General features: G+C 47.8%; 1 protein-coding gene across 6 annotated transcripts; it reads right to left on the reverse strand.

Moving 5' to 3' along the window:
- Positions 1-8,696: 8,696 nt before the first annotated feature.
- Positions 8,697-161,662, reverse strand: LOC119966105 (leucine-rich repeat-containing protein 3B-like). 6 transcript variants are annotated; one of them, XM_038797324.1, is made up of 3 exons: positions 104,642-104,731; positions 88,203-88,315; positions 8,697-9,666 (listed from the first exon to the last, which is right to left on the reverse strand). In XM_038797324.1, the coding sequence occupies exon 3, from the start codon at positions 9,504-9,506 to the stop codon at positions 8,727-8,729; it is 780 nt and encodes a 259-aa protein (XP_038653252.1). In that variant the 5' UTR covers positions 9,507-9,666; positions 88,203-88,315; positions 104,642-104,731; the 3' UTR covers positions 8,697-8,726. The 6 variants fall into 6 exon arrangements, with proteins under 6 accessions (XP_038653252.1, XP_038653253.1, XP_038653248.1 ...); XM_038797325.1 differs by lacking the exons at positions 88,203-88,315; positions 104,642-104,731 and adding an exon at positions 161,645-161,662; XM_038797320.1 differs by lacking the exon at positions 88,203-88,315 and having other exon boundaries at positions 104,642-104,772.
- Positions 161,663-288,358: the final 126,696 nt, after the last annotated feature.

The raw sequence follows: 288,358 nt of genomic DNA on the forward strand, positions 1-288,358 counted from the left end.
AATGCGGCCGCACCAGAGTTTTGTACAACTGCAACATGACCTCATGGCTCCGAAACTCAATTCCTCTACCAATGAAAGCTAACACACCGGATGTCACGGATGCACCAACATACAGCTTTGGCTGCTGACCTTTCCAAAGATGAGGGCCTCATGATCCTTGTGTGTTGCTGGTTCAAGGTGGAATTTAAAAAAAAATTAATTTAGAGTACCTAATTCATTTTTTCCAATTAAACGGATAACCACCCCAACTTTCCTTTCCCTTCCGTTGGTACAGAGGCGAGGGTATCTGGCCTCTCCAGCGCAAAGTTTAGTGCTTGTACCGTTTGATTTTTGTGCATTGAATTGTGAACTCTTTTCATAATCAGAGTATCCTACCCACTCTCCCCGTACATTGGTAAAGAGGGGAGGGTACCCTGTTTCTCCAACGCAAAATTAATGTTTGTACCGTTTGGCCTTGTATAAATTTTTTACTTTTTTAGCAAAAAGATATGGCCAATCCACCTAATCTGCGCATCTTTGGTTTGGGTTGGCAAAACCCATGCAAACATGGGGAGAATATACAAACTCAACACAGACACTGACCCAGAGCCGGGATCGAACCTGGGACCTTGGTGCCAAAGTGGAATGTTGACTTTACTTGTGATGTCACTGGATGCAAAGATCTTTCTGAGCAATGGCACAAAGAGATAGGAGAGATCCACTTGTTTCCCCTTATCTGGATCTCACTTGTCCTGGGATATTGGGCTAACAGTATATACAGGCACGTCTTCCATTTGCTGCTTCAAGGACATTATCATGTCGAAGAGGACCCCCATCGCTTTCTTCAAGTGCGGGCTATTACAGATTTTTGTTGCCTTGAGAGTTCTGAGCCTCTTCCATGTCTCCCACTCGCAAATGATCTCCCTTTTAAAGTCTCAGGTTGTGCAGTGTGCAGCACAATGATGATGAAGGACACCCTCTGTGGAGAGTATTGCAGAGTCCCATTTTTGAACTATGTCATTGCTTTGGGGTCCCAAGCTGATGGTGCTGCATTTCTACTTCCAGACCAGCTTCATCCCTCCTCCTGTCACCATTCACTTCCCTGCGATCATCCTAGCTTGCCACAATGTGCAGGCAGACCTTTCTCCAGTCAGTCTTCAACCTCCTCCAGTAACCGTCTGTGTTAGTCTGTCTTGTGTGTGAATGGAGGGTGGGGCAAGTTAAAGAGCGGGCTTAAAATTAGATAGCAGTTAACAAGTTGCATTTGTTGCCTATTTACAGTTATTGTTATTAATAAAAGTTAATTGTGTTTAAATTTACAAACCTGGCGACTGTAGTTATTGGGCGACCAAAGACTTTGGATATTTTAAATATTAAGAGTTAATTTCAATTGAGTTGCTGCTCTGGGTCAAGTGAGGCTGGAATTGACCTTGTACTAGCCCAGGGTGTCAGAACATCAAACCTGCTTCAGTGGAGGCTGCCACACAAGAGATAAGTTTTGACTTCATTTTCTACTTATTTAATTCACCACATTAAATCCACTGGTTGCTGCCAGCTACAACTCGCCCCCCCCCCCCCCTCCCCTCTCCACCGCCACCATCCACCCCCACCCCACATTCTGCTCCCTCTAACTTTCATCTCACTCCCAGGTCACCTCCCATGACCTCAGCCAGAGACCAAAGCACAATTAGCCTGTTGGTTCTGAGACCACCGTGTTGCCCCGAAGTTGGTAGAAGACCTTGCCATGGTTCTGCCACCAGCCTCCTTGGTTCTTGAATGCATTGAGCACTTTGCCAACATAGACACCTCTGTCTTTTCCAGTTACATCTTTAGTTATTCCAACACTATCATGGTTCAACTTCGACATCATCCACAAATTTCAGCTCCGGGTCATTTCTGTGAATTAGAAATAATAATGGTTCTAACACCAATCTCAGGGAGCATCCAGATCCATGCTTCATTATTCTCAGACATAACTCCTCAAACTCTTTAATATCAGGCGGGCTTCTCCGGCAACAGAGGGAATCCCGATGGCCTGGTGAATTGGGCGTCAGCCCAAAAACGGGTCTCATCACGGATGTGAAAACCATTGCAAGTCTCCCAGCCTGCTCTGCTGGCCTCGACAAGCTTCTCGACGAGGTTCCCACCCAGAGCCGGCGGGAACATACAAATTGCTCATTAGAGCTGTTTGTTTAGCATATTGTTGGTGGGCAGGACACCTGATTCAGGTACCTCCTAGAATGCTCCAGCCCCCCCCCTCCCCCTCCAGCCGCGAGTTCCGCTGGCGTGAATTGGTGCAAGTCCTGAGAAATGGGGCTTGCAGGCTGACGGGTGGAAAGGGGCTGAGCATCCTCCCTAAAATTGCTTCCAAGGTGCCAAAGGACCTTCATGGCAGGTGGGAGTTAGGGAGGCTTGTGCTGGGCTGGAGAGGCTGAGGTCGGGGATCTGTCAGTATGCCAAGTTCAAAATCTGTGCGATAAAGGTAAAATTATTCCCTTTCATGTTGTGGAAACCTTCAGACCCCTTTAACTTTTTCTAGCCTGTTTGATTGCCTGGAAGCCTAAAAGCTTTGGACTGCACTGTTTACATTCAATTTCACAGGCTTTACCTTTGACAAGCTTTGTGATTGACATGTCCAAGCAATTTCAATGGGCGGATTAAGATTGTTTATTTATATAGCTCTGCACGGATCCATTAACTCAATGGATCAACTGTTTTTCTTGCCATTTTCTCAAAGAGGCAGTCTCTTTGGTCTCGGGGTGAAATGGAGGGGGATGAAGGCGGTTGGGCCAGGCTGAAGGGGGCATGGGCAGTGCTGATGAGGGGATGGGTGGGGCTGAAGGGATGGAGGAGTGGCCCTTTCCAGTGTTCCAGTGGGGGGGGGGGGGGCATGCTGCTGCAAGATTCTGAGATTGGGGCACCCTTTAAAAAGGTATCTCTGAGGAGCGGGACCTGTCAGAGGGACTAGATCCACTCGAGACCAGCGAGAACCCCAGTGTCCCATTGAATGGCACGTTGGGTTTGCTCCTGGTGCCAGCGGGAATCACTACAGTTTTCCCGCTGGCGACACTTAGTCTCCGATCAGGAGAATCATACCATCTAAGATACGCCTTAAATCCTCTATTTAACCTTTTTTCTGCAACTTTGTTAAATATCTTTTGTGAATCAAATTGTAATGTTTTCCAGGGTAATTTATTCAGTTTCTTGTTGTGGGATGTGGAATTGATTAGATTGAGCTCAATTGTCTTTGGAATCTAAGCACTGGCACTGTTGAAATAAAATGAACATTTTGGAAATATAACATGGATTAATGGATTTTTCCCAACCAAACTGGCACTATAAATAAATCAATCATTTACAAACTAATTTTCAAATTATTATTCATTCTCAGGATGCCAAGGTCAGTTTTAATTGCTCATCCCCAGATGGGCTGAATCCCCAGTCTGAGACTAATATTTGCCAGATCAGGTAAGCAATCCAGGTTTCATACCCGCTTATTTCAAGGTTCTTTCAAAACTGGATTCAAAGTCTCAAACTGACATTGTTGGATTTTAACTCACCTTCTCTGGATTACCAGTCAGTGATTCTACACTTCATCAGCTGACCTGTTGAAGCTTCATGGACTGCTGTCAATTATAAATCGCTACACCGATGAGAACATCCCTTAGACCACTGTAATATTACTGCTAAATACCCCCATGTCAGTGAGGTGTAACTGGTTTATAACGGTGTACTAAGTCATTACTAGTGCTGAACAACTTCACTGGCTATGGGAAATTAATTTTATCTTTGTGTAATGTCCTTTTTTTCTGTAAAATGTAGTTTAAAAATTGAAGGGTAATCAGGGCAGTTTGTTTCCTAGTTTCCAGTCTTGAGAATTCTTCAGTGTGATTGGCTGCTTACCTGCTTGACTCTATCACTGCAGGAGGCTGGTTTAGCTCAGGTGGCTGGTGGCTGGTTCTTGATGCAGAGCAAGGCCAACAGCGTGGGTTCAATTCCTGTACCGGCTGAGGTTATTCATGAAGTCTCCGCCTTCTCAACCTTGCCCCTGGCCTTAGGTTAAATCCCCTCAAAGGGGAAAGCAGCCTATGGGACTCTTATTTTGCTATCACTGGTACTGAACACCTGGAGATCCTCTTGACTTGATGCCAGATTCAAACTGACACCATGAATGGGGAAGTCCATGCCACAGAGATGGTTAGATCTTTATTGAGCAGCTTTTTTCAAGGTTAGGCAGAGCATTATTTCTTCAACGCTGACCGCAAAATCCAGGCCCATTGTTTCTTTACAAGTATGATTCAATTTACAAAAGTCTCCACTATATGTACAGTGCCATCAAAGAGCAGATGTTCTGTGTTTCCTTAATTCCATCGGTCTTGCTGAAACCAATCACTTGAAATTATAATGTTGGGTAATTTAAAAATTCTAATGTTTATTATTTCAACTGATTTCAAAGAGGATCTGCAGGTCATTGGCAACAATTTCATCAAAGGAGGAGTAAAAAATATTTCATTGATCCAAAAGACAAAAATGGAACGAAAGAAACAGCAAGAGTCAATTGTCTGGCATTTATTTTCTTCTGAGACCAAAACGTGTATGACAAATATACTTATGTTAGCTGGATAACATTAATAGCATATTTCCAAATGCAATTGCTATAGATGTCAGACGGACAGAATAAAACAAATTTTCTTACAGAAATCATATAAGTTTTAATGCATAAACAGGCAACACAGATGTTCAGGCACTTAATTGGAGATCAGAATTATTCTGTGCTAGATTGTGCTTGTTCTTAAGGTCAGTCACTTCTATTTGGAGAGCCAAAATGGTCAGAATGCCCAGATATTGAGAGCCGTCAGCTGTTACTCTCCTAATTGCCTCAACAACTTTCATATTTAATTAACTATTAATGAGAATGACCCAGATATCTCGCTCATGTTTTACATTTGTGTTTTACACAGGAGCCCATTTAACGGACAATCTTTTGTTCTTTTCTCACCAATTTCTTTCAAGCACTTTATTTTCTGAAAGTGCAGACATCTTATTAGGATATAGTGAGCGAGGTGCTCTACGGTACCTTGTTTAATTGTTTATTTTCCATCTATTAACTGAGACGTTGGATTTGGACAGGTCAATTTTGCATCAGATGTAACACATTCAAACTTGATTCTATCCTCAACCAATATTGATAAAAAATATTCTTCCAGAAGGATATATAGAATCCAGAACAAATGCAAAATCTTAAAATGAAAGCCATTTTGGAGTGAGAGCAGAAAGCCATATTTCTCATAAAGAATAGTTGAAATTTGGAATTATTTTCCCAAAAGCCTGTTGATACTGGATCAATTGAAATTTTTAAGACTGAGATCAATCAATGTTTGTAAGGGAGTCAAGTAATATGGAGGAAAGATGAGGAAATGGATTTGAGGTACAAATCAGCCATGACATAGTGGAATAGCAGAACAGATTAAAGAGCAAAATGTCCCATGTCTCCAAATTCAAGCGGGGACACTTTGCAAGACACCTCAGTAAAGAATGAACCATATTTTCACTTTGCATTGTCTGGTAAGAAAAAGGCAGACATTCACAATTTTGGTACCCCTTGTCACTACCAAAGACCTGCACTCATATTGCCCTGATATTAACATGTACCGCTGGAGAATTTAAGTTACCTGCCTGTAGGAAAGACTGATAGGCAGACGTACAATTTAATTCTGATACTGACAGTGGCAGGTATTTGGGCCAGCTAAAAGTTTTATGTTCTCACAGTGTGGGGCAGACTGTTGATATGTAAAGGTTGAGCATGTTTCTGATTAATCTGAAAGGTTCTATATCTTCTTTGATAGATACCTTACATTCCTTTTTGGTCCTGTCTACACATTCAACCAAAGTTTATTATGGGGTAGACAACCAGAAGTTTTATACTTTGTATTAATTTTAATACAGGTGATGAGACTGAGACCATTGGAAATTATTTCTGTTGTGACTGTAAATTTGCTACCACAAAAATAATTTCAATTATTGACTGTGTAAAGATTAGAAATTGAGACCTATCACCTTTGTTAGCTGTGGCTGCTGACCCTATGGTTCAGTTTGTATCCAGCAAATGAAGTAGTGGATTTTGCTATTCTTTGCTGTTCGGTTGTAACTTAAAATTTGGCAGAAATATTTATCCAAACAGTTTCATGAGACTTCTCTTCCTTATTTATCCTTTTTCCTTCTCCATGTGATTCTTATTTGACCACCCACAGGTTGGCTGGGCTACTTCAGGCACCAATCTGCCGACTCATGTGCCATAGTCAGCTGCAACTGGAAAGAGGCATTATATCCACGTCCTTTACCCTGTCCTGATACACAAACCTATCAGAAGATGCAGACAATCTGCCATGTCTGCAATGACTGGAAGAGTAACTTCTCTTGAGTTTATTAAGTGGGTCTGTCACTTTCTTTTTTTTATCCTTTGCTGTTTTAGGCCTTATGTAACATAATGCACTGTCAACCTGGAAAAGAACACATTGCATCTTGTGCACAAAGAGGCAGAGGGGAGGTTTACCATCCACATCATAGGGTCACCTGAAAATTACCTTTCAAATTAAGGGGGTGATTCTCCAGCCTCATTGCCACTGATGCACATTCCACTAAGTCGGAAGAATAGCAGGAGAGCCCCTAAACGGGGATCACGCCAGGCGCTGATCGGTGAGTGATCCTCCAGCCCGCTGCATCAGACACAATCTGGTTCACACCCTCGCTGGGCATGAACCATATCAGCATATTTAAATCAAAATTTATACACGCTGTGTCGGTTTTGAGCTGGATTTTTCTGGCTCTTGAGTTCATCCCCCGGCCGGCGCAGTATGAGGCAGGCAAAACTGGTCTCCACCACCGGAGTCCAGATGTGATGATAACACTGGGGTACTCGGGTGGTCCGGAACATGGCAGGTTGGCATTGCCAAGATGGCTGGACCTGAAAGGGGGTGAGGCCTGAATGTGTGGGGGGGGGGGGGGGGGGGGGGGGTGGATTCTGAACATGGACCTTGAAGGGCGGAACATAAGGGGAGCATGAAGGGGGTGGCCTTTGTCGGCCCTGTAGCGGGGTGTCGCTCATCTGGGGGAGCCATTTTTACTGACGATTGTGGGGGGTGGGTGCCTGATGTCAGCGAGAAGGGAGGCACCTGAAGGGATACTCATTGGTAGGACCCCGATGCCAGTGGTCCTTAGCAGTGGCGGGGGTAGGGGGATTGTTGGTTGGGGGAGATCCTAAATTGTAACTTTGAGATTGGGACGCCCTTTAAAAAGGGCACCCTAATCTCTGTGAACTTGGATTTGCCGACGTGTTTAGGGCCTGCCACTCTCAGTGCCAGTGAAAATCGGGCCCCCCTCCAAACAAAAGGCTAAGAGTGGGATGATCACAATGTTAATCGTGCCGGAACAGCTAGTGCGATTCGCACTGATTTTCTCACCCAAAATGACACTTAGGGCGCGATCGTAGGAACGCGACAAGGCTTTTAAATCTCATGAGAGGCCCGTTGGGAGATTTGCGATGCTCAGGAATCCTCGCGAGATCTAATGAGATCTTGCGATCTGGATCTTGCCCTCACTTAAATATGCCTGCACCGGAGTTATCCAAGACCAAGGACCGAACTCGCCGTGGTGCTGTTTAGCACTGATCCACGCAAACATGGACCAGGGATAATGGCATCTGGGGGGTCTCCTAGGCCATTGGAGGTGTCTGGGTTGTCTGGGTCTGGGTAGGGTGGTACCCTGGGACTCCTGCTGCCAGTCTGGCACCTTGGCAGTTCCACCGGGCATCCTGACAGTGCCACCCTGTGCCAAGGTGCCCGGTTTTCAGGCTGCCCATGCTGTGGATCCAGCCCGGGTTGCCCTTCCCTTATGAAGTGGGGTGAGTAGACTCAAGGACCCCCTAACAAGTGCGTTGGGACGTTGAAGGTGGGGTGGGGGGGGGGGCGGGGGGGGGGTCCAGAGGCCATGGTGGGGGGTGTTGAGAGATCAGGGCGACATTTAAAAGTTCAGCTCATCAGTACAGGAAATGAATGTAAGTACGGCATTGACGGGGCCTTATTCGCTCAGACCAGAAAAAAAGAATCTCGTTTGACAGCGCAATCGTTCTTGGTGCTGCAGGCGATGAGAAACACCCTGCTAAACATGTCCAAAACGGACTCTTTTTTTCCAGTTAAATCGTGCCCTTAGTCATTTTTTGGGAGAATGCCCCCCTGTGATTATCCTCGGGTCTACAGGGCCATTTAAAAATACATGCAGGACACTGATTTGATAATCAAAGTTTTCACAAAGTAAAATCATACTAATCCACCATGAACTGATTATAATCTATAAATGACTGTCAGCGACATTGACAGCTGGATTGTTACCATGTTTGTTTAGTCATTTCTTTGCTATTTTAATGGAGGTGTTAATTTGTACAGTTTTAAAATACCAGGCAGAGGAACACCATATGAATACCTGAAGCTTATAAAATCCTCAATTGCTTTATACTTAGGATCTGACTCTTGATTTTCATTGTTCTAATTAACACCACTGTAACGATGCTAAAAGAACTTCTCAATCTTTTTATTCACACACACCTTGGATTTCCGACCACATTGAAGCAGTTGAGCTCCACTACCTTCTACTGAATTGCAGTTAGATTATCGAGCCACTTTGCTCCAAAGTGGCGATGAATTAAATATACACAAACTCCATTTCAAAACCTTTTTCTTTAATTGAACAAATTACAGTACAGTACTAATGTCATCCGATTCTTCTGGCTTCTTTTGCTTGCTCGGAAGTGATTTTAAATATTCAAGATGCCTTCTTGCATCCTCTTGGTTCTGACGTACGTAATAGACCACGTAAGAGATCACCATGGTGAACCAACCAAACATAGTTACCAGCATGGCCACATCCGTTGTTTTTTTAGACAGGTTACAGAGGTCAGCTTCATTGGCAGCACTGATAAAAGATTTCCCAGTATGTTCCTTCAAAGCTGCAGTCTCACAGATGATGTTGCTGGCCATCTCATGGTTAGAGGGCATGCCATGCAGCACCTGCTGGAGGGTGCAGTCACAATGCCATGGGTTGTCAGAAAACTGCGCCCTGCCTTTGAGTTTGCTGAATGTGTCTTTATGTACACTTTTAATCTTGTTGTTCGAAAGATCAAGTGTCTGCAAGGTATCAGCCACCCCTTTGAAAGCCTGTTCTTCTATGGACTCAATAACATTTTTGGACAAATTAAGCACTTTGAGCTGGTGCAGGTCCTTGAAGATCTCATTCGGAACAGATCTTATTTGATTTGAATCTAAGTAAAGTAAAGCAGTTTCAGGAGGAAGGTCTTTCGGAATCTCTTTAAGATTCGCATTACTGCAGCTTACATTTAAGCTACTGATGTGAGAACACAGACAGCCTTTGGGGCACATGCTGGCTGAGTGAAAGCACAGTATCAGGAGCACAAAACTCTGCAGCAGAAAATACATAGAGAGGGGGCGAGCTAGGAATAGGTCCATCAGCTTCATGCTGGGATGTCTGCATAATCACATGGCCAATTACTTCATCCAACAATGAATATACAGTCTGCAATAATAATAAAAATTCTCTTCAGTGAGCAATTTAGACACCATGGTAAGGTTGCACATGTTGTCTTGATGATGTTAATGATGTTCAGAAGTATTATACCTGGAAGAGAAATATACATATTTTACACACAAATTTCAGGAAGTGAAGTTTAAAGGTGCAGACTATTCAATACAAATGAATCAAAAATAGAAACTACTGGACAATCTCAGCAGGTCTGATAGCATCTGTGGAGAGAGAAGGGAGCTAATGTTTCGAGTCTGGATGACACTTTGTCAAAGCTGGGTAGAACTGGCAATGGGCAGATTTATACTGTAGTGGGAGGGGGGGGGGGGGGAGGGGGGGCAGTGGGACTGGAAAGAGAGCCAGCGAAAGGCGGAGATTGACAAAGTCATAGACAGAACGATAAAGGGAATGTAAATGGGGGTGATTAAGGCTAAGAAGGGTGCTGATAGTGGCACATTAGGAGATCGGAATTAATGGCAGAACAAAGGTGAGCAGTGTGTCAAAGGACAACTAAGAAGAGGGATCAGGTGGGTTGGGGGGGACAATGGTGAGGGATGAATAGATCGATGGAAGAAATGAAAATTAATTGATAGAAATAAAAATGGGGTGAAGGCGGAGGAGAGAGTTCGCAGTCTGAAGTTGTTGAACTCAATGTTAAATCCAGAAAGCGGTAATGTGTCTCACCTGAAGATGAGGTGATGTTCTTCCAGTTTGCGTTGGGCTTCACTGGAACATTACAGCAGGCCAAGGACGGACATGTGGACATGAGACCAGGACGGTGAGTTGAAATGGCTAGCGACAGGAAGGTCTGGGCCCTGCTTGGGGACGGACTGAAAGTGTTCTGAAAAGTGGTCACCCAACCTCCGTTTAGTCTCTCCAATGTAGAATGAACCAAACTAGGAGGAGTGAATGCAATAGACCAGATTGAAGGAGGTGTACGTGAAGTGCTGCCTCACTTGACAAGAGTGTTTGTGGCCTTGGATGGTGAGCTGGGAGGAGGTAAAGGGGCAGGTGTTATACCTTCCGCGATTGCATGGGAAGGTGTTGTGGGAAGAGGGTGATGTGTTGGGGTGATGGAGAAGTTGACCAGGGTATCCCGGAGGAAATGCTCCCTGTGAAATGCTGTCGTGGGGAATGAGGAAAAGATGTGTTTGGTGGTGGCATAATGATGGAGTTGGCAGAGCTGGTGGTGGATGATTCTTTGAATGCAGAGGCTGGTGGGGTGAAAAGTGAGGATAAGGGGGACCCTATCTAGGTTCTGGGAGGGAGGGGAAGGGTGAGGGCGGAGATGCAGGATATGGGTCGGACACAATGGAGGGCCCTGTCGATCTTAATGTGTGGGAAACTACGATTAAGGAAGAATGAAGACATGTCAGCAGCACCATTTTGGAAAGTGGTATCATTGGAACAGATGTGACAGAGGCGAAGGAACGGGGAGAATGGGATGGAGTCCTTACAGGAATTGGGGTGTAAAGTGTAAAGTCAAGGTAGCTGTGGGAGTCAGTGTTTTGTAATGGAAATTAGTGGACAGCCTATCTCCAGAAATTGAAAGAGAATGGTTAAGGAAGAGAGGGACAATGTTGAAGATGGACCATGTGAAGATGATGGAGTGGTGGAAATTGGATGCAAAATTAATAAAGCTTTTCAGATCCAGACAGGAACATAAGCAGCACCGAAACAGTTGTTGACGTACTGATAAAAGAATTGTGCGATGGGACCGGATTATGACTGAAACAAGGAATGTTCCACATACCCCATAAAAAGACAGGCAAAACTGAGACCCATGCAGGTACCCATATCCACGATTTTGGTTTGGAGGAAGTTAGAATGATAAAGGAGAAATTGTTGAGGGAGAGGACAAGTTCAGCCAGACATGGATGAGGATTGCTCAGGCCTCTGTTTGAGGAAGAAGCGGAGAACCCTCAGACCATTCTCGTGGGGAATGGAGGTTTAGAGGGATTAGATATCCATGGTAAAGAGGAGTTGGTTCGGGCCGGGGAACTGGAAGTTGTTGATATGATGTAGGGCATCGGAGGAATCACGGATGTAGATGAGAAGAGCCTGGACAAGAGGAGAGAGCATGGAGTCAAGATCGGAGTCATTCGGTGGTGACATGATGGCCTGACAGACCTGCTTGTGGATTGTGGGCTGTCCGGGGCTGGGAGTGTGTGAGCTTGGACACTGTGGAGGGAAGATCTCCAGAGGAGATGAGGTCAGTGACAGTCCTGGCAACAATGGCTTGATGCTCGGTGGTGGGGTCATGGTCCAGGGGGAGGTAGGAGGAAGTGTCTGAGAGTTGCCGTTCAGCGTCTGTGAGGTAGAGGTCAGTATGCCAGAGAACAACAGCCCCACCCTTGTCGGCGGGTTTGATGACAAAGTCAGGGTTGGACCTGAGAGAGAGGAGTGCAGTAAGGTCAGAAGGCGACATATTAGAGTGGGTGAGAGGAGCAGAGAAATTGAGACTACAAACAAATGTAGATTTAACGAACTTAGTCATTGTTCCTGTCTTCTGCTGAGACATAACGAAAGCCACATTGTCATGTTACACCGAGAGGAAACATCAATTCCTTGTCTCCTATTCAGTGCATTCTGCATATGTTTGTTCCAATTGCAATTTTGTGATATATTTACTGCTGTAAATGAGAAAAACAACTCTGCTGTGAAAAAATCTGACTGGACTTAATTTTCAACAGAAGTGTTGCTACATCAGGATTCTTGCCAGTTTTGCTATGTATTTTCAGGTTCCATCTGTTTTTTTTCCTCCAAATGCTCCATTTTATTAAAACATTATTTTAAAATCTTCTTTATCGTTTTTATATTTGCAAGGGAGGGTGCAGCGCAGAGGCTCCATTCAGAAACCATGCTCTCTTTTTACTGCACTAGCTGTCATATTCTGGTAAGTAAAGAGTTTAAATGACCAAATCTTCTTTGAAAAGTGACTAATAAAAGGTATGTGTGTAAGGGTATGGATTAAGGATAAGGTAAGTGGGTAAGGGGCTCGGGTAGGTGAGGTGGGTGGGTAAGGTAGTAGGGTGGGTGAGATAAGTGGGTAAGGGGTAGGCTGGGTAAGGGGAGTGGTTAAGATGGGTAGGGTGGATAAGGAGCTAGAATGGGTGAAACAAGTGGGTAGCATGGGTAAGGGAGTAGGGTGAATGAGGAAGTGGGTTAGAGGTGCGAGATGAGTAAGAGGGTAGGGTAAGTGAGGTAAATGGATAACGGAAGTGTCAGGATAAAGGGTGGCAGCTGGATCAGGTGATAGGTGGGATGGTTGATGAGTTTGGGTCAGGTCTGGTAAGCAGAAAGTCAAGCGGGGAGTTGGAGGATTGGTGAGAGAATTGTGTGGTGAGGGCTAGTCATGTTGAATCAGGGAGTTGGGTTGGGAGGGTCAAGGGGGGGATTTGGGGAGTCAGTGTGAGTGATTGGGAGTTCAGTTCAGTAGTTACCCAGATGTTAGATGATGTTTAATCTGCCTAACATTTCCAGTAAGTAAGTCGAAATCTTCCAAAGCCTCCAACATAACTCAGATTTGCAGACTTTTTTGGGGGGGAGTTGCCCATCAAAGATCCTTTGTTGCAAGGTTTCCAATGGCCCAATTTTACCTTTCTCTGCAAGCTCTTGGAGCCCTCTCTCCCAGTCTGCGGAGTCTGCTACTGACTCGAGTTTATTGTCCATCCAACTCCCCACCTCTTCTTTGCCATTCAGTGCACACCCTGCAGCTCTGAAATTTTCTTTCTAAACTCTTTTGTTTTTCTCCGTATGCCACCAACTTTGAAAGCCTCCTCAAATCTTAACCTTCAGCCATTCCTTTGCTTGCCTCCCTTTGTTCTTCTAAACCATACTTGCTGGTAATTTCTGCCTGTAAAGCATGTTGAGAAATATTGTAGTGCTAAAAAGGTGTGACAAAATGCACATTATTGGATATTATCAAAATGGGTTTTCAGGGCGCGATTCTCTGGAAAGATTTCTAAGTGTGATAGCAAGCGGAAACACGATTCAAAGTTAATTGGTCCACTTAACAAGGCTTCACGCCGTAAATGAAGGCTCGCCAGCACCCCCCCCCCCCCCTAACAGAGTTGAGCAGCACTTAAGTTGCATTAGTTCAGCCAGCTCGCAACAATGGCGAGGAGACCGGACCCAAGATACGAAGAAGCTGACCTTGGAGGCTGGTAGACATGGTCCCCGAAACTCCCGGAAGGTTAGCTATAGGGCAGCCAGTGCGGCCTGGCACGATATGTGTGACCAGGAGGACTGGCCTTCAGTGCAGGAAGGTCAATGACCTAAACCGGGCAGCACGAGTGATTAGACACCATAGCCCCGCCCCCATGGGAGCGTCAATCCCCCAACCCTTCCTCCATCCGTTGCCCCTTCAACCCCCCAACTCTTCCTTCACACCCCCACCCCTCCACACCCCCACCTTCCACCACTGTGAACCATGCGTGTGGCTGATGATTCCCTCTCTGTGTCTCCTCAGGAAAAACTCTCCCAGAATCGCCGGGAGAGGGTCCGGACTGGAGCTGGCGTACTGTACATAAGAATCCTCACTCCTTTGAGCAGCATGCCCTGGAGGTGACTGGTGTGGCCGAAGGCAGAGCGGTCACCAATGCGGAGGCACGCAGATGCCCCAGAGGTGAGGAACCAACGGGCTGCACCGGAGGCAGCACGGTAGCATAATGGTTAGCACCATGGCTCAACAGCGCCAGGGTCCCAGGTTCGATTCTTGGCTTGAGTCACGGTCTGTGTGGAGTCTGCACATTCTCCCCGCATTTGGGGTTTCCTCCGGGTGCTCCAGTTTCCTCCCACAAGTCCCGAATGACGTGCTGTTAGGTGAATTGGAGATTCTGAACACTCCCTCTGTGTACCCGAACAGGCGCCGGAATGTGGCAACTAGGGGCTTTTCCCAATAATTTCATTGCAGTGTTAATGTAAGCCTACTTGTGATAATAAAGATCATTATGTTATAAGGACCTGTCAAACGTGAGTTGTTATTCCCTCACTGACTGACCCATCCATCTCACTCACCAGATGTCCATTCTCCCCCTGGTCGCCCAGCCAACGGCACTGGCCCATCCTGGGTGCTACCCTCCCATGAGACCACCTCAGAGGCGAGTTCCGAGGATGCCATCATGATAATCGCAGCGCATCTATCATCCCCACCCTTCACCAGCGCAGATACACACACATCGGGGGAAACGTTAGCGGTCAGGCTTCTGGGGCACAATCTGATGAGCACCACACAGCTGATGATCAGTACATCAGGAGGAGGCAGGAACCCCTAAGCGAGACAGCAGTCGGAGGGCTGCTGGATCCCAGGACCCAGCTGGGTCCCAGCCTGATGCTGAGCCTATGGAACAGGATTACTCGGAGCTGATGAAGACGTTAGGCAGCACCCGGGACATTCAGAGGGAGATGTGAGCGACACTCCAGCAGGTCCATAGCCGCTTGGAGGAGTCCCAGATGTAACATGCGCAGGTGATGTCACTGGCAATGAGTGGCACTGAGGCCAACACTGCTAGGATGGCGACCGCAGTCGAGAGCCTGGTGCACAACGTTGGCACCATTAGTGAAGGTGTCCAAGTCATCACGTAGTTGGTAATGGCCCGGACACGGAAAGGATTGACAGATTGATAGCTCTGAGGATCTCTGCAGAATGTCCGACTCACTGGGGGATGTCACCCGGTACCAAGCCGACCTTGATGAGATTATTTGGGACATGACTTGCTCTCAGATGGGCATGGTCGAGGCGTTGCGGAGTTTGTCCCAGTCACAGGTGGGCATTGCCGAGGGTGTCGACATGATGGTGCAGACCATGGGGAAATCACCAGGGCTGGCAGAGCCAGATGATACCGGGGGATTCGGGGCTTGAACCAGCTGCCCCTCCATCCCAAGGTGAACCACAGGGCCCTATGGGCACCGAATGGGAAGAGATGTTGAGTGACTACCTGGACCCGTCCCATGGAGTGGCATGAGCTGCCAACAAGTGAGTCGGAGTCCTCCAGCCTCAGAGCCCCCAGAAGACGCCCGCAGGGGCATTGAAGGTCACGGGAAGAGATAAGCAGCTGGCTGCCTCCACCTCTGATGTGCGTCCTGGGGACACACCTGGAGGTAGTGGTAGAGCAAGGAGGGCCAAGCACATCGAGGATTACTGAGGGCATCGGATGAGGGGGTTGGGCGGGGGTAGGTTGGGGATGAGGGGGCTGGGGGTGGGGTAGGGGGCAGCACTATCGGGAGAGTGCGGAACTGTCAAATACAATAAACACCTTAGTGCACAACCTGTATGATGCCTCTGTGGCATTCTTCCGCAATGCGGGCTGACCTCCAAACCCTTGGTCCACCTCTCCAGGCATCTCCCTTGCCCCGTGGCACCCACCCACCCTCCAGTTGTGGGCCTGTCCCCAGAGCTGTGTCCCATACTCTGGGTGTTTGGATGTTGGCTTCTGTGTGTGTGGTGTTGTCTCCCGCCCTGTTCAAGCACAGTGTCCAGGCATCAAGGTGTGATTGGGATGCTAACCACATGCTACATGCTCCCCCCCCACCCCCCCACCCACGGGAATCCACTTGAGTTGTGTAAAGTGCTCACTTAACCACGATTGCCAATTCCTTATTCGCAATAGGCTTCAGTTGCACAGCCAGAGGCTTCAGCAGTCTGTGGGGGTTATAGGTGGTCGGTGGGGCAGACGGGCAGGGACAAGGGTTGCCCCTGGTACGGGTATACAAGATCCAAGGATTGGCATGGTGTGCCCCGAGGGGTTACCTCCTGTTTTCCACCACAGTGCGCCCCCCACCCTCCCATGTCGGCCCACCCCCGCGGAGGGTTCCCCAGCCAAGGGTACCCCCCCCCCCCCCCCGCCGAGCACTGTGGTGGCAAGCTCAGTGGCCTCGGGCTCTTTTCCTGTGAGCAAAGATGGTTATTCCCCTCCTCGGATCCCCACAGAAGCCCTTCTGCCAGGTTCACCTTTTTCAAAATATGCGCCAGAGTGACCACTTGCTGGGGAGGCCGCTGAACAACGGGAGGCCAATGGATATGGGGTGGCTCCCATTAATTGTATGGAAATGGGGCTTAAGCGGTGATAACTGGTTTCTCACCACTCTATGGCGAGATCTCCATTTCGCCTATGGGAGCAGATCAGTTGCATCGCAAACTGTTAGGCGCTTGGCGCGGTTCTCGTTTTTGGGCCCTCCCGCTATTCACCCCCCTCATTTTGCTTGAGCAAGAGCGTAACGAGGCCGAAGAATCAAGTCCACTGTCTCCAATGACTTCTGGCAAAGATCACTCTTTTGAGAAATGGTATAAAAAAATGGAATTGGATTAGTCTAGTCCGAGTGAAACAGGACTAGTCATTCAAATTAAACACAACCATATCAGAAGCTGCACAATCCGGAGTGTATGGAGCAGCAACCATTAAAGGATGCTGTCTGATTGTAATTTAAGTTCACCTCTGTTCTTAAAGAGGGGGAGAAAGTTGAGAAAGCAGAGGGCAAAGTAAAATGGACCTGTGGTACAATAAAATACTGTGAGCCACAAAAAGAGTTGAGATGTGCAAGATATTAAAAAAGGAGTTGGATTAGCAAACAATGAGTGGTAGGTTTATGAATGTGAAAATGGAAAGCAGTCTGAAGCTAAATGCACATTTTGATATGGAGATGTGGGCCTGGATTCTCTGTTCTGGAGACCAAGTGCTCCCACCAGTGGAGAATCAGGACTGGTCTCTGCTGGTGTTGGGAGCGGGACCCCAGGGGCGAATCTCTCTTCTTAACCATGCAAATCATAGAATAGAATTTACAGCGCAGAAGGAGGCCATTCGGCCCATCGAGTCTGCACTGGACCTTACAAAGAGCACCCTACTGAAGCCCACATATCTACCCTCCCCCCGTAACCCAGTAACCCCCACTTAACATTTTTTGGACATTAAGGGCAATTTAGCGTGGCCAACCCACCTAACCCGCACATCTTTGGACTGTGGGAGGAAACCGGAACACCCGGAGGAAACCCACGCAGACACGGGGAAAATGTGCAGACTCCGCACAGACAGTGACCCAGCCGGGAATCGAACCTGGGATCCTGGAGCTGTGAAGCAACTGTGTTAACCACTATGCTACCGTGCTGCCCTAACTCACAGATTCTGTTGGAACCCTGGTATTGGGTTGCAAATTTGAGCAGATGGCTCAATCCTGAGGTCCAGCACCACCCCCCCCCCACCCCCACCCCCACCCACACAACACTAATCCGGTACTCCCCTCCCGACAAGGAGGGGCATCCTTTACCCACCACAGGAATAACGGGGCTCTGCTCCAACAGCATGCATGAGGGTGAACTGACCTCTGCATTTTCACACACCCTTTTCTAACATCTGCTGCTTCACCCCCCCCCCTCCCCCACCCCAGGCCAAGCCAGACTCTGCACCCCCCCCCCCCCCCCCACCCCCCCAAAAGACAGACACCTCTGTTGCCGAAGCCTGATCAGACTCAACCATCCACAGGCATGACCCCCATCCCCTGAGGTCTGGACTGACCCGATGACCCCCCCCCCCCCCCCGGGCCCGGCCCAATCTGACCCCACCTCCTGTCGAAACAAATAGGCAAGAACTGTATTTAATTCTTCAACCATCTCATAATGACAGGAAATAGAAAAACAGGAAACTTTTTCGACGGCAAATGTACAAAATCACACCCCTCCCCCCTGCCCCGTGATCTCTAACATTCATTACTTGGTACAGAATTTAATGTTGGTGATGGGGGCCCCACCTGCAGGTTAATGGCCCACCTCATTTAATGCTGACCAGACACTTAACTGGGAAGCAGCAGGTCTTTCCTGGGATCAATGATCCTGTGGCCCCAGAATCCTCTGGGAGTTTCTGGCCAATCAGAGGCTGGCGGCTCTTCAATGCTCAACAAGCTCCTGGTAGCGGCTGCAGTCGGTACTGCATTCACCTGAGACCCAGGGTCACTGAGAAGGGACCAGACACACAGGTGAGTGGTGGCGCGAGGGGGATCATAGGGTGGGGAGGGGGGCAAATCTCTCAATGGGCCTCACCCTTCCCAATATCACGTCCTTCTAATCGGCACTGAGTGCATTTGAACAAGGGACCACACCCACCCTTGGAAGTCCGCAAGCAACCCTGGTAGGGTTTGCTTTTCAGGTTTCCTGTATGGCAAGTCCCTCACCTGGTGTTGGGTGAATACCAGTGGCAATGGGATGAGGCCATTAAGTGGGCATTAATTGTCTGCATAAGATCCTCAATTGGTAGTGGGGTGGGTAGTCCATGGGCATAATTAGAGCAGAGATAGGAATGTGGTGGGGTCCCCAACTATCACCCCGACTCCCAATTAAATGACGTTGTCTCGAAACCTCCATTAAACCCTTGCTGTTTTGTCTTCCAACCTTATAAGCATACATGTAATCAATTCTTCTAAAAGCCCACTATGTTGATAGAATGCTCTTTGGATAGGTAGGGCACGATCTACCAGAATTGATACAGAGTCAGAGCGCCGAGAAACACCCCGTTTTCTAACACCCATCTGGGTAGGTGGTGGGCCTCAGCGGGGAACTCCCTGATGAGTTCCCACTTAGTCCCGTTTTCTGCACTGTGGAGCTTCGCTCGCTGGAACTCAGTGCAGCGAGAGATCGGGACACCATTTTTGGCGTTCCGATCATGGGCCCCCTGCACGATCATGAACCCCCCAAGCCACACCTCACTGTAGGGTTCCCCAGGGACACCCCCCCAACATGGCAACCCCAACCCGATCACCGCCATGCAAAATATGCCAGCTTGGTAACTTGGCAGTGCCAGTTCTGGCATGCTGGCAGTGCTCCTGCCATCTGGAAGTACAATCTGGGCACCTTGGCAGTGTCAGGCTGGCACCCAAGTGGCACTGCCATGGTGCTCAGGCAGCAGCAGCAGTTCCAGGGTACCACCCTGTCCAGAGGACATGCAACTGGGGGCCTCCGAACGCCTGGGTGCCCCCACAAGTGCCATTCCATCTAGTACCCATTTCATACAAATCATAGAGAAGTCACAGCACAGAAGGAGGTCATTTGGCCAATATTGTCTATGCCAGCCTTAAGACACCCAGGTTCCCTTTCTAATCCCACCTTACTGCACCCAGGCCATAACCCTTTGTGGAAACCAGCACTAAATGGCGTTCGTCCGAGGTCTCCGTTAGGTTCCTGGGGGTCACCATCACCAACAGTCTGTCCTGGTCCACTCATGTTGGTGCAACAGTCAAGAAAGCCCAACAACGTCTCTACCTTCTACGGAAGCTAATGAAATTTGGCATGTCTGCATCGACTCTCACAAACTTCTCCAGATGTGTCACAGAGAGCTTCCTATCCGGCTGCATCACAGCCTGGTTATGGCAACTGCTCGGTCCAAGATCGCAAGAAACTGCAGAGTGCGGTGAACTCAGCCCAACGCATCACACAAGCTTGCTACCCCCACAATGATTCTGTCTACACCTCCCGCTGCCTTAGGAAGGTAGACAGCATTGTCAGAGACCCCTCACACCCAGGCTTTGCCTTCTTCCAGACTCTTCCATCAGCAGATGGTACAGAAGTCTGAAGACTCGCACATCCAGACATAGGAACAGCTTCTTCCCCACAGCTACTGGACTCCTCAACGATCCCCCCTCGGACTGATCTGTTTCCTGTAAGAACACTATTCACGACGCCCTGTGCTGCTCTTGCTCATGTATTTGGTTTGGTTGGCCCTTGATCCGGACTTTAACCAATCACTGTTTGTTGATGTACCATTTGTCAATCTCCTCTGTCAGTTATTCTTTTTTGTCTACTATGTACGTACTGTGTACGTTCCCTTGGCCGCAGAAAAATACTTTTCACTGTACTTCTGTACATGTGACAATAAATCAAATCAAATTTTAAAAAATCAAATCAAGGTGAGAGAGTTAGACCCCAACGCCTTGGTTAGATCTTGGGAATGCATATTAGAGTGAGACTCACATGAATATACAGATTTGCCAGAAAGTGATCCCGACGCCCATAATGGGCAGGATCGCATTAGATCTTACGAGGCATGGCGAGCCTCTACCGGTCCTGTGCCGTGCGGGCGCTGCTTTTCAACCGCAGATCCTGCCCACAATATGAATTGTACAATCAAACTCACCTTCACATACATTTATCACATTAAATGAACATTTTCTGGATATTAGGTGGGAATCATTATGTTTCCTCTTTCAAGAAGCTTTCTTTATCTCAGAGTTTCTAAAAATTAGTATCAACATCTCTTAAATACCTCCAAACTGAAACATCAGCTTGAACACAAAACATTCATCAACAAAATGTTTGTGACGTTCAGGATACCAAAGAAAATATGTGCAACGAATGAAACTTTAATTGTGTTCCATTGCAATCATCTGAATGGAAATGCTATCCACAGGATGACCAGGAGGGAAAACAAATAGGACAGGAATTCACTTTCATTTTTAGCCGCCCCTGGTAACAGTCATAACACGCTTGGACACCAGCCATTACGACTGTTACCATGGTCTTTTGAGTCTTGTATTTTGCCAGTCCTTGGTAACAATCCATCTCTTTTTTTTTTAGCATTTTGGGTTGTGCATTCTTTTTCTATTAGATTTTTTCAACTGTTTTCGAATGAGTTATCTTAATGAAAAATGAAAAATGAAAATCGCTTATTGTCACGAGTAGGCTTCAATGAAGTTACTGTGAAAAGCCCCTAGTCACCACATTCCGGCGCCTGTCCGGGGAGGCTGGTACGGGAATACGAACCGTGCTGCTGGCCTGCTTGGTCTGCTTTAAAAGCCAGCGATTTAGCCTGGTGAGCTAAACCAGCCCCTGGTATTGAAGTTAATTTTTAAATGTTGCAAATTGGTGCTAATCTTTGACAAAACCTACGGTGTTCCATCACAAACAGAATGTGGCACTATGTTATCTTAGTTGTATCTATCATTCATCTATCAAATGGTAATACAATTCTAATATCTGTTACTTAGACATTCCTATCAGGTCAATTTTAATCTTAACTACGACTATCTCTGCAGTATTGTAAAATACTTATATTGGGTGCGATCCACCGGATGCATTGCGCTCTCACTTGAACGTGAATGCCGGGAGAACCCTTTCGCAGGCTTCGCGGAAGTCTTCATGCCTTGTGGGTTTCACCCAAGTCCCGCGAGGCGTCGGAATCTGAATCCCACCCAGAAGGGGCGGGACCAAAAGGCACGCACCGAAGCCAGTATCTCCAGCAGCAGCGTACCCCTCCCCGATGAATTCAATGCATTCTATGCTCGGATCGAGCAGGAAACCAACGATCTGCTGTCGAGTGTCCCAGCAGCCCAAAACACACCCATACCCACCATCACAGCTTCCGAAGTCAGATCAGCCTTCCTGAAAGTGAACCCTCGGAAGGCGACGGGTCCGGACGGGATCCCTGGTCGTGCACTTAGAGCCTGCGCAGACCAGCTGGCAGATGTGTTTGCAGAAACCTTAAACCTGTCCCTACTCCGCTCCGAGGTCCCTCCCTGCTTCAAGAAGACCACCATCATACCGGTGCCAAAGAAGAATCAGCCAACGTGCCTCAATGACTACCGTCCAATGGCCCTGACATCAGTCATAATGAGGTGCTTCATGAGGTTGGTCATGAAGTGCATCAATTCCATACTCCCAGAACGCCTAGATCCACTGCAATTCGCATACCGTCGCAACCGGACCACAGCAGAACCATCTCCCTGGCCCTACACTCATCCCGAGAGCATCTCGACAACAAGGACTCCTACATCAGACTCCGATTTATTGACTTCAGCTCTGCCTTCAACACCATAATTCCAGCCAAGCTCATATCAAAGCTCCAAAACCTAGGACCTGGCTTCTAACTTTGCAACTGGTCTCCTGTTATACTCCCTGTATGCGACTGGGAGGCAAAATTTGTTTCCAACTCCATCTACAAGTTTGCTGATGACATGACCATAGTGGGCGGATCTTGAATAACGACGAGTCAGAATACAGGAGGGAGATAGAGAACCTAGTGTAGTGGTGCAGCAACAACAAACTATCCCTTAATGGCAGAAAAACTAAAGAGCTGGTCATTGACTTCAGGAAGCAAATTTCTGTACACACCCCTGTCTGCATCAACGGAGCCGAGGTGGAGATGGTTAACAGCTTCAAATTCCTAGGGGTGGACATTATCAAAAATCTGTCCTGGTCCACCCACGTCAATGCTACCACCAATAAAGCACAACAGAGCCTTTACTTCCTCAGGAAACTAAGGAAATTCGGCATGTCCGCACTGACTCTTACTAACTTTTACAGATGCACCATAGAAAGCATCCTATCGGGCTGCATCACAGCCTGGTATGGCAACTGCTTGGCCAGGACCGCAAGAAACTTCAGAGAGTCGTGAACACCGCCCACTCCATCACACAAACCTGCCTCCCATCAATTGACTCTACACCTCCCGCTGCCGGGGGAAAGCGGGCAGCATAATCAAAGACCCTCCCACCAGGGTTACTCACTCTTTCAAATTCTTCCATCGGGCAGGAGAGACAGAAGTCTGAGAACACGTACAAACAGATTCAAAACTGCTTCTTCCCCACTGTTACCAGACTCCTAAATGACCCTCTTATGGACTGACCTCATTAACACGACACCCTGTATGCTTCACCGATGCCGGTGTCTATGTATTTACATTGTGTACCTTGTATTGCCCTTTTATGTATTTTATTTTTCATTTCTTTTCATGTACTAAATGATCTGTTGAGCTTCTCACAGAAAAATACTTTTCACTGTACCTCTGTACATATGATAATAAACAAATACAAATACAAATCCAATCCAATCCAATTTACCCGGCATCCACTGGCATCATGGGATCCACCGGCCTCCCCAGCAAACGTGGACCAGGCAAACGCCGCCCGAGCCACCGGAAACCCCTGAGTGGTCAGGGATAGTGCAGATGGCCCCCTGGCCCTCCCCCTGGAACAGCATCACCTTGGCACTGCCCAGCTGGCACCTTGACACTGTCCTGATGGCACTGCCAAATGGCTGGAGCACTGCCCAGGTGCCAGGGTGTCATTGCAAGGGTGCCCAGGTGTCAGTGTGGCAATGTCAGGGGTCAATGGGGGCCATGCCCATGAAAGGAGGGGGGGGGGGGACTTTGAAGGGTAGAGCTGTGGGTGTGCAGATAAGTAGGGGTCTCTGGGAGATTGGGGGGGGGGGGTGATGGGTGATGGGTGGGAGTTCTGGAAGGGAGGAGGTGCTGTAAATGGGCTTGGGAGGGGCCTGAAGAGGGGGGAGCCCCAGGGACCACATGGCGGGGTATTCTCGCTTGGGGGGTGTGGGGTAGTACCCAGATGGGGAGGGGGGGGGGGGGGGGGTTGACACTAGCCATGGGTGGGGGTATGGAGCACTCACAAGCTCACTTGAAGATTGGGGCACCCTTTCAAAATGGCAGTCCGATCTCTGAGATCAGCTCCCCAGTGCTAAACAAAATTCGATGTGTGGCCTTAACCGGTGAGAAACTTCCCAGGGCCCAAAAAAGTGAGTAAGTGTTATTGAATAGCGGTGAAGAACGTGCCGACAGAGCCGGCGGGAATCTCCATGAGAAACCCACCACTAATGAACTTTTTGAGAGAATCGTGCCCATAGTCTCACATTCCTGCTATTATCCTGATGAATGTAGGTTGAATGGTTTCTCTGACTTTATTGTGCTTTACAAAGTAAGGAACCAAAATGTAATATTGTAACTGTGGCCTAAACATTATTTCCCACCAATTTATTGTCGTCCTTTTACTCATTCACTGTATCCCTTATTTATTAAACCCAAAATGCTTTTGGGGCTTTTTCTAGGTTTATCTGGCTTCACTTTCAAGGAATTATGGCCTGAATGTTTTCTCCAGAGTCGGGTGCGCAGAGCTTGGAAATCTAATCTGCTGTACCTGCTTCAGGAATAATTACCCCAAATAGCGGGATCTTCTTTACAGGAAGGTACCGATGAAGGATGGAGTGAGGCCTGCTACCTCTGGACGCTGATCAGGGCTGCTGAGTGCTGCGGTAAGGCAGTTTAACAGGCCCACCTTAGTTCCCTGAGGCTTTGTATCAGCTATTATTGAACAACTTTATTTACAGCAGAGCAGCAGTGAGGATTCTACACTCCACTCCCATCCCACTTAAAAAACAAAATGGTATCTGCGCATAATTTCCCATAATATACGATGACTAAACGAACATCAACAATAGTTAAAAAATGTAATGGTTTGGATTGCTTATTTGTTTGTACTGCAATCACTAAAATGCATGTATCACTGACATTGCCAGAATAGGTTAAATGTAAAAGTAATATTGTTTTTCTTTAACTCAGCGTGCATTAACAAAAAATATAATCATTTGGCAAGAACGAAAAGAACAGGGCAGCAGAGTGGCGCAGTGGGTTAGACTTGTTGCCTCACGGCGCTGAGATCCCAGGTTCGATTCTGGGTCACTGTCCGTGTGGAGTTTGCACATTCTCCCTGTGTTTGCATGGGTTTTGCCCCCACAATCCAAAGATGTGCACGGTAGGTGGATTCGCCATGCTAAAATTGCCCCTTAATTGGAAAAAATGAATTGGGCATTCAAAATTTTTTAAAAAGAATGAAAAGAACAACCTATTTCTTCTTCCAATTTACCTATCCAGTGGCGGAATTTTCCTCCCCCCCCCACAGTGTCGGGGAATCGCCCGAGGCCGGCGTAAATCCCGTCCCTGCCGTGGCTGGAATTCTCCGCCACCCAGGAATCGGCGGGAGCAGGAATCATGCCCTGCCGATTGGCGTGCCCCCCCCCCCCCCGCGGCGATTCTCCGGCCGCGATGGGCCGAAGTCCCGCGGCTCACAGGCCTATCCAGCCGGCGGGAATTGGAGCACCTCTGTTGCCGGCGGGATTGGTGGAGCGAGCAGGGTTCTGGGGGGGGGGGGGGGCGCGGGGCGATCTGACCCCGGTGGGGTGCCCCCACGGTGGCCTGGCCCGCGATCGGGGCCCACCGATCGGCGGGCGGGCCAGTGCCGTGGGGGCACTCTTTTTCTTCCGCCGCCGCCACAGGCTCCACTATTGCGGAGGCGGAAGAGACCCCCCTACCGCGCATGCGCCGGTGGTGACGTCTGCGGCCGCTGACGCACCGGCGCATGCGCGGACCGGCGAAGGCCTTTCGGCCAGCCTCGACGCTGGGCGACAGGCACCAAAAGCCGTTGGCGCCAGCCGGCGGAACGGAAACCACTCCGGCGTGGGCCTGGGCCACTAAAGGTGCGGAGAATTCCGCACATTTGGGGAGGCCCGACGCCAGAGTGGTTGGCGCCACTCCGCTACGCCGGGACCCCCCCGCCCCGCCGGGTAGGGGAGAATCCCAGCCCAGTTTCATTTTGTTTCTTGGTGTATCTTACCATCTGCATAATAATGATAACCTTTCATTGTCACAAGTATGAAGTTACTGTGAAAAGCCCCTTGTCGCCACATTCCGGTGCCTGTTTGGGTCAGCTGGTACGGGAATTGCATGCGCGCTGCTGGCTTTGTTTTGCATCACAAACCAGCTGTCTAGCTGACTGAGCTAAATCAACTTCCCAGGGTGCATGCCATGAGACCTTTCATGCAAGGTTCCTCTTTTTTTTCAGAAACAACACGATTCTGGTTGCAAAAAAGATAAAGCCGTACAACTATAAACCTGTCAGTCTATAAATGAGCAGTCAGTCAGCTTTTAGAAGTCCTGGGGTGCAGCACGGTGGAGCAGTGGTTAGTGCTGCTGCCTCACGGCGCCGAGGTCCCAGGTTCAATCCTGGCTCTGGGTCACTGTCCATGTGGAGTTTGCACATTCTCCCCGTGTTTGCGTGGGTTTTGCCCCCACAACCCGAAGATGTGCAGACTAGGTGAATTGGCCACTCACTAAATTGCCCCTTAATTGGAAAAAATGAATTAGGTACTCTAAATTTATTTTTTAAAAAGGTGAAAGTGAATACTCCCTTCGAAAGACAAGAACAACAAGTAAGGACGAGAGCTTGGATTTGTAAAAAACAAGTCACGTCTGACATATTAAAGAGTTTTTCGAAGAAACAACAGAGTGTATCCTTAAAGGAAATGCAGTGGATGTGAATCGTACTTTTTCAAAAGGCATTTAATAATGTGCCGCACAGGAGGCTTCTTGATTAAGTTGAGGCACATATTAAAGGTAGGACAGGGGGAGAGTTAAAGGACATAAAACCGGCAGTAGTGGTTGCTGATTTTTTTCAGAATGAAGTAATGTTAATAGTGGTATCCTCAGGGGTTAGGGTTAGAATCACTGCTTTATCCAATTTAGATCAATAATATGGATTTGGGTGAAGAGGGGGCAGTATTATAATTTGACAATGACACAAAAATAGAGGACATAGTTCACTCAAGTAACTTCAGAAGATCGTTGGGCAGATTAGCAGATGGTGCAGATGAATGTCAGTTGAATGTTTTGCAGTGAGACGGTGGGTGGATACATTGTGAGAGGAAGAATAAGGTGAAGAAATAAACACTAAATGGTGAATCCTGAGAAGAAGATAAACAAAGTCAATTTCTCCACCAAGCTTCCACTGCGACCCCTCTATCCTTCGACTCCTGGAGTTCTCCAATGAAACGAGACTTGATTTTGAAGAACAGCACTTCACCTTAAAATTAGGCACTTTGTAGCCTTCCAGATTCAACATTTAATTCAACGATTTCAGATAATAACCTCTGCCCCCATTTTAATTTCCTTATCTTTCCTCATTTTCAGTTTGTATTTGGACAGCGATTGGGTGGAGAATAACTTCCGATTCCAAAATCGCGGTAGGCGTCTGTTGGTCGCCAAATCGGGATCCTCCGGCACTGCAGAAATGGCATAAATGCGCCGTTTAAGCACCGTTGGCATATAATTAGCAGCTCTGCCCTTATATTCTCTGGGGCCTCCGCAATTCACCGTCTCCGATGGGTCGAGTTCCCGACAGCGCGGTTCACTTGTGGTCTCAGCGGTCGGGAACCCAGTATGGCAGCTGCAGACTGTGTCCTGCACTGCCACAGTCGGCCAGGAGTCACGCTGCTGGCCGGGTGGGCTTCAGCAAGGGCTGGGGAACTGGTAGGGGATGGCCAGGGGGGCAGTATTTGGCAGGTGGGTTCACCGCACGGCCGGCGCCATGTTTTATGGCACAACACTGCAGGTCATCGCCATGCTCATGCGTGGCCACGAACGTGACCATTCTCCAGGTGTTTTTGTTGTAGGAGCCAGGTGTTTCAATCAGCGTTTGAATCTACTCAATTGAATCCTTTCATTTTTTTTGAAACACGTCAATTAGATCACTCCTTAATCTTCTACACTCAAGGGAATACAAGCCCAGGCTGTGCAACCTGTTGTACTGAATGTAAGAAATTGGAATATATATTGTATTATATGTATCTGATGCAGTAATGGTAGGGTGGGTTAGGGTGCTGCAGTAATATATTTTTAAAATCCTGGTTTAAAAGAAAAACAGACACTGTGGCTACAGAAGGTGCAAGTATGATGTCATAAAAGGGAGATCATCATTATTCCATCCCATGGTTATGTTTAAAACGAGACGCCTAATGGATGTTTGTTATGATTTCTGGGAGTAGACAATTAGAAACATTGTGATAAAGATGAATTAGTAATGGGAGGGGCCAGGTCTGTGGCAGTCAGTTTTGCAGTAAGTTCTCTGGAAGTTGTGAACTGAATAACAGATTCCGCAAAAGGCTGTCAGGTTGAGCACTAGGCTGACACAGACAAGAATCTGCACACTGTTTTCTGACAGAATTTCTCTGTCTCTCCAAGCAGTCGTTCAAAGGAATTCTTTATCCACAGTCTGGCAAGTATCCTGTGTTTTCTAACTTTTTTAAAAAGTGGGTTCTGACCTGTGATGGGTTTTGCCTGATTGGAGATAAATGAGGTAGCAATTAGGAATTAAAGTGTTTCATTTTATTGTTAAGCATTGTTTAACTGGTAACTGTAAGCTATATTTCTGTGCTATTGAAGGTAGTTTAATGCTGTGTTAATAATGAAGTTTGTTTTAATATACAATATCCCTATTTGTGCATTGGAATAGCTCCTAGAGCAGAGTATTCTTTCCTCACGGTTTTACAAATTTAAAAGAAAAGTAATTGGGGTTCCTGTCCGGTTTCCTAGACATTGTAGTAGGGTCCTTATAGTTTAATTCTTCTTCTTACCCTCTGGGCTAGTGCGTGGTCAATTCCAGCCCCACTTGATCCGGAGTCTCAACCCAATTGATATGAATAAATAATTATTGGAAAAAACACCCAAAGTCATTGGCCCTTGCCTGCGCAATAACTACAGTCACCAGGTTCGTAAATTTAAACACAATTGATTTTATTAATAACAATAACTAAAATTAAATATGTAGCAAACACAACAGGTTAACTATTATCCAATTCCTAACCCCCCCCCCCCCCACATTTAAACTTGCCCCATCCTCTATACACACACACAAGGCAGAAGGGGGATGTAAAAATAATAATAAAAGTAAAAAGATAAGAGTCTTTGTTTCAGATGGTTGTTTTTAGCACACCTATCCTCAATTCAGGCATTCAGTTCAAGGGTTCTATTCCCAGCCTAATGGTTTTCACTGTAGCTTCATTCATGTCCCCTCAGTTTCAGAAATACAGCAGTTGTACAGATTTACTGGAGAAAACAAAAGAAAGATAGAGAGAACAGAGAGTAGTTCCTTTCCTCTCTGAGTGTCTAGGACTCCAACTGCTTCCCCTGTCTTTCTGAAAATCATGCCCCTCAGGCAGGATCCAATCACTGCCTGTTACCGAGCAGAACACACAGTCTTTTGGCCAGTCATTGGCCACCAGCTAACCCATCGCACTGAGTCCCACCGATCTCTCGGGTGCCGACAAGCCTGAGTTCTGCTGTCTAAAGGCTAGCACAATGTTCTGTTTTGTAACTTTTGAATTCCTCACTTCCTCTGCTCGACTTAAAGACATATGTCCATTAAACATCCATGGATCAAAATGATAACAGCAAAAATAAAGAAAGGGGAAATAAAGGAATCAACAGGAAGGGCCTTTACATTCTTTTAGCCTTTGTATTGTCTGGTGAGTCTGAATTGCAAACCCTCCAAGGCAAATATATCCTTCCAATGAAGCGATGCCCAGTACTGAACACAGTACTTTATATGGGATCAATCCAGAACTTTATGTAACTATAACATAACTTACATCCATTTGTATTGCAGCCTTCTTGAAATAAAGGCCAACATTCTAATAACCTTTTAAATTATTTTTGTGCCTGTCCACTAACTTTTGTTTGCAAATTGATACCATTAATTAAAGTAACTTTATTTACATAAATTCCTGAGTCCCAAAATGATGGCCCCCGTAGCAATACTGCTTATAATGGTTAATTACCTGCTTTGCACTGGAATAGCTTTAACGGTATAAGCATATTGGAATATAATGGTAAATTAGGCTCACAACCTGTCCATTTTTAGACACAATGGAACTAGTTAGAGCACAAAAGCAAACTAGTGCAGATACTGAAAATTTGAAACAAATCCTGAAAGTGCTCGAAACACAGGTCTAGCAGCACGTGTGGAGAAAGGAACAGAAGGCTTAATTTAACAAGGGAAACTCAACCTGATCTCGACGGGAATACTAAATCATCGCACTATTTAGTAGGGGACAGACTCCCATGATCTGCTGATCGTTGGCTTACAGGTCTCTAGTACCAACCGTACCATCGGGAGATGTAGCCCGAGGCAAGATGTAAGTGGTGTGGATTGGGGACGCTCTGGTGAGAAGAGGTGGGTGGTTCAATACAAAGGGCAGAGGGGGAGGCTTCTCATAAAGTCCCTCTTTCTTGATGCCAGGTCCCTCAATTGCGCACACAGTGTCTGATAATGACAGACCGCGCCCTGCCACTAGGCTGTGGGCAAATACAACAGGCTGACCCACATGAGGAACCTGCCACTGGTAGAATGTCAACAGGGGCAAGGTAAAGTCTTTCAGTGGTGACTTGACGGATTGGCCATGATGGGAAAGCCATCCTCGACCTTTCCCACCTAGAGCTTGATTCGGTGGAGTGTGGAGAGGATGTTGGAGTCTCCACTCCAAGCCTCTCTGCCTCCCAGCCCACCACCAGGTGAGAATAAAACTCTGCCCAGACTTGAGGTTAGTGTTGCAAATTTGTGGGACGGGATTCTTCGCTTGCTGATGCTGAAAACACGATAGAGCGGAGAATAGCCTCCGACCCCAAACTGGCAGTAGGCGCCAGGGTGGGGGGAGGGGGAGAACAGGCCGAGCAACTGGGGTGCCTCCCCCACAGCACTGGGGCGATGCCCAGGCACCGACTGCCATTACGATGGCCATCTTGCTGTGCACCCACTGACCACCCACCCTGGCCCCTGGTTCTACACAGTGATACCGGCTGTATGGGTGCACCCATCCACACACCCCCGCCACAGCGCCCCAAACACCCCGCCCAACAGGCTGCCACTCACCGGGGGGACCACCCAGGGCCAAACCCACGGCAGCCCCCAGTGAGGTAAGTGCCAGCCAGCGGTGCCCCTGGCAGCAGGGACAGGCGCTAGGACCAGGGGCCCCCATGGTACCGGCCACTGATGGGGCAGGGGTGAGAGGGTGGGGGAGGGACATGTGGGGGTGGAACCCGCACTGCCAACCGGGGCCACCATAGCCCATGGAGCCTGGTTGGGCTCGGGAGCATGCGCCATGCTAACATGTTGGTCATTCACCCCCTGAAGACAGTGACATTTGGAGTTCAACCAGAAATGGTGGCCACCCTTTCAGAAATGGTCGCAGCTCTGTAAGATGCCCTGTGGCCCCATCAGCGGGGGCTGCTCAGAGAGGAGGGGGAAGCTGCGGTTGCAGAGCGGCCAGCAAAGGAAAGGGTAGCGGAGGGTTGGGCTGCAGATTGGCAGGTGACAGCCGCACAGGCTGGAGGGCCAGCTGCCCAACAGGCTGAGAAAGAGGAGGTGCCAAGGAGACACTGCATGAGGCCTTGTGTGTACCGGCACCACCAATCATTCGAGCACCTGCCGGACCAAACATGCTGTCAGAGACTCCAGATGAGCAGCTAGAAGTGCGACACATCTGCCAGATGATGGCACACCTGGCACCGCGGAGGTATGGGGGAGGACACCCTCTCCCGGTGACCATCAAGGTTACGGTCGCCATGCAGTTCTACACGACCGGGTCCTTCCAGTCGCCGAGAGGGGACCTGTCCAGGATCTCACAGACCTTGGTGCACAAGTGCATCCGCGCCATCACGGAGGCCCGATATGCCCAGGCTGCTCGGGCGTCCCAGGTGGCGTGGTGCCTCCCTGTTCTGCCCGCAGCCCACCAGATGCACCAGGGACGGGGGGGGGGAGAAGAGAGAGAATCCACGGTGCTGCGGTGATCCAGCATCTCCCCTGCAGGAGTCACTGGCACGGGTCCCATCACCCCCTCCGATGGCCCCCGGGCTACTCCATGGGATGGGGGTGCAAGCAGAGCCATCCCCTGAGGCCCCCCTATCAACTGGCACTGCCAGTCCTGGTAGCCTGCTCTGGTATTGACCAGGGTCTACACGCTCGTGCCATGGAGCACAGGGAGTGCACCATCTCCATCTGAGATTTCACCACATCACGCTGCGACTGTGCCACCACACTGTGGGTCTGTGCCACGCTGGCCAGCACCTGGCCGCCGAAGTTCCCAGCCATGGGCTACTGTGACTGGGCCCCGCTGCGGACCACCGCCGGAATTTCCAGGTGGCTCTGGCACATGGCTGCTTGTGAGATGTCAGCCCTGTCCTGGGCTTCAGCCACCACCTGAACAGAATGCCCCAGGCCTTGGACATGCTGATCCATTGCTGAACCCGCCACCCCCAGTGCCTCCACCGCAGATGCCACCCTTGCGGTGTTGGCCTGGGTGGCACGCATGACCGGCACCACCCCCAGCTTCTGTACATGGATGGATTTCTCCACCAGCGCCAGCAGGTGCTGGATGCCCGCATGCAGTCCGGGCGACATTGCCCATGCCACTGACTGCTTCTGCCACCTGCACCCAGGCTTGCCGAACAGCGGCGCCTGGCAGCCTTCCTACCGGGTCGGGGCATAGGGTCATCCTTCTCTCCTCCACAGCATCCAGGAGGGCGTCCAGTTCAGCGTCCCTGAACTGGGGTGTTGTGTGTTGGGGGGGGGGGGGGGGGGGGGTGTGGGCAAGGACCATTTAAGTGCGCCTGCGGCGTGTGAGCCTCATGTAAACCAATCACGGACCCGGTGAATCGCCCAACGTTTTCCATGGAATTGATTGCGTTCCACTTGGTAACGGCGCTCGCCCATTTCAAGTAGCTGAATCGATGCAGGTGTTGCGCTGAGTTTTCTGTTGTAAGACGCCACACATCCTCCACTGGCATCAGCACGCTGAGAAACGGAGAATCCAGCCCGTGATATTTCATAACAAAAGATTATCGACCTGAAAATTTAAGTCTATTTTTCTCTCCGCAGACGTTGCCAGACGTACTGAGTATTTCTCGCATTTTCCACTTTTAAAACTAGCTAGAATGTTTTTCCTCAGTTTGAGTTTTTTGTATTCTTGCACAGCTGAAAAAAAGGAACGACAAAGAGAGTGGGGAGTAAAGTGGAGAGTCGTAATCAAGGCCTGGCAGAATATAATATAATGAAAAGGAGCAAATGACACAGTCGCAAAACGCATAGCTTCTAAACCTCACACTTTCAGAGTGCAAGGAAGGAGAACAAATAGTTAAATGAGATGCAATTATTCCATTAAAAGTTGGAGTGTTGGTCAAATCATTATTGGTCCATTTATTTGGTGTCCAGTGCTTTTTGTATATTTGTTTCAATCTGATCTCTACAGTCTGTGTACACATTGCATACCTGAGATTTCATAGATTGTCAGTAGGAGTTTTTAATTGTTTAGCTTTAGCATATACTACGTGCGTGGGTTTCCTCCGGGTGCTCCGGTTTCCTCCCACAGTCCAAAGATGTGCGGGTTAGGTGGATTGGCCATGCTAAATTGCCCGTAGTGTCCTAATAAAAGTAAGGTTAAGGGGGGGTTCTTGGGTTACGGGTATAGGGTGGATACGTGTGTTTGAGTAGGGTGATCATGGCTCGGCACAACATTGAGGGCCGAAGGGCCTGTTCTGTGCTGTACTGTTCTATGTTCTATGTAAAGAGAATACTCAATAAGGTGAGAAAGCCCCAGTTAAAATACGGAGACATCAAAGTTCAACGCCATACTGCTGAAACTTTCTGTGCTGCACCCCCACCCCCCCCAACACCCACTCCCTCACCACATATCCACCCCTCACCTCCCTCAGCCCCGTACCCCCAGGCCCGCTGTCTAATCATACATGTCGTCTTGTGTCTTACAGGACCTGCCGGAGATGGGGCCGATCCATCCGGAGACCAAACCCCCAGCCAGTGGCAGAGCCGGTGCCCCTAGACGGCCGAGCACTGACGAGGAGAGCAGCCCGAACACCAGCCCTCCGGGTCGAAGACACTGTCTGCACCCTCATTTCAATACTTCTGATGTGGGCTGTGCTAGATGTGATTGCCTCCACCCTGATTGTCAGCATAGGTTGTCAGCATGATAAAGGACCATCTTCCGGAGGTGTGCAGGAGCCGTCTTCCAGAAGGGTGCAGAGATGGCAGAGGATGATGTTGTTCAGCGTCTCACACTGATTTAGTACCAGCGGTGACGTTTTCTCTTTTAATGCTCTGACTGTTACCCTGAACCTCACACAGCTGAACAGCCATTCAGCAGCAGGGAGGAATCCTCTTCGGCATTCTTTAAAGGGATCAACAATCACTTACAGTTTTGTTGTTGATTGATTTCCACTGACTGCTGTCGAATTAGTAGAAGTGTTTGGTAATTTGCACTGGTAAAATTGCTGATGTCAACAGGGAGTGTTGTTGTATGTAGAATCATAGAATGGTTACAGCACAGAAGAAGGTCATTCAGACCATCTGGCAGGATCCCCCTGGTGAGTTTGGTGGCGAGGGACATTCAATCAGCCAGGAGGGTGGTGGGTGGGCACCCCATCACCTTCTTGCCTCCACCCTGATTAAGGCCAGGAGGCAAGACCTGTCAATAGCCTTCCTGACCCCATTACCAAATTAGTGCTCACTTAAGGCCCCCAGTTCTGTTGGTATTAACCCAGCAGTAGGTGGTGTGCTACCGTTTAGGAACAATGACGAGCAAATAGTGGCTTGTTTCCTTGCAGCTGTCTAGTGGCAGTCCCTCAAATAAAAGCCAGTGCCTCATTGAGGGACCTAGCATGGGGAAGGGGGGTCCTGCTGGAAGCCGTGCCCCTGCCCTTTCTGCCAATCCCCACCACACCCTCCTCTGTGACCCCGCCCCTTAACTGCCCCCCCCCCCCCTCCCCAGCACCATCACTCTCCTGGGGCCTGGCTCCCTCCTCGATCTGGGACCCTGTGTAGTACCGGCAGTAGCCACCATCTCCCTGGTGGCATTGCTCAGTACAGAAACATTGCAGGTTTCTGATTGGCCTGAAGGTTTTGGTGGGCAGGGCTCCCACCCCTGGGGCCATTGATCCATAGAAAGCCCTGACACCGGCTTGTTAAGTGCTTTATTGGCACAAGATCCAGCGGGCCTTCCCCAGATGAGGCAATGTGTGGGTCTCGCCATTTCTCTAACCAGCAGCCAAGTCACCTCCACAAGACTCCACCCATTGTTTGCGCGGCAGTTCTCTGCAAGAACATTCAACTAGTCTCATCTCCCTGCCCATTTCCAGCACACACATTTGCATCAGAAAATTATCCAATTCTCTTTCAGAATGCTTTTGCAGAATAACCTCAAGCAGCGGTGGATTTAGAAGGCCCATCTTCAAACTGAACCATCTCAGCGAGGACCACAACAGTTTGGGTTCATTGGCTATCAGGCAACAGTAAGAACACTGGAGGAGTGACAGTGGTGGGAGGACCAATGCTGGCATCTGAGTGAGGACAACTGGTCTATGCTTCACAGAGCCACTGCCATTTTTGGGCCTGATCAAAATCCAGTCTTACTGATCGGGACAATTGGTACAACCTCCTCCTAGCTGGGGTATGGATTTTAATCTAAATCTAAACTCATTGAATGAAAATGCTCTTCAACCAGAATGGGTTGTACACTGAGTGAACACGAACAAGGTTCATGAACATGAACAGCAGTTCCGTGTGATTGCGAATCAACCTGATAAAATTAACCATAATTTAACAGTAATCAGCACAAATGTCATCCAGGCTCTTCTCTTGAGGAAAATAAAATATTGAAATGAGTGCAGGAGAGTCGACATTACTGAGATTAGATTCAAGGCATGTCTTTTATGAAATACCTGACCAGGGACCACCTGATGCTGACAGAGGTGCAAAAATTGAAAAAGCACTTAATTCCTCAGCATATCAATCAACTAAACCTGAACTCTGCTGTTTTTGTCAACAAACCTTGCAGAATCTCAAATTGGAATATTGCTCTATTATTATGATCTACCCATCTGTGAAATGTTTCCTCACCTGGGAGAATTTATCAGTTTTAAGTGATTACTAATCTGCCTAATGAGAAACCTCTGCTCATTTCTCCAGGCTATGATAGCTTGTGTTCCTCTTCAGTTGCTCATAGGAACATTCCGTTTTTAACTTCAATGAGCAATATGACGAGAGAAAATAATAAAATCAGGGTATTTCCCATTGCCTTCCTCATGTCTGCTTCAAAGGAAACACAAGATCTCTTCTTGAATGATGCTCTGTCTTTAAGCAACTGTTGTCCTTCTAAATTCTAGTTCTTCTCCATTATCACCAAAAATTCACTGGTTCCGCCCTTGAATGGAATGTTGGCCTTTATTGCAAAGGTGGGGGGGGGGGGGGGGGGTGGAGTCTTTTTTATTTGTTCATGGAATGTGAGCGTCACAGCCTGTGCCAACATTTATTGCCCATTCCTAATTGCCCATGGAGGGCAGTTAAGGGTCAACCACATTGCTGTGGGTCTGCAGTCACATGTAGGCCACACCAGGTAAGGATGGCAGATTTCTTTTCCTAAAGGACATTAGTGAAGCAGTTGAGTTATTAAGACAATTGACAAAGGTTTCATGGTCACCATTAGACTTTTAATTCCAGATTTTTATTGAATTCAGATTTCACCATTTTAGTGGCGGGATTTGAACCTGAGCATTACTCTGGGTCTCTGGTTTACTAGTCCAGTGACAATACCACTACGCCACAAAAGTGTGAAACTCTTGTTATTATTGCACAAGCATTGGAGAGATTGCACCTAGTGAACCGCATGCAGTTTTGGTCTCTTTACTTAAGGAGGCATTTACTGGCATTGGATGAGATTCAGAGAAGGATTACTCTGCTGAGTCCCTGGATGAAGGGGTTGGCTAACGAGGAAAGATTACTCATTGAAATTCAGAAGAATAAGAAATGATCTTTGAAACATAAAATTCGGAGGGAACTTGACAGGGTAGACATGAAGAGAACATTATCCCTTGTGGGGAATCTAAAACTTGGGGCCACAGTTTCAAAATAAGGGGCGGGATTCTCCGACCCCCCGCCAGGTTGGAGAATCGCCGGGGGTCGGCGTGAATCCCGCCCCCGCCGGCTGCCAAATTCTCCGGCACCGGAGATTCGGCGGGGGCGGGAATCGCGCCGCACCGGATGGCGGCCGCTCGCAATGGCCCCCCCTGCCGATTCTCTGACCTGCGATGGGCTGAAGTCCCGCTCATTCTATGCCGGTCACGCTAGCGTAAATTGGACTAGGTCCCTTACCGGTGGGACCTGGCGGTGCGGGCGGGCTCTGGCGCCCTGGGGGGGGGGGAAGTACGGGGCGATCTGGACCCAGGAGGGTGCCCCCACGGTGGCCTGGCCCGTGATCAGGGCCCGGAATCTCCGCACCTTCGGGGTGGCCTGAGGCCAGAGTGGTTCACACCACTCCATCCCGCCAGGCCCCCCCTGCCCCGCCGGGTACGGGAGAATCCTGCCTAAGGTGTCTACCATTTACAACAAAGACTAAGAGGAATTACTCTCTCAGAGGGTCATTAATCTTCCACAGAGAGACGTGATGCATTTTAGTAGATCAAATCAGGGCAGGACATATTCAGATAATGGTAGGGAGTTGGGGAGAGTTACAGAACAGAGCGATCTAGGGGTACAGGTTCATAGCTCCTTGAAGGTGGAGTTGCAGCTGGACAGGGTGGTGAAGAAGCATGCCAGCTTTTATTAGTCAGAATATTGAATAAAGGAGTTGGGACGTTTTGTTGAAGTTATACAAGACATTGGTAAGACCACACATGGAATACTGTGTTCAGTTCTGGTCACCCTATTATAGGAAGCATTTTGTTAAAATAGAAAGGGATCAGGGAGATTCATGGGGATGTTACCAGGACTTGATGGTCTGAGTTATAAGGAGAGGCTGGATAGGCTGAGATATTTTTCCCCGGAGTGTCGGGGGCTTAGGGGTGATCTTATAGAGGTCTATAAAATACTGAGGGGCATAGATAAGGTAGATAGTCAACATTTTTTCCTAAAGGTAGAGGAGTCTAGAACTAGAGGGCATAGGTTTAAGGTGAGAGGGGAGAGATACAAAAGAGACCAGAGGGGAAACGTTTTCACACAGAGGGTGGTGAGCATTTGAAATGTGCTGCCAGAGGCAGTGGTAGAGGCAGGTACAATTTTGTCCTTTAAAAAGCAGTTTGACAGTTATATGGGCAGGATGGATATGGAGGGATATGGGCCAAATGCAAGCAAGTGGGACTAGCTTAGTGATAGAAACTGGACGGCACGGACAAGCTGGGCCAAAGGGCCTGTTTCTATGCTGTAAACATCTATGACTCCAAGTGGAAGTGATTGAATATATTCATGGCTGTGTTAGATATCATGATGAGAGCGGTGCAGAGTGATGGGGAGAAAGTTAGGAAGGCGGGTGGGGTGAAGGAAAGGAGAATGTGGGGAAGACATCGAGCTGGCAGTGGATCTAAGCTATGAGTGTGACTAGTGTCATGGCAATTGACTGAAATAGTACATGAAGATTCTTGATGGTAGACTTGCTAAACACAAGAAACATCAAGGAGTGGGTGGAGAATCAAGATCAATTTTACAGGAGGAGTACCTGAAAGGAGGATAGAAAAAGAGTATTAAGACAAATATAAATACTTCATAAGAAAACATGCAATGTTGCAAAGCAACAATAGCAGCAATATTGATAAATTAGGGGATGAGCAAAATCGTGGCAAATGCACTTCGAAGTTGGCAAAGATGAGATCATCCAGTTTTAGGTATTAAAAGGATAGAACAGAGCACTTTCTAAAACTGAGAGATGTGGAGCTCCAAAGAGACTTGGGGTTCAGGTACGTAGATCATTAAACTGTCATGAAGAGGTACAGAAAATAATTAAAAGGGCTGATAGAAATCTGGCCTTTAGATCTAGAGCAGGTGTTTTCAAACTCAGCGTCCCGACCCACGAGTGGGTGTTGGGCTGGTGTCGGGAGGATCGTGGAACGATCGGTTGTGGATTTCCCGATCGCAGGAAGAAGTCCCCAACAGACGTGACTGGTCGTTAAAATTGCCGGCCGCGGTCAGTCCCCGATTGGTTACGGTGTTTCAAAGGCCGGATGGCGCGAGGCTGTGCTATGTGCTGGTCACCGCGTGGGCATGGGGGGGCTAGCGACAGGGGCTGACAGGCGTCCCCAAGGACACATGATGCTAATGGTTGTGGTCCCAGTTTGGAACTCCGCTCTGTTGCTCGCCCTCTGCGCACTACTCGGCTTGTCCCCCATCACCGATCGGCAGTATGCGACCTGCGGCTCCGTGGTCAAGCTGCTGAACGGCCGGCACAATATCTGCTTGCACTCCCACAATGTGAAGTATTGGTCGGGATGTGTCAGCACAGTCTGTGATTGGGATGGATGCAGCTACTGGACAGTGACAGGGAAACCAGGCCAGGTTTGTTAGCCATTAATACCAATCAAACGAGGCCAGTCAATATGGCTGACACATGTCAACACTGGAAGAAGCCTACACAGTCATCACTTTGTGTTGCCCTCCCTGGAAACCAGGATGTAAGTGCTTTTGGTCAGAATGGAGAGGAGATGACTTGGATGTTAGGACAGTGCAATGCAATGGAACCAGTAAGAAATATTGTGATATTGTGTGTGTTTGACAAGTTACTTCATCTCGTCTAAAGTCATAGTTTGTAAAGTAAAAACAAGATTGTACTTTTTTCTATACTTGTTTAAATTTCTAAAGAAATGGGAATATATTAAAAACAAAGTTAGTGTGTAAATATAAGGAACCGTATGTTCAAAAAATATGTTGGAAAAATCAGGTATTGGAAATCAAGTTTTTAAAAAAAATGCCAGTGGCGACCGGCCAGAGGCAGCTGCAGAGAGACGGCATCGTGCCCAGCATGTATGCTGCGCCACGCACCCTGGACATCAGGGCTTTGGGTGCAAAATCATAGAGGCAAGATTGCTCCATTTTGTAGCTGCCAGCAAGCATGCAACAGGACTGTGTGAAGAACTGAAGATGGATTATTTTTTAATAATGAAGAGAGGGCCAGATAGAAACTGGCCAGGAGCTCACAACTGAATCTGCTGGAGAGAGCTTCTTAGGAGAGTCCACGGTAGGACAAAGCAGTACTGGTGTGAGCTGTGACAGAAACAACAGCAATGAAACAACGACTTGTACAAAATGGTACAATTCTGCACACTGCAAAACAATGACAAGACTACAAATATGCCATGGGATGACAACGAATCGCACAAACTCACATCTGCTCCAGAACAAGAACACCAGCTTTCAAGGCAGATGACATAATAAATTGATACCACAAGCACAGAAAAAAGTCCATGTCAGTCAACATCAGTTGTTCGACCATGCAAAAAACCATGGGATGACGTATTGGTTACATAAAATAACAAGGAACACCAACAACATTCACAACGGCGTTGCAATATCAATATCACCACGTCAACAACAACAAAAGAAAAAACTCTGAACAAATTCATCAAGTTTGGACTCACAAATATTTTTATTAAGATTGGACTCATAAATATAAATTGGCTTTGTAAAATATCCAATAGCACCATCACTTGTATAGATACACATATCATAAGTAACTGTTTGTATAATTTTCTTTAACGATGTACAGAAAATATGTAAAGAAAAAAGGGGGGATGTGGTGATTGCAGATCTGACTAGATGCAATACAACTGAGCAAGCACTAGAGGGAGCACGGGAGAGCTATATATACACAGGGACAGGAAGTGACAACACACTTCACGGAAGGCAGAACTCGTAGCAGGACACAGACACACAAGCAGGCAGCATTTGAGGTAGCCGTAAGTTAAGCTCTGAAGAGAGAACAAATTCACAATAAAGCATCTTCTCCACATTTGAGACTACGAGCTTTATTAAGACACGTGGAACAACACATATACAAGGCACAAGTCAAGAGTGTGATGGAATACTCGCTACTTGAATGGATGAGTCAGCACCACCAACACTCAAGAATGGATGTGCCTACTCGGTTTCCAGAGGCCATTCCAGTATGCAATGTTACAGCTAGAAAGATTGTGGAGGAGTTACTTAAATTCTTTACTAGATATGGACTACCCACAGAAATACAATCGGATCAAGGATCAAATTTTACCTCCAGGTCGTTCAAAGAAGTTATAAATAGCTTAGGAATAAAACAATTTAAATCAACTGCGTACCATCCAGAATCACAGGGAGCGTTAGAAAGGTGGCATCAGACATTAAAGACAATGTTGAGGGCTTATTGTCAAGATTATCCAGAGGATTGGGATAAAGGAATTCCATTGTACTGTTTGCAATTAGGGATGCACCTAATGAGTCAACCCAATTCAATCCTTTTGAACTAAATTTGTGGTCATGAGGTAAGAGGACCACTTAAATTGATGAAGGAAAAATTGGTAAGTGAGCAGACGGAACTTACATTATTAAATTACATGTCAAATTTTAAGGAACGATTAAATAGAGCAGGGGAATTAGCTAGACAACATTTAAAAGTTGCACAAAATGTGACGAATTGGTCGCGGACAAGAAAGCAATAGCTCGTAGTTTTGCCAGCGGAGATAAAGTTTTAGTATTGTTACCAGTGGTAGGTGAACCTTTAAAAGCAAGGATTTGTGGACCTTATCAGATTGAAAGGAAATTAAGTGAGGTGAATTACGTGTTAAGAACGCCATATAGAAGGAAAACTCACCGAGTGTTTCATGTGAATATGCTTAAAAGGTACTTTGAAAGGGAAGGAGAGCAAAAGGAGGAGGTTTTAATGATTCTAACTCAAAGTGAAGAACCAAATCCAGATGACCGAATTTGACATCCCTCAAATTAAATTGGAAAACGAGGATGTTCTTAAAAATTGGGGTAAATTGTTGAGTTACCTTCCAGAAGAAAAATGAACTGATCTGAAAGGGTTGTTGATATCACATGGGCAAGTTTGTGGAGATAAATTGGAAAGTACTAAAATGGCTATACATGATGTAGATGTGGAAAATGCTGTTCCAATTAAACAACATCCATACAGACTTAACACTTTACAATTGGCACAGGTTATCAAGGAAATTGAAAGTATGCTTAAAAATGGCATAATTGAAGTGGGTTGCAGCCAATGGAGCTCACTCATAGTGATGGTACCGAAACTGGTCCCAACGGTTGTGTGTGGACTATAGAAAAGTTAATGCATTAACAATAACGGACTCTTATCCTATCCCACATTTGGAGGATTGTGGGACAATCAGCTTTTATTTCCGAACTGGATTTACTTACAGGTTACTGGCAAGTATCCTTATCTGAAAGGGCGAAGGAAATTTCAGCTTTTGTGACTCCAGATGGTACATACCAATTCAAAGTTATGCCATTTGGCATGAAAAACTCCCTAGCCACATTTCAACGGTTAACTAACAAAGTTGTTTCAGGATTGCCCTATTGTGCGGTATACATCGATGATCTGTTATTTTCAGTCAGACATGGAAAGGACATTTAAAGCATCTGATGGAGTTATTCGATCAACTTCAGGGGGCGGGTTTGGTGGTAAACCTAGCCAAAAGTGAATTTGGAAAAGCCCAAGTCCTTGGCCATACAATCGGATAGGATCGAATGGTCCCACGGGATGTGAAAACAAAAGTTATTGGTGAGTTTCCAATACCCTCGACACGAAGGGAAATAATGCGATTTCTTGGCATGAGTGGATTTTACCAGAAATTTGTGACAAATTTTAGCAGTGTGGTCGCTCCACTGACGGACTTGTTAAAGAAGCGTAACATATTCCAGTGGACAGCAGAGTGCCAACAGGTGTTTCACTGCCTGAAGGCTGAGTTGACCAATGCTCCTGTGTTGGCGAATTACAAGCGGCTCTTATACTCAATCCCCCTGTTAATAAAAGCCAACACACCATACGCCTTCTTAACAACCCTATCAACCTGGGTGGCAACTTTGAGGGATCTATGTACGTGGACCCCAAGATCCTTCTGTTCCTCCACACTTCCAAGAATCCTGCCTTTAACCCTGTATTCAGCATTCAAATTCGACCTTCCAAAATGAATCACTTCACATTTATCAAGGTTGTACTCCATCTGCCACTTCTCAGCCCAGCTCTGCATCCTGTCAATGTCCTGTTGAGACCTGCAACAACCCTCAACCCTATCTACAACTCCACCAACCTTCGTGTCATCGGCAAACTTACTAACCTACCCTTCCACTTCCTCATCCAAGTCATTTATAAAAACCACAAAGAGCAGAGGTCCCAGAACAGATCCTTGTAGGACACCACTGGTCACCGACCTCCAGGCGGAAAACTTTCCACCCACTACCACTCGCTGTCTTCTATCGGCCAGCCAATTCTGTATCCAGACAGCCACATTTCCCTGTATCCATGCCCCCTAACTTTCTGAATGAGCCTACCATGGGGAACCTTATCAAATGCCTTACTGAAATCCATATACACCACATCCACTGCCCGACCTTCATCAATGTGTCTCGTCACATCCTCAAAGAATTCAATGAGGCTTGTGAGGCATGACCTGCCCCTCACAAAGCCATGCTGACTATCTTTAATCAAACTATGTTTTTCTAAATAATCATAAATCCTATCTCTCAGAATCCTTTCCAATATTTTGCTCACCACAGATGTAAGGCTGATGGGTCTGTAATTCCCAGGGATTTCCCTGTTCCCTTTCTTCAATATGGGAACAACATTCACCTCCCTCCAATCATCTGGTACTACTCCAGTGGAGAGTGAGAATGCAAAGATCATCGCCAATGGCGCAGCAATCTCCTCCCTCGCTTCCCGTAGTAACCTTGGGTATATCCCATCAGGCCCAGGGGACTTATCTATCCTGATGCTTTTCAAAATTTCCAGCACATCCTCCTTCTTAATATCAACCTGTTCGAGTCTATTAACCTGGTTCACACTGTTTTCATGGGCAACAAAGTCTCTCTCTCCAGTGAATACTGAAACAAAGTATTCATTTCGGGCCTTCCCCATCTCTTCGGACTCTAGGCACAAGTTCCCCCCACTATCCATGATCGGCCCTACTCTCACTCTGATCATCATCTTATTTCTCACATAAGTGTAGAACGCCTTGACGTTTTCTCTAATCCTTCCCGCTAGGGCTTTTTTATGCCCCTTTCTAGCTCTCCTCAGTCCATTTTTATGCCCCTTTCTAGCTCTCCTCAGTCCATTTTTGAGTTCCTTCCTGGCTACCTTGTAACCCTCTAGAGCCAAGCCAGATCCTTGCTTCCTCAACATTACATAAGCTTCCTTCTTCCTCTTGACTAGAAGCTCCACTTCTCTTGTCATCCAAGGCTCCTTCACCTTACCATTCCTTCTTCGTCTCAGTGGGACAAAACAATTCAGCACTCGTAGCATGTGCTCCTTAAACAATCCCCACATTACTGTTGTGCATTTCCCCAAGAACAATTGTTCCCACTTTATGCTCCTCAGCACCTTTCTAATAGCAATATAATTTCCCCTCTCCCAATTAAGTACTTTCCCATACTGTGTGTTCCTATCCCTCTCCATGACTATGGTAAAGGTCAAGGAGTTGTGGTCACTGTCACCAAAATGCTCTCCCACCGAGACATCTGACACTTGGTTCGTTGCCGAGCACCAAGTCCAATATGGACTCCCCCCTAGTCGGCCTATCTACATATTGAGTCAGGAATCCTTCCTGTACACACCTGACAAAATCTGCTCCATCCAAACCATTTGCACTAAGGAGGTTCCAGTCAATATTAGGGAAGTTGAAGTTACCCATGACAACAACTCTGTTACTTTTGCACTTTTCCAAGATCTGACACCCAATCTGTTCCTCTATCTCTCTGCTGCTATTGGGGGGTCTATAGAAAACTCCCAACAAAATGACTGCTCCTTTCTTGTTTCTGACTTCCACCCATACTGACTCAGTAGACAAACCCTCCTCAACTACCTCCTTTTCTGCAGCTGTGGTGCACTGCCTAATTAACAGTGCCATTCCCCCTCCTCTTTTACCTCTCTCCCTATTCTTCTTAAAACATCTAAACCCCAGAACATCTAACAACCATTCCTGTCCCTGTGAAATCCATGATTCCGTAATGGTCACAGCATCGTAGTTCCAAGTACTGATCTATGCTCTAAGTTCATCTCCCTTATTCCTGACACTCTTTGCATTGAACCAGACACACTTTAACCCATTCCACTGAGTACAACTTTGCCCTATCAACTGTCTATCCTTCCTCACAGATTTGTTGCATACTATTTCTGCCTGTTCAACAGCTACCCTATCCTCTGATCCATAGCTCTGGTTCCCATCCCCCTGCCAAACTAGTTTAAACCCTCCCGAAGAGATCTAGCAAACCTCCCACCCAGGATATTGGTGCCCCTCCAGTTTAGGTGCAATCCGTCCATCATGTGCAGGTCCCACCTTCCCCAGAAGATATCCCAATGATCCACATATCTGAAGCCTTCCCTCCTGCACCAGCCCTGTAGCCACGTGTTCAGCTGCACTCGCTCTCTGTTCCTTGCCTCACTTGCACATTGCACCGGTAGCAATCCTGAGATCACTACTCTGCTTGTCCTGCTCTTTAGCTTCCAACCTAACTCCCTAAAATCATTTTTTAGATCCTCATCCCTTTTCTTAGCTATGTCGTTGGCGGTTTATGTGCACCACAACTTCTGGTTGCTCCCCCTCCCCCTTAAGAATCCTGTAGACTTGATCCGAGACATCCCTGGCCCTGGCACCCAGGAGGCAACATACCTTCCGGGAGTCTCGCTCGCGACAACAGAATCTCCTATCTATTCCCCTAACCATTGAGCCTCCTATCACTATTGCTTTTCTATTCTCCCCCCTTTCCTTCTGAGCCACAGAGCCAGACTCAGTGCCAGAGACCTGGCCTCTAGGGCCTTCCCCCGGGAGGTCATCCCCCCTAACAGCATCCAAAACGGTATACTTGTTTTGAAGGGGAACGGCCACGGGGGATCCCTGCACTGTCTGCTTGTTTGTTTTCTTTCCCCTGACTGTAACCCAGCTACTCTTGTCCTGTACCTTGGGTATGGCTATCTCCCTGCAACTCTTCTCTATTACCCCCTCTGCCTCCCGGATGATCTGAAGTTCATCCAGCTCCAGCTCCAGTTCCCTAACATGGTCTCTGAGGAGCTGGAGTTGGGTCCACTTCCCGCAGGTATAGTCAGCGGGGACACCGGTGGTGGTAATTTTTCAGGTCGTGGGGATCTATTTCCCTTTAAACTCATCAATTTCCCCAACATCCTTTCCCTACTAATACTGATTTCCTTCAGTTTCTCCCTCTCACTAAACCCTGTGTTGTCCAACATTTCTGGTATTCTATTTGTGTCCTCCTTTGTGGAGACAGTATCAAAATATGCATTTAGTTGGTCAGACATTTCTTTGTTCCCCATTATAAATTCCCCTGTTTCTGACTGTAGGGGACCTACATTTGCCTTCACCAATCTTCTTCTGTTCAAATACCTATAGAAACTCTTACAGTCAGTTTTTATATTCCCCGTAAGCTTACTCTTGCACTCTATTTTGTAAGGTATGTTTCTATGAATATGACAATGTCAGGCTGTTGTTTCACTAGCCTCTGAAACAGTGCTCCCATCTGTGGCACAGGTCCCCAAATGTTTGTGAGAAGAACTTTGCCAGGTTGACTGGGCTTCGTGTACCTTTTCCTTATTTTGTGCATATGTCAATGCCAAGTTATCATCCTGGCTGTAGTCTTGTCTGCAACAGTTTGAGACAACTGTGTGGCTTGTTAGTCCATCTGAGAGGGAGTTAACCATATTATGTGGCTCTGGAGCCATGTATGAGTCAAAACGGATAAGGGCAACAGGATTGCTTTCCTGAAGGATATTACTGAACCAGAAGTGTTTTTATGACAATCCAATAGTTTCATGATCACTATTACTAATACTAACTTTTATTCCAAATTTATTTCATTAACTGAATTTAAATTGCCAAGCTGCTGCTTTGAGATTTAAACTTGCGTCTTTGGATCATTAATCCAGGTCTTTGCAGTGCTTGTCCAGTTATTGCAATGCAGTATCCCATTAAGAGTGCCTTTAACTACTGTTTTGGTTATGTGGTTAATTTATTGGGTTTGCTGACTTGACCTTTAGAACATTGTGACTACCACGAATCCAATGTATTTTTAAAGTTACTTCTTATCAATTTCAACACTATTCATAAAGTATGTATGTTGTCCCTCTTTCCTTTCTCCTTGTAATGTTTTACACATAGCTGTAATAAATATTATCTTCCATTGTTCAGCCCACTTGTATTTTTGTATAATATATTCTTCAATTTCATTGCCCCTTTGAATTAAGTCTAATCTGCACATTTGACCAATTTACATTACTCTTGTAATAATAAACTCAGAGGCCTCACACACCAGTAAATGTTTCTCATCTTCCTGAACTTACCTGACTAACCATACCCACCACATTATATTGTTCAGTGAGTTACTCATTCAAATCCAATTGTGCCCTGAATCCCCACAGCTTTGAGCTCCATTATGAATCTTTTACTCTTTAAATTTAACAAATGCCTTTTGCAAGTATAAGTAATAGAGTTTACCAGAATCAACTTGGGTTATTACTTCCTTGGGAAAATCGAGGGATTTCTTTCCAATTTAAAGTCATGTTGACCGCTGTTTACTAGTTAACTGATGATCTTCAAGTTTACGCCTGATGATCAATTCCATTATTTTAACTGGATTGATGTAAATCTAATGGTTCTCTGATTGCTCCAGAGACATGTTCACAATGACTGTGAATGCCTCTCCCTCCTGCCTCTGTACACTGAGGTAAAAGTTAGCTAATCCAGGAAATTTTCTTTTAAATTCTTCAAGCTCATCTAGAACTTCAGTCTCATTTGTGTTAAAGTTGTAAAATGCACCCTTTCTTGTTGGGAAGGAAGGCATGATATTCACTCTGATGAAGTAATCACTCAGAATATTTACCATCTTGTGCTCATTATCAGTTACAAGTCAATTTATATAGGTTAATGTTCTCACCTGTTCCCTGATTTTGTTAAACAGAAAAAAATATTTTGCTGTTACACTTTGCCTCTGCATCTGCTTTTTTCAAGGTTTATCTCAGTTGCTCTGCTCACTCTACATTTGTTTCTGCTTGCTAATATCTTCATCCCTATGAACTCCTTCGCTCTGAAGGATCTGTAGAGCGAGATTCTTTGGCTGCCCTGCGGCGCGTTTCTTGGTGGCAGGATCTTTTGGTCCTGCCGCTGTCAATGGGATTTCCCAATAAATCCACCCCACCCCATCCGGAAATCTGTGGCAATCCGTGTGCCATTGGTGAGCTTGGAAGATCCCACTGGCGTGAACTACCAGAAGATCTCATCTGTAGTATTTTTCCCTTTTAATTTGTTCCTTCCTTTTCCTCTTATGGGTGAATCCAAAACTAGGGGACACTGTTTTAAAGCTAGGAATCAGCCTTTTAGGACAAAGATGAGGAGAACTGTTTTCTCTCGGCGGTGGGGGGGGGGGGGGGGGGGGGGGCTTTGCAATTCTCTGCCTGAAAAGGTGGTGGAGGCGAGGTAATTGAATATATTTGAGGCGTAGGCAGATGGATTCTTGTCAGGCAAGGGAATCAATGGTTATTGGGGGTAGATGGGTATGTGGAATTCAAAACACAAATAGATCAGCAATGATCTCAGAGTGGTGCAGCAGGCTCAAGGGACCGTTTGGCCTACTCTTGCTCTTATTTTGTACATTCGTATTTTTTAAAGGCTGTTTCATTTGTGTTCTATGTTGAACCATCAACAAACTTTGTTTGCCAATCTATTTTCTCAGTTTTTCCCACGTCTTTTTAAATTCAGTCAGTTTAAATTTAGAAACCTGGGTCCTGAACTTCCTAAGATAATATTTCAGATCATTGTGGTGATATGAAGCATAACACAACAATGATGCCAAAATAGTTCTGTAATCACTGTTCCTCAGGGATGCTTTGACCTTTGTGCTTTCTTGTACGTTAATTGGATCTTTGACCAGGTCAAAATGATGACAGTCTTTAATGGCTAGCCTGATGCTCTGAGTCATGGCGCAGTCATGCACTACATTAACAACTACATTAACTCTGCATCTAAAGCATTTGGATTTCGGACACAGTACTGCTTTCTTCACTGATATTTTTAAACAACTGACAAGTGCTTAAACTGCAGCTGTCCCTTCTGTATACTTTCTTACGTTACAACAGTGGCACACTTCAAAAGTACTAATTGGCTATACAATATTTTGGAACATTCCAGAAGTCATAAAGGATACAATGTAAATGCTAGTCTTTCTTTTCTAATATTAACGCAGGACAATTTTCCAGTGTTTTTGGGAATGTAAAGTTCCTGACAGACCTCCTTCTAAGTGTTGCCAATGGTTGATCTTGTGTTGCCCTGGATCGGTGGCAGGCTGCCACATTCTTTACTTTTTGTGCAAATTTGTAGTACTCCACCAAATTTCAAAAGGTTATCAGTTGGAATCTCCACATTCTAAGCAGAGAAGCAAGATATTTGAATTCTTAATTCTTTTGGAATACATTTTGCACTGCATATCCATGAATAAACTTTGAAAAGTTTTTTCAGCAAATCAGGATATCTTGGGCAAGATTTAACGCCCAAAACAGAGTCTCATTTTGTGCGTGAATAGCATGATGTTTCTCAGCTCCTGCAGTGCCGAAAATGACCCCACAATGGCTTCTTTTTTAACCTAGGCAAGGAACTCCCTACCGAGACTGCACTTAACTCACTTCCTGTATCAATGAGCTCAGCTCATCAGCGAGGAGACGATTGGGGGCCATTTTAAAATCTCTTGACACGCCACTGCAAACTCCAGACCCCCTCCCCAACATCCCAACTCACTCCACCTCAGAAGAGCAGGGCACCCACAGGCCCGATCCCTGGCACAGACAACCTGACACCTGGCACCTTGGCACTGCCAGCATGGCATCACGGTAGTGCCAAGGTGGCAGTGCCAAGGTGTCTGGGTGGCAGCAGGAGTGGCAGTGTGCTACCCTGCCCAGAGCGCAACTACTTGGGTATCTCCGATGGCCTCAGAGCCCCCCCCGGTGCCATTGTGCCTGGTCCACGGTTATGTGTGCTAGTGCTAAAAGGCGTCATGGTGAGGTCTCCCAGGATCGGGCGTTCATTCCCGGGCACTGGGAGAATCCAGTGCAGGTGTATTTAAATGAGTCTAACGGCTCACTTAAATATTTAAATCTCATGAGATCTCACAAGGCGTTCCAAGCATCGCAAATCCCGCAAGATTTAATGTCTTTGTCGCGTCCCCGAATCCAGCTCGATGAGGCTATTCGATCGCCACCCCCTTATGACAAGTTGAGCCAGTATCCAGATTGCATTGAGGATTTCAGATAATTTTGCTTTTTGGATACAGGAGTAGGCCTGCTTATATTAAAATAGCCAATGCCTAGGCTGGTTATAGTTAAAGTAAATAAAGTGGCTCCAAATAGGAGATGTATCACTGAATAATGAATACAGGGTACCTATAATAATTTTACCATCTGCGGCCCTGCGTGTAGGAGAGAGTTCGCAAAGCAAACAGTGTAGACAAAAATCGTAAAATGCACAGTGCAGACAAACAACTAGAATTCCTGTGCTAAACGTTGGGTGTGGTTGGTGAGGTTTGGGTTGGCTCGAGTCAGAGACTTCATTTACGAAATGTCAGGTGTGTTTGATGAGGTTCATGCTGGCTTGAGTCAGAGACCTCACGTACAATAGGTCAGGCTTGGTCGGCGAGGATTTTGTCAGCTCGGATCAGACTTCCTGTACTAAAAATCAGGTGCAGTCAGGATTATGTCAGCTTGGGTAAGGGAATTCCCATGATAAAGGCCAGGTGCAGTCAGTGAAGGGTCAAGTCGGCTCGGGTCAGAGACTTTCTGCGCTAAAAGTCGGATGGAGTCGGTGAGGTTTATGTCGGTTCAGATCAGGGAATTCCTGTGCTAAAGGTCAGGTGTGGTTGGCATGGTCCATGTGGGTTTGGATCAGGGAATAGGTAAGCTAAAGGTTGGGTGTGGTCGACAAGGTTTGTGTCACCTCGGGGTCAGGAATTCATGTGCTAAAGGTCGGGGGTAGTCAGCAACGGTCATGTTGGCTCAGGTCAAGGAATTCTGGAGCTAAAGGACAGGTCCAGTCAATGAAGTTCATGGCGGTTCGGGTCAGGAAATCCGTGTGCTAAAAGTCGGGTGCGGTCAGTGAGATTTGTGTTGGCTCAGGTCAGGGAATTCCCGTGCTAAACGTTGATAACGTTAAAAAAAGTGCAGTATTTGGATCTGTTCAGTTAGCAGATTTATAGGTAAAGAATAATCAACCTTTATCTGCTAATTTAACTACATTGATTTACCTCTAATATAGACTGGTGGGAAAATCGCTAAACACACCACAGAAAGTCAATAAAGCAAATCATTCAAATCTTTATCAATGCTACCAGCTGGGAACCAATAATACCAGTAAAAGTAATCAAATTGCTTCAAGTATAGATAGCCAACCAGATAGAGATTTATAAAGATTACAGTTTATAACACAACTCAAAACAAAAGGTGTTTACCGTTATCCCGAAAATTGACCAAGTCTGGTTAGAAATCTGAAAACAAGCCTTGCATGCAAAGTTAAGTCTTTATTTTTCCTGGAAATTATATTATTCAGCTTAGATGTTGAGAATTAATATTTTTCAGGGCTTCACTCATCTGCAGACTCACTATCTCTGTCAGTTTTTCATTCTTAATGCTTTTCTACACAAAAATAAACGGCATTCTGTGTTCCAAGGCAGCTGTCATTTCTATATTTGCTCTTCGTGTAGCTACAGACACTATTTGTTCTCCTGTTGTGGTTACAGCCATTGCATGTGCTCCAGCTGTGCCTGCAGCTGTTGCCTATATCTAAAGCCATGGTGTTGTTGTAATCTGTTTTCCTTCAAGGGCTGGATCACCAAACTTGTTTCTTACACACTTTTCCTCTGAAATGCTTTCGAAACCCAAACTTCCTCCCGAAGTGCTGCCAAACTGTATACTCTTCAGCAATCACATTATAATACAATTTCTCTTAAAGTATCTGTGTCAAGCAGTCAAGCCACCCCCATTCACAGGTAGTGCATTCACCCCACTAAATGCTCTCAAATGTCAAACTCCCCATTGCTCCCACATCTGGAGTGAACACAAATTGTAGCCTAGCACCTTGATCGATCCAAAATCTCAAAACCTCGAGTACTAACAAACTCGACATCAGAAACTCAGTCATCTCTATTCATTGCATGGTCAAAGTTATCATGCCACTTAATATCAAGACCCACCAGTGCTGAATCATCCCAAATGTTAAGCCTCAGATCTTACAGAGCATCTGCACCATGGGTGCCCCAACTCCCTCATGCTACGTGCAACACCCTCCATGCCAAATCCCCGATGGAGATGGGGATGATGCCAAAATAGACAGCCTTTCATCAGGGGCCCGTGCCACCTTCAGCTAAGTCTCTCTATATGTTTTCTCAGTTCTTAATCAAGGTGAATTATTGCCCCATCAGTTTACTCTTGATCGTCAGCAAAGTGATGGAAGAGGTCATCAACAGTGGTATCAAGCTGCACTTGCTCAGCAGCAACCTGCTCATGGATGCTCAGTTTGTATTCCACCAGGGTCACTCAGTTAGTGACCTTATTACAGCCTTAATCCAAAGATGGACAAAAAAGCAGAACTCCAGAGGTGAGGTGAGAGTCACTGTGCTAGCCATCAAGGCAGCATTTGACTAACTGTGGCATCAAGGTGCCCTAGCAAAACTGGAGTCAATGGGAATCAGGGGAAAACTCTCCACTAGTTGAAGTCAAACCTAGCTCAAAGGAAGATGGTTGTTGTTGTTGAAGGTCAATCATCTCAGTCTTGGGACATCACTGCAGAAGTTCATGAGGGCAGTGTGTTTGACCCAACCATCTTCAGCTACTTCATCAATGGCCTTCTGAGGACAGCACGGTGGTTAGTACTGGGATTGCGGCGCTGAGGACCCGGGTTTGAATCCCGGCCCTGGGTCACTAGCCGTGTGGACTTTGCACATTCTCCCCATGTCTGTGTGGGTTTCACCCCCACAACCCAAAAGATGTGCAGGTTAGGTGGACTGGCCACGCTAAATTGCCCCTCGATTTAAATAACTGGGTACTCTAAAAAAAAATGTAAAACTAAACTATCAATGGCCTTTTGTCCATCATGAGATCAGAAATAAGGATGTTTGCTGATGACTACTCACTACACAGCTGTGATTAAGGAGGGCACGATGGAGGATTCGAGCACTGAGGCAATATGGGTGGAGCTAAGAAATAGGAAGGGTGCAGTAACATTGTTGGGACTTTACTACAGGCCTCCCAAAAGCGAGCATGAAGTAGAGGTACAAATATGCAGACAGATCATAGAAAAATGTCGGAGCAATAGGGTGGTCGTGATGGGAGATTTTAACTTCCCCAACATTGAATGTGATTCGTGTAGAGTTGGAGGTGTAGATGGAGCAGAGTTTGTAAGGAGCATCCAGGGGAGTTTTTTAGAGCAGTATGTAAATAGTCCAACTCGGGAGGGGGCCATACTGGACCTGGTATTGGGGAATGATCCCGGCCAGGTGGTTGATGTTTCAGTCGGTGATTACTTTGGGAATAGCGATCACAATTCCATAAGTTTTAGAATACTCATGGACAAGGACAAGAATGGTCCGAAAGGAAGAGTGCTAAATTGGGGAAAGGCAGAGTATAACAAAATTCGGCAGGAGCTAGGGAATGTGGATTGGGAGCAGCTGTTTAAGGGTAAATCCACATTTGAAATGTGGGAGTTTTTTAAGGAAAGGTTGATTAGAGTGCAGGACAGACATGTCCCTGTGAAAATGAGAGATAGAAATGGCAAGATTAGGGAACCATGGATGACAGGTGAAATTGTGAGACTAGCTAAGATGAAAAAGGAAGCATTCATAAGATCGAGGCGACTCAACTGATGAAGCTTTGGAGGAATATCGGGAAAGTAGGACAAATCTCAAACGCGCAATAAAGAGGGCTAAAAGGGGGCATGAAATATCTTTGGCTAACAGGGTTAAGGAAAATCCCAAAGCCTTTTATTCGTATATAAGGAGCAAGAGGGTAACTAGAGAAAGGATTGGCCCACTCAAAGACAAAAGAGGGAATTTATGCGTGGACTCAGAGGAAAAGGGTGAGATTCTTAATGAGTACTTTGCATCGGTATTCACAAAGGAGAGGGACAAGACGGATGTTGAGGCTAGGGATGGATGTTTAAATACTCTAGGTCAAGTTGTCATACGGAAGGGGGAAATTTTGGATATTCTAAAAGACATTAAGGTGGACAAGTCCCCAGGACCGGATGGGATCTATCCCAGGTTACTGAGGGAAACGAGGGTCGAAATAGCTGGGGCTGCCTTAACAGGGCAGCACGGTAGCATGGTGGTTAGCATAAATGCTTCACAGCTCCAGGGTCCCAGGTTCGATTCCCGGCTGGGTCACTGTCTGTGTGGAGTCTGCACGTCCTCCCCGTGTGTGCGTGGGTTTCCTCCAGGTGCTCCGGTTTCCTCCCACAGTCCAAAGATGTGCGGGTTAGGTGGATTGGCTATGCTAAATTGCCCGTAGTGTCCTAAAAAGTAAGGTTAAGGGTTATTGGGTTACGGGTATAAGGTGGATACGTGGGTTTGTGTAGGGTGATCATTGCTCGGCACAACATCGAGGGCCGAAGGGCCTGTTCTGTGCTGTAATGTTCTATGTTCTATGTTCTATATCTTTACAGCTTCCTTGAGCATGGGTGAGGTCCCGGAGGACTGGAGAATTGCTAATGTTGTCCCTTTGTTTAAGAAGGGTAGCAGGGAAAATCCAGGGAATTATAGACCTGTGAGCTTGACGTCAGTGGTAGGCAAACTGTTGGAGAAGATACTGAGGGATAGGATCTATTCATATATGGAAGAAAATAGACTTATCAGTGATAGGCAGCATGGTTTTGTGCAGGGAAGATCATGCCTTACAAACCTAATAGAATTCTTTGAGGAAGTGACAAAGTTAATTGATGAGGGAAGGGCTGTAGATGTCATATACATGGACTTTAGTAAGGCGTTTGATAAGGTTTCCCATGGCAGCTTGATGGAAAAAGTGAAGTTGTATGGGGTTCAGGGTGTACTAGCTAGATGGATAAAGAACTGGCTGGGTAACAGGAGACAGAGAGTAGTGGTGGAAGGGAGTGTCTCAAAATGGAGAAGGGTGACTAGTGGTGTTCCACAGGGATCCGTGCTTGGACCACTGTTGTTTGTGATCTACATAAATGACCTGGAGGAAGGTATAGGTGGTCTGATTAGCAAGTTTTCAGATGATACAAAGATTGGTGGAGTTGCGGATAGCGAGGAGGACTGTCAGAGAATACAACAAAATATAGATAGATTGAGGGGGGACCTGATTGAGGACTGCAAAATTATGAGAGGTATGGACAGGGTGGATAGCAACAAGCTTTTTCCAAGAGTGGGGGTGTCAGTTACAAGGGGTCACGATTTCAAAGTGAGAGGGGGAAAGTTTAAGGGAGATGTGCGTGGAAAGTTTTTGACGCAGAGGGTGGTGGGTGCCTGGAACGCTTTACCAGCGGAGGTGGTAGAGGCGGGCACGATAGCATAATTTAAGAGGCATCTAGACGGGTATATGAACGGGCGGCAACAGAGGGAAGTAGACCTTGGAAAATGGGAGACAGGTTTAGATGAAGGATCTGGATCGGCGCAGGCTGGGAGGGCCGAAGGGCCTGTTCCTGTGCTGTAATTTTCTTTGTTCTTTGTTCTTTATTCAGCAACGTGAAGCAGTCAATGTGTATATGCATCAAGACCTAGACAACATTCAGGTTCTATTGCTGAATCTCCCTCTATCAACATCCTGGCGGTTACTATTGACCAGAAACTGAACTGGAGCAGCTATATAAAATGCTGTAGCTACAATAGTGGGACAGAGGCTGGGTATTTTACAGCGGAAAGCTCGCCTCCTGACACCTCAAAGCTCATGCACCATCTACAATGCTTGAATCAGGAGAGTGATGGAATACCCTCTATCTGCCTGGGTGAGTAAAACTCCAACAACACTCAAGAAGCTTGACACCATCCAGGACAAAGCACACTATCCTGATTGGCACACTATCCACCACCCACCTTCGACATCCTCTCCCTCCACCACTGACGAACTGTGGCAGCAGTGTGTACTATCTCCAAAATGCTCCACAGGAACTCAAGTTGAAGGCTCCTTCAACAGCATCTTCCAAGTCCAAAAACTCTACCATCTGGAAGGACAAGGATAGTAGCGCATGGGACCACCACCACCATGGGACATGTGATGAAACAATTAATTGACCTTGACCACTTATGTGAGGTCATTAAACTTTTGGCAGCATGATATTCTGATCCTTGGGGTTAAACTGCAAGCAATGACAGCAACGGCTATCTGCTGCCACCATCTTCTAGGGAAGAAGTCTTACAATACCAGGTTAAAGTCCAACAGGTTTGTTTCAAATGTGTTGGACTTTAACCTGGTGTTGTAAGACTTCTTACTGTGCTCACCCCAGTCCAACGCCGGCATCTCCACATCATGGCTACCATCTTCTAAGCATACGTCTGACAGGGCTCCTAGCCTCCTGAGGAAAGAGAAGCTCCTTCCTCCTGTCCATCTCCTGCATTAAGGCCTCCAGTGTGGCATTTGACACCTTGGTGCATGCTGCACCATTTCTGTAGCTGTGTCCTGATCTTCTAAGCTTCACTAATCAGCTACAGCCTGACTGCACTTTGCAGAGATTTTTCCCAAGGTTAAATTCCATTTCTGTGAATACTCAGAATGTAAATAAACAAGCCTATCAAAATTCTTGATGGCTTAGTGGGTTTAATGTGATAATGACTCACATAAACCGGAGGTTCCAGGTTGCATCGAGTAAACTTAACCCAGTGACGGGATATTAAAATTGGCCTCAGCACCACTAAATTAGTGAGACGAAAAACAGCTAAGATTCACATTTTTAGTAGCTATCCAGAAACTCCCTGTTGAAAATTCATGGGTGGGGATTGTCATAATATACACCAATATATCATGGTGCAGACACACACACTGATTGATACACACCAAGACCAATCAACACACACAACACCACAGCCAATCACCAGTTAGAGCACACTCACTACAAAGACAGAGGGCATCAGTTTTCCCGCTCATTCGGGATGCAGCCTCTCAGAAGGACAGAGCTCACAGCTTGCACCACAGATCTTCACCATGTGCTGCGTGCATAGACTGGTTAGGATAGGCATAGGTCTTTAGTTTAATCTAACATAGTGCTGACCAACAGTGAAAGTATGTTCAACAGTTTCTAGCTTAATAAAATAGTGTTGTACTATTTCAAGTGTTGGTAGCCTGTATGTGTTACTGCTGAGGTAAACGCAGTCTCCACAGATCCAGAGTACCCAGCACATCAGGGATGTCCAGTGGGAACATGATTGGACTTGAGAAAGATGTCTCCCATTCCACCCAAGATTGAATAGCTTGTCAACACTATTAGCAGCTTCATGACATAGTCTCACTTTTACTAGTGTGGGGCATGGGAGTTCATTCGGAATGGTACCTAACAAAAAGTATCAAGAGAGTGGGGGAAACAGAAAACTATATTAAACAAAAATTCCAATTTCAAGGAAATAAAATGTTGTAGTGAGATTCAAATACAGAAGGCGGAATCTTCCCAACAATGCAGTGTTGGCTCAGGTGAGAAAACTGGTGTGAAGCTCGCAGACTGGCCAGTCGGCTTATCTCACCATTTGAACAACACTCTGAGCATTTTAAAAGGGGAAGTGAGATTCACAACATCAGCTGGAGGAACATAGAACATAGAACGATACAGCGCAGTACAGGCCCTTCGGCCCTCGATGTTGCACCGACATGGAAAAAAACTAAAGGCCATCTAACCTACACTATGCCCAAAGGAACGGAGCCTAAAGGCACCAGAAAGGCCAAGAAGACCAAGATCAGGACGTCTTAATCTCTGACTTAAATAAAAGGCCCTCTCAACACCCCCCCCCCCCCTCCGCCTCCAGGAAATTGGAACCCCCCCCCATGCATTGGAGCAACCCTCACCACAATGGCAACATTGCCTCCCCCGCCTTGTTTGCAGGAATCAGGCCCCCCTTCTTTCCCCCCACCTTTATAGGCATTAGGGCTCTCCCCCTCCCACCCCCTCACAGGCATCAGTTTTCCCCCAATAACACATAAGGGGAAACGTCTCCCCCCGCCCCTCCCCCCCAACCCCCACCCCCCACAATGGGGCTCCACAGAGGGCCTGCCCCCTGGCATGGCTAACTCGGCACTGGGGGAGGTGCCAGTGCTGGAATCAGGGATTAGACCGGCATCGCATCCGCATCGTTGGGTCTGGCGGACTGGACCAGGTGTTAGGGAAATTCCCCAAAGTTTCTCACCTTGGTTTGGGAACCATCTACTGGGCTGTGCCCAAGATCCACGTCGATCCGGAGGCTCAACCTCGGTTTTTTAGGGCATGGCCCATGCCCTATGCAATGGTGGCAGGATAAATGCGGAACTCAACTGCTTGGAGACCTTGGGCATCAGTCGACTGGTGCATTTTTCAGATTGGGCAGCACTGGAGGTTCTGAAACTAGGTGGGACCATACACCTCTGCGGCGACTTTGAACTTATGATTAATACGGCCTCATGGTTGGATCGAGACCGCATACCCTGCATCGAGGACCTCTATGCCACGCTGGTGGGAGCCAGTATGTTCAGCAAATTGGATATGAGAAACGCCTACTGCAGCTGCTGCTGGATGAATCCTCACGTAAATATGTTACCATCGACACACAGCACGGACTCGATGAGTGTGCATGGTTACCTTTTGGGGTTTCGTCGGCTTATGTGATTTTTCAATGTGATATAGACTTTGTGGGGGAGGGATGTCATATCCTGGGGCTGACGAAAGCCTTTGGAGTCAGGGATCTGATTTTCCCAGAAGCCCTTGGAGAATACGCGCTCCCCCACTGAAAGTGAGCAGAGCTCCCGAGGACTTCCGGTAAAAAGCTGCCCGACACAGAACCGGCTGGAACTCACTCAGAGGAGTAGCTTGTAGGAAAGTCACTTTAACAAACTTCAATAAACTTCCTGTTTATCCTGCAACCCAATGTGGACTCCTTCCTTTGGGGGCGTTTACAATAGTGCAGGCAAACTTGCTACCCCAACCAAAACTATTACAAAACAAACATTGAAATTCATCATGCTGGAAGAGATGCTAATAACCACTTTGTTTCTCTCTTAAGGAGGAATGATAGGGGCAGCACGGTGGCGCAGTGGGTTAGCGCTACTGCCTCACGGCGCCGAGGTCCCAGGTTCGATCCCGGCTCTGGGACACTGTCCGTGTGGAGTTTGCACATTCTCCCCGTGTTTGCGTGGGTTTCGCCCCCACAACCCAAAGATGTGCAGGATAGGTTGATTGGCCATGCTAAATTGCCCCTTAATTGGAAAAATATGAATTGGGTACACTAAATTTATAAAAAAAAGAAAAAAAAAGGAATGATAGAATTCTGAGCAGAAGCACAGAAACTGACTGTTAACCTGTAATTAACCATTAATGTGGCATGTCACATGACCCAAGCCTCTGGCCTTTTTGGGCAGTTTTAACATTACATCTTTAGCCTCACAAACAGTCTGCTGTTTAACATCCAACTGGTGACCCAGCAAGCAGTAGCCCTGCAGGCAGAGCAACAGTCTTCTCCTCAAGCCTGCCCCTGCTGGAAAACATCCTACCATCGCTTTCAGAACTGACTCAGTCTCTGTGTGCCTACTTCATCTTGCAATATCAGCATCAATTGTAAAGTGAATTTGACAAATCCGGTCACCAGCCAGCAGAAGTCTACTCCAAGAGAAAAAAATCTTCACTGGACTCCGATTCTGGATTCTCAAAATCATATGAACTGATGTTCATTACTGTGGTTCTTGTACCGTTACCGATGCATATTTGTAAAACTTATTTTTTTATTCCCTTTTACTGTGTGTATATCTGTGTGTGTGCAGGCAGTAGAGTGGGAATTTACAAACATTCCTTCCCTGGGTTTTGAATGTGAAATAAACTAACCTTCGAGTTAATCCTAATGCGAGTTTGCTTTGGGTTATTAGTAAATTGGATGACACAAAACTTAGGGTTTGGGAAAATACATCATCACATACATAAAAAATAATTCAAATACCTTCTGCTTACAAACAGGTTGTGAGAGGAAATAAGTACCATTTTCCTGTTCCCTCCTGTCTGTAACAGCTAAAAACAAGGAATCTTACAATGCCCCACCCATCTCCATGGCAATGTGATACATGTGGCAGAAAGGCAGGTCGAAATTCAAATTAACTACCTTTTAATTCCTACGTTATCCTTAATTCTGGGAGACTATATGAATAACTTATCCTTTACTGGAATATCTATAGACATCACCTACGGGATTCTCCGGTCTGCCAGCCGTATTTTCCTGAACGGCGCAGGCTCGTCGGTAGCGGGATTCTCCGTTCCCGCCACCTGCCAATGGGATTTCCCATTATGACCACCCCACGCCGCAGGGAAACCTGCCGGCACAACGGAGAATCCCACCGCCAGAGAATTCCGCTGCATGTCTCCAGTTCTTTCACTCAGTAAACTCACAGGCTGTTTATGATCTTACCTTTTCAGTTTGACTTTATCCAGTAAACAGAAGTTATCTTTTGAATTGTAATTACCTTTACTCTGTGTGGTTTGCCAGCCTCCAGATGTTTACTCGTGTTTTCCCCACTGAAAAGCTACTCCTCTAAAACATATAAACTGTGACATATGTAACACAAGCTTACTCTAAAGGTTGGGCACAGTACAGTAAATCTCTTTTGTAAATAGGTAACTTTGATCAGTGCAAACTGAGCAAATGGAACAATCCCTGTGCCTAAACTGGTAGGCCTCAATATTAGCCAGTTACATATGTTCAGCAGGCTTTTAATAACAGTCACATGGCCTCAAATTAGTCACAAATGAAAGTCAATTTTGGGCCACTGTGAAGCTGGCAATAATTGTCAGTGAAATGCTCGTGTGCTGGTGGGGGACTGGGGGTGGGGGGGCCTCAGTAGTCCTTGGGGAAGACACCATAGTAGTCCTTGGGGGGCACCTCAGAAGTCCTCTGGAGTGAAATGGAGGTGGGAGTAGTTTTGTATCTTCCTGGGCTCACACAAAGGCTTTTTAAACACCAGAAAACCACATTTTGAAAACCACTTGATGTGTCATAATTATTCCTGACAAGGCTATTATCTGCTTCATTCTGGACATCCCCTTCAGGATATGATTGTTAAGCAGTCTTTGGACCCATCATTAGAATTTGTGGCTCATACCACTTGTAATCCAATGTCAAGCACAATGTCTAAAGTACCTGATCTAAAATAGTATCCAATGTACCTCCAATGCTGTTTCAGTGTGGAGATTAGTCCCTTAAATTTAACCCACAAAATGGGTGCAATAAAGTCCAATTCTTACCCTATTGTTTCTCAATGTAATTTACAACAAATATTTACTGATGTTGGCCCCTAAATCTCACTGGTTTCTTCTTTCTTGCACTATCCAAACTTCTGCAATGAGTTAATGGAGGTTTCAAACAGTCATTTTGAGAGGTGTTTAACTATTAAATATAGATAGCATTATAAGGTGTTGGATACCATTTGGTACGTCTGAAAGAAGCCTTTGTAGTCTTTTGTAGGTTAACTGTATGCATTTATTAATCACATGAACTATGTAGATCTACACAGTAAAAGGTTCAAGCTAGGAGTTCTCTCCATGCTTGTTTGTGCACATGGCTCTGTCCAACAATAGACTGGTGCCAAGATGTGGGTCACATGCTCTCTTATATCAATGTGTAAGTGATACTGTATTCAGTCCCACGTTAACCCTATATGTGCCAGTCCTTTAGATACAACTACCCTCCCCAAGTCTTCATCTAAAATATTTTCAGTTATAATACCTTACCCCTTTTATTTATATTAGCATTCCGACCATCTTGCCCATTCAATTTTGTTTAGTTCACTGGTTCAGGTGGTCTGGAGGCCTTTATAACCTTCCTATCACTCGTTCACCTACTGCCAGAGGAGTAGTAGGCTCTGTCAATACAGGTAAACTCTGTTGATTTGGAGGTTGTTCTGGCATCTGGGTATCATTTCATCCTCTTTTTTCCATTCCTTGCATTGAACCACTGTTTGTCAATTTAGTAGTTGTGATGGTAGGTGGTTGTTCTTCCATCTAATTTTTCTGGGGTGCATAAACATGCTCATCTCCATGTTATTTTATCTGTTTCTTTCATCATGCACGTTATTGCTCTGTGACAGAAGCTGACCATTCCTGACTCAGAGGAAGAGCAGTCAGGGAGATGTTGCTGAACACAGTGGGACTGGTGGTCTGAAGTGCATTTGTTTCAATGCAAGAAGTATAACAGGTAAGACAGATGAACTTAGAGCTTGGATTAGTACTTGGAATTATGATGTTATTTCCATTACAGAGACTTGGTTGAGGGAGGGACAGGATTGGCAGCTAAACGTTCCAGGATTTTGACGTTTCAGGCGAGATAAAGGGGGATGTAAAAGGGGGGGGGGGGGGGTTGCACTACTTATTAAGGAGAATATCACAGCTGTACTGCAGGAGGACACCTTGGAGGGTTCAGACTGCGAGGTAATATGGGTAGAGCTCAGGAATAGGAAGGGTGCAGTCACAATGCTGAGGGTTGACTACAGGCCTCCCATCAGCCAGCGGGAGATGGAGGAACAAATATGGAGGAACAAATATTTTGGAAAGGTGTAAAAGCAAGAGGGTTGTTGTGGTGGGTGATTTTAACTTCCCCTATATTGACTGGGACTCACTTAGTGCTAGGGGCTTGGATGGGGCAGACTTTGTAAGGAGCATCCAGGAGGGCTTCTTGAAACAATATGTAGATCGTCCAACGAGGGAAGGGGCTGTACTGGACCTGGTATTGGGGAATGAGCCCGGCCAGGTGGTCGAAGTTTCAGTAGGGATGAATTTCGGGGACAGTGACCATATTCGGTAAATTTTAAGGTACTGTTGGATAAAGTTAACTGTCGTCCTCATTGAAAGTGTGTTGTCCACTACTTCTACTTATAGTCCTACAACTATGCTATCCCTGATAAGTTCAGATTTTAGCTCTCTGTATTCACAGCCTTCAGCCATCCAGCCATTATTGATTGAGTTGACATGTTCTTCTGGTTGCTGGACACACTTACTAAATTTAGTCCTTTCCAGGATTTTGTTACTTCTTAGGTTAAAATAAACATGGAGTGATTTTATTACTTCAAATTTCGCAGATTGTTGATTCCTTGTTTGCTATGGATCCTATTGAGTAAAGCAGAATCTCTGCAGTGCAGAAGGATGCCATTTGGCCAATCGAGCCTTTACCGACCCTCCAAAAGAGCTTCCTACCGAGGCCCACTCCCGCCCTATTCCCATAACCTCATCAAAACTACACATTTTCCGACTAAAAGGGGCAATTTGGCCTGGCAAATCCACCTAAACTGCACATTTTTGGACTGTAGGAGGAAACCGGAACACCAGGAGAAAACCCAAGCTGACACAGGGAGAATGTTAAACTCCACATAGTCACCCAAGGCCAGAATTGAACCAGGTTCCCTAGTTCCTGCGAGGTAGCAGCATTAACTACCGTTCACCGTGCCATTCCTTGTTTATCCAGACTTGAAGCAACCATGTTTCCGAGGAATTGTTTTCTACAAAATCCCCTATTATGTGAAAGATCTCGGCTTTGGTTAAGTCCAATTTGCTCTTGATGGATTTATGATTCATGGTTATGAATTTTAAACTATAAGTTCAGCTTTAAGAAGTTTCTGAAATGCAACATGACGCACAGTAGTTTGAAGTAAAAGGTGCTTGCTGGTTATGGCAAGCTCCCACTGCAATGGCTCTTGTGCTCAGCCTTGAAAAGAATCTTAACAATGGATGTTTCGATCGACTGGCTGCAGAGTTCTCTGTTTCACTGTTATGCTTTGTGGTGAAGAATTTGTTGAATCCTGGCATTTGCTAGACTTTGAAGTTGAATCTTCAGTTGCGATTCTTCCAAATTAATCTCTTTTTTTCTCAAAGTGAGCTTGGATGCTGCATTTTCAGTCGCTGACTAGGGAATCTTTTCCAAAAGAGTTTTTAAATGGCAATTTCTGACCACTGAATTATTTAAAACATTATCAGGACATGCTGTATCCTAGAAATTAAAAGTTTTAGCTCACCCCTGCTAGGTCCATTGACTCGGCACTCTGATAATGGAAGCCAAACTTCCAAGAAATCACATGAAGTCATCTGCTGTGAGGAATTTTTAATTTCTGGCTCCAGCTTCCATTCTTTGGAATTTTTCCATGGGGACTTTCCGCTGTGTGTCTGCTCCCTGAGCTTTTCTTCAGGTCAGAATATTTCTACAAACTTTTCTTCGGGTGGGATCCATCAGCTGTTCATGCCGGCGGGATATTCCGGTCCCACGTCAGCGTAGGGGTTTCCCAGGGATTATGTTGTTCTCTGCTTTGCTCTAACCAGATGGCTTTGACGTGCAGTTTTGATCAGAGAACAATGAGTCTTGTAAACTAACAAAACTATTTATTTAACACTATAATTGGATTTGACACATATCCCTAAGAACCTGCCGTTGATTAAACACACATAAACTATACTCATCTAACATCTAACTCACTAATTCATTAACTACTCTCTTGCTGTCTCAATATCTTAAGTACTCCTAGCTCAGCTCCTGCTCCTGCTCCAACCTTCTGTCACACCAGGCTCTCTTGTATATTGTTGAGGCTAGCTCTCTCTAGTGGCTCTGTGTACATGGTTTATTGGTATATATGATAATACCACATCCCCTCTTTTTTCTAAAGAAAGAATTATGAAAATACTTTTTTTCTATCATTCACATGAGATGCAGCATAACCCACATGCTCATTGTCCTGTACCAACACTAATAAGTACGCCTGACACTAACCCTCTATCTCTCTAAACCCGTCTGTACAATAAAGATAGATAATAAGAAACATACACATAAACATCAGAGTTATGTCAGTTACATGTGTTTGATGCATGGACTAACAATGTTCTTTTACTTTTATAAACTTTTTACGGTCCAGAATTTCTGAGTGTGGATTCAGTCTTCACTGTATTGTCATTACAGTACCAAGTTCCAAGTTCAAGCAATTAAAAGTTCTATTGGTCTGAACCATTATTTGTGTTGACCCGGTCTCTTTTCGTGCCTCCGATGTCGCATTCGTGCTTTCCTTGCCCTCAAAACCTTGTTGCCGTTTGTTCTCTGTGCACGGTCATGTGTTGTTCTGTGTGCAAGATCATGTGTTGTTTTCTGTGCAACGAGCGCTACTTCACAACCATCATCAGTGTCCTCAGAATCCTCTGAGTTCCACGTGAACTTGCGACGTTCCACAAAGTCTTCTACTCCCCGTAGGCTGTGCCTCCCAGCTGTGCTCCCACATGACCTGTTCACTGCTGCACTTTGATTCGCAGCCTTCATACAGTGCAGCTGAGATCTATCAGTCTCATTTACACTCTGCATAACTGGATTGCTCCGAATGATCACTACTTCACTAGACGCAAGTGATTGACGTAGACCTTCCCAGTCTGTTTTGTGTTGTTCATCACACTTAGTCTCTTCACTGTTGCCTTTTTTACTACACACAGTGGTCAGACTCTCATAGTATTCATTTTCTTGTTCAATACATAATCTTGACAGACTTTCCCAGTCTGCTTCTTCTGCATCCGTCGACGTATCCATTGCATATACTCTTCGGACCAGATCCAATGCTGTACAAGCTTGCACACCTATTACCGATATCTGCTCATCGTTGACCACCTCAATGTCTAGAGGCACTTCCTCTGTTGGAAGCCCAAAATACTCATCAGATTATTCCATTCAATTTAAACTGATTTTTCTGATCCTCATTCTCAAAATAGAATGAGTTATACAGCTTCACAGCCAGCGGTCCAGCCCAATGTAAGAGGACTGCTAGTTTCCTGTGTTCGGAGGCATTTTCAAGCACAGCAGCATTCATAAAAAATTCAAACTGCTGCTCGAAGAATGCCTAGTTTTTAGATAGTTTACCGTCTCTTGTGAGATGATCCTGTTTCCGCAGAGTTTCCATCATGCATCACGGATGTTCTTTTAGATGTAGAGGCTTGATTGCTTTGTTCAATCTTCTTGTCTCTTGTTTTATCGTGTCCTCACTAATCTACCTATTCTAGTTTGTAGGGACAAACACCTGGTACCATGTGTTGTTCTCTTCTTTGCTCTAAGCAGGTGGCTTTGATGTGTAGTGTTGATCAGAGAACAATGGGTCTTGTAAACTAACAAAACTATTTATTTAACACTACAGTTGGATTTGACACATACCCCGAAGAGCTAACAGTTGACTAAACACACATAAACTATACTTATCTAACATCTAACTCATTAACTACTCTCTTGTTCTCTCACCATCTTCAGTACTCCTAGCTCAGCTCCTGTTTCTGCTCCAACATTCTGTCCCACCAGGCTCTTCATCCTCTCTATATACCTCTGAGACTAGCTCCCTCTAGTGGACCTCTGTGTACATATATTAACCCTTAGTGTACTGGCATATATGATAATACCACAGGGATACGAGGTGCAGTCAAAGGGAAATCCAAAATATATTCCTGGTTTTCTTCTAAACCCAGCATTTGTTAGGCGAACACTGTAGAATGTTACTATAAGTGGATCTCCATAGCACTGTGTCAGGAGTATCACTGTAACAGGAGTAGGCTGTTGATTGCTATTATATGATAGTTTGAACAGAGAAATAAGTAGAGTCTAGTACTGCTAAAGTAGTTACCATAATATATCTCTGCATTCTTAACACTGATTTAAATGCTCTGTAATTTGCATACTGTAAGCCTCAATTCCACTGCATGTTTGCGCCAAAAACTTTCCTCCAATTCTTTGCTTCTTTCCTGCATTTGAGCTGAAATAAAAGTTTCTAAAAGTCAATTGAGGAGATTTATTCAACCTATAGAAATAAAAACTCCATAATTGGAAATGCTGTTTCCCAAGTATTTTGTCAGTAAGCACTTTCACTTATAGACTAAATAATGAAAGATCAGTACGATTATATCTCGGAGTTTGCCGCATAGAGTAAAGGTATGGAGATGACACACTCTTAGATTCTTACAAACACGATGAGAGGTTTTATTAGGAGATGGTGCTCACACAATATAAGATGGAGAACTGAAAATGAATGCAAATCATTTTGCTGATGTCACTACAGATCATGTGGTGCTTCTGAAACACCTCTCCCCCTTTACTTCTTTAGTACAACAAATACGATTTAACATTTATACAGAAGATCTACTTATGTATTATCCCGATACATATATGCAACTTAATACAACAGTCTTTCAGGTGGACGTCTATTCCTTTTGGATTGTATTCGATGTTTTGAAGCTTTGCTACTCAAGGTCTTGGAACTGTCCTCTTTTCTTTCTTAGCTGGTACTTCTGAGCAAGTTACTCCAGTCCATCTCTGTAGGTATTGGAAAGTCCTCAGAAACATTCGTCTTGGACTGCAGCATTGATGGTGAACTCTGTGTTGCTGCGTGCGCAGTGTTCCATGAAGACATTAAGAATTTGTTTACTCTTCTTGCCAATGTACCTTTGGTCCTTCGATGCCTTGATGGAAAGTCCTCTGTGTTTGGTCTCTGTTCAGAAGTATCACTGTCTAGATTTTCCAAGGGAAATACTTCTTGAAAAGTTTCAGCGATTTCACTTTGTGAAGCTAGTATAGTTGGCCAGCATGACATCACACACGCTTTCATCATCTGTCTACATGGTGTATGATATTGGGCCTGTCTTTGCCAGGATTACAGCCGGTGACCATTTCCCATTGCGGTGTGGCTTCTGGTTGGCACTCACTCTCCTTCATTGAATACCTGGGGCGCAATTCTCCGCACTCACGACGGTGCGGAGAATAGCGGGGTTCGTAAATTTTTACGGCCACGCTAGTCCAACGCCCTCCCGCTATTCTCCCCCCCCCCACGCCCGACTATCGATACGAATCGCTGCCGCCGTTTTTTTACGGCCAGCAGCGATTCTCAGCTGGCCGATGGGCCGAGTTCCAAGCCCTTTACGGCCGTTTTTACGAACGGCAAACACACCTGGTCTGGCCGTTCGTAAAAACGGCCGTAAAGTCCCGATTTTGAAAACCATGGCACCGATTGGCACGGCAGTACCACGGCCGTGCCAAGGGTGCCATGGGCCCGCGATCGGTGGGCACCGATCGCGGGCAGCGGGTCCGATTCCCGCGCACTCTTTGTCCTTCCGCCGCCCCGCTGTATCACTTCGCGGGGCGGCTGAGGGGCATCCCGGCCCGCGCATGCGCGGGTTTCGCGCAAATGCGCGATGACGTCATCCGCGCATGCGCGGGTTGGAGTCTTCCAATCCGCGCATGCGCGGCTGACGTCATGTGACGCGTCAGCCGGCGCAAACTCTGGCAAGCGGGCTTAACGAAATTCGTTAAGCCCGTGATGCCGGAGTTCACGGCCGCGGCATACTAGCCCCGACCGGGGACCAGAATCGGTTCCCGGTCGGGGAGGGGGAGGCTGGCGTCAAACCCGCCCGGATTTGACGCCAGCCTTACAATTTCTCCCTGTCTGGGAGAATCGCGCCCATACTTTTGAGAGTTTTGTTCCCTCCCAGCAATCTGTCCTTGTTGTTGCCCTTTGACAATTTCTGAAGTATCAGGTGGTATCAACAAATCAAACTACGTTCGCAGTTTTGTCTTGAACTGCAGCATTGATGGTGAACTCTGTGTTGCTGCGTGCGCAGTGTTCCATGAAGACATTAAGAATTTGTTTACTCTTCTTGCCAATGTACCTTGGTCCTTCAATGCCTTGTTGGGATGTTTAAATGACTGAACAAAATGCTCAGCCAGCCCGTTTGTTGCAGGTCGGTAGAGAGTTGACTTAATATGTGTATGGGGCAACATCCTGGAACTCACTCCCTTACAGCACAGTGAATGTACCTACACCTCAAGGACTGCAGTGGCTCAAGAAGGCACTCACCACCACATGAAGGGCAACTAGGGATGGGCAATAAATGCTGGCCTAACCAGCGACACCCACATCCCGTAAATGAATAAATAAATAGATTACAGTAATCGTTTTTCTCTGAATAGCTTTACTAATAAATAGCTTACAATAATCTTTCTCTGAATAGCTCTGGTGTTTGATTCACAATGAGATATAATTGGAATCTTTCCTCATATGTTACAAGTCTCACAACCTTCATCAAATGCATCCATGGCACCCGTTGTTCCACCATTCCGGATACCGGCTGCCAGGGTCAACCCTTCAACCAATTTACTCCTTTCCAATTCTTTGTATGTTTGGCAAAAGCGATCCCTTTATCCACAATGCAGCTTAGAAACTTTTCCTTTTGCCTAACTTTGATTTGACTTTTTCCCAAGTAGCGGCCTGTGTGGAGTATGAAGACTTCTGAATCCCCATTCCCACGGCCCATTTAGCTTTGCCATGTGCCCAGTTCCTGCAGCCGAGGCTCTATCCACTTCAACAGCAAACAGGTTTTTGAACTGTGGTTCTTCTTACTCACTGTTAAAACCGTGAGCATTGGTGGCTTGCTTCGCCTGATGTGTAAGTCCGACCCCAAGAGTCTTTTCTCTGTTCTCGGTGCCATCTCCACTGTTTTTGTCACCTATTTTTTTCTTTTCAGCAATTGTGTTTGCGTGCCTCACTCCTCGTCGCCAGTTTTCTCTTTTATTATGTCTTGGATTTTACAAACACAAAGAGGTTTTATTACATATTGCTCAATCTAAGATGGAGAACTGAACGACCACTAAAGATGTCTCTTTCAAAAAGCTGGCACAGGTATGGAGAATGCTTGGGGTATATAAGTGACACGGGAAGCATAGGAAATATGAGGGGGCAAGGGCTGGCATGGGAGTGGGAGAGGGGTGAGGAGGGTGAGGGGTGAGGTTTAGGGGATTATCTCCTGTGCTATGCCATTCAAAGGCTCGAGAGAAGGGGTGGGATTATTGCACCCAGAAAAGTGAAGAGAAATGGAGCTTGTGTGCTGAATTATTTTTGATATATTTTTCTCCATCTATCAGATGCTTTGTTTCTAGCATGCATCCATCAATACATCACACTTGAAAATATACTTCACATTTGCACGTAATTGGTTCAACTATAATTTGTGAAGCATCAACAATATTGAACTGGACAGATAGGAAACATACTGATGAACTAAAATCGCCAAGGAGATGCGATGCGCCAATCAGGAACCAGCAATCATAAAACAGCTACCAATGAATTAACTAGCAAGGAGAAGATGAACCACTTGTCTGTCAGTAACTAGAAAGCACAGTACTATGGATAAAGCAGGGGAGATTGGGGTGAAATTGGTTTTGGATGGTAGCACAAAACAGGTGATAGAAAAGCCCGTTTTACTTTCTGGCAAATTTTATTTTTCTCTCAAATCAATTGAAGAAATAAGTCCTGCCTGATTGCTTATTGACTGCTCCATGCTGTGGCTCAAGTTCAATTTCACCCCACGATTTCTATTGTAATAAACACAGACAAATTGCAGAAATGCCCCTGTTCCCTGCTCTCCACTTCCACTCACTGCTGTGTGCTGCTTGCTAGCTCAGATCGAGACTTGTCTGAATATTACAATTCTGCTGCAGACTTAAAAGCTACCAGAAAGCAAAATGACAGGACAATAGCTAATTATTCATTTGTTGACCTGACTAAGCACACAAATTACAAAGAAGCATGTTTATCATGATCCCTCTAATGCGTCATGCTTTCTATTTCACATCAGGCTCCGGTGATAAACAGAACATGTGACAAGATGACCTAAACTAGGAAGAGGCAGAGGACACATTTTTGTGAGACTAAATATTATAGCCTATAAATGGGCCTGTGTGGCACCCACTTTTCAAGTATTAGATGGACTACTAATGCTCCTAAATGTTGGTCAGAAAGCACTTTTGGATAAAAATCACCAACCACCAATTTTGATAAGGACAGACAAAATGTTTAGCCTTTTCCTGAGGAGGTATTTGATCCTTTGTATATGCCATTAAAATAGAGATGACACTGTTGTTGTGTACCAACACAGTGACTATAGACCGCACAGCAGAATTTGACAGCTCTGCAAAAGATGCTTCGCACCAAATCCACATTGCTATTCTATGAACTTGGTGTAAAAGTCCTGGATGTATGAGAGAAGTGACAAAAAGACAGCTGAAAAAGACTGAAAATATGGGTGTATGGAATAGCTGAGACTGGATGTGTGAGGTCCACCAGTAACTGAAAATAGAAAAGGAATGTATTTTACACCACTGGGATATTTTTGGCTAGTATGCTCTGCCAGTGAGGAATCCTTCTGACCTTTTGAGTTTGATGCAGAAGTTTTGAGAAAAGTTATGTCATGGATAACTGGCTTGCGGTGGCCAAGATGTCATAACATCATCCCTTTTTGAACCTCGGGTGTTAACACTTCCTATGATTGTGAAGCAGTTTACCAAGCGTTGGATTACCCAATAGGGAACGAGAACTGGGTTATCTGTTGTAAAACAGGTTAGCTTTACTCCACTGATGATCATCTTGTTGCAATAGTAACTCAGCTCAGTATGAGAGGTTCAGGCATTTTGTGTATATACTTGACTGAGGAGTGAATGGTACAAAGCTAACATCTGTGGGACTTTGACTGAACACTTCTAAGAAATACAAGTCTGGATTTTTGATTTTTGATTTATATCTCCAGAGCACCAAACTGAATAGTCATTGTAAATTAAGTATTATATCCAATTTCATGATAAGGAAGTTCCACATACTTTCATGTCAAGTTGACGTGTTAAGGACTACCAATAAGTTAATGATTACTAGAAAGATTCTATTCAATTGTAACTTAATTAGATAAAACAGAGGATGAAACAAGCCATGAACATTTAAGTGGCATTCATCACCTTCAACCATGTCCCTCTACACTCAGTGGGTAGAATTTAACATTACCCTGCTGACAGGTATGAAGGGAAGGGGGGTTCCACAAAATTCCTTGAATGGTCTTCCTACTGGACCTCTGCAATTTTGAGTGGGCAGGTGAGTCCTATGCCAACCGGCCAACACTTGCTTCAATCGAGGCCCTTGAGTGACCAAATAATAACCATTTAAGGGAGACTTTCCACCCAGCTTCAATATTCAGGCTAGCGGGGAGGGGAGGAGGGAGGAGGAGGGGGGGGGGGGGGGGGGGGGAGGGAGGGGAGGGAGGGGGGGGGGAGGGAGGGGGGGGGGGTTCAGGGAAAGGAAATCAAAGTAAGTGACCCCATTCAGGCCTCGAGCAGGGAGAAGTGTTGGCAGCGTGCCTCCATCAACAGCCTCCCTTCAACGTCGGGCACCACCCTCATGTTTGGTTCCTATAGGTGCTCCCCACACTGGACCCCAAGAACACAGGGCGCGATTCTCCCGAGTTACGAAACCTCGGGAAGCTGGCGTCAAAAACGGGCGCGTTTGACGCCAGCCTCCGCCCCCCCAACCGGGAACCGATTCAGCTCCCCGGTCGGGGCTAGTATCGCGCGGCCGTGAACTCTGGCATCGCGGGCTTAACGAATTTCTAGCCAGAGTTAGCGACAGCTGACGCGTCAGATGACGTCAGCCACGCATGCGCAGATTGGACGACTCCAACCCGCGTATGCGCGGATGACATCATCGCGCTTGTGCGTGAAACCCGCGCATGCGCGGGCCGTTATGCCCCGCAGAAGCCCCGCGGATGGATCCATCGGAGTGGCGGAGGGAGAAGGAGCGTGCGGGGTAAGTACCCGCTGCCCGCGATCGGTGCCCACCGATCGCGGGCCCATGGCACCCTTGGCACGGCCGTGCCAATCGGTGCCATGGTTCCCGAGAACGGGACTTTACGGCCGTTTTTACGAACGGTCAGAGCAGGTGTGTTTTACGCTTGTAAAAACGGCCGTAAAGGCCTTGGAAATCGGCCCATCGGCCAGGAGAGAATCGCTGCTTGCCGTAAAAAAACGACGGGCGGCGATTCGTGTCGGGAGGCGGGCGTGGGGGGGGGTGGGGAGAATAGCGGGAGGGCGTCGGACCAGCGTGTCCGTAAAAATTTACGCCGCCCGCTATTCTCCGAATTTTCGTGAGAGCGGAGAATTGCGCCCATAGACTCTGAGGACTGCCTGCAACCCCAGTAACATCCGTTGCAGCTTGTGGTGCTGTGGGAGCTAGCAAGCTGTCAGCCAATGTGATTGGACATATCTCTGAAGTGGGATTTCCTCCCAAGCAAGGGCAGAAGTCATAGTTCCAGTCAATGAACGCTTGTAGTACTATGGAGCAGCCATTATTGGTGGAGATGCATTTGATGCTGCATCTATGGATGGCGGGTATGGAAATTCCGGCATCCTAAATATGCCGGCCATTATCCCCATCGCTAAGGAATCAAAGCGTCACATAGATATTTGTGACTGAGATTGTGGTACAGTCCCCCCTCCCTCCGCAATCTTCCACAACAATTCAAAGTAATTGCCCACACTATTTGCCTCTAACATCTCACCTCCATCATCTATTAGTGCCATGAATATCCTCACGTTCACCCATGAGGAATGTTTCGGCCTTCTTATGCGAGCACTCCTATCCCAATCGTGAAATCCTCCCCCAACCCCATGCCCATGATGTAACCTAGTGACTGGAAGCGTTCCTTGAATCCCAGCCAAAGGCTTCCTTCTGCTTGGCATCCTGTCCTATACATCAGCCAGCTGCTCCATTCCTCCCCTTTCAAATGGGCAACTGACTGGGAACATGCGGATGAGGCCTTTCATGATTTTGAACAGCTCTATCAAAACTTTTCTTGATAGTCTCTGTTCGAAGAAGAACAATCTCAGATTCTCTAGTCTCTCGACATACCTGCCATCTTGCCTCTTGCCTTATGTTTGAAAATTTCTAGATTACATCTTCTCCAACGGATAATATTTACAATCTTTCATTTACTTAGATAGATAGAACAGTACAGCAGAGAACAGGCCCTTCGGCCCTCGATGTTGTGCCGAGCAATGATCACCCTACTCAAACCCACGTATCCACCCTATACCCGTAACCCAAAACCCCCCCCCCCCCACCTTAACCTTACTTTTTAGGACACTACGGGCAATTTAGCATGGCGAATCCACCTAACCCGCCCATCTTTGGACTGTGGGAGGAAACCGGAGCACCCGGAGGAAACCCACGCACACACGGGGAGGATGTGCAGACTCCGCACAGACAGTGACCCAGCCGGGAATCGAACCTGGGACCCTGGAGCTGTGAAGCATTTATGCTAACCACCATGCTACCGTGCTGCCCTTATCTGTAATATTCAATGTTCCATTGTTAATTGACACACAGAAGGATAGGCTCTGAATTATGCAATAGTATAAAATGAATTAGCAGTCCAATTTACATCTTTTTTCCCCAAGGACTCCAATAGAAGTAAAAATGAAGAGAGATGTAAAACAGGCTGCTGATTCACTATCACTCATTTTATTCAATCGTCCAAAGTTACCATCTACCCCAGAATCTGACCATTACAATTTTCAAAGGGTCCCAGAATGCAAGTTCTAACTGATTATCGGTCTCTCTCCTTCTCCAAGTCCATCCAGAATTAAAAATCTATTGTGGAGTGGATTACGTGGAGGCTGCTCTCGCGGTGTTTGTCACAACTGAGTTGGGCGGACGTCAAAGCTAGCAGCAAGGCCATCACAGGTTGGAGGCGACATGATAGGTGTGGGGGCCGCTGCACATCGTGAAGTGCTGCTACCCATCAGGCTGAAGAGGAGAGCAGAAGGGGAGGCCAGCGACATGCCAAGGTGTACAGGAGTCATTGGTCCCTCCATCAGCAAATGGACAGAGAGACAATGCGGTACCTGTACCACGTGAGTTTCCTCCGGGTGCTCAGGTTTCCTCCCACAAGTCCTGAAAGACGTGCTGTTTGGTGAGTTGGACCTTCTGAATTCTTCCTCAGTGTACCGAACAGGCGCCGGAATGTGGCGACTAGGGACTTTTCACAGCGTGGTGAATGTATTCACCATAATGCATGCATGATACTGTAACCTATGACCTATGACCTGGAAGTGGTGATATGAACTGCTTCCAGATACTGTACTGTAACCCCGGTATGGCTCCGGCTCTGGCTCCGCCCTCACCGGAGCCATATATAGACCGGCCGCCTGTGGGCAGCATTTCACCTGTACAAACTGACTCTGGCTAGGCAAGTTCATGACTAATAAAGCCTACTGTTCACTCGCTCTCACTGCTTCTCAATGAATTGAAGGTATATCACACAGTGACTTCATCGCAGTGTTAACGTAAGCCTACATGTGACAATAAAGATTATTATTCCTCACAGAAATGGCATCTCTTGGAGGAGGAGGAGGAGGACACCCGCTCCCAGTGGCCGTGAAGGTTACTGCATCATGAAATTTCGATGACACCGTGTCATTCCAGGACTCGAGCGGGGACCTGTGTGGCATTTCACAATCTTCAGCCCACAGGTACATTTGGGAGGTGAAGAATGCTCAGTATGCCCGGGCATCTGAATGTATCACCTTCGACCTGGACTAGGCCTACAGAGACACCTGGGCTGCAGGATTCGCCGCCATCGCTCGGATGCCCCAGGTCCAGGGGGTCATTGATAGAACGCATGTCGCCCTGCGAGTGCCGGGGCATCAGGGAGTACCCTATATTAACAGAAAGGGGTCCGCTCCCTGAATGTCCAGATTGTACGCAACCATCATATGTGCCCTCTATCCTGGCAATGTGCATAACAGCGAAATCCTGGGGCATTCGGAAATCCCTGGTGTCTTCGAGGACCACCCCAGGATGATGAGTTGGATCCTGGGGGACAAGGGATACCTGCTGAGGCCATGACTGATGACGCCATTGCGGAGACTTCAGACCAGGCTGGAGGTCCGATACAATTAGGCCCACATTACCATTCGGGCTGTCATTGAGTGGTGCACTGGGCTGCTAAAAATGATGCTGCCTGGACCACTCTGGCGGGGCTCTACAGCACAGCCCCCAGAGGGTCTTCCACTTTGTGGTAGTCTGCTGTGCCCTCTACAACTGGCACAGCAGCTGGGCGACATGCTGAAGGAGGAGGAGATGAGGGACATGTGGCCTCGTCTGAGGAGGAGGAGGCGGAACAGGAGAGGCTGGAGGGTGAGCCCAAGGAGATGCCGGACAATGGAGGACAGGAGGAGAGAAGGGTTCGACATGCCAGGAGGACCTGGGAGGCCCTCATCGTCTCCAGATTCTCCTAGCATTAAGCGATGTCCAACAGCTTAACACACCCCTCCACCTGATGTGCTTCAGCGGCTGTGTAGTGCCACCCAAGCGGCATTACTAACCCCGCTGCTGGTTCACCAAGCACCTGGGGGGAACAGGGTGCCCTGCTTCTAATCCACTGCTCCGAGAAGCCTGGCCAGGTCAGCATCCCCAAAGCGAAGAGAGGGTCTCCGTGCTACCATCCTCATTTCTTGGCTGGGAGCGAGTGCTGAGGAAGTGTTTAAAAGCAATTCTCTCTTGTTAGCAGTGAGCAGCTGAGGCACGAGTCAGGCAAATCAGGCGCCAAGGGAGCCAGGAATGGCAAGATTCACGTGGGGGCTAATTTTTTGCACTAAGTGCCGGTGAATACAGGCCATGATCTCGCCATTACACCTGGTGCAAAAGATCCCTCCAAACTCGCCCAAAATGGGTGAATCGTGTCCATATTGTAAAAGGGGTTTCAAAGATATCTGATTGTATTTATACACTACTCCTATTCCTGTGGTATTTTGTAATCTTTTAATATAATTTATTAAAGTCAAACATAATCACTCAACTCCATGGAAAGAACTGGATTGTAGACGTAAGCAATTTTCAAAAATACTTGCAGCAATATTACTAGTTCAGCTTTCTTTTCCTTTTAATCAGCAGATTTTGCCGACTTCTCATATGGATCTATACATCTTTAATGGTTCCTCAATAGGAGTTTTCCCATTCACACCATCCCCCATCCCTCCCTCCTCAGTTGTGACATTTTGCTCAGTTCTGACTGTGTAATTTTAACCAATCAGGCCAACTGTCATACAGTAGTCACCATTTTTTAAGTGTGGCACCGAAATGTGTGGCCAAAGTGTGGCAGACAAAGCACACACTTACACATAGGGAGTCATTTTAGCTTAACTCACCCCTGGCAAACCTTGGGGATCAGGTAGGCTGCTTATCTCACAATCCGCTCAACTGCATTCTCTATTGGAAAGTATAATTGGGCAGATAGAAGGAGTGGCTAATCTGCACCCACCAACTGCCCACCAGGTGGAGTAAGGTAAATCACCCCCAACAATTTAATACTTACCAGAAGAGCACCTTAGCATTGTTGATCGTGAGTGAAATTAAGAACATGTCTCTTATTTGATTTGAATTAACTTGGTCGCCATACAACAGTTCAAATCAGCTTCCTGAACTCTGCTGATCATGTTTCTTCAAAATCACTGATTTTGTGTGTTTCAAAAGAATAGTTATTGAAATATTTTCTTTTAATTCTTCTTGAATGCTGTAGTAAACTTTATAAAAGCAGACTGTGCCGAAAACAAAATACTGTCAATGTTGTAAATCTGAAATAAGAGCAGGAAATATTGGATATACTCAGCAGGTCTGGCAGCATCTTCCAGCAAGAAGAGCTATAAAGCAGAAGCCAATGACACAACACCTTGGACTGGATTCTCCCAAAATGGGACTATGTCCCCATGCCGGCGTAAAAACGCTGGATTTCACTCTGGAGTTTCCTTTAAAAAAGATCAGCCAATTCACTCACCTGCAGGGGGCTATCAGGGACCCAGAGTGATTCACGCAGCTTTAGCTACAGAAACAGGCACCCACACTTCCGGTTTTAAGTCCGCGCATGCGCACGGCGGCGGTCGCGCCGAGTGCCATGGCGGACCCGGACAGCTGAAAAATGTAGGCCCCTCCCCCGATCGGCCGCACGCCCGAAGATTTGACCCCGCCGATCTGTTCCCCGCCACCTGTAAGCCTGAGTCTGTAGCCGCCAAGCGAGTCTCACGAACGGCTATAGGTGGTTACTACCACGCCATTGGGAACTCGGCCGGTCGGGAGCGGAGGATTGCTGGGTGGGCTTCTGGCAATGGCCTCCCAGCCACGCGGTGTATTCCGCGAACACACTGATTCTCGGGTCCCGGAGAATCACCGGACCGGTGCCTGGCCCGATTTCGGCGTGAAATTGGATTCTCCGCCCCCGCGCCAAATCCGATTTTGGCGCAGGCTGTGGAGAATCCAGCCCCTTATATTTCTAAGTATTCATCACAGAAAGGGGAATATCTCAGAAGTTTATAAAAAATGGAAAAATGGAAAAGGAGGAGAGAAAGAGGAAAAGACATTACTGGGGTGGCACAGAATGATGAAGCACCATTGATGAAATGATATTCAGAATTAGGCGACAGTGCAAAGAAGAAAACGCCAGAAGATAGGGCTTGTTGCTTCAGATGCAGCTTCTGATGGTAAAGACGAAACAAGTAAGGATTTAATATTAAGGTCCCGTAGGATAGAGCGAAGATTGGAGGCTTGCCATATGTTTCACAATTACTCTTCTCATGACCAAACCAAATACATTAATTTATAAATTTTCTTGAATTCATAATTATCCTTTCGGGTACAATTTTACTGTACAAAAAAAGACCCTTCTGCGCCGACCATCAATTATCTATCTACTCCAATCCATTATCCAGCACTTGGTCCATACCTATTATGCTATGACATTTCAAGTGCTCATCTAAATGCTTCTTAAATGTTGTGAGGGTTCCTGCCTCTACCACCCTTTCAGGTAGTGCGTTCCAGATTCTCACAGCCTTCTGGGTGAAAAGATTTTCCTCACATCGCCTATAAACCTCCTGCCCCCTGGTTATTGACACCTCTACTAAGGGAAAAAGTTCCTTCCAATCTTTGTTCAAATCAATCATAAATCTAGTAGCCTGGTACTTTCAGGGATCATTATCTACATCCCATGCTCTTTCCAGACTCTTACTTCTAATAATTTAAATGCACACACTTTTTCAAGCATTATCAGAATTAGATATAGCTGTAGAGGCTGCTTTCCCCCCTAATCGTGATCACATTAGAAATTAAATAATCAGACCAGTTAAATATTTGCGTAGGACAAGGTCACAGTTCCATAATAATAATAATCATGAGATTTACCCAACTTCTTAGCAACAAATATGTTGCCAAAATTTAATGTTACCTTCTCAGGCTGCCTTTTCCAAGCACGGCAATCTTGCTCTCATACAAGGCAATTTGCATTTTCCTTTTATCACACCTTTATCTTTTAACCCAGAATCAGTTTTTCATTCTCATGATTCTTTCCATTGCCTGTTTTTCATTCTCATGATCTCATCACCATATTTTTGTCATCTACATCAATTCCAAATCTTATCTATTTTAGCAAGAATAATACATTTTCAATGACATTCGGAAATTAATTATTTACAAACATAGGAATTAGGAGGAGTAGGCCACTCGGCCCCTCGGATTGATGGGATTTCTCCACATACCCGCTTATCCTCTATATTGTGTGCACATATTTTCTTATATCTATCTGACAACTTATCCTTGATTAACACTCATTTGTCATGATCAAGGAACCCAGTCAGTTCTGTCTCCATTTTATTCTTTTCACTGTTGTTTTGCACAGATCCTGTCCAATATTTCACAGCTATATCCTTTATCCTTCTACTCTCGGCAGTTCTTTCTGTGTGACAGTCCCTGATGTTCTGCATGTAAACATATGCTGACACACTCCAAGTAGAAAAGATGCAACATGTGATCCAGAAGGCTGTTTTGTACAGATTTGCATGTTGTTTTCTTTATATAAAATATCTCTCAGTGAAAATAATAAACTCAAGAGAATCCCCAAAAACGTTTTTTAAATTAAAAAAAATGAAAGCAAGTCCAGGGGAATTACATTTGCTTAGTAATATTAATCTTTTTGAATGCTGTCAACTTGCTTTCTCTGTGCTAAATTATTTCCTCATAATTAAACAGTGTCTCCAGTTCACACGCAATCATTTTCCGACTTAAGGTTTCAGTGTCTAAAGTTGATCAATATTTGCAGGTCACATCATGAATACACCCGAGTAGTATAGTTAACAAAATCAGACTGGTTTGCTTTGTTACAGAAACATGGCAAATTTTACATTTAACAAATCACAGTTTGAATATCGCCTGAGTGCATCTCACTGGCTTTCCAGATTTCTTTGTTCTTCCACCTTACTCATTCCACCTCCCCCAGTGTGTGTGTGTATCTCTCTCATCTGTTTTGCCATTTCTTTCTCCATTATGGCCCCGATTTAAGGGAAATATTTCCAAGTGTAATTTTGGGTGTGATTGACAGGGTGTTTCTTGAAAGCCACGTTGGTGAAATCGTGGCCCGTATTTAACGGCACTTAGTACTGGAAATGAGCCCCCACGGGCTTCTCGCCATTACTGGCTGTCTGGCTGTCTGATTTGCCAGACTCGTGTTTCAGCGTCTCGTCGCTAAGGGGGAGCTGCTTTTAAATGCTCCCTCACAACTCTTCCAATAAACACACAAGCATGGCAGCGTGGAGACCTGCTCCTCGCTTTGGGGATGCCATCAGGTCAGGCTTCTTGACACTTTCGGCATGAGACAGGACATCCTGTTCCTCCGAGGGACTCGGAGCACCAGCAGCAGGGTTACCAATACTGCCTGGGAGACAGTGTCAGTGGCTGTCAGTGCGGGCAGCATGGCCGGGAGCATTGCATTCCAATGTCGGAAGACCAATGACCTCCACTGAGCTGCAAGGGTAAGTTACCACCTCTCTCCTGGCATGGGTTCTGCCTACCACCACTCAAACTCTCCCCTGCCCCATGCCCAACAAAAGCACTGGTTCACTCTCGCACTCTTCCCAAATCCTTTGTGCTTGCTCCTCAGAACCCACTGGCAACCAGAAACACAACCCCTTCATGTCCAAGTGCGGTACCCACACATTTCACTTGCTATTGCCCCCCCCCCCCCCCCCCCCCACCCCGGCCCATCAAGTGTGTGGCTCACAATGCCCTCTCTTTGTCCCCGCAAGAGAAGATAGACAATAATAAGAGGAAAGGGCTAAGATGGTGATGGAGTACCAGAGATTCGATTCCTCACCCATTATGAGGAACAGGCGCTGGATCCTGTGGGGTTGACCGAGGAGAGAGCAATCACTGACAGCAAGGTTGGCCTGCTCCACAGAGCATTACCCCTTCATCCAGATGACCTGTTTCAAGTGAGGTGTTCATGAAAGGCAAAATGATCCCTCTCTCTTACTGACCACATGTATATTGTCTTGCAGCATCTTCATGTGATGGGGCTGGACCACCACCACAACCCAAGAGATCCCCTTGCAGGAGAGCTCCGAGGAGACCACCATCGAGGCATCACAGCTATCAGCCCCACTTCCTCACGGTGGTAGGTGACTTTAGACTTCTGGGGCACAATCTGGGGAGCAGCATACAGTTTTTGATGCACATCAGGTGGAGACAGGAACATTCAAGGGAGACAGCAGTCAAAGGTCTGCTGGATCCCACAAATCAGCTGAATACCAGTCAAATGCCAAGCCTCTGGACAAGGTTATCCCAGAGTTGATGTGGATGATAGGACACAGCCATGGGATTCAGGAGGCAGTGCCAGTGACATTCCAGTGAGTGCATAGCCGATTGGAGAAGTCCCAAAGGTGACGGACACAGGTGATGATGCCAACAATACATGGCACCTAAGCCAACACTGTTAGGGCGGTGACCACAGTTGAAAGCCTGGAGCATGATATCAGTGTCTTGAGTGGTGGTGCCCAAGGCATGTCTCAGTCTGTGACAGCCATGACTGAGGGCCTCAACATCATGCTCCAGTCGATGAGGGGCATGTCCCAAATGCAGGTGGGCATTGCCGAGGTGCCCCAGAGCATGGCCCAGTCAGAGAGGAGCATCGCAGAATCCCCACAGTGCAGAAGGAGGCCATTCGGCCAATCGAGTCTGCATTGAGCCTCTGAAAGAGCACTCCATCCAAGCCCACTTTCCCAATCACCCTTAACCTAACCTACACATCCCTGGACACTAAGTGTCAATTTAGCATGGTCAATCCACCTAACCTGCACATCTTTGGACTTGTGGGAGGAAACCAGAGAACCCGGAGGAAACCCACGCAGACATGAGGAGAACGAGCAAACTCCGCACAGTTACCCGAGGCCGGAATTGAACCCGGGTCCCTGGTGCTGTAAGGGCATCAACACCATGGGGCAAACATGCAAAATGGGGATCCGCCACGACTGGGAGAACCAGAAGACGTAGATGCCTCTGGAGCTCACACCAGCTGCCACTCCGTCCGAAAGAGACTCCCCAGGATCCTACGGACACCATCAGGGAGGAAGTAGCACTGGAGGCCACCCCTGGGGCCTGCCACCAAGGGGATGGCGGCAGTCTCCAGTTCTTCCGAATTCACCTATCCTGGTGCATCTCAAGGTCAGCGGGAAAACAGGGTGGCACTGTGATGCCAGTGACACTGATAAGTTGGCCAGGACCCTCCAGCACCTGCCCCTCCATAGGACATCTATCAGGGGCATCAAAGGTCAAAGGGCATGGAATGCAGCAGGTTTCTTCCACCTCTGATGAGTACCCTGGGGACACACATAGATGTAGCACTTGACCACAAAAGATCAAGAGAGATGATCACTGAATATGGACTGGTAGGGTGGGGGTAGGGAAATGGGTGGGAATGAGGGGAAAGGTGGGGAGGGGGGATTGGGGATAAGGAGGATTTGGGGATGGAGGGATTGGGAGGACTAGAGGGATTTGGGGGAAAGGATGGATGGGGGGACTGGAGGAATTTGGGGGAAGGATGGTTTGGAGTGGATTGGGGGATGGGGACAGAGCAGGTGAGCTGACATACAAAGTCTATGAGAATCAGATGAATATGCGGGGTCCATGGTCTTCTGGGCATGTCGGGCCCTTGGCGCCACCTGTCCTCCATCCCCCAGAACCTCCTGCTGCTGCTCCCCAGGCTCCTCATCCAGCGACTCCCGGCCCCATCCCTCCTCCTCCAGCATGTCACCCCACTGCTTTGCCACGTTGTGGAGGGCACGGCAGACCACCACAAAGAGGGAAACCCTCTCAGGGATGTGGCACAGTGCACCACCACAGCGATCCATGCATCAAAATTGCATTTTGAGCAATCCGGTGCACCGCTCAATGCCAGCTTGGGTGGCAACACAGGTTTCATTATACAGGGTCTCCACCTCGGTCTCAGGCCTCCACATGGTGTCACCAGCCAGGACCTCCGAGTATCCCTCCAAGAGCCAACCTGTCACCCTCAGGTGGTCCTCGAAGACACAGGGGATCTCTGGTTATGTAGCTATGATGCACATTCCCTGGGGAGCTGCACAAAAGTGTATGATCCAGAGATGGTGGTCGCACAGATGTTGACCATTCAGGCAGTAGAATCCATTCCTTTTAATGAAGGGCACTCCCTGATGCCCTGATGCCTTCTGGACCTGGGAAATCCTGACATTGGCGGGGAATCCTGCAGCCTGGGCATCTTGGTGGGCCTGGTCCAGATCAAAGTTGATAATGTTGGATGCCCGGATATACAGGGCATCCGTGACCTCATGGATGCACCTGTAGGCTGTAGGATGGGAAATGCCGCACAAGTTCCCACTCAAGTCCTGGAATGAACTGGTCCCACAGAGTTTCAGGGCTGCGGTGACCTTCACGGCTACCAGGTGTGGGTGTCCTTCTCCTCCACGGGGTGCCATGTCTGTGAGGATGCGGCACTGTCTCTTTATTGAGATGCAGTCTCCTGCAGCACATGCTGTCCGTCACCTTCTCAAAAGACCAACAACATCTGTACAACTTGGACCGTCGCTGGCCTCCTCCTCTGGGTTCCTCCTCAGCCTGATGGGAGGCCAGGTCTTTAGAGTGTGTGACAGCTCCCTGCATATTGGGTGCTGACTCCAGCCTGTGTCAACGCTGCTGCCGTCTTCTCTGGCGTCTGGCCGCCTGGGCTGCCATCAGCACCACAAGGCAGCCTCTGCAGGACTGGCATGACCAGCCAGATTTTGTATATCTGCAAGGAATTGAAGAAGGCAAGAGACTGACAATCAATTGGGGCTTCCACCCCTCGACCTTCAATTCTCCCAAGCCTCCCCTACCCTTACGTGTCCTGCCTTCTCTAAGTGCCATCCAGCGAGCCAGTTGTGCTGGAAAGCCTTTCTCTGCACACTCACTCCCTGCCACAGCAGGAGCCCCTAGACCCCAGACATCTGCCGGGAACAATAGGTAGATCGCACCCAGGTACCCTCCCCTGATCCACATTCTTACTCTATGGTCCCGAGGATATCCCTAGCACTGAAGCCCAGTTCTTGAGCATTTGATTGAAATGCGATGCAATAATTATCGTCTGAGACATGGCACGTGTACACACAAGAATCCGCTTGAGAATACAAGTCAACAACTGTTCATATATCAAACTAACCATTAACCAACAAGGAAAAGGCACCATGCCAAAAACACAAGCATCGGTTCGCTCCAGAATATTGGCCCAAACACAAAACTACAACAGTTCATTTATACAAAGAAAACCAAATAAACAGTCAACAGTACAATAAAATCACGAGCAATCTGTAAAGGCACTTCTTCAACGCCTTCATCAAGTTGTGCACAGTAAGAAGTCTCACAGCACCAGGTTAAAATCACATGCTTTCAGAGTGCTGCTTTTTCATCAGGTGGAATGGAGGCAGGTTCACAATCACAGCAGATAGAGACTACTAACTGTCCTGGCTTGAGACAATTCACACCTTGATTACCTGTGATTATCACTCACACTGTTTGTTCCTGTAAAGACCCACATTCCAATCATTCTTCACATTCCAATCTGTAATTATCTTGCAATTGTGCCTCTCCTATATATGTTGTGATTGTGAACCTGCCTCCACTTCACTTAATGAAGGTGCAGCACTCCAAATGCTTGTGACTTCAAATAAACCTGTTGGACTTTAACCTGGTGTAGTGAAACTTCTTACTGTGCCCACCCCAGTCCACACCGGCATCTCCACATCATCAAGTTGCTCATTTGGATCAAGTTGCCTCTCTCTCTCTCCCCCCCTCCCGCAGATCCCTGCTGTAGACTCTCAATGGTGGAAAATCACCAGAAATTCACACTGACACAGGGCATGCCAGAAGAGAGAAAGACCACCCCTACCTTCTCCAGTGCTGGCTGCAGGTCATCACACATCCTCCCTTTCCTTGCTCCAGACCACAGAAGCAAAAGAGGCAGCAGCGAATAAACACACAGCCTCCATGCATTAAACATGAAACAGTCAAAAATACAATAAATCACCATCAATCTGAAAAGGCATTTCTTCAACACCTTCATTAAGTTTGTCATTCATACCAAGGTGCCTCTCTCTCCCCCTCCTGCCACTCCCAGCAGTAGATTCCCAACAGTGGAAAGTCACACCAGAAAGTCACATTGATGCAGAGCACACCAGAAGTGATAAAGAGCACGCATGCCCCTTCTCCGACCCTGATGGAAGGTCATCATATATCCTCCATTTCCTTGCTACAGGCCACAGAAGCAAAAGAGGCAACAGCAAACAAACACGGCCTCCAGGCATTAAATGTGGTAACAGTCAACAATACAATAAAGTGACCAGAAATCTGCAAAAGAATTTCTTCAGCACCTTCATCAAATTGCTCATACAGATCAATCCACCTCTCTCTCCCCCTCCGCACCTCCCAGCTGTACATTTGTAAAAGTGGAAAGTCACAGCAGAATGTCACAATTTCGCAGAGCACACCAGAACAGAGAAAAAGCACCCTTTCCCATTCTCCAACAGTAGCAGCAGGTCATCTTAGATTCTCCATTTCCTCACTCCAGACCACTAAAGCAAAAGAGGTGACAGAAAACAAACGCACATCTTTCAGGCATTTGAAGCTATTAGCAGGAGCAATCAGCAAACACAACCTGCAGCACCACTTGAGAATATTTCTGTTTATTAAAGGATCAACAGTACCTTTATACAAAGAAAATTAAAGCAAGCTGCTCAACATTCATATATCCAAAGGGAAAAAGGCACCGTGCCACACCTTTTTGCTGCAGAATATTGAGACAAGCTCAAAGCCATAACAGTGCATTTATACAAAAGAAACCAAACACATTGTAAACACTGGAAACATTAAACAATCAACAGTAAATCCTCCCTTTCCCCACTATAGGACACAGAAGCAAAAGAGGCAGCAGCAGACTAACACACGGCCTCCACGAATTAAACATTCAACAGTACAATGAAGTCACTAGCAATCTGGAAAAGCATTTTATCAACACTGCCAGCAAGTTGCCGAATTGATTCAATCTGTCTCTTACATCCTCCCTTTCCTCACTCCTGGCCATAGAAGAAAAAGAGGCAGCAGAAAACACACACACGGCCTCCTGGCATTAAACATGAGAAAGTCAACAGTACAATAAGGTCACCAACAATCTGCAAAAGCATTTCCTCAACATTTCTTCAAGTCACTCAATCAAATCAACACAACCTCCAGGAATCTGCAGCTCCACCTGTCTCAATCCGCCTCTTTCTTCCCCCTCCCGCAGCTCTCAGCAGTAGACTCTCAACAGTGGAAAACCACATCGGAATGTCAAGCTGTTGCAGAGCACACCAGAAGAAACAGTGTCACTTCCCCTTCTCCAGGACCGATAGCAGATTATCTTACATCCCCCCTTTCCTTACTCCAGGCCAAAAGAGGTGGCAGCAAACAAACACATGGCCTTCAGGCATTTGCATCTACCAGCAGGAGCAATCAGCAAACACACCCTGCAGCAGCACTTGAGAATGTTATTTATTGAACGGTCAGTAGTAACAAAAGATTTGAAAATCAACTATGTAACATTCCACATATCATACTAATCATTAAACAGCAAGGCAATGTCACCATCCCATATTGGTACCAATACAACGCTATATCAACTCATTTTCACAAAAAAACAAACACACTGTAGCAGGTTCCTTATTAGAAATGGAGGATAACCTGAGAATGTCCTGAACTTTGTTGTAGAAATTATATGCCCATCAGTGTGTGACTTGTTCTTCATATCAGTGCCATTCTCCGCCAGGAGCCACAGCTGTGCAGGCCCTCTGACACGGCCCAATCTCACCAGAACCAAATCCACATATTCCACTGGTGCTCAAGGTGCAGTTGACCATCCGTGACTTCAGCGTGTTTAACCCACAGTGATGTGCCAGTTACATGCAGCACTCACCACACCAGCAACAAAAGTATCAGCAATCTGCGAAAGCATTTCTTCAACACTGTCATCAGGTGGTCCATTTGGATCAATGTCGCACACCAGGTCCCACAGCATCTTCTTGCTTCAAGCTGGATTGCCTTTTGGCAAATACGTCCCCCTCATCCCGGTGTTGCAGGGCCCAGGTACCTTCGAAAAAATTGTTCTTCTTTCCGGCTACAGAAAAAGGAAGAAACAGCAACAGCAGCCTCCAGACATTTACAGCCACAAGCAGCAGCAAACACAACCTGCAGCTGTGAAGTTCTCTCACAACTAACAAGACCAATTTCTTGTTAGCAATAGCTTTCAGCTGTGAAGCTAGAGGCTGCTCTCAGTCAAAGGAAGTTAAAGTGACCTTCAGAATAGAAACAAGTGCAGGTCTCTGTCCTGTAGGATTTGGCAGAACAGAGAGGCAGCAACTGTAGTTTCCCCTGTTATGGGTATCCATAATATTTAAAGATGGCTTGAAGCTATCACAGACGAAAGCCTCTTCCCACACCCTCTCCCCCCCCCCCCCCCCCCCCACCACCACCCTTGGCCTAGGGACAACCCTGACCTGGAACAGTTCGGCCCTCCGGCCAAGCCCAACCCCCCTGAGGAGCCCCCCCAGTGCCTCCTTGAACATTGGGGCAGCAGCTCCAGTGCCCTTGAGCTGCATGTTGGAAAACGTAAATGGCTACTCACCTCCTCAGTTCCCCACAGCAGCCATTGCGCCAGCTTCACATTTTTAAAAAGGTGTGTGATTTCTTGCTGGGGAGCTTATTAATTCCCGGAAGGCCGTTGCATTCGACTTCAATCTTGTTAATGAGATGGAAAATAATGTAAATTAGAGTTAATAATATGCTCGTAATATTTGGGTCTAATCTGAAACTCACCATCGGGTGGCCTGGTTAGATAGCAAAATTTTGGCCTTTCCTGCTATTTAACCATGCACCTAGATTTGTGCTGGGTGCAACAGAATGGTTAAATCGCGCCCAATGTGTGCTTTTCTGGCCATCACCCTTCTTTCTCCAAATCTCTCTTTCTCTCTTTCTTCCTTCATTGTGGATCTCTGCCCCTCCAATGTATTTATGTTCCCTGAAATTTTGTTTTTCCTTCTCCCCTGCAGTTACTCCAATTTTTGTTACTCCAGTGATCCAATTTGTCTGTAACGCTACAATCACTCTCTAATAATGGGGCTCAAGAGTACTTTTGTTGGCAATGAATGGGTAAGTCAAGGACATGTGTATCCTGCCATGACAGTGAATGAGATATTGCTTCACCCAAAGCTGTCACTGACTCGTGCTACGACTTGTGCTTCAAGTGACACCAACCACGTTTTAGAGACGGCTATGAAAATAGCGCTTCCCTTCACATTCCTTTCCTTCAATTTGTAGCAATGGGCTCCTCAAAATTGCATCTATCATGTCCTAAATGCTTCTCACACAGCCTGGTGCAGACTGGCTGCCAACTGAACAGAAGTTCACTTGCACAGCATAATTAGCAAAATCTCAGAAACACGTTTACAGAAAAATTGTTGAAGCAAATCAACTGACAGCCCGGTAGCACAGTGGATAGTATTGTGGGTTCACAGCGCCAGGTTCGATACCCCGCTGGGTCACTGTCTGTGCGGAGCCTGCACGTTCTCCCCGTGTTTGCGTGGGTTTCCTCCGGGTACTCCGGTTTCCTCCCACAGTCCAAAGACGTGCAGGTTAGGTGAATTGGCCATGCTAAATTGCCCTTAGTATCCAAAACGTTTAGGAGGGGTTATTGGGTTATGGGGATAGGGTGGAAGTGAGGGCTTAAGTGGGTCGGTGCAGACTCGATGGGCTGAATGGCCTCCTTCTGCACTGTATGTTCTATGTAATCAAGGTCATATTTTAGTGCTCAACTGCAACCTTTTCGGGAATGCAACATGTCAAGTGGCTTCCAGATAATAAAAACCTGTGTTCTTTTGCTTTTAAACAACGGATGTAAAGAATTTTGGGATGCCCTAAGGTATGAAGGAAGTAGTAACAGGACATTTGGTAAGTCAAAATGCAATCTATCAGAGTCAGCATGGTTTTCTGAAGGGTAAACCATGTTTGACTAATTTGCTGGAGGGTGGATAATGGGTGTCCTGTAGATGTAGTGTATCTGGACTTCCAGAAGGCATTTGATAAGGTGCCAGACAAAAGGTTAATATACAAGATAAGATCCCACAGGGCTGGGGTTAATAAATTACCTTGGATAGAGGATTGGCCAACCAACAGAAGGCAGAGAGTGAGGATAAATGGGTCTTTTTCTGGTTGGCAACCTGTAACAAGTGTTGTGTCACAGGATTTGGTCCTCGGGCCCCAGCTATTTACAATCTCTATTAAAGATTTGATGCAGGGATAGATGTGTGACAGCCAGATTTGCAGTGCCACAAAAATAGATGGAAAAACAAGTTGCAATGAGGAAATAAGAAATTTACAAATGAATATTATAGAATCCCTACAGTGCAAAAAGAGGCCATTCGGCCCATTGAGTCTGCACCAGCCCCCTGAAAGAGCTACCAACCCAGGTCCAATCCCCACTCTATCCCTGTAACCCCACCTAACCGTTGGACACTCAGGGGCAATTTAGCATGGCTAATCCACCTAACCTGCACACCTTTGAACTGCGGGAGGAAACTGGAGCACTCGGAGGAAATACAGGCAGACACAGGGAGAATGTGCAAACTCCACACAGACAATCACCCGAAGTTGGAATTGAACCCTGGTATCTGGCGCTGTGAGGCAGCAGTGCTAACCACTGTACCACCATGCCGTATAACTGTGTAAAATATGGATATGCCAGGTGAGTGGGCCAAATTTTGCCAGATGGAATCTAACGTTGAGGCCAGAAGAATAAGAAGGCAACTCATTGGTCCCGATTTTCTGGGCCAGTTCGCCACAGCCACAATTCCCTTAATGGCCGCTAACTCTCACATGAGGACAAAAATGGAATTTACGTAAGCAAGACCATCAAATGCTATATTCCCGGGCCCTCGCTGCTGGTATAATCAGGTTCATGCCCAGTGAGGACGTGAACCTGATTACCACAAATGTAAATTGATGTAAATATGCTAAAACGGCATTAACACCATTACTTCTGGGGTCATCAGATGTTCCCCCCTGCCAGCATGACATCACCCTGGTAGGAATCACTACTGATTTCCAAAAACGGCAACCAGTCATGATTACCATGACAGTGGGTCGGAGGTCAGTATCGCTCCTGGGTGATGAGGAACAAGGCCAGGCAGTAACCTGGCACTGCTCACTGGCATCCTGGAAGTGCCGACCGATGTTGTGGGGGGATGGTCACTGTATTCCCAATGACGCGGGGATACTGAAGCCCCGATGCCAATGATGGTGGGGAAGGAGGGGCTTTACTTTCACTTCGAGGCGCCCTTTAAAAAAGGCATCCCGATCTTTGGAGAGCTGGGCTTGCCGGATCTATAAGGTCCCGCCCCCCCATGGTGCGAAACACCCCCCCCCCCCCCCCCCCCTGTCTTTTTTTGACAGTGTCAGAAATCTGGAATGAAAACCCGTCTCTGTTTCTGGGGAGAAACACACCAATTTTCACTCAGAATCTGACACTTTGCCATTTTATAGGGAAAGTTCCACCCATTATCTAAATGGAGAGAATCTTCAAAATGCTTCAGTGCAGAGGGTTCTGGGTGGCTTCATGCACAAATCGCAGAACCTTTGTATGTAGGTGCAGCAGGTAATAAGGAAATCAAATGGAATTTTTGCATTAATTGCTAGTGGAATAAGGTATAAAAGTGGGGAAGTGCTGTTGCAACTATATAGGGCACAGGTGAGACTGCATTGGGCATACTGCACACAATTTTGGCCCCCTTACTTGAGGGAGGATGCAAATACATTGGAGGCACTTCAGAAAAGGTTCACTAGATTGATTCCAGAAGCGGGATTCTCCGTTGGCGGGATTCTCCATTTTGCCTACCTGGGGATTTCCCGACGGCGGAAATCCGATTGACCGGCTGGTGTAATGGAGAATCCCGCCGGCGGGTTGGGGCCGAAATGTGGCGCGGCGGGGCGGAGAATCCAGCTCTAGGGATGAAGGACTTGCCATATGAAGAGAAACTGAGCAATTTATGCTCAGTTGGGAGTTTAGTTGGTTGAGAGGAAATCTAATTGAGGTATATAAGATGCTAAAGGGGATTGACAGGATAGATGTAAAGTGGATATTTCCTCTTCTTGAACATTCTAGAATGAGAAGCCAGTTTTAAACTCACGAGTCGCAAATTTAAAACAGAAATTAGAAACATTTCTTCACTCAAAGGATTGTGAATCTGTGGAACTCACCAACCTAAAGTGCAGTGGATGCCGGAACACTAAACAAATTTAAGAAAGAGATAGATGGGTTTTTAATTAGTAGCGGGATAAAGGGTTATGGGGAGTGGACAGGAAGATGGCCATGAGGTGGAGATTAGATTAACCATCATCATATTGAATGTTGGTTCAGGTTTGAGGGGCTGAATTACCTACTCCTGCTTCCGATGTTCTTTCTGCATGCTTGATCATCATGGACAAACCAGATCAACCCAACAAGTTGACTGGGAAATCTTTTGGTTTATTAAGTAATGGATTAGATGCCTATATTTTTGCTATATATATACTGTTATGGCCAGGGTTTAGAGAACACCAAAGTACATCATGGAGTTCATCTGACCTACAACTTTTAATAGATTTTGGTTATGGGGAGCACAAGGGCCCACTTTACAGGTGTGATGCAACAGAGATATTAAGTATTTTTAAACAAAACAATTTTTATTCTATGAATCCAGTTAACAATTTATAAACACACAGTAAACAGCTTATCAACTACCAACACAAATACGCCCCCACACCCCAAGATACAGTACTCTATAGGTAACCCTCAGTAACTCTCCTAACAACATCCATAAGCCAAACACCCCTTTTTCCTAAAAAAGAGTAGGTTTGTATTTACATGCCTTCAAGAAACAGATATTACTTTGAAATTATCAAGTGATCTGGAGACATTCTTTATCATACAGGGAGAGAGACCAAAATACACCTTCTTGGTTTAAATGCAGCTCCTCAATTGAAAACCAAAAGTAAAACTCAGAGCCACAAACAGCTCAAAACAAAAATAAAAAGCAGAGCCGGAGCCCAGCCCCACCCACACAATGACATCACTGCAGCCATTTGAGAAGACAAACATTTCTTAAAGTGACATTCGCATGAAACCTCCCCCCAAGAAAAAAAACATCAACTTTAAGATGGTTTCATTTTTCACCTTTTCACTTTCTTTTAAGCAAAATTGACAATAAATATGCCTTTTTGTAAGCAAAAACAAAACATGCAAACATTTATAATAACATAGTCCATTTTAATTCTTCTTCCTCCACCGAACCTGCTTCTCTTCATCAATTCATGACAAAGCATCGGCTATCACGTTTTCTCGTCCTGCCACATGTATTATTTTAAAATAAAATGGCTGTAACAATAAACTCCATCGAAATAGTCTGGCATTGTTATTCCAGAATCGCTCCAAAAACGTCAATGGATTATGATCAGTATATATAATTGTTTCAGACGAATTGCTGGTAATATAAATTTAAAAATGACGTAAAGCCAACACCAAGCTCAAAGCCTCCTTCTCAATCGTTGAATACTTCTTCTGGTGCTTATTTAATTTCTTTGAAAAATAACCAATAGCCCCCCCTAGTCCTTCGTTGTCTTCTTGTAAAAGCACCGCGCCTACACCCACATCACTTGCATCAACAGCCACTTTGAATGGCTTTGTATAATTTGGTGTGGCCAACACAGGAGCAGTAGTTAACACAGCCTTCAAATTCCTGTTGACACTTCTGAAATTAGCTACGCTTTGTTAGCAAGTCCACCAGTAGAGCGACCACACTGCTAAGATTCGGCACAAATTTCCGGTAAATTCCACTCGTGCCAAGAAATCGCATTAGTTCCCGCCGTGTCAAGGGTATTGGAAACTCCCCAATAACTTTTGTTTTCACATCCCGTGGGCCCATTCGACCCTGTCCAATTGTATGGCCAAGAAAAGGGACTTGGGCTTTTCCAAATTCACTTTTGCCTAGGTTTACGACCAAACCCGCCTCCTGAAGTTGATCCAATAACTCCATTAGATGCTTCAAATGTTCTTTCTATGTCTGACTAAAAATTACCACAGTAAGAAGTCTTACACCAGGTTAAAGTCCAACAGGTTTGTTTTGAAATACTATCTTTCAGAGCACTGCTCCTTCCTCAGGTGAATGAATAGGTAGGTTTCAGAAACATATATATAAAGTCAAAGATGCAAGACAATGCTTTGAATGCGAGCATTTGCAGGTAATTAAGTCTATACAGATCCAGAAATAGGTGTTAACCCCAGGTTAAAGAGGTGTGAATTGTCTCAAGCCAGGACAGTTGGTAGGATTTTGCAAGCCCAGGCCTGATGGTGGGGGATGAAGATAATACGACATGAATCCAAGGTCCGGGTTGAGAGAGTGCTAATATGTGAGGAACTTGGTGATAAGTTTCTGCTCAGCGATTTTGCGTTGTCGCGCTTCCTGAAGGCCACCTTGGAGAATGCTTACCTGGAGATTGGAGGCTGAATGTCCTTGACTGCTGAAGTGTTCCCTGACTGGAAGGGAACATTGCTGCCTGGCGATTGTCGCGCGATGTCCGTTCATCCATTGTCGCAGCGTCTGCATGGTCTCGCCAATGTACCATGCTTCGGGACATCCTTTCCTGCAGCGTATGAGTTAGACAAGGTTGGCCGAGTTGCACAGTATGTACTGCGTACCTGGTGGGTGGTGTTTTCATGAGTAATCGTGGTACCCATGTTGATGATCTGGCATATCTTGCAGAGATTGCCATGGCAGGGTTGTGTGGTGTCGTGGTCGCTGTTCTGAAGGCTGGGTCATTTGCTGCAAACAATGGTTTGTTTGAGGTTGCGCAGTTGTGTGTAGGCAAGTAGTGGGGGTGTGGGGATGACCTTGGCAAGATGTTCATCTTCATCGATGACGTGTTGAAGGCTGTGAAGAAGATGTCGTAGTTTCTCCGCCCCGGGGAAGTACTGGACTACGAAGGGTACTCTGTCGGTTATCTCCCGTGTTTGTCTTCTGAGGAGGTCGGTGCGGTTTTTTGCTGTGGCGCGTTGGAACTGTCAATCAATGAATTGAGCACCATATCCCGTTCGTACAAGGGCATTTTTCAGCATCTGTAGGTGTCTGTTACGCTCCTCCTCGTCTGAGCAGATCCTGTGTATATGGAGGGCTTAGCCACAGGGGATGGCTTCTTTTATGTGTTCAGGGTGGAAGATGGACAAGTGGAGCATTGTGAGATTATCCATGGGCTTGCGGTAAAGCGAGGTGCTGAGGTGACCGTCCTTGATGGAGATGAGTGTGTCCAAGAATGCAACCGATTTTGTAGAGTAGTCCACGGTGAGTCTGATGGTGGGATAGAACTTATTGATGTCATCGTGTAGTTGTTTCAGTGATTCTTCGCCGTGGGTCCAGAAAAATAATGTAATCGATGTATCTGGTGTATAACGTCGGTTGAAGGCCCTGAACGGTGAGGAGGTCTTGTTCACACTTCTGCATGAAGATGCAGACGCTGCAACAACGGATAAACGGACATCACACGACAATCGCCAGGCCGGAATGTTTCCTTCCAGTCGGGGAGCACTTCAGCAGTCAAGGGCATTCAGCCTCCAATCTCCAGGTAAGCATTCTCCAAATCGGCTTTCAGGACGCGCGACAACGCAAAATCGCCGAGCAGAAACTTATAGCCAAGTTCCGCACACATGAGTACGGCCTCAACCGGGACCTTGGATTCATGTCGCATTACATTCACCCCCCACCATCTGGCCTGGGTTTGCGAAATTCTACCAACTGTCCTGGCTTGAGACAATTCACACCTCTTTAACCTGGGATTATCCACCTCTCTGGATCTGTAAAGACTTAATTACCTGCAAATGCTCGCATTCAAAGCATTGTCTTGCATCTTTGACTTTGTCTATATATATGTTTCTGGAATAAACCTCTTCATTCACCTGAGGAAGGAGCAGCGCTCCAAAAGCAAGTGATTTGAAACAAACCTGTTGGACTTTACCCTGGTGTTGTAAGGCTTCTTACTGTGCCCACCCCAGTCCAACGCCGGCATCTCCACATCATAAAAAGTACCAGATTATCGATGTACACCGCACAATTGGGTAATTCTTAAAAGACTTTGTTAGTTAAATGTGTCTGGGGCATTTTTCATGCCAAATGCCATAACTTTGAATTGGTATATACCATCTGGAGTCACAAAAGCTGAAATCTCCTTCGCCCTTTCAGATAAAGGTGCCTGCCAGTAACCTTTAAGTAAATCCAGTTTGGAAATAAAAGCTGATTGTCCCACCTTCTCAATGCAATCCTCCAAATGTGGGATCGGATAAGAGTCCATTCCTGTAACTGCAATAACCTTTCTATAGTCCACACACAACCGTTGGGTGCCGTCCTGTTTCTGTACCATCACGATGGGTGAGCTCCATTGGCTGCAGCCCACTTCAATTATGCCATTTTTAAGCATACTTTCAATTTCCTTGTTAACCTGTGCCAATTTTAAAGGGTTAAGTCCATATGGACGTTGTTTAATTGGAACAGCATTTCCCACATATACATCATGTATACCCATTTTAGTACTTTCCAATTTATCTCCACAAACTTGCCCATGTGATATCAATAACTCTTTCAGGTCAGTTTGTTTTTCCTCTGGAAGGTAACTCAACAATTTATCCCAATTTTTAAGAACATCCTTGTTTTCCAATTTAATTCGAGGGATGTAAAATTCAGTCATCTGGATTAGGTTCTTCACTTTGAGTTAGAATCATTAAAACCGCCTCCTTTTGCTCTCATTCCCTTGCAAAGTACCTTTTAAGCATATTCACATGACACACACGGTGAGTTCTCCTTCTATCTGGCGTTCTTACCACATAATTCACCTCATTTAATTTCCTTTCAATCTGATAAGGTCCACAAAACCTTGCTTTTGAATGTTCACCTATCACTGGTAACAATACTACAACGTTATCTCCACTGGCAAAACTACAAGCCTTTGCTTTCTTGTCTGCTACCCATTTCATCACATTTTGTGCAACTTTTAAATGTTTTCTAGCCAATTCACCTGCCCTATTTAATCGTTCCCTAAAATTTGACATGTAATCCAATAATGTAAGTTCTGACTGCTCCCTCACCAATTTTCCTTTAATCAATTTAAGTGGTCCTCTTACCACATGACCAAAAATTAGTTCAAAAGGACTGAATTTGGTTGATTCATTAGTTGCATTTCTAATTGCAAACAGTACTAATGGAATTCCTTTATCCCAATCCTCTGGATAATCTTGACAATAAGCCCTCAACATTGTCTTTAATGTCTGATGCCACCTTTCTGACGCTGATTGTGATTCTGGATGCTACACCGTTGATTTAAATTGTTTTATTCCGAAACTATTTATAACTTCTTTGAATAACCTTGAGGTAAAATTTGATCCTCGATCCGATTGTATTTCTGTGGGTAGTCCATATCTTGTAAAAAATTTAAGTAACTCCTCCACAATCTTTCTAGCTGTAATATTGCATATTGGAATGGCCTCTGGAAATCTACTTGACACATCCATTATAGTTAAAGATATTGATTCCCACTTTCCGTTTTAGGAAGCGATCCTACGCAATCAATTAAGACCCTTGTAAAAGGTTCCTCAAATGCTGGAATGGATATTAAGGGCACTGGTTTTATCACTGCTTGAGGTTTCCCTATCACTTGACATGTGTGACATGAGCGACAAAATGTAACCACATCTTTATGCAATCCAGGCTAATAAAAATGTTTTTTGTATTTTAGCTTGTATTTCTGCTGACCTTTAAAGTTTTCCCAATCTTCTAATTTCCCGCTGATCTTGGCCACTTTGTAAGCCTTCTCTTTCAATTTGACAGCCTCATGTATCTCCTTAGACACCCATGGTAGATTACCTCTTTTCTTACAATTCTTCCTTCTCACTGGAATATACTTTTGTTGAGCACTATGAAAGATTTCTTTGAACGTACTCCACTGCTCCTCAACTGTCCTACCATCAAATATTTGTTTCCAGTCTACTTTAGTGAGGTCCTTCCTCATTCTATCGTAGTCCCCTTTGTTCAAGCATAGGACCCTGGTATTGGATTCTATCATCACACTCTCCATCTGTACACTAAATTCAACCATGCTGTGATCACTCCTCCCAAGAGGATCCCAAATGATGAGGTCATTAATTATTCCTGCCTCATTACACAGGACCAGATCTAGGATAGCTTGCTCTCTCGTCGGTTCCATTACATATTGTTCCAGAAAACTGTCCCGGATACATTCAACGAACTCCTCTTCAAGGCTACCCTGACCGAGCTGATTTGACCAATCTATATGCACATTAAAATCTCCCATGATAACTGCTGTACCCTTTTCACAGGCATTAGTTATCTCTTCATTTACTGCCCGTCCCAGTGTGATGCTATTATTTGGTGGCCTATAGACTACGCCTATCAGTGTCTTTTTCTTCTTAGAATTTCTAATTTCTACCCAAATGGATTCAACCTCATTCTCCATAGAACCTATATCATCCCTCAATGCCACCCTGATGTCGTCCTTGATTATTAGTGCTACTCCACCTCCCTTACATACCTGTCTATCCCTCCAAAACGTCTGGTACCCCTGGATATTTAACTCCCAGTCGTGACTATCCTGCAACCATGTCTCCGTAATGGCTATCAAGTCATATTCATTCGCGATGATTTGTGCCGTTAATTCATCAACTTTGTTACGAATGCTATGAGCATTCAGATAAAGTGCCTTAATGTTGACTTTCTTATCATTATTAGAGAAATTGGACATCATGAGATGTCCTAAATTATCCTTCCTTTTTGCTTCATTCCTAGTCTGCCTTGAACTTAAACCCACCTGCACACATGCTAACCTGCTGCTTATCCTTCCATTTAACTCCCTACTCCCTGTCGCTTTCCCTTCCCCCCGACTCAGAAGTTTAAAGTCCTACTGACCACCCTATTTATCCTTTCCGCTAGAACACTGGTTCCAGATCGGTTCAGGTGGAGCCGTCCCAACGGTACAGATCCCCCCGGTTCCAAAACTGGTGCTAATGCCCCATGAAATGGAATCCCTCTTTCCCACACCAATCCCTTAGCCAAGTGTTTACTTCCCGAACTTTCTTATCCCTATGCCAATTATACACGTGGCTCGGGCAGTAATCCGGAGATTATGACCCTCGAGGGCCTGTTCTTCAATTTCCTTCCTACTGCTTGATAATCCCCAAACAGGTCCTCCACCCTAGCCTTGCCTATGTTGTTAGTCCCAACGCGGACACAACTACTGGATCCTCCCCCTCCCTCTCCAGTATCCTTTCAAGCCGGTCGGAGATGTCCCGCACCCTGGCACCGGGCAGGCAACACACCATGCGGGACTCCCTATCTGGCTTGCAAAGGATACTATCTGCCCCTCTAATTATAGAATCCCCTATAACAACTTCTTGCCTTTTTGCTCCCCCCTCTTGAATGGCCTTTTGCACCATGGTGCCGTGGTCAGCTGGCTCATCCTGTCCACAGCCCTTTTCCTCATCCACACAGGGAGCAAGAATCTCATACCTGTTGGACAAGGTCAAGGGCTGAGGCTCCTGCACTCCTGAATTTCGTATTCAAGCTGCTTTAATTCTTTTTCACGATCAAGTTGCTTAATCTGTAACTGAATTTTTGCCATTTCTAATGAGTTAGACTGTATCTCAGGCAGTTTTAAATGCTCAGCTACCGCCGTAAGTATCTCTTCTTTTCATATGCTGTCAGGTAATGTTAACTGCAATGTTTTTGCAAATCTAAAAGACTTTTTTTAGCCTCAGTTCATAAGGTACTGCGTGTGACCTTCTCCACCCCCAAAAACTTCCGAGCCTCTGAAAGAGCCATTGTCCACAACACACTCCCTACTTAAACTGGTACACCACACCTAAAAAGCAAACGCAAATATGCTCACCCCTCACTGTCTTTATGTTCACTAAGCCAACCCAATCACGAAAGATAGATTTTTTATCCAGGACGAGCCCCCAATTTGTTATAGGCCAGGGTTTAGAGAATACCAAAGTATATCATGGAGTTCACCTGACCTACAACTTTTAATAGATTTTGGTTATGAGGAGCACAAAGGCCCTCTTTGCAGGTGTGATGCAACAGAGATCTTAAGTATTTTAAAACAAAACAATGTTTATTCTACGAATCCAGTTAACATTTTATAAACACACAGTAAACATCTTATCAACTACCAAGGTTAAGCTTCAAGGTTTACAAATACCCCCCCCCCCCAGATACAGTACTCTATAGATAACCCTCAGTAACTCTCCTAACAACATCCATTCGCCAAACACCCCTTTTTCCTACAAAAACAGTAGGTTTGTATTCCTTACAGAAACAGGTATTACTTTGAAATTATCAAGTGATCTGGACACATTCTTTAGCATGTAGAGAGAGAGACCAAAATATACCTTCTTGGTTTGAATGCAGCTCCCCAACTGAAAACCAAAAGTAAAACTCAAAGCCACAAACATCTTTCAGCTCAAAACGAAAGTAAAAAGCAGAGCCAGATTCCAGCCCCACCCACACAATGACATCACTGCAGCCATTTGAGAAGACAAACATTTCTTAAAGTGACATTCCCATGACAATACAATAACTGTCAAAATATAAGCATTATTCTGAAAGTTAAGTTTTTTTTTGTCTGGAACCTAATGTATTTCCAGCTTTGTCATTGAACGACTTGAATCAATAAACCATTTTAATGGTGATTTCACCCCATTACTGAGTAAAGAATGGAAGCATAAGCTTCAAGGTTTACACTGACTGCAGGCAACCAGCATGAGAGACAGAGAGAGACAGAGAGAGAGAGACAGAGATCAATGACTTATCAGGCAGAATGCTATCCCCGCCCAACCTGCAGGTTTCCAGTTTGTGAATTGAACCAACTTCCTCCAAAACTAGTTCCTAAGATTCAATTGGCGCCAAAGGGTCTGGCCTCTTCTCTCCAAACATAAAACCTGGAACACAATGTCCTGCCAAGCAGGCTGCTTCATCTGGTGACTTTTGCTTAATGCCACATTCCGATTATGGTTTCTCGGATCAAAAATAATAAAATAAATGGGAACAAAGGAAATAAACAGGAAGGACTCTTACAATACATTCAAGAGATGTCGGCATCTCTAGCAAGGCTGGCATTTATTCCCCATCCCTAATTGCCCTAAAGCAATTTCTTGAGCTTTTTCTTCTTGAACTTGGTAGTGATTTTAAACTGAATCATTTGCTGGTTCACCTCAGAGGGCAGTTGTTCTTGGACTAAAGCCATTTTCAGCCAGGTTGGGTAAGGATAGCAAGCTTCTTTCCCTAAAGCATACTAGTGAATCAGTTATGTTTTTATCACACTTTTACTGATACCAGGTTTTATTTTCAGAGGAATCCCTCCCTCCTGGAGCCAGTGAAACAAGACCCACTTGGCTGTACTACAATCATAAGGGCAAAGGCTTTCTGCAGAAGTGGGGATACAGCCAAATAAATTCTCTCAACTGTGACTGTTGAGAGACATCCCTAAAGATGAAACATCTCCTATAATGCCCTCTGCTACCAGTACCTGATCATTGGAAAGTCTTCAATTCTTGAGCGCAGCCTACGTAGAACATGGCGAAACAAGAAAAAGAAAGATTTTTTTGAGCAAATGCAATTCAATATGGATCGGCAATGGTGCGATTTAAACTCACAATCTCTAGATTATTAGTCCTGGTCTCTGGATTACAAAATCAGTGACATAAATACCATTCTACCATATCCAATAATATTAATTCTCGTAGTAATGTTTATCATGTGCCTCACCTGACAAAAAGGTCACCAGCCACCATGACGATAAACACAAAATGAGAATTATTCAGAGATCCATTTGCGGCCTCCTTATTTCAATTTGTCATGCAATGTTATATTCACAGCAATATCCGGAGCAGTACTTTGGCTCTCCAGTGGCCTTATTCATGGTGCGTCAAAGGATACTCTGCCTTATGAATAGGCTGCACCTTCAGTTTCCAAAAGCTCTCATAGCCTCTCTACTTCTCGATAAGACACTCATTAAGATGGCACAGTAGCACAGTGGTTAGCACTGTGGCTTCACAGCGCCACGGACCCAGATTCGATTCCCGGCTTTGGTCACTGTCTATGCAGAGTCTGCAAGTTCTCCTCATGTCTGTGTGGATTTCCTTTGGGCGCTCCGGTTTCCTCCCACAAGTCCCAAAAGACGTGCTTGTTAGGTGAATTACACATTCTGAATTGTCCCTCAGTGTACCCGAACCGATGCCATAGTGTGGCGACTTGGGGATTTTCACAATAACTTCATTGCGGTGTTAATGTAAGCCTACTTGTGACACTAATAAATATGATTATTATTAAAACCCATCTCTTTGAACAAGTATTTGGTCATCTGATCTACTCCCTCATGTGGTTCAGTGTCAAATGTTGTTCGATAATGTGTGTAAAGACATCATTATTACATCAAAGGTGGGCAATATAAATTCAAGCTGTTTTATCAAAAATCAACAGTGGGCAAAATGTAACGGGGAATTTACTGCATGAAGTATGTGTGGAAGTAAGTGTGATGGTTACAGAAATGTGCACTGTATGCCAAACGTTTAATATTACAGATATTTAAATTAGGTCAAAGTTATAGTATATTTTCTTCAATAGCTGACAGAGTAACTGCTGCATTACGTATCACTGAGAAGGAAAATTCCAGTTTGTAACTGAGTTCAGACCAAGTTAGCTGATGGAAACCTGAGCTGGCTGTGTTCACCACAATTCATCCAGTGTCTTTTAGTTCAGGAAAAGAAACTGATCAGCTCTAGCTAGCTATTCAGTAACTCTTTCTGCACAGAGGATTTTGGTAATGATGGGATTGTGATGCACCCCATAGCAGAATAATCAACAGACACCTACTGTCCAAGATAATACATGAAAAGTAACCATATGAGTAATGTATCTGAGGCCTGTGAGTGGCAGTATCCCAGCATATGTCATAATCTTGCAGCAAATGGACCTCACTAATACTCAGAATTTATCCTATGATGAAGATGGGTCATAAAGGCCAGGAAGGTCGCTAGTCTGCATTAAATTATTTGATTTCATCCAGGTTAGTGGTAAGAATGGTATAATTGAGAATGAGAAAGGTAAATGGGACTATCATTGGCTGATTGTTACCCATTAACCTCTGCAGCAATTGCAATTGTGTTGACAGGATTGGACTGGATAGGAGATCCTTTCTCATGTGGGAGGATACAAAGGTATTGGAGAGAGTACAGAAGAGAACTGTTCCAGAGATGGGAAACTTCAGGTATGAGGACAGATTGGAGAGGTTGGGACTAGTATCCTTGGAGATGAGAAGGCGAAGAGGAGATTTGACAGAGGTATTAAAAATCAGCAAGAGGTCTGGACAGAGTAAATAGGGAGAAAGTGTTTCCACTCTTGAAAGGATTGAGAACGAGAGCACACAGATTTTAAATAATTGGCAAAAGAAGCAAAAGCAACCAGGAAAACCTTTTTCACACAGCAAGTGGTTGGGGCCTGGTGGAGGCAGGCTCAATCGAGGCATCTGAAAGCCGAATTAGATGATTATTTGAAAACAAAGAATCTGCAGGGTTTATGGGGAGAGGGCAGGAGAGTGGCACTGGGTGAATTGCTCATTCACAGAGCCAGCACTGTCACAATTGTGTGACTCTTTGCAGACAATTGTTTAGTGACACAGAGTCATCCTCTGCTGCACAATGGATAGTTCCGTTATTGAACTTGACCAAGATGAAACTACTATTTTCTGTCATTCATCCATTTCCCGGTGCTGTGCCAGTCACACCCCATGTACACGCTGGAGTAATAGTTCACATGCGCCAATAATCGAGGCTGCATAAATTAAACAAACTGCATTATTATCGGATAGTTTGAAATAGTTATATCCTCACTTCTCCCCATTTCCAGTCACTTGGATGCCCCACTGCCATTCGGGCACTGACAGATCAAAGTAGTCTGGACCCGGCTGCAATCGATTTCACTGCATAACCGTCAAGCCCAGTTGCAGATTGTGCAATGTTCCTTGTATCTTCAGGCTGTTATCTGCTCAGCTCATCCAGCAGGACAAACCGATCTGAATGTCAACAGCCAAGAGCGGAGTGTTTGATTTCATTTAATCCGTTTGGAAATGTGCCGTTGTTGGTGATTCCGGCGGTGAAATATTAACTCCGATCAGAACTAGAGCAAAATAAAAAGCTATTTCCCCTCGAGCAGGTATGAAGGAGATGGCAGCGGGAGGGGGGATAGTTACAAATTCAACGTACAAACCTGAGAGTTGAAAGTAGCAGGGGAATTAGAGCTTTAACGGAAGCTGGCTCTGGGACTCCGCACCATGAAATCTATTGGGGTCTCTGGTGACAGAAACAGAAATCTATCTGGAGTGCTGTGAAATTGAAGAAGCTGAACGCACCGTGCCGAGGGCGTGGGGGGGGGGGGGGGGGGGGGGCAGGGATGCAAAACTTTCTTTCTATGCGTCCAATAATTTCAAGAACGCAACTTTGAAGGGATGATATTGAAAATAGCTGTTCCACAAACTCATGCCAATGCAGCCCCTTGCAGAGTTGCTGTGCTTGTTGCCTGAGGTACAGAAGCCACACAATCCACTTTACACGCCAGTGCTAATTCAGCTAATATTGGTCTAATATTGACCATGATGAAAAATGGCCAACCAAACAGTTAAAGCTTCTTCACGTGAGTTACTCATTTCCAAATTACTGTTTTTGCAGAACCGTGCAATGTCCAGTTTCTGCATTCACATATAGGGAAAGCCGGTTATATCACATTGCGATCAGTGCTGCTGCACTTTATACAATTGTAATTTAGAGCTGCAGTATCTATTTTGTTTAGTTTCCCTCCCAGCAATGCAGCGTTTCCTCAGCGAATCCCATTTAATAACATTTATCAAATTCCACAATTGCGGACTCGGCAGCGGATGGCGTCCCCACAAATCGGAGCTTTGGGCACCCCCCCCCCCCCGTACCTGCAATAAAGTGTCGAAGCAAAATCACTCCCAGCTCATCCAAAGCCATCAGAAAATTAAAGATCAGCAACTGCGGACGCCTTCACCCCGTAACTAAAGGAGCAACAGGCAGTTCCTTCCTTACCGGGGGGGGGGGGGGGGGGGGCTAAGGAAGCTGCCCACCGCTCTCAGGGTTCCTCCTCAGTTCAGTCTCCTCGCATCGTCTGTCTCACCCGCGCGGAAATGAAAGCACCATTTGCATCTGTAAGGAAGCAAATCCCCAGTCGTCACGTTTCTGCTGGCTGGGGTGAATGAAGAAAGCACAGCTCCTCTCCATGGGCACACCTCGCGATGACATCTGCGGGAGGCTGGGCTCCTGGGGGGAGAGAGGGCTGTTTGAAACCTCAACTTGGAGAGAAAAGGCTGCGGGCTCCGTGCTGTCAGCGGCTGCTCCATGTCTCACAGCAGGGGGGGGGGGGGGGGGGGAGTTCACCTTAAAACAACATGCAGCACAGTGTACGCTGACCACCCTTAAAGCTGCCATGAAAACATAACAAATCACTCTCCGGGCACGGCTTCGGCAAACTCGAGGTGTGACTGAATAGTCCAGCTGAAATATCTGTGAAGGAAACATTTCCTTGAAAAGCGCTTTAACTTGGACTCGTACCCATCGCCGGCAAAGGCGGGAATGGTTTCAGTAAAAGGAAGCCTTGAAACATTTGCTAACATTCTCGCTGGTTGGTGCAGGCGGCCTGCCGCCCAGGATTCCACCCCCCACTCTCGGCGCTGGCTTTATGTTCCAATCCCCTCTCCAGTTATTACCTGTGGCTGCAAAAAGTCTCTTACATAAGTGAGATTTTTTGATGAGGCTGGTTGTGAATGATTGTGAGGAAAGAACAATCGGAGATGACTCCGTTTTTAGCCACAAACTGGATTGGAAGGTGCGCCAGCAGGACGGGGCTGGGATGGGAGGTCTCGTGGGTCGGGAGTGGGTTATGTGCAGGGCATCGTGCGACAGGCTGCGGGTGAGGCCCTGGGGGGAGGGTGGGAGTTTGGCCCTGAAAGTGGGAGATGGGGGTGGATGTAGATAAAGCTCTGTCTTTGGGGGAAGGGAGATGGGGCCCTGTGATTGTGTCGGGCATATGAGACCCTGTGGGTAGGGCTTTGGGGGTCCTTTGGGTGAGGTGGGGATGGAGGCAGGGCTTTGTGAGTTGGGGTGGGGTTATGGGCAGGGCATTGTTTGACAGGGTGAGGCTGGGGGTGCGATCAGGGAATGGGGGCAAAAGACCCTGTGGCTGGGGGATAGGCCCTGTGAGCAGGCCCAGGGTCCCTATTGTTGCCCATGTGCCCAGGAGTGGACGGGGCCCTGTGACAGAGGCCGAGCCAAAGATGGGGTCTTTGTGACGAGCTGGTGTTGGGTAGAAGAATTGGGTTGTGTGGGGGTGTGGTGCCCTGTGATGGGAAGGGGGGGGGGGGGGGGGGGGAGACGGCACGGTCACGCTGCCTGACAGAGTCAGGAAGCAGGAGGCACCTATCAGATGCCAGGAGATGAGGCATCTCTGTCAGAGTACCCTTCGTCGTCCAGTACTTTCCTGGGGCGGAGAAACTACGACATCTTCTTCGCAGCCTCCAACACATCATCAGCGAGGATGGACATCTTGCCAAGGTCATCCCCACACCCCCACTACTGGCCTTCAAACAACCGCGCAACCTCAAACAAACCATTGTTTGCAGCAAATTACCCAGCCTTCAGAACAGCAACCACAACACCACAAAACCCTGCCAGGGTAATCTCTGCAAGACATGCCAGATCATCGACATGGACACCACCATTACACGTGGAAACACCACCCACCAGGTACGCGGCGCATACTCGTGCGACTCGACCAATGTAGTCTACCTCATACGCTGCAGGAAAGGATGTCCCGAAGCGTGGTACATTGGCGAGACCATGCAGACACTGCGACAACGAATAAACGGGCATCGTGCGACTATCAACAGGCAGGACTGTTCCCTTCCAGTTGGGGAACACTTCAGCAGTCAAGGACATTCAGCCTCTGATCTCCGGGTCAGCATTCTACAAGGAGGCCTTCAGGAGACGCGACAACGCAAAATTGCTGAGCAAAAACTTATAGCTAAGTTCCGCACGCATGAATGCGGACTCAACCGGGATCTGGGATTCATGTCGCATTACATTCGGCCCCCACCAACAAGCCTGGACTTGCAGAGGCCTACCGACTGAACTGGCTTGGGACAATTCACACCTCTTTAACCTGGAGTTACCTCTCTCTCTGCATCTTTGATGATTTGATTGCCTGCAGGTGCTCGCATTCCGGGGCATCTCTGACTGTGTCTATATAAACATTTCTGGAACAAGCCTTTCCATTCACCTGAAGAAGGAGCCGTGCTCCGAAAGCTCGTGTTTGAAACAAACCTGTTGGACTTTAACCTGGTGTTGTAAGACTTCTTACTGTGCTCACCCCAGTCCAACGCCGGCATCTCCACATCATCAGTAAGAACAAAGACAGAGCATAAGATAGGAATGGCAAGCTAAAGGAATGCAACAAGAAGACCAGCAATCCTTCCCCGCCAAGCCCCCAGTGAAGAAAACATGACAAAGGAGATTTGGGGTGACAGGGTGAAGGAAAAGATACTGCAGCAAGCACAAACACTGTGCGCTGAGGGTCCTCCTCAGTAGACAGAGTCAATGGAAGAGGAGTCGGCAGAGGGGGAAATCTGATGTGTGGTAAATGCTTAAGAGGAAAACTGCAAAGTAGAAGACCCAAAAAGGGAACAAACCAACCACACTAGTGGGAAGAGGTGGCTTATGTCCGAAACGGTTCTCAGCAGATGAGGAAAGACAAGATGACACCAACAAGAGAAATGGCAAAGCACGAAGGAGCTAGAGGAGGGGACCCCCCCACCACCACCACAACGAGCTCTCAAATACTGAAAACAGTGAAGGGCACAGCTGACCCCAGCACTGGGAAGCCAGGAATAGTGAAGAGTCCAAACCCAGGAAACCAGGAGTAGTGAAACAGCCAGCACATCCCAGCTCTGGGAAGCCAAGGGTAATGAAGCACCCAGCTTTGAAGCATCCCAACTTTTGGAAACCGGTGCTGCGGATGTGGTTTGAATGGACTGGGGATATGCCAAAAGCTGGAAAGTGTGCATTCCACCTGTTACAGAAACTGGGTTTATGGAAGCGATGGTCACTATCCCCTGTCTCTCATGGAAACGTTCCATCAGAAAAACGCCTTTGACCAGAAGTCTACCAGGCAATGGTCTACTTGTAATGTCTGCGAGGCCCTGTGGGAAAAGGTGATGGTGGATCCAGCAAAATGGTTTCCTGAGCAGACTGTCAAACTGATTTGGTGGACTATTGTATCGCCAGAACATTCAAGCAAGCACCAAGACATAGCTTGGCTGGTAGTGAGAAGGGTCTTTTCCATCAGATCCTTCCTGCCTGGAGTCCCACCTTTGCACATTGCTCTCTTGAAAATGCACAATGGGTGAAGTATTTCAAGGCAATGCTATCTAGACACTTGAGAGAGATTATAAGTGACACAGGCAGTGTCAAGAAAGTCTTCAGCAGAGGAAACAGGCTGAAGGTTTCTCTTCTCCCCCTTTCTTTCGGAAAAAGTGCGTTGCTGATTCAAGAAGACAACTCTAGCATACCCCTACCAGCAAACTGAGATCTCATAATAATTGCAACATCATCTACATCTGACTGCGTAAGAAACCAGCTAACCTAAATCCACTGCAGTCTTTAAATCTGTGCTTTGAGGGTAATCAAAGTACACTTAACCATATATTCTTTTACCTTTTTTTATTGGACTCCAACTCCCCTTATTTCTGATACTTGTGTGTCTGTTTCCGTGTGCGTATGTTTGTGGGATAAAACAACTACATGAGGGCCGAATGCTTTGACATTTCATTTTTATTATTTTTCTCGAGTTTAATGGTTAATAAATTTGCTCTTCCTTTGACTCTGGAACACTTTGTTGGATCAGCTTCTTATTGTTCACAGCTTACACAGCCTGATTTGGAAAAGGCATACCCTCATGAAGAAGAAACGTAAACCTTTGTTGTGACCAAGGAGGTTGAACAGATGGGAGCCAGTTCACCCCTTCCCACCTGGTTGTAATATATTGAAACAGATCTGCATTGAACTTTGCATAATGACAAATCTGAACTTATGCAATGTAATTTTACAAATTACACAAATAAAGTACATTTTTTGGAAAACTACAGAATCCAGTAGCTCACTGGTCAATATCAAAGCTGCAGGACATGCAAAGTGGACAGTAAGGGGACAGTATCAGAGAGTATGCAAACCCCAGAAAAAAAGAGAAATTGGGCAGGAAAGAAAGAAAAGTAAAACTGTGGAATTTCCCTGTTAAAGCAATTCTATTTATAGGAACAAGGTGGTGGCGGTATCACTGGTTTGTTTTGTAATCCACGTTTGGTACTGATTTATCACAGTTAGAAGTAAAATTTGTTCAATAGAGTTCCTGATGTTATTATTCCCCTGAAAATTAATGATCATTTATCTGATTACTTATGGATGAGAAATAATGGTTATGCTCAGGCTGAGGTATTAAGCCGATGATATAAATAAAACACTATTAAAAGGCCAGTGGCATTCTGCAGCTGTATACAGAAGATTTGCAGTTATCTGGGTTTAGTTAACACAGCCAGCCCACCACTGATTGGTTTATGCTGTATTCATTTGGATCTGTTCTGTTGTCTGAATTTCAAAATCTGCTGCATGCACCAAATTAAAACACACAGTAAAGCAAAAAACTAACAAGTTGGGGGGGGGGGTTTCAGCCCACGTTAGCCGTCAGCGAGAACAGCGTCATTGGCGCAAAATACAGCGAGAATCAGGAAACACACCACGACATGATAGCGTGGAGGACCTGTATGGGTGAATAAAGTGATTTTTAATTGAAGTGCTACATTACTTTAGGGGCCTCACGGTAGCATGGTGGTTAGCATCAATGCTTCACAGCTCCAGGGTCCCAGGTTCGATTCCCGGCTGGGTCACTGTCTGTGTGGAGTCTGCAGGTCCTCCCCGTGTGTGCGTGGGTTTCCTCCGGGTGCTCCGGTTTCCTCCCATAGTCCAAAGATGTGCGGGTTAGGTGGATTGGCCATGCTAAATTGCCCGTAGTGTAAGGTTAATGGGGGGATTGTTGGGTTACGGGTATACGGGTCACGTGAGTTTAAGTAGGGTGATCATTGCTCGGCACAACATCGAGGGCCGAAGGGCCTGTTCTGTGCTGTACTGTTCTATGTTCTATGTTCTATTACAATGGTGGACTTATCTCTACTAGTGACTAGGCTCACCCATGCCCACTAGGTGCCGACAGTTTCTTACTGTTTCTCACCCTCCTGTTATGTCTAGATCTCCAGGATCCACAGCTGCATTGAGGGGCTCTATTGCGTAAGGTAACCTTAGCGGGCGTCCCTTGGAAGGGGACGTAGACCTTGACGGCCCAGGCCTACTGCGGGCTGCACGGATGTTGCAGTGTTGCCCTCCTCGGTGTCGAGCTGGAGGTGTCAGTCACAGGGAGGAGGTTGTCAGATGGGCTGGACATCCCAGGATCTCCTAGGTGGAAGGCCCCAGGCAGCGCACCTCCTGATCTGCTTACCTTCGGGGACCCCTGGGCCCCTCCATGGGATGGGGGGGGCAGCTAGGCTGAGATTCAGAAGCCACACTGTCCTCTGGTACTGACACTCATAGATTTGCACTAGTGCCTACACAATGCTGTTGAAGCCCTGCACATTGGAGTGGAAATCCCCCGCCATGGAAAGCACATCCTGTGCCAAGGTATCCACTGCAGACACTGTCCTTACAGTGTTTTTCTCATTGCGTCTGAGTGACGGCACCATCTCCTCAGATAGAAAGCGATGGGACTCCTCCAGTTGGCCTTGGAGTCTGAGGAGTAATGCTGTCATCCTTTCCTAATGTTCGCGACTTTGCCTTTGTACTGGGACGACCGTATCCAGGGGCAGGCCATCAGCATGGGGCTCAGCAGAGTCTTGGGCTCTGGCATCCATCTGAGAGGCAGATCCCTGGGATGTTCCTTCCTCTGCCTGCTGTGGATCTTCAGCTGTGAGGTGCTCACCAGCAAGTGACCCAGAAGCCTGTCTACTAGTTAATCCCACCAAGGTGTGCATATCTGCACTGGTGGAAGGTGCGGGTGACAGCTGTGGCGCCTCCTTGATGCTGGTCTCTGAGATGTCCCTCTTATAGCTGCTCGGGTCTGTGATCTCCACAGGACATGAGGATGGTCTGGGCTGGTCGACTGATTGACCTGCAAGGGAAGCGAAATGACATCAGTGCATCACAGAGGCAAATTAATGGGAGAACGTTAACTCACATGAGGCTTGCACCATGGCTTCATATGCTGAGAGTCCTCACTTTTGTCTGGTGCCCCCACCTCGCCCTCTGCACTGGTGCAGTGCTGCTCCTCGCTTGCCAATTCAAGGGCTTTCTCCTGAAAGGGCGCTCGGGCACTCATGGTGCTTGTGCCCAAGGTGGCCTGCAATGAGGGAGATCAGGAAAGTGAGGGTCCTGCCAGGTCAGAAGGTGATGAATTCTGGAGGAGTGAGAAGGAGGTGAGTGGGGGCAGGTTGCGAGGAGCAGATTATCTACTGGGGGAACATGAGAAGTACGGTGGGGGGGTGGGAGTGGTGTGGGGGTAGTGAAGGCGGAGAGCTTCATGACAACTTTTGAGAACCCATGAGGTGACAGGGAGGGAATTCACTGGCGATGTGCAATGGGTATGTTAAGGGGCGCAGCGAGAGATATTAGGAGGTTTCCTCATGTGCAGGTTAGGTAGATTGGCCATGATCAATGTGCAGGGTCACAGGAATAGGGAGTCAGTGGGCCAAGGGAGGATGCTTTTTCGGAGGGTCAGTGCAGACTCAAGGGACCAAATGGCCTCTTTCTGCACTATAAGGATTCTATAAGGTAGACTTACCCTGATTGCACGGAGAAAGTCTTTCATCCTATTTTGTCACTGTAGCCCAGTACTCTTATGGAGCCATCTGGCACTTACTGTCATGGCCATAGCTTCCACGAGGGGTTAGTGACCTTGTTTTCGGGTCGTTTATTCGATTGCGGGTGCAGGATGTTCACGTCTGCTCGACAACATCCAGAGGTTTTGTGATGACTCCTGTAAAACGCGGTGCTGTCTTCCAAGCAGTCATTCCTCCTGACTGAACTTGGAACATATGCTGGGGAGGCGTTTAAAGGAGCGGCCCACTGATTATGGAGTTGACATTTTCCTGGGGCGAGTGAATCAGAGACAAGCCGCCTTGAGCGTGGTGTAAATCACGTGGGGAACAAATTGTTAGAGGCCGAATATACGGTGAGTTTTCCTGCCATCAGCATCAGTGGGATTCTCCCCAGTTTTCTTACCGGGACTGACACTTTGAAAAAATATGGGAAAATTCCACCCTACATCTTTGGTTAGTATCAGGCGATTGTTGAATAAATCCTACTGAGGCGTTCAACAAGACTTCCGATTGATTAAATTGCAATATACCTGTTGAGCAGAGAGTGAAGCTGTACAGTAATAAACCCACTCAACCCAATATGACATCAACATAGATTGCTCAATGGGAAACAGATCCGTCACAACAGGTTGATGCACACTAAACTGAGATTGAAGAAGATAAATAAAGCATAAACCAAATGGCAGTGATGTACGTGGGCAACATTGCTAATTCCACAAATGGCATTGAGATGAATAACCAGTTAATCTGCTACTTGCTTTTGTTGAAGATGCTGCACCAATACCACCCACTCTTTAGTTGTGGCATGGGATCTTTCACATCTCTCTGAACCATTCAGAAAGATAGGACATTGGTTAAATGCAATGATCACTCAAATCTACTCATCACAAATCTGTACTCATTCATCTAATATGGGGCACAAGATACATAGGCAACAGTCCCAGCAACTACCCTAAACTGATGGATGTATGACAATAAATTTGACATCAATATTGATAATGAGGTCTTAATTATATACTGCAGCAAGTGGATTAAAGACTCCTTATCCATTTTTTACTTCATTATTCTGAATGGACACATTGGAAAACGATATGTGCAACCGCCACAAATCAAGCCATCTTCTACCACTAGATTATTAAGAACCAGGACCAATAGGACATGACAAGTGCTTATAAACACATTAAAAAGCCGACTGTTTCCAAGAACCCAAACATCTCTCAAATACAAAATTTAACTTTTGTAATATTTACACAGCTGTCAGAAGAGTCATACTGTTTGGGCTATTTGAAGGCTCTGAAGCAATCCACCTTTTATAATGAGGCTTGTGATTTGATATGTTCATAATGGGTGGCAAGGTGGTTAGCACTGCTGCCTCACAACGCCAGAGACCCAGGTCCAACCCTGACCTTGGGCGACTGTGTGGAGGTTGCGTGTTCTCTTCATGTCTGCATGAGTTTCCTCAGGGTACTCCAGTTTCCTCACAGTCCAAAGATGTGCAGGTTAGGTGGATTGATCATGCTAAAAAATTGGCCCTTAGTGTCCAGGAATGTATGGATTAGCTGGGGTTACCAAGTTGCAGGGGATAGGGTCAGGTGGTCTTCCAGAGGGTACAGGCGCGATGGGCTGTAGGGATCCTATGATTTCTATGAAAGTGGATAAGGGGAGGGGATGGGGGTTACAATGGGGAGTGAGGGGTTTGTGGTGAGGGATAGGCAGGGAAAATATATTTAAATTTTAAAACATTTTTGACATCCTTTTGAAATTATTTTAAGCCGATGCATTGGTGAACAGACTGGAGGTGGGACTTTTAATTATTTCACCCTCAGGTCTGTTGATGTGACCCATCTGAAGGCCATTCTTAAGGTGACTGCAAAATTGCAACTCCTGACAGCCTGGAGTTAGAAACAGGAACACAACTTATGTTTCCTGCCAAAACCGGTTTCCGCTTCACGTGGGAACGTTGGGCCTATGTCTCCCATACTGCATTTATCAGAGGGTTTTAATTATATAATCGCCTCAGCATTTAGTTTGAAGGAAAAATGAATTTGCATTTCTTCAAATTTGTGCAAATTGATTCTCAAATAAGCCCTCTGAGTGTTTCATCACATTCAATGCTACAATTTCACTTCAACTTGAATTTTTGTATATCTACGATAATTACATTAAGGCACATTTAATTTTTCTGTGTCACTGAAGAGCCGACAGCGCTTATAATTGATAGAAGAAAATGATACCTGGAAGGTGAAAGGAACTGATGATGACAGTAATAACAATAATGGCCCTAAACATCTGCTGAAATCTATAATATGGCAAGACTGCCCTATTTTTATGCTCCATCCTCTGACATAAAGTTCAGACAGAACCTTGGGGCTCTGTCCCAATTGTCGGACAGCCACCCAATTGCACTGACTCTATGGTGTTTCTGAGATTCTCCACTCTGTCTGTAAGGCAAATGTGTCTCGAGTGGATGGGACAGGAACAGAAGTACCACTTGCTGAGTACATTTTGGACCTGGATTAGTGCTGGGGCTTCAGGACTCCAAACAAGAGGAAGGGTATGGATCCCATCCAAACAATCCACATCACTGAAGGGGGCCTCTCCGTGAAGCAGCAGGATAGAAAATGCTGCAGTTGAATGTAGTAGGCAGGCTCCAGTGGTGCACCCAAATTTAGCTTGTGCCTGCCTACCACATGCAATTTCTTCCATTAACCCCACAAACACTGGCAAGGCTAACACTGCAGGGTATCATTGGGCACAAGGCCAATGTAATCTTGCAGATTCCCTACTGTGGATTTGGTCCTAATGTTCTATGAAAGAATTACCTACAAACAATACATAAACTTCTAAATCAACCTGACGGAATGAGCATAAACTTTCTATTGTTCGGATATCTTTGAGGTACACAGATAAGTGTGGAATTTTAAATTTAATCTGGATTAATCCCATATAATATATTGATAGGTTACAGTTTCAAAGTAATCTGTCACCAGATGAAACTGGTTGTGTGGGCATGGTAACTAGTACACAGAATATGTTCTGCACTGGACTGTTCACATGGTTATGTTCAAAGAATAAACTAAACTTTCAGCATGGATTGAAAATAATATGAGTAGAATGTTGGGAGTTAACTGTTATCAAAAAAGATTGTTAACTTTGTCAGTAATTAGGGCAGCACAGTGCCACAGTGGTTAGCATTGCTGCCACACGGCGCCGAGGTCCCAGGTTCGATCCCGGCTCTGGGTCACTGTCCATGTGGAGTTTGCAAATTCTCCCCGTGTTTGAATGGTTTTTGCCCCCACAACCCAAAGATGTGCAGGGTAGGTGGATTGGCCACGCTAAATTGCCCTTTAATTGGAAAAAATGAATTGGGTACTCTAAATTTATTTTAAAAAATCTTTGTCAGTAATTATCTCTAGTGTCAACCTATTTTGCCTGAATTTCAATTTTTTGACATCAAGGCAACATTTGACTGAATGTGGCACCAAGGAGCTCTACCAAAACTGCGGTCAATGGGAATCAGGGGGAAAACCTTACACTGATTGGAGTCAAACCTGGCACAAAGGAAGATGGTTGTGGTGGTTGGAGCTCAATCATCTCAACTCCAGGACATCACTGCCGGAGTTCCTCAGGGTAGTGTCTTAGATCCAACCATCTTCAGCTGCTTCATCAATGACCTTCATTCCATCATAAGGTCAGAAGTGGGGATGTTTGTGGATGATTGCACAATGTTCAGCCCCATCTGCAACTCCTCAGATACTGAAGCAATCCATGTCCAAATGCAGCAAGACCTGGACAATATCCAGGCTTGGGCTGAGAAATGGCACGTTACATTCGCGCCACACAAGTGCCAGGCAGTAACCATCTGCAACAAGAGAGGATCTAACCCCTTGACATTCAATGGCAATACCATCACTAAATCCACCACGATCAATATCTTGGGGGTTACCATTGACCCGAAATTGAATGAGACTAGCCATATAAATATTGTGTCTATCAGAGCAGGTCAAAGACTAGGAATCCTGTGGCAAGTAACTCACCTTCTGACTCCCCAAAGACTGTTTACCATCTACAAGGCACAAGTTAGGTGTATAATGGAATACTCTCTACCTGCCTGGATGAGTGCAGCTCCAACACCAGTCAAGTAGCTTGAACCTATCCAGGTCAAAGCAGCCCACTTGATTGCTCCCCCTTCCACAAACCTCATAAAAATTAATAACAAAAAATATATATTTTTATTGAGCTATTTAAATTTTTCTGTAAAAATAACATTGACAATGACTTCAACATGGTCTTATAAACATTCCCCCCCCCCTCCCCCAATTTTCATACACCCCAACCATAAAACAGCAATCCGGCCCTCCATGCCTCCCCCCCCCCCCCCCCCCCCCCCCAACCACTTGGAATACTGCATTTGCTGACATTTTAATTTTCCACGAGAAAGTCGACAAATGGCTGCCACCTCCGGGTGAACCCGACCATTGACTCTCTGAAGGCAAACTTTATATTTCTCGAGACTGAGAAACCCAGCCATGTCACTAGCCCAGGTCTCTACACTCGGGCGTTTTGAGTCCCTCCACATTAACAAGATCCGTCTCCGGGCTACCAGGGAGGCAAAGGCCAAAAAGTCAGCCTCTTTCGCCCCCTGAACTCCCGGCTCTTCCGACACTCCAAAGATCGCTACCGCTGGACTCAGCACCACCCATCATTTTAGCACTGTGGACATTGCCTGAGCAAAACCCTGCCAAAACCCTCTAAGCTTCGGGCATGCCCAAAACATGTGGACATGATTTGCTGGGCTTCCCGCGCACCTCACACACCTGTCTTCTACCCCGAAAAACCTGCTCATCCTAGCCGCCGTCATGTGTGCCCAGTGGACTACCTTAAATTGTATCAGGCTAAGCCTGGCACATGACGAGGAGGTATTAACCCTGCTTAGGGCATCCGCCCATAGACCCGCCTCTATCTCTCCTCCTAGCTCATCCTCCCACTTGCCCTTAAGCTCCCCCACCGGAGTTTCCTCCGCCTCAGAAAGCTCCTGGGAAATATCTGATACCTTCCCCTCTCCCACCCAGGTACTGGAGACTACTCTATCCTGTATCCCCCGTGGCAGCAGCAGTGGAAAGGCCGGTACCTGTTTTCTTAGGAAGTCTTGCACCTGCAAATACCTAAACCCATTCCCTGCTGCCAATTCAAATTTTCCTCCAAGGTTTTCAAGCTGGGAAAGCTCCCATCTATAAATAGATCCCCCATCCTTCTAATTCCTGCCCTTTGCCAACTCCAAAACCCACCATCTAGCCTACCTGGTACAAACTGATGATTATTATAAATCGGGGTCCAAACCAACTCTCTTATATCTCCTCCATTGCCCCCAGATTCTCAGAGCCACCACCACCACCGGACTTGTGGAGTATCAGGTCGGCGAGAACGGAAGAGGTGCCGTTATCAGTGCTCCCAAACTCGTCTCTTTGCATACCGCCACCTCCATCCACTCCCATGCCGACCCCTCCCCACTACCCACTTCCTAATCATGGCTATATTAGCCGCCCAGTAGTAACTGCAGAAGTTCAGCAGCGCCAACCCACCCTCCCCCCGACTGCGCTCCAGCAACACTTTCTTCACTCGCGGAGTTTTACCCGCCCACACAAAGCCCAAAATAACCTTCTTCACCCGCTTGCAAAAGGCTTTTGGGATGAAGATGGGGAGGCACTGAAAGACAAACAGAAATCTGGGGAGGACTGTCATTTTCACAGTCTGTACCCTCCCCGCCAGTGATAGCGGGAGCATGTCCCATCTCTTAAAATCCCCTTCCATTTGTTCTACCAACCGGGATAGGTTAACTTGTGCATTCCCATTCCCGGGCCACCTGGATTCCTAGATATCGAAAGCTCTTCCCTATCATTCTAAGCGGCTGCTCTCCCAGTCCCTTCTCCTGTCCTGTTGCCTGGATCGCGAACATCTCGCTTTTCCCCATGTTCAATTTATATCCAAAAAATTGCCAAATTACCCCAGGATTCACATTACATCCCCCATCTCCTCCAACGGGTCTGAAAGATACAAGAGCAGGTCATCTGCGTAAAGCGAGACCCGGTGCTCCACCCCTCCTGAACCAGCCCTTTCCAGCTCCTAGAGGCTCTTAACGCCATGGCCAATGGCTCTTTTTGAGAGAAAACAGTAACGGGGAGAGGGGGCACCCTTGCCTCCTCCCTCGGTGTAGTTTAAAATACCGTGGTCTCAGCCGGTTCGTACGCACACTCGCTACTGGCGCCTGATAGAGCAACCTCACCCAGTCAATAAAGCCCCCACCAAACCCGAACCTTGCCAGCGCCTCCCACAGGTAATTCCACTCCACCCAATCAAAAGCCTTCTCTGCATTCATCGCTACCACCACCTCCGCCTCCTCTCCTTCTGAGGGCATCATAATAACATTTAGAAGCCTTTGAACATTGGCCTTGAGTTGCTTGCCCTTTACAAATCCCATCTGGTCTTCCCCTATCACCCCTGGGACACAATCCTCTATCTTTGTGGCCAATATCTTAGCCAGCAGTATGGTGTCCACATTTAGTAGAGAAATCGGCCTGTATGACCCGCATTGCTTCGGATCCTTCTCCCGTTTCAGGATCAATGAAATCTAGGTCTGCGACATTGTTGGGGGGAGGACTCCCTTCTCTCTTGCTTCATTAAATGTCCTCACCAGCAGTGGGCTCAATATCTCTGAAAAGTTCTCATAGAATTCCAATTGGATAGCCGTCAGGCCCCGGGGCCTTGCCCGACTGCATGCCCTCCAGCCCCTTGATTCTTTCCTCAATCTCAATTGGGGCTCCCAGCCCTTCCACCAGATCCTCATCTACCCTCGGGAACCTCAACTGATCCAAAAACTGCCTTATCCCCTCCACCCCAAACGGGGTTCCGACTCGTATAATTTACTATAGAAGTCCTTAAACACCTCGTTCACCCCCGCTGTATCCAGGACAGTATTCCCGCCCCTACTCTTTACTTTACCTATCTCCCTGGCCGCCTCTCTTTTCCTGAGCTGGTCCGCTAACATTCTGCTTGCCTTTTCCCTGTACTCATAAATTGCCTCCCTTGCCTTCCTCAACTGTTCCACTGCTTTCCCTGTGGTCAACAGCCCAAACTCCACCTGTAACCTCCGCCGCTCCTTCAGTAGCCCCGCGTCCGGGGCCTCCGAGTATCTCCTGTCCACCTGGAGTATCTCCTCCACTAATCTATCCCTCTCAGCCCATTCCACCTTTTCTCTGTGGGCCCGTATCGAGATTAATTCCCCTCTGACCACTGTTTTCAAAGCTTCCCAGACCGTCGCTCCTGAGAACTCCCCCGTATCATTTGTTTCCAGGTAGTTGGGGATGGACTTGTTCACCCGCCCACAGATCGCTTTGTCCGCTAGCAACCCCACATCCAGTCTCCACAGCGGGCGTTGCCCTCTCTCCACACTAACCTGTAGATCCACACAATGTGGGGCATGATTCGATACTGTGATTGCCGAGTACTCAGTGTCCACCACCTTCGGTATTAGCGCCCTGCTCAGAACAAAAACGTCGATGCGAGAGTATACCTTGAGGACATGTGAGAAAAAGGAAAACTTCTTCGCCCTTGGCCGTCCAAATCTCCATGGGTCTACTCCCCCCCATCTGTTCCATAAAACCCTTCAATTCCTTTGCTGCAGGCGGCCACCTCCCTATCCTGGATTTTGACCGGTCCAATTACGGATCAATGACTGTGTTAAAGTCTCCTCCCATGATCAGGTTATGTGACTCTAAGTCTGGGATCTTACCTAAAACCCGCCTTATAAGTTCCACATCGTCCCAATTCGGAGCATATATGTTCACGAGTACCACCCGCATCCCCTCCAGCTTCCCACTCACCATTATGTACCTACCCCCCTTGTCTGACACAATTCTCCCTGCCTCGAATGCCACTCATTTGTTGATCAAGATCGCTACCCCCTTGGTCTTTGATTCCAGCCCTGAGTGGAAAACTTGGCTGACCCACCCCTTTCTCAATCTCGTTTGGTCTGTAATCTTTAGGTGCGTCTCTTGTAGCATTGTCACGTCCGCCTTCAGCCCCCTCAAATGCGCAAAAACGCAAGCCCTCTTGACCGGCCCATTTCAGCCCTCTGATGTTCCATGTAATCAGCCTGGTCGGGGGGCTTCCAACCACCCCTCCCCCCCCCCCCACCCCTGCTGACTAGCCATCAACCTTTTTAGGCCAGCCTCTAGTTTGCACCCTCCGTCTCCTCAGGCCCTCCCCTTGGGGAGTCGCCATTCCAACCTCCCATTTGTCCCCTAGTAACAGTTCCTCCCCGTCAGCAAAGCAGCTCCCCCCACTCTCCCTCACCCCTAGCAACAACACTAGAAATCCAACCCCCCCCCCCCCCCCCCGTCAAGCAGCTCCAGCTTAACACCTGCTCATCCCCCACTGCGCTTCCGAGAGTCAGCTGACCCATGCTGACATGATAGCGCCTGTCCCTGGCACCAAGCAGTCTCCCCTCCCCCCCACATGGACAAACATATTAAAAGCACCACATTCTCCAGTAAACAAACATCAGAAAAAACAGTGAAGAAACAGCCACTTTAGAAAAGTAATCACCCAAAAAGCAGAACCAACCCCAAAGCCCACCCCCCCCCAACCAGCTCCCTGCAAGACAAAGTTACCTTTAGCCATCCAAACAGCCCCTTATTATACAGAGCACTACTTATATTTATACAACCCAGCACAACAAATCGCCGCCATAGTACTCTCCAAGGCTTCAGTGTCTTTTGATTCGCCTCCAGCCTCTTTACTTTAATAAAAGTCCATACTTCATCTGGTCTTTCATAGTAGAAGTCCCGTTCCTCATGTGTGACTGCGTGACCCACAGACGGGCTGGGTACAGCATCCCAAACTTCACCCCTTTATTAAAGACGGCCGTTTTGCCCAATTAAACCCAGCTCGCCTCTTGGCCAGATCCGTGCCTCGGCCCTGATAAATGTGCAGCTCACAGTTCTCCCATTTGCCTCTATGTTCCTTCTTGGCCCACCGCAGAACGTGTTCCTTGTCCAGGAAACGGTGAAAGTGTACCACCGTGGCCCTCGGCGGCTTGTTCGCTCAGGGCTTCTTCGCGAGGGCACTGTGCACTCTATCCACTTCCAGGGGCCAAGGGAACGCCTCAGCCCCCATAAACTTCTCCAGCATGTCCGTCACATAAGCCCTCGCATCCGATCCCTCACTGCCTTCAGGGAGGCCAACAATTCTAAGATTCTGCCTCCTGGACTGTTCTCCAGGTCCTCTAGCTTCTCCTGCATTCTTTACTGGCGGTCGTTCATCATAGAACACTACAGCACAGAACAGGCCCTTCGGCCCTCGATGTTGTGCCGAGCAATGATCACCCTACTTAAACCCACGTAACCCGTATACCTAACAATCCCCCCATTAACCTTACACTACGGGCAATTTAGCGTGGCCAATCCACCTAACCCACACATCTTTGGACTGTGGGAGGAAACCGGAGCACCCGGAGGAAACCCACGCACACACGGGGAGGACGTGCAGACTCCACACAGACAGTGACCCAGCCGGGAATCGAACCTGGGACCCTGGAGCTGTGAAGCATTGATGCTAACCACCATGCTACCGTGAGGCCCTAAATCTCCACATCTCCACCTTGGTCTCCAGCACGGTTAGGTACTCCTCGTGCTCGGACACCTTTTTCTCCACCTCCTGGATCGCTCTCCCATGGGTCTCTTGATTCTGCACAACTTGATCAATTGAAGCCTTAATCGGGTTCAGCGTGTCCTTCAGCTTGGCTAAGAAATCTTCGAAAAACTTCATCAGCTGCTCCACCGACCACTGTGCCGTCTCCCCACGGCCCTTGCTCTCCGCCATGCTTTCCCACGTTACCAGCTCTGCTCATGTCTTCCTTATAGGACTTTGTCTTCTCACACGGCCACTTCAGGTCCAATTCTCCATACACCGGAGGGGGATTTCTCCTCGCTGTCTCACTCTTCACCGATTTATCCCATAAAATCCAGAAAAAAACAGGGGAAAAGGTCCAAAAGTCTGTCACAGACGGGAGCTATCAAATGTGCGACCTACTCCTCCATGGCTGCCACCGGAAATCATAAAAATGAATTTTTTAAAAATTACATTACATCTGTTATAATTAGGATCCACCCTATATCATTAACATCTCCATGATATTCAGCGCTGCTCTGAACATTGGTTTTATAGGATTACACAGGATATATGGCACAGAAAGGCTATTTGGCTCAAACAGATCATTCGAGTTTCTGTGTTCCACTTGAGTAAACACCCATCTTTTCTCATCCAAACTATCATTGTAATCATTAACTATCTATTCCCTTCTACCTTATTTGCTTACCTTGTTTCCCCTTCAATGCAGTGATACTATTCACTTCAAACACTCTCTGTGGTTGAAAGTTCCACATTCTTACCTCTCTTTGGGTGAAGAAGTTCCTTCCAAAACATTACGGGTGCGATTTTCTGGCCGTGTTGTGCTCGAGCGAGATTGCGACGAGGCCGGTGAATAGCGGGAGAAACCAAAAACGAGAACCACACTGGCCGCCAAATGGTTTGTGAAGCCAAATCACCAATCCAGATCTCGACATGGTGTGGCAAGAAGCCAATAATCACACTTAAGCCCTACCTCCATACAATTAACGGGAGCCACCCCACTGGCCTCCTGTGATTCAGTGGCCTCCTCAGCACTTGGTCGCTGGAGGAAGGGCTTCTGCAGGGAGCTGAGGAGGTGAGTAGCCATCTTTGCTCACAGACAAAAAGCCCGGGGGCACTGGGTTTGCGGCCCCAGTGCTTGGCAGGGGCTGGGGGCACACTCGGCAGGGGGTGGGGTGGGCCGCAAAGGAAGGAGGGGCGGTGTTGGGGGAGAGGAAGGGTGCTTAACTTTGGCAGCAGGCAAGATGCTGGAATCTATCATCAAGGAAGAAATAGCGAGGCATCTGGATAGAAATTGTCCCATTGGGCAGACGCAGCATGGGTTGATAAAGGGCAGGTCGTGCCTAACTAATTTAGTGGAATTTTTTGAGGACATTACCAGTGCGGTAGATAACGGGGAGCCCGTGGATGTGGTATATCTGGATTTCCAGAAAGCTTTAGACAAGGTGCCGTACAAAAGATTACTGCATAAGATAAGGATGCATGGCATTAAGGGTAAAGTAGTAGCATGGATAGAGGATTGGTTAATTAATAGAAAGCAAAGAGTAGGGATTAATGGGTGTTTCTCTGGTTGGCCCCCAGGGATCATTGTTGGGCCCACAATTGTTCACAATTTACATAGATGATTTGGAGTTGGGGATCAAGTGCAATGTGTCCAAGTTTACAGACGACACTAAGATGAGTGGTAAAGCAAAAAGTACAGAGGATAGGTCTGCAGAGGGATTTGGATAGGTTAAGTGAATGGGCTAGGGTCTGGCAGATGGAATACAATGTTGACAAATGTGAGGTTATCCATTTTGGTAGGAATAACAACAAAAGGGATTATTATTTAAATGATAAAATATTCACAAATGCTGCTGTGCAGAGGGACCTGGGTGTGCTAGTGCATGAGTCACAGAAGGTTGGTTTATAGGTGCAACAGGTGGTTAAGAAGGCAAATGGAGTTTTGTCCTTCATTGTTAGAGGGATGGAGTTTAAGACTAGGGAGGTTACGCTGCAACTGTATAAGGTGTTAGTGAGGCCACACCTGGAGTATTGTGTTCAGTTTTGTTCTCCTTACCTGAGAAAGGATGTACTGGCACTGGAGGGTGTGCAGAGGAGATTCACTAGGTTAATCCCAGAGTTGAGGGGGTTGGATTACGAGGAGAGGTTGAGTAGACTGGGACTGTACTCATTGGAATTAAGAAGGATGAGGCGGGATCTTATAGAAACATATAAAATTATGAAGGGAATAGATAGGATAGATGCGGGCAGGTTGTTTCCACTGGCGGGTGAAAGCAGAACTAGGGGGCATCGCCTCAAAGTAAGGGGAAGTAGATTTAGGACTGAGCTCAGGACGAATTTCTTTACCCAAAGGAATTCATTGAATGTTTTCAAGATAAAGATCGATAGGTTTTTGAAGAATGAAGGAATAAAGGATTCTGGTGTTCTGGTGGGAAAGTGGAGCTGAGCCCACAAAAGATCAGCCATGATCTCAGTGAGTGGCGGAGCAGGCTTGAAGGGCCAAAAGGCCTACTCCTGCTCCTAGTTCTTATGCCTCAGCAATGCCCACCTGCAACTGGGGCAAGCTCCACAGCGCCTCATCAATGCCAGTGTGGTACTGGGTCACATCCCCCAGTGAGTTGGACATTCTGCTGAAGCCATCATCCCTGGCCGTCATCGACTGCGCCATGTCTTTGACGCCTCCATTAATGCTGCTGACATTGTGCACCAGGCTGTCCACTGCAGTTGGTGGTCTAGCAGTGTTGGCCTCGCTGCCACGCATTGCCGGTGACATTTCCTGCAGCCATATCCTCTTTGACTCCCCCAATCGGTTATGGACCTTCTGGAGTGTCAATGGCATCTCCCTTTGAATGTCCCGGCCACTCCCTAATGTCTCCATGAGCACCGGGATAGCCTCGTCCAGTGGCTCAGCATCTGGCTGGGATCCAGCTGGATCCTGGGATCCAGCAGACCTCCAACTGCTGCCTCATCTGGGGGTTCCTGCCTCCACCTGATGTGCATCTGCAACAATGTGGTGCTCACCAGAATGTGCCCCAGAAGCCTGACCACTAACATTGCCCACCGAGATGAATGTCTCTGCGCTGGTGGAGGGTGGGGATGAAAGCTGTGGCGCGTCGATTGTGGCTTTCTCAGAATTCTCCTCTGAGGTGGTCTCATGGGAGGCACGGGAGAGGGCCATGCCAGATGGGCCGCGCTGCCGGCTGGCGGACCTGCGGGAGAATGGATATGTGGTCAGTGGGAGCGGTGGATCAGTCTGTATGGCATTAACAAGTTACGTTTGACAGGTCCTACGGGTGGGGCCCAGTGGATCCTCACCTCTGCTGCGTCCGCCAACTTCCGTGTTGGTGACCGCTCTGCCCTAGGTCACCCCCGTCACCTCCAGGGCCCGTTCTTTGAAGGTGGTAAAGACTCTAATGTCCAGCACCCCTCCTGCCAGTCTGGGCCCTCTCCCGGTGATTGTGGGAGAGCTTCTCCTGTAGAGACACAGTGAGGGCGCATATGCGGTTCACAATGGTTGGGGGATGGTGGTGAAGGGAGTGGTTGGTGGTGAGGTGGTGAAGGAAGGGTTGGAGGGGTTGGAGGGAGGGGGTGGTGTTAAGGGGGGGGGGTTGGGGGAGCACATGGAGGGATGGGGGTCTGCTCGATTGGGGGCGCAACCGTCTTGGGGGGGGGGGGGTCGGTGGTATCAACTTACCCGTGCTGCCCAGTGGTAGGTTGTTGACCTTCTTGCCGCACTAGAGGCCAGTTCTCGTCACGCTGCAGTTCTCGTCACGCTGCCCGTGCTGACGGCCACTGGCACTTCTCCCCAAGCGGCACTGGCTGTCCTGTGGCTCACCCTCCGTGACCCTCGGGGGAACAGGACATCCCTCCTGGCCTCAACCGCATCCGGGAACCTTTCCAGGTCCTCATCTCCAAACCTTGAGCCCGGGCGTCCCGGCGCCATGGCTGTGAGCTGGCTTACCCAAGTGCAGCTTAAGTGCTGCTTGACCTTTTAGTGGGGTGCTGAGGAGTGTGGTCCCAGCGAATCGGCTGGCGAGCCTTCATTTGCGGTATGAAGCCCATGGGGCCTCATTAATGTTAAGTGGACCAATTAGCGTTGTATTGCGTTGCCGGCTGAGCGCCGGAAGCTTGCGGCAGTTCCCGTTTGCTACTACACTTGGAAATCTTTCTTTCTGGAGAATCTCACCCTACGACTCCATGTGCCTGAATTTAATCCCTGCCACTAGTTTGATGTCTGCCAATTTAAAAAATGCTGGAAACTTATACCATACCCTTTTCAGAAAATTCCATTATTTTGAGCCAGTTGGAAATGATTATAAATTGGTAAAATACATTTGATTCATATTTTGGAGTACCCTTAATGATTTAATATTTTAATCATATATTTTTCAAAATGAATGGCACATGAATACTTCAGAAGCATAGTGTACAAAAAATAAAATCACCTTGTCATAGACTATTCATACCCGCATTGTATTGCTACAGTAAATTACCAATTCAAAAAGAAGTTTGTGTTCAGAAAGCCTAACCATTTCTTTATGCTAGGCACACCTAAATGTGTAATGCAGCTGGCAGGTTCTGCTTTACAGACAATAAAGATCAACATTCATACAGTCGACAAGTTTAGGGCAGCACGGTAGCATGGTGGTTAGCATAAATGCTTCACAGCTCCAGGGTCCCAGGTTCGATTCCCGGCTGGGTCACTGTCTGTGCGGAGTCTGAACGTCCTCCCCGTGTGTGCGTGGGTTTCCTCCGGGTGCTCCGGTTTCCTCCCACAGTCCAAAGATGTGCGGGTTAGGTGGATTGGCCATGCTAAATTGCCCGTAGTGTCCTAAAAAAAGTAAGGTTAGGGGGGGGGGGTTGTTGGGTTATGGGTATAGGGTGGATACGTGGGTTTGAGTAGGGTGATCATTGCTCGGCACAACATCGAGGGCCGAAAGGCCTGTTCTGTGCTGTACTGTTCTATGTCTATGTCTAAGTGAGTTTGAATTGAACGTGGACTGACTAATGTTGAAGATTAGCACACTGTCATTTCACATCAGAGAAAGTAGCTTGAATCCGGTCTAAATGGATGTAATGAATGCGTTCTCTTTATGTGCACTGTCTTTACTCAAAATGGTTTTGGATTATTGAATCTGCTCTGTCAGTTTGAACTAGATTGTTTCCAATTCTTGTGTCTTATTCAACCCTGAGCTGGCTTTCCAAGTCTCTAACTTACAGACACTTCGGACAGTATTTCGCAGGAGGGAGGATGTCTCGTCCTACCAACCTCCCTCCTCCCCCACCAGCTGGCTTCTTTCAAGCCCACCTCCAGCCAAAACACGCTGCAGATGGGCTACATTGGCTCACAGTGGGACTTCAGTCTGGGGAGAAAGTCCACCCTCGGGAGCTGCCAGTCAATTCAATTAGCCGGCAGGTCTAGCAGTCTGACGAGAGTAAGAGCTCAGTAGAGGGCATTGCTGGGATAGCAAGTAGACCCAAGAAGAAGGCCCAATGGATCCCAGAGTGTGGTAAGTCCAGGGTATTGGGCAGCAAAGGTTTGGCCAGCTTAGTGAAAAGGTTGGGGTGATGGAGGTGAGTTTTGGAGAGCAGGTGGATAGGAAGGAAGGGGAAGAGTCACAATCTTAGGGGGCTGCCCAATGTGCAAACGGCACTCCCCAATTATAGTACCCTCCTTGCTCGCCATTGTAAAAACATTTTAAAAACATCTGCCCTTCCCCACCTGCCTGCCCACATCAAGCATATTATCCCTTGGATAGCATATTAGCTATATTTGGGTAGACCTTTAATCAGTTATTTACATATGGCAGGTGGGCTGCCTACTTCATACCTGCCCATCTACCATCTTATTTGCGGTGAAAGTGAGGTGCATAGGAAGGGTGGGCACTACCCACTTTTTGTTTGTCCGCCCATCCCCCACTCGCACCCCACCAGCCCCGTTCAAAACATGCCCAGGGGGGCACATAAAATCCAGGTCCACCTTTCAGCTCCATAATGTTACACCTTCACCCCTGCCTGCCTCAGTCCACATGATGCTACCATGAAAATAAAATACAGGCTGGCACATGGTGGGGGGAAATCAAAATGGGGGACAGATTTTATGGTCTGAAGTTGTTGAGCTCAACATTGAGTCCAGAATGCTGTAAAATGCCTCATCGGAAGATGAGCTGCTGTTCCACCAGTTTGTGTTGGGCTTCAGTGGAATATTGTAGCAGGTCAAGGACAGAAATGTGAACATGAGAGCAAGATGGTGAATTGAAATGCCAAGCGACCAGAGGATCGGGGTCATCCTTACAGACATGTTTCGTAAAGCAGTCACCCAGCCTGTGTTTGGTCGCCTCAGTACAGAAGAGATTGCATTATGAGCAACGAATATAATAGACTAAGTTGCAAGAAGTGTGAGTGAATCACTCCGACACCCATGAAGTAATTTTGGGAATCTGGTGAATAAGGAGGGAGAAGGTAAAGGAACACATGGTACACCACTTGCAATCATGCTTGGAAGATGCCGAAGGAAGGGGCGGGTATGGTGTTGCAGGTGATAGAGGAATGGAACAGGATGTCATGGAGGAATTGATCCATTTGCAATGCTGGCAGTGAGGAGAGGGAAAGATGTGTTGTTTGGGGGGGGGGGGGGATAATTCTTTGCATGTGGAGGCTGCGGTGGAGGGGGTGCGGGGGGGGGGTGCATGGAAACTGAGGACAAGAGGACAAGGGGAAATTTATCATTGTTCTGGGCAGGATGGGAAGGAGTGAGTTGAAATGCGGAAAATGGGTTGGGCATAGTTGAGGGCCCTGCCAACCACAGCGGGGGAGAATCCTCAGTTGAGGAAAAAGGAAGACATGTTGAAGTGCTGTCGTGGAAATGGGAGAAGGGGACGGAGTCGTTACAAAAAGCAAGGTGTGAAGAAGTGCAATTGAAGTAGCTGTGAGATTCAGTGGTCTTTTAATGAATGTTAGTAATCAGAAATTGAGACAGAAAAGCCAAAGAAGGGACAGAATGTGAAGGTGTGAGAAAGGCGTGAAATCAAAGCAAAATTGATTATTTTTTTCAGTTTTGGACAAGAGCAGGAAGAGGCAACAATGAGAGCAGTCACCAATGTACCAGAAAAAGAGTTGTGGTAGGTGTCATAATATACATCTATGTATATAATGGAGTGCAGACAGGCAGTGATTGACACACAGGATGACCAGTAAGCACACGGAACAGAGCAGCCAATCACCAGACAGGACACGACCACTATAAAGCCAGAGGGCACTAGGTTTCCCGCTCTCTCTGGATCCAGCCACTGAGACAGTCAGAGTCCGTGAACTAGCCAGTGCAAACACAATGTGGTAGCTAGTAAGTCTGGTCAGGCTAGTACTAGGGGCGGGATTCTGCGACCCCCCGCTGGGTCGGAGAATCGCTGGGGGCCGACGTCAATCCCGCCCCCGCTGTGTCCCGGATTCTCCACCACCAGAGATTTGGTGGGGGCGGGAATCACGCCATGCCGATTGGTGCCCCCCCCGCCCCCCCCGGTGATTCTCCGGCCCACGATGGGCCGAAGTCCCACCGCTGTCAACCCTCTCCCGCCAACGTGGATCAAACCACCTACCTTACCGGCGGGAGCAGGCGGCGCGGGTGGGCTCCGGGGTCCTGGGGGGGGGGGCACGGGGTGATCCGGGGGGTGCCCTCACGGTGGCCTTGCCCACGATCGGGGCCCACCGATCGGCGGGCAGGCCTGTGCCGTGGGGGCACTCTTTTCCTTCCGCCTTCACCATGGTCTTCACCATGGCAGAGGCGGAAGTGACCCCCTCCCCTGCGCAAGCGCGGGAATGACGTCAGCAGCCGCTGACGCTCCGGCGCATGCGCGGACTTACGCCGGCCGGCGAAGTCCCTTCGGCCTCAAGTGGCGTGGCGCCAAAGGCCGTCCACACCAGCTGGCGGAGCGCCAACCACTCTGGCGCGGGCCTAGTCCCTCAAGGTGAGGGACTGGCCCCTAAAGATGCGGAGACATCCGCACCTTTGGGGCGGCCCGACGCCGGAGTGGTTCATGCCACTCCATCACGCCCCGCCAGGTAGGGGAGAATCCCAGCCTAGGTCTCGAGTCAAGTCAGTATAGTGTCAACCCACAGTTGAACATGTATATTAATTAAGACGTTAAATAAAATCGTGTTGCATCTTACCCAGTGTTAGAGGTCTGTCTCTCGCTAAACTGCATCAAGTGCAGTCCACGACAACCCAACCTGCCTAACACATCAGCGGGGAGCCTAAGGAGGACCGGAAAAAAGAATGTTCCACTTATGCCACAAAAGATCGGGCATAACTAGGACCCATAAATGTACATTTGCATTTGGAGGAATCGAGACAAATTAAAGGAGTAATTTTTCATTCAGAGAACAAGTTCAATCAGGTGAAGGAGGATGGTGGTGGATGGAAATCGTTTGGGCCTTCATTCAAGGAGAATTTTTCCCCTTTAGCTGGTCATGATGTGTGTAAATCACAAGCACTTCCACAATTTTGAGTTGTAGAGGTATCTAAAGTGGTGATGAACCAAATGAGGGCCTTTCGTCTGTATCTCTTGCATTTGAGCTGGTTGGGTAAGCTGTGTCCGCAACTCTGAGTCTAAGGGTGCGTGGTGGCGTAACCTCATCAAATCCAACATGGCACATTTAATTTGGACTGCCTCCTAAGCCTCCAACCACATAAATTCTGAACCCTTAACAGCCCGCTTCAACTCTTTCCCAGAATCCACAAACATCGTTTCAGTCTGTTCCTGCCCCATTGAACTTATTCCTTCCTATCTTGATTCTTTTTTCTATCCTTGTCCAGTCCCTTCCCATTTTTGTGATTCTTCTGATGCCCTTTGTCATTTCGATGATTCCCACTTTCCTGGCCCAAAGCGCCGCCTCTTCACTATGGATGTCCAATCCTTCCACCAAGATGGTGCGAGGGTTCTCCAATGTGACAGCGTTGCTATTGTTCCTCGGAACCACCAACTTTTATCACAAATTAATCTATCAAGTAAGCAGAGGTCACGGAAACTCTTCAGAAACTTCTGCACAAATATGCACAATTGAAATGGGCAATTGCACAGCAAATTACATCTGTCATGTTTAAAGGTGGCGGGGGGCGGGGGGGGGGGGGGGGGATTTTCCCATATTTTTTGAGTGCCGGGCACTGACTGAAACCCCAGCATAAGGCTCTCAAGCTGCACAACCGAGTTTTAGTCCATATATTGAGCCGCTTTGAATAAAGAAATTCAGGGGTTTACGTTACTGTGGTAGGATGAGGCCTGATAGAGCCGGAAAGGCTGGCTGCACATAGATCAGTTCACAGAGGGCCCCAATCAGCACAGAAAATAAACTCCCACAGCTCCCCCCTCCACGGACATAGGGGGCCCCCCCCATCCCACCACCCACAATCATAAGGGGCTCTCATAACCCACCCTTCACCACAAGCCTCGGCATTGGGGTCTCCTCCCCCCAGCACCACCATCAGCATTGGGGACTCACCCCCACCCCAACCCCCCAATCACAAGCATCAAAATAGGGGACTCCTCAGCACCTCCCCCATCTTTCCCAGCACCATCAGCACCATTAGTGCTCGGTACTGAGATTAAAATATATGTAAATATATTAAAATGAGGCTCTCGTGTATCTGGACATGAACCTCGCTACGTCACCAGTGAGGGGGCGTGGAAAATTGGGAAGCGAGATCTTGCCGGCTAGAATCTCATTTCCCAATTCTCGTGAGATTTGTGCACCCAAGTCGCCATTCTTACTCACTTTTCAACCCACAAGCAGAAACGTATGTCATAACAGATGCATCAGGCAATGGGATTTGATTTGTGCTTGATTTGCAAAGGAAGCGAACGATCAATTGCTTATGTGTCATGGCCGTTGTCAGAAACTGAACGCAAATACTCTACTAGATAGCAAGATGCAATGGCCTACATCTATGCTTTGGTACATTAGCACACGTATCTCTATGGTACAAATTCACTCTCTGTATCAATCACGAATCACTGATTTTTAAACATTTTTAACCATGTTTGAATCTGGTATTGACCTCTATACATCTACGGATGCTCATATTGTCTTCATCAGTATAATCTCAAGGCCAAGTATCTTGTAAGTGCAGGGAAGCAAATAGCTGACATGCATAGCAAACAGGGTTGACTATTTAATAGTGAAGACTGTTTAATAGTGCAGACTGTGTGATCGTGCTTATTTCACATGTGACTGCAAATCTTGTTATTCAAGACGAGTTGAAAGCAGAATTAACAATAGACTCGTACTGCAGAAAGTAAGCCATTGCCTAAAAACTGAATGGCCTTGCAAAAAGAAGAATGGTACTGTACAACAGAGACAATGGACGTGCGCTGTTTGATGACAACAACATCACATATGGAACTCGAGCAGTTTCCCAAAGTGCAATGATGTATTGCATCTTTCCCATAAAGGACACCTGGCTATTGTTAATATAAAACAACAATCCTGTGAAGCAGTTCGGTGGCCAGCAATAGATTGCTGCTTTGAAGAGTTCCTTACACAAATATGTAGCTTATACCTTGGTGAAAAATCTGTTAATCTGCGTCCTGCTCATCTACAACTGACCCCATGGCCACAAAACCATGGCAACAGCTCCAAGTAGATGTTTTTGGGGAAGTGCAACAGCCTCCAGGAATCAACATTTTGTGCTTTGTCATTCCTGATATACATAGCAAATGGCTGGGAATCTTTACCATCACTGCGGTCATTGACGTTTTAGACAAGTTGTTCACAGAATGGGGTTTGCCGGAAATTATCGCTACAGACTATAGACCGCAGTTTGGTTAAATGAGTTCATGGAATTCCAAGGAAGTTACGGATTTCATCGCCGTCAGACACGGTCTGCAATCTGTTATGAGAGGGATATATTAGGGACTTGGGTCCAGAAATGGGATCAAAGATGTAATAGGCAATTTAGGGGTTAACCGGACTGAGCATAAAACTGCTAGCACAGAGTCAGAGGGATCTGCCCAAACCTGTCCTGATTGAGATTGTCTCATTCAGACTTAACTTTGTTAGTAGGAATACACAGGATGCCCCTTTTCGGTCAGGATGTGTCACTCGAGATCCATTGTCCTTCGGGACTCTCTTGTTTGACCAGCTATTAGCCCATTACATAATCTCACTTTTTTTGAACATAAAGGGGAGGTTAGTTGCATATCAACAGCAAGCCTCTGCTCTTTTGTATAAATGCAAGTGGAAAATCAAGCAGCTAAGGTAACAATAATGGGTTCAAGTCTGAACACCCCAAGAAAAAACCTTTGTTTGAGAAGCTGGGTGGAACTCAGAGAGAGAGAGAAAGATTCCTGTTTTGAGCAGATCAAGAGAGGGATTTGAAAAACCACAGAGAGGGAGGTCATGGAAAGCTGTTCCAAAGACCGGAATTTGGAAAAGGTGTGGTTATGCCCTCTTCCAGACCCTTCCATCAGGCAGAAGGTACAGAGGTCTGAAGACAAACACATCCAGACATAGGAATAGCTTCTTCCCCATAGCTACTAGACTCTTCATCGACTCCCCCTCGGACTGATCTGATCCCTGGAAGAACACTATTCATAACGCCCTACGCTGTTCTTGCTCGTGTATTTGCTTTGGTTGGCCCTTGTTCCGCACTGTAACCAATCACTATTTGTCGATGTACTATTTGTACTTTGTCAATTATTCTTTTTGTCTACTATGTACGTACTGTGTACGTTCCCTTGACCCCAGAAAAAATGTTTTTCACTGTATTTCGGTACATGTGACAATAAATCAATCAATCAATCAATGGCGGAAACTTCATTCAGTCAGCAGAATTGCTTCATAAAGACAGCAGGATATAGATAGGCTGCAAAATTGGGCGAAGACATGGCAGATGGAATTGAACCCGGAGAAATGCGAGGTGATGCATTTTGATAGATCCAATTCAGGTGGGAGCTATAAAATAAATGGCAGAACCATCAGGAGCATAGACACACAGAGAGATGTGGGCGTGCAGGTTCACATATCCTTAAAAGTGGCAGCACAGGTGGAAATGGTGATAAAGAAAGCATATGGCATGCTTGCCTTCATCGGACGGAGCATCGAGTATAAAAGTTTGCAAATTATGTCAGTTATATAGAATGTTGGTTAGACCACATTTGGAATACTGTCCAATCCTCGACAGCGCACTACCCGAGCACATGGAGGCTTTGGAGAGAGTACAGAAAAGGTTTACCAAGATGTTGCCTACTATGGAGGGTATTAGCTATGAGGAAATATTGAATAAGCTGGGATTGTTCTCTCTAGAAAGATGGAGGCTGAAGGTCGACCTAATAGAAGTTTATAAAATAATGAGGAGTATAGATAGGGTGAACAGTTGGAAACAGGGAACCTAGTGGAGTGGTGCAACAACAACAATCTCTGCCTCAAAGTCAGCAAACCTAAAGGGCTGGTCGTTGACTTCAGAAAGCGAAATACCATACACACCCCTGTCTGCATCAAAGGCGCCGAGGTGGAGATGGTTGACAGCTTCAAATTCCTAGCTGTGCACATCACCAACAATCTGTCCTCAACAGCCCCTATAGCTCCTCAGGAAACTAAGGGAATTCAGCATGTCCACATTGACTCTCACCAATTTTTACAGATGCACCATAGAAAACATCCTGGGCTGGATTCACCGCTCCCTGATGCCGAAGTTGCATTAGTTTTGGCACCGAAATCGGAAGCGGCTTTCAAATTCTTCACGCCCCGAAAATCGGCGTACTCGTGGAGTACACCGCGCCGAATATCCACAGCCTCAGGCCATTGCCTGAGGCCCACCCCACGATGGCCCGTTGCTGACCTGCCGAATTCCCGATGGCGTGGGACTCGTGTGGTCTCACCGTCCGTGATCCTCGCTTGGTGGCTGCGGACTCAGTCCGGGGTCGCCACAGTTGGGGGAGGGCCGATCGGCGGGCAGGGGGGTCTTCATTCGGGGCTGGGGGCAATGTTGGCGGGTGGTTCTGGGCGTGCGAGCGGCAGATGCAGGGCACTATTTTGCCGGTCCAGGTCTGCAGGCTAAGTCCGCCTTGGAGCACGGCACAGCCACTGCAGGCCGCCGCCATGAGCATGCGGGGTCTCTGACCCGGAAGTGCGGGGGGGGGACTGTATTGGCAGCTAGAGCTGCAGGCTTTATGACAGCTTCCTGCTATCCCCCAGCAAAACGGGGAATCTGTGGCCTTTTGACGCAATTTTCCAGGCATAAAAAAACAGTTTTCGTGACGGCGTGGGGACTTAGTGCCAAAAGACGGAGAATCCAGCCCCCTATCTGGCTGCATCACAGCCTGCTATGGCAACGGTCGGCTCAAAATCGGAAGAAACGACAGAGAGTCATGAACACAGCCCAGTCCATCAACGAACCCGCCTCCCATCCATTGACTCCATCTACACCTCCTGCTGCCTTGGGAAAGCGGGCAGCATAATCAAAGACCCTCCCACCCAGGTTATTCTCTTTTCCAACCTCTGCCATCAATTAGGAGATACAAAAGCCTGAGAACACATACTAACAAATTCAAAAACAGCTTCTTCCCCACTATTACCGGAGTCCTGAATGACCCTTTTGTGGACTGAACGGATCTCTCCATTCATCTTCTCCACTGTGCAGCACTACACTCCATAGGCTTCACCCGATGTCTATGTCAATGTATTTACATTGTGTATTTCTCATGTGTCCTATGTTTTTCATGTATGGAAAGATCTGCCTGGACTGTACGCAGAACAATACTTCTCACTGTACCTCTGTGCACTTGACAATAAATCTAAATCTACATATCGGAAGGCACTGGAATAAGAATAAAAATCTCGGCAAGATGTTCATTTCACCCGATTGCACTCGTCCCACCAGGGATAATGGGAGACCATCCCATCTTTGTAAGTCTGCTTTGACCTTTGTCATCAGATTTGTTTCATTCAAACCTGGAGTTTCCCCCAGTCCCTTGCTATCTGGACACCCAAGTACCAAAAATTACTCCCAACTAGCCGGAACAGCACTCTCCTAAACCCCCCTCTCTCTGCCTCAACAACCCAACCACAAAGCATTCACTTTTTCCCGTATTTATCTTATAGCCAGAGAAGGCCCCAAAATGCTGCAAGATTCCCAAAATATTGTTTATTGACACTTGCAGATCCCTCACATATAATAGTAAGTCATTGGCATACAGCGAGATCCTGGGTTTCACCCCATCTCTAATTATTCCCCCCCCCCCATGCATTTCAGAACCTTAGGGCCATGGCTACTGGTTCTATTGTTAGTGCAAACAGCAAAGGTGCCAACAGGCATCCCTGCCTGGTACTCCGGTGTTATAACCTGCCTGCTTACCATTGGCTGGGGACTAATGACATTCCCACAATCCTGTGGGAGTATGAGCTTCCCCAATGAGGGGGGCGGAGAAATCATTAGCAGACTCCCTGCATAAATAAAGCTGGCCAGCAGAGAGAGAGGAGTTAGCTGCAAGGGAAGTTGCTGCTGTTGTCGTGTATATATATGTTATTGTAAATAAATGTTATTTCTTTGTATCTTGAAGACTCGTGCTGGATTCTTCGTGGCCCTCACAAAATCCGGTAAAGATTAAAGAGGCCAGGGGTCACTTTTCTAGTACAAATACTGGCAAATGGGGCAGTATATAACAACCGCACCTACGCTCCAAAGCCAGGCCCAAATCCAAATTATTCTAAAACCGCAGATGGTCCCATTCTACCCGGTCGAACGCCTTCTCCGCGTCAAGCAAGATTACGATCTCCGGGTCCCTCCCCTCTCTCTGAGCAAGCACCACATTCAACAATCGTCTCATGTTCGCCGTCAACCTCTGCCCCTTAATGAAACCCCTTTGGTCTTTCCCCACCACCTCTGGCAGACAAGGTTCCAGTCCTAACGCCAACACCTTAGTTAACAACTTCCATCCATATTTAATCAGGAGATTGGTTGAAACAACCCTCAGTCTAAGGGGTCCTTGTCTTTTTTTAAGAGCCGGGAAATCAAAGCCTGCCTCAGCATCTGTGGCAAAGCACCTCTCTCCAGGGAGTCCCTGAACATCCCTAACAATGGAGGGACTATTGGGTAACTTTTTAACAAAATTCCACCAGGAACCCCTTGGGTCCCGGTGCCTTCCCCAACTGCATCAGTTTGAATAGCCGTTTTTCTAACTGCAGTTTTTTTAAAGAGGCTGTCTCTTTCTTCTCAAGAGCTTCCTAGAACGAGCAGGTGCTCTGATTGAGTGCTACCCCCACAATACTCGTCTGAGCTGGCAGGGCAGGCCGGGGTGGGTTTCATGACCAGCATGAAACCAGTTTTTTGCTTGACAGCCTATTCACCGGGCCTTCAGGATTCCCACCATTGGCTGGAAACCCCAGGGAACAGGCCCCCCATCCCTGGCAAGCTCTTTAGTTTTACAAGTAGAAGTGAGGCTTGCTGATGTAAGCATGTGGACAGACATTTTAAAGAATTTGAAATAAAGCTCCTGCAACATTGAAACTGGTGTGTCATCACTGCATATCTCCAAGGCATAAAACACAACATACCCATCACTCAACAACAGTGACTTCCATTCCTCAAATGCCTCCAAATTTAGATGTTCATTTTTATTAAATCCCTTTATGGCCTCATTTCTCCCTATCCCAATAATCTCCTCCACCTCTATACCCCCCTCAGAATTCCATTTTCTCTGATTCTGTCCTATTGAGAATTCTGTCATCCTTCACCCCACAATAGGCAGAAATGCCTTCAGACATCTGAGCCACAGCTCTAGAATTCCCTCTTTACTTTTTCAGTTCTCACTCCCCATTAAAGTTCTCCTTATTAATCTTTTGGTTGTGACTCCTAATAACTCTTCCTTGTGCTCAGTGTCCATTTGCTTCAGATTATGCCACTGAGTTGCCTTGGCTACAATAAAGGCACTATGTAAATGCAAACTTATTGTTGTTGGACATGGACAACATAGGAATGATATGAGAGTTTGATTATGCCAAATTAGAATTTTTGCAAAGGATAGAGATTGCATGGTATCATAACTTTAGCTAAAGATGGCCTGAAGAGTGAGAAGGGCAAAAATGGAAAATACAATTGAAGAAGATGTGAAACTGGCTGCCATCTTACTATCACCCATCCTAGCCCAATGAAAGCTATTCCTGTTCATGAAGTATGGTCATCCTGTTGAAATTCCCCGCACATTCCATCTCTCCCACTCCAACTGTCCCCAGCCCATAATTACAAACAGGTTTGCTAGCACTTAGTACTGCATCATGAAGCCAGTTTGCATGAAAATATAATATATAAGTGAAATTTGTGACAATATAACAGACGATTTGACAAGGAATAGCTGAATTGTTCATGATCATCTCAGTGTCTGATTATAGTTTAGTTATAAGCTAAGATCGTCTGCTGAAGAAATGTTGCAACTGAAAAATCTGGGCTTGGACTCTCCATTCCTGAGACAAAGTGGTGATGGCGGGGCAGGATTCGCGGACTTTCACGACAGCAAAGCTGGCGCCGAACCTGAACCGATTCAGCTACTTTGGAGGATCTAGCACCAGCACCATGTGGAACACGACCAATTCCAATGAAAAATTGGAAAACACAGCTTCTGGTCGCGATTCGACGGACTTCTTACAGAAACTCAGCACCCATGGACCAGTTGAACCAGGAACATTCCTTGTCACAATGGATGCCTCGGCACTCTACACCAGCATCCCCCATGATGACGGCATTGCTGCAACAGCCTCAGTACTGAACACCGACAACTGCCAATCTCCAGACGCAATCCTGCAACTCATCCGCTTTATTCTGGATCACAACGTCTTCACCTTTGACAACAAGTTCTTCATCCAGACACACGGAACAGCCATGGGGACCAAATTTGCACCTCAATATGCCACCATCTTCATGCACAAGTTTGAACAAGACCTCTTCACCGCATAGGACCTTCAACCGACGCTATACACGAGATACATCGATTACATTTTTTTCCTTTGGACCCACGGCAAAGAATCACTGAAACGACTACACAATGACATCAATAAGTTCCATCCCACCATCAGACTCACCATGGACTATTCTCCAAAATCAGTTGCATTTTTGGACACACTCATCTCCATCAAGGACGGTCACCTCAGCACTTAGCTTTACTGCAAGCCCACGGATAATCACACGGTGTTCCACTTCTCCAGCTTCCACCCTAAACACATTAAAGAAGCTATCCCCTATGGACAAGCCCTCCGTATACACATGATCTGCTCAGACGAGGAGGAGCATAACAGACGCCTACAGATGCTGAAAAATGCCCTCGTACCTACGGGATATGGCGTTCAACTCATCGATCAATAGTTCCAACGCGCCACAGCGTAAAATCACATCGACCTCCTCAGAAGACAAACACGGGAGACAACCGACAGAGTACCCTTCGTTGTCCAGTACTTGCCTGGAGTGGAGAAATGATGACATCTTCTTCGCAGCCTTCAACACGTCATCGATGAAGACGAACATCTTGCCAAGGTCATCCCCACACCCCCACCTACTTGCCTTCACACAACCGCGCAACCTCAAACAAACCATTGTTTGCATCAAATTACCCAGCCTTCAGAACAGCGACCACAACACCACACAACCCTGCCATGGCAATCTCTGCAAGACATGCCAGATCATTGACATGGGTACCACCATTACAAGTGAGAACACCACCCACCAGGTACGCGGTACATTCTTGTGCGACACTCCAATGTTGTCGACCTCATACGCTGCACAAAAGGATGTCCCGAAGCATGGTACATTGGCGAGTCCATGCAGACGCTGTGACAACGGATGAACGAACATTGTGTGACAATCGCCAGGCAGGAATGTTCCCTTCCAGTCTGGGAACACTTCACTGGTCAAGGGCATTCAGCCTCTGATCTCCAGGTAAGTGTTCTCCAAGGTGGCCTTCGGGAAGCGCGACAACGCAGAATCGGAGAGCAGAAACCTATAGCCAAGTTCCGCACACATAAGTGCGGCCTCAACCGGAACCTTGGATTCATGTCGCATTACATTCACCCCCCCAGCATCTGGCCTGGGCTTGCAAAATCCTATCAACTGTCCTGGCTTGAGACAATTCACACCTCTTTAACCTGGGATTACCCCTCTCTCTGGATCTGTAAAGATTTAATTACCTGCAAATGCTCGCATTCAACGTATAAACTTGCATCTTTGACTTTGTCTATATATATGTTTCTGGAACCTACCTCTTTATTCACCTGAGGAAGGAGCAGTGCTCCTAAAGCTAGTGATTCGAAACAAACCTGTTGGACTTTAACCTGGTGTTGTAAGACTTCTTACTGTGCTCACCCCAGTCCAATGCCGGCATCTCCACATAATGAAAAATGGTGCAGGATTCGCCGGGTCCATGATTGACACTCAGGAGGCTGACAAGCTGCAGCCGCATATACACATTACAATCCCCACACTCACTCATTCCAGCCAACAAGATGGCACTGGTTGCACTGGAGCATGCCCATACAGTTTATGGATCAGCTGGGGCCAGAAGGCACCTATGGGGGTGGCCTGGGCGACATCTATATGACCCATGGACCTACGTTCATAGTAGGCTGTCACTGGCATGCGCAACTGCATGGCTGCCCTTCCGGCTGTAGCAATGGTGTTCTGTGCCCGTCCATCCCGACCCCACAGCCCACCTCTTGGCCACCCCCTGCTACTCTCCCCAGCCCTGTCAGAAGCTTCCCAGACAGCGGCACAACTGTCAGGAAACTATGGAGATGTTGGACACTTTCCGTACTCCCTTTCTCTTCCTCTGCAGCCACGACGCCGGTTTCACGATTTCTAAAAGCACAATGAACCGCGCCATCGGGAACTCGGCCCATCGGAGGCGGAGAATCGCGGAGGCCCCAGAGAATACCGGGTCAGGCTGTTAATGATATGCAAATGGTGTTTACTGTACCTGCGTTCCGAACCGCAAGGCACCGGAGAATTGCGATTTGGCATCAAATCGACACCCGCCACGGAACCTATTCTCTGCCCAATCATGTTTCTCGATTTCGGCATCAGCCAATGGAGAATCCTGCCCCTGATTTCTACTGCTTGTCTACAAATTGGTTTGCAGAACCAGGAGAGAATGTTGTGGATGCACATGTATAGCCACGTGGAAAGGCCTATGCCTAACATTTAAATCCATTGAGAGTGTGTACAGTAACATGATTTCCATTCCTATGGTTGGTATGCTTTCACTGGTGACTACATTATAGTTGTTCGTTGATTGCTGACTTAATGCCACAGTATAGCAAATTAAATTTCAAGTAACTGCTAATGTTTATGGAGGAGCTTGTCTGTTGATAACGCTTTGCTGCAGTAAATGGCCTGAACAAGTACGTCACATTTTCTTTGGAGCGTGTCTGCATAATTATCAGATGTTCCCTGAAGCAGTAGACTCCAGTGGGAGCAGTTTTTCGATTCCGAAAAGTGATGGGACAGTTATGTTCTCAGTTGCCAGACAACACAGCTTTGTGCGTAATAAAATAAAACAATACATTGAAATAAATCAATACATTGAAGCCCGAACAGTGTTTCCATAAAGTAATTCTGGTTGACTGAAGAATGGATGCATGCTAAGACTTTTCCCCGAATGCTCCCATTCTTTAATTACCACATAAAGTCAATAGCTGATACAGAAATGATGCAAATGGAAATTAAAGCAGGTGATGGGTTATTTCCTCCACTATTGTTCTAAAAAATCAATTCTAAATTCTTTTTCTCACCTACTTTACCTCCATCAATGCAAAACAAGCTTCTTGCTTGTTTGAAAAAGTATAGGCTAATACATTTAAGGAAAGAATAATGTGAGTTTAGACATGGAGCATCTGAACTGAAGGACATTGAAAAATGGGGACACACAGCAAAATACAAGTAACCAAAATTCCTGAGGGCGGGGTGATGTTTGTGAGGGGGAAGAGAAATGTGTGGAACTGAGTACGTAAATAACAGATTTAGAACAGGATGGCATTACTCATTCTAAATTCCATCATTTCCATCGACTCTGTCCTAAGAACCATATAAATAAGACAGACAGTGTTGCTGGGAGCAGATGAAAAATGCAGAAGTGAATTCTCAAATATGTAACTGTAAGGTTTTATTGGTAGAAAAACTGCTTTGCCAATAACTTTGGTCAGATGCAATTTTTATAAAAGTATTTCGTCCCCATGTTCCATCTATGATTTTTTACTTTAAATCCATGTCCTTATGAAGCGGATTAGCCAACTGGAGAACTCAGAACTTAAAATGGAAGAAGCACTCCTTGCACAGGCGACAAATGAAAATGAGGATATAAGAAGCAAGTCAATAGACAATTGTAATAAATGTTGAAACTGATCTGACATTTCCTACTATCATGTCAGAAGTGATTGCGTCAATTGTGTCCTTTCTGACAGCTGGAGACAGATTTTAGAAATTCTCTGAAAACTGAGAAAAGTGCCTGGAGATGGGCACTCAGAGTTATTACTTGGTGAAATGGGGACACGGGAACCTACTGGAAGATGGGAGCAACTGTGGACTATTTGCGATAAGGACTATAATTCCAGTGTGTGATATTTTATAAGTATAAAAGGGGAACGTTGTTGTCTGTATTTGAAAGTGTAAGTTGCCTACAAAAAGAAAATAGCCTTTAGTCAGTCGTTTGTTGCAATAAAAGTATTAAAATGTGAAATCTTGCTGCATTATTCTTTCAGCTAGTAGCTGAAAGTTAAAATGGTTTTTTTAAAGTTATTAATTTTTACGGGGATCTTAACACTTTTCGTTCTTCTCACTATGTGGAGATGCCGGCATTGGACTGGGGTGAGCACAGTAAGAAACCTTACAACACCAGGTTAAAGTCCAACAGGTTTGTTTCAAATACTAGCTTTTGGAGCACGGCTCCTTCCTCAGGTGAATGTATTGCAGGACCCAACTGGAGTGTCTTACAGTAAAGTTTATTTTAGCAATGTACCTCAGGTGAGGATATTGCCTTATATTGCAGCACCCAGCTGATATTTGAAGAAAATGACGTGAAAAGCCATGTTGCAAGGGGTAGGCCCGGTCTCATAATAGCTAGCAAGATACTGTTTTGGCAATACAGACAGTTCAAATTTCTGGAGAATACAGCCATTATCTCTAAATTGTATTGGACACCACTTTGGTGATAAAGCATGGTGGACCTTCCTATTGATGTACACAGTTTGTTTCTGGTGACCAGACTTCATGATCACATGAGTGCCATCTATTGTGTGTTATGATCCCAGACCACACCCCCAGGATTTTGGTACGATCCGATTAGAGACCAATAACATTTTATTTCATGTAGGCTAAATTTAAGATTCAACACACTTCCTGATAGAATAAAGCCACAAGTGCCCATGGGTTCTGAACAAACTAAAATAACATTTATTATACAAGGTCAGAAAGATAAAACAATTTACAATATCTGTCTAAACATGTGAAGCAGCAAGAAAACTATAGTCAAGTACACCACATTACACAATAAATGGCAGATGTGACCAAGGCAGATGTCATGTGAGAGTGCCTTTAAGAATTGGATGTTTAAGAAATGTACCTTTAAGAAATGAAGCTGATCATATTATTGAAGTGATATCACAGGGGAGGAGCTGAGCTCACTTCTGCTTTTTGGGAGTTTTAGTTTCAGTTTCAAGAAAGCTTGGGTGTGGCTGGGAGCTGCATTGCTGGTGATCTCTGCCGTGAAGGACTATCTCTTAATCCTTTGGTAAAATCAGAATTGTAAAAAGGTCTCAGTATTGAATATAAATCTAATATGCTTCTGTTTGAAGGATTTGTTAAGTCTTCTGGAGGTATAAAGGAATAGTTTGCAGGATTGGGTAGTGTTGTATGATTTTCGGGGTTATCTTTGAAGTAAGGGGTGTTAAGAAATCCAATGTTTATTTAAAAGGTTAATTTGAGTTCATGGAATAAACATTGTTTTGTTTTAAAAACCACGTGTCCATAATTGTAATACTACACCTGGGGAACAAGTCATGTGCTTCAAAAGCAACAATTCATTAAAGGTGGGGGTTGGTTGAATTCCATGATACATTTTGGGGTTCTTAAAACACCTCTCCCATAACACAGAGTTAAGGATTTCTTGACAACCCACCCAGATGTCACTACATACTGTAAGTGAACCAATCTCAATGAAACTCTGTTACTCTCATAAAGAACTTCAGTCTTCATCTTTAAAGATCTAACCTGAGAACTTTCTCCGAAAAGATCACCGCAACTAAGACAACATCCCAACAGCCCACCTCACAAGGTTTCTATCTTGTCTCCTGAGATTCTGGTCCCTTGGATCACCAAGTATGCACTCAAGTAAAAATTTACGAGCACAACTTCAGCTTTTTAGCCATGCCGAGCAGAACAATACTGCTCCAATGGGGTGCCTTTAACTTATTGGCCCGGAGCACAGAGTGGCCAATTTACGGCTGCCTTCTTGGATCTTAATGTCTTCAACTGATCCATTTTCAATTACCATGTCATCCTGCCATTCGTTGGTTACAAATGGGAACTGTCTGAACCCTCTTCACATACGAGGACCTCTCCCAAGCTCACTTCACTTAAAATCTGCCACGCCTAGCCATTTTCCTACTTGAACCCTGTTTCTCTGCTCCTCCATTTTTAAATTTAACTGGGATCTCTTCCTGTCTCTCCCACCCTTCTTTTGGGATGTCTCCTTGTTCCTCCCTTCCTGTCCCTTGCCTGGGATACAAATCTTCCATGGCACCTCACTCCTGGCACCATTTTCCTTCTGCACAGGCACATTGGGCCCATTCTCAGCCCAAATGGGCTGAATTAAAGACACTGAATTGCACAAGTGCAGCCCAGTCGGCACATGCACAGAAACGCCAAAGTCTGTCAGGACTTGGAGTTCCCAAGCTCCTGCTGTCCAACAAGGAAAATGTGGTTTTCAGAGCATGTGCCTTCAACTTTGGGAAAACCGTTGCCTGATAAATATTTTCCCCTTCTTCAGTCTTGTCTCCTTGATAACTCATTCATTAACCTAAGTATGCAGCCATTCCACCACCAGAAACCTGTGGCTATATTTCTGTAATATTTGCAGGATGCATGACAGGAGTCCATCAAGGCTTCTTTGGCAGCCCATCCCAAACCCATGCTATCAGGTTAAGGATAAGAGAGGTAGGTGCATGGGAACATACTCACCTGCAAATATACCTCCATGTCACATGGCTAACAACATTGTGGAAGTATCTTCACCATCCAGACTGTAGCAATTCAAGATTTTCCACTATCAACCTCTCAAGAGCATTGTTGGATGAGCTATTGCCTACATCTCAAGAAATTGTCCAGGTCTTCTGTCCATGATATAATCATGGTACTTTTCACTGTACTTCGGGTACATGTGACAATAAATCAAATCAAATCAAAATCAAACTTTAATTGAAAATGATGATTTTAAGAGTGGATTTGTTTTGTCACAATGGAGAAATTGGATACTCCACAAATCATGGCCAGAGAAGTTGTTAAGTAGTAATTATGAACTTAATGTCCCATTAAAAATCCAGCTACACTGCATTTAGCAAGCTGTAACTTATGCATTGGTTATTCCGACATGTGAAACAATGTAAAAGGCTTGGTTCTCATCTGTCCAGTGATATCAGATTGACTGCAGTTTATTGAGACTTCAACAGTGCAGCCTAGGGAGAATCATAGGGCAGGATTTTGCAGCCCTTCCCACCGACGGGATTTTCTCGTCCCACTGCAGACCTCCAGCATGGAGCCAAGAGTGGTTCACCTATTTGAAATGTTCCAACATGTTGGTCATGCATTTAAGTGTAACCCAGAAACCCGCCTGTCCTCGGAGGCCAGGAATGCGGGTGGAATGTACTGGGTCTGAGGGTCTAGTACCAGAGAGCCTATTAAGAAAACTTTGTGAGGGTATCGACCCTTACCTAGAGAATTCTTTCTTCTCCACAGAAGAGGTATACTGGAATGAAAAAGGTGCAACCAAAAGTCCGGAGGATTGAGGGTGAGAGTCATGGTTCAGCTCACTTCCTTTGTCTGACCACCAAAGATGATCAAATTCTTATTGTGCAAAATCATAGAATCATAGAATTTACAGTGCAGGAGGAGGCCATTCGGCCCATCGAGTCTGGACTGGCCCTGGGAAAGAGCACCCTACCTAAGCCCACACCTCCACCCTATCCTCGTAACCCAGTAACCCCACCTAATGTTTTTGGACACTAAGGGCAATTTAGCATGGCCAATCCACCTAACGTGCACATCTTTGGACTGTATCATAGAATTTACAGTGCAGAAGGAGGCCATTCGGCCCATCAAATCTGCAGCAGCTCTTGGAAAGAGCACCCCACCTAAGCCCACCACTCCATCCTATCCCCCTAACTTAAACTAGTTTAATGGACCAGGCCTTAGATACTCCAAAGTATGTTATGAAGTCCACCTCTCCTACAACCTTTATGTTTATTTTGGCTTGGATGAGCACAAGAGCCTTCCCTTCAGGTGTGACTCCTCAGTCTTCCTAGACAATTTAATCAAAATAAGCTTTATTCTAAGAACTGAGTTAACATGTATATATATAAACAAACAGCAAGAATTCTTAGCAATCACAAACATAAAGGCACCACACAATTACAGTAATCTATGTATAACACTGAATGAATTCCTCCTTAATTGTTCCAATTCAAAAACAAAATCCAATAAACCAAAACCCCCTTTTCAAGGGCGTGGCCCAGCACTTTGCATTCTCACTTGAATAAGACTGGCTTTCCCTGAGATTCTGACCTCGTCTCAGCAGCAGGTTTAAACCCTTCCGGAAAGCAAATTATATCTTTTAAGTTACCAAAGCAGGTAGCTATAATCAATGTGGGTTTTTCTGGAACAACTCTTTAAAATGAAAATAGAGAGAGAGAGACAGGCCAAATCAAATCTCTGTCTGTAGTCCACAGAAGTCAAAACTGAAAGTGAAACTCAAAAAAACCTCACAGCCAAAGCTCAGCTCCACCCACAAAATGACATCACTGAAGTCATGTGATCAGACACAATTCTTTCTTAAAGGGACACTCCCATGACACTAGCAAAATGGCTGCTGTGGGGATCAGAGGAAGCGAGTAGCCATCTGTAAATGAGCAGTCAGCCTGGCAGCACTGGAGCACTTGGGGGTGGGGGTGGATGCCAGCCAGCGGGGGGGGGATTAGGACAGGTCAGGGATGTCGGCCGCCATCGGTGGGAGGTCATTCCTGAGCTAGGGGGGGGTCAAGGGACTCAGCGCCCGCGGTTCCGACATGCCACCCCCCAGATTGTATATACCCATATTAGGGGTGATTTCAGCTTGTGCCTGGCTGTCCCATCGAACACCCCCATGACAAAGCCATGTCAGTGGTAATATCTTGATGGTTACTTTAACCCCTACTGACCGTGGCGGCCTGTGGTCGCACAGCTGGAGGCTATTGCTAAGTGGAAATTGGATATGTTAGTAATGTGAGCACTTCACAGCTCCCAAGTGGATACCCCTGGGTAGACGTGCCACGTTGCAGGTGTTAATGCCTGGCACCCCAATCAGACTTTGCGGCCCGGACACATTGCCTGAACACTAGAGGTCCATGATCCGGGGCTTGGTTCCCAAGGGCCCCTGCTGTATGCATGTGCAGGGCAGGGTCGCCCAGCACAAGTGGGTCATTGTATGGTACCCCGCGAGATGGCAGTGAATGTAAGGGTGGGGGAGGTTGGGAGGATTAGAGGGTAACGGGGTGAAAGCCACAACTGATTGTCAGTCTCACATCCTCTCCAATTCCTTGTAGATGTCAGAGTATGGATGATAATGTGGACCCTGCAACAGCTGCCCTCACCATGGCCCTTGAAGTCCAGGCAGCCAGACACTGAAGAAGGCGGAAGCAGTAGCGTCGGCAGAGGCTTGAGGTGGCAGCCCATGTGCAGGGGTGTACCGCACATCCTGAGGACCCGGCCACCCACCAGGTCAGACAGGGACCCAAAAGGGGAGGCCAACGATGGTCCAAGGTGTACAGGCGTTGTTCGTCATTCAAATAGATGTGGGACATCATGTGCCGCCGGAGGCTTTGCCTTAACAAGGGGATGGTGCGGCACCCGTACCATGTCCTTGCGGACTTGGCACCAGCTGGAGGAAGAGGACACCCACTCACGGTGGTCATCAAGGTCACCACAGCCCTGAACCTTTACGCCTTGTAGCCATTCCAGGGCTCGAGCAGGGGCGTGTGGCACTTCCCAATCAACAGTCCACAAGTACAACTGTGAAGTCACGGTTGCCCTGTTTGCCCAGGCAGTTGATCATATGAACTTTAACCTAGACCAGGCCCACCAAGATGTCTGGGCAGCAGGATTCTCCGCCATCGCTGGGATGCCCCAGGTCCAAGTGGTAATAGTTGGCACGCATGTCACCTTGCGCGCACCAGCGGTCCGGGAGCATCCTTCATTTAAAAGAAGAGGTTCAACTCCCTGAGCATCCGACTAATATGTGACTACCACCTGAAGATCATGCTCCCCTGTGTACACTTTCCAAGGAGTGTGCATGACAGCTACACCGGGCTGTCATAGAGCAGTGCAACGGACTGCTCAAAGTGCGGTTCCGATGCCTCAACCACTCTTATGGTGTACTGTAGTACAGCCCCCCGAGGGTTGTCCGCTTTGTGGAGGTCTGCTGTGCCTTTTACAACTTGGCACACTACAGTAGCGGGCCGACGTACTGGAGGTGAAGGACAAGGAACATGTGGCCACGTCGGAGGAAGAGGAGGAGCCATACCAGGAAGGGCTGGAGGATGAGCCCAGGGAAGATCCGTGGGAGGACAGGCAGTGCCGGTAAGGGTCCGACATACCCGAAGGGCCAGGGATGCTCACATCCTCATCCACTTCACATAGGATGTTGATTCATCCACCATCTCACCCCTTCTCCCCATCCCACCCACCGTCCCCCCCCCACACATCCCTCCCCCCACCTAATCAGCTTCTCCTCTCACCCTCCTCCCCACCCAATTCCCCCCCACCCCCCCCCCCCCCCACCCCCCCCCCCCCCCCCCCCCACCACCACCACAATTGCCCTATCTCACCTTCCCAGGGTGTGTGTTACATCATTCCAGGGTGATGGGTCTGTGTCGGCACTGACAGGGGATCAATATACAAGACAGGAGGGTGATGATAACCCGTTGTGAGCTGAGCTTGGTGCTCCCCAATCTATGTCATAGTCTGACTCCTGTCTGTTGACAATGCGCTCACACCCATCACCTGCACGTGGTATGCCTTGGTGAGGGGTGAGGGGTGGGGGGAGGTGGAGGAGCGGTTGCCGATCCAGGACCACCATGCCTGGGGGGCCGGGGGAGGGCAGAGGGTGAACGGGGTAGAGGGGTGCAGGCTGGCCCACAGTGCTGAATAACGTGACAGAGGGCTCACATGTCTCGGGTGTAAAGTGTTTTAAAGGTGTACTATCGTGACTTTAACTTCTTCCAGTTTGCACTAATCCAGATGGGGGAGTGAGGTGAAGGGTTGTTTGGGCTACTTTCTGTGGTTTTCCAAATGGGGATCACCATGCTAGCAGGGATGCTAGTAAATGGGAGCAGTGTGAGGGAAGGGCTTGCAGCAGGTAGCCAGGGAGGGGTGGGGGCGGTCAAACTGGTGGGGGCAGGCAACAGGCTCGTTAGGTTCTCATTGTTCAGGGGGCGGGGGAAGTGTGTTTTAGGGCTTTGGTTGGGCGGGTTGGTGATTCAAAAGGAAGAGGGGGGAGGGGACTGGGGGAGGGGAATGGTTAGGAAGTTGAGGGGTGCACGGGAGGGGGGAAGGTAGAATACTGGTGGTGCCATTGTCTTTGTGTTTAGTTTGGGAGAGGTCGGTGATGGTAGCCATTTTGGGTGGGCCCAAAACTGAGGTGGGCCTGGATCTGGCTGGATCGCCTCACAAAGTACGGATGGCAAAACCCAATAGAGGGGGTGTTCTGACACCCCTGTTAGGATGATCACATTGAACTTGAGGGGGTTACATGGCCTGGTCAAAAGATACTGTGTGTTTGCACACATGAAGAACTTGAAAGCCAATGTTATCTTTTTGCTGGCGACACATTTGAGGGTGAGGGACTGATGAGGCTAAGGGAGGGGTGGGTGGGACAGCCTTTCCACTCAAATTTGGATTTGAAGTTGAAAGGGGTTGTTTAATATAAGGGTGGCCTTTACGGCAGCCAGTGTGGTGCTGGATCTGGCCTTTGTGTGGGCAGGTAAAACATCCGAGATCTAGAGAGACTTTTTACAGAGGGACTGGCATTCGGGGAGGCTACTGTTACCAACATGTAATGAGGCTTCCTGCATCGGGTAGTGTTCAAAGACATTGGTCACTGCCCCTCTCCTGTTATCCCCGGCCAGGTTACAATGAGCCCAGTAGTGGTTAAAATTTGAAATCAGTTCAGATGCCATTTCTGGTTGGGGAGCATGTCGATATTTTTGCCAATCTGCGGAAATCATGATTTGCACCATTGGGGATAGATGCAACAATAGATTTGGAAGAGGGAGGGGTTTAAGAGGATAAGGGACCTGTTTGTGGAGGGTAGGTTCCCAGGATTGGAGGAGTTGAAGGAAAAGTATCAACTCTCGAGAGGGACTGAGTTGAGATATGCGGGACTTTGCAAAGAATTCCCTTTGTTCCCCCAGTTGCCGATTCACACATTGATGGACCATTGGGGATAGATGTTATTGTACGATGATCTGGGGGAAGGGAGAATCTTGGACATATGTGGATGGTTGCTGGAGACATGGAAGACTCCATTAGCAGCGATAAAGGGGAAGTGGGAGGAAGAACTGAGCTTGGAATTGAAGTTAGGGGCCTGGACTGAGATACTGTGTCAATGTGAACTCGACTTCCTCTTGTGCCAGGCTGAGCTGGATACGATTTAAAGTTGTCCATGGGGCTCACATGATTAGAGTGCGCATGAACGGGTTCTCCCTCGATGTGGAGAATAGATGCGAGAGGTGTTTAAGGGGGCCAGTGAATCACTCACATATGTTCTAGTCCTGCCCAGAATTGGCTGAGTTCTGGGCCTTGGCCCTTGAGACCATGTCAGTGATCATGTAGTAGGTGAGGCCCATACCAACTCTGGCCGTGCCATTGGTAGCGATATTTGGGGAGTCGGATTTGCGGTATCGGATGCACCTTGGGAATGGGGAGGGCAGGGTGGAGGGGAGGGGGGTTGGTGGGGACTGGGGTTTTTCTTTGAGGTTATTGTGAATTAGTTTAGAACAATCAAAATGATAAACTGTTTGTAATATATTTCAGTGTGTTTTCTATATTTGTGGAATTTTCAGTATTGTTGGGAATAAAATATATTTTTTAAAAGATGACCTCTCCTCTGTCATATTTCTTCCAGCACATCTTCCACAGCCCCACCAGAAAATGTTATTGTTCTCTGGCAACTTTAATTCCTTCCAGATATTTCACCGACCATAATCTTGCTTCATCGTTAATTAAAAGAAATATGAAGATGGTTGGCCATTTAAGCTGCTGCAGGTTTTAAAATTTTGTAGGGGCAACGATTGTCTGCCCTCAGACCAACCCTCACCAAACTCGGTAGGTGAGGCCTCATACAGAGGCATTTTTGACTCATAGAGCTCACCCATAGGATTACAATGAAGCTGGTCCCAAAAATGATGCCACTGACAAGAATGCTGGAATTATAGACTACCCTACTTCATGTGGCCTTTTCCCCAGCAGAAAACGATAACCTATGGTGCCAATAGAGGCAAAGTCAAATCAGATTTAGGATTATGATGTATAATGCAGAAGCAAGATAATGAATCCTCAGTTCAGCCTTTATTTATTCAAAGAGAGTAATAGCTAGGAGAAAATTATTCAATGGTTTGGAAAGAAATTTTAATTCAAATTTTAAAAGTTTTTGTTTTGCTTTAGTCTCATTTACAGAATGCACGATTAGTAATCTCCAGCTATTTATCACTTCCTTGTAAATATTATTAAAATATTCAGTTATTTTCCAAAAAGCGTTTTGCTGGCTGATTGAATTCTATTTCTGCTTTGACAACCTAGAAAAATCCACATTTGTGCAAAATGGGCATCAGCACCATCACAGAGAGAAATAGAAAGCCGAATAACATTAGCATTTCAAACTACTGATTTGCAATTTCCTTTTTTTTTAACCGTATCAAATATTCTAGCTGGAAGAACCGTGCCAGCATCAGTGGCCTGTAAATTGCCTTTAGCTATAACCTTGTGACACCTTGAACATTAGTCTAGCGCAGGAAAATCAATTTTTAGCTAGGGTGACAACTGACGGGATTGCTTACATCCATTAAGCAACAATCAAAGAGTAATCACCATCTTTTTCAGACAAAAGACAGCATTTGCAAGAACAGACAGTCAAACAGGCGAAAACATGATTTGAATGCTCTGGGCAGTCCACTGCTCAACAAAAGAATTCAAGCAACTCGTCAGTACGGGGCCACAGAAATGTAGGTTTTTAACCCATCATTTAGTTGTCCAGATTTAACACATCTTCCGACATTAACGTCTTAGGTTGTTTTAAACTTGATTGATGTATTTAATGTGATATGTTGAGTATAATAATTGATTGAAATATGCTGAAGGGTGCTGTACAATAATTAATTTTTTCTATGATATTGACAGTTTCATAACTCCGGTTTGGCCTTTTATTTCTATTGTATTTAACATGCCGAAAGAAAATTATTGTATTTTGTTTATCTAATAAGCAATGTGTTGGTATTTCTTTGACATTTGTTTGCAACTTTTAAAATGTTTATCAAGCGCTAAATAAGACAGAAAGTATTTTGAAACCTGTGCATTTAAAGAAAATTTGAACAAAAAATGACTTAAATTTAGTATTGCCATTGTTCGAATGTTGGTGAATAGGTGAAGGTGATGTGTTCTTTTTAGTATGGGTGGGTAGTTAAAGGTGAAATGAAGCAAAGCACATTCTTCTGTTTATTTGTAATCTATCACCATTTGTCAGATCTAACAGTGAGTTGCTCATGGAGAATTGAATGGCACAGTCTGGTTGAACAAGATACTTTTACCTCTGGGATCTGGGTTAAATTACATTCCAAACAGAAGAAAATAATGGTCTTCATTCACTGATGGCTGTTAAGAAATGTGATTGAAAATAATTTGTACATTTATAATCCAGTTAACAGATCCACAGCACAAATAGTCCACGAGTTCTGTTATTGACATGCAGTCTGCAGCTGCTTTAAGGATTAAAAGTATTGCAATGGAAGTACTGTCACATTAGAAGCATTGAAGGCACTCTTCTGAGATGGTAATTCACACAATAATGGGGCATAAATTTAGCATTATTCTTCCAGCTTTACAGGCACATTCAGCTGAATGAAAAAGTTGCATGTGCATTCAGGATGCCACTTAATTCAATGTGCTTTTTTACAAGCATTCCTGGCACCCAGCCGATATCTGGGAAGTTCTCATTTTAATGGGTCTTTCTTAAAGTCCAGTCTTCCAGCCCTCAAGTCAAGGCCAACACTTAATTAGCTTGTTCATTATATTTTTGTACCTTTTTTTATAATCTTTCTGTCACAAAGTAGGCTTACATTAGGGTTGCAATGAAGTTACTGTGAAGATCCCCATATTCCGGCGCCTGTTCGGGTACACAGAGGGAGAATTCAGAATGTCCAAATTACCTAACAGCACATCTTTCGGGATTTGTGGGAGGAAACCGGAGCACCCGGGGAGAACTGGCAGACTTTGCACAGACAGTGACCCAGCGGGGAATTGAACCTGGGACTCTGGTGCTGTGAAGCAACAGTGCCAACCACTGTGCCCTCCTCCCCCCCCCACTAGCTTTTAATTAATTCTTAACTTGGAAAACCTAAATCTCCTGCTTCTCATTAATTAGAAATTATTACGATTTCTCTTTCTTAAGTCTAAAGTAGATGACCTTGCACTTGCCGACATTAAACTCCACATACTACAGCTTTAATCAACCGTTGAACGTAATATCCCTTTGCACATTCTGCTCCCTCTACACTATTTACTGTGCCACTTAGTATTATCGGCAAATCTCTTTTCTTCATCTAAATAATTTATAAATGAAAAGCTGAGAACCCCATGCAGATCCCAGGGTACAACACTAGCCACCTCTGGCCAATTTAAATACATACCTATTATTCTTAACCTCTGTCTCCTACCGCCTTATCAATCCAAGAGGCTGATTTAGTACACTGGGCTAAATCACTGGCTTTTAAAGCAGACCAAGGCAGGCCAGCAGCACAGTTCAATTCCTGTACCAGCCTCGCTGGAATGTGGCTTTTCACAGTAACTCCATTGAAACCTACTCGTGACAATAAGCGATTTTTATTCATTTCATTTCATCCCCTAACCGTGTCAGTAAACTATCTCCTATTCCGTGCCCTCTCGTTATTGTTTATAGTTTCCTGTGTGAAACCATTCCAAATGCTTCCTCAAGATTATATACTTAACATCCATAGAAATTCCCTTATCAACCACGTTAGTTAACTCCTCAAAATCTCAACTAGGTTCTTTAGACATGTTGACCTTCTACAAATCCATGTTGAGACTAATTCATATTTGCCTAAGTGTTCGATTAGATTCAGCACTGCAAATGTTAGACTAGAAAACCTATAATTTCCTGGTTTTCCCTCCAATTCTGATTACATCATTACAATGGAGTAACGTTGGCAATTTTCCCAGGGGCCAATCCGTGAATCAAGATTGTTTGGAAGATCAGGAATATATTTTCACTGATACGTTTTTTTATTTATATTGAATTTGAAGGCTAGTATCCATTATTTAATTTAAATTCTCCTCATATATCTGGGGCAGGGTTCTCCATTGCCTGTTGGCAATGGAATCAGTGATCGGGCGGGGAATCAATTCAGACCCCGGAATTGGGGCTGGCGCTGGTTTGACGCCAGTTTGCGATTCTCCACCCATTCCAAACCGTGTCATTGTGACGCACACCGCACACAGTCGCAAAGCCATTGGCGCCTCATTGGACAGCCCATTTCTGGTGCGGGTGGCGGATGTTTCAAACGGCCCCGGTGCTAACCCCTCACCGGTACCGGAATTGGTGAGGGTTCAGTGCCAAATGTCCTGTTGTGAAAGTCGACCCATTCTACGCTGGCGTCAGCACTTAGTCTCCAAGATGGAGAATCCAGCCCCTAGTGTTTTATTCTCTTATTCCACTGTGAGTTAGCACTGCTGCCTCACAGCGCCAAGGGCCCGGGTTCAATTCTGACCTCGGATGACTGTGAGGGGTTTGCATGTTCTCCCGTGTCCATCTGGGTTTACTCCAGGTGTTCCAGTTTTCTCTCACAGACATGCAGGCTTGGTGTCCAAAGGTTGGGTGGGGTTACAGGGTTAGGGCGGAAGATTGGGCCTAGGTAGGTGGTCTCTTTTGGAGCGTCGGTGAAGACTCGATGGGTCGAATGGTCTCCTTCTGCACTGTAGGGATTCTATTCTATTAAGATGAATGGAAACAAATATTGAGCAAATCTGTCATTTCCAATAAAAATAACACCTATGTCTGCCTTGAAGATCCTCACTTTATTCTTAAGCGGTAAAAGCCTTTGGTGTTGCCTTTGGCATCACCCATAAGCTTTTTTCTTGAGTTCCTTTTTGCAACACCGATGTACCTCATTGCTGTTCTTTATATTGTTTCCCGTAAATGGGACCTCCAGTACAGTTCATTGTCTTTGTTCAAGTCCTTTCCTTTTAGTTTTGTACTATCACTCACTTCTTTTGTTGACCAGGGTTCTTTAGATACACGTGCAGAGCTGTTGCCATTTAGTGATAAGTGCAAGCTTTGCATTGACCCAAATACTTCTCTGAACAGCTCCCACTGCTTATTTGTATTTGTATTTTCAGTTCTACCCAGTCTACTGAAGCCAATTTCTACCTCATTCGTTCACAGTCAGCCATACCAAAATTTAAGACCTTAGTTTGAGACTTACCTTGAGACTTCTCCTTCCCAAACTTTATATCAAATTGTGGATGGCACGGTGGCACAGTGGTTAGCACTGTTACTCACAGCATCAGGGACCCAAGTTCAAATCTGGCCTCGGGTGACTGTGTGGAGTTTGCACTTTCCCACAGTGTCCAAAAGGTTAGATGGGGTTACTGGGTTACGGGATTAGGGTGGAGAGTTGGGCTTAAGTAGGGTGCTCTTTCCAAGGGCCAGTGCACACTTGATGGGCTGAATGGCCTCCTTCTCCACTGTAAATGTTATGATTCTAAATTCTGTCATGACCGTTAGGTTGCTAATTCGGATTCATTACTCATTGTGGATCTTTGGATGTTTTTGTATGAAGGTTTGAAAGCAGTTTTGATCTTTAGCTGCTTATAATGGTTGCTATTGTTGCTCCTATATTCTGGCTTGGAGTTGTAGCAGCTGCTCCAACAGCCAGCACCAGGTGAGGCTGGGCCTTTCAGAAGACAGCAGATAAAGAGGGGAGGGGAGTGGGGAGTGGGCATTGATCTCGTAGGAAACCATGGTATATCTGGCTTGTACGATGTACAAGTCAAGAGTTTTGTTCTTGGATTTATCTGAGCAACAGTGATGGGCGTTTCATGCTGGTTATTACAGTCCTCTGCAACCACCTGGAACCGGATTTGCTGCCTGCGTGACCAGGAAAAACAGGAGGCTGAATAATATGAAGAGGCGGATTGGTCACTCCTCTAAATGTAAAGTCAGTGTGGAGCCGACATGCGGCGCACAAACCCACCCCACAGCCATAAAGCGCTGCTGGTGGGCAAAACGAGGGCCAAGTGGGACTTGTACTGGGGAGGAATTCCCACCTTCTGGAGCTGCCAGATAATCTGATTCGCTGACAGCTCCACCAGTGCCGGCAGCACCAAGAGCGTATCAATAGCCACTGTCCGGACTGCAGGTGAAGAAGGTGCATGGATTCCTGGGTCAGGTAAGCCTGGGTCTTGGCAAAGAGGCTTTGGGCAGGCCATAATGGAGGAGGGGTAGTGGCTAACATAGAAACATAGAAAATAGAAGCAGGAGGAGGCCATTCGGACCTTTGAGTCTGCTCCACCATTCATTATGATCATGGCCAATCATCAAGTCCAATAACCTGATCCCACCTTCCCCCCATATCCCTTGATCCCTTTAACCTCAAGCACTATATCCAGTTACTTCTTGAAATTACACAACTACTTTCTGTGGTAGTGAATTCCACAGATTCACCACTCTCTGGGTGAAGAAACATCTCCTCACCTCAGTCCTAAAAGGTTTTCCCTTATCCTCAAACTATGACCCTTGGTTCTGGACACCCCCATCATCGGGAACACTATTTCTGAATCTACCCTGTCTGATCTTGTTAGAATTTTGCAAGTTTCTATGAGATCCCTCTCACTCTTCTAAACTCCAATGAATAAATTCTAACCAATTTAGTCTTTCCTCATGTGATAGTCCCGCCTTCCAGGAATCAGCCTGGTAAACGTTTGCTGCACTCCCTCCATAGCAAGAACATCCTTCCTCAGATAAGGACACCAGAACTGCACACAATAATCCAGGTGTGGCCTCACCAATGCCTTCTACAATTGCAGAAGAAATCTCTATTCCTATACTCAAACCTCTCACCATGAAGCCAACATACCATTTGCCTTTTTTACTGCCTGCTGTACCTGCGCGCTTACTTTCAGCGACTGATGCACGAGGACACCAAGGTCTCGCTGAGTATCCACCTCTCTCAATTTACACCCATTCAAATAATAATCTGCTTTCCCATTTTTGCAACTGAAGTGGATAAACTCACATTTATTCACATTATACTAAATCAGTCATGCATGTGCCCATTCACTCAGCCTGTCCAAATCCCGCTGATGCATCTCTACATCCTCCTCAAAGTTCACCCCCCCCCCCCCCCACCCCACCCAACTTTCCATCGTCTGCAAATTTTGAGATAATACATTTAGTTCCTTCATCCTAAATATTTATACAAAATGCCAACAGTTGGGGTCCTAACACAGATCCCTGTGGTACCCTTCTAGTCACTGCCTGCCAATTAGAAAAATATACATTTCTCCCAACATTTTACTTCATGCTTGCTAACCAGCTTTTTATCCATCTCAAGACATTACTCCTGCACTTTAACTTTACATATTCATCTGCTATGTGAGACCTTATTGAAAGCCTTCGGAAAGTCTAAATATACCACGTCCACCCGTTCTCCTTGGTCAACTCTCTAGTTACATCTTTAAAGAGTGCAGGTGGGTAGGAAGGACAGTGGAGGAGTTGGGTGGGTGCATTCACCTCCACTTTCCCATTTGGCTGCACTCCTGGCCTAAGGAAAACTCAGGCAGAGAATCAGTCCTGGAAGGTAGATGGCTGCCGATTGCAAATTTACATAATTTAAAGGTAGTACAGAATAACTTCTTGGCTGCCTGTGATGTCAGTTGAGGTCAGGAATACTGGTCAGGTGGGCAGCACGGTGGCTCAGTGGGTTATCACTGCAGTCTCATGGCGCTGAGGTCCCAGGTTCGATCCCGGCTCTGGGTCACAGTCCGTGTGGAATTTGCACATTCTCCCCGTGTTTGCGTGGGTTTCACCCCCACAACCCAAAGATGTGCAAGGTAGGTGGATTGAACACGCTAAATTGCCCCTTAATTGGAAAAAAATTAATTGGGTATTCTAAATTTTTTAAAAAAGTAATACTGGTCAGGAATACTAGAAGGAACAACCTGCTTTTTATTGAGAAAATCCTAGATGTTATGATCTGAGAAGTACCATCTCTGTGTTTGTGATTTGTAAGGTATGGGTGGAGGGCCGTTTCTTACCAAAATGCAGATACAAAGATGAAACCACTGTGATATAACATACGCTGCACAACATGTCAACTTAATGAGAAATGAGAAAGTGACTTCCAGTGGCGGTGATGTGATGAGCGGTAGTGAAGTAGTGAAGAAGGCAACTCGCATTTAGTGATGTACTTTTGGCCCTTGTCACCCGATTTACGTGTGCAATTTCTGAAAAAAGAGTCAATAATAACTTACCAGTCTCTCCTTCGGTGTGGGATGCCTGCAGGGGGTAAAACCAGGCAGAAGTCTTATAAACCTTCCTTACCAGTGTTATGGGCCAGGATTTAGAGAACCCCAAAGTGTACCATGGAGTTCACGTGACCCACAACCTTTAATAGATTGTGGTATGGGGAGCACACGGCCCACTCTACAGATGTGGTACAGCAGAAATGGAAAAGTATTTTTTAATGTTTATTCTATGAACTCAAGTTAACCGTTTTGAAACATACAGTGAACATCTTAGCAACCATCAATTCAAATACAAACTCCAAAGAATACAACACAAAGTAATCCTTAATAACTTCCCAAACAACATCCAGAAGACAGAAGAAACACCTTTTAACCGAAGGACATCAGGTTTACATTCACTACTAAGAACATTTATAATTCTGAATTCATCAAATGATCAAGAGATAGTCTTTTCATGGCAGAGAGATCAACAGCACACCTGCTCTGTTTGGCTTCAGCTCCAACACTGAAAACGAAACTAAAACACACCCTGCAGCAAACAGCCTAAAACAAAAGTAAAAAGTTGACAGACAGCCCAGCTCCATCCACTGTCTGACATCACTGATAGACACCCATTTCTTAAAGGTACATTTCTTAAGCACTCATTTCTGAAAGGTACACTCATATGACACCAGATTCAGCAATCCCTCGTGGTGAGGAGAAAAAAAGCATGGCGGTGCCCTTCGGAGTGTTGACACTTGCCCTATGGCTGGCTGAGAAATTCCAAAGAGTTCCAAAAATGAAAGCAGTTGATGGTGTAAGATCTTTTCAGGGTGATGGAGGTGGTAGTTGTCCCTCTTTGATAACTTTGGAGAGGGTAGAGCAGCGGATGGAGGCACAGGACGCAAGGTTCCGGGAGGTAGAAGAATTGGTTTCGGACAACAGTGACAGATTGCACTTTGGAGGTTGAGGTCGTGTTGATGGTTGATGGCCCCAAACTTTTGAAGGCCAAGGTTGATGACTTAGAGAACTGGTCCAACCAACAAAATCTGCTGATTGTCGGGCTACCAGAGGGCATTGCAGGCAAGAATGCAACATAATGTGTGATGAAGGGGTTCCAGATGTTGGTGGTGGAGGGGGTCTTTGCTAACCCTTCAGAGGGGGACCAGGCCCACCAGTCACTATGACAGAAGCTGAAATCCAGGCAATCATAGTTCACCTTCATACATTACTTGATAAAGAACGGATCTTAAAATGGCCAAATGCCACATTAATCATAGGTCATAGAATTTACTGTGCTGAAGGAGGCCATTCAGCCCATTGAGTCTGCACCAGCCCTTGGAAAGAGCACCCTACTTAAGTCCAAGTCTCCATCCTATCCCCTCAACCCAGTAACCCCACCTAACCTTTTTGGACACTGAGGGCAAGTTATCAAGCCCAATTCACCTAACCTGCACATCTTTGGACTGTGGGAGGAAAACGGAGCACCCGGAGGAAACCCGGAAGAACGTGCAGACTCTGCGCAGACAGTGAACCAAGCCAGGAATGGAACCTGGGACCCTGGAGCTGTGAAGCAACTGTGCTCATCACTGTGCTGTCGTGCCACCGTATTCAAATTTACCAAGACATCAGCAAAGTGATGAGCTGGATTCAACAAGGCCAAGGCAGTATTTTACAAAAATAAGGTGCGATTCGGAATGGTATACCCAGCTCAATTGCGAGTCACTTTTAAAAACAGGTGCGAGCGGTATTTAAGAGGGCCAGCAAACCATTCGCACATGTTCTGATTCTGCCCTAAATGGGTTGGATCTCATTTTTTGAGATCATGTTGGAGATTGGTGGGGGTCAAGCTGCAGCCATTCCTACTGGTGGCTATCTTTGGGGTGTCAAACTCACCAGAACACTTGAGGGAAGGAGGGCTGATGTCTTGGTCTTTGCCTCTCTGGTGGCCCGAAGACAGACCCTGCTTGGATGGAGGTCAGCGGTGCCACCCTAGGCCTCAGCATGGTTGGGAGACTGAGCGGAATTCCTGAGATTGGAGAAGGTTAAATATACCTTGAGAGGGTCAGAGGAAAGGTTCTATTCCAGGTGGTGGCCATTCATCACTTTCTTTAAGGTCCTGTTCATGGCCAGCAGTTGGGGGGAGGGGTTGGAGGTTGGGATTTGGGAAGGGTGGGGAAGGGAAGAGGGAGAGGGAGTGGTTGTACTGAAGGGTTAAAGTGGTTAAAGTGGTTACTGTTATTTTGTTAAAATAAAAAAGACTAACTGTTTGTATTATATAGTTATGCCTTTGTATGTAAGAATTTGATAATGTTTGGGGAAAAAATATGTTTTTAAAAAAAAAGAGAAAGTGATATAATAACATTTCTGCAGTGGTTGCAACTTTTAATCAAATCAAAATAAAAGCTAACAGCTGGTAGTTTGAACAGAAAATGAAATAGCTTTCAAAGCTGTGAGGACAGAAGCTGGCTTTCCAAAGTAGTCTATCGTGCACATATAGGAGGAATGCCAGTCATGCAGGAAAACACCAGCTGCTTTCCATGTTGCTATGCAGTCTGTCTTTCTTTACAGTAAATTGCAGTGGTTCTTTCAACATGATTGCATTTAGCACAGAATGATGCCACACAAATTAACCTCTTTGGCCAAGAATTGTTTCTGCTTTTCACATACGTCACAGTTCACTTCAGCCAAAACAAAGCCTCAGTTCTTTATGTAATTCACCACACTAGAAAAAGAAATAGCGTACATGTTGCTTTTACAAAAATATTGTACGGCTGAGGACTGTCGCAGCTCATACAATCTTAGTACAGTGCAGAGTGGGGGGGGGGGGGGGGGGGCTAATCGGCTTATAGAGCCCGTGCCAACTCCTTCAAGGCGCAGTCTGGTTATCCCACCCCCTCACTCTTCCCCATGTCCATGAACATCTTTTTCCTTCAAATATTAATCTTGTGAAGGATGTGATTCAATCTGTCCCTGCCATTTGAAAGTCAATTTTGAAGGAAATAAGTCCTTTTTATTTAAAACAATGAATGATAATAAACCTCTATCTCTGTGAGGTGTCAGAATGATTTGGTTCAGTTTTCTGGGAAATCCAACAGCTTCTTAAGCTTAGTCAGTGAGTAGCTGAACCGCACAGGTCAATTGTGTACTGCCAGCCATGATCTGATGGCAGACTCAGTGTGATCGGCCTTGTTATAAGGGGCTGGTGGTGGTGGAAGTGGGAAGATTGGTTTGTTACAGTACAAATTAATGGGAGCCACTGCTGCTAGGTGGCCTCTCGGCCAGCTTGCTGGACTTACCTTTTCTTTCCCCCAACGAGCGGCTGGCCAAGTACTCAGACTGGCGTAGAGATTTGATGCAGGAAGTCATGAGGAGCTGAAAATATTTAAAGCATACCCAGCTCCTCGACACACCACTGGAGGAGGAGCGCAAGTCAGCAGCTGAGTGGGTTTCCTCTTCAATTACTCTTATGCGGTGTAGATAGGCGAAGAGAGATTCTCACACCCCACACATTTGAAATAAGCAGCCACCCGTTTAAATTGGATGCTTCCAAAATCACTGCTCCTGCCTCTTGGAAACTATGCCAGAGCACAATGTGCTAGAGTTCCAGTGGAACAGAGCTCCTGTCTATTTTCCCGTTCACAAGTGCCCTATCAATGACCCTGCCGGGTATGATAGCACAATGACTACCTTTTTGCACTTGCAAATCTAATACCAGGACAAATAATCTGGAGGTGTGAGTTTCAATCTCATTCTGGTAGTTAGTGAATTTTGATTTAGTTATTTAAATAAATAAGTTAGTTATTTAAATAAATCTAGAATAAAAGGCTAGTATCAATTTTAATGATGATGAAACTATTGGATTGTCATAGATTCTCAATTGGTTCTTCTTTAGGGAAGGAAACATGTCATCATTACCTGGCCAGGCCTATATGTTACTTCAGACCCACAACAATGCTGTTGACTCTTAATTACCCCCTGAATTTTGCCAAGAAAATCACTCAGTTGCACAAAACAATCTATTCTGTCTCGGTTTTTCATAATTTCCTCCATCAAACCTCCCCTCAACCTCTTCTGTTCGGAGGACAATCCCAACTTCTCCAATCTATCCACATAACTGAAGTTCCTCACCTTGGAACCATTTTCATAAATCTTTTCTGTGCTCTGTGCTCAAGTGTGTCGTCCAGAATTGGACAAAATTCTCCAGTTTAATCTGACCTAATGCTTTATAAAGGTTAATTGTACGTTTCTTGTTTTTATTCTCTATGTGCCAGATATTCAAAGTCCTAACTGGCACCAAATGGAGGCAGAACTAGAAGAAAATGGCTGCCTAATGGCAGGCCCAAGTGTGTCGCCTCCATTTCCACCCACGGCCATTTTGACAAGGACGTAGGAGAGGGGGAGAGGCCCTGGGACCACCCACTTCTATTGAGGAGGTAACTGACAGCACAGTGGGCTCATTGAGAGCGTGTTTCCAGTTACGGTATTTCAATTTTCAGGGAGGTGGTCAGATTAAAGTGGCTGTCAGCTTTACACCAGTTGCATGGAGGCACTGACCATGAATTGGAGGTGGCAAAGGTTTAGAAGTTAAATGGTTCACTTCCTTTACAGTTCATCATAAAATGCTGCAGCATGAGGTGTGCTTGTTAAAGTGAGTCATGGAAGTGCCATGATTGAAAGATGTAACTACTCCTTAATCAAAGTGTTTGCCAGATTGTTACTTCCAGCAAGTAAAAGGTCATTATTGCTGCAGTGTAAAAGTTTTCAGTTGAATTAAAAAGGTTCATGAAGTAGATAAAATGGAAGAGTACAATCTACAGTATTGAAATCATAGACTAGAATGACAACTAAGGCCAAGATTTTCATGTTGGAGGCGGAATTTGGGAGATGGGATTAATCCAACCATCGCAATCCCACCTTTGTCACTAGGCTGCAGGTGATTTTCCTGGTGGAAGGCCAGAAGCAGGTCTGCTGTCTGAAAGTTGGGATGCCCTGGAATGGGCCTGCTGAGGGACCCGCCTTGGCTGCCATTTTTTTAACATGCTCCAATGATCCCTTAAAAGTGCAGGCAGAGCACTTAAAAATGGGACCTCTGAGTCAAGCCCCAACAAAATTGATACCTGTCTAAAATGTAGCAACACTATGCAGCCATCTTCCTCCCTCTACCCACGCCCCCTTACTGACCTCCCTTCATGTTAACATGCCTTCCATGCCACCCTCAAGCCCCCCAAAATTCTCCAACTTAAATTTTAAGCAGGTTCCTGACTTTCTGTCTTGTCCCCATGGCCGTTCCCACTGCTTCTCAGTCATTGCTGTTTCAGATGTCTTCCAAAGTCCACCCCCACCCCAGTGCAAATTCTGACCTTTGGCCTTTGGATAGGATTGGCTGGGCTTTCTACCCTGCTCCCTTTCTCGTACCACACAAAAGGCATGATTTCTGCCATTGTTGGCCGCTTTTTGGTCAACCCACCACTGCTCTGAAGTGCACAAAGCCTTGAAAATCTGGGCCCTCGTGTAAATATTTAGGGAGAGATTCCCCATTGGCTGACACCGGAATTGGGAAACACGATTGGGCAGAGAGTCGGTTTTGATGCCAAAATCATGGCGGGCACCAGTTTCACGCGAAATCGCAATTCTCTGTGGCCTTGGCAGCGAGCCAATTCATTCCACTCAGCATGTATGGTGAACACTGTCGGCATACCATTCGCAATCCTGACCCGGAGTTCTCTGGGGCTGCCACGATTCTCCGCCTCCATTCAGGGAATTCCCGACAGTGAGATTCGCTTGTGCTTTTAAAAATTGAGAAACAGGTACCGTGAATGATGAGGGCGGGAGAGGAGGTAGGATATGGAGATGCACGAATGTGTGCTGCAGGTCCTGACACTGGCCGGGCTGTCTGAGGCAGTGGGGGGGGGGTGCTGCCAGGGCCGGGGTGGGCGGGTGATGGGTGAAGGGCCGTGGGATGGGATGACCCCCCACAGGACTGGGACGGTGCCCACGGACTGCCATTTCCACAACCAGTAAGGCAGCCATCTTGCTGCGCACCCCACTGACCACCCACCTTGGCCCCTGGTTCTGGAGAGTGACACCGTGCATATGAGTGCTCCCATCCCTGCACCCAGCTCTCAGCCTCCACCCCACCACCCCCTCACCCCTCCATCCACCACACCTCCCCCAATCGGCCACCAACCACTGGCGGAGCATAATGCTGCCCACCCGAGGAGGACGTCCGCAGTAGACCCTACAGTGGGGCACCAGAGTGGGGGGCGTGAAGCATACCATTGGCATGGGCAGTGCCAACCGATGGTACCTCTGACAGCAGGGTTGGGCTGCAGGGCCAGAGGCCCCTACGGTGCCGGGCACCAATGGGGCCAACGATGCAAGGATAGGAGAGGAGGGTGACATGCGGGGGCAGAGTCCGCCATGCCCACTGGTGGCACTGTGTTGCCCATTGGACCGGGTTGGACACAGGGGTATGCACCATGCTAACATGTTGGCCTTTCACCCTCCGCAGACAATGGATATTGGAATTCAACCAGCAATGGTGGCCTTCCTGCTAGTCACTGTAGCCCTGGGAGATGCCCTGCGGCTGTACGAGCTGGAGCTGCTCGAGGAGGAGGAAGCTTCAGCAGCGGAGCCTTCCTCAGAGGAACACGAGGCCGCCACTGAGAATGGAGAACTGGCCACCCAACAGGTAGAGGTGGAGGTGCAAAGGAGGCACCTTCTCCTCATATGTACTGGCAGTGCCTGTGCTGCCCTCCTCCGTATTTGGGGATGGAGGTGTGTCCACAGGGAAGGGGATGTCAGATGGACTGGACACTCCCAGGATCCCCTGAATGGAAGGTCCTGGGCTGCTCTTCTGCTCATCCTCTTCCCTTTGGGTACCTGTGACCCCAGTAAGGCCTCGTGTATACAGGCAGCGCCTGTCATTCGAGGACCTGCTGGACTGGGCATGCCATCAAAGACGCCAGCTGAGCAGTGGGACAGTGCGACATATCTGCCAGATCATGGTGCACGTGGCACTGCAAATGAATGGGAGAGGTAACCCACTCCCAGTCACCGTCAACCTAATTGTCACCCTGAACCTTTCCTCACAGGCTCCTTCCAGGTGCTGAGTGGGGACCAGTCCGGGATCTCACAGTCCTCAGAGCACAGGTATATCCGTGCCGTCACTGAGGTCTGATGTGCCCAGTTGGCAAAATAGATCCATTTTAATGTGGACTGAGCCCACCAGGATGCCTGGGCAGCAGGGTTCGTCACCTTCACCGGGATGCCCTTGGTCCAGGGGGTACTTGGCGGGATGCATGTCACCCTATGGGCATCTGCAGATGGCAGGGCGCTCTCCACAAACCAAAAGGGGTTCCACTCAATGAACGTGCAGCTGATGTGTGACCATCAGATGTGCATCTGTGATCAATACCCGGGCAGTGTGTGCGACGTCTTTATCCTGGCACACTTGACGGTTTCTGGCCTCTTTCTGGCCACCCCTGGCTGGTGAGATTAAATGTTCATCATTAAGATTGGCCCAGTAGCTCTGGTGCAGACCAAGGTGAACAAGTCTGAAGGATACAAGTGTGAGATTGGGCTGGTAACGGTTGATGAAAAAAACCAAGAAGGGAAAGCCTATTTTACCTCATTCTCAACAATCTACCCTTCACAGGTTAGCACACATTACACCTGAAAATGTGGTGCCAACCTGGCGAAGCTACGAAATAGGACTCAAAGAGCGTAATCTTACCAAAAACTGGCAAAGTGTTAGGCGGGGTGAGAAAAACGGTGCACATTGGTGGGACTTCTCATGGAATCTTGAGCCTTTTAAACAAAGGGTTTTTTCCCCACGTGAATCACGCCGCCTCTTGATGCCCTCCTGTTGATTGGCTCGTCCCGGGGAAACTTAATCACTGTAATCACTGGGTAGCTCCATATAAACACCTTCGTAGCACCCCCAAGCAATTGTTCTAGATTTAACCGAGGAGATGGCAGCCAGGAAACATGCACCACATTTTTCAGAAGGAGCTATCACCAGGTTTTTAGATGGAGCGCAACAGAGGTGGGACGTCCTGTACCCGCACTCCAGGAAGCGACCCAACAGCCAGGTGACCACCCTGCCTGGGAGGCTATAGCAACATTAGTGAGTGCCAGCTCACTTCAGAAGAGGAAGGGACAGCAGTGCCATAAGAATATGAATACCTTCTTTGCGCGGCCAGGGTAAGGCTGCCACCTTCAGTCTTTCACTGCATCCCCTCATCCACCCCTCGCACCTTCAGGGTGATCTCTCAGCCAGCCACCTTTTAGCTTGCCAACTGTGGTGAACCACTGTGTACACCTGTATTAGGGGATGTAAGGTATGACCTGTACTACAGGTTCACCGGTAGCCCCTGCCGGCTGGCTCCGCCCACTAGGAGCTGTATAAATATGCGTGTCCTCCATTGATCTGCCATTTCGCCAGCTGGAGCAGGAAGCCACACATCTGATTGCAATAAAGCCACAGTTGTACCCAATCTGAGTCTTTGTGCAATTGATCGTGCATCAATTTACTGCAGTCAGATTTTCAACGAAATGGATATCAGAATCAAACCAGATTGCCTGCAGCTGGATCAACACTCGCCCGACGCCAGAAAGGACTTTAATCACTGGCCAGCTTGTTTCGAGGCTTACATCAATGCTGCGACCCCCACGCTGATGGAGGCTCAGAAGATACAGGTCTTGTACTCCAGGTTGAGCTCCAGCGTGTTCCCGTTGATCCAGGACGGCCCGAGGTACGCGGAAGCGATGGCACTCCTAAAAGAAAACTATGCGCAGAAAGCGAACACCATCTTCGCCAGGCACGTACTCGCCACTCGCTCTCAACTCCCTGGTGAGTCCATCGAAGACTTCTGGCGGGCCCTAATCCCACTCGTATGGGACTGTGACTGTACGGCCACCGAACATTCTAATCTCCTCATGCGCGATGCATTCGTAACAGGGATTGCGTCGGACCCCATCCGACAACGACTGCTGGAAGGGGCCACGCTCAATCTAGCAGTGCCAAAAACTTTAGCGCTCTCCATGACGGTCGCATCCCATAATGTCCAGGCCTACCCCCCTCGCAGCACGGCCCACCCGTCCTACACCTCCTAGACCCCGCAAACGACTCCCCCAGCTGGGGCCCTGCCTAGCCAATACGCCTGCACCGCAAGCCCATCCGCACACCCCGGGGGTCCCCGCTGCTACTTCTGTGGTTAACAGAAGCACCCCCGCCAATGCTGCCCGCACCGCACTGCCAATTGCAAGTCCTGCAGCAAAAAGGGCCACTTCGCAGCAGTGTGCCAGGCCCGCGCAGTCGCCGCTATCGCCCCCTCCCTCCTGCCAAATGCACAATGGGCGCCGCCATCTTCTCCTCCCAGGGCCACATGCGGCCAATGGGCGCTGCCATCTTCTCCTCCTGGGGCCATGTGCGGCCAGTGGGCGCCGCCATCTTCTCCTCCCGGGGCCAAGTGCGGCCAGAGGGCGCCACCATCTCCTGCCCCCTAGTCCACATGCGGCCCATGGGCACCGCCATCTTGCCCAGCGCCACCAATGTGCGTCCCATGGGAGGCGCCATCTTGCCCCGCCCCTGCAATGTGCACCCCATGGGTGCCGCCATTTTGTTCTCCACAGGACCTCCAGACGCCGCCATCTTGTCTTCCCCACGGGGATGGAACTCCAACTACATCCCACGATCTGGGTCGCCAACGCTCTCCATCCGAAACCTCTGACGACCACCCGCAGCTCGCCTCGATGACGCTGGACCAGTCGCGTCCACACAACCTGGCCACTGCGTCGACAACGGTGAAAATCAACGGCCACGCAACCTCTTGTCTGCTGGACTCCGGGAGCACCGAAAGCTTCATACACCCAGATACGGTAAGGCGCTGCACCCTCGCGGTCCACCCCGCCAATCAACCGATCTCCCTGGCCTCCGGATCCCAGTCTGTCCCGATCCGAGGATTCTGTACGGTCACTCTCACTGTCCAGGGCGTAGAATTCAGAGGTCTCCATCTCTACGTCCTCCCCAACCCCTGCGCTGCACTATTGCTGGGCCTGGATTTCCAATGCAATCTCCAGAGCCTCACCTTCAAATTCGGCGGGCCCCTACCTCCAGTCACTGTTTGCGGCCTCGCGACCCTCAAGGTTGACCCCCCCCTCCCTCTTTGCCAATCTAACTTCGGATTGCAAACCGGTTGCCACCAGTAGCAGACGGTACAGCGCCCAGGACAAGGCCTTCATCAGATCTGAGGTCCAGCGTCTGCTTCGGAAGGGTATCATCAAGGCCAGCAATGGCCCGAATTCTCCGCCACCCGGGAATCAGCGGGGGCGGGCCCCCCGCGGCGATTCTCCGGCCCGCGATGGGCTGAAGTCCCGCCGCTGACAGGCCGTTCCCGCCGGCGGGAATCAAAGCACATCTGGTACCGGCGGGATTGGTGGCGCGGGTGGGCGCCAGGGTCCTGGGGGGGCGCAGGGCGATCTGGTCCCGGGGGGTGCCCCCACGGTGGCCTGGCCCGTGATCGGGTTCCACCGATCGGCGGGCGGGCCTGTGCCGTGGAGGCACTCTTTTTCCATGGCGGAGGCGGAAGAGAACCCCCTCCGCTGCGCATGCGCCGGTATGACGTAAGCAACCGCTGACGCAACGGCGCATGTGCGGACTTGCGCCGGCCGGTGAAGGCCTTTCGGCCCCCACCCTGGCGGGGTGCCAAAGGCCGTTCGCGCCGACCGGCAGAGCTGTAGCCACTCCAGCGCGGGCCTAGCCCCTAAAGGTGCGGAGAATTCCGCACCTTTTGGGGAGGCCCGACGCCAGCGTGGTTCACGCCACTCCGTCCCGCCGGGACCCCCCGTCCCGCCGGGTATGGGAGAATCCCGGCCCAGGAATCGCCCATAGTCACCATCCACACACACCGCCCCCTCCCCAAAACCATCCCACCCACCCACCCCAACTAATGTTCGATGTTATCCAGTTCTTGAAAGTGCAAAATGAATAATGCCCATGAATTGTAGAAAATCTCCATTCTTTCCCTCAGTTCAAACTTAACCTTCCCAAGAGTCAAGAATTCCAATGGGTCCTCCGGCCACACCAGGGCACAGGGAGGAGAGGTTGCTCTCCAACCCATCAGGATCCGCCTTCGGGTGATCAACAAGGCGACGGCGACAACTTCTGCTTCTGCACCCTTTTCCGACCCTGGCTGGTCCGACACCCCGAATATGGCCTCCCGAGGGCACGGGTCCAGTTTCACGTGCACCACTTTAGAAATTACCCTGAAAACCTCCAGTAATCCTCCAGCTTTGGACAGGACCAAAATATATGAACGTGGTTAGCGGGGCCCTCCCCGCAACGTTCACACACATCTTCTACTCCTTCAAAGAATCGGCTCATCCTCGCCCTTGTGAGGTGTGCTCTGTATACAACCTTCAGCTGTATCAGCTCCAACCTCGCACATGAGGTGGAGGCATTTACTCTCCGGAGCACCTCACACTAGACCCCCTCCTCTATAACCTCTCCCAACTCTTCCTCTCACTTTGCTTTGATCCCTTCCAGTGGTGCCTTTTCCTCTTCCAACATAGCTCCGTAAACCACTGATACTACCCCCTTCTCCAGTCCCCCTGTCGTCAGTGCCTCCTCCAGCAATGCGGAGGCCGGCTCCACTGGGAAGCTCTGTATCCCCTTTCTGGCAAAATCTCGAACCTGCATGTATTTAAACATCTCACACTGCTGCAGCCCATACTTCACTTCCAGCTCCTTCAATCCTGCAAACCAACCCCCAAAAAACAAATCTTTTAGTGTCTTAATCCCCTTCTCTTCCCATTTCCGAAAATTTCCATTCCACTTCCCTGGCTCAAATCTATGGTTCTCCCTAATCGGCATTTCCCTTGATCCTGCCCTCAACCCGAAGTGTTGGCGAAACTGCTTCCAAATTCTCAATGAAACTATTATTACCGGACTCCCTGAGTACTTCCCAGGGCCATCAGGAGAGGCGCTGTTGCTAGTGCTTTCAATCCCGACCCCCTGCACAAACTCTCGTCCATTCTTACCCACTGAGAATCAACCCCTCTGACCCAGCTTCCCACCTTCTCCACATTCGCTGCCCAGTAATAATACATCAGGTTCGGAAGACCCAAACCCCCTGCCTGCCTTCCCCTCTGTAGCAGCACCTTTCTAACTCTGGCCACCTTCCCGCCCCATATGAACGAAGTAATCCTTTCCTCTGAAAAAAGCCTTTGGCAGGAAAATCGGCAGGCATTGAAAAGTAAACAGAATTCGCGGCAACAAGTTCATTTTAACCACCTGTACCCGACCCGCCAGTGACAGAGGGAGACCATCCCACCTTGCCAGATCAGCTTTCACCCTCCCCACCAAACTAGAAATGGTGTACCTGCGGAGCCACCCCCCCCCCCCCCCCCCCCCCCCCGCCCTCCCGGGCAACCTGCACACCCAGGTACCTAAAGTGAGTCCCTGCCCTACGGAATGGCATCCCCCCCCCCCCCCCCCCCCCTCCACCCCTGCCCCCACCCCCGGCCGAGACACCACAAAATACTCACTCTTGTCTAGATTTAGTTTGTACCCCGAGAAAGACCCAAACACTCGAAGCAGCTCCAGTATTCCCCCTATCGACTGACTCGGTTCCGACACGTGTAACAGCAAGTCATCAGCATATAAGGACACCCTGTGCTCTATTCCCCCCGCACTATTCCTTTCCATACCCCAAACGTCTTAATACGATGGCCAATGGCTCAATCGCGGGAGAAGAACACTCTTCACTGTATTTTTCTGCTCAACTTTTTTAAGACTAAAGATATTAATACTTTCTGGATTACTATATCCTGTATATTGTTTACTAGTTGGCTAATCTAAGGTCTTCTATCCCTTCGACTCCCTTGCTGATACTAGATGGAAACTAATCTATTTCAAACTATATTTCAAGTTATTATAGGATCCCAAATCTACAAGGAAGAATTTCAACTCACTTACACTCAATGTCCTTTAAGGGTCTGGATCTCTTGAGGATGTATAGGTGAGTTTTTTTGGGTAAACCACTATTTCAGGTTTAGATTTTGAATAAACCACTATTTCAGGTAAGAGTATACATTTTGTCCATTTGTTAACATCATCAAGGGTTGATGTTTAATTTTGCTTTATTATTCATGCACCATATAATTGCATTTCTTCATTTCTTTCATTTTAAACTAAAAGCGTCTAATGCGTAAGTACTTGTTGCTGTGGTTTTTACATAAAGGCTGTATGTCAGAGTAATACATCTTGTTGCTGTGGTTTTAACATGACCTTGGCTTGTCTGAACCTCGGCAAGGAGGCTTGTCTGATCACTGGAAGGGAAACCTCCTGCTTATTACTGTGTTGTGTTTAACCCTTCTATCCTTTATCATTTTTAAGCATTTTATTACATTTGTGTTAAAGGATATTTTCCTATTTCTATTTCTTTGCTTTTTTCTCATGTTCCTTTGGGGCTATCATTAGAACCATGTTTCAAATGAACATTTTTCCCATTATCTTTTACATCACACATCCCTATCCTCAATGATGGCAGAGCCTAACATGTAAACACAAAAGGCAAGGTATAGCATTTGCAGTCATTTTTAGCCAGAACTGCCGACTGGATGATCTAATGTGGCTTTCTCCTCCGATCCTCACTTTTAGATGACCAGTCTTCAGCCAATTTGATTCACATCACCAAGAAATGACTGAGCACACAGCACAAATGATATGTATAGTATGAGAGTGTTTGGGATAATAAGGGTTAATGCGAAACTGGAGAAACAAGACCGTAGAGAGTCACAGGATAGTGGACTGTGTATGGAGAGCCTAATAGAAGTTGGCATGAAATTAGCTCCTAGTCTGGGCTATGTTTTAATCATATGTATACAATGATGTGTTGTCAATAAATACTTGGGCCATGAATTTTTTGAATGGCAGGGTCTCACTTCCTGACGCCCAAAGAGTTGGTGGGGGACACATCGCCACCATCACTGAGTGCCCGCAGCCATTTAATGCTCGAATGAGCCTGAAGTAATTGCAGGCAGGAGTTCTGTCCCTCACTCAGAAGGAAGCCTCAGAGAGCTGCCGGCCAATCTGATTGACTGGCAGCTCCAGTCCGAGCAGCAACAGCGCTGCAGTGGACAGAAGTGGAATTTCAGGAGGACATTGGTGCCGTGCCCCATCCGTCTACTCTCAAACATCAGCAGACTGATGAGAAGGTGTCTTTGATCAAGCTTTAAAGTGGCACTTACTCAACAACAATCTGTTCATCAATGCTCAGTTTTCATTCTTCCAGGACCGCTCAGCTGCAGACCTCATTACAACCATGGCCTAAATATGACCACAAGAGATGAGTTCCAGAGTTAAAAGTCCAGCCAGAATTTAACCGAGTGTGGCATCAAGAAGCCCTAGTAAAATCACATTAATGGGCATCGAGGAAATGTCTCCACCAGCTGGAATCATTTTGAGCACAAAGATTGTAGTGTAGTTATTGGAGACCAATCAGCTCAGCCCCAGAACATTGCTATATGTCCTTGCGGTAGTGCTTTTGGCCTCGCATCTCAGCTTCCTTTCAATATAAGGTCAGAAGTGGCGATGGTCACTGATGTTTGCACAGGGTTCACACCCATTCATAATTCCTTAGATAATAAAGCAGTGCATGCCTGCATTCAGCAAAACTCGGACAAAATACAGGCTTGGGCTGCTAAGTCTTATGAGCAAAGGTTAAACAGGTTGGGACTCCTACTCATTGGAATTCAGAAGAATAAGGGATGATCTTATTGAAACATAGATTCTTCAGGGGTTTGCCAGGGTAAATGCTGAGAGGATATTTCCCATGGAAGAGTCTCGGACCAGAGATGAGGAAGAATTTCTCCTCTCAGAGGGTTGTGATTGTTCGGAACTTCTTGCCACAGAGACCTGTGGGGGCAGAGTCCTTGAGGCTGAGTTAAATAGATTCTTGATCAGTAAGGGAATCAAAGGGCAGCACGGTGGCGCAGTGGGTTAGCCCTGTTGCCTCACGGGGCCGAGGTCCCAGGTTCGATCCCGGCTTTGGGTCACTATCGTGTTGGATATATTGCCAATAATACCTATATTCTATAAGTAAATAATTAAAACATTTTTTAAACCAAAGGTGGCCAGCTAGAATGACATAGCATACCTTAGTTCATCCCAACGGATCAAGAGATTCGTCGATTTCTTTTTCCTTCATGTAGTTACTGAAATGGCCCTTAAACACATCTATGCAGCTCTCACCTCAGCTAATCTATGTCATAGTGAACTCATATTCTCACCACTCTGAATAGAGTTGTCACATTTCTGGGGTGGAAAATTCACGTTTAAATCCCCGATGCATTGGACCAATTGCATGGGCTGTGCCAAGAAGCTCTGAATCTTGCATGCAGACTGACTCTGACATCCACTGGGTCATGGGATGCACATCAAAACTGATAATGAATTTATAACACAGTGGTGAAAAGTCAATGTTAGCTCATTATTATATATTTAACACTGTTATATATTGAACACTACTTCTAGCCTTTGCCGTGTGGTGCATTACGAGTGTGCTGAGGTTGGGGGAAGATTTCCTGCAGTGGAAGCTCTTAAATAGTTGCTGGATGGCCTTAAAGGCATGTTTACTTTTTGCAGACACATTGTTGTGTGTGTGGAGGGGGGGGGGGGGGGCCTCCCACAGGCCCACAGGCAGCGGATGTCACCCTCCAGAAGGTTCTAGCTAGTGCTATTTGAAGGGGAGGAAGAGCAGTTTGTAAGGGAAAGTATTTCAAAGGGTGGCATAAGTGGAAGTAACTGAGTGCGTTGTGTGGTAAACCACGTTATTGTGATCATTGTATTATGTTCACTGTGCTGCGTTGTACATACTTGGGCTTGTCCAGGCTGGGTCCGCCTGTGGCTCCTCCTCTCGGGGCTTCAGTATAAAAGTGGCAAGTCTCCACCTCCCGACCCAGTTTGGGTCCAGAGGCAGGAGGCTTGCTGTTTAGTGTATTAAAGCTCAGTTACGTTTATCACTCGGCATCTAATATTGGCGGTGTATCAATTTAATACACTAAACTTCTGAAGATGAATTCCTCACTCAAGCCTGATTGCTTGCACCTAGACCCACAAGCAGCTGACGCGACAGAGAATTTTGAACACTGGCTAAATTGCTTCGAGGCCTACCTCGCATCTTTCAAGGAACACTTCACGGACCTCCAGAAGAAGCAGGTCCTCCACGCACGGGTGAGCCCAAGAGTCTTTAACCTTATCAGGGACGCCCCTTCGTACCCATAGAACATAGAACATAGAACATTACAGCGCAGTACAGGCCCTTCGGCCCTTGATGTTGCGCCGTCCTGTGAAATCCCTCTAAAGTCCCTCTACACTAGTCCCTTATCGTTCATATGCCTATCCAATGACCATTTGAATGTGTTTAGTGTTGGCGAGTCCACTACTGTTGCAGGCAGGGCATTCCACACCCTTACTACTCTCTGAGTAAAGAATCTACCTCAGACATCTGTCCTATATCTATCTCCCCTCAATTTAAAGCTATGTCCCCTCGTGCTGGACATCACCATCCGAGGAAAAAGGCTCTCAATGTCCACCCTATCTAATCGTCTGATCATCTTGTATGCCTCAATTAAGTCACCTCTTAACCTTCTTCACTCTAACGAAAACAGCCTCAAGTCCTTCATCCTTTCCTCGTAAGATCTTCCCTCCATGCGGCCGCACCAGAGTTTTGTACAACTGCAACATGACCTCATGGCTCCAAAACTCAATTCCTCTACCAATAAAAGCTAACACACCGTACGCCTTCTTAACAACCCTCTCAACCTGGGTGGCAACTTTCAGGGATCTATGGACATGGACACCGAGATCTCTCTGCTCGTCCACACTACCAAGAATCTTACCATTAGCCCAGTACTCTGTCTTCCTGTTATTCCTTCCAAAATGAATCACCTCACACTTTTCTGCATTAAACTCCATTTGCCACCTGTCAGCCCAGCTCTGCAGCTTATCTATGTCCCTCTGTAACTTGTAACATCCTTCTGCACTGTCCACAACTCCACCGACTTTAGTGTCATCTGCAAATTTAGTCACCCATCCTTCTACGCTCTCCTCCAGGTCATTTATAGAAATGACAAACAGCAGCGGCCCCAAAACAGATCCTTGTGGTACACCACTAGTAACTGGACACCAGTCAGAACATTTCCTATCTACCACCACTCTTTGTCTTCTATCAACTAGCCAATTTCTGATCCAAACTGCTAAATCACCCTGAATCCCATGCCTATGTATTTTCTGCAATAGCCTAATGTGGGGAACCTTATCAAACACTTTACTGAAATCCATATACACCACATCAACTGCTTTACCCTCATCCACCTGTTTGGTCACCTTCTTGAAGAACTCAATGAGGTTTGTGAGGCATGACCTACCCTTCACAAAACCATGTTGACTATCTCTAATCAAATTATTCCTTTCCAGATGATTATACATCCTATCTCTTATAAACCTTTCCAAGACTTTTCCCACAACAGAAGTAAGGCTCATTGGTCTATAGTTACCGGGGTTATCTCTACTCCCCTTCTTGAACAAGGGGACAACATTTGCTATCCTCCAGTCTTCTGGTACTGTTCTTGTAGACAAAGATGACTTAAAGATCAAAGCCAAAGGCTCAGCAATCTCCTCCCTAGCTTCCCAGAGAATCCTAGGATAAATCCCATCCGGCCCAGGGGACTTATCCATTTTCACACTTTCCAGAATCGCTAACACCTCCTCCTTATGTACCTCAAACCCTTCTAGTCTAGTAGCCTGTATCTCAGTATTCTCCTCGACAACATTGTCTTTTTCCTGTGTGAATACAGACGAAAAATACTCATTTAGCACCTCTCCTATCTCCTTGGACTCCATGCACAACTTCCCACTACTGTCCTTGACTGGCCCTACTCTTACCTTAGTCATTCTTTTATTGCTGACATTTCTATAGAAAGCTTTAGGGTTATCCTTGATCCTACCTGCCAAAGACTTCTCATGTCCTCGCCTGGCTCTTCTTAGCTCTCTCTTTAGAGCCTTCCTGGCTAACTTGCTAACCCGGAGGCGATAACGCTGCTAAAAGGACATTATGTGAAATCTGTCAACCAGGTATATGCTAGGCACCTCCTCGCCACGAAATGCCAATGCCCTGGGGAATCACTTGTGGAATTCCTGTGCGCCTTGCGCATCCTCTGTCGAAACTGTGACTGCTGGGCTATATCGGCTACCCAGCAGGTGGAGCTGCTGATCAGGGACGCCTATGTCGCAAGCCTCAGTTACGTTTATCACTCGTCGTCTATTATTGATGGTGTATCAGATTGATGTGATCTCAATCCTAATTGAATCTGGGATCAGGAAAGAAAGAGATGTCCAGAAAATGTCGATAAAATACGTGTACAAGCATGAACCAACATCTCAATAGGTTACCCTGCATTGCAAAGCATTTTTATTGCTCTTCAATGTGAATACGATGCACATTCATTGAAGACAAATGCCTTCAACTCCGCCAAATAGGTGTTTCTAAATTTGCTAGCTCATATCTTTGCACAAGTGTTTGCAGTTACAAACACGAGGTACTATGAAAGTTCCCCAATGCTGCATGTTCACACACACACAAGATGGCTCTTTGCATTTGGCGACATCAATCCTCTCTCATAAATGTAGAAAAGAGGAGAAAGTTTATCAAAATGGTTATTCATGGGCGGAATTGCCTGTCCCACTGACCAGAATGGCGAGATCCTGGTCCACATTCTGCACTTGGAACCTTATTAATTATTCACAAGCGCGTTCCCCTCAATTCTCCGGGTGGCTGGCAGCTGATTCATCCACCCGGCACTTTACTTAAACACCAGTCCAGCACACTCTCTGCAGCCCACCTGCCTTTACCAGACTGGGCAGGATGTATGCAACCCAGAGGTAAGATGCTAGCAGCCCCAAGAAGAAGCCTGTTACTCAATTCAGCCACCCTCCCGCCGAGCCCATCACTGTGAGGCTCTCAGGCCCCACTTGGACCTTTACCAACCACATTTGGAGTCTGCTTGCATTCTCTTCCAGTAAATGATGTGGTATCTGTTTGGCCCCCCTCTGTTTGTGAGATTTTCATGCAACCCCTGTTGGGGTTTAGCTTCCCTCCCCATAGTCTTCATTGTGCCTTCCATTGTTCATCATCCTTGTCCACCTCCTTGCCCCTTTGCTTGCCATTGTGAACCCTCACCATCCCCTCCACCCCATATATACCCCTCCTTCCACATTGCACCATCTTGTCTTCGTTACCCACCCCACCTCCTGGCCTTACCTTGTACCCGATCCCCAATCGAACTTCGGGCAGCACAGTCCTGTCCAGATTGACACTGGTGTGTAGCACCGGGAGGAAAGGAGGCCCCTGTACTCCCCAACCCCAGGCACTGTACTGATCTGACTTGGCGCCACAGGAGGGTCCATGGGTCCAGCAGCTATGCATGAAGACCAGCTTGGCATGGAGATGGAGGCAGGAACTGATCTGTCCTGGCAGAGTGATGAACAGCACATCAAGTGCAGCACAGCACTATGGCAGAATGTTGTTACACTCACCCCAAAATCACTGATGAATTGAAGACCACCTTGTGTACGCCACTCTTTAGTAATCGGGTTTGACGCTGACATATCTCCTGCAGGCAAGATTGAAAGGCCTGAAGGGATGCCAGAGGGCAGTTGTTTTAATGAGTATTTGTGAGATGCAAATAGCATTCACACTGCCTGCTAGTGGGAAGAGGGACCCACCATTAACCCGCCATTGGGAGAATTGCAACGTAAGGCAGGAGTCTCCGGTTGCGTTCACCCGGCGACTGGAGAATCCCGCCCGAAGTCAATGGGTTTTTCCATTGTTGGCGACTCGCTCATGGCATTCTTGCAGCGAATGGGGCGGGAGAATCCAGCCCATCTATTTTGTTTCACTCTGATAAGGTCAGAGAGATAAAATAGCACTATACAAGGGTGGAATTTTAACTTGCCTCACCCAGCAGAAACTGGACAGGGATGCAGTTAAAATGAAGCTGGATCTCTGCTGCTGTTCAACACTGACACTGGCACCAAGGACATTGCCCAAAGATCAAAGAGCCCAGAGGCTCCCAAAGGGTGAATCACACAGTAGCCAGTGCTGCCTGGGATGAGGTAGTGGCAACTGTCAGCTCGGGGAGTGTGACCAGGAGGGCTGGCCTTCAATGCAGGAAGAAGGTCAACGACCTCGCAGGACGAGCGAATAGACACCAAGCCCCCACCCTCCCCAAAGGAGCATCCACCCCCCAACTTCCCATCCTACCCGAGCCCTTCCTCCTTCCCCCACCCCCCTCAACCCCCTACAATCTCTCCTTCACCTACCACCATCGTGAAACACGCATGTGACTAATGCTGTGTCTCCTCAGGAAAAGCTCTCCTATAACCATCGGGAGAGGGCCCAGACTGGCGGGGGAGGGGGATGTTGCCGGACATAAGAATCCTCACCTCCTTCAAGGAGCGTGCCTTGGAGGTGACTGCGGTGGCGAGGACAAAGCGATCACCGACGCAGAGGCTGACGGATGCCCCAGAGGTGAGGAACCACCGGGCGCCACCTGGAAGACCTGTCAAGCGTGCGTTGTTACTGCCTTACTGACTGATCCATCGCTCCCACAGCCCACATGTCCATTCTCCCGCAGGTCCTCCAGTGTGGCCCCCTCTCCTGACTCCGAGGATGACACCTCAGAGGAGAACTATGAGGATGCAACTGATATAGTCGCGGCACAGCTGTCATCCCCACCCCCCACCAGCGCAGGTACACACACCTCAGTGGGACATGTTAGTGGTCAGGTCTCTGTGGCACAATCTGGTGAGCATCACAATGCTGCTGATGTACATCAGGCGGAGGCAGGAACCTCCAGGCGAGTCAGCAGTCGGAGGGCTGCTGGATCCCAGGTCCCAACTGGGATCCAGCTTGATGCTGAGCCTGTGGTACAGAATTACCTAGAGCTGATAGAGGTGATAGGGACCAACCTGGATGTTCAGAGGGAGATGTCAGCATCACACCAGCAGATCCATAGCTGCTTGGAAGAGTCCCAGAGGCTGGGGTGCAGGAGGTGGCACCGGCAATGAGTGGCGCCGATGCCAACACTGCAAAGGTGGCGACCGCAGTGGAGAGCCTGGTGCACAATGTCGGCACCATGAGAGAAGGTACCTGAGGCTTTGTGCAGTCAGTGACGGCCATGGCTGAGGGTCTCGGCAGTATGTCTGCCTCACTGGGGGTGTGACCCAGTACCAGGCCGACCTTGATGAGGTTCTGCGGGACATATCCCGCTCTCAGATGGGCATGGCCGAGGCGCTGTGGAGTTTGACCCAATCGCAGGTGGGCATGGCTGAGGCGCTGCAGAGCATGTCCCAGAGCTCAGCCTCCAATATGTCCGCTTTCCGATCACCTTGGCCTCCAGCTGTAAAGTCCAAGGAAAGATACGCAGGAACGCACGGTAGGATAAAATGAATTACTGGTTTATTTAGGTTCACACAATATATCCTACTAACAACTCCTCTCCCCGAAGGACCACCCTCCTTGATCTGCAGCAAGGTCGGGGTTTTTGCACAGTGAGGTTCCCCCTTGATAAGGGGAAACTCTACCCTTAATTACCGGGGACTTCATACACAGAGGTAATTACAGTGAACCGGATGGAGCAGAGTCCATGGCCCTGAGGGGATTGTAACACCAGCCATACCAATTCTTCTCATCTTTAAAATCACCCCCGTGGAATGATTAAGTGGAATTACTATATTAACTCAGACAATTGGAGCTGATTTTCATCGCACTGGGAAATCTGCAGTTTTCTTTAATTAACCCACACACATGAAGTGCACTTGTTTCAGAAGAACAGAATTTATCATTCACCACAGGTATTCCAGTTATGTTCTACCAGAGGCATGATAAATGTTCATTTGAAGTTTTTCTCTGAAGAACATCTACAGTATTCTAATGGGATAGAATTGAACAACTTGTTATCAAAATGTATAGGCAAATTCATGTGTTACATCACTCAGATCAAGGCTAGTCATTATTTTCTATGCTCAGTGGTTGGACATATTTTGCATGCCATAAAATATCCTCTCACCATGTTAAACCATGATTAAAATTCTTTCTAACCTTCATGCCCACAATGCAGCAGGGCACAATTAATTATTGCCACTTAAAACTGAAATAGTAATTGAAAAGGCAAATCCTCAAAGAAATCTAATAACCCAGCTGACCTGCAATGACATTTGTTCATTACTCACACTGAAGATCCTCATGGGTGATTTGCCAGGATTGTTGGGGACGGTTCAAACTAACTTTGCAGAGTGGAGAAACTAGGCTGTAATATTAGAAAGGAGAAACAAGGTTCACATTGGATTGGGAGAGACAGAGAGCACTAGAAAAGAAATAAGACATTAGGAATGGGCAACAAATGCTGGCCCAGCCAATGATGCCCACAACCTGTGAATGATTTTTAAAAAAATAACCCAATGGTAGTTCAGTAGAAAAAGGGGAAATACAGTAATATCTACATTAAGTTGACAGTCTATGTATGTAAACACACACAGCCTGGTAAATAAGGTTGGTGAGCTTCAGGGTCAGGTAACAATGTGGGAACATGACGTTGTGAGAACTGTACAAAACATTCCACAGTACATACTCACGTTGTCTACCTCATACGCTGCAGGAAAGGACGTCCCGAGGTGTGGTACATCGGCGAGACCATGCAGACGCTACGCCAGCGGATGAGCGGACACTGTGCGACAATCGCCAGGCAGGAGTGTTCCCTTCCAGCCGGGGAACACTTCAACGTCAGGACATTCAGTCTCCGATATTTGTGTAAACATTCTCCAAGGCGGCTTTCAAGACGCGCAGCGCAGAGGTGCCGAGCAGAAACTGGGAGCCACGTTCCGTACGCATAAGGAAGGACTCAACCAGAATCTCGGGTTCATATCACATTACATGTAACCCCCACCAGACTGCCCGGGTTTGCAGAATCCTACTAACTGTCCTGGCTTGAGACAATTCACACCTCGAATACCTGTGATTATTATTCACTCCACTGAGACTGTTTCTTCCTGTAAAGACTGACATTCCAACTATTCTTCACATTCCAATCTGTCATTATCTTGCAATTGTGTCTCTCCTATATATGTTGTGATTGTGAACCTTCCTCCACTTCACCTGATGAAGGAGCAGCACTCCAAAAGCTTGTGATTTCAAATAAACCTGTTGGGCTTTAACCTGGTGTTGTGAGACGTCTTAGTGTGCCTACCCCCGTCCTGTGCTGGCATCTCCACATCATGTCTGCGTGAAGTTTGCACTGTTCTCCCCGTGTCTGCGTGGGTTTCCTCCAGGTGCTCTGCTTCCTCCCAAAATCCAAAGATGTGCAGGTGAGGTGGATTGGCCAAAGGTTAGGTGGAAATACGGAGGTAGGTTGGGGCCGTGAGCCTGGGTAGGATGCTCTTTCGGAGGGTCAGTGCAAACTTGATGGCCTTCTTCCACACTGTAGGGATTCGATGATTCTATGATTCTATCCTATGATCCTATGAGGTGACAGATCTCAGGTTGATAATACAAGTGAGAACCAGGTTGAGTATAGAAAGTTAAAAACGGAAGTGAAAATGGAAATAAAAGAGACAAAGATGGAGTATTAGAACAGACTAGCAACTAAAATAAAAGGGAATCCAGAAACCTTCCATGTGAAGCCTTTAGTGAAGGATTATGAGAATGGTTCCAGGCATGAAGGACTTCAGTTTTGTGCATAAATCTGCAGTTTTCTCCTTCAAGAAAAGAGAAAGTTGTGAGGAGTTTTGACAGAAGAGTTCAAATTAATGAAGTCTAAACAATAAATGGAGAGAAACTGTTGCTAATGGCAGAAAGGTTTACAATCCAAAGGATACAGATTTAACGTGATTGGCAAAAGCACCAATGGCGGCATAAGGAAGATCGTTTTTTACACATTCACTCACTCATTCCTTCAGACTCATGAACACCAGAATACCATTACCATACACTTTTACAATATATGTACTGCTTGAATGGTTATCTTCACTATTCTGGCATATATTCTTCCACCGTTTCTATCAGCAAGCTACAGCAATCAATCACAAGACTCACAAAGCCAGTACCGCATCATTCTCTGTATTAGTCATTCTGCACAACAGGCACTGAAATGTGTATGCAGCCTGGGGAGGTAAAGAGTCAGTCTGGGAGGGTGCACTTGGTGTTATATACTGTTCTCGTGAGAAAAAGCTGGTAGTGTTGGTAGCAATCTAGTAACACAAACTTGATGGCCAGCTCACATCTTTCCTCAGGTGCAATGTACTAGATGTGAAAAATGATAGGATGTTTTTTAATATGTCACTAGAGGGTATGGCAAGCAAATTGCAAGATCTGGTAACAATTGAAGAGATGTTGAATATCTGCAACGAAACAATATTGTACATGACCAGTTGATAGAGTTAGAATTCATTTTGGAGCATATAGTAATTCTGGGGGCATGAGGAATAAAAAGGTCTTGCATTATATTTGAGTGCTTCCTGTATATGCTTAAAATATGGCTAAAGAGGCCTTAGACTTTGCTGTACAAGCAGCTACCTTGTCGACTTAAACATGCTGAGGATCAGATGAAGTGCCTTTAATGAAGGGAGGAGATGTGGTTCCATGTCGATATTTAACCATGCTGAAAGAGTTTTCATTGGGGGAATGCTGAAGCAGGCAGTAATGAGGTTGCTGTCTATCATGGTGATGCCATGTACAGCCCAGTAATAAAGACAGTTGTAAATGATTAACTAGCTATTGTCTAAGTGAGCATAGTATTGCAATTACAAATCATGATCTGTCACAAGGAGGTACAAGCCCACCTGAATTCTAAAAGCTACCTTAGTACTGTTCTTATTGGTAAGTGCCTACAAGAAGCACAATAAGATGTGCAACACTAAACACAAAGAACTTGAATTTCTTTATAATCTTTATTGTCACGAGTAGGCTCACAATGAAATTAATGTGAAAAGCCCCTAGTTGCCACATTCCGGGTACAGAGGGAGAATTCAGAATGTCGAAATTACCGAACAGCACATCTTCCGGGACTTGTGGGAGGAACCAGAGCACCCGGCGAGAACGTGCAAACTCCACACAGACAGTGACCCAAGCTGGGAATTGAACCTGGGACCCTGTAGCTGTGAAGCAACAGTGCTACCTACTGTACTACCGAAAAAAAAATAGTGTTTAAATAAAATTTAAATAGGGGGTGGAATTCTCCGTTAGCCGATGCCAAAATCGGGAAAGACAATTAGGCGGAGAATCAGTTCCAATGCCAAAACCGCAGCAGGTGCTGATTTGATGCCAAATCGCAATTCTCCGGGATCTTGACAGCAGCGTCAATACGTCCTGGAATGCACGTACAGTAGACACCGTTTGCCCAACCTAGTATTCTCTCGGGCCTCCGCGATTCTCCTCCGCTGATGGACAAAGTTCCCGACGGTGCGGTTCACTTGTGCTTTTAAAAATTGTGAAACTGGCACCGTGGCTGCTGAGGGAGAGAGAGAGGGTGTGAAAGATGTACAACAGCACCAAAGTTTGCTGACAGTTGTGCCGCTGGCCGGGGGCTTATCCCGGGGCCGGGGAAGTAGTGGGGATTGGCCAGAAGGTGCGCTGTGGGTCGGGATGGACGGGCACGTAGCACCATTGACGCAGTCGGCAAGACTGCCATGCAGCTGTGCACACCGCTAACAGCCCACTTTGAACCTACCGCCATGTATGGGTGTCCACCCAGGGAATCGCCCTGGGTGTCCTCTGGCCCCAGCCGATCCATCAGCATGCTCCAGCACAACGGTGCCATCTTGTTGGCTGGGAAAAGTGTGGGTGGACAGTGTAATGTGTATGTGCGACTGCAGCTTGCCAGCCTCCCGAATGTCAATAATAGATCCGGCGAATCCGGCACCATTTTTCATTGCAATCGATTGTGTTCCACGCAGCACCGGTGCTAGCCCCTCAATAGTAGCCGAATTGGTCCAGGTGGACCAGTTATTCTATCATAAAAGTCCACGGATTCGGCATTTACATGAACACTTATGGCGAAATCACATTCGCCGATTAGCCGGAGAATCCTTTTTGATGCTGAAATCGGGGGGAGGCGCCGTTTTTCGGATACTCCGCCCCCTCCAAAATGGCATAATCGGTGAGTACGCCGCATGCCGTTGGGATGGCCTCAGGACATCACCTGAAGGCCCTCCCCCGATGCTCTGCCCTCGATGCTCCGCCCCCGATGGGCCGACTTCTCGACCGTGTGGATCACATGTGGTCTGAGGTTATGTCAACCTCACGTGGTGGCTGCGGACTGTGTCCAGCGCCATGACAGTCGGGGCGGGGGAGCCGTTCCATTGGCCAGGCGGGCTTCGGCGGCGGCTGGGAGGACTGGTGGGGATGGTCCGGGGGTGGCGAGGGGGGTTGCAGGTGGGCACTATCTGGCAGGCCAGGTCCACGTGCGGTCGGAGCCATATTGTACAGCGCGGCCGGTGCAGGCTGGTGCCGTGCGCATGCGCGGCCATGAACCCGGCAATTCTCCAGGCATTTCTGTCAGGAACGCCAAGGGTTTTACGTGGCATGGCAGCTAGCCCCCCACTGGGTGGAGCAGTGGTGCGGGGGTGAGGGGGGGGGGGGGGGGGGGGACTTTTTCGTCCTAAGAATGTTCCTCCGGACATTGCCTCAGAATCGGAGACTCCAGCCCATAGTCTCAGAAACGGCGAATCCCGCCCAATGGGCCTCACGGTAGCATGGTGGTTAGCATCAATGCTTCACAGCTCCAGGGTCCCAGGTTCGATTCTCGGCTGGGTCACTGTCTGTGTGGAGTCTGCACGTCCTCCCCGTGTGTGCGTGGGTTTCCTCCGGGTGCTCCGGTTTCCTCCCACAGTCCAAAGATGTGCGGGTTAGGTGGATTGGCCATGCTAAATTGCCCGTAGTGTAAGGTTAATGGGGGGATTGTTGGGTTATGGGTATACGGGTTACGTGGGTTTAAGTAGGGTGATCATTGTTCGGCACAACATCGAGGGCCGAAGGGCCTGTTCTGTGCTGTACTGTTCTATGTTCTATGTTATATAATAAAACATCACAGTACTTCACAGGAGTGTTATCAAATTAAATTAAACACCGAGCCACAGAAGGACATATGAAGGCAGAGGACCAAAAAGTTGGGTAATGCCTGGTGATTCGCCCTCTCCCACAAATTAGGCAAATCTTCCAGTGTGACTTCAAATCCTCATAAATTTGTTTTTTTTTAAGCTGAGCGTGAGCTGTAACCCAAATTTCTACACAGTGAATCAGAGGCTTTCAGCTTATCGATGCTTCTTTTCTTCCCAGTCCTGAAAGACTAACTCATCAATGAGTGTCAGGGATATTTAAGAAACCCTTCCCTTCTGAAAGCCCATCTCCATGGCAATGTAAATCACACGGGCCATGTATCTAGATAAAGTACTGAATAGCTATCCTTGAGATCCCAACTTTTTTCATCTTGGAAGTAAATAGACAATTTAAAGTATAACTGTTCACAACTCAACAATTTCAACACCTTCTGGGACTTTGGAAATTAACTGTCTACTGACTGTAAACACAGATGTTTCTGCATTGCCAGTGTGAAAGCCTTACCTTTTCTTTCCGGCAAAACACCCCAAGCCTCCCTTTAAACTTTAACAGCCGTGACAGCAAGATCTATTGTTAGGCCGACTTCAGAACAGCTCCTTCATTTTACCTCAAATCAAATCTACAGGGCGGAATTTTCCCTAAAGTTGGCAAAGACCGATAGCAAGTGGGGAAAGCGGTGTTGAATTTTCCGGCACCAGTGATGGCATTTCCCAACATATCATTTGGGACACAGAAAAAATAACAGCAAGGAGTGGGCATCATGACACCACGCTCTCAAGGTCTGATTGATTCTGCCCTGCCAATGGGGAAGACCGGGGTCCCATTTTTAAAGGGCACTCCAAGTGCACCAAAGTTCACTTGGAACCAACCTGACCATGCAATACCCCCCCCCCCCCCTCCCCCCTCCCGCCACCCTGGCACTGCTAGGACAGTGTCTGGGGCCAGTGCTTAGGCAAATCCCGGGCATGGCCCTCTTTCTCCTGTGCTATGCACTCACCTGAGCTCCTCTGGGAGATCTGTTTACCAGCCTCAGAGTGCTCCTAGAGATCTATCTTCCTTTTCAGCTGGACCATCTTTTTCAATGGTGGGTCAATGATGTTGGATGCCTCTTCAGTATGGCACCCGTCCTTCTAAAGTCATATAAAAACAGAAGTGCTAGAAATACTCAACTTGTCTGGCAGCCTTTACAGAAGGACACAGAGGTAAGGTTTTAATTTAATGACAATTTGTCAGAACTCAGTACAGAAATAGGAGACTAGCACAGATGAATGTATGGCTTAAGAGTTGGTGCAGGAGGGAGGGGTTAGATTCCTGGACCATTGGGACCGTTTTTGTGGAAGATGGAACCTGTACAAGTGGAACGGTCTACATCTGAACCAAAGGGGGAATAATGGCCGGGAGTTTCTAAAAACGTGGCTAAGTGTTGACGCCGGCATAAATACCGGAGTATCATGGCGGCGCCAGCGGGCCTCTTGGCCCACAAGGGGTCAGCACGGTGCTGGAGTGCTCCGCGCTGCTCCAGCAGCTGTACACAGCCCTGCACTGCCGGCCGTGGGATCGCGCATGCACACGGTGGCCGTTTCCACGCCGGCGCCACGCAAAATGGCAGAGCCACACAGCGGGCCGGCGCGAAAGAAGGTAGGCCTCCCCCAGATCGTGCGTTCCCGCTGATTGGTGGCCTGGCCATTGTGGAGCCCCCCCCCCCCAGAGACTAATCTACCACCAGCAGGACGGCCACTGCAGCCATGATGCCGAGGTCCTGCCTGGTGGAACCATACGTGAACCACGCCTGGTGGAATCATGCATGCGCGACTGCCTCTGATTCTCCGGTCGCCGGAGAATCGCGCCCCTGGGTCGGACCCGATTGCGGGTTTGAGGCCCCATTCTCCGCCCCCGTACCGAGCGCCATTTCGGCACAGAGGCTCGGAGAATCAAGGCCAACATCTTTGCTGGCAGGTTTGCTCGTGCTATTGGGAGGTGTTAAACTGATTCAGCAGGGGGAGGGGACATAGACTGTTAGCAGAATTTGGACACGGAAAAAGTAATCATGTCAGAGGGAATACAGCAGTAGTCAGTTTCAAGGGAGTAAGACCAGGCTGGATGGCCACTACTTCAATGCCAGGAGTATTACAGGTAAAATAAATGAGTGAAGGGTGAGGATTGACACGTGGCATTGTGATAAAGTAGCCATCACGGAGAAGTGGTTGAGGGAGGGGCAGGATTGACAGCTCAACATCGTGGGATTTCAGGCAAGGCAGAAGAGGGGGTAAAAGAGGAAGCATTGCATTATTAGTTAAGGAGTCAGTTACTGCAGCAAGGGGAGATTATATCTTGGAGGGGGTATCAAATGAAGCTTTGTGGGAGAACATAGGAATAAAAAAGGGACAGCTACATTGCTAGGTGTTTATTATAGTCCCCAGATAATCAGCAGGAAATTGAGGAGCAAATATGTATGCAGTTCGCAGAGGTGTGTAAAAATAATAATAGCATAATTATATTCGGTGATTTTAACTTTCCCAACATTAATTGGGATAGTCATTGTGTTAAGGGCTTAGATGGAGTGTAGTTCTTAAAATGTATACAGGAGAACCTTTTAGCTCAATATGTAGAAGGTCCAACAAGGGATTGTGCAATGCTGGACTAATTCTGGGGAATTAAGCCAGACAGGTAGTTGATGTGTTGGTGCGTAAGCATTTTGCTGATAGTGACCACAACATGGCACGATTTAAGTTTGTTATGGAAAAATAAACAGACAAGTTGCAAAAAAAGGTTTTGGACTGTGGGAGAGCGGATTTTAGTAAAATAAGGCACGATCTGGCAAAGGTAGACTGGAAAGAGTTACTTGTGGGGAAATCTACAGAGGAGCCGTGTGGGGCATTAAAAAAGGAAATGGAGAGGGTACAGGGCAAGAAAGTCCCTTTAGGGTAATGGGAAGGAGTAACAAGCTCAGAGAACCATGGATGACCAGAGACATTCAGGACATGATGAGCTGGCAAAGAGAGACATTTAGCAAGTACAAGGGGACCAAATCAATGGAGGCATTAGTGGAGTACCAAAAGCTGCTTCAGAAACCAATTAGTCCACCAAATAGGAGAGCAAAGAGAGGATATGATAAAGCTCTGGCTGGTAAAAGTAGGAAAAATCTCATAATATCCTACAAATATATCAATGGGAAGAGGCTAACCAATGGGGAAATCTGTGGATGGAGCCAGTGGACGTTGGGAGGACGTTGAATGAATACTCCACATTTGCTTAACCCAAGAGAATGAGGATGTGGATATGGAACTCAGGGAGAGAGGTTGTGAGGGTCTTGAGCAAATTGTCATAAGGAGAGACAGGGGGCTGGATTCTCCGACCCCCGGCCGGGTCGGAGAATCCCCGGGGGGCGGCGTGAATCACGCCCCGCCGCTCCGACGCCGGCTGCTGTAATCTCCGGCGCCGGTTATCGGGCGGGGGCGGGGATAATGCCACACCGGACGGGGGCCGTTGGCAACGGCCCATACGGCAATTTTCCGGGCTCCGATGGGCTGAGCGGCCATTGGTTTCTGGCCAGTCCCGCCGGCGTGGATTTGACATGGTCCCACATGGCGGGACCTGGCAGGTAAATTGGCTGGTGCGGTCCTCGGGGGGGCGCGGGATGGATCCGACCCCAGGGGGGCCCCCCACAGTGGACTGGCACGCAATCAGGGTCCACCAATCTGGGGGCGGGCCTGTTCGTTGGGGGCACTCCTTCCTCCTGTGCCGGCCCCTCTAGGGCTCCGCCATGGCCGGCGCGGAGAAGACACCCCCCTGCGCATGCACCAGAATATGGCGGCCGGTCTGCGCATGCGCTGAACCACACCGGCGGTTCTGCGAATGTGCTAACTCACGCAGTCCCTTTGTGGAGAATTCCGCAACTTCCAATCGGCCCGACGCCGGAGTGGTTCGGGCCGTTTTTAACGCCGGCGTCGGGCCAGCGCGCCCATTCGGGAGAATCCCGCCCAAGGTGTTAGCAGGCTTAAAAGTGGACAAATCTCCAGGTCTGGATGAACTGTATCCCAGGCTGCTGTGGGAGACAAAGGAGGAGATTGCAGAGACTCTGACCCAAATTTTTAATTCCTCTCTGGCCATGGGGGAGGTGCCAGAGGACTGAGAACAGCTAATGTGGCTCCACTATTTAAGAAATGTTGTACAGGTAATCCAGGGAATTAAAGACCAGTGAGTCTCACATCAGTGGTGGGGAAACTATTGGAGAAAACTCTGAACAAGAGAATCTATCTCCACTTGGAGTGGAAAGGTTTGATCAGGAAAAGTCAGCAGAGCTTTGACAGAGGGGTCGGGTAGCATGGTAGGGGAGAAGACTTTGTGGGGGTCCCAATCCAGAAAGCAGATCCATGAGGGAGAGGTCCCTCTTTTCCTGCCTGAGGTCCAGGTTAAATTATCGAGCCACTAAAAGGTTTCAATTGGAGTGAGGGTGAGTGGGCTGATCTAGGCTTCGCCCATCCTCCATAAAATTGCACACTGGTTGAGGGTGGGTAGGAAGATAGCAGGAAGGCTACCCAGGGAATTTTACGGCTTTCCCCTACCCCTGTAAATTTGTCGATCGGCTCCATAAAATTCTGTCCAATGTTTCAGATAAATCCCGGAACCCCAGAATAATACAGTGCAGGAGAGGCCCTTCGGCCCATCCAATCTGCACCGATGCATGGGCGGCACGGTAGCACAATGATTAGCACTGTTGCTTCACAGCGCCAGGGTCTCAGGTTTGATTCCCAGCTTGGGTCATTGTCTGCACGTTCTCCCTGTGTCTGCGTGGGTTTCCTCCGGGTGCTCCGGTTTGCTCCCACAGTCCAAAGATGTGCAGGTTAGGTGGATTGGCCATGCTAAATTGACCGTGGTGTCCAAAAAGCTTAGGTGGGGTTATTGGGATAGAGTGGGCCTTGTGCCTTGGCGCTGATGCCTTCCCTCCTATTCTTTGGCTGAATGGGGCAGGAAATCCTGGCACCAATTAAATTCTGCCCATCATCTTTGTTTCTTTCTCCACGGGTACTAATTGACTGACTGAGAATTTCTAACCTTCTCAGCCTCTCCTTCAGATTGCCAGCGACTGCTGTATTCTGCCATTGGTCACAATATAATAATCCGATAGGCAATTCGGAAGAAATTTCTGTTTTTGGAGAATGTTTAGAATGTGGAACTCACAATTGTATGGAGCAGTTGAGATGAATAGAAGAGATGTCTATAAGGAGAAACTAGGTAAGCACACATGGGAGAAAAGAATAGAAGGATATATATGCAAGTATAGTTTGACAATGTGGGGCAGAAGGAAGTTTGTGTAGCATACAAACCCGAGCAACCACCAAATGGTCTTTCCTGTGCTGTAACTTCTTTGGGTGGAATCTTGATGAGGTGTTGGCGGTGTTGTCTGCCAGCTGGAGAGCCTGCAATAGACCAGCACTGCCTCTTTTCAGAAAGGCCTATTGAGCCACACTCTAATTAGGCAATGGAGAGGCCAGTGACAGGCCTGCTGTTGGAATCACGACCCTGGGGACAGAAGTCTCACTTCCTGGGGGCTGCCGGTTGATCAGGGTTCCAGGAGCACAGATCAATCCAAGCCACAGGTAAGTAATGTTAGGGTGGGAGGGGGTGTTCTGTGGGTGGAGGTGTTAGGGTGAGGAGTGCAGGGGGCTCAGCAACAAGGGCAGGGATGTGAATCTCACTGCACCCCCCCTCCCAATTCTCGATGGCCAGTTTCTCAATCAAGCTCAAGGGACCAAATCCCACCCCCCACCCATCCCCTCACACCAGAGCTGACACAGTTTTAAGCTGTATCAGTTTTACCTGTCATTATCACCACATGGTGACAGGCCCACTTGCTGCTGGATTAATAACTGGCCACTCATGGGTCTTGATTGGCATTGGGCTGGGAAGTTTGACCACTGGTTGCCATCCAGAAACTAGTTGAATTAGTGCAGAAGCCAATGTTGCCGAAAGGGTTTTGGGCTAGTATATTCTGTAAAAGGGCAGTTGGGGATGGGAAATAAATACCTGCCTCGCCAATAATGTTCACATTCCATTAAAAAATGCATTTAAAAAACATGAAAAGTGTACTCTACCTCTTGTCTCTCTATATTGTTGCTTGCAATTTTGTTTTAGCAAGGCTATCTTCTGACTGACTGTCAATGTATTGATTTGCCATTAGTTGTGAGTGGACGTCTTCTGACTCCACATGCTCCATTGTTAAGCCTCTCTATCACAATGTTAAGACTGTTCATGTGCTGCAGACTGTGATAATCTTGGAAACAGGGATTCTGGCAGTTGCATAAGCTTTATATTTCTGCTCAACTGATGTTCTTGACTGTTCACAGGTGTCAATGACAAACTTTGTCTCTAAGATACCATACTTCCTGTCTGCCTTCTCTTTTGATTAGCCCAGGCTCAGATGAAATGACGAGAAAGCATCCTATCGGGCTGCATCACAGCCTGGTATGGCAACTGCTCGGCCCAGGACCGCAAGGAACTTCAGAGAGTCGTGAATACCGCCCAGTCCATCACACGAACCTGCCTCCCATCCATTGATTCCATCTACACCTCCCGCTGCCGGGGGAAAGCGGGCAGCATAATCAAAGATCCCTCCCACCCGGCTTACTCACTTTTCCAACTTCTTCCATCGGGCAGGAGATTCAGAAGTCTGAGAACACGCACGAACAGACTCAAAAACAGCTTCTTCCCCACTGTCACCAGACTCCTAAATGACCCTCTTATTGACTGACCTCATTAACACTACACCCTGTATGCTTCAACCGATACCAATGCTTATGTAGTTACATTGTATATCTTGTGTTGCCCTATTACGTATTCTCATGTATTTTCTTGAATTTTGTTTAATTCCCTTTTCTTCAATGTACTGAATGATCTGTTGAGCTGCTTGCAGAAAAATACTTTTCACTGTACCTCGGTACACGTGACAATACACAAATCCAATCCAATCCAATCCAAATGTTAGGACTACTGTCTGGGAATTATATACTTTCCTGCAAGATTTTATGTTTCTGGTATCTGATCATCTAGACACTGACTGAGTGTCAGTATGGGGCAGACCCTCTTGCTGTTTGTGTGGATCATGTGAATGTTTTATTGAGGTAAGATAACCGCATGATTTCCAGAGGATAGTGATCAAATTGCTTTTTCCTGGCAAACAGTACACTCAATTGGCAAATGTTACTGAATGTACCGTGGTAACTGGAAAGTGAACAATTAATGACCACTTAAGGGCTTCCTACCACCTCCAACTGGATGCAACCAGTGGTGGGAGAGACCATGCCAAGTATTCGGCTTGGCAGGTTTAACTGCTCGAGCTGGTGGGCAGTCAAGAGGGGTGGTGGTGCTGGGTATCTACTTTATAGTCCCGTGTTCGCATTGGAGTCCTCTTTCCAACTTTTCCCACTCCTTCATTTCCTCTCCCACCCGTCCCTATCCACCCTAGTCACCCAGACCCTTGCTGGGACCAGCTTGGTCTTGCTAAACAGCCCCCACAATCCCATTTACCTTCACATCCAGCTCCATTGATGACCACCAGAGCTCCCTATGGTGCTGCTGGGACTAGAGAGCTGCCCATGTTTTGGTTGGCTGACAGCACTTGGAAATGGGCTTCCTCCCCCAGTGGAGTGAGGGAGGGGAGAAGGCCAACCTCCAGCTAATCAAAGGTCTGACAGCCATTAAATGGCGGCAGGGTGAGTTGAAAAATTGGGGCAAGTTTTCTCCCAACATTTATGCCAGGAAGTGCATAGACCCCACCATATTACAAAATCCAACCCTGTGCTTCGGAAACATCAATTGTGTGCAAGCTTTTATGACAATTTCTGCTGACGTGTTGGAAGTAGGCAATAAGTTAGGGAAGTCAACAATTCATGTCTACAGCACAAGGCAGGTGTATCTCAGGACATGTAGAGGTGCTTGTTGAATGTGACACCCAGAGATTTCTGAGGGAACAAGTGTCACAAAGAGGTTGTGAGAGTGACAACTTCAACTGCTGCCATGGTTGACTCAATAGCACCATAGCTCAGATCTTCCACAATATGATTGGAACAGTTATGTCTCTTTATGTATAGGACCTGCTCTCGAAAAAGTCATCAGGATAATTTGCACTGGCAAGGAAAGGAAGAGGAAACACACTTTTCCACATCCACCCTGACAACACCCCTCAGGATCTGATGTTTCAATCAAGTCACCATTTACTCTTCTAAGCTCCAGCGAATACAAGCCTTGGCTGGCCAACATTTCCTCATAAGACAACCTGCCCATTCCAGGTATTAGGTTAGTAAACCTTCACGGAAATGCTTCCAACACTTTTACATCTTTCCTTAAATAAGGAGACCAATACTGTACACATGCGAACATAGAATTAGGAACATGTCTACGTGCTCCAGCATGTTCACAATACTGCAGACATGGTTTCACCAATGCCTTGTACAATGAAGCATAATCTCCCTACTTTTGTAATCAATTCCCCACGCAATAAACAATAGCATTCCATTAACGTTCCTAATTACTTGCTGTACCTGCACACTAGCCTTTTGTGATTCATGCACGAGGACACCCAGATCCCTCTGCATCTCAGAGCTCTGCAATCACTCACCATTTAATTAGTATGCTTCTTTTTTATTTTTCCTGTCAAAATGGACAATTTCATATTTTCCCATATTACGCTCCATTTCCCAGATCTTTTCCCAGTGACTTAACCTATCTATGGCCCTTTGTAGCCTCCTTATGTCTTCTTCACAACTTACTTTCCCTACACTCGTGTAGCCCTCTTATAAAAGGGGAAATTAAGTTTGATCTGGAAGGAATCTAGAGAACCTATCCCACCTCAGCAGGCTGGCACCAGATTTCCAGGCTGCAGAGGGCAGGTGGGCACAGGCACCATTTGGCCCCCTGCAAATACATAGCCAGCCCTCCCTCTGATGTTGCACAATCTAGTGGGTTCACAGCTGGAGGGCAGCAAGAGGTACAATCATAGCAACTACAATAGGATCATGGAACATGGATTTTGAGGCCAATATACTAAACTCTCCTTGTTCCGTCTTCATAATTCAATCCAATTTGGAATAACGTTCCTTTCCACTATTGCATACACTCTGCTGACGTTACTTATCCAGATGTGTGTTGGAATCTCAGCTTCTGGAAAAGTAATACCAATGGACAGGAACAACTCCAAGAATTTCACCGTCAATATCTTTTTATTATTATTGCGATAATAGTGGATAGGTTAATAGCCCTGAACAGAGAAATGACTTGGCAAGGTGTTAAAAATGAATCTGCTAATATTGGCAATGATAACTTCCAGGCTAATATCTTTCCCATTTAAAAGATCATTCTGCCTAACTGAACATGATTGGATTCACTTTTAGCTTCGATTAAAATAGAACCAATTTGTCTTTCTGTTACAGAGCTAAATTCAAGAAGTTGAGTTACACGATCCCGACTGTTAAATAATCCTATGTCACCCAGAAGGGGAAAAAAAAGCTTTCCAGTAATTGCTTCTCAACAGCACTGAAAATAGGCTTTCTGCACAGAAGCACAGCTTAAACTTTAATCTGTCCCCTCAAGGATGTTTTTGTGGCTTTTTTTTGATGACATGTCAACATCAGTGAGTGGAGGCCTTTGTGTTAACAGTAGTTAACAGCACAAGTGATGAAGAATGTGGCTTGTTCTTGGTGGGGAAAGGAAGACCCTACAAATGAATATCATGCCCTCACAACTGTTACATTTAACTTTTAAAGTTACTGAGTGATTGTTGAGGAAGAAGGACATTTGGTATATTTTAATTAATTTATTCCAGCAGGATCCAAAAATCTGCACATTGCAGTCTACAATTGTTCCTGAAATGATTGTGGAGTTTTCACATTCTCCCTGTGTCTATGTGGGTTTCCTCCTGCTGCTCCGGTTTCCTCCCACAGTCAAAAGGTGTGCCGGTTAGGTGAATTAACCATGCTAAAATTGTCCCTTAGTGTCCAAAAGGTAAGGTGGGGTTATCGGACTGCAGGGATAGGGTGGAGGAGTAGACTTGAGTAGGGTGCTCTTTCGGAGTGTCAGTGCAGACTTGATGGGCTGAATGGCCTCCTTCTATATTCTGTAGAATTCTGTAGGAATTCTATGATTCTATGATTCTGGGTCAGGATTCAGCCAGCCCATTTGCCATGGGCACAGATCCTGCTATGGCTGCAAAACCTCACGAGAGGGCCTTAACAGGATTTGCGCTGGTGAGATTTCAAAACACAATCTTCATCGCCCCCCTGCCAATGATTATCTATTTTGACCAAAACATATCAAGGCAAATTATTATCTAAATGGAAAGCAGATTCAAGATGCGTCTGCGATCTGGGTGTCTTTGTTCATGAATCGCAGAAAGTCGGTATGCGGGTACAGCATGGAATTAAAAAGGCAAATGGAATGTTAGTGTTTATTGCAAAAGAACTGGCTTATAAAAGTAAAGTGTTGTTGCAATTGTATGGGGTGTTGGTGAGAACATATCTGGAATATTTTGTCCAGTTTTGGTCTCCTTATTTGAGGAAGGATATTGTGGCATTGGAGGCAGTTCAGAGGAGGTTCACCAGATTGATTCCGGGGATGAAAGGGTTGACATATGACGAGAGATTAAACAATATGGACTCATAATCGCTGGAGTTTAGAATGATAAGAGGGGATCTGATCGAGGTATATAAAATACTAAAAGGGATTGATAAAGTAAACGTGGACCAAATGTTCCTCCTGTGGGGCAATCTGGAAGAAGAGGTCACAGATATAGGTTCGGGCTATAGATTTAAAACTGAGATGAGGAGGAACTAATTCTGGCAGAGGGTGGTGAACCTGTGAAACTTGCTGCCCCACAATGCAGTGGAATCTGAATCATTAAATGGTTTCAAGAAGGGGATACATTTCTGATTTTTAAAATGGGTTAATGGGATCTGGGCAACAGGTAGGGAGGTGGATGATTTGAGACCAGGAAGAGATCAGCCATGATCTTATTGAATGGCAGAGCAGGCTCGAAGGGCTGAATTGCCGACTTCTGCTCTGCTCCTAATTCCTATGTTCCTATGTTCATGCCCAGTAAGGGTATGAACCTGATTTGCATGATTTTAAATACAGTTTAACTGAAGGGGTTTGCGCCATAGCATCCGGTTCCCACCCCCCACCACCCTCCAAAACAGTGTGTCAGAACATTGGCACAATTCACTACTGGTTTTTGAAAATGAATTCCAGTCATGATGACCGTGCCGGGGGTCCTGAGGTGCTGGAGACTCCGGGGCTGAGGACCGAAGCTGGGCATTTCCCCCAGCATCCTGGCAGTGCCTCTGGCAGTGCCGTGGGTACTGTCCGGGGGCCAAAGGTGGGCACTGTCAGGGGCACAGCCTCCCTCCATTGGGGGGGATTTCCCATTACGCTTGGTGGGGAGGGAGAGGGATGTTTGGGACGATAACACGGGGGGGTGGGAGATGGGGGAGAATACCCCCTGATGCTTCTGATGTGAGAGATGTCACCCCGAAATTTGTGTGTGTGGGGGGGGCCTCCATGGTCTTTGGCAGGTTGGGAGAGGGAGTTAATTATTTTCCAAGGTTGGGGCACCCTTTAAAGGTGGCACCTCAATTTCTGTGGAGCCAGCCTTGCCAGCCCTATCATTCCCCACCCTGCCAGAGTGACACTCCCCCAATTTCTTTCTTACAGTTATCAGAAGATCTGGTCAGAAAACATGGCTGTGTTTCTGGAGAGAAACGCAGTGTTTTTCAGCCAGACCCAGACACTATAGGAGCGATTTTGACCCCTCTCTCACCCAGTGAGAAACTCGGCCCAGCCTCAAAATCCGAAGAGAATCGAAAAGCGTGATTCTCTCCGGCATGATTGACTTTTGGAATCTCTCCCCACCCCCCGCCCTTGCCAGTGGATTAGTGCGAAACACGCAGTGGAAGCCTGGGAACCAGCTATTAGCTATTACTCTCACTAGACTCTCCCCCCGCATGGAATACTCAGCAGGCCCCAGCGTGACATCATGTTGGCATCATTTACAATAGGTCCACAAAAGCATGATCCTGGAGGAAACACTTCCCAGGGGGATATTGGAGGTGAGCGCTCAGGCAGCCATAAATCAGCTCAGGGACACGGGGGACACTGATAAGTTCAACTCGGGGAAGGCTGGGGTTCAGTCATTCATTCTTGGGGGGAGGGATCGCCAGCAGGCCTTACCTTCCATTCACACTGGGGCACCCCTGACTTTAAGGGGGTCTGGAGGTTGGATTGCAGGCATCGCTTCCTGCGCCCTCATTGTTGGGCTTGTGGCCAAATCACTGCTGAGGGAGTGCCCATCCTTCGTGAAATGTTCTTGTCGGATGGCCTGATTTATATTACAAGAACACTTGCAGCTAAAGCTATAAACGATTTATGAACATTAACTGTGAGTCAACTATACAAAACAACAGATGAATAACAGTATGATGAAGCACAGGTAACCTCTCGCTTCAGCTTCTTCCAGCCTAGTGGTCAGTCGGTGAATTATAACACAACCATGATACCACTCCACTTAGTGGGAGCTGGAAAGTGGGTGGCAGGTGGTGAATACTGATTGTCAGCACTGGGGGAGACTGTGAGGTAACTAGGTTGTGTGCCATGAAAGGTCAGGCTTCAAGGGCAGAGTGGGTTTCTCAGGAATGGCTTGCACCCTGCCTCATGAGTAATGAAGACCCTCTCACTTGGGGAAGTACAACTGAACTGTGCATAGAACCCCACACTCAGATACAACTCTGAGTACCAAGGGGTTGAGCTCTACTGAGCACTTGTCCGGGCAGTTTGTCTGTCAGGAGTAAATGTGTAAGGCTGTGAAATGAGAGAAGGAAGGTGCCCTCTAAATGTGTGCTTGTCATGCTCATTGCAGGCGTTGCTCTAATCAGCCTGTTACAGTTGATTGTAATGCCATTTCACCCTTCATTGGCAACTCAGCAGTGCCTATGAGAGAAGTAAAGCTGAGGAGAACTGCCACTGAGTTTGAGTCCCAACCAGATTCTGCTGCTGCAAATGTGTCTGTGCTGCAGCTGCAGCATCTACTAGACTGTCTCTTTGCCTGGGGGAAAGACTTGGGGCGAGATTCTCCGCACTCCCGACGGTGCGGAGAATAGCATGGCTCGTAAAATTTTACGGCCACGCTGTTCCGACGCCCTCCCGCTATTCTCCACCCCCCCCCCCACGCCCAACTCCCGACATGAATCGCTGCCGCCGTTTTTTTACGGCCGGCAGCGATTCACAGCTGATAGATGGGCCGAGTTCCCAGCCCTTTACGGCTGTTTTTATGAACGGCAAACACACCTGGTCTGGCCGTTCGTAAAACGGCCGTAAACACTCGCATTTTATAATCATGGCACCGATTGGCACGGCAGTACCACAGCCGTGCCAAGGGTGCCATGGGCCCGCGATCGGTGGGCACCGATCGCGGGCAGCGGGCCCGATGCCCGCGCACTATTTGTCCTTCCGCCGCCCCGCAGTATCCATTCGCATCCCGGCCCGCGCATGCGCGGGTTTCGCACAAATACGCGATGACGTCATCCGCGCATGCGCGGGTTGGAGTCTTCCAATCCGCGCATGCGCGGCTGACGTCATATGACGCGTCAGCCGGCGCTAACTCGGGCAAGCGGGCTTAACGAAATTCGTTAAGCCCGTGATGCCGGAGCTTACGGCGTCGGGCTGCTAGCCCCGACCGTGGACCAGAATCGGTTCCCGGTCGGGAAGGGGGGGGCTGGCGTCAAACCCGCCCGGATTTGACGCCAGCCTTACGATTTCTCCCCATATGGGAGAATCTCGCCCTGGCTGTCTGAGCAGGAGGAGGCTGTCACTTTCTTCACCTGCATCACCACCGTCACCTCCCTCTTCTTTTAACCGGGGCAAATTGTTATCATCGAGGAGAATGGTGCAGGGAGCTGGAGAGAGAGAGAGAGAGGCAAGACTCCAGGTGTGGCCCTGGGACTGGGTTTGAGGCTGCCTGCATTAACAACACCTGCAACTTGCAACAGGGGGAGGAGTAAGAGGCTGGGACGGTTTATTCCAATAACTACAGAGGCCTAAGGCCTGGGGGCCTCACATCCTGTAGCAAAGAGAGGAGCAGGAGGACTGAACAAAAACTGCAAGGAGAGGAAGATTGGTGCCTTATTTATCGATAGTGCTAAAATAGGAGTGGGAGGTAAAAAAAAAACATTGCAGACCTTTTGCAGGGCCCCTCCTGGGCTGGAGGCCCTGTTCTCCCACCCACCTAACTGTCTAAGAAGACCTGTAAGACCAACACCCTCCTCTCCACCGAACGTGGGGCACAGGTCCATTCTTTGTTCTCCATCCTGTGCCACCCTTCCCTCCCCTCCCTCTGTGTCCATCTCTCTCTCCCTTCCTCACTCTTCTGTTTACAACCTGGGGGAGAGTGCCAACACCTTGTTCTCCCCTCTCGTCATAATAAAACAAATCACTTGGGGTGGGTGTAGCAACACCATCTCCACCAGTAGAGGAACCCTCCAGGAGTAGCGGCTTCCCAGGACCTCGCTTCTCCTGCTGCCACGTCACCATTTAAACTGATAACTCAGTAACTCGGGGTGAACTGCTACAACCACTCATGTGGCGGCTGTGGAGCAACCCTAAGCCAGTGGTCATTTTGACGAGAGCCAGACCCTGGAGAGGGAGCGTCAAGGGGAGGGGGTGCAGTACAAGGGAGACTACAGAGATGGACGTTTCCCCTATCACAGGCGCTCTCCCAGAGGAGATGCCACTCCTTGGAGAGGGGGGAACTCCACCACTCGCAGACCGAGAAACATCGCCCTCGCCGATGAACAGTAAGAAGTCTCACAACACCAGGTTAAAGTCCAACAGGTTTGTTTCAAACACCAGCTTTCGGAGCACTGCTCCTTCCTCAGGTGAATGCTGAGGATTCACCTGAGGAAGGAGCAGTGCTCCGAAAGCTAGTGTTTGAAACAAACCTGGTGTTGTAAGACTTGGTGTTGACTCACCCCAGTCTAACGCCCGCATCTCCACATCATGGCTCCCTGATGAAGTAAGTGCGACACCCCTGTCTGGTCTCTGCCCCTCAACTTCAAACTCTGCCCCACAAGAATTTTTTTTTTTAATTTGGAAAGACCCTGAGCTGCCACATCCTCCAGAGCAGGGGCCCCAGCCTCGGAGCCAGGCATTGTTCCACCCAATGCATTTTTGCACCCTGGGAGCGTTCATTTTTAGAACCATGGGGAGGGCTACAGCAGCACCCTGACTCCTGGGTCCCTAGTAGTGGTGGTGAGAAGGGCCCACTCCCTCTCCGTCCTAACTTTCAATGCTGGGCACCTCTTGCGGTTCCCCCTGGATGACCCAGCATCTGACCCAAGGGCCTGAGAGGAGCCAGAGAGAAACCCATCTGTCGTCAGTCCTGGGGGTGGGATCGGGGTGGAGTCAAGGCTGCTTAGTGAGTCCGTGCCATCCGCCACACTCACAGTGGCAGAGGGCTTGGACCCGGGTGGCGACAGCCTGGCTGAGGGCGGCTTCTCCGTCGTGGGCACTGGGGATGAATTAGAGTCCATCTGTAGTGAGTCAGTGGCTCATGGTGTGTGAGATTGTTTCAACAAATAATGGTTTGAGACTTTTGATGTAATTATAAAGATTATGGGTGGAATCGCCCCAGAAATCGGCAAAGTCTGATTTTGGGAGGGTAAAGCTGCATTTACCCCGCTGATGGTAATGGTGGCATTTTCCGCCATATTGTGTGACACTTAGCGAAAGAAATGATAAGGCAAAGGTTCCACGCCATATCTGATTCATCCGCCCTGCCATCACCTCAGCGCTTTGCTTGCGTGGTACCTTTAATACATACTGATTCCCTGTGGTAGTCACCACTGATGTATATATTGTATATATAGGATGTTGATATAGGTGCTTTACATTAAGGCCCCTGAACTACAGGTACGGGGGTAGATCCCTGCCTGCTGGCTCCGCCCAGTAGGCGGAGTATAAATATGTGTGCTCCCTATACAGCTGCCATTTCGTCAGCTGCTGTAGGAGGCCACACATCTCTGTGTAATAAAGCCTCGATTACATCCTACTCTCATCTTTGCGTAATTGATAGTGCATCATTCCCCCCTCCCCCCTCCTGCTCCAAACTGCATTGAGGCCTGTGCCTTCCCTCTCCCTTCCCTTCCCTCTCTTCACCCTGACATTGAGGCCCATGCCTAGGCACCACAAGACAGCCAAGAAGAAGCTTCAATGCCCTCAGAGTTCTGTTCACCAGGTATCCACGTTTTGAAAGGTCATTCATTGTGCCATTCTGACATCATGACACCGTGGAAGTTTAATTTGACTTGGGCGGTATGATTCTGACATATGGGCCAAATAATGATATGCTAATATATCATAATGAGGTTCACGATAGTGGGCAGTGGGCAACTGACAGATGGTTGGGGTGGGGGGGGGGGAAACAATTGCATCCTGCATTTACGGCAGGAAATGCGTCTGGGTCTTCTTGCAATATTTTCCACCCGTGCCGCAAAAGGGGGCAGAAAATCCCGGCCGATACTTTGGTACTGACGTTTTGGGCATTCCTGAAAAAGCCAGGGCTGGGATTCTCCGAGCCTCCATGCTGCAATCGCGGTCGGTGTGGGCGCGGAGAATGGGGCGTCAGACCCGCAATCGGGTCCGATGCCGCTCCCACGATTCTCCGGGGACTGGACAATCGCTGCCAATCGCGCGCATGCAGTTGACGCCGCACCGGTTGGGGGCCATTGAAAGAGGCCCCCGCAGCGATTTGTCATGGAGGGAGCTCGGAGTGGCGGCTGTGGACTTAGTCCACGGCCGCCCTAGTTGGCGGGGGTGGGGGGGGATCCATAACTGGGGGCGGGTAGGCTCCAGGGCGGCCAGGCTCACGATTGGGGACCACCGATCGGCAGGACACCCGCGATCTGCGGGGGGGGGGGGGGGGGGGGGGCTTATATTATTGGGCCCTCCCGCTTTGTGGGTCCGCCATGTTGCGCGGGCCCGCCGCCATAGGCGGCTGCCACACGCATGCGCGGACCTGCGGCCGGACGTACAGGGCCCCGTATTCACAGCTGGAGCTGCAAGGAGTACTCCCGGGCCCTGCCAACCCCCTGCAAAATGGAGAATCACTCTGGACTTTCCCAGAGTGATTCATGCCCGTTTTCTCGCGGGTGTGGGGATATAGCCCCATTATCGGAGAATTCCACCCCAGGTATATGAAAAACCATGACCTCATGTGAGATCGACTTTTAGTGAGTATATGAAGTAACTGTGTTTCTGGAGAGTAAGGCATTGAGGAATGGTTAAAAAGATATGAAAGGGGCAGCCACGGTGGCACAGTGGTTAGCATTGTTGACTCACGGCGCCGAGGTCCCAGGTTCGATGCTGGGTCACTGTCCGTGTGGAGTTGGCACATTCTCCTGTGTTTGCGTGGGTTTTGGCCCCACAACCCAAAGATTGGGGCAGCACGGTAGCATGGTGGTTAGCATAAATGCTTCACAGCTCCAGGGTCCCAGGTTCAATTCCTGGCTGGGTCACTGTCTGTGCGGAGTCTGCACGTCCTCCCCGTGTGTGCGTGGGTTTCCTCCGGGTGCCCCGGTTTCCTCCCACAGTCCAAAGATGTGCGGGTTAGGTGGAGTGGCCATGCTAAATTGCCCGTAATGTCCTAAAAAAAAAGTAAGGTTAAGGGGGGGGTTGTTGGGTTACGGGTATAGGGTGGATACGTGGGTTTGAGTAGGGTGATCATTGCTCGGCACAACATCGAGGGCCGAAGGGCCTGTTCTGTGCTATACTGTTCTATGTTCTATGTGCAAGATAGGTGGATTGGCCACGCTAAATTGCCCCTTAATTGGAAAAATGAATTGGGTACACTAAATTTATTTTTAAAAAGGTATGTAAGTGGGGTTAGGCTGAGAAAAAGATGCTAGTCTGTATTTATTGCAGTTCTCTGTGATCTTGCATCTTTTGAGATTATGCTGGTTCAACATTCTGCTTTCAAGAGTCGTCATTAAGTTTAAAGAAAAGATCTACATGGAGTTTTGTGTAAAATTAGATTGGCAGAATTATTGATTATTCCAGTCGGCAATAACTGAGACAGTCATTTCTCAAAGGGCCTGCACAGTGTGTACATTCATCAACCGGTATTTCAGACTTGAAAGTTCACCGTGTCAATATTTGAACGTGAAAGTACAATAACTATCGATTGGTTGGGAATTCAGTGCTAATTTTAAAAGAACTATGACAAGTAGAATAGTCAGTTGGCAAAACTATTGATTAAACTGTGCAGTTGTATTACTTAATCTGTGTAATTAGCAGCAAATAACTTACTTAAAATGTAAAATTATGAAGTGCCGAAACAGAAGGGGTTTAAAGCTAAAACAGAAAATGCTGGAAAATGCCAAGTCGGCCAGCATTTGTGGAGAGAGAGCCGAGCTAACTTTTCAAGACTGGATCACTCTTTTCAGAGTTTAAAGCCAATGTGCTAATGGCTGTTTTGAAAGGGAATAATTTTGTTTGGAGGTTAAAATAGAGAAACAAATTATTGATGGGTTGTATTCGACTTTAATGGCTCTAATTTTCCAGTTACTTTGTCTAATCGTACGGCATGCAGCTGTGTGCTGTATCCCTTGAAGGTTTACTAATCAAATTCATGAGCATGCAATCTTCGTATTCATTACAGTGAAGCATTTAAAGTTGCTTTGAAAGACTGGAGCAAAAGTCTATATTGTTGACTACATCTATAACTTTAATTCATAATAAAATCATTTTAAATGCATGGCAGTGACAGTAATTCATCTTGCCGTTACAAAGAACATGGCGATTAAAATCATTTTGGATCTAGTCTAAGTCGCAACAATGGAGAAATAGTTATACATGCATGGATTTTGAGCGAAGTAGGCTGGATGAACTAAATAGTCTTTTGCCACTCCAGGCTTTCTTACATGTTCTTAATTAATCTTAATAACGCACCAGTAAAATTATAGAGGAAAGTCATGAAATAAAGTATGGGTGGGGTGTATAAAAAAGAGCATCCAAAGCTTAAACCACTTTTCATCATATCAACAAGGTGCAGCCTCTCAAAAAGAGTTCCATAAGCATAATGTATTGCTCAGTCCAGCAGTATGATTAATTATACCAGCAACAATGCAGAGCAATTTTTCTCACAATTGCAGTAATTTTTTTAAAAGTAGAGAAAATGTAAATGAATACCAAATGTAAAAGCAAATTTCTGTATCTGATGGTTGTTGCACGACTGAAATCCAGAAAACTGAAATGTTACCGCAGTATTGATGCTGAACTTTACTCTCGATGTGCACCCTTCAGTCTATTTCATCATAGACATTATCTATTTTTTGCAACTTGCATTAACAAACAAAATATGTTTTTTCATACAGAGAAATTTACATAGTGCATTGGTTGCAAGGGAGGGCTGTATTTTGTACTTCCTGGTCGGGTAAGGGAGGTGAGAGTGCATGGCCTGCTCGTTCCTGGCCCTGTATGTGCCATTTCAGCATGGTGAATGTAGCATTGACTGGCCACTTAGTGGCCACCCAGTAGGAAGATCAGGCAAATAGTGTTGGAAGGAGGGTATGTAGGGTGGGATGCTCAGTGGGGGGGAGGGTTAGGCCATTAGAGGGTTAGCCCCCCCCACCCCCAATTTAAATGCTTGCCGGCATTGAGTGGATGGCCACTTTATAAGAATTCCATGCTTAGTGACAGCATTCTTTCAAGAATGCAGCACCCACAGCAGGTACTGAAACAGTGGAGCAGCAGCAGTTGATGGCACATTTATCCGTTCTGTGGGCTATTATTGTGCCAGCATTGTCTCATTCCGGACACTTGCCAGGGAGGAATCAGCATCTAATCACATCTGCCCCATTCTGCTTCTCGTGTGTATCTTTGAGGAAAACTTGCGGGTGGTGATGTTTCCACTTTCTAGGCGGTAGAGTTGTGGGTTTGGAAGGTGCTGGCTAAGGAGCCTTGGTGAGTTTCTGTAGTGCATCTTGTGGATTGCTGTCTCTGTGCGTCAGTTGATGGAGGATGTGGATGTTGAAGGTGGTGGATGGAATGTCAATCAAGTGGGCTGCTTTGTCCTGGATGATGCCTATATTATTTTTTAAAATATTTTTATTGAACCTTTTTAATGAATACAGAACAATAAAATAAAACCAAATCACGCTCAAACCACAACACCGCTCCCCCCCCTCCCCCCCCCCCCCCCCCCCCAAACGGCCAACAGTAATTACCTCTTTATTTAAAAATGGATGAAACAATGCCATCTTTTATGAAACTCCTCGGTTGCGCCCCTTAACTTCTACTTAATTTTCTCAAGATGCAAACCCCCATAAGACCCCCCAGCCATTCTGAGGCACTGGGTAGAGAAGCTGACCTTCACTCCAACAGCGAGCCAGCAGCGAGGCGAAGTCTAAGACTTGGAGCGGTCCAGCTTCGGATCCAAAGCTGTATTCCAATCACTACCCAGGATCAATTGATATGTATCCATGTCCGGGGATAGTCATTACCACCATCTTCATAAACTCTACATCATACCAATTTGGAGCATATATGTTAACCAAAACTACTGATCTGCCCTCCAACACCCCCGAGACCATCACATATCTGCACCATCCGCCATCACCTTCAGCATCTGAAATCAGACTCTTTTATTGATCAGGATTTGCCACGCCCTACTATCAAGTGAAATATCTGGCTAACCAAACCCTTACGGAGCCTTGCCTGATCTCTCACACGCAAGTGAGTCTCCACATCAGCCTTCAAGCTCTTCAAATCAACAATAACTGTCGTCCGTTTTACCGCCCCCCCCAGCCCCGCTCATTCCACATCATCAACAAAATCAGGGGACTCTCGCCAACCCCCTCCCCCTTGGATAAACCATCACCCCTATGGGGGATGCTCGCATCCCCCCACCACACACTGACCAGAAGCCTCCACCCAAACTGGCACCTACCACCACCCATCAGATGGAACAACACACCTCAGTCACTGTCAGCAACCTACCCCTCCACCATCCCCTATCCCAAAACAACCCCAACTACTTCCTCTAGAAACTTCTCCTATCTCCACCATCCCACCCTCCCACCACTCACATCTCCTAGGAACACCCATACATGCGCAAACAGGATCAGCAGGACACAGCCCCACCTCACTCCCATTTACTAGCGAACTGCAGGTTGCCAGAAGGGTAGCATGGATTGCAATGCCATTGAATGGCAAGGGAAGATTTTGGATTCTCTCTTATTGGCGATGGTCATTGCCTATCACTTGGGTGGCGTGAATGTTACTTGCCGCTTATCCTATTATCAGTAAGAATCCTGCCTGTTATTTCTTTTGTTCCCATTTATTTATTTTATTATTTTGGTTCATGGACCCATAATCAGGATGTGCCTTTAATCAGAAGACTCAAAGGTAACAATCTGCTTGCCAGGACACTGTGTTCCCAGGTTTTCTATTTTGGAGAGGAGAAACCAGGGGCAGAATTCTCCGACCCCCGGGGGGTCGGAGGATCGCCCAGGGCCGGCGTCAATCCTGCCCCCGCCGTGGCCCGAATTCTCCGCCACCCGGGAATCGGCGGGGGCGGGAATCGTGCCGCGCCAGTCGGCGGGGCCCCCACGGCGATTCTCCAGCCCGCAATGGGCCGAAGTCCTGCCGCTGACAGGCCTTTCCTAACGGCGGGAATCAAAGTACGTCTGGTGCCGGCGGGATTGGCGGCGCGGGCGGGCGCCGGGGTCCTGGGGGGAGGGGGCGATCTGGCCCCGGGGTTTGCCCCCACGGGGCAGGATCAGCAGGCGGGCCTGTGCCGTGAGGGCACTCTTTTTCTTCTGCCCCGCCATGGCCTTAACCATTGCGCGGGCAGAAGAGACCCCCTCCCCTGCGCATGCGCTGGTATGACGTCAGCAGCCGCTGATGCACCGGCGCATGCGCGGACTTCCACCGGCCGGCGAAGGCCTTTCGGCCCCGGCTGGCGGGGCGCCAAAGGCTGTTCATGCCGGCCGGCAGAGCAGGAGCCACTCCGGCGCGGGCCTAGTCCCTAAAGGTGCGGAGAAATGAAATGAAAATCGCTTATTGTCACGAGTAGGCTTCAATGAAGTTACTGTGAAAAGCCCCTAGTCGCCACATTCCGGCGCCTGTTCGGGGAGGCTGTTACGGGAATTCCACACCTTTGGGGAGGCCTGACGCCGGAGTGGTTCATGCCACTCCGTCCCACCGGGACCCCCCCCCGTCGGGTAGGGGAGAATCACGGCCCAGATTCCTCAGCATCAAGCGGATCTTGGGAATCAGCTTTGGAAGCAGTCAGCTCAATTGGTTAACTGGCAACTGTTGGGTTGGCCAGTGATAGTGTTCTGCCTGACAACAATCAATGATCAGTTCGTGCGTGATGCTTTGTGAGAGAACTTAGCAGAAGTGTTTAGACCTTGGAAGTGAAAGAAACACTCTCTCTCTCCTGCTTGCTAAAGAACTACTCTTTTGTTATGAAAACAGTGAGTGCCTCGCACATCCTTTGCTGTAAACCTGAGGTGGTGCGGAGTCTGCAGATAAAGTAGACAACCTTGTCAGGAAAAACCATCTCAAGTCTAGAAGGAAGAAGTACCAAAACGAAAGCCTGAACTTCAGAAAGACATTGACTGGAAGTCATCCCAGTGCAAAGGTCCTTATTCTTATATTTGTATTTTTATTTTATTTCCCTTTCCACCACTCTTTCCCCTCTGTATTGTTTCTCTGTATGTGTATAGAGAGTAGAGTGAGTTAGGAAGGGAAGATTTGGGAAAGGGGTAGTAGATATTCGGTTACATTTTCTGTCCATTTAATCAGAATACTGTACTGTACATAACAAAAATTACTTGTTTTTAAAGTTCCAATCATGGTGACTGCAGATAATTGGGCCCAACCAAGGACATTGGTTTATTTTAAATAAAATCTAATTCCACCTGTGTTTCAACTCCGGGTCAAGTGGGGCTGGAATTGACCGTGCACTAGCCCAGGATGTTGCAGAAATCAATGTCCAATATATGACTAGGAAATAATATTTCTACTCATCGTACAATCCTACTTTATTTTTAATTTGAGAAAACATAAAACAAGCAAGTGAAATGTATAGTTGGTCAGCAGTTCGAGTTTTCATTTCTGATACCTGATCGTGAAACTGAAATAAACTGAGGTTTTTCTCCAGTAACTGTATGAAATGATTTTGAGCAATCTTCACTCATATCCTCCTCTGCAAATCTAGTGCAATTTCTGAGGCCACAAGGACATCTGAAACGGGACACAAATTGTGAAAGTGTAGCTATTTTAGGTTTAGGTTTCGGCACGCAGCTGGAGGTTGCTTTATTTTCCATAATAATTATAGTACATAATCCATAAGTGCTTGATTTTCAATGCTGGATGCCATACTCGATATGGCATCAGATGTATGTGGGAATACGGGATATTGCATTTCTTCTACTTTCCTATATTACAATACACTTGAAAAGTACTTCACTGGCTGCAACACATCCAGCCGTGAATCCAATCCTTACTTTTCTTTTGTTTGGTGGAATGATTTTAATATTAATTAAAATGGAGCACGCTTGGTAACAAAGCAACATTTATAAAGACACAAGCATATGGTGCACTGCTAAAAGTAATAAATAAAATGTATTTTAAAAAGAAACAGTATTAACATAGCTGTGATGTTACTCAGTCAGAGATGAATCGTGGATTCTTTACCATTCATAATACGTATGAATGTTTTGAGGAGCTGGAAGTCAATAAAAGAGAAATATGCAAGCTTTCAGCTAGTGGCACAACATGTGTGGGAAAGCAAAATTTACAGAACAAAGGAATAACATTCCGAAAGATCTGCAGAAGCATAAGAATGGAGGAAGTGAATCACAAAGGGTGTTTGATATTAAACGATGTATGGGAAAAACAGTAAATATGGTCACAAAGTGAAGTGTACGTCTTTTATTAAGATGTGTCAAGGAGGATCCAGGCGTAGTGGTTGGCTGCACATTGAAACCATTGACATAACCCAAGACGTACAATTGAAGAACATCAGGCAGTAAAAATAGATCGCAAGGAAGTCTTGCTGTCTTTGTGAGGCTGCACGAGACATCATAATTAGGGGAAGACGCAAACAGCTGTTTTCATGTTGGCCCAATGTCCCAGCTTAAATCAGGCAATGGAGGTTTACTTCGGCCTGGCATTGGCATTGTTGAACCCAGCAGTGTTTATGGATTCAACTCATTTGCATGATGTGGATAAATGGTATGATTCACACTTGCTGCTTAGAATATTAAGCGGGTTTTGTTGTTATGTATTCTGAGAAAGGTTTAGAAGCACAGAAAAGCATCAGCGAGTTGTTGTCACAGCAGCCGGGTGTCATGGTTTGAGGACGAGGCCACATTACTCTTGCTCAAGAAATATACTTCAAATGGGATTTTATATCCACTCCCCTCTACCCCCTCCCCCCCCATCCATCCTGGACATCGATGGTCAGGACACCTGACTCAGGTCAGTTGAACAGCAAGCCAAGGATCTGCCAGGAGTCATTGTTACCACAATGCCAGCAGCTCAATGTAGAGTACTTAAATTCAATGCCAGAAAAAGTTCAATGACCCAATGAGTTGAAGCAAGGTAGAGTGTCATTCCATTACTTCATAGAAACTGGCTTGTACTGGTCACGGCCCATAAATTCTTAGGCCAGAACATTCCAGACATTCACGCCGGTGGGATCTCCCGTCCCGCCAAATGTACCCCTACCGTGGGTTTCACCGCAACCAAGGGTGCATTCAATGGGAAACCCCATTAACAATGGTGGGACTCGTCTCCAGCCATTGTGAAACACATGACGAGTTGCATGGAAAACCCTGCACTTAGAGTATGTGGCTAACTTTCTAGAACTGCCTAGAATGGGCAGCATTCATTTTCTAACACCTGCTTCTTCAGGAGGGACATTAACTTACAACCACCTGTCAACACTTTCAATTTGTCGCACCTGTCTTCCGAACACCTATGGTTGCAATCCTGATACCTGGTTTATTGGTGTATGGTACGATGAAAATACAGTCCCTGAGAAGAGAAATCAAGAGTGAAGGGTGACTGGTAAATCTGTACAGGTCATCACTTTCAAATGAAGACATATTAACTGTCAGCAGGAAAGTAAGCTGCATGATGTTGTCTGGACGAATACAGACTGACTGCTGTTACAACACTCTGGGTGCTTGCAGAGTCAGTTCTAGCCCCACAAACCCTGCAGTCCCAACATAGTGGAATTAACTAATAATTTGTGCATTTTACGAAGATCTTTAACCCTTGACTGCTCCAATGAGTTACAGACACCAGAGTTAAAAGTAAAAAAATGAACAAATAGTTTATTTATAAAGAGTAAAAGATGAACATATAAAAGAAATAATGGTCTACCAGTCTCTACATATTCCCAAAACCCCTGTCCCACCCTCCACCCAGACACTGCGTATTCTCCATTTCCACATTTTCCTTCAAATTTACACCCCACCCACAGACAGTAAACGGTAACAAATAGAGAATCAATCCCCTTAACAATAACAACGATCCCATCCTCCTACCACCCCAAACAATGGTCTTACTGTCAATATATGCATCCAATAAAACAAACCACTCCCACGGTGGAAACAAAAAACATAGGAGAAAAAGAAAAAAGGAGTCCGGGTTCCTCCCATGGTCACTATAGAGTCCACTCCCCCTCCCACTCCCCCTCCCACTCCCCTCCCACTCCCCCTCTTACTCCCCTCCCACACTCAACGCCAAGTCCGACCTCTGAAAGAATACCGTACATGATACCCAAGAGTTGTAAACCCGCCCCCCTCCCCCCCACCCCCGCTCTCCAACTCCTCCCGTCCACTACCTCTTGTAAAACTCCTCCCCCCAACCTCAGTTCCTTCCCCCCAACTTGCCATCCCGGCTAGACCACTCGGACCCTGTTCTGCCAGGCTCCGATGGCCGCAGCCCCTCCCCCCACCTCACTCCCGTTCACTGGCTGGCTTAAACCGGCCAGCGTGGAGGCCCCCGCCTGGGTCCCTTTCCCCCTTGCCCGGCCCCAGGACAGCCCAGAAATCCGCTTTTAACACACATATCCTGCATATCCACCAACACCCCAAAGAGCCCTCACTTTGAGTGTGAGTCCCATCACTTCCCTTGTCCAAATATATACAACACCGGCTCCTTTAGCCCGTACACCCGCACGCAGTGAAACAAAAAAGAAGAAAATACAGTCATGAGGTTCCATCGGCACATGGCTATTTCTCAATTTCTCAGTTCTGCCACAGTCCTTCTGCATTCGCAAACTCCTCCGCTGCTTCCGCCGTTCCAAAATAAAAGTCCTTAAGCTTGTAAGTCACCCTCAGCTTCGCTGGATATACAATGCCGCACTGCACCTTGCGACTGTACAGTGCCCTCTTCACCCAGTTGAAAGCAGCCCGCCTCCTCGCCAGCTCCACCGTAAAGTCCTGGTATACACGTATACCAGCTCCAGCCCATTGCACCTTCCGCTTCTGCTTGGCCCAGCACAGGACCTTCTCCTTCACACTGTACCTACGGAAGCACAGAGTCACTACCCTTGGCGGCTCACTCGCCTTTAGTACAGGCCTCCACGACCAATGAGCATGATCCAGTTCATATCGGGAGGGATCCTCCCCCTCCCCCAATAGTTTTGCCAGCATTGCGGCAAAATACTCAGTGGGGCCTCCCCCCTTTAACTCCTTCGGGCAGCCCCACAATCCTCAAATTCTGTTGCATGGATCTGTTTTCCATGTCTTCTATTTTTCCTTGCAGATCCTTGTTAATCTCCATCACCTTCCGCATCTCCATCCCTATCGAGGTAAGTTGATCACCGTGCTGCAATAATGTCTCCTCCACTTCCTTTAGTGCCTCCCCTTGCTCCCGGACCTCCGCCACTGCACTCGCCTTTCGCCGTCATTACCGGGGAAATCGCCTCCTCCACCGGCAGACTGAAAACCTCCCTCATCTCCTTCCTCATTCTCTCCATGTATTTTGTAAACTGCCTTTCGAATTCCGCAGCCATCACCTTAGTTATTTCTTCAGCTGTAAGCAATGCGGCCTCCCCTGGTGCTCCAGCCTCAATTTTCCTTGGTGACCCCGCGGTGACCTTTCCACTCCCCGACGGACCTTCAGCTGTTTATTTTACGGCCGATTTTTTGCTCGTCATTTCCCTTTACTGTGCCTTCACTGTGCCTCCTCTGTGCCTTCTCCCTGCTTTTTCCGCCTCCGTGGACCCTGAGACCAGGCTTAAAGCCCCGAAAATGCCATTCCCAAATGGGAGCCCTCCATTGCGCGGCTGCCGTCATCGGAAGTCCACAAAACAGCCACATTGTGAAGAGTTGGGAAAAGGTTAGAAGAACAGAAATGGGAGGAAAAGATTTGAGATGAGTCTTGGCTGCTGTGATTGTGGCCTATAGGCTCCGGACTTCTCAAAATACAACCCTCTGGGGAGTGGATTTATACAAAAGATTCAAGTTGGTGCAATTCTGACCTCTGACCACCAGTTGGAGCCTCCCCCCCCCCCCCCCCCCCCCCCCCCCCGGAGATATTACTGGAGCTTTAAACCTGAGAATTTTAATAGTGTTTTCTATTTGCTTGATTTCTGTGCAGAAAGTTATCAGTTCGGGTTCTTCCAAGTCATTAAGACAGAGGATTAAAGAAAGACAGACCAAGTGAGAAACTGCTGGCAGCCTTGCACTCCAGAAGAACCCGTCACAGTTCTGATTACGGTCTGTGTCTTTTAAACAGGAATGCCTTCACACGTCTTACTAGGAGATTTTAAAATCGTCTGGCAGAGAGAGAGTGTCTTCCAGCTGCTTCCAGCCTGTCTTCTCTTCAAAGAACTCAGGACAAAAATGAAGTTCTTCACACGTCCCACCTTTCTTCCGAAAGATTCTGAATGGCTCCACCAATTGCAAGCAACAACAGGCGATCCCTCAGACTTGCAGATTCACTGATTGGCTGCTTGCCAAGTCCATCAAACTAACATCATGGACCCTGCCACAGAACCCAAAGGGTATGTCCTGGCTAGTCCATTAGACCAGGGGTGTTTCTGTTTGCCTAAAGTCTATAGTTTAAGCAGAAGTTTCCGTGTGGCAGCAGCTAGCAAGAACTGTAGATTAAAGACAGCCAGCAGGGCAGGGATTGAAAAGGAAACACAGAAAAGACAAAGCTTTTACAAGAGTATCCTAACACATTAAGAGTTAAATACATTTTAGTTTGTGAATGCTCAATTATTGTGTGTAGACGTTTGTAAGGCAAAATATGTACTATCAATAATAACCTGGACTATGGAGAATGCAAGCATTTTGAAAAACCTTTGCTCTGCTTGTTTTGGTGGAAAATTGTGAGGTTGCTTCTTCTGGCAAACCATGCTTCAATGACCTGTTTATTGCATCTTTGTTTGGAAATTGCCTAATGTTGCTGATAGCCCTGACGGCTGTCTAGGAAAAACCTGGGGCGCGATTCTCCGCTGCCCACGACGGGTCAAAGAATAGCGGGAGGGCCTTCCCAACATTTTTCCCACCCTCCCGCTATTCTTCCCCCCCACGGCCGCCCCACGACACGAATCGCTGCTCGCCGTTTTTTACGGCGAACAGCGATTCTCCCCAGGCCGATGGGCCGAGTTCCCAGGCCTTTACGGTTGTTTTCACGAACGCAATCACACCTGCTCTCACCGTTCGGGAAAACGGCCGCAAAGTGCCGTCCCGGACAACCATGGCACCGATTGGCACGGCCGCACCATGGCTGTGCCAAGGGTGGCATGGGCCTGCGATCGGTGGGCACTGATCGCGGGCAGCGGGTCTGATACCCGCGCACTATTTGTTCCTCCGTCGTCCCGCAGGATCAGTCCGCGGGGCAGCTGAGGGGCATGACGGCCCGCGCATGCGCGGGTTTGACGCGTCTGCATGATGACGTCATCCGCACATGCGCGGGTTGGAGCCGTCCAACCCTCGCATGCGCGGCTGACGTCATCGTGCGCGTCAGCCGCTGTGACGCTTGGCGCGCGGGCTTAGCGACGGTCGCTAAGCCCGCGATGCCGTGCTTCACGGGGCCACGCTGCTGGCCCCGCCCGGGGGGGGAGAATTGGGTCCCGGGAGGGGGCACAGAGGCTGCCGTGAAACACGGCCAGTTTCACGGCAGCCTTTACGACTCGCCGCATTTGCGGAGAATCGCGCCCCTGAGGTGTAAGAATTCAGGGCTGAGATGATATTGAAAGTTCCAAGCAGTGCCCCGCATGTGATGGAGCTAGGCTTGAGATCATGAAATATACTGTACATCTTGCATGACTTTAGAATGCAAGAACCTTCTGGTGGATGGTCAGCTCCTGCTGCACTGGCCTGCTGATTTTCAACCACGTGAGATATCACTGTTGTGATCTGGGTGGTGGTAATTGAGGGATTGACCAATTCTCAAAGGGAAACATGAGCAAGTTATCACAATGATTTGGAATTTGTATTTTATTATGAGCAGGTACATATGAGCAGGGGGGGGTTTCCACTCCCGTTTGCTCTGGACGGGAATGGCAGTGGGGTGGAGAATAGAGGGGCAGTTCCAAAACGGTTTTAACTCCGACGGGATTTCCCCACTCGATTGACCTCGCAAATGACATCATGAAGTTCCCGCCATGAAAGGCCAGGATCCCCATGACCATGCATTATGGTATACTTAGCGGGCCTCCCCACTGTATCATCCCCACATATAGGGATTTCCCTCCAGCATAAAGGTCAGAGTTGCTCCTGTATGACAGAGCAGTACAATGGTCTTGATCACATCTTGGGACGGTTACAGTGATTCTGTTTTCGAAAGGACAAAATTCCAAAACCTCTCTGGGAATTTGTCCAGCTCGAAAACACATAGTGCCAGCCCACCAATGGGTAAGTTCCTGCAGTAAGGGTCTCTGCCAACTGTGCTCTTTTGGGTACACTTTGAGGGGCTATTCTTATGGATTCTGCTCACGTGCATCCTCACAACCACCAGCATTCAGGTCTGGAGTAGCCTATTTTATTACAACGGAAACACATGTCTCCGGGTGTTCTCTTCTTGGGGTTACAGGAGGCACTCTCATTTGTGGGGTTTTTTCAGCTGGGCTCCTTTCCTACCTATGTCTCACCCTGCTTATCTTTCCAATGGTCATGGTCGTGGTTTCAAAAGGGTCTGCCTGGGTTTCCAGGCCTAATTTTTTTTTTTCCAATTAAGGGGCAATTTAGCGTGGCCAATTCACCTACCCTGCAAATCTTAATGTTATGGGGGTGAGACCCACACAGACATGGGGAGAATGTGCAAACTCCATACGGACAGAGATCCTGGCTGGGATTCAACACAGGGCCTCGGCGCCGTGAGGCAGCAGTGCTAACCACTGCGCTACCAGGTCACCTCTTGTTCCCAGGCTTATGGGTGAGATTATAGCTGCCAGCTGCATCCCTGACTGTCAGGATTATCTGCCCCTCTAAGTGCATCCGTAAGTTGGAGAAGAAGCAATTTTTGAATTCCTTCAACAATATCAAATCGTGCAATCCCTCGACGATACGTGGGATTTTAAAGAACGGACCCAACAGTCGAATGCAATTCAGAGGGATAGGTGTTTGGCATCGGAAATTAAAGTCATGAATTTCCATGAGAAATATACCAGTTTTTAACAATACATCCAACGAGACATCAGCAGATCCCAAAGGAAAACAGCATACATGGACCTTTTCAGTTACTTGAGCAATTTCCCTGGGGGTGCCACAAGTATTCTGCCAGAATTACAGTGAGATGCTGGCAGAAACCTCATACAGGTTCAGGGCAGAATGTCTTTTACTTTATAAAAGTCAGGCTGAGTTCTGTGAAAAGAGCTGGATAACAATAATGCTCTTTCTTATTCTTTATGAATAAAGCAAAAGGCAATTACTTCCATTTAAAACCTAATTTTGTGCTTGGGATCCAGTACATGCTTCTCCATGTTCAAGCTCATCGGAAAGGATCTTTATTTGATCCATATTGTGTTTTCCATTTATTGGTATTGCTCTCGTTTGAGCTAGCAGGCAGGGAGCATCTTAAAGCACAGGATAGATAAAATCGATGTTTATGACAACAGAGTAGTAGTTCAGTTTGCTCACTCAGTGTTAATAGTTTCTGGTAATTTTTCACATTTTTCTCCCCATTTGCTTTGAAAGTCATTGGGAGCTAAGCTGAGAGCTGAATATCCACCAACAATGGACGCAGGCTTTATGATGAGTAATTGCTCTCCGCCCATACAGTGCGATGCCAGTATCACATGTACTGCATGCTGCCAAGCTATCACCATGATTAAAGCGTGCAGCCAGCACTAACCATACCATTAAGCCACAACAGGAGATGCTGAATTTTGATGGGTTGGCTTGAATTAAAGTAAGTCTACATTATATGACGCCAACCTGGATCTCGTAAAGGGGAGGTGCATTGTGTCTGGATCAGATGGTGAAAGTCCTTGCATTATTCACCCTGTCATGGAAAAACATGGGAATGAGAAATGTTCTAAGATTCTTGGACACTATTTTGGAGACCTTCCTGGAGTCCTGCTGCATCCGTGGTTCATGACCCTGCTTCGAAGCAACCCGGTAGTGCAAATACAATAAAGACTAACTTTGACTGGCAAGGAAAACAGGAAAGGTGAATTTCCACTGGGAAACCAATTATCTCAAAATCATGAATGTATCAAAAAGTTCCATTACTGGAACACTTGACACAAGATGCCTTTCAAAATGGAAACAAGAAATATATAAAACATTTTGAAGTAGCCGCAGAAAGCTGCTACAAATGTTAAAACTATGGGCAGGGTTTCCTGCCCTCCACACCAATGAGATATTCAAATCCTGCAGAAGGTCATCCTGCGGTGGGTTCTCCAGTGGGGCTGGCAAACCATGCAAAATACTGTGGACGGTGTCATAATATCCGCTCATGTATATAATGAGATGCAGACAGGCAGTGATTGACACACAGGATGACCAATGAACACACAACACAGAACAACCAATCACCAGACAGGACACCACCACTATATAGCCCACAGGGCATTAAGACTGTCCCTCGCTCAGGACCCAGCTACTGAGACAGTCAGAGTGCACAAGCTAGTGGGCACTATCACCATGCGGTAGCTAGTAAGTCTGGTCAAGCCAGTAAGAGGTCATCAGTTAGATTAGTAGAGTGTCAACCCACAGCTGAACATGTACAGCAGTCCACTAGTTAAATAAAACAGTGTTGGATCATCTCCTGTGTCAGACGTCTGTTTCTAGCTTCACTGCATCCAGTTGCAGTCAACGTTGAACCAACCTGCCGAACACATCAGACGGCGGTGGAACCCGAAGGCCTCAACGATGGACAATGTGTCAAGCAGTGGGAAAATATGTAGGGAGCAGGACAGAAAATCCCGGCCTTTATGCCTCTCAACAGCAAGTCACAAAGTAGATCCATTTTTTATCAGTGCGTATAATAATTAATATCATGATTAATGATCAACATAAATATTGGTTCAACTATATTGATAATTAAATTATACAATTGATATAATTTCGACATAGTTAACTTATGGGAACTTGGATGGGCAGCTGATTAGGTCGCAATCTGGTGCTTAAATCTTGGTACATTTTCCCATCAGTTATGCCCAATTCATGGATTTTCTTTTTATTCGTTCATGGGACATTGGCATTGCAGGCTGTGCCAGCAGTTGTTGCCCATCCCTAATTGCCCTTGATGAGGCAGTTAAGTGGCAACCACAAATGCTTTGGGTCTGGAGTCACATGTAGGCCAGACCAGGTAAGGATGGCAGATTTCTTTCCCTGAAGGACATTAGTGAAACAGATGGGTTTTTACGACAATCAACAGTGATTTCATGGGTCATCGTTGACTTTTAATTCCAGATTTCTTTTAAATTGAATTCAAATTTCACCATCTGCAGTGACGGGATTTGAACCTGGATCGCCAGAGTATTACTCTGGGTCGCTGGTCTACTAGTCCAGTGGCAATACCACCATGCCAGCAGCTCCCCTCATCAATCATCACTGATTGGAAAACCTGGCTAATGAGAGGTGGAAAATGGTAATAAATGCAGGGTGCTTGTTGGGTGGTCTTACTGTGCCTCCAAACTTACCTTGATTTCTACCCTCCACAGAACCAGTGGTATCTCTTCCCAGTACAAATACTATTCTGTGGAATGTCCACCGTTCATTACTGTCCTCTCTTTCTGGTTGTGGCAGACTTGACTCTTTTAAGAACTGCTGCTCACTGAGGAAGCCTGTACTTTAACCAACCTTGCTTTACTCTCACCCACCATTTCAGACCCCAGCACATAAACACACACCCAAGAGGATGTAAATGTTGGGCTGCAATACGTGATGTACTGGTTTATACTACACCCATGCCAATGTTTAATTAGGAACAATGACATCAGGTCGTGATCCCAATATTATCATGCCAGAACATGATAATGCTCTAGGTGGGCGGGTGTAGAAAATGGGAGCTACTCACCATATTCAAATTGATTTAAATTGTGAGTTAAGCTTGTTAAAGTGGCAATTGACTGGAATAATACATGCTGGGAGTGATCAAACGTTTAATGGTGTGAATCACGTTGGGTAGGGATCTTGTTTGTTGCACTAAATGATTGTAAGGGCAGGTTAAAGCTGTCAGTAGAGTCCCTTGTTTGGCCTCAGCAGTTCAGTGTGCTGGGAGTGCTGCTATCATTTTGGACACTGTGTTTCAAAGGGATATCTTTACTGTTTTAAGGCTTCAATCAGCCCGCAGAAAAGTACAGTTCGTGCCTCATCTGCACCTCAGCCTGTTTTCAACTGGCATTGGTTTCCCTAGCAACCTAAAGCCACAGAGCCCAGTTCCCAAAAATGAAGTCAGCACCCATTCCCAATACCTGAAATCTTAGTTTCTCTTTCAGTTAGCGACTACTTTTAAAAAAGTTTTGAGAACAGAGATGGTACATCCAACAAATCATTAGACAAGCCATCTGTTCAACCAACGCATGTTTCCCACTGGTCCCACAGGCCATGGATTTCACCACACAAGGGAATGATTTAGAAGAAGCCACACCCTAGATGTGAATTTTGTGCAGACAGAGAGGCTTTCCATCTGCATGAAAATACCAGTCGCGAACCAAATCCAGAAGTCACACCCTCTACCCTTCCTCCACTGTTTTTATGGTGGGGGGGGGGGGGGGGGGTTGTGAGGGTGACTGATACATTTTTCATCTGTGTTACATTGAGGTAGCTGCCCACATAAATGAGAAGCTACCTCCAATTGTACAATTTTGGTGAGGTAAGTATCTGAAAACCAAAGTGTACAGATTAGACCTGGTAGCAGTAGGTCTCAACCTTGTGAATTCATTTGGATAGTTAGGGGACTGTTTTGGAGAAGTAATGCACCCATTGGGGGAGGTAAGTTATTCTTTGAGAGAGGTCAAGTGTCTGTTGGAATTGTTAAACATCAACATTATTATGCATAAAAGTGCATAAAGTAATTGGAACTTTCCAAGTTTTCAAAGAACTGTCAAGCTAAAAATAATTGTTTTTCAAAGAAAGAAAAGTTGCAGAATTCCCCCTAAAGAGTGTTCATGAGGAGATTTACATTGATATGAGATAAATTAAATCCATGGGAGCAATTATTCACCCCGATTCACCATCAGCAAGAATGACGACACGGGTGCAAAATCTCGCGAGAATTGGGAAATGAGATTCTCACCGGCGATATTGCGTTCCCCGATTTTCCCCATCCCTCGCTGATAATGTAACACGGTGCTCTCATTTGAGTATATTTCAATACATTTACAGATATTTAAAGGGCCTCCACTCTACATTATCCCCCTCACAGAATAGTGAAACCTCACTGACGTGATGTCGCATTGGTGAGATTCACAACAGGTTTGTGAAGATGGGCAACAGACAAGGTGATCCCACCAATGGAATCAAGGTAAGTAAAGCCCCTAGTGGGAGATGAACATGCCTGGGCACTACCCCTGGCAGTGCCAACCTGGCCGTGTTAACTTGTACCAGGGAGCAGTGCGGGGGTGGCCCTTTCAGCAATGACGTGGCAGGGTGTTCCCGAAAAGTGTGTTGGGAAAGGCTGATGCCTGTAAAGGAGGAGGATGTCCCTGAGACTGTGGTGGTGGTGGGAAAAAAGAGGGGGATTGTGGAGAAGTGGAAGAATCCCTGCAAGACTGCATTATGGGGGGAGGGTTTCCCTGATGCCTACAAAGTGGTGGGGAGAAAGGGAAGAGCCCAAAGGGGGGCTCCGACGACGTTGGATTTTAGTAGGGAGAGCCCGAGGTTGGTGTTATGGGAGGAGGTGGTTGCCCCAATGTTGGAGTTCTGATGAGAGCTGGGTAGAGGGGGGGGGGGGGGGGAGAGAGCCCTTGATGCCTGTGAGGGGTGTTGTGACCCCAGTTGATCTTAAAATTGAATGGGACGGTCCCAGAATGTAAACCTGGCTCAAAAGACCAAGGGTGGGATTCTCCATCGCGCTGCATCAGGTTTTTGGTGTGGCAAGCCCCTGGGATTCTCAGTCTCACCATCTGGCCAATGGTGTTTCCCATTGTGGGCAGCCCCACGCTGTCGGGCAATCCCCGCGTTGCCAGCCCAGCAGAGAATCCCGCCAGCGGAGAATCCAGCCCCATAACTCTTACTTTTTAAAATAAAATGTACCGGAACAGAGTCACAGGACCACTAATTCATTTAAAAAAAGAAAAAAACATTTATTAATCATGAAAAATTGGATTATGATGCAGTACTCCTTTACCATTATCTTAACAAGTATACACAGATTTTAAGATTAACACAGATTACAAAGTACATCTTAACATACAATGATATTATTAACACACAAAGTCCCTTTTAAACACACAAAATTACTGTGAAAAGACACACTCCTCTCTGAACCTATGTTAATGTTTGTGGATTTCTCCTCAAAATCCCCCCAGGTGATTCTTATACCACCTTGACTTCCACATGAGTGATTGCAAATTACACTTTTAAAAGTCATACTTTCAAATCTTCTTTTAAATTATGCTTTTCCCCCACTGCTTCCATCGAGGTTTTGCTTTCAGGTTTTACACCTCTCCCTTTAGGTTTCCTTTGTCTTAAATGCTTTTACACAAACTTCAAGGTCCAGCCACCAGTTTCCACAATTATTTCAAATATCTCCCAAACTGTTGTAATTTCTCACAAACCATAGCACTACTGCAGATATGCTTCTGGCCTCTCATGAACGATGCCTTTTCAACTCCTTCTGACTTTACTGCACAATAATCTGTTCTGATTCCCAGTTGCCTCTGTTCCATTAACTCCAGACTTCTTGGAAACGTCTCTTCATTTCTCCAGTTTCCTTAACTAGCTGGACTTTAGGTTTCCGGTATCTGTTTCCTTAACAATCACTCCATAGTATGGCTTTTCTTCTGGCAAGGCTGAGAAAGATATCCCCTCTTTAGCCTTCTGAAAAACAATTGCTTTTAGCAGAGCTGCGAAACTGCCTTCTCTCTTACTACCTACCTCCAGCTGCAATCAAACTAGCTAAACTAAAACTTAAAGCTTCCCAACCTTACATAGCCCCAATTGCTAAGCAATCAATGGTGATTTATTTATTCTTCATGCCATAGCCCTCTCTAAGCACAATAGAATCACAGTTGGAATTGAAATCAATTCCCACACATACAAACACCCTTATACAGCATGAATCTGACTGTAGGTTTTACCCTTCCAGGGACAGAAACATTAAATTAAACCCACTTAAAACTATACCTTAATTCTATTGTTTATCGATACAAATATAAATCCCTTAAAATTACCTTTATATTCCTAACACCTCCCCTTTGAAAGAAAGAACTCTTGATGATTATGATTACGAAGATTTCTTTGCACTAGTGTTACATCCACTTTATACAAACCTAGCATAAGAATCTAACCCCAAAACTTATTATATCAAACAACTATAGTTTTCTTAATTCTCAATTACAAATGTCATAATATGTAATTATAATGATTTAACCAAAATAACGCCAATGACTTCAACAGCATCATCAGGGTCTATACATGGTAACATTATCATAACTTAAGACTTATATTTCTTTTTCTTCTGGTTTCCAGTTTTCAAATCAGAAAAGATTCTTTCATGTCAGTCTGCAGTGCAATTATCCTTTTTGTCATTTGTAAGCATAGTTCCATTGTCAACCCCACTTTCCAATCTCACATGTGTTAAATTTGGATTTCGATTTCACAGGCAAACTATCATCTTTGTGCAATAATATTTAATTTATTTTCTTGTCAAAATCTCTTTTAGCTGTTTCAAGAATGTTGATAAGCTGCTCCTTATGTTCACTCAAAATAGTATCATACTCTTGCTTTGTTTGTTCTTTGACCTTTTTGTGATCCTGTGGTTTCTCCCTGTCCCATTTCAAATGAGTTCTTTTCAATTCTGTTTGAGCCACGTCAATCACTTCCTCTCTCTGAAGTTTCATTTTTGTAAATACTTTTTATTCAAGTTTTCAGAAATTATCAACAACAAAAACACAAAGAAATAAGAACAACCCCCCCCCCCCCCCGTATACACAAATAAATTAACAGAAATAAACAACATATAGGCAAATATACACGCCCAATCAAGAAAAACAAACAAACCCTCACACAAGACCCCCACCCACCCCGAACTCCCCCCCACTCCCCCCCCTCCCCCCCACCCCCAGGTTGCTGTTATTACGGACTATCACCTAACGCTCCGCCAGAAAATCTAGAAACGGTTGCCACCGCCTGAAGAACCCTTGCACCGATCCCCTTAAAGCAAATTTGACCCTCTCCAATTTAATAAACCCAGCCATATCGTTGACCCAGGATTCCATGCCTGGGGACCTCGCATCTTTCCACAGAGGAAGAATCCTTCGCCGGGCTACCAGGGACACAAAGGATAGAATACCGGCCTCTTTCGCCTCCTGCAATCCCGGCTCCACTGCCACCCCAAATATTGTGAGCCCCCAGCCCGGCTCAACCCTGGAACCAACCACCCTCGACATCGTCTCTGCTACGCCCCTCCAAAAGTCCTCCAGCCCTGGGTACGCCCAGAACATGTGAGTGTGGTTTGTTGGGCTCCCTGAGCACCTAACACATCTGTACTTTCTCCCAAAGAACCAGCTCAGCCTTGCCCCGGTCATGTGCGCCCTATGCAGACCTTGAATTGTATTAAGCTGAGCCTCACGCAAGAGGAGGAGGAATTCACCCTCCCCAGGGCATCTGCCCACGTCCCCTCGTCTATCTCCTCACCTAACTCCTCCTCCCACTTACCCTTCAGGCCCTCCACCAAGGCCGCCTCCTCCTCCTGCATCACCTGATATGTTGTCGCGATCCTCCCCTCTCCAACCCACATCCCCAAAAGCACCCTGTCCTGGACCCTCCGTGGCGGCAACAGTGGGAACTCCACCACCTGCCACCTAACAAACGCCCTTACCTGCAGATATCTGAAGGTGTTCCCTGGGGGGAGGCCGAACGTCCCCTCCAACTCACCCAGACTCACGAACTTCCCGTCCACAAACAGGTCCCCCATTCTTCTAATACCTACCCTGTGCCAACTCAGGAATCCTCCGTCCAATCTCCCTGGGACAAACCGGTGGTTCCCCCGTATCGGGGTCCACACCGAGGACCCCACCTCCCCCCTGTGCCGTCTACATTGCCCCCAAATTTTGAGGGTAGCCGCCACCCCCGGGCTCGTGGTACACCTCGTTGGAGGAAGCGTCAACGGCGCCGTCACCAGCGCCTCCAGGCTCGTGCCCACACAGGACGCCATCTCCAACCTCTTCCATGCCGCCCCCTCCCCCTCCATCACCCACTAGCGTACCATCGCCAGGTTGGCGGCCCAATAATACCCACAGAGGTTAGGCAACGCTAACCCCCCCATCCCTGCTCCGTTCCAGGAACACCCTTCTCACCCTCGGGGTCTTCTGTGCCCACACAAACCCCGTAACGCTCCTGTTAACCTGCCTGAAGAAGGCCTTAGGGATCAGGATGGGGAGGCATTGGAACAGGAACAAAAACCTCGGGAGCACCGTCATTTTAACTGACTGCACCCCAGGGAGAGTGGCAGCACATCCCACCTCTTAAACTCCTCCTCCATCTGCTCCACCAGCCTCGTGAAGTTAAGCTTATGCAAGACCCCCCAGCTCCTAGCCACCTGGACCCCCAGGTACCTGTAACGCCTCTCTGCCCTTTTTAGCGGGAGCTCACCAATCTCCCTCTCCTGGTCCCCTGGGTGCACTCCGAACAACTCGCTCTTCCCCATGTTGAGCTTGTACCCGGAGAAATCTCCAAACTCCCTAAGGATCCTCATCACCTCCAGCATTCCCCCCACCAGGTCCGCCACATATAGCAGCAGATCATCCACATAGAGCGACACCCGATGCTCCTCCCCACCCCGCACTAACCCCCTTCAGTTCCTCGACTCCCTCAACGCCATGGCCAGGGTTTCGATCGCCAGCGCAAAGAGCAGGGGGGACAGGGGACACCACTGTATCGTCGCCCGGTGCTGCCGAAAATACTCTGACCTCCTTCTGTTTGTGGCCACACTCGCCACAGGGGCCTCATACAGCAACCTCACCCACCTGACGAACCCCTCCCCAAACCCGAACCTTTTCAGCACCTCCCACAGGTACCCCCATTCCACCCTATCAAAGGCCTTCTCCACATCCATCGCCGCCACTATCTCCACCTCCCCTTCCACCGCCGGCATCATTATAACATTCAAGAGCCTCCGTACATTAGTATTCAACTGCCTCCCTTTCATGAACCCCATCTGATTGTCATGAATGACCTGCGGCACACAGACCTCTATCCTCATGGCCAAAATCTTTGCCAGCAACTTTGCATTTACATTTAGGAGTGAGATCGAGGGCAGCACGGTGACCGAGTGGTTAGCACAGCTGCCTCACGGCGCTGAGGTCCCAGGTTCAATCCCGGCTCTGGGTCACTGTCCGTGTGGAGTTTGCACATTCTCCCCGTGTCTGCGTGGGTTTCACCCCCACAACCCAAAAATGTGCAAGCTAGGTGGATTGGCCACGCTAAATTGACCCTTTATTGGAAAAAATAATTGGGTAATCTAAATTTATTAAAAAAAAGGAGTGAGATCGGCCTATATGACCCAGACTGTAGGGGATCCTTGTCCCGCTTCAGGATCAAGGAAATCAGCACCCTAGACATCGTCGGGGGCAGAGCTCCCCCTTCCCTTGCCTCATTGAAGGTCCTTACCAACAGCGGGCCCAGCAGGTCCAAATACTTCTTGTAGAATTCAACCGAATGGAACCCATCCGGCCCCAGTGCCTTCCCCGCCTGCATGTTCCCTATCTCTTTGACCAACTCCTCCAACCCAACCGGCGCCCCCAACCCCACCACCTGCCCCTCCTCCACCCTCGGAAATCTCTGCCGGTCCAGGAAGTGACCCATCCCTCCCTCCTCCCCGGGGGCTCAGACCGGTACAGTTCCTTGTAGAAGTCCCTGATGACCACATTGATACCCAGCCTCACTTCTCACCATGCTCCCTCTTCCAACCCTAACTCCCCCGATCTCCCTAGCTGCCTCTCGCTTTCGAAGCTGGTGCGCCAGCATCCAGCTCGCCTTTTCTCCGTATTCATATACCGCACCCTGCGCCCTCCTCCGCTGCGCCTCCGCCTTCCTGGTGGTCAACAGATCGAACTCAGCCTGGAGGCTACGCCGCTTCCTCAGCAATCCCTCCTCCAGGGCCTCCGCGTATCCCCTGTCCACCATCACCACCTCCCCCATCAATCTCTCCCTCTCTCTCCTCTCTCCTTGTGCGCCCTAATGGAGATCAGCTCTCCTCTGACCACTGCCTTCAGCGCCTCCCAGACCACCCCTACTTGCACCTCCTCATTGTCATTAGCCTCCAGGTACCTCTCTATACACCCCCGGACCCGCCCGCTCACCTCCTCGTCCGCCAACAACCGCACCTCTAAGCGCCACAACAGGCGCTGGTCCCTCTCCTCCCCCAACTCGAGATCCACCCAATGCAGAGCATGATCAGAGATGGCTATCGCCGAGTAATCCGTATCCTCCACCCTCGGAATCAGCGCCCTGCTCATGACAAAAAAGTCATCCGGGAGTAGGCCTTGTGGACATGGGAGAAGAACGAAAATTCCCTGGCCCCCGGCCTCGCAAACCTCCATGGGTCCACCCCTCCCATCTGATCTATGAACCCCCTCAGCACCTTGGCCGCCGCCGGCCTCCTGCCCGTCCGAGACCTAGAGCAATCCAGTGCCCGGTCCAGCACTGTGTTGAAATCCCCCCCCCCATTATCAGGCCCCCTGTCTCATAATCCGGAATCCGGCCCAGCATACGCCGCATGAACCCCGCATCATCCCAATTCGGGGCGTATACATTGACCAACACCACCCGCTCCCCCTGCAGCTTGCCTCTTACCATCACATACCTACCGCCATTGTCTGCCACAATGCTCAACACCTCGAACGACACTCTCTTCCCCACCAAAATCGCCACCCCCCAATTTTTTGCATCCAAACCCAAATGACACACCTGTCCTACCCACCCCTTTCTCAACCTTACCTGATCCGCCACCCTCAGGTGCGTCTCCTGGAGCATGGCCACATCCGCCTTCAGCCCCTTCAGGTGGGCGAACACCCGGGCCCGCTTGACCGGCCCATTCAGTCCCCTCACATTCCAGGTTATCAGCCGGATCAGGGGGCTACTCACCCCCTCCCAAGCCGATTAGCCATAGCCCTTCCTCGGCCAGCCACGTGCCTGCACCCCCCACACGACCCGTTCCCCACAGCGGCAGATCCCCGCCCCGACCTCCTCTACCACCTCCAGCTCCCCCTTGGCCATTCCAGCAGCAACCCGGTTCCCCCCCCTTCCCCACCCCCCCAAGCTAAGTCCCCCCCCAGCTGCGTTGCTTCCCCCATTGCACTCCCGTAAGTCAGCCGACTCCTGCTGACCCCGGCCACTCCCGCCACTCCATCAACCCCAGTGTGGAGCTTCTCTCTGAAGTTTCATAGTTCATTATAATGTTTCAACTTTTTTGCACGATTTCTGAACTACCTCTGTCCCCTTCTCAGTCTTTGGCAAACTGTTCACTTGCCTTTATTCCACTATTACATCTTGTGTAGTATCACCGACAAGCATTTTAAAATCAGTGTCTCTGGCCATTGACTCAGCAAAATCACTTTGCAATTTCAGTCCTTCTGTTTGACGATTCATAAATTCTAGTTTTGAAAGTACTTCAATTGTTTTTTTATTATCAATTACTGACAGTCAATTATTGTCAATTACTGGGCAGCACGGTAGCACAAGTGGCTAGCACTGTGGCTTCACAGCGCCAGCATCCCAGGTTCAATTCCCCGCTGGGTCACTGTTCTGCGGAGTCTGCACGTTCTCCCCATGTCTGTGTGGGTTTCCTCCGGGAGCTCCGCTTCCTCCCACAGTCCAAAGACGTGGAGGTTAGGTGGATTTGCCATGCTAAATTGCCCTTAGTGTCCAAAAAGGTTAGGAGGGGTTATTGGGTTACGGGGATAGGGTGGAAGAGAGGGCTTAAGTGGGTCAGTGCAGATTCGATGGGCCAAATGGCCTCCTTCTGCACTGTATGTTCTACGTCTATGACTTTGATACTTCAGTAAAATTACTTGGATCAGTTCTTTGCTCACCTGTGTCAGTATTCCGAAATGAGATATTATTCACAGGAAGAACTTTTGAATTGTGCCACTCCACTCCATCCATCGTCTTCTTCATTAGTTTTAACTGAAGACCAACTTTTGTTGTGCTTGCCTTTTCAAGTTATCCTCTCGACAGTTCAAGTCCACAGTGAAATGTTTCACTTGTCCTGATTGTTCTCAATTGTTCTCATAAATTCTCTTTTCTCATTTGCAAATTCCTCTTTCACATGTTAAAGTTTATTTTCTGAGTTGATCAGATTTTCCTTATATTGTTTGTTATCTGCAACAAGTGTCTCATTTTTCTCCACAGTAGTTTTGAAGTGTTTGTTGAGATCATCATTATCAACTGCCTTTTGCAATACAGTTGTCATCATATTACTGTCTCCATTATCATCCATTACCTAGGATGAAATCTATTTCTCCAATAGGTAATTTAGGAATAATTTCCACCAAAACAACTCTATTTATTCTTAAATTAATTTTGAACAATACCTCTTACTAATACTTTTTCCTTCATAAAACTTCCTGGAATACAAATTGCATTGTCAGACACCATCAAAAATTGATTTGCTCCAGTATCTCTTAAAATTTTATTTGGCTTTCTTATTTTGTTAGACGTGTGAAACATAACATTCAGAAGATCCAATAGCCTTACTTTCTTCACCACTATTCAAACAATTCTCTGAGCTATCTTGAGATCTATCCCTCTTTCCAATTGTTTCTGAAGGAGCATATTTCACCACTGCTACAGTTTTAATAGCCATTTTGTTTTTAGATGCTTCTTTTCCCATTACTGAAACGGGTCTTTCATTTAATTTCCAACAATCTGCCCTAAGATTTCCCACTTGGTTACAATGGAAACACTTAGGCATCCGAATGTCACTTTCACCCTCAGCACCTTCCCTTTTCATCTGAGATGAATTTTTCTGGCAATTCCCAACTGTTCCATCTCTTTCTCGACTATTTGTTTTATTTTCTCCTTCCCACTATCTATATTTCTCATGTTTAATAGAGGTTTGGTTCTGTGAACCAGTTTGTAATCATCATCTAGCTCTGCAGTTTTAACATTTTTGTTCCTCAACATGAGTTCTAATAACCAAAGGAAGTGAATCTTTAAATTCTTCCAAAAGAATCACCTCTCTAATGGCTTCATGTGTTTTTTTCCTTCTTTAATGCTCGTATCCTATGGACAAAATTATTTTGCTTCACCCTCTTGAAGTTTGCCCACGCTGTTTTCTTGCATTTCAAAATTTCTGCCAATGCCTTAGGAACCAACTCATATGTACTAAGGATAGTTTCCTTCACTACATCACAATCTACAGGTACCTCTTCCAGCAATGATGCATACTCCTCACTAGCTCGACTAACCAGGCTACTTTGCAATGGCTCTGTCCAAATTTCTTTTGGCCATTTCATTTGTTTAGCCACCTTTTCAAAAGAAATAAAGAATGCTTTCATGTCCTTTTCCTCAAAATTTGGAAGAGTTAGCATACATTTAAAAATGTCTCCACTAGGTTCATGTTTCAAACTGCTTCCTTCCTCAACCTATCGCCTTTGGTGGTGATATTTGGGGTTTCAGAGAAGCCGGAGCTCATGGAGAGGAGGAAAGCCGATGTCATGGCCTTCGCTTCTCTGATTGCATGGTGACAAATTTTGCTGGAGTAGCAGAATGGGGGTAGCAGAATGGTTGGGTGACCTGTATGACTTCCTGAGGTTAGAGAAGATAAAGTATGAGTTAAGGGGAGTTTGAGAAAAGGTGGGGGATGTTTGTGACCGTGTTTGAGGAGCTGTTTGTCGCAGGGGAGGGGGGGGGGGGGTGGGGGGGTGGATGATCGGGAGGAGGGGGGTGAAAAAGGCGGAAAATCTGTATAAACTGTAGAGCTGATTGTTGGGAAGTATGTTTCCTGGGGTGTTTATTTTCTGTAACCTACTTTGATGCAAGTTTGTAATAAAATGGGTTTAAAAAAAAGACTTCTTACTGTGCTCACTCCGGGGTCCAACGCCAGCATCTCCACATCAAAATATCCCATTTGAGAGTGGTATTTTTGCTCACATCAACCTGTGGGAGCTTAACTGATTATAAATATGTTTGCACCAATGATAATTAGTCCAAAGTGAGCCAATTCAAAGTGGCATAGACTAGAAAGGGAAGAATTAATATTAATCAGGTTACCCAGTATGTTCTTTTAAATTGCAAAGATAATGGCCGAAGTTCTCAATTTGGGGACTAAGGGCTGGATTCTCCGATTGTCAATGCCGAAATAGCATTTGCCGATTGGCCAGAGAATCCGTTTTGATGTCGTAGTCGAGGGCGGCGCTGTGTTTTCGATGCTCCGTCCCTCCAAAACGGCGTCATCGCTGAGTACGGTTCTCCCAAATGGAGAACCTCGGCCATTATCTTTGCAATTTAAAAGAGCATACTGGATAACATCAGGACGTCACCTGAAGGCCCATTCCCGATGCTCCGCCCCCGATGGACCGACTTCCCGACGGCGTGGATCACTTGTAGTCTGAGGTTTTGTCAACCTCGTGTGGCGGCTGCGGACTGTGTCCAGCGCTGCCACAGTCGGGGGGGGGGGGGGGGGGGGGGGGGAGCCTGCCGTTCCGCTGTCCGGTGGGCTTCGGCAGGGGCTGGGGGGACTGGTGGGTGGTGGGCTGGAGATGGCGAGGGAGGTTAAAAGGGGGCACTATATGACAGGCTGGGTCCATGCGCGGCTGGCACTATGTTATACGGCGTGGCCGCTGCAGGCCGCTGCCATGTGCATGTGCAGCCATAGCAATTCTCCGTCCATATCTGCAGGTAAAACCGGGGTCGGCTGCTAGCCCCCCACCAGGCGGAGAATCGGTGTGGGGACGTCGCCGACATTTTGGTTGTAAGACGAGACACATGGGGCGAGATTCTCCCAAAACGGGAGAAATCGTAAAGCTGCCGTAAAACCCGGGCGGGTTTTACGGCAGCGCGCCCCTTCCCGACGGGGGACCGATTCTGGTCCCCGGTCGGGGCTAGCAGCCCGACGCCGTAGGCTCCGGCAAGACGGGCTTAACGAAAATCGTTAAGCCCGCTTACCGGAGTTAGCGCCGGCTGACGCGTCATATGATGTCAGCCGCGCATGCGCAGTTTGGAAGACTCCAACCCGCGCATGCGCGGGTGACGTCATCGCGTTTTTGCGCGAAACCCGCGCATGCGCGGGCCGGGTCGCCCCTCAGCCGCCCCGCGAATGGATACTGCGGGGCGGCGGAAGGACAAGTAGTGCGCGGGCATCGGGCCCGCTGCCCGCGATCGGTGCCCACCGATCGTGGGCCCATGGCACCCTTGGCACAGCCGTGGTACTGCCGTGCCAATCGGTGCCATGGTTATAAAAAGCGAGTTAGTGACGCCGTTTTTACGAACGGCAAGACCAGGTGTGTTTGCCGTTCGTGAAAACGGCGGAAAGGGCTGGGACTTCGGCCCATCTAACAGCTGAGAATCGCTGCCGGCCGTAAAAAAACGGCGGCAGCGATTCGGGTCGGGACTTCGGCGGGGGGGGTGGGAGAATAGCGGGAGGGCGGCAAAAATGTCGGAAAGGCCCTCCCGCTATTCTCCCACCCGTCGTGGGGGGCGGAGAATTTCGCCCATGCTCTGCGGACATAGCCTCAAGATCGGAGAATCCAGCCCTAAGTCTTCCCGCCGGGAATGAATACAGCGCGATTCACATTTCGTTGGGGCACTATGTGGTAAGCGAGTAAGGAGTGTAAATGGGCCAGCACTCTGGCTCCGTAAATTGAGAGTAATTCCTAATCTTTCTGGAATCCGATTCACTGGGGCCAGAATAAGTGCTGGGGAGCTTGACAAGCTGGAGTTGCTTTTAAGCACTCTTATCCCCAAACACTCTTATTCCGGCCAAGAAAATGGTTCCAAGGTGACCTGACCCCACTTTCTAGAGAGTGAGTGAGGCAGGATTCTGGTCACAGTGGAGGAGAGGAGAGACACCCTCTTCCCCAGTGTAGGGCGGAGACTAAAGCCAGCTGTAGTAAACAGCACCTGGGAGGAGATGACAGTGGCAGTGAGTACTGCCAGCCTGACGAGGAGGACTGGAGCCCAGTGCTGCAAGAAGATGAATAACGTCCTTAGGGCAGCTCGGGCGAGTCACCACCTCTGTGCCCCTGGCATCACTCCCGTCCCTCACTCCTCACATTACCTCCAATCCCCTAGAGGCCAACACCACACCTGCATCTTCCTTACATTCCACCCTCTATCAAACCCAACACATAACCTCCTTGGCTAGGAGCCTTGCACATACATGCCACCAGCTACCCGACAACTCATAGAACTCACTCTGGGCATCTCACCGTGTCCTTTCTGAGTCGCCAAGGATAAAGTGGTCTGTAACAGATGACAGCAGCAGACGAGCGGAGGGGGCATCCCTGACCTGCATGTCCAAACCCCTGCAGAGGAGAGGGCAATGCAGCTAACGGGCGAGTTCGAGGAGAGAGTAGTGGCTGTCACAGAGGTTGGCATCTGGCAAACAACTGAGAGCCCAATGCAATGCTGATGTCCCAATAGCAAGTGCGTCAGCCATCTCCATAGACCCTCCTTCCCAAGATCTCGCCATGTCTTTTGTTTTTCACCTTGCAGCATCACCATTAGATGAGGCTGGGCTGTCCGTGGTCGCTGCCCCCCAGCCACATCCCCAGCGCACCCTGGAGCACCACTCTGAGTGCGATCGCCAGTGGCTCGATTGCCAGGGTGAATAGAAGCGGAGCCATCAGCATCTCTGTCTCGTGCCTCTGTGCAGCTGGAAGTAGTTAGAGCTGGTGGTGTTGGTCCTCATGCTCACTATGGGAGCACTGTACAAACATTTCACCCATGTGGTGACCCCTGTGTGGTGACATACGTTACTGTAAATGCACAAGGGGTTAATGTAAATACACGTAGACTAGCTAGACACTAGAGGGAGCACCAGAGACATGACACACAGACACTCAACCAATAGGTCCGTAAGATAGGACACGACCAATGGACATTCCCGATACACACAGAGGTGACACCACCACAGGAGGGCATTACACCAACCCATATATAAGGACACAGCACGCATGATCTTCCTCTTTCCAGTGGAGACACTCAGTGTGCACACAGGGTTGATTTGAAACACATCATACCCACCACCTGGATTGTAGCAGACAGGTTCGTCAGTCTGAGTAGCTATAGCAGGATTAACAGGAGAGTCGAATCCAAGTAGGAGAATTGTTAATAGTTTAAATAAATGTGTTAAAGCTATCTCCAAGTCTGAACCTTCCTTTGTCAGAGTGCACATCAAGGTAGCAGCTTATGCTACGTCAAGGGCACAACAAAACATGGTAACAGTGAGTGACTGTTAAATCCATATAGTTACAACTCAGCAAACAGTGACAACCAGCAACGGTACCCAGGCAAGATGATGTTCAAGATTCCGGTTCCACAGCAGCTCAGGTACCAAGGCAATCTCAGTGAAAACTGGTGTTGGTTCAGGCACAGATTCAAGATCTACCTGGTAGCGTCCAACCTAGATGGCGTGGCGGATGCAGAGAAAATAAAGCTTCTACTTACCATCGCGGGTCCAGAAGCAGCTGAAATCTTCCAGACCTTCAAATACTCAAAGGGGCAAAACAAGAGCGACTTCCAGGCAGTCCTGGACAAATTCCAAGAATTCTGCGAGGAGAATACAAGAAAAAACGGTAAAAGAGGAAAAGAGGTGCCAAAACTCACCTCGAGGTAGGCTTGCAGTGGAAATCTGCAGTTTTGATTGGCAGTCATCTCGGTAAAGGTGCTGCACAGGCGCAGTGGAGAAAAAGGCCCCAAGTAAAGGAACAGCGATCTGAGCATGCCCAATCACTTCCTACGACCTACATCACATGCCTCGTGACATCAGAGGCCCCTAGACCACGGCCACTTAAAGAGGAAATGTCCCGAAACACGAAAAAAAATTTTAAAGCCATAAAACCCGATTCTTTTACCTGGAAAGACAGCACAATGCCTGCAATTCGACCAGTAGCTGAAAGTAACCTCCACAGAACCCTGCAACAAGCAGTTAGCACCGCTCAAAGAGATGATACAGTCCTTGAAGATTATGACTCAGACCTTGAATTCTTCTTTGGGCATTGCGAGCCCAATGCCAGCTCTGACACAAAACGTGATGATATGGTCTTGGAAGACAACGACTCAGACGAAGATTGCACCTTGGGAGGTGGCTACCCCAGTACCAAATCCGAACCGCAACTAGGCGTGTTGTACATTGACGACCCCGACGATGAGTTCTTCGGATTGGGGAATCTTCAGCCCGGCCTATATGACATTCCGACTCGTGAGTGCAGATTATGCTGCGGCCTGACGACAAGAGACAGAGAGCGGTACAAGCCCACAGAGAGCAGCCTGCTGCCACACAGAGAGTGGTCCATGTACCGCAGAGGGTCCTCGACTCCACACAGAGAGTGGTCCACGCACCACGAAGGGTCCCAGCCTCCACACAGAAAGCAATGAAAGACTCTACAGCAAGCTCGTGGACAGACTTCACGATAGAAGAAAGGCAAGACTCCAGAGCGCAGTCCTTGCATGAACAAGAAGTGACTCGGACACAAGCCTCCACAGCGAGCTCATGGACAGCCTCCACGATAGAAGCAATGCAAGACTCCAAAGCGCAGTCCTTGCATGAATAAGACCATGAGGGTCTAGCAACCTCCTCTGAGTAACCAGCAGCAGACAATGCAAGTCTGCCACGCAGAAAGACTATGATAGTCTGCCATGCTCAAGTGCACAGCAAGAAGACTATGACAGTCTACCCAGCTCAAGTGAACGACAAGAAGACACTGAGGCTGTACCCACTGTATGTGCGACAAGTGACATCTGCATCCCACTTCCCATACCAGATGTGCAACATGACAGACCTCAGCTAGTGTGTACAGAGGTACTCAACGATCACAGTGAGACTACTGGTGACTCCGGTGACACCACGTTACTTCAAACCTCATTCACTCGAGACTCTCCACAAGCAAATGCATTCCTGAACGTTCTGACTCTGGACGTGGAGCATCAAGAAACCTCAACTGACTCAAGTGAACCTGAAATGACTCAAGACGGGGAGCATCAAGAAATCTCAGCCGACTCCAGTGAACCTGCAATGACTCCAGACGGGGAGCATCGACAAACCAAAACTGACTCATGTGACACCGACCAGACTCCGGACGGGGAGCATCCACAAGCCAAAGCTGACTCAGGTGAAACAGACCAGACTACAGACAGGGAGAATCGCCAAGTCAAAGCTGATTCAAGTAAGCCGGACATGACTCCAGACGGGAAGCGCCGTGAACTCAGTGACAGCACGCTCAAGGAAACAGCAGATGCCACAAAGCACGCTGACACCAGTAACTGTGTGATGGACTCGTGTTATCCACAGAGTGTGATCCTTGAGCGCAGCAAACACGACAACAAAACCAACCAACACAACACAACCTATGAAAACCATATCAAAGAAAATGACATGACACGTACCAAAGGCAACATCGTTGACAGCAAGCAAGACAAAGACTGCACCAATGGAACTTATACAGAGCATCACGTATCTACCTGTTTTTGTTCAATTTTCCAATAGCTCAGTAAGATAGAACACGACCAATGGGCATTCACGATACACACAGAGGTGACACTACCACAGGGGGGCATTATACCAACCCATATATAAAGGACACAGCACACATGATCTCTCTCCTTCCAGTGGAGACACTCAGTGAGTACAGATACAGGGTTGATTGAACATCACACCCACCACGTGGATTGCAGCAGACTGGTTTGTTTGTCTGAGTAGCTAGAGAAGGATTAACAGTAGAGTCGAATCCAAGTAGGAGAATTGTTAATAGTTCAATAAACGTGTTGAAGCTATCTCATAGTCTGAACCTTCTTTTGTCAGAATGCACATCAAGGAAGCAGATTATGCTACGTCAAGAGTATAACAAGACAGAAGCCACATATGCTGGGTCTTGAACTCGATTGGAATTTCCTGCTTGGACCCATCAGTGCAAAAGCTTTCACCTCGTGCCAGTGATACAGATTGGGTGCTAGCCAGAAAACTCAGTGAGAGGCGAGGGAAGAGGGGTGGTGGGGTAGATAAGGGAATAAGGATCAGAAGTAGCTTGAACCTTGTTGTTGGGAAAAAACACCCTGACACTGGGAGCCGAGGGAGTGATGTTACATATGGCCTCTCGAGCGTGTATGGTCAACCTTACTGGCAGCCAGGTACCAGCGCTGTTGAGGTAGGTAGACACTGGAGACATTCCTTAACCGGTAATGGTGCATGCCTTCCCTGGGCTAATGGATCCGCCTCTTTCGAAGTGTTTCGGAGGTTTTCACCCTCGATAGAAATGTAATTATGAGATCTAAGAAACAGTAATGTTTTTCATTCCTTTCCTGACCAGAGACATGCTTTAATGTATCTTGAGGAAAAACAGAGCTACTTGGCTTTAGCTATTAGGTTGCTTCTTTTAATTCCACTTATGGATTTATTTGTTTAACAGCGGCTTCCCAATATTTCCAGCTAAAGGAGTTTATAGACCAGAAAGATCCCAGGTTTAATCTGCACTCAATGCTGCTTTAGCTGATCTAGGTTAGGGTGGAGGTGCAAAGTGTTACAATTAGTTTAATGGCCATGTGTTTAGATGGTGAAAATGGAGTCTGGTTTCTCCTTCAAATTGTTATTTGTCAACCCTTGCTGGAAGTCCATGGGCGAGATTCTCCGTCGGCCGACGCTGGAATCGCAGAACATGTTTGGGTGGACAATCGGTTTTGATTCCGAAATGGTGGCAGGTGCCGCTTTCACAGCAAATCGCAATCCTCCTTTGGCTCGACAGTGGTGTCAATGCGTTCCACTCCACACGTATAGTAAACAACATTGGCATATCATTAGTGGGCCTGACCGGGTATTCTCCGGGACCTCTGTGAATTTCCACCTCCACCGGGGCGAATTCCCGATGGTGAGCTTCACTTGTGCTTTTAAAAATCCGGAAACAGGCACCGTGGCTGCTGAGGGGGAGAGAGGGGGGTATGGAAAGTGACCGTTGAGCTGCTGGCCAAAGGGGGCTTTTGCCAGGGCCAGGGGAAGTAGCAGGGGGTGGACTGTGGGGTTGGGGTGGAGATGCACGGAACACCATTGTCACAGCCTACATGGTAGCCATGCAGCTACGCATGTTGCTGACTGCCCACTGTGAACTTAGGGCAATGGGTTGTATAGGTAACCCCCACGGCACCCCCCCCCCCCCCCCCTAGTTGCCCTCTGGCCCCAGCCGACCCATCAACGGAATGGGCGTGCTCCAGCGCAACGAGTGCCATCTTGTTGGCTGGGATGAGTGTGTCGGCCTCCTGAGTGTCAATCACGAATCCGGTGAATCAGACAGCGTTTTTCATTGGAATCGCTTGTGTTCCACCGGGCACCGTTGCTAGCCCCTCAACGTCACTGAATCAGTCCAGGTGCGGAGCCAGTTTTCCTGTCGTGGAAGTCCACAAATCCTGCCCCGACAACAAAACTTAGTCTCAGAAATGTGTGTAGATATTAAATAAGAGTGGGTCGAACTGAACTGTGGGCTTCCCCTGAATCAGTTATTGGTGTGCTTATAACTATAATATCCAGGAAGAATCACCTCAGTGAGCTGCAATCCTACATGGTGCCAACAATCCGTTAAACATGGCCCCAACTAAGAGTTAATTGACACAGAATCCAGATCAATACCAGCCTTTTTTTAAGCACTATAAGTGCCTTTGGAGGTCCAAAATAGTATTTCTGGTACACATACATTCCTCAGGTACGACTCACCAGACTGTGTACTGATGATGGTGTTAGTGAGTGCGTAATGAGCATCTGGCAGAAGTACACAGAGTAAACAGTAAGTGTGTAACACTGATGTGATGCCAGCACAGCTATTTTAAAGCTCAACGCTCCAGCTAATGTCCTCACAGGTCTTTCAAATAATGTGGTCAGTGGGCAGCACGGTAGCATTGTGGATAGCACAATTGCTTCACAGTTCCAGGGTCCCAGGTTCTATTCCCGGCTCGGGTCACTGTCTGTGCGGAGTCTGCACATTCTCCCCGTGTGTGCGTGGGTTTCCTCAGGGTGCTCCGGTTTCCTCCCATAGTCCAAAGATGTGCAGGTTAGGTGGATTGGCCATGCTAAATTGCCCTTAGTGTCCAAAATTGCCCTTAGTGTTGGGTGGGGTTGCTGGGTTATGCGGATAGGGTGGAGGTGTGGACCTTGGGTGGGGTGCTCTTTCCAAGAGCCAGTGCAGACTTGATGGGCCGAATGGCCTCCTTCTGCACTATAAATTCAATGAATCTATAAACTGGTGCATTGGTAAAATGTCACCTAGATACTGGAAATTAAAGTGCGGGATCATGTTTCTGTGGTCAGATACCCCACCTAAACACATACAGTGCAAAACCTTTCTCTTTACATGTGCACTTGGTGGTCATATTGATGTCTTAGAAACTATGCCAGGCAGTAATGGTGCTGAGCCTTCTCCAGCTGGTGTCTCCATTCCACTGGGAAGTTTATGAAGAAATTTCCAGGCAATCTCTTACTTTATACAAATGTTCACTCCAGTCAGACTGTTCGGGTAAAGAATCCCTTCTGGTAATCAGGGAGGATGTTGAAAAGTACACTATCACCTCTGTGACCTGGATTTGATATCAACCAGACTGAGAAGGTGTAAACCTGCCCCATGTTAGCCATTCAGCCCAAAGTGAAATGGTCCCTGGGAAGGCTAGTTAGGCGCTCCGTGCACATAGATCATAAGTAGAAATCAAAACTGAATTGAACAGTTAGGAATAACTAAACTCAAAAAGGAATGAAAATATCACACTGAAAGAACAAGTAAAACAGAGTTTAAGCAGATTGCACACATAGCAGAAAGAAACCTTTACTCAAATTCTTGGTGTACCAAACCAAGAGGTGGCAAAATTTCTAATTTCTAAAACATTGTCATCCCTCAACGTACTCACTACCCATTTGACGAATACAATCTGGAAGCAAGTTTGTACACCTTGGAATCTTTAGTGAAGGTGTGAAATAAATTATTATTGTTTTACTGGATCAATATGACAAAAATCGATATGTTCCTCGATACACAGCTGCACAATAGCTCATGCCATTACATCTTACTTCCCACCAGATGGGAATATTTGAATGCTTGATTTCTCTTGATGCTGGGGTTAATGAGAGGCGGGAAGCACTCAAAAAAGTGGAACAGTCCAAGTTATTAAGATCCTTTGTCAGACCCGACTTTCAAAATGTGAAAAAGGAGCACCTTACAGATTTAATTAAACTTAGATTATTTCCCTGTAGCCTCTGTACCAAGTGATTATTCAAATGTCATCTGCTAACTCATGTTCTTACTCCACTCTTTACTAACCTTTCCAAGATGAAGAATGAGACAGCAGTTAATGAACCCAGAAAATGGCCCAAATCTGCCAGTGAACCCTTTGAGGCAGGGACGAACCAAAAGATGTGAATTCCTTTCTGAACAAAAGCAGGAGAATAACTGTATTCCAATAGAGTTGGTGACCTGTTAACAAATCATATTTCCAGAAATTGTGGCATTGAAAGGACAGATTCTTCGGTAATTAATTATTGAAGAAAGCAAACATTATCTTTTTATCATTAAAATAAGACTTCCAAGTCTTTAGAATTGAAATATTCTATTTAAATAGCAGTAACCCTGGCATTTCTCACAAGGACGTTGAAGATGACACTGCTTTTATTCCAACAGGAGACAGAATTAATAAGATCTAGATACTAAATTTCCCCAGTCTGACTTGATAGTGATATACTTTACATCCTGTGCACCAATGTGACCTCAGCTGTTCTGAAACTCAGGGGACAATTTTCTGGTTACATTTTGCCCAGCGCTAATCCCATTAGGTTGACAAAATACCAGGAGAGCCCTGAAATGGGATTTGCTAGAAGTATCCACCTGTGAAATCAACCAGTTAAGTGCTTTAAGTGCTCTCACTTCCTCTGTCTCTCTGCAGAAAGCACTTAACTGTCTTTGAGGTGGTCCAGGAGCTGTCAATCATAGCTAGATGTTTATAAACATTGCAGTTAGTTTCACAGCTGGCTACTTGAAAGGCACCCAAGCATGAAGTGAGATGAATGAAACAGTGCAGAGAGCTGGGTGTTTGTGGAAGCTGTCAATCACAGCCTAATAAAAGCAATTTCACTGAGAAATGAATGAAGGATGGCAGATCAAAGATCTGAGGGAGTTTAAACCCAGCTGACTGGCTTTTTATTTCCAGGAGTTGACAGTTGCTGCTTCCTCTCTCTGCCTGAGCGTAAGTGTATTGCACAGGTGAGTTTTAAAGTGATTCTTTTTTCACTGCCTGAGTCTGAACTGTTCTCTAGCTTCCAGGCAGGGGTCTCTCTTATGGGGAGTTTGTAGGCCAGGAGGGCTCTAATCGGGGAGTCTTTGTGGGGGTCTCTCTAATTGGGGCATCTCCAGGAGTTTCTCTCTAATTGGGGAATCTTGTGGGATCTCTCTAATTGTCGCATCTCTGGTGGGAGTCGCTCACAGGGGTGTCTGCGGTGGGGGGGGGGTGGAAGGGGGGCTCAGGGCACCCTCATACTGTGGGGGGGGTGACATGCAAGATCCTCAGTGCAGTGTTGAATTTCGATGTGTGGGGGAGGGGGCCAGCTGCGACACCTCACAATTGGGTCGCTCACTCAAAATGGCGGCCTGATAGTGGGATTCCCTACGGAATCGCTTGCAATCCCCACCATGCATAAATTTGTATGGCTATGTCTGTGACTCACTTGCTGAGGTCCTCCCCCGATGCTCCGCCCTGGAAGAGCCGACTTCCCGACGGTCGGGTGTCTCGGTTTTCGGGGACCTCGCATAGCGGCTGCGGACTGTGTCCCCACCACAAGGACCGGGCAGAAGTGTCGGAAAAACCTGCACAACCTCATCAGGCCAGCCTGGGTGAGTCACCATCTCCATGCCCCTGGCACCACACTCAACCCCCCCCCCCCCACCCCACAACCCCCCCAACACCCATGCAGTCCCCACCAGGGGGAATGGGATGCACTGCTGGGTTAGAATGGGCAATACCCCAGGCCAGACATGGTGGGTCACCACCTCTGTCCCCGCGGCACCACCTCCATCCTACACACCCAACAGTGCATCCCAGTCCCCCTGATGAGGGCTGCATGGGTGTGTGGGGGGGGGGGGGGGGGGGGGGAGTGGGGTGAGTGTGGTGCCAGGGGCATGGAGATGGTGACTCACCCAGGCTGGCCTGATGAGGTTGTGCAGGTTTTTCCGACACTTCTGCCCAGTCCTTGTGGTGGGGCCCACAGTGCTCACCCTCCACCCACCCCAGAGGGTGACCACACCCCATCTGCTGTCAGCCCCCTCACACCCCACCCTGCAACACATCCACCATCCATACCACCCACCATGGCTGGGTGTCCCGCGCACACAGGCCACCAGCCGTGGACCCCCTATGCTGCCCGCGTACAGTTGGCTCACAGTGTGCATTATCTGTCCTCCCAGCCCACAAACACCAGGAGCGGGAGAAGACTGGAGGGTGCCTGCCGGACCTGCAGCCCCTCACTGTCGTGGCCAGAGGCCATTAGACATGGTTGGCGGGCTGGGGGATCGGCAGTTGCAGATGTAGAGATTGGCTTGGGACAACCAACAATGTCACCTCACCCCCCACCCCCACCCCCCCCCCCCCCATACCACACCTATCTGTAATCTAACCATGTGTCTTGTATTGTGTCTTGCAGGGTCACCACCAGACAATAAGGAACTGACCAGTGACCTCCTACCCCAACCGCAACCTCATGACTCACCGGGCGATGAGGCAGGACCTGTAGGTGACCCGTGGCACAAGCCGCAACCCCGGAGCACCCCGGAGCACATGACCAGGGACGACACCGACCTCTCGGCACTGCTGTCACCAGCATCTCCCACCATCCCAGAGACACTCACCTCACTTGGGCATTTTAGTGAAGAGGCTCCTGGTGCACATCACACACTGGTGCAGTGGTACATCAGGTGGAGGTAGGAACCCCCGAGGGGACGGATGATCAGAGGTCACCCCTGCCCCAAGGACTAGCGGTTGTCCAGTCGGGTCTAGCACCCCTGAAAACAGTGACCCAATCAATGTTGGATATGTAGACACACAGCCGGGAATACAAAAGGGGATGTCAGGAACCATCCAGCGAGCTACACAAGCCAACACAGAGCAGGTGGCGTCAGCGGTGGATTCCTTATCTGTGAAGGTACGGCCATGGATCAGGATGCCCAAGGCCTGGGGCACTCTTTGCAGGTAGTGACTGGGGCACAGGACAGGACGGCCATGTCACAGGAAGCCTTGTACCAGGGCCACATAGACATTGCTGCAGTGCTTTGGAGCATGGCCCAGTTGAAACGGGCTATTGCTGAGGCCGTCGAGAGCATTGGCCTGGCGCTGGCTGACATGAGCCAGTCACAGTGGGATGTGTCCCAGTCCCAGAGGGACATGGCACAGTCCCAGAGGGACATGGCACAGTCCCAATGCTCCATGGCCATGAGCATGGAGACCCTGGTCAAGAAGAGTTTGGGCCTCCAGGATTGGCAGTGCCAGGTGACGGTGGAGCACCAGGAGCGCACTCTGCCCCCCCACCTCCACCCTGTGCCAAGGAGCAACCTGGGAACTATCAGGCACCCCGAGGGAGGAGGGAGTGATGGGGCCATGCTGGTGACAAAACTTCAGCCCATTTTCTCAGCACCTACCATCAAGCCCCTTTGGAATTTTACACTTCCTCTCATTCTTTTGAACTCCAGGGAATATTGTCCTAATTTATTAAATCTGTTATCACAGGATAATCTCTGTTATTATATGGGAGGCCATAGCATAGTGTTATTGTTACTGAACTAGTAAGCCACAGCCGCAGGGTAATGCTGTGGGGGCCCAGGTTTGAACAGATGGCAGAACCTGAATTCATTAAAAATCTGGGATTAAATGTCTAATGGTGACCATGAAACCATTGTTGTTGTCGATTGGATATGGGCCATTGAAGCGCACATCCAATGAATTTTTAAAATGGGTTCTTTAGATGTCTCAATGATGAGTTCTTGAGACTTGTATATTTAAGCATGAACAATTTATTGTTAGTATTTTAACTACCTACAGATCCCAGAGATTGCCATCCATGGAGCTGCTTCTCCATGCAGTTTGACTTCCAAGATGTTCTCTCAGAGTTCAGTACCATGTGACTGTACATCATACTGTGGGCAGTGATATTCTACAGTCCTATGTTAACCATTGCTCGCCAAGCATCTTTACATTACATGTCATACAGACACAAAACACAAGAACCTCCTCATCACAGGAACCAACTTAGTGAAGCTCTGTTGCATTCCATCTAAATGCAGGTATGTTCTTCCTCAGGCAAGGAAATCAAAACTGCCAGAGTGCCCAGATTTGGCCTCACCAGTGTCCTGTATAATTCTAATAAGAATTATTTACTCTTACTGTGTAATCCCTTTGAAAAAATACCATTTGCCTTCCTAATTGCTTGCTGTGCTTTCAAGTTAACTTCAGTTCATGTACAAGGACATCCAAGGCTCTCTGAATACAAATACCACCCAGTAAATCAAATTGGAATAGAACAATTTGAAACAGTCTTATGACACACTTAGATGGACAGAATGCAGTGTGCAACAAAATGACTCTCCTCCCTACATTTTAATCTATCTTCAATTATTTGACCTTATGGAAATGACTTTTACACAAATGTTCCTTTCACAGGATGTAAGTCATATTAATCTGAACAGCAAGATTATATAAAAATCCCTTTGTCAATATATTGGTCTGAAACATCCTGTGGAGGAGAGAATGTCTTTTGTTTAGCTGAAGGATGTGTTAACGGGGAGAACAGTCAAGTACACTTGTCAACCTATTCTCTGGTGAAAGAATGTATTCTGCTGAATACGAATGAATTATCAACTATAACAAGCTTCTTAAAAATTATTTAATGGGATGTGGGCGTCGCTGACAAGGCCAGCATTTGTTGCCCATCCCTAATTGCCCTTGAACTGCTGCAGCCCATGTGGTGTAGGTACCTGTGATGCTGGCAAATCTGCATATTAGAGCTAGGCAGTAAGCCTCACTCTAATGTGCAGGTTCCTGAGGTACCCGAGGCTTTGGGATTCAACTCCTTTACCTCAGAAACCTCTGTCCCATCCCGCTATCCCTCTGCATGCCGTCCTTTCAGCCCCATATCTCTGCCTACCTTCCCCCCCAACCCCACCCCACTGTCCCCATCCTTGGTGCAAGGCAGCAGCACTGTTGCAGATGGGCCTGCAATGTTGTGCACATCTCAAAGTCATGAGAGAAGTGAAGGTGGGCAGGTGTATTCCACTTCTATCCAGGCGTGAATCAGACTGGTCTAATTACCGACTGGCATGTAATTAGGAGGGAGATGTGCTTCCAGTGAGTTACATTTTTAATGAGGATTCATGACATGTTAATACATGCAAATAGGAAGATAGGGGAGGAGTGGGAAAGCCCACCTGCCATCATCCCACCATGAAAGTGCTGAGAGGAAAATTCCAACTTGCTTTTCCATCGGCAGAAATCTGACTCTTAAACTGACTGAATTTCCCGCCCCCACCCGGCTGCTGGTTGGGCAGGAAAGTTCAGCCCGGTGCAGACAAGTGTGAGGTGATACACTTTGACAGGAGGAATGAAGAGCGACAGTATGCCAAATGGTACATCAAAGCTGTTCCTCGGTTCAAGGACGATATATATTTAGGTTTGTGGGTTTCGACTGTGAATCTTTATGTGATTGAACAGATTGACTCTCGACCCATGTATGCTTGGACACATGGAGCAGGATGCCCAATGGGGTACTGGAATCCGCAGCCAGGGTTTACTTCCTTTCCTTCTCTGCCACCACTCTGCCTCATCATAAATGTATTTGGCTCAAAACGTAATGCAACGTGATGGACATGTTGTTGCCCTCAAGCTCCTACACTTCGAGGAGAGCTTCAGGGTGTCTTTGGACTGTTTTCTCTGTCATCCCCTGCAATGCTGGGCACATGAGTGTTGAGAAAACAAGAGATGCCATTCGGACAAAGTGTTCAGTCCATCTTAGTTGATTTTTCAGGGATTTTGCCTGAATTCTTGTGGAGCTGACCTCAAGAATGGCACTAGCGTTTGTTCCATAGGCTTTCCATTCAATCTGGAGGATCCGGCTGAGGCCTTGCTGATGAAATTTCTCTACCATTCAAACCTGTCACTGATATATAGCCCAGATCTCACTGCTGTGCAAGAGCCTGGTGATGACAACTACTCTGAACACCTGGACTTTTGTTGACTTGAAGGAATCTTTGTTGTCACACGCCATAGTTTGCGGAAGCCGAAGCCATCACAGCTGAACCAGTGAATAATGTCCTCCATTTTGTACTTTTTCCTCTAATGCCACGCTGTGGGCATGATCTAACAGCCGCATTGCACCAGGCACAAATCCACGCGTGCCAGGCAGATTGCGGGAGAGTCAGAAGTTGGGAACCATGCCGGGTGCCAATCGGTTTCCGATCTAGCCGGCTCACTTCCGTTGCTGAGATCCGCATTCCACAGTTAAGTGGTGAGAAACCAATAATCACCAACTAAGGCCAATTTCCATCTCATTAACGGGAATTACACCCTATCCAACAGCCTCCCATGATCTAACTGGCTCCCCAGCGAGCGGACCCGTTTGGGGAAGGTTGGGGAGTCTACAGTGGGCGACAGGCCCAGTCGGGGAGGGTAGGCCGCCATCGGTGGGGTGGGGGGAGGTGAGGGGCTCAGCACCCGCAAGTCCGATGTGCCAATCCCCAGATCGTGTATACACCTACCAGAGGCAATATCAGGTGCTACCTGTCAGTCCCACCAAACACCCCCAGGACAGAGCCCTGGTAATATGGTGCAGGTCACTTTAACTCCCTCTGACCATGGCGGCCTCTGGCTACACAGCTGAAGGCTATTGCTGATAGGGATTTGGCAATGTTCGTTATATGAGCACTTAACAGCTGCAACTTGTGTTTGCTGCTTGCTCCTACTGGTGGCTGCAAATGCCTGGAGGCTGCTGTTGCTGTTTCCTTCCTTTTCTGTAGTTGGAAAGAAGAACAATTTTGTGCAAGGTATCTGTGTCCTGGAACACCAGGCTCAGAGGGATGAATGAGTCCAGAAGGCAATCCAGCTTGAAGCAAGAAGATGCTGCGGATTGGATTGAATTGGATTTATTTATTGTCATGTGTGCCGAGGTGCAGTGAAAAGTATTGTTCAGTGCATAGTTTAGACAGATCATTCCATACATAAAAAGAAAATACATAGGGCAAACATAAAATACACAATGTAAATACATAGACATAGGCATTGGGTGAAGCATACAGTTAGTGTGATATGTATATAGTTACATAGTTGATTTTCAAATTTTTGATACCGTTGACTGATCAATAAACAAAATATTCTCAAGTGGCTGCTTTGGGGGGGTTATGTTTTGTATCTTCTGTGTACAGTGCCTCGCTTGCAAGGGGGTGGGATACATATATAGAAATTGCCCCACCTCCACAGCTGCGTCAATCACTAAGGTGGCCCCAGTTGGTGCCACACGCCCTCTCCCTGCACAGACCCTGCAACTTCCCTGCTGCTGGGGTGGGGGGGGGGGGGGGGGGGGGGCACGCCTGCACCTACTGGCACCTCGACTGCCAGGGTGGAGGTGAGGGTGCACACTTGTGGCCAGAAGGCATGGAAGAAGACACATAGGACAGTTAGACAGCGGTCAGGACCAGATATCCCTGTCAATACGCTTCGCAATAGCAGCAGCCCGAGCCCATCAAAGGTTCATTGTTGGATGTCGGGCCCGGCGAAATTTCTGCACGGGCCCTTGAGGGTGACGGCGGTGAGGCGCGCAACCGTGAACCCGAGGGCGCATTGCCCCGGCCACAAATTCAGAGGCGGACCATTGAATGAATGGGGGCAGAGTGAATCCTCTCTCCCATAAACGACATCACTCCATGGGGGGGGGGGGGGGGGGGCCAGAGAAACATCCCCCCCCCCCCCCGGGCAGGATGTGGGTGACACCCAAGGTGTACAGGCGTCGTTGGTCATTCGAGGAGATACTTTGTGGTGGTCTGCTGTGTCCTCTACAACCTGGCACAGCAGCGAGGCGATGTGCAGGAGGTGGAGCAGCAGGAGGAACATGCGGCCTTGTCTGAGGAGGAGGACAACGTGGAGCCAGACAAGGAGGAGCTGGAGGATGAGCTGGGGGAGGACCCGTGGGAGCAGCGGAGGATGGAGGACGAGCTGCGGTGGTGAGGGTCCGAACAGGGAGGGCCTCATCAATGCGCGCTTCTCATAGAATGTGGTTTCATCCGTCATCTCACCCCCTCCCCCTTTCCCAGCACCCATCCCACTCCTCCTACCCCACCCTCACCACCGCTCCATCCCCCCTACCTCCCACGCAATTTCCCTGTTCAAGCCACCAGGGTCTGTGTAACATTACTCCAGGGTGAGTAATGTCGGTACTGTCAGCAAATCAATATACTAGACAGGAAGGTGATGATAACCCACTGTGAGGTGAGCTCTGATGCTCCTCAATCTATGCCATAGTTGGACACCTGTCTGCTGACAGGGCCCTCACGCCATCACCTGCACATGGTAAGTATCGGGGCAGGGGATTTTGGACCACCGTTCCCGGGGGCTGGGACCTGGGGTGAGCAGAGGGCAACAGGAGCAAGGGGATGCAGGCTGGCTTGCAGTGTGGAATAACAGTGTGGATCCAGCAGAGGGCAGCAGAGCAGAGCTTCTGATTGGCTGTTCCGGGGAGATTTGCATACGTGCAGTGCGGTCAGCGTAAGTTGAAGGTGCACCTGCATCAGTGACCCGAGGAGTTCGACGGAAGGTGAGCATCCAGCAGAGGGCAGCAGAGCAGAGCTTCTGATTGGCTGTTCCGGGGAGATTTGCATACGTGCAGTGCGGTCAGCGTAAGTTGAAGGTGCACCTGCATCAGTGACCCGAGGAGGTCGACGGAAGGTGAGCATCCAGCAGAGGGCAGCAGAGCAGAGCTTCTGATTGGCTGTTCCGGGGAGATTTGCATACGTGCAGTGCGGTCAGCGTAAGTTGAAGGTGCACCTGCATCAGTGACCCGAGGAGTTCGACGGAAGGTGAGCATCCAGCAGAGGGCAGCAGAGCAGAGCTTCTGATTGGCTGTTCCGGGGAGATTTGCATACGTGCAGTGCGGTCAGCGTAAGTTGAAGGTGCACCTGCATCAGTGACCCGAGGAGTTCGACGGAAGGTGAGCATCCAGCAGAGGGCAGCAGAGCAGAGCTTCTGATTGGCTGTTCCGGGGAGATTTGCATACGTGCAGTGCGGTCAGCGTAAGTTGAAGGTGCACCTGCATCAGTGACCCGAGGAGTTCGACGGAAGGTGAGCATCCAGCAGAGGGCAGCAGAGCAGAGCTTCTGATTGGCTGTTCCGGGGAGATTTGCATACGTGCAGTGCGGTCAGCGTAAGTTGAAGGTGCACCTGCATCAGTGACCCGAGGAGTTCGACGGAAGGTGAGCATCCAGCAGAGGGCAGCAGAGCAGAGCTTCTGATTGGCTGTTCCGGGGAGATTTGCATACGTGCAGTGCGGTCAGCGTAAGTTGAAGGTGGTTTGTGAAGGGGCTGTTCTCGAGTGACAGCTTTACCCGAAACACTACTTACGTAGTGTCTCCCACCCATCCTCCTCCTCTAACCAAAAAAAAAGCTCTGTCCGTTGGATTGCTAAACTAACAAGCTTTTTATTTTTTTATTTTTCAGTTGTTGGGAAGTTAGTCCAGTGGGAATGGAGGCTAGGGCAGTTGAATGTTCCTCCTGCAGAATGTGGGAGGAAAGGGTCACCTCTAGTGTCCCTTCTGACTACATCTGCGGGAAGTGCACCCAACTCCAGCTCCTCGAGATCCGCATTAGGGACCTGGAGCTGGAGCTGGATGAACTTCGGATCATTCGGGAGGCGGAGGAGGTTATTGAGAGGAGTTATAGGGAGGTAGTCACACCTCAGGTAAAAGAAGAAAGTAGATGGGTTACCGTCAGGGGAGGGAGAGGGAACCGGCAGGCAGTGCAGGGATCCCCTGTGGTCGTTCCCCTCTATAACTAGTATACCGTTTTGGATACTGTTGCGGGGGACGACTTACCAGGGGTAAGCAATAGGGCGCAGGTCTCTGGCACAGAGTCTGTCCCTGTTGCTCAGACGGGAAGGGAGAAGAGGAACAGAGCACTTGTCATTGGGGACTCCATAGTTAGAGGAACAGACAGGAGGTTCTGTGGGAACGAAAGAGACTCACGGTTGGTATGTTGCCTCCCAGGTGCCAGGGTTCGTGATGTCTCTGATCGTGTTTTTGGGATCCTTAAGGGGGAGGGGGAGCAGCCCCAAGTCGTGGTCCACATAGGTACCAACGACATAGGTAGGAAGAGAGATGGGGATTTGAGACAGAAATTCAGGGAGCTAGGGTGGAAGCTGAGAGCTAGAACAAACAGAGTTGTTATCTCTGGGTTGTTACCCGTGCCACGTGCTAGCGAAGTGAGAAATAAGGAGAGAGAGGAGTTGAACACGTGGCTACAGGGATGGTGCAGGAGGGAGGGTTTTGGTTTCCTGGATAATTGGGGCTCATTCTGGGGTAGGTGGGACCTCTACAAACAGGATGGTCTTCACCTGAACCAGAGGGGTACCAATATCCTGGGGGGGAGATTTGCTAGTGCTCTTCGGGGGGGTTTAAACTAATTCAGCAGGGGGATGGGAACCTAAATTGTAGTCCCAGTGTACAGGATGTTGAGAGTAGTGAGGTCAGGGATAGGGTTAAAAGTTCGAAAGAGGGCACCGGCAAGCAGGACGCTGGTTTGAAGTGTGTCTACTTCAACGCCAGGAGCATCCGGAATAAGGTGGGTGAGCTTGCAGCATGGGTTGGTACCTGGGATCTCGATGTTGTGGCGATTTCGGAGACATGGGTAGAGCAGGGACAGGAATGGTTGTTGCAGGTTCCAGGATTTAGATGTTTCTGTAAGAACAGAGAAGATGGTAAAAGAGGGGGGGGTGTGGCATTGTTAATCAAGGAAAGTATTACGGCGGTAGAAAGGACGCTTGAGGACTCGTCTACTGAGGCAGTATGGGCCGAGGTTAGGAACAGTAGAGGAGAGGTCACCCTGTTGGGAGTTGTCTATAGACCTCCGAATAGTCCCAGAGATGTCGAGGAAAGGATTGCAAAGATGATTCTTGACAGGAGCGAGAGTAACAGGGTAGTTGTTATGGGGGACTTTAACTTTCCAAGTATTGACTGGAAATACTATAGTTCAAGTACTATAGATGGGTCAGTTTTTGTGCAGTGTGTGCAGGAGGGTTTTCTGACACAGTATGTAGACAGACCAACAAGGGGCGAGGCCACATTGGATTTGGTACTGGGTAATGAACCCGGCCAGGTGTTAGATTTAGATGTAGGTGAGCACTTTGGTGATAGTGATCACAACTCGGTTATGTTTACTTTAGCAATGGGCAGGGATAGGTATATACCGCAAGGCAAGAATTATAGCTGGGGGAAAGGCAATTATGATGCTATTCGGCAAGATTTAGGAGGTATAGGATGGGGAAGGAAACTGCAGGGGATGGGTACAATCGAAATGTGGAGCTTTTTCAAGGAACAGCTACTGCGTGTCCTTGATAAGTATGTACCTGTCAGGCAGGGAGGAAGTTGTCGAGCAAGGGAGCCGTGGTTTACTAAGGAAGTTGAAGCACTTGTCAAGAGGAAGAAGAAGGCTTATGTTAGGATGAGACATGAAGGCTCAGTTAGGGCACTTGAGAGTTACAAGTTAGCCAGGAAGGACCTAAAGGGAGAGTTAAGAAGAGCGAGGAGAGGACATGAAAAGTCGTTGGCGGATAGGATCAAGGAAAACCCTAAGGCTTTCTATAGGTATATCAGGAACAAAAGAATGACTCGAGTAAGATTAGGGCCAATCAAGGATAGTAGTGGAAAGTTGTGTGTGGAATCAGAGGAGATAGGGGAAGCATTAAATGGATATTTTTCGTCAGTGTTTACACTGGAGAAAGACAATGTTGTCGAGGAGAACACTCAGGTTCAGTCGACCAGGCTAGATGGAATTGAGGTTCAAAAGGAGGAGGTGTTAGCAATTTTAGAAAATGTCAAAATAGATAAGTCCCCTGGGCCAGATGGGATTTATCCTAGGATTCTCTGGGAAGCCAGGGAGGAGATTGCAGAGCCTTTGTCCTTGATATTTATGTCGTCTTTGTCGACAGGAATAGTGCCGGAAGACTGGAGGATAGCAAATGTTGTCCCCTTGTTCAAGAAGGGGAGTAGAGACAACCCTGGTAATTATAGACCTGTGAGCCTTACTTCGGTTGTGGGTAAAATGTTGGAAAAGGTTATAAGAGATAGGGTTTATAATCATCTTGAAAAGAACAAGTTGATTAGCGATACTCAACACGGTTTTGTGAAGGGTAGGTCATGTCTCACAAACCTTATTGAGTTTTTTGAGAAGGTGACCAAACAGGTGGATGAGGGTAAAGCTGTTGATGTGGTGTATATGGATTTCAGTAAGGCGTTTGATAAGGTTCCCCACGGTAGGCTATTGCAGAAAATAAGGAAGTATGGAATTGAAGGTGATTTAGCGGTTTGGATCAGTAATTGGCTAGCTGAAAGAAGTGGTGGTTGATGGCAAATGTTCATCCTGGAGTTCAGTTACTAGTGGTGTACCGCAAGGATCTGTTTTGGGGCCACTGCTGTTTGTCATTTTTATAAATGACCTGGAAGAGGGTGTAGAAGGATGGGTTAGTAAATTTGCAGATGACACGAAGGTCGGTGGAGTTGTGGATAGTGCTGAAGGATGTTATAGGATACAGAGGGACATAGATAAGCTGCAGAGCTGGGCTGAGAGGTGGCAGATGGAGTTTAATGCGGAAAAGTGTGAGGTGGTTCACTTTGGAAGGAGTAACAGGAATGCAGAGTACTGGGCTAATGGCAAGATTCTTGGTAGTGTAGATGAACAGAGAGATCTCGGCATCCAGGTACATAAATCCTTGAAAGTTGCCACTCAGGTTAATAGGGCTGTTAAGAAGGCATATGGTGTGCTAGCCTTTATAAGCAGGGGGATTGAGTTTCGGAACCACAGGGTCATGCTGCAGCTGTACATAACTCTGGTGCGGCCACACCTGGAGTACTGCGTGCAGTTCTGGTCACCACATTATAGGAAGGATGTGGAAGCTTTGGAAAGGGTTCAGAGGAGATTTACTAGGATGTTGCCTGGTATGGAGGGAAGGTCTTACGAGGAAAGGCTCAGGGAATTGAGGTTGTTTTCGTTAGAGAGGAGAAGGCTGAGAGGTGACTTAATAGAGACATATAAGATAGTCAGAGGGTTAGATAGGGTGGACAGTGAGAGTCTTTTTCCTCGGATGGTGATGACCAACACGAGGGGACATAGCTTTAAATTGAGGGGTGAGAGATATAGGACAGATGTCAGAGGCAGTTTCTTTACTCAGAGAGTAGTAGGGGTGTGGAACGCCCTGCCTGCAACAGTAGTAGACTCGCCAACTTTAAGGGCATTTAAGTGGTCACTGGATAGACATATGGATGAAAATGGAATAGTGTAGGTCAGATAGGCTTCAGATGGTTTCACAGGTCGGCGCAACATCGAGGGCCGAAGGGCCCGTACTGCGCTGTAGTGTTCTATGTTCTATGTAACATGACAGAGGCTTTGCATGTCTCGGGTGTAACATGTTTTAATGGTATACAATCATGACCCTAACTGTTCCTAGCTCCTAATGGTGCTGACCCCTCTCAGTGACCCTCAATTTGCTCTGCCGCATCATCTAGGCATGTCCCCAGGATGCACATTAGACGTGTGACCTGAGATGCCCCTGGCGGGCGTCCTCTGGAGGTCCAGGGCTGGAGGGCTCTGGCAGACTTGCTGGTGGCACATGCCTCGCCATGTCAGCAGCATGAATGGTGGTGTCCAAGACGTTGCTCAGTCAGTGATGGCCGTCACTGAGTATTCAGGCAGCATGTCCTGGTCACATGCTGGCTGCCCTGTGGCCGACCCTCCGACCCCCTCGGGGTAACGGGGCATCCCATCTAGAACCCACTGTGTCCAACAGTCTGGCCAGGTTGGCATCTCCGAATCGTGGGGCTGGTCTGCACGGTGGCATGGCTGTGTGCTATCTGGGTTTCCTCTGCGGGATGGGATAAGAGCTTCTCCTCCTTGTTAGCAGGGTGCTATTGGGCACAGTCCAGGCGAATCAGCTGGTGGGACAGTCATTTCCAATGTGAAGCCCTGGGGCAGCATTACCCGCCCTAATTGGCAGTAGATACCGGTGGTGATCATCCGTCAGGAAGCACAAGGCAACTCTCGCTCGCTACCACACTTCAAAACTTTTCTGTTAGCGACCTGTAACTCTTTCTGATGTCTTACTTTCAGATAACGCTAACCTTTAGTGTGCTGTTAACACCTACACTGGACCAATGCTTTGTTCCTTCATTATAACCATCCATTACTACTCCCTCTGCTCTTTGTTCCATGATATCTTTGTCATTTAATCACCTACACCCCCCCCCCCCCCCCCCACGACCTATCCCTGACTTTGCCTTTGCTCCGCCTGACCCTCCTCCCTTTTCAACAGCGCAAACCTCATCACATTTCTACCTCTCTTCCATTTGGAGTCATTTTGAACTTGCAAGGTTAACACTAACTTGCTGACTCTTAGATGCTTCAAGACCTGCAGAGCTCTTCCAGCACACTGTTTTTATATAAGTTTTGTCATATCTTATAACTGAGCCATGGCAAGGGTCTCTCACTCCGTGGTTTGCCTTATAGCGGTGGATGAGCAGGTAGGCTGGAGGATTTGCGCGGTCACGACCCATACAAAACAGTGCACTCCCATGTCTCACATAAATTGGCTTTGTTGGGACTTCAGATAGAAAGTGGATTGGCCTCAGGAAAAATAATTTGAGACCACTGGTGAAATTAGGGAAGTGGGAACAAAATAAAAACAAGAGGAAAGGAGGCTGCTGAAGTATTTAAGACACTAAAACCATAGGTCAATAGTTCCCTTCAGCTTCTCCTTGTAGGTCCCACTGGTGGTGCAATGAGAATCCAATTCAATGGCTGTGCCAGCCAAGCCAAGGGGAGTCCTGGTTTCATGTTTTGGTCGGTGTTGAATTCAGTGATTTCTCCCCCCCCCCCCCCCCCCCCCCCCCACACACACACACTCAGCCTTCTCCTCTTTACAGTTTCAGCCATGGATTGTTGCACTTTAACAACATCTGTCTGACTCCAGCTCCCTCTCACTTGTCGTAGTGACATGCCATCTCCCTTTTGTTTAAAAGAGGTTGGCTATGACATCTTATGGCATTAATACAATATGAACAAGTAATGAAGGTTAAAATACATTTAACCTAGTCCTGATTACAATCAATTTACCCTGTTGGAAACATCAGCAAAGCCTTATCGAATTTGTATAAATGTCATAATATCTGGTAGAACTGCTGTGGTTTAATTGCCACTTTCCCTAATTTGGCTGGAATAACATTGTTGCAATGCAGTATGAAAAGTGAGAAACCCCAATACTTCTTTATAATAAATGTTATGGTAATTCATAATTATGTATCTTTTAACACATTCTATTTAAGCAAAAATGATGATAAAGTTGAAAACCGTTTCAAAGTCCTAAATCATTATTTAAATTACATTTTACGCTCTCAAACCCCACCATTATCTTTTGATGCATGCTGCCAATTATTTTTTAAACAATCTTCTTCAGAAGTCTTGTTTAGTAATTAGAATCTCTATCCATGCACTGTGAAGAATAGCATTTTGATGTGTGTCGCTCTCACACTAAGGATGTGCAATTTGTGAAGAGGCAGATTTGTTCCATTTCATTTCCCCTGTGTTAACAGATCAAATGGTGGAAGACTGCTGAGAGAGAATGAGAGGTGAAGTTAAAAACACTACTATTCTTAGAATTCCCCCATACCAAAAAAGGGCTGACATTCTAAATGGTGAACAGGGATTCTCACTCCCTGACTCCGATGCAGACTTAGGTGGGTGCTATTCGGGTCAAACTATATTTTCAAGTTATCCCCCGGTATAACCCATACCTTCACCGAAGAATTTTACCTACTTACCACTTAGTAGCATCGATATCCTGGGGCCTGCATTGCTAAGTAAGTAAAGTAGGCTTTGTAATAACCATTGTTTCAGGTTAAAACTTTTAAGTTATTTTATTATTATATTTTTTCTTTTAAAATATGCAATCACTCTCTTTACAGAAAATTGAAAAGATCTTGCTTCGGGATTCTCCTGGTTGGTTGAAGAGACCTTCAGGTCCACCTTGACAATCTTTCTTCTTCAGCTTTTGGTCTTCCTCAGATGGATTTGCTGTTCTGCTCGGTTGCTATGCTCTATCTGTCCCATGACCGAGCTGTGAGAGCTGGCTCTGAGCTGACTCTCTCTCTTCTTTAAATTCTGGCCTTCCTTCGATGTATTAGCTGTTTGAGCTCGGCTGCTTTGCCCTGTCCCTTTCCCATGCCCGAGCTGACTGTAAGCTGACTGTGCCCTCTGCTGGCCTCTGAGCTTCTCTTGGCCTCTCTGGTTCCTTCTCCGCTTCTCTGCCTACCATCACCTTTCTCAGGATTTATCTATCTTCCTAACAGTTATTACGTTTTTATGACATTATTGTAAAGTAACTTTTATTTCACTTGGACTGTAAAAGGTACCTTTAATCTGAATTTTTCTAATACGACTAAGTATTCATTTTGAGCATGACCTCACCTCATAGATCTCTGATTACTTTGTTTCCTTTGTAATGTTCAGAAAAGCTTTGATTTCAAAGTGGTGTGACTTTTGATTCCTGTCATTTCTATAGTTTATTATTATCAAATTGTGTCCCCAGCTCATAATTTTGACTTTGATTTGGGTCTAATTTGTGTTCTCGTAGACACGTTGTCTCCAGCTTCCCATATTCACCTGGTGTCAGCAGAATTTCACCTCTAAATATTTGTCATCTAGTTCAATTGAAAACCTTATCCATTCTTTTTCATCTGCTTACCTAACTTCAAAAGGAGGTGTGAAACATTGTTTTTAGCTATATACTAAAATTTACTCGATTGTGAATTGAAAGACCTGCTTGCTTTGTCTGCTACGCCTGCTTGACTATGGTTTCCTGGATTTTACAACCCTCTTCTGCAGCTGCTGTTAACCCTTCGTGGGATTTTTCCCGACATTCTCTCATGTTTCTTAGATCAGGTATTGCCAGTCTTCCATGTTTCAAATGACATATCTTTCCAGATTTTCAATTACAGAGGGAAGCCTGTTGCTGAAGGCTGCAGGACTAGACAAGTCCGTACTAGGTGTTGGCAGGGGCAACCTTCGAAGAGAGGTGGTCAATCGTTGGGGAGGACTATCTCATAGGGCATGTGGGCCGATCCTGGGTGGGGAAGATCAGAGGAAAAGTGTGGGTCGATGCAGCGAGGACCTTTGGAAGTCTTGTGCTCATGGGAGGTCACATGCATGCTGCTGAGGTATGTATCGTGAGCCTCATAGTTGAGGCATCAGAACCTTATGGTCAGTGTTGGGAGAGCAGCGGGGTCTCGGAGACCTCGGGGTAAAGATCAGTGTGAGGTGCCAAATTGCGAAGGCTCCACAGGCTGGTACATGGATCCAGGGTGTAAATGCTTAAGTCATCTTCATAAAGCTGCCGTATTTTCTGATGCTCAAGGAACCGGTCCAGTAAAGTTGAACAAGAGAATGAGCTTTGAAGCCTCACTATCTTTTGATAGATCCAACCTGCTTCCTTGGGTCAGATTGTTTACTTACCCACCTTCTAACTTCATCAAAGCCTAAAGTTGACAGTTTGCATGTGGTTTTTCGTACTTCAGCCACCTCACCCCCCACCCAGGCTGCAGGAGAGAGTTGAATCATTTACACACACAAGATGTGGACAATATCAGGGCTGACAAGTAGCAAGTTACATTCGCTTCACACAAGTGTCAGGCAATGACCATCTCCTACAAGAGATGATCTAACCATCTCCCCTTGACATTCAATGGCATTACCATTGCTTAATCCCCTGCAATCAACATCCTGGGGTTACCATTGATCAGAAACTGAACTGGACTAGCCACATTAATACTGTGACTATGAGGGCAGGACAAAGGCTTGGAGTCCTACAGCGAGTAACTCACCTCCTGATTCCCCAAAGCCTGTCTACTAGCTGCAAAGCACAAGTCAGGAGTGTAATGGAATACTCTCCACTTGCCTGGATGAGTGCAGCTCCAACAACACTCAAGAAGCTTGACACCATCCAGGACAAAGCAGCCGGCTTGATTGCTCCCCCTTCCACAAACATTCAAACCCTCTGCCACCGATGAACAGTGACAGCCGTGTGTCCCAACTACAGGATGCACTGCAGTAACTCACCAAGGTTCCTTAGACAGCACCTTCCAAACCCACCCAGAAGGACAAGAGCAGCAGATACCTGGGAACCCCACCATCTGGAGGTTCCCCTCCAAGTCACTCACCACCCTGACTTGGAAATATATTGCCGTTCCTTCACTGTCACTGGGGCACGCCCTGGAACTCCCTCACTAACAGCACAGTGGGTGTACCTACGCCTCAATGACTACAACGATTCAAGCAGGCAACTCACCACCACCTTCTGAAGGGCAACTAGGGATGGACAATAAATGCTGGCCTAACCAGTGATGCCCACATCCTGTAAATTAATAAAAAAGAAATGTTTTGAACTCAAATCCTTAGTGCACAGGAAAGCCAATGGTCAATGTCAAGGAGCATGGAGGAGTCAGCACCAACGTGGTCATGGGATTTGTGCAGAGTTTGGGAGCCCATCCTTCAGGGGTTGGTCACTTCCATCATCACACCAGGGGAACCAAGCAAGTGCAGCATCTAATGGCCAATATTGCCGCTTCCATTGAAGTACAAGCAGCATCACCCAACATCTGGGTGCTACACATGGACTGGTATAATTATGGTTCTGGATCCCAGTGTGCAAAGGCTTCCCGGATATCGCAGCATTCCTAGAATCGCTTCTCCATTAGGTCTGCTCCCTAAAACTCTTTAATGGACATGGGGCGGGATTCTACTGTACCCAGCAGGGCGGAGGGTCCTGGCGGGATGGAGTGGCATGAACCACTCCGGCGTCGGGCCGCCCCAAAGGTGCGGAATCATTTAGGGGCTAGGCCCGCCCCGGAGTGGTTGGCGCCCCGCCGGCCGGCGTGGAAGGCCTTTGGCGCCGTGCCAGCTGGGGCAGAAGGGACTCCACCGGCTGGCGCGGGTCCGCGCATGTGCAGGGGGGGTCACCTACGCATCGGCCATTGCAGCGGACTACTCGGCCAGCGCATAGGAAAAGAGTGCCCCCATGGCACCGGCCCGATCGCGGGCCAGGCCACCGTGAGGGCACCTCCCCGGGGCCAGATCGCCCCGCGCCCCCCCCCCCCCCCCCCCCCCCCCCAGGACCCCGGAGCCCGCCCGTGCCGCCAGGTCCCGCCGGTAAGGGACCTAGTCTAATTTACGCCGGCGGGACCTGCATAGAACGAGCGGGACTTCGACCCATCATGGGTCGGAGAATCGCCGGGTCGCGTTCTCCCTTTCCACCTGCCCGTTCCCCCTGGGGTTGTAGCTGGTAGTCCTGCTCGAGGCAATGCCCTTGTCGAGCAGGTACTGACGCAGCTCGTCGCTCATGAAGGACGAACCCCGGTCGCTGTGTACGTAGCTGGGGAAACCAAACAGGGTGAAAATGCTATGCAGGGACCTAATGACTGTGTGGGAGGTCATATTGGGGCACGGGATAGCAAATGGGAAACGGGAGAACTCGTCTACGACGTTTAAGAAGTAAATGTTCTTGTTAGTTGAGGGGAGTGGCCCTTTGAAATCAATCGCGAGGTGTTCAAAGGGCCTAGAAGCCTTGACCAGGTGGGCCCTGTCTGGTCTATAGAAGTGCGGTTTGCACTCCGCACAGATCGGGCAGTCCCTGGTGACCGCTTTTACCTCCTCGTTGGAGAAAGGCAGGTTTCGGGCCCTGATGTAGTGGGCGAGCCGGGTGACCCCCGGGTGGCAGAGGTCATTGTGGATGACTTTTAATCGGTCGATCTGAGCCCTGGCGCATGTCCCACGGGATAGGGCATGCGGAGGCTCGTTGAGCTTCCCGGGTCGATATTTGATATCGTAATTGTAGGTGGAGAGTTCGATCCTCCACCTCAGAATTTTGTCGTTTTTATTTTGCCACTTTGCGAGTTGTCGAACATGAAGGCAACCGATCTTTGGTCGGTGATGAGGGTGAACCTCCTACCTGCAAGGTAGTGCCTCCAGTGACGGATAGCCTCCACAATGGCTTGTGCTTCTTTCTCGACTGAAGAGTGTCGGAGTTCTGAAGCGGAGAGGGTATGGGAGAAAAATGCAACTGGTCTCCCTGCCTGATTTAACGTGGCTGCAAGAGCTACCTCTGAGGCGTCGCTCTCAACCTGAAATGGGGTGGATTCATCCACCGCCCGCATGGCCGCTTTGGCGATGTCCTCCTTGATGCCGTCGAAGGCCTGGCGTGCCTCAGCTGACAGGGGAAATCGTGTGGCCTTAAAGAGTGGGCGGGCTTTGTCCGCATATTGAGGGACCCACTGGGCGTAGTAGGAAAAAAATCCCAAGCACCGTTTGAGGGCCTTGGGACAATAAGGGGGACGGAGTTCGAAAAGTGGTCGGGGCCCAGGGCTCCGTTTTCCACTACATAGCCGAGGATGGCTAGTCTGGATGTGCGGAAAACGCATTTCTCCTTGTTGTACGTGAGATTCAGTTTCTGTGCCGTCTGGAGAAAACGGTGGAGGTTGGCGTCGTGGTCCTGCTGGTCATAGCCGCAGATGGTGACATTGTCCAAGTACGGAAACGTGGCCCGCAGCCCGTTCTGGTCCACCATTCGGTCCATTGCTCGTTGGAACACCGAGACCCCATTAGTGACGCCGAAAGGGCCCCAGAGGAAATGGCGGCCATCGGCCTCGTATGCCGTGTAGTGGCGGTCCTCCGGGCGGATTGGTAGCTGGTGGTATGCAGACTTCAGATCCACCGGGGAAAAGAGCCGGTACTGGCCGAACTGGTTTACCATGTCTGCAATCCTGGGGAGGGGATACGCGTCGAGGAGCGTAAATCTATTTATAGTCTGACTGTAGTCGACCACCATACGGAATTTTTCCCTGGTCTTAACGACCACCACCTGAGCTCTCCAGGGATTATTGCTGGCCTCTATAACCCCCTCACTGAGTAGCCTTCGGACCTCTGCTCTGACAAATACCCTATCCTGCAGGCTGTATCGCCTGCTACGAGTGGCTATCGGTTTACAGTCCTTAGTGAGATTAGCAAAGAGAGGAGGGGGGGGAATTTGCAGCGTAGCGAGGCTGCAGATCGTGAGTGGGGGCAGGGGCCCTCCGAAGCTGAGGGTGAGGCTCTTGAGGTTGCATTGGAAGTCTAGGCCTAATAAGAGTGGCGCGCAGAGTTCGGGCAACACGTAGAGTTTGAATTTCGAGTAACTAGCGCCTTGGATTGTGAGTGTCGCGGCGGTGCGCCCCTGGATCTGGACCGAGTGGAAGCCTGAAGCGAGCGCGATGGTTTGCTGCGCGGGGTAAACGGGGAGCGAACAGCGTCTTACCAGGTCTGGATGTATGAAGCTCTCTGTGCTCCTGGAGCCGAAGAGGCATGGCGTTTTGTACCCGTTGACATGGACCTCTGCCATCGAGTTACGTAGATACTTTGGTCGTGATTGGTCCAGGGTGAATGCGCTGAGTTGCGGGTAGTCGGCGGCTCGATCAGCTGTGCTGGAGTGGCCCCATGATGACTGCCCTCTGAGTTCATAGTCTAATTCGAATTCCTCCGCTGAGTTGTCCGAGCGCAGAGTGGCCTGACCCACGATTGGGGCCCACCGATTCCCGTGCGGGCCTGTGCCATGGGGGCACTCTTTCCCTTCGTGCTGACTGCTGTCAACCTCCGCCATGGCCGGCGCAGAGAAGAACCCCCCTGCGCATGTGCTGGGATGACAACAGCACACGCTGGTGCTCCCACGCATGCGCCAACTCGCGCAGGCTGGCGGAGGCCCTTCGGTGCCGATTGGCATGGCGCCAAGCCCTTCCGCACTGGCTGGCACCGTGCCAACACTGCCGATGCCAGCCTATCCCCTGAAGGTGCGGAGGATTCCGCACCTTCCGGGAAGCCCGACGCCGGAGTAGTTCACGCCACTCCTCGGCGCCAGTACTGCCCGCCCCGTCGGGCAGGGGAGAATCCCGTCCCAAGTTACTGAATCATTATGAGCCCATTACACCCTCCTGTCCTGGCCATTTCACCCCACAAAGCCTGCTCACAGCATACATCCATTAACAAGAAAATAACCAGAGTTCCAGTTACGATTCTGGCCTCTGTTCGCAAGAACAATATGGATAACAAGAGCCATATAACCCAGCTTATCTCATCCATCCAGAGTGACATCGGTATTAGGAGCAGGAGTCAGCCATTTTGTCCCTCAAACCTGTTAAGCCATTTGATAACATTAGGCACATTACATCAGTGACTGCAGCTCAAAAATATTTCATCATCTGAAAAGCGATTTGAAATATCATGAAAGGTGCTGTATGAATGTAAGTTTTGTTTTTCCTCCATTACATCTGCATACAGTAGGCAGAGTTGCGAGAAGCAATGGTGAAATTGGAGGCCCAATTCTCGAAGGATAATTAATCACAAAGCAATCAACTGATGTTAGGAGAGTGACCAGAAAGAAATCACTGCATTTGCAAAACAATTCAACTCTGTAGCAAAAAGAATCTGACTATTCTGATTTCTCTAGCGCCAACCCACAAGGTAACATAAATGGCATCTGCCCTTTTTATGCTAATGACACTATCCCCAGGATTTGCCAATCCGATATCTCCCAGCAGCTGAGGGAAAATGTGCAGCAGGTTGATTTGCTGAACTGAATTTTTCAGAGAAGAATGATACAAGACAAATAAATTCATTAAGGCCTTAATGCAAGAACTGGATTGCTCCTGCTTCCCTCAGAAACTGTCATCTAAATTGTATTGTACACTGTGAATTTACAGCCTAAAATGGAATATATATATTTAATGAATAAGAAACGACAACAGCAAAAAGGTGACACTCCCACCCCATGCCATCCCTGCCACCCACTCCTCCAAGGGACCTCAATCTGCCCAACCCTCCAACATACTCAATCTACCCTCCACCAATCCAACCAGCCCCTCAACCTCCCCCAACTCTCCAACATCCCGCAACCTAGCCTCACCCCTCCAACAGCCTCCCAACCTCCTCCAGCCTCCCAATACCTGTGAACCACCTCTCCAACACCCGCTAGCCAACCCCAGCTCTCAAGAGCTTCCACCTACCCTCTACCCTGCCAAGTGCTCCCAACCTATTCCACCCCTCAAGAGCCCCCACCATACTGCCACCCCTCCAAGTCATCCAACCTTTTTTTTTTATAAATGTTTTTATTCAGTTTTCATATTTTATATTGAACAAATTACAAATTGTTAGGAGAAAAAAAACAACAAACAAACACGCAAAAATTAACATACATATTTACAGGTAAGCATCTTCGTAGTAGTAACTGTGCCCGCCCCCCCCCCCCCCCCCCCCCCAACATGTTTATTTAGTTTGGTTTTGGGCCTTAGCTAGCCATCGAACCCCCGTACCGAACCTGTAGCCCCTCCCGCTACCTTCCCCCGACTATTCTTCCTCTTGTACATTGGCCACAAATAGGTCCCGGAACAGTTGCATGAATGGCTCCCACGTTCTGTGGAAGCCGTCGTCCGACCCTCGGATGGCAAATTTGATTTTCTCCATTTGGAGAGATTCCGAGAGGTCGGACAGCCAATCCGCAGCTCTGGGCGGTGCTGCTGACCGCCAGCCAAACAGGATTCTACGGCGGGCGATCAGGGAGGCAAAGGCAAGGGCGTCCGCCCTCCTCCCCAGGAATAGATCTGGCTGTTCTGAAACCCCGAAGACCGCCACTATCGGGCATGGCTCCACCCTCACTCCCACCACTTTGGACATAACCTCGAAGAAGGCTGTCCAGTACTCCACGAGTCTGGGGCAAGACCAGAACATGTGGGCGTGGTTGGCCGGGCCTCTTTGGCACCGTTCACATCTGTCTTCCACCTCCGGGAAGAACCTACTCATACGGGTTCTTGTTAAGTGGGCTCTATGTACCACTTTTAGTTGCGTCAGGCTGAGCCTTGCGCACGTGGAGGTGGAGTTGACCCTATGCAGTGCTTCGCTCCAGAGTCCCCACCCTATCTCCATCCCCAGGTCGTCCTCCCATTTCCTTCTTGTTGCGTCCAGTACGGTGTCGTCCCTATCTACCAGTCGGTCATACATGTCACTACAGTTCCCTTTCTCTAGGATACTTGCGTCCAGTAGGTCTTCCAGTAGTGTCTGTCGTGGCGGTTGTGGGTACGTCCTTGTCTCCTTTCGTAGGAAGTTTTTGAGCTGCAGGTACCGTAGCTCGTTCCCCCCAGCTAGCTGAAACTTCTCTGTCAGTTCGTCCAGTGTTGCGATCCTGTCGTCCGTGTATAGGTCCCTGACTGTCAGTGTCCCCCCGTCCTGCCTCCACCTTTTGAAGGTGGCGTCAGTCAGTGCTGGTGTGAACCTATGGTTGTTGCAGATGGGAGCCCTGTTCGACATTTTGGTCAGGCCAAGTTGCTGCCGCAGTTGGTTCCAGGATTGGAGGGTGGCTGTCACCACTGGGCTGCTGGAGTGTTTTTTGGGTGGGGATGGGAGTGCTGCCGTGGCGAGGGCCCGGAGGGAGGTTCCCATGCAGGAGGCCTCCTCCGCACGCACCCACTCAGCCTCTGGCTCCTGGATCCATCCCCTTACTCGCTCGGCTGTTGCTGCCCAGTGGTAGAATTGTAGATTCGGGAGGGCTAGCCCTCCCCTGGTTTTTGTTTTTTGTAAGACCTTCTTTGGGATCCTAGCATTTTTACCCCCCCATACGAACGCCATGATGAGTTTGTCCAGCGCTTTGAAAAAGGCCTTGGGGATGTAGATCGGAATGGATCTAAACAGGAAGAGGAACCTGGGCAGTACGTTCATTTTGATCGTCTGAACTCTCCCCGCGAGGGAGAGCGGGAGTGTGTTCCATCTTTGCAGGTCCTTTTTAACTTCCTCCGTCAGGCTGGTGAGGTTCCATTTGTGGATCCCTTTCCAGTCATGGGCTATTTGGATCCCCAGGTAGCGGAATTTATGTCGGGCTTGATTGAACGGCAGCCCCTTTAGTGCTGCCCCCCCCCCCCCCCTTGCGGGGGTACTGGGAAGATCTCACTTTTGCTCATGTTGAGTTTGTAGCCCGAGAAGGCTCCAAACTCTTTCAGGAGCGCGATGATTCCGTCCATGCTGCTTTGTGGGTCCGAGATATAGAGGAGCAGATCATCCGCATAGAGTGAGACTCTGTGCTCTCTACCTCCCCTTCGGATCCCCCTCCAATTTTTTGCTGCCCTGAGCGCGATTGCTAGCGGTTCAATTGCTAGTGCGAACAGCAGCGGGGACAGTGGGCATCCTTGTCTGGTGCCCCTGTGCAGCTGGAAGTATTGGGAGTTGGTATTGTTGGTCTGTACACTCGCCATGGGTGCGTTGTACAGGAGCTTTACCCAAGCGGTGAACCCTGTTCCAAGCCCGAACCGCTCCAGTACCTCTATGAGGTATTTCCACTCGACTCTGTCGAAGGCCTTTTCTGCGTCCAGGGAGACGATCACCTCTTGTGTTCTCTCCCCGGAGGGGGTCATTATCACGTTCAGCAGGCGCCTGATGTTCGCGGTAAGCTGTCTACCTTTGACAAAGCCCGTCTGGTCCTCTGTGACCACCTCAGGTACACAGTCTTCTAGCCTCTTGGCTAGGATTTTGGCCAGTATTTTGGCGTCTGCATTCAGCAGAGATATGGGTCTGTATGACCCACATTCCGTTGGGTCTTTGTCTTTCTTAGGTATCAGCGAGATTGAGGCCTGTGCTAACGTGGGTGGCAATGTGCCCCTAGCTAGCGAGTCTGTGAACATCTCCCGCAGGTGCGGGGCCAGTGCTGTCGCAAATTTTTTGTAGAAGTCCGCCGGGAATCCGTCCGGTCCCGGCGCCTTCCCCGCCTGCATGGAGCTAATGCTGTCCATGATCTCTCCCAGTGCTAGTGGTGCTTCCAGATCCCGTTTTCTGCCCTCTCCCACAACTGGTATGTCCAGTCCGTCAAGAAACCGGTTCATCCCAGCCTTCCCCGTTGGGGGCTCTGAGGTGTACAGCTCTTGGTAGAAGGCCTTGAAGGTTTTGTTAATCCTCTCTGGTTCTGTTTCCAACGTGCCTCTGGTATCTCTGATTTGCGCAATTTCTCTGCTGGCTGCCTGCTTTCTCAGCTGGTGGGCCAACAGGCGGCTGGCTTTGTCTCCGTGTTCGTATAGGGCCCCGCGTGCCTGGCGGAGTTGGTGTACTGCTTTCCTGGTGGAGAGCAGGTCAAAGTTCCTTTGTAATTCTTTCCTCTCCGCCAGGAGTTCTACGGTCGGGGCCTCGGAGTATTTATGGTCTACCTCCAGTATGGAGTCGACCAGCTTCTGCCTAGCCACCCTTTCCTCCCTATCTCTTTGCGCTTTGTAGGCTATGATTTCCCCTCTTAGTACGGCCTTAAGCGCTTCCCAGAACGTGGAGGGTGAGACCTCCCCGTTTTGGTTGATCTCAGTGTACTCCGCTATGGCCCGCGCTATCCTTTCGCTGAAGGCCTTGTCAGCTAGTAAGGCACCGTCCAACCTCCATTTGGGGCGCTGGGCCCTTCCCGTCTCTAGCCGCACATCCATGTAGTGTGGGGCGTGGTCTGATATCACAATTGCGGAGTATTCCACCTTGTCTATCTCTGGAAGCACCGTTTTCCCCACCACAAAGAAGTCAATTCTGGTGTACACGTTGTGTACTGGGGAGAAGAAAGAGAATTCTTTCTCCCCCGGGTGGGCGAATCTCCAGGGGTCTACTGCTCCCATCTGCTCCATATAGTGACTGAGTTCCCTTGCCATGTTTGAGGTTTTCCCCGTTCTGGGGTTTGATCTGTCCGTCGTTGGGTCCTGTACACAGTTGAAGTCCCCCCCCATGATTAGTCGGTGCGTCGCTATGTCCGGGATTTCTGCCATGGTCTTTTGGATGAAGCTCGTGTCGTCCCAGTTGGGCGCATACACGTTAACTAGGACTACCGGCGCCCCATCCAGGGCCCCGCTGACCATGACATACCGTCCCCCTGGGTCCGTAACCGTCTTTGTCGCCCTAAACATTGTCCTCTTGCCAATCAGGATCGCCACCCCCCTGGCCCTTGCCCCATAACAGGAATGATAGGTTTGTCCCACCCAGCCCTTTCTTACCCGCAGTTGGTCCTGCTCCCTCAAGTGCGTCTCTTGGAGGAAGACTATGTCGGCCCTCATGTTTCTAAGGTGGGTGAGGACTCTAGATCTCTTCACTGGGCCATTAAGTCCCCTTACGTTCCAGGTGACTATTCTGGTGGGGGGCTTCTGCCCCCTTGCTCCTGTGGGGTTAACCATATTTGTCCGGTGGACGCGCCCCTGCCCTCTGGGGTTTCCCTTTGTTAGGGGGCCGTCCAGGATGTCCACTATCACTGCTCTCCCCATGCGGTCGGGTCCCTGCGCTCCGGGGTTCCCCCTTGTCCCGGGGACACCCGCCATGGCCGTCCACTGTGTGTCCGCCACGCGGGTAGCCCCCTGCACTCCGGGGGGCCCCTTCACCCACAGACCGTACTGGGTGGGTGTTTGCAGCAGTTCCCTGTTTCGAGCCCTTGTCTGTGGCACTTTGTGGCCCTATTCCCTTTCTGGCCTCTTTTGTCCCTTCGTCCCTGCATTTCCCCTCCCTGGTCTCTCGCCCCCCGAGTGCCCCCCCCCCCCGCTCTATCCCTTTCGGGGATACCCCTGTGTACCCCTCCATTGCCCCTCTCTCCCCCATTCCTGTCCCCATTTGCTCTCCCACCTTTGATGGGTGATCCCCCCCCTCCCCTGCCTGGCGCCTTCCCCCCTGTTGGGGGTGCGCTGCGGCCCTGCTCTGTTGCGCGCCCCCTTCGCTAGCTTTCCTGCTAGCACGGTGGCTCCCCGCTCGGAGGTTGCTGTCCCCCTTCCCCTCTCCCCTCTCCAGTACTCCCGTTCCCTCGTGCCGGGGCCTGGCCTCCCACCTGGAGCGGGCCCTTGGGCATTGGGTTGTTTTTCCTGGGTGCTCCTGCCAGGGGGGAGGGGGCTGGCTTTGCCTCGCCCCTCCCCACCCCCCCGTCGGCATGACGTATCTCCTTGCCATGGGCCCCTCGTCCCTACTTCCCATGGCGTTTTTCCAGCCCGTGCTCCTCAACGAATCTATTCGCCTCGGCAGGGGCTGTAAAGAAATATTCCTTGTGTTGGTATGTGACCCAGAGTTTTGCTGGGTACAGCATACCAAAACGTACTTTGTTCTTATAGAGAGCTGCTTTCGCTCTGTTGAACTCCGCCCGTCTCTTAGCTATGTCCGCTCCAAAATCCTCGTAGATTCTGATGGCGTGCCCGTCCCAATTGCAGGCTCTATTCTCCTTGGCCCAGCGCAGGATTGTCTCCCTATCCCGGTACCGGTGCAGTCTGGCTATAACTGCTCTCGGTTTTTCCCCTTCCTTGGGCTTCGGGCGCAGTGACCGATGAGCTCTGTCCATTTCCGGTGGGGTGGGAAAAGTTTCCCGCCCCACCAAGGAGCCCAGCATCGCAGCCACGAATGTTGTGGGATTTCTACCCTCTATCCCCTCTGGCAGGCCCACTATCTTAATGTTTTGCCTTCTCGAGTTGATCTCCTGGTCGTCTACCCTGCCCTTCAGGCTCCCCTGTGTTGCACTCAGTTTCGCCATTTCCCTCTCCAGGGACATGACCCGGTCGCTCACGTCAGTCGCTGCCTTCTCCAGCTCTTTAATGGTTGCCCCGTGGGCTTCCAGTATCTTCCCTTGGGCATCCACTTTCTCCTCCATTCTGGTCAGAGCCTGCTGCACCCCTGACATGGCCCTGGTCATTGCTGCCTGTGCTGCGGCCTCTGTGTCTGCTTTTAACTCTGCCTTGATTGCCTGCAGCTGCTCCCTCACCACCTCTGCAATGGCTTCCTTCCAATTCACGCCCCCCTCTAACCCCAGGGGAGAGGTTGCCCGCCCGTCCAGCCCTTTTGGATGCGGCGATACATTCTTCCCGCTGCTTCGCGTGTTGACATCGTTCGCCCAAGCTGGTTTGCCCTTTGCCCCGTCCACCTCCGGTGCCCCCTTTCTCTTGGGTCCCTTCTGGCATTTTTTTCTCCCCCTTCCCCTTCATCGTTTCTTCTCTCCTTGTTCTTCTTTTCCCCCTTTTCCGCACCCTATTTTAATTTTATTTATATATATATAAAAATATATGTATATTTTTTTTTTTTTTAAATGAAAAATTTATTTCCCCCCTTCTTTCCTTTACCCCTTTATTTCACCCCTTTTCTCTTTACCAGTTTTCTTTTGGGTTTTTATTTTAAAAAAAAGAACAGAAATATAAGTCTCTTTTTTCTTTTGTTTTCTCTCTCCACTCGCCCAGGAGAGAGAGAGAGAGTCCCCCTTTGTCCTTGCCACGTGGTGGTCACTGCAGTTGGGGGGAGGGGGAGGGGCGAGTGGGGCTGCTGGTTGGGGGGTTGGGGGGGGGGGGTTTGTGTCCCCGCTGCTGGTTTGGGGGGGGGGGGGGGGGGGTTGGTGTCCTCGCTGCTGGTTGGGGGGGGGGGGGGGGGGGTTGGCGTCCTCGCTGCTGGTTGGGGGGGGGGGGGGGGAGTTGGTGTCCTCGCTGCTGGTTGGGGGGGGGGGGGGGGGGAGTTGGTGTCCCCGCTGCTGATTGGGGGGGGGGAAGGTGGTGTCCCGCTGCTGGTTTGGGGGGGGGAAGAGGGCCCGCCGCTACCGCACCGTTCCCGGCCCGCGTGGGGGGGGGGGGAGAGAGGGGTTGGACCTGCCGCTGCTGGGCCTCCCTGTCGCCGTCGCTCCTCGCCTCCGCCTTCCGCCGCCGCCCGCTCCTCCTCAGCTGCCGCCCGCTCCTCCTCCGCTTCTCCTCCGCTGCCGCCCGCCGCTGCCGCCCGCCGCTGCCGCCCGCCGCTCCTCCGTTGTCGCCCGCTCCTCCGCCGTTGCCGCCCGCTCCTCCTCCGCCGTTGCCGCCCGCTCCTCCTCCCCAAGTCATCCAACCTACCCCCACTCCGCCAATACACCAACCACCCCTACACTTCTAAAACTCCCCCATCCCGCCAAAACCCCAACCACCCCCACACTTCTAAAACTCCCCCAACTTACCCCATCTCCCCAACACCCCCTAAACTACCCCCACTCCGCCAATTACCCCAACCACCCCCACACTTCTAACACTCCCCCAACCTACCCCCACTCCGCCAATACACCAACCACCCCCATACTTCTAACACTCCCCCAACCTACCCCCACTCCGCCAATACACCAACCACCCCCACACTTCTAACACTCCCCCAACTTACCCCATCTCTCCAACACCCCCTAAACTACCGCAACCCGCCAACACTCCCAGCCTACCCCATCCCTCCAATACCCCCTGAACTACTCCATCTCTCCAAGACCTCCAACCTACCCCCACTCCGCCAACACCCCAACCACCACCACACTTCCAGCACTCCCCCAACCTACCCCATCCCTCCAACCCTCCCAACCACAGCATAACTCCAACACCCCAACCACCATCACACCTCCAACACCCCCAACCAAACCCATCCCTCTAACACTCCCCAACCTACCCCATCCCTCCACCACTACCTTAACTACCCCAACCCTCAAACACACCCAACCACCCCGTAGCTCCAACACCCCAAAACCTATACCCAACTCTCCAACACCCCCAACCGCCACCACACCTCCAACATCACCTAACCACCCCCACACTTCTAACACTCCCCTAGCCTCCCCATCCCTCCAACACTCCCAACTATCCCATCCCTCCAACGCCCCCAATTTACCCCATCCCTCCAACACCCCCCAACCTACCCCATCCCTCCAACACCCCCAACCTACCCCATCCCTCCATCACTCCTCAACCTACCCCATCACTCCAAAAAACACCAACTTACCCATCCCTCCAACACCCCCCAACTTACCCATCCCTCCAACACCCCCCAACCTACCCCTTCCCTCCAACACCGCCCAACCTACCCATCCCTCCAACACTCCCCAACTGACCCCATCCCTTCAATATCCCCAACCAACCCCATTCCTCCAGCTCCCCCAATCTACCCCATCCCTCCAACACCCCTCAACCTACTCCATCCCTCCAACACCCCTCAACCTACCCCATCTCTCCAAAAAACCCAAACTTACCCCATCCCTCCAATACCCCCCAACTTACCCCATCCCTCCAACACCCCCCAACTTACCCCATCCCTCCAACACCCCCCAACCTACCCATCGCTCCAACACTCCCAACTTACCCCATGCTTCCAATACCTCCCAACCTACCCCATCCCTCCAATACCCCCCAACTTACCCCATCCCTCCAATACCCCCCAACTTACCCCATCCCTCCAACACCCCCCAACTTATCCCATCCCTCCAACACCCCCCAACCTACCCATCGCTCCAACACTCCCAACTTACCCCATCCTTCCAATACCTCCCAACTGACCCCATCCCTCCAATACCCCCCAACTTACCCCATCCCTCCAACACCCGCCAACCTACCCCTTCCCTCCAACACCCCCCCAACCTACCCATCCCTTCAACACTCCCCAACTGACCCCATCCCTTCAATATCCCCAACCAACCCCATTCCTCCAGCTCCCCCAACCTACCCCATCCCTTCAACACCCCTCAACCTACCCCATCCCTCCAAAAAACCCCAACTTACCCCATCCCTCCAACACCCCCCAACTTACCCCATCCCTCCAACACCCCCCAACTTACCCCATCCCTCCAATACCCCCCAACTTACCCCATCCCTCCAACAGCCCCCAACTTACCCCATCCCTCCAACACCCCCCAACCTACCCATCGCTCCAACACTCCCAACTTACCCCATCCTTCCAATACCTCCCAACTGACCCCATCCCTCCAATACCCCCCAACTTACCCCATCCCTCCAACACCCGCCAACCTACCCCATCCCTCCAACACTCCCCAACTGACCCCATCCCTTCAATATCCCCAACCAACCCCATTCCTCCAGCTCCCCCAATGTACCCCATCCCTCCAGCCCTCCCAACCACCCCGTAACTCCAGCACCCCAACCGCCACCACACCTCCAACACTCCCAACCTAGCCCACCCCCTCCAACAACCCTCCCAACCTACTCACACCCCTCCAACACTCCAAACCTACCCCCACACATTCAACAGCTTTCAACCTAACTCAAACCGTCCCCCAGGAGACACAGATGTAAAGTAATTAATGAAAGAACCAGAGGTGAAATGAAGTGAATTTTTAATCTGGTGAATTGTTACAATCTGGAATGCAACTGAAACAGCAATGAAGCAAATTAATTAGCTTTAAAAATGAAATTGGATAAATACTCAAAAGAGGAAAACATTTGCAGAACAATGGAGAAAGAGCAAATGTGTCGGACTAATTGGATATCTCTTTCAAAGAAGTAGCACAGGCACAATGGACTCCTTCGGAATAATTGCATAGTGCTACATAATTCAATGATTCTATGAAACGTTATCATTGTGCTGGAGGATGCCGTTGTGATACAGCTGACACTTGTAACTTTGAGCTTTTTGTAGGTACAGCAAATGACCCTAGTTTTGTACGGGCAGAGAAGAGTCCATACCGAGTAGTTCGAAACAAAAACTTACTTTATTTTACAATAATTATTATATATAGCTCCAGCAATTCCCTACTGGGTCTTCTCTAGCCGTGCCTTACTGGCCGACTTTATTTATACAAAGCCAAGTATTGTTAAGCGACCCCGCTCCCTTATCGAGGAGCTTGTATTCTGCAAGATCCATGGGGTAGTTAATCATCCCTATCCCGTAAGACTCGTGCAGGCTATATTACATAGAACGTGATGATAGAATCTAGATAATGCAGAAGGAGGCCATTTGGCTCATTGAGTCTACATCGATCCTCTGAAAGAGTACCCTACTTAGGCCCACTCGCTTACCTTACCCCTGTAACCCCATAACCACACCTAACCTTTGGATGCTTAGGAACAATTTAGCACGGCCAATCCACATAACCTGCACATCTTTGGACTGTGGGAGGAAACCAGAGCACCCGGAGGAAACCCACACAGACACGGGAGAATGTGCAAAGTCGACACCGTCACTCAAGGTTGAAATTAAACCCATGTTGTACCTATAAAACCTCAGGTACTTTTGGCCAGTTTACTTATTCAAAGGTTTTACCTAGGGTGTCTTTATTTACGAGGAAACAAACCACAAAAACAAGTTCAAAATTCAACAATATTTCTGAACACAATTAACCCTTATATTACCCACATAAAACAAGAGGTTACCCCAGATTCAAGTATACTACCCACTAAGGTAGGCTGTGGGTCTGATAGCTGGAATTCCTCTGGCCCGTCTTCACAAAGGTGGTCTCTTTCTTGCTTCCTTCCTTCCTTCTGGTCAGGTCAAGGTCACCTCACACACCGAGTCTTTGCTGCAGGTGTCTCTGGGATGCGTACCTTTGTTCCCCTCTCTCTTCACCTTTTCAGAAACTTTGCTGGCTTCCGGCCAAGAGGTCTCGGGACGGGCTCCCAGCAACCAATGGTCCGGTTGATGACCATTTGACAGGCCACCTGAGCCCTCCCCAGGTGTCCCATCTCTGGTGGTGTGGGCTGCACATCACCTGTTCACATATAAGATAACAGTAAAACTCTGGGTGAGGAAAGTCTGACTCGATCTGAGCTACGGACAACAGGCCGGTGCATTTCAATGGGGTACAATGATTTCCTGCTGGGTCTCAGTAGAGTGCGATGATTTTTGATGGGTGATTGAATGGGACAGGCCCAGACATGTTCTGGCAGTTTGTCCGTTGGTTGTGTATTTGACTTTGGTCAAGTCTGAATTCCAACAGCCTGCCTGCAGTATGATTTTAAAATGCCCAATTCTTTAATTTAGGATATACAATTTAATTGGCCTTAAAACTAGGCCCTGATTATATTACCACACCCGGGTTCCTGGCGCTGTGAGGAAGCAGTGCTAACATTTGTGCCACCATGCTGCCCTTAATTACAAAAGGTTTTTAATACTTTAGAAGCAATTCACTTGACTGATACCAGGGATGAAATGAAATGAAAATCGCTTATTGGCACGAGTAGGCTTCAATGAAGTTACTGTGAAAAGCCCCTAGGGGGTTATCTTGTGAGGAAAGGTTGGCCAGGTTGGGCCTGTGTGCATTTGGAGTTTCGAAGACTGTGAGGTAATCTTATTGAAACAAGTCCTGAAGGGACTTGACAGGATGGATACTGAAAGAATGTTTCTCCTTTTGGAAAGACTAGAACTAGGGGGCACATCTTAAAAGTAAGGGCCTACCATTTAAGACCGACATTAGGAGAACGTTTTTACTCACAAAGGATTGTGAGTCTTTGGAACTCTCTTCCCCAGAGAGCAAGTGGGGAGGCAGGGCCATTGAATATTTTTTAAGGCCGAGGTAGATAGATTCTTTTGACTAACAAGGGAGTAAAAGGTTATTGGGATCAGGCAGGAATGTGGAATTGAGGCCACAATCTTATTTAATAGCGGAACAGACTTGAGGGCTGAATAGCTGACTCCTGCATCTAATTCCTATGTTGATATGTTCGTATGTGGCTGAAGACAAACCTTTAAAGGAAATGTTGCATCTTGCAAAGCTGTTTTTCAAGTTGTTAATGGATCTATTCTAAAACGATTGTAGACCACAGTAATTCCGCTGTCAGAGATGTCATTTCAGAAACTGCAGCATAAATTGGCACCCAATCACAAAACGTTTGATCTTTGCGCACTTCTGGAGCAGTCAAAAAGCCACATAATCAAAATAAGTGCTGGCTATCGGGAGCTCAGGATTTATTTCGATCACTCACTGGGAAACCTCTTGATCTAGCTTTTTGCTGCTTCTCCCGGGTAGGCTCTTCCTCACTTTCTTCGCTCGTTACTGTTTGGTAAACTCATCCCCTTCTCCTTTCACAGCTCCTTCTCTGTCGGCCTCAGCAGAATCATGCTTGGACACATTAAACCTGCGTGTTGTGTAAGCTTGAACTGATCTCCATGTTTTGAAACATTGCATGAGTGAAAGCACTGTGACCGTGAGTCTGACTGGGGCTGCCTCTCCCTCGCTTAGTTTTATGGTCATCCCAGAGGTTGCTTCTATTTTAACAAAGTGCACTGCTAATAGCACCATTCACAATCCCAGGATGTCTCCACGTACTCAACAACCAATTAAATTAATTTCGAGTACAGTCATTGTTGTCGTAAATGTAGGAAACAGATTGGAACTTTTAAACTGAAGATTGGGAGGATATCATAGAATTTACAGTGCAGAAGGAGGCCATTCGGCCCATCGAGTCTGCACCGGCTCATGGAAAGAGCACCCTACCCAAGGTCAACACCTCCACCCTATCCCCATAACCCAGTAACCCCACCCAAAACTAAGGGCAATTTTTGGACACTAAGGGCAATTTATCATGGCCAATCCACCTAACCTGCACATCTTTGGACTGTGGGAGGAAACCGGAGCACCCGGAGGAAACCCACGCACACACGGGGAGGATGTGCAGACTCCGCACAGACAGTGACCCAAGCCGGAATTTAACCTGGGACCCTGGAGCTGTGAAGCAATTGTGCTATCCACAATGCTACCGGGCTGCCACGGTTGGAGAGTCATAGAATCATAGCATCCCTACAGTGTATAAGGAGGCCATTCGTCCCATCGAGTCTGCACCTACCCTCCGTAATTGCGCCCTACCAAGGCCCACGCCCCCATCCTAACCTTTTGGACACTAAAGGTTAATTTAGCATGGTCAATAGACCTAATCTGCACATCTTTGGACTGTGGAAGGAAACCAGAGCAACTGGAGGAAACCCACACAGACACGGGGAGAAAATGCAAACTGCACACAGACAATGACCCAAGGTTGGAATTGAACCCGGGTCCCTGGCATTGTGAGGCAGCAGTGCTAACCACCGCGCCACCACGTCGCCCACAGCATGAAAGGAGGGGGGGGGGGGGGGGGTTGGGGTATAGGAGTGAGGATGTTGAGGAGGTTGGGGGGGGATGTGGGTAGAAGGTTGGATGGGTTTGCGGTAGAGGGGGTGGTTGGGGGGAGTCCACTGTATTGATTGTCTGAGTGGATTTTCAATTGTAAGTTAAATGCTGATTTTAGTTCTCACTCCCTCCAATATTGAAGCTACTTGTTTCCAGGGGTTGCACATGCAGGGGATTTGGCTCATTGATGGCAGAGAGGGAAATTCTCTCATAAATGTGTGGGGTTGCGTGACTTGTGACACAGAGGCAGCCTGTACAGGGATCATGTCAAGTAAATTCTGGCAGCATGATTGCGCAGTGGTTAGCACTACTGCCTTATGGCGCCAAGGTCCCAGGCTCGATCCCAGCCCTGGGTCACTGTCCGTGTGGAGTTTGCACATTCTCCCCGTGTTTGCGCGGGTTTCGCCCCCACAACCCAAAGATGTGCAGGGTAGGGGACTGGCCATGCTAAATTGTCCCTTAATTTAAAAAAAAATGAATTGGATACTCTAAATTTATTTTTTTTAAAGTAAATTCTACCTGCATCATTATGGGAGATACAAGGACAAGTGTGGCCACGAGTTCCCAGAGTTTGAGTTCAGGCCGGATGGTAAGAATGTCTGGATCTTGCATTGTGGCTGTGAATCCAGAGCCTGAATTAACAGGTGGCATCAGGAAGGCCAGGCCCAGGGTCCAGGGCCTCTTGTTGCTGCTGAATATCTCTAAGTCAATGTTCAGCAGCAGCAACAGCAGCAACCCTCTTCTACAGCTCCCTGACTGTAAAATAAATACAGACCATACAACTCTCTGCACAGAGGTTTCACATGAACAGCCATTCCAGGATCTTTGAAGTGCAAGGTTCCCAGGATCAAAAGCAGTATCAATATCCCCAAACACCTGCTGTGTTTTCCTGTTGAACATTAATTCTTTATTGTGATGGTCTGAGGATATGAGACACGGTAGACTGTTCGCTTGCCACGCTGGCAGTTTTACATGGGATTTACTGCACAGAAACAGGCCAATCTATGTTGCTTTTTATGTTCTGTACAAGCCTCCTTCCAACCCTCTTGATCACACAATCAGGGTAACCTGCAACTTCTTTCTTCCTTGTGTGTTTATTAGGTTCCTTGATATTTTATTGATCCTTTTTGCAGTTTTCAGTGATATCTCAGCCCTTCCATTTGACTGGAGATAGCATCAAGATGATGTGCAGTGCCCAATCATTCATGGCGTGTGTGAATTTTTCACTCATGAACTGAGGGCCATTGTCATTCATCACAATATTAGGAATGCTATGAGAACTGACATGTACCTTCAGGCATTCAACGATCTCACATCTTGAACGTCAGCTTGTCTAACTCCCAGTAGACTGAATAGTAGTTGACAAGATATTCAGTTCCAAAGAGAGTGAGGAGGTCTACTCCAAACTTCACCCGTGTTCTGATTGGGATGTCATGAGCAGCACTTTAGCTTTACAAGCACTGGACTGGCCGATATGGTCCTTGATCTCCTAGCTCATGTTTAGCAAGCAGAACACTTCTTTTGTCTTCCTCGGACTAGCGCATCGATGCACTTCAGCAACTCTTTTCTCATCTCCTTCGGGGTAATGATTCAGTTCCTTTATACAAGGTGGCATCTTGGGAAATCACTTCATTCTTTGTTGCACAATACTCTCCTATAGCAACAGGCGTATCCTTGATGATGTCAGATCATCCTTTCATCATTACTTTCTGCAGCACTAGAGTTTCATCTCATTGCGTAATTTGCTTAATCTGAGCAAGACACTTGTCTGTTAGGTTCAGTGTCTCTGTTGGTTGATGACTCCCAGAACACGTTGTACGACTGTTTCTTGTTGAATCTGGAAGACTCCACACTCTGTACCAGCAACTTCCTTTAAAGGGAGCTGTGGTGATATGCATCACTGTAGATACACAAGGGGTTAATCTAAGTACACATAGACTAGCTAGACACTAGAAGGAGCCCCAGAGACATGACACACAGATAGTCAACCAATAGGTCAGTAAGATAGGACATGACCAATGGGCATTCACGATACACACAGAGGTGACACTACTACAGGGGGGCATTACACCAACCCATATATAAAGGATACAGCACACATGATCTTCCTCTTTCCATTGGAGACACTCAGTGAGTACAGACACAGGGTTTATTCAACATCACACCCACCACGTGGATTGTAGCAGACTGGTTCATCAGTCTGAGTAGCTATAGAAGGATTAACAGTCGTGGCGAATCCGAGTAGGAGAATTGTAAATAGTTAAATAAACGTGTTGACGTTATCTCCACATCTAAACCTTCCTTTGTCAAAGTGAACATCAAGGAAGCAGCTTATGCTACGCCAAGAGCATAACAAGACATGGTACCAGTTGAGTGATTGTTTCAATCCATATAGTTACAACTCAGCAAGCAGTGACAACCAGTAACAACAGCCAGGCAAGATGATGTTCAAGATTCCGGTTCCGCAGCAGCTCAGATACCAAGGGAATCTCAGTGAAAACTGGTGTTGGTTCAGGCACAGATTCGAGATCTACCTGGTAGCGTCCAACCTAGATGGCGTGGCGGATGCAGAGAAAATAAAGCTTCTACTTACTATCGCGGGTCCAGAAGCAGCTGAAATCTTCCAGACCTTCAAATACTCAAGGGGGCAGAACAAGAGCGATTTCCAGGCAGTCCTGGACAAATTCCAAGAATTCTGCAAGGAACATACAAGAAGAAAAGGTAAAAGAGGTGCCAAAACTCACCTCGAGGTAGGCTTGCAGCGGAAATCTGCAGTTTTGAATTGCAGCCATCATGGTAAAGGTGCTGCACATGCGCAGTTGAGAAAAAGGCCCCAAGTAAAGGAACAGCGATATGAGCATGCCCAATCGCTTCCCACGACCTACGTCACACGCGTCATGATATCAGAGGCCCCAGACCGCGTCCATTTAAAGGGGAAATGTACCAAAACACGGGGTGGGGGGAAATTAAAGACGTAAAACCTCATTCTTTCACCTGGAACGACAGCGCAATGCCTGAAATTCGACCAGTAGCTGAAAGTAACCTCCGCAGAACCCTGCAACAAGCAGTTAGCACCGCCCAAAGAGATGATACAGTCCTTGAATACTACGACTCCGACCTTGATTTCTTCTTTGGACATCACGAGCCCAATGCCAGCTCTGACACAAACAATGATGATATGGTCCTAGAAGACTACGGCTCAGACGAAGGTTTTTGAATTAGAGATGGCGTCCCCAGTACCAATTCCGAACTGCAACGAGATGTGTTCTACAGTGAAGAATCCGACACAGACGCCGATGTGTTCTCTGGATTTGAGGATCTTCAGCCCAGCATATACGACATTCCGACTCGTGAGTACAGGATTATGCTGCGGCCTGACGCCAAGAGACAGAGAGCGGTACAAGCCCACAGAGAGCGGCCTGCTGCCACACAGAGAGTGGTCCATGTACCGCAGAGGGTCCCTGACTCCACACAGAGAGTGGTCTATGCACCACAAAGGGTCCCAGCCTCCACACAGGAAGCGATGACAGACTCAATGGCGAGACAACTGCACATCTCCACAGCGAGGTCGTGGACAGACTCCACGATAGAAGAAACGCAAGACTCCACACCGCAGTCCTTGCATGAACAAGAAGTGACTTGAGTGACACAAGCCTCCACAACGAGCTCGTGGACAGCCTCCACGATAGAAGCAATGCAAGATTCCAAAGCGCAGTCCTTGCATGAACAAGACCATGAAGGTCTAGCAACCTCCTCTGAGCAACTAGCAGCAGACGATGCAAGTCTTCCACGCTCAAGTGAACAACAGTAAGACTATGACAGTCTGCCATGCTCAAGTGCACAGCAAGAAGACTATGACAGTCTACCATGCTCCAGTAACCAACAAAGCAACTATGACAGTCCACCCACATTGTTTGAGCCACAAGAAGAAGACTCTGACAGTCTACCCAGCCCAAGTGAACAGCAAGAAGCTACTGAGGCTCTATCCACTGTATGTGAGACAAGTGACGACAGCATCCCACTTCCCATCCAAGATGTGTAATGTGACAGACCTCAGCTAGTGTGTACAGAGGCACTCGACGATCACAGTGAGACCACTGGTGACTCCGGTGACACCACATTACTTCAAACCTCATTCGCTCAAGCCTCTCCACAAGCAAATGCATTCCTGAATGTTTTGACTCCTGACGTGGAGCATCAAGAAACCTCGGCTGACTCAAGTGAACCTGAACTGACTCCAGACGGGGAGCATCAAGAAATCTCAGCTGACTCTAGTGAACCTGCTATGACTCCAGATGGGGAGCATCGACAAACCAACACTGACTCAGGTGACACAGACCAGACTCCAGATGGGGAGCATCGACAAACCAACACTGACTCAGGTGAAACAGACCAGACTCAAGATGGGGAGAATCAACAAGCCAAAGCTGATTCAGGTAAGCCGGACATAACTCCAGACGGGGAGTGCTGCAAACTTAGTGACAGCACGCTCAAGGTGACAGCAGATACCACAAAGCACGCTGACACCAGTAACTGTGTGAAGGACTCGTATTATCCACAGAGTGTGATCCTTGAGCGCAGCGAACACAACAACAGAATCATCAACACAACATCACAATCTATGAAAACCATATCAAAGACAATGACATGACGCGTACCAAAGGCAACATCGTCGGCAGCAAGCACGAGAAGACTACAACAATGGAACTACGACTGGTACGACATAGTACAACTCTGCCCATGAGGGACACTGTTACTGCTCAGCTCAGTACAATGACATACCATGGTAGGACGATGCGTTTTCCCAATTCACGTTTGCTGCACTACCAACAGTCAACCTGGCTTTCAGGACAGATGCCATCCAACGTCACTATCACAACCATCGGAAGAAAAAAAAGACACCAAATCAGACAATGAAGTGATTTGACCACTTCTTGGTTCCTTCTGCACAGGGACACTGATGGCATTCACAAGGACATGCCACCATCAAAATCACCACCAACCCAATAAGAAAGACATTCAACCATGATAATTGATTGGTTTTGGACTCATACATATGAGTTGGACTTATTGTTTAATGACTGTTATCATAACTTGTATAGAGCATCGCTTATCTACCTAATTTTTTTTTGTTCAATTTTCTTTAAGTGTACAGAAAATATGTAACACGAAAAAAGGGGGATGTGGTGATATGCATCACTGTAGATACACAAGGGGTTAATGTAAGTACACATAGACTAGCTAGACACTAGGAGCACCAGAGACATGACACACAGACACTCAACCAATAGGTCAGTAAGACAGGACACGACCAATGGGCATTCACGATACACTCAGAGGTGACACTACCACAGGGGGGCATTACACCAACCCATATATAAAGGACACAGCACACATGATCTTCCTCTTTCCAGTGGAGACACTCAGTGAGTACAGACACAGGGTTGATTCAACATCACACCCACCAGCTGGATTGTAGCAGACTGGTTCATCAGTCTGAGTAGCTATAGAAGGATTAACAGTCGTGGCGAATCCGAGTAGGAGAATTGTAAATAGTTAAATAAACATTTTGAAGTTATCTCCACGTCTGAACCTCCCTTTGTCAGGGTGAACATCAAGGAAGCAGCTTATGCTACGCCAAGAGCATAACAAGACAGGATCATGGCTTTCAACAGCATGCCAGCGATGAACTTTGTACTTCATTTCCAAATGATTTATTTGCAAATGAAGTAACATCCTTTGCAGATACTTTCAAGCAAATAAATCGATTTGAGAAAGTTTCAATGGCGTGCGGTCAGACTCTGTCATCACTTTCTTTCTCTCAAATAGCTACAGATTAAAATGCTCACAAGCAAAGACACTTTCTCAATCTGCCATTCAGCTTTTGTTAACACTCTGGATGCAATGCAACTGTTTTTTCTTGCTGCATGAGGGTTGCTCCAAGTCCTGTTTCACTGGCATCAAACTGCAGAGTGACTTTATCATTGACAGCATAGTGTGAATGGTTCTACTATCATTTTCCCCTGGCAAGTTAAGCCAATTCCCTCAAACATTCTGCTCACTCAAAGTTTCAACTAAAAGAGATTTCTAGGGGGTCACGTGATGTGGGAACAGGAATAACAGCATTTCCATGGGCTCTGATGCTGCTCATTTTAAAAATCCTTCTAATAATAATAATCTTTATTGTCACAAGTAGGCTTACATTAACACTGCAATGAAGTTACTGTGAAAAGTCCCTAGTCACCACATTCCGGCACCTGTTCGGGTACACAGAGGGAGAATTTAGAATGTGCAAATTACCCAATAGCACATCTTTTTTTAATCCTGTTTGCATGGCACATGATTGCCTAATCTGGGAGTTAATACTTCATAGTGATGTCCTGAGAAGATTTTTGGTTGAGTGTTGGAGAAAAAAATGCAGAGGAATCATAAGAAAGCTGGCGATACAAGGGAGCAGTTGGATGCCATGAGGTTGGAGCCGTCTTCTCAATATGACATCCTGGTCCTTGAGCGGGCTCTTGACCTGACGCTTTCGATGGCATTTCAAATGATGACCACGAACATCATTAGAGTAATGTATGACAAACTCGGCTCGTTGTAAGTGCTCATGAGACTGAGCTGCAGAATACTAATAAAAAGGTCAATGAAAGGGGCGAGAAAATATTGAACATTGAAAATGTTGCTTCCTCAGCCGAAGCTCGCACTCAATCCTTGGAAGCCCAGCTACCTGGAATGTCAGAAAACCTGGAGGATCTGGAGAAGCGAGGCCAGAGGAAGAATGTCAGGATTGTCGATCTGCAAGAAGAATTGGAGGACAAGATCCCTGTTAAGTGTTTTGAGAGCTGCTTACCATGTTTCCTTAAGCTGGATGTGAAGGCTGGTCGTTTCAAGCTGGAAAGGGCACATCGTATCTGTCTTTGAGGCCGAGGGACAATCAACGTCCCAGGCCCATAGCCATTCACTTTCATAACATTATGAATTGCCAAAAAATTCTGGAGGTGGCGAGGCGTGGCAGGACTTCATTCCATGAGGGGACAAGGATTTCATTTTTCCAGGATTTTGTGTGTTTGCGTGGGTTTCACCCCCACAATCCAAAAATGTGCAGAGTAGGTGGATTGGCCACGCTAAATTGCCCTTAATTGGGAAAAAAAATTGAATTGGGTACTGTAAATTTTTTTTAAAAATCTGTACAAGTGTGCATCATTAAGATACAAGCTGTCTTATTAAATAGCAAGTATGCATTTGAGGGGCATTCCGAGGGCATTCCTTTCCTATTTTCGCACTAGGGTTAATCTATTTAAAACAAATACATTCACTTTTCATTTAAATAGCATACCGGGGGTTCACATTCATACATATTAGCATTAATCTGCTAACGTAAAGTCCTAACAGTGTAGAAGAAGGCCATTCGGACCATCGAGCCTACACTAACCCTCTAAAGGAAAACCATATCCAAACCCAGTCCATCTCCCTATCCCTGTAGCCCCACCTATCCTGCACATCTTTAGACACTAAGGGACAATTTATTATGGCCTATCCATTTTTGGACTGTGGAGGAAATTGGAGTACCCAGAGGAAACCAATTCAGACAAGACACAGACAGTCACCCTGAGCTGCAATTGAAACCGAATCCCTGCGGTGTGAGGCAGCAGTGTTAACCACTTGTCACCGTGCCACATGACAAATAATAATTTCTGAGGACCATTTTCCTCCAATAGTAGCAGACAGATGTACCTGAACAGAAGTCAGAGTAATAAAAAATGTGGATGGAGATCTATAACGTTAAGTCCCTGGTCCCATTGGTCTGTCCATGAACTTCCTGTCCTGATATGGGAACGTTTTGCAATGCTGTGCCTGAAAGGAGATACATGCATTTAAATGTATAAATATTGTTTTGTTTATGACATTAGAACAATATGCAGGCCAATTTCCTGCTCAGCACTGCTTGCAGATCACTTACTAGATGCCCATATAAAAGGTCACCGAAACAAAAAATCACATAGCTTTTTACACACTGTGAGGACTGAGTCAGGATAATTATATGGTACAGGAGCTTTAGTCAACAACAAAATGTATTGCTTTGTTGCTACTTTATACCTTAAAGGGGTAGTGTCTACCCTGAATATTCTCTGCAGTAAGGACAGCTGTCAAAACTGCATGATGTGGAGGGCTGGGAATGGGCAGAGTCCCGACTAGAATCCCTCTGTACTTGTACTGTCTACAAGTGGAGGTTGAAGAGGAAGAGTACAAAGCTCTTCTGGATGAAAGGACAAGACGGCAGCACCATTTCACAGGTGCCTGGCTGAGCAAATGATGTTGGAGCAATTCTTCAATAGGCTCCACTTCAGCACAAAGGGCATCTGCGATTTGAGCTCCATGTTGGAAGAGGTCCTCAGCACTATGGTAGACAGCAATCTTCGGCCCTTGCCTTTTACTAATTTGCTAGCTTGCCTAGGGTGCAAGTTGTGATTAACTACCGCATTATGATCACCCGGTGAGCAACCACCAGCACAAAATTATGCAGATGAATGGCATTGTCTATTTTATGTGTTTGATTTACCTCAAAGAAATGCAGAGCTGACACTAGTTTCTAAGTGTGCAGGAACTTTATTTACATGGTTTTATACAATGCTATATTCCAGCTTAACTTCGAGCAGCTTTTATGATGTCTCTTTACTTATCTCTGAGTCAACACCCAGGCTTAGACAATAAAGCACAGAACAATTGAACACTACACCTGGCAGTTTGCTTGTTATTTTTATCCTCAGATAATCCAATATTTTATCCTCATTTAAAGAAAGAAACAAATCAAAAGATTGGCCATAGGGAGCCAGTTCCAATCTGCACTTTCTCCCAGCCTCTATGATACACTATTAATAATCGAAAGAGTTGTCAGACACTGTGATAGGAACAGAAGGGTAGAATTAGGCCATTCAGCCTCTCAAATCTGTTCTGTCAGTCAGTTCGATCATAGCTGACTTGTACCACAAATCCCATTACCCTCCTTTGCTCAATATCTCTGTTGATGGCATCAAGGGATGGGGAATGGCAGGCACATTATTTACCTTCTTTTGTGAACTACTCCCTCTGTGAGCCTGTCTTTGTAGGTTACTACATGGCAGCTGACAGTGTGTATTGTAGCAGTCTGAGCATTCATGAGAAAACCGAAGACTTGGCTGTCCAGAGTGGGGCGGCTGTACCACTGCCACTTGCTTCAAGGATACCATGCATCAGAACCTCAGATATGCAGCATGTGACTCCTCCACACTGAATGTGTTAATAAGCTGGCAGGTACATGACCCAAAGACTGTAACCACCAACTGTACTTTGAAAGCATTCTTCTTTTGAATGCAATTGCAGAGATTTAACTCCACTCCCTGTGCAGATACTAAAGGAGGTTATGTCATTTTGTAAGGAGAAGCTTCCTCTTCTTCCCCTTTCACTTTCCATTTCTGATCTCCATTGCTCACTGATTCTGCCTCAGTCCTCTCCCATAGCTATAATCTCTTCAGTGGATGTAACATGCTTACCACATGTGAAGACAAGGTTCTCCTTTCTACTTCTTTGGGGCGCCTGACCTCTGATCACTGGGCAGGTTCCGTGAAGACATCAAGAGGGACAAACATCAAAGCAAGTTAGATGCAAGTGTACACTGGGGCTCCATATCCACCCTCATCAAAATAAGAAGGTGCTTAAAATTGACTGGGAGTGAAGGGTGGAAAGTGAATAACAGACCTTATTGAGGATATCTGAGTTATCATCCATGCCACCTCCTCAAAGTTAATTTCTGGAGCTCTATTGCCCTTTCCTCGAAGTGATGACTTCCCAAACTGTATTAGAGCCTTCTTTGATAGCAATAGCTTATCTTCTGTCACATGCTACCTTCTCCTGAAGAAACATTTATTCTATGATATACTACAACATAGTGACCCTACAACAGGAACAATGACTTTCCCTTGTACCTATAAGTAATTGCACTTACTGTGAAGCAGTTGATGCTTTACTGATCGGTCATAGAATAATAGAATCATAGAATCCCTGCAGTGCTGAAGGTGGCCATTTGGCCCATTGAGTCTGCACCGACCCTCTGAAAGAGCACTCCAACAAAGCCCAGTTCCTCATCCCATCCCAATAATCCCTTAACCTAACCTCCACACCTTTGGACTCTAAGGGACAATTTAGCATGGCCAATCCACCTAGCCTGCACATCTTTGGACTGCGGGAGGAAACTGGAGCACCCGGAGGAAACCCACGCAGATATGGGGAGAAAGTGCAAACCCCACACAGACAGTGACCCAAGGCTGGAATTGAACCCAGGGCCCTCGAGCCGTGAGGCAGCAGTGCTAGTGCTAAACACTGTACCACCGTACTGCCCTGCCATGTATTACATCCTCACAAACACTCGCATGAGTACAACTAGAGAGTAAATTATTATCATCTATAACATGCCTCGATGATGCAAATGGTCTTTTTTTTTTACTGCTGTCACAAAATAATCTCCGAACAAAGTTTACTTCTCAGTAACAGTCCAGGATATGTGGCTGCCAGGTATTGGCTTACACACTGCTCAACAAGGATTAATTCCTATTCCCTCTACAAAGCTTCTCCCAAAGCCCCAAAATATTCCTCTATACAGGCCGCCATACGTTTAAGACTTTTTTCTTGTGCCCTTGTGGCTGCATCCAACAGGAATCTGGGCCGCGATTCTCCACTCCAACGACAGAGTGTGGGCGCCGGCAGGAAAACGGGCACGTTTTACCTCGCTGCCGGAGCCCGTTCTGAGACGACATTCTCCGGCCTACAAGGGGGCGAGCAGGGACGTGGCAAGAAGCATGGGGGGGAAGCCTCGTAGTAACATCGGAGACCCGGCACCACGTAAACGACGCGGCGCAGCGGCGCACAACAGGTGACGCGAGCGCACAGGCCACCGACATGGGACCATGGTGCCATGCCGAGCAGCGCCCAGTTTCACACACCACGACCTGGAGACGCTGCTGGACGCCCTCGAGGAGAGGAGGGGGCATCTGTACCCCGGACCCAGCCGGAGGATGCCAGCTAACATGGCCCGGTGTCTGTGGAGGGAGGTGGGCGCGGCCGTGAGTGTCACCACGGTGACACCCAGGACTGGCGTGCAGTGCCGCAAAAAGCTCAACGACCTACTGAGGGCAGCCAGGGTGAGTACCCAGCAGTGTGCCCATGACACCAACCCCCCTACCCCCCAACATGTGTGCTACCGACGGGGACCCCAGTCCCCTATTATGTATTCTCGTGTATTTACTTGAATTTTGTTTAATTCCCTTTTCTTCCATGTACTGAATGATCTGTTGAGCTGCTTGCAGAAAAATACTTTTCACTGTACCTCGGTACACGTGACAATAAATAAATCCAATCCATCCAGTCACAGGGCAGCAATCACAGGAGTCCACCTCCAGTTCTGCTGTACCGTCTGGGGGAACACTTAGACGTAGTCACCAAGCCAGAAAGGTAGACATGGATGAGTGAGTTGACATGGGTGCAGGCCACAATTTAATTAGATGTTCTAGGGCACATGTACAAGACGTCTGTTATTAAACACATATGCTAACTGCCTCTGTACTCTGTCCGATGCGTGCGGGTGTGGGGCGGGGACTGTGTGCCAGTACGTGTGTGCGGGGCGCTGCGATAGAGGTTGGGCTCCGGTGCCCCCCGCTACCCCCCCCCCCCAACGCCTCTCCCCCCGCCCCCCCCCCCCCCCCCCCCCTACGGTCCCCCACGCCAGCCCGGCCCCGGCCATACGACAGGGCATGAGATGCATGTGGCTCCCACACGGCATGGTGCCCCTCCTGCGCCTCTCGGGCGTGCGGCACTGCGGCCTGGGTGTCTTGTCCGTGCCCCTCTGCAGCCCACTGCTCTACAGCAGGCACACGTCAGGACGGCCAGGCCCTACGGGCCGCGACGGCGGACGGGATGGGTGGACGACCGCGTGTCCGCCGTCATGGCAGGCCATGGCCCCCCCTGCCTTCCGCGCCCCCACTGCTCCCACCACCACGCCCACCTCCCCCCACCCAAACCCCCACCACCGGCAGTGGCTGTGTGGGGCCACCCCCACCCCTGGTAGCGGATGTGTGGGGCCACCCCCACCCCCACCTCCCCGCACCCCCACCCTCATCCCCGGCAGCGGATGTGTGGGGCCACCCGCAACCCCACCACTCCCCTCCCCCCCCAACCCCACCACTCCCCCCCCCCCCCCAGGCCTCCCCCACACTGCCCGCAGACACGGCCGTCCTGCTCCCTGTCCCGGGGTCCACACCCCCAATGCCGGCGCGCACCACCCGCCGCCCCCGAGGGGGGGCCTCCCCACGCCATCACCCACCTTCTCCCACAGCGTCAGCGACCATGACTGGCTGACGCTGTTTTATAGCATATTGGAACGGCAACGGCATGACATCTGGTCTCGCCTGCGGGACTTCGGCCCATCCGGCCCGGAGAATCGCTAGCCCACCGGAGAATCGCCGCTACGGTCGTTTGCGGCGATTCTCCATGCGGCCTGACGCCATTCCCGCGCGGCTGTTTTCACAGGGGTGGGAGAATCGCGTCCTGGCGTCGGGGCGGCGTGTCACGATTCACGCGCGCCGCGGCAATTCTCCCACCTGGCGGGGTGGTCGGAGAATCCCGCCCCTGTAGTTTCTCACTTCTTGCTTCTTACGGAATGTTTCCACCATCCGAATACCCTTTTTGAAAACCTTTCTTTCTGGTGTTATCATTGTATCCTTTAACAATATTGCTGCTCCCCTCTCCTTTCACAACTTCCTTCCTAACTTTCTGAAACCTGAA

Source organism: Scyliorhinus canicula, chromosome 5, assembly GCF_902713615.1.
Source record: "Scyliorhinus canicula chromosome 5, sScyCan1.1, whole genome shotgun sequence".
NCBI lineage: Eukaryota > Metazoa > Chordata > Chondrichthyes > Carcharhiniformes > Scyliorhinidae > Scyliorhinus > Scyliorhinus canicula.

What these genes read in the sequence shown, in the direction of transcription:
- LOC119966105 (XM_038797325.1), bottom strand. Translation starts at nt 9,506, where the DNA reads ATGAAGCTGATGGACCTATTCCTAGCTCGCCCCCTCTCTATGTATTTT.